The sequence below is a fragment of the Staurois parvus genome, unplaced genomic scaffold (assembly GCF_062004578.1).
Source record: "Staurois parvus isolate SC_StPar_1 unplaced genomic scaffold, SC_StPar_1.0 ptg000132l, whole genome shotgun sequence".
NCBI lineage: Eukaryota > Metazoa > Chordata > Amphibia > Anura > Ranidae > Staurois > Staurois parvus.
The window spans coordinates 3,638,941-3,912,565 of record NW_028317928.1 but is presented as its reverse complement, the minus strand read 5'-3'; the positions used below and the strand labels follow the sequence as shown (position 1 = coordinate 3,912,565).

The 273,625-nt window shown below is 45.7% G+C and overlaps 7 protein-coding genes and 1 long non-coding RNA gene across 10 annotated transcripts; 5 read left to right on the top strand and 3 right to left on the bottom strand.

Annotated features, from left to right (window-relative positions):
- Positions 1-8,377: 8,377 nt before the first annotated feature.
- Positions 8,378-28,429, bottom strand: LOC149466191 (uncharacterized). Its single transcript, XM_089672823.1, has 5 exons — positions 28,298-28,429; positions 20,025-20,183; positions 18,851-18,988; positions 15,543-15,666; positions 8,378-14,316 (listed from the first exon to the last, which is right to left on the bottom strand). The coding sequence occupies exons 2-5, from the start codon at positions 20,094-20,096 to the stop codon at positions 12,737-12,739; spliced, it is 1,914 nt and encodes a 637-aa protein (XP_089528949.1). The 5' UTR covers positions 20,097-20,183; positions 28,298-28,429; the 3' UTR covers positions 8,378-12,736.
- Positions 28,430-29,639: 1,210 nt separating this feature from the next.
- LOC149466190 (uncharacterized) lies at positions 29,640-55,250 on the top strand. The gene is made up of 8 exons (XM_089672740.1): positions 29,640-29,788; positions 37,235-37,364; positions 37,932-38,093; positions 38,180-38,303; positions 44,667-45,448; positions 45,531-45,642; positions 49,397-49,491; positions 53,452-55,250. The coding sequence occupies exons 2-8, from the start codon at positions 37,287-37,289 to the stop codon at positions 54,946-54,948; spliced, it is 2,850 nt and encodes a 949-aa protein (XP_089528866.1). The 5' UTR covers positions 29,640-29,788; positions 37,235-37,286; the 3' UTR covers positions 54,949-55,250.
- A 20,437-nt stretch (positions 55,251-75,687) lies between these two features.
- Positions 75,688-90,188, top strand: LOC149466189 (uncharacterized). 2 transcript variants are annotated; one of them, XM_089672796.1, is made up of 7 exons: positions 75,688-75,747; positions 81,422-81,562; positions 83,419-83,583; positions 83,670-83,793; positions 83,903-84,306; positions 84,415-84,523; positions 86,015-90,187. In XM_089672796.1, the coding sequence occupies exons 2-7, from the start codon at positions 81,482-81,484 to the stop codon at positions 86,881-86,883; spliced, it is 1,752 nt and encodes a 583-aa protein (XP_089528922.1). In that variant the 5' UTR covers positions 75,688-75,747; positions 81,422-81,481; the 3' UTR covers positions 86,884-90,187. The 2 variants fall into 2 exon arrangements, with proteins under 2 accessions (XP_089528922.1, XP_089528924.1); XM_089672798.1 differs by lacking the exon at positions 75,688-75,747 and having other exon boundaries at positions 81,470-81,562; positions 86,015-90,188.
- Positions 90,189-93,751: 3,563 nt separating this feature from the next.
- On the bottom strand, positions 93,752-125,479 carry LOC149466188 (uncharacterized). Of its 2 annotated transcripts, XM_089672833.1 has the most exons (10): positions 114,480-114,545; positions 113,806-113,902; positions 112,810-112,907; positions 112,612-112,714; positions 112,239-112,334; positions 109,527-109,625; positions 104,096-104,187; positions 102,531-102,645; positions 99,332-100,208; positions 93,752-95,732 (listed from the first exon to the last, which is right to left on the bottom strand). In XM_089672833.1, the coding sequence occupies exons 2-9, from the start codon at positions 113,837-113,839 to the stop codon at positions 99,376-99,378; spliced, it is 1,470 nt and encodes a 489-aa protein (XP_089528959.1). In that variant the 5' UTR covers positions 113,840-113,902; positions 114,480-114,545; the 3' UTR covers positions 93,752-95,732; positions 99,332-99,375. The 2 variants fall into 2 exon arrangements, with proteins under 2 accessions (XP_089528959.1, XP_089528958.1); XM_089672832.1 differs by lacking the exons at positions 93,752-95,732; positions 114,480-114,545 and adding an exon at positions 125,360-125,479 and having other exon boundaries at positions 99,079-100,208.
- Positions 120,882-171,655, bottom strand: LOC149466187 (uncharacterized). Its single transcript, XM_089672714.1, has 13 exons — positions 171,443-171,655; positions 171,241-171,349; positions 165,361-165,460; positions 159,943-161,064; positions 155,223-155,361; positions 144,086-144,353; positions 142,214-142,293; positions 138,279-138,313; positions 138,051-138,169; positions 135,914-136,025; positions 135,515-135,606; positions 131,355-131,454; positions 120,882-126,339 (listed from the first exon to the last, which is right to left on the bottom strand). Exons 2-13 carry the CDS (start codon positions 171,271-171,273, stop codon positions 125,081-125,083), a joined length of 3,459 nt encoding a protein of 1,152 aa, XP_089528840.1. The 5' UTR covers positions 171,274-171,349; positions 171,443-171,655; the 3' UTR covers positions 120,882-125,080.
- A 17,388-nt stretch (positions 171,656-189,043) lies between these two features.
- Positions 189,044-211,600, top strand: LOC149466186 (uncharacterized). The gene is made up of 7 exons (XM_089672830.1): positions 189,044-189,138; positions 195,796-195,953; positions 201,454-201,565; positions 203,168-203,272; positions 205,249-205,346; positions 206,265-206,373; positions 209,433-211,600. Exons 2-7 carry the CDS (start codon positions 195,897-195,899, stop codon positions 210,431-210,433), a joined length of 1,482 nt encoding a protein of 493 aa, XP_089528956.1. The 5' UTR covers positions 189,044-189,138; positions 195,796-195,896; the 3' UTR covers positions 210,434-211,600.
- Positions 211,601-219,062: 7,462 nt separating this feature from the next.
- Positions 219,063-267,755, top strand: LOC149466184 (uncharacterized). Its single transcript, XM_089672713.1, is given in 16 exon segments — positions 219,063-219,248; positions 225,737-225,910; positions 226,190-226,381; positions 226,468-226,585; positions 226,695-226,766; positions 227,022-227,123; positions 228,744-229,049; positions 232,100-232,891; positions 253,868-253,919; positions 254,780-254,817; positions 254,820-254,873; positions 254,998-255,095; positions 255,173-255,278; positions 256,583-256,680; positions 263,255-263,348; positions 266,026-267,755. Coding segments are annotated over 15 exon segments (3,162 nt in total). The 5' UTR covers positions 219,063-219,248; positions 225,737-225,814; the 3' UTR covers positions 266,970-267,755.
- Positions 235,360-237,415, top strand: LOC149466185 (uncharacterized). Its single transcript, XR_016312154.1, has 2 exons — positions 235,360-236,781; positions 236,852-237,415. It is a non-coding gene; the product is annotated as an uncharacterized LOC149466185 (long non-coding RNA).
- Positions 267,756-273,625: the final 5,870 nt, after the last annotated feature.

Genomic DNA, 273,625 nt, shown 5'->3' with positions numbered 1-273,625 from the left:
GTATTCTTCTTTACAAACTCAAACATTCACTATATAAACTGAAAAATGTTTGAAGATTTTGCTTTCCTTGGAATCACTTAATGAATATTTAGTTGTATAAGCACTGTTTCTGAGAACTGCTGTATATCTGTGTTGCATGGAGTCAACCAACTTCTGGCACCTGTGAACAGGTATTCCAGCCCAGGATGATTGGACTACATTCCACAGTTCTTCTCTATTTCTTGGTTTTGCCTCAGAAACTGCATTTTTGATGTCACCCCACAAGTTTTCTATTGGATTAAGATCCGGGGATTGGGCTGGCCACTCCATAACGTCAATCTTGTTGGTCTGGAACCAAGATGTTGCACGTTTACTGGTGTGTTTGGGGTCGTTGTCTTGTTGGAACACCCATTTCAAGGGCATTTCCTCTTCAGCATAAGGCAGCATGACCTCTTCAAGTATTCTGATGTATTCAAACTGATCCATGATCCCTGGTATGCGATAAATAGGCCCAACACCGTAGTATGAGAAACATCCCCATATCATGATGCTTGCACCACCATGCTTCACTGTCTTCACAGTGTACTGTGGCTTGAATTCAGTGTTTGGGGGTCGTCTGACAAACTGTCTCCGGCCACTAGACCCAAAAAGAACAATCTTACTTTCATCAGTCCACAAAATGTTGCGCCATTTCTCTTTAGGCCAGTCAATGTGCTCTTTGGCAGATTGTAACCTCTTCAGCACATGTCTTTTTTTCAACAGTGGGACTTTGCGGGGGCTTCTTGCAGATAGCTTGGCTTCACATAGGCGTCTTCTAATTGTAACAGTACTCACAGGTAACTTTACACCTTCTTTGATCTTCCTGGAGCTGATTGTTGGCTGAGTCCTTGCCATTTTGCCTATTCTTCTATCCATTCAAATGGTAGTTTTTCGCTTTCTTCCACTTCTTTCAGGTTTTGGTTGCCATTTTAAAGCATTTGCGATCATTTTAGCTGAGCAGCCTATCATTTTCTGCACTTCTTTACATGTTTTCCACTCTCCAATCAACTTTTTAATCAAGGTACGCTGTTCTTCTGAACAATGTCTGGAACGACCCATTTTCCTCAGAATTTCAGAGAGAAATGCACTGTAACCAGCATGTACAACATTTGCTGCCTTCCTTCCTTAAATAAGGGCAATAATTGCCACCTGTTTTTCAAAGAATGAATGACCTCACTAATAGAACTCCACACTGCTATTATTTTGAACATGCCCCTTTCAATTAGTGATTCAATTACACAGAATCAGCAGCATGCATGTCATGACTGTTGGATTTCTATTACTCTACTACACCTGTTAGTAAATTATTTGCCATGTAGAAATATCATTTCTACCAAAAACAGTGATTGATCAGGTTAGTGATGTCTGACCGCTATTATTTTGAACACAACTGTACATCACCCTGATCGTCCCTCCCACCAGCCCTGATCTGCTTGCATTGCACAGAGGCACCCAGGGACCCAGTGATGATATCCTAAAGTGAGGCATGCCATGAAAAGGGAAAGGATTTCTTAAAAAAAGTCAAAAATTAAGCAGATTAATCACAGGCTTTAAGAAGCAATAACGTACTCTGTAGCTGACTAAGAAATATGAATGTGTTTATTTTCATTTTTTTATTTCTCCATATAAAAGAGAATTCATGCAACTTACATTAAAACAAAAAAAAAAAATATATATATATATATACATACCAAACAAGAAGTTAATAGCCACCATATAAACATAACATTTCTTATAACTTTTATCTGTGTTAAATAATTTATAACAAAAAACTCTTTCCTGCCCAAGTCTACATGTCAACACCTTAAAGTGGAACTCTGCGCAAAAGACAGGAAAGTCTATTGGCTGCAGCCCAGCCACGAAAAAAAAAAAAAAATTAAATTTTTCTATACAGTGACTTCTCGGTTTGCATTAGTGCTCTAAAAGATAAAGAACGGCTTTATCATGAGAATCGTGACATTTCCTGAACCTACAATGTACATCCAGTGTGGTCCCAGTCCCGCCTCCTTACACATGTGTATTACCTGAAATCCCCACCAACCCCCTGCAACTCCCTCAGGGTCCATAGCATGAGACCGTCGGAGCTTTAGGCTGGCTATACACTAGTAGGATTCTGTTATAAAGTTGTTGTTTTTGTTTTAACCCTTTTGAGACGTTTTTTGCACTTACCCTCCAGAATTTTTACCACCCCCTTCCTGACCAGGCCATTTTTTTTGCTATATGGCACTGCGCTACTTTAACTGATACTTGCGCGGTCATGCAACACTGTAAACACATGAAATTTATATAATCTTTTTCACATAAAAAGAGCTTTCTTTTGGTGGTATTTGATCATGACCGGGGGGGGGGGGGGGTTATTTTTTATAGCCCAAAAAAGAACAATTTTGAAAAAAAGAAAACCAAATATTTTTTATTTTCTGTTATAAAAACATATCCAATAAAAAATGTAAAAAAAAAAAAAATCAAATTTCTTCATAAATTTAGGCCAAACTGTATTCTGCAAAAAAAAAAAAAAATCCCAAAAAGTATATATTGATTGATTTGCATGAAAGTTATAGCATCTACAAATTATGGGATATATACTAGAATTTTTTTTTTTTGGTGGCGATCAGCAGCCTATAGGGGGACTGTAATAATACGGCGATCAATCTGACACTAACTGACGCTTTGTAGGAACCAGTGACACTAATACAGTGATCAGTGCTTATACACTGACACTGTACTAATGACACTGGTTGGGAAGGGGTTAAAGCATTACTAAACTCTGCAATTCACTATATCCTCTCTCCCCGAACCCCGCATTCACTATATCCAGTCTCCCACAGTACACAGTACATGGAAATGCAATTATTTTAGTAAATATAAATTGCTAAATACCTTTTCTTATCAGCAGTATATAGCAGTCTTGTGACTTCTATCATTGTCCAGCACTGGTTAATCTTGTAGGAGGAGTTTTCATTCTCCTCTGTTTGTCCTATGAGGCTGCATAACCCCTGACCCTCTGTCTGGACAGTGCTGATTGGCCCTGTGATCACATGCACCCTCCTAAAGAGGAAAACACCTCTCTAGCCATACACACATGTGCAGAGTGCATCCTCAAGCTCTGTTCTATCAGCAGTTGGATTGGGGACAGTAGAAGGGGAGGATCAGAGAAGACAGGATCAAACAGCCTTTTCACACAATGCGGCGGATTAACCCCTAAGGCTCTACAGTGAGTATAACAAGCATGCTTTATTGCACATCAAAGCTGATTTTACTGTTGTGGGTTTAGTAATACTTTAACATCTAGGGGCAATCAGAGGGTTAGGTGTATGCCTTACTGTGCTTTGTGTGTGTACAGTGTGGTGCTTTTACTACAGGATGAGCCGGTTGTTATTCCCTGCTTCGCAGGGAAACAAAAATCAGCACATACCAGCGGACAGGGCAGAGTGAATGCAGGGTCCGGGGAGAGCGGATATAGTAAACGCAGGGTCCAGTGAGAGCGGATATAGTGAATGCGGGGTCCCTGGAGAGCGGATATAGTGAACTCGGGGTCCCGGGAAAGCGGATATAGTGAACTCGGGGTCCCGGGAGAGCGGATATAGTGAACGCGGGGTCCCGGGAGAGCGGATATAGTGAACGCGGGGTCCCGGGAGAGCGGATATAGTGAACGCGGGGTCCCGGGAGAGCAGATATAGTGAACGCGGGGTCCCGGGAGAGCGGATATAGTGAACGCGGGGTCCGGGGAGAGCGGACAGGGCTGTATCGTTTAAAAGGGGCCTTACGCGTTTTATTTATTTTTTTCACTAAACTATTTTTCATCCCACAGAGGACAAAAAGTCCTCTACCTGGTGGCCCCCACCATGCCAGTCCTAGGCCCACCAATGGGCATGCAGAGCCTGAAAAACATGGCAGGTGTGCATGTGTGGGGGGATGGCACTTTCAGGTGGGGTGTGGCAGTGATCTAGAAGCTGCACACATGCAGGATTGCTTCCATCCAATAAGTCGCCTCTGACGTAAGGTAGAAGGAAGTGGCAGTAAAAGTAAAAAGATTGTTTGTTGGATTTTGTATTCGTTAGAGGGGTCAAATCGATGTTCATTTTTAACCGCCATGAAGAGAAAATTCCAAGGAGCAGGATGGAAAATGTTTAGTTCCCAGGGCCTTTTCTTCAGCATGAACGCAGGGGTGGGCAGTTCCGGCACCTCTAGCATTGAATGGCAAGGGGTGATGGGGTGTACTGGAGGGTCTATTGTTGCTGGCTGCTAGGGGATCTATTGTAGATGGGGCTTCTATTGTTTCTTGTGAGCGATCTGTTTAGCTTGAGGTGTCAGTTGTTGCTGGAAGGGATCTATTGTTACTGGCTGCTGGGGGATCTATTGTAACAGTTGTGTCTACTGTTGCTTGTGAGGGATCTAATGTTGCTGGGAGGGATCTACTATTGAGGGAGAGGTCTATTGTTGCTGACTTCTGCGAGTTATATTGTTGCTGGGGAGGGGGGGGGATCTCTTCTTACTTGTGCGGGGATGGTATTTTGTTGTGGGGAGTCTATTGTTGCTAAGGGGATCTATTATTGCTGTGGAATCTACTTAACTGCTTTTTTTTTATCAATAAATTCCATACAAATTGCGTAGCATCACAGAATGATACTTGGTTCTGTATTCTCTAATAGGGCCATACTGGGAGGTGGGTAGGGGGTGCAACCAAAGGATGATGCTTGGAGGTGGGTAGTGGGTGGAACCAAGGGACGGTGCTTGGAGGTGGGTAGTGGGTAGAACCAAGGGACGGTGCTTGGAGGTGGGTAGGGGGTGGAACCAAGGGACGGTGCTTGGAGGTGGTTAGGGGGTGGAACTAAAGGACAATGCTTGGAGGTGGGTAGGGGGTGAAACCAAGGGATGGTGCTTGGAGGTGGAACCAAAGGACGGTGCTTGGAAGTGGGTTTTCTGGAGGAACCAAGGGGTGGTGCTTGAAGGTGGGTAGGGGGTGGAATTACAGGACGGTGCTTTTTAGGTGGGTAGGGGTTGGAACCAAAGGACGGTGCTTGGAGGTGGGTAGTGGGTGGAACCAAGGGACCGTGCTTGGAGGTGGAAACAAGGGACCGTGCTTGTAGTTGGAACCAAAGGACGGTGCTTGGAAGTGGGTTTTCTGGAGGAACCAAGGGGCGATGCTTGGAGGTAGGTAGGGGGTGGAACCAAGGGACGGTGCTTGGAGGTGGGTAGGGGGCGGAGGGAAGGGTTGACATGGAAGAGGGAGTAACTGCACCTATTCTCTGAGAAAAAAAGCCCTGTTTGTTCCAAAATCAAATGTGAAAAGCAACCAAAGTACATTCATTCAATCGAACGTGCAAAGAATTTTCATTACAAATGTTCATTCGGAAATCTACTAGTGTATAACCAGCTTTAGTCTAGGAATTTTAGTTACCCGAGCAGAATATAAGTGACTATCTTTAGCTCTGCACCTTCTCCCGCATTTTGGCAACCAGTAAAGACATGGCCAATGGAAAAACAGGATTCAAACGTGTCAGGATGATAAAGACAGTAAATGATGGTTACAGGTAAATAGGCCTAGCATAGCTTTTTATTTTAGTACTTTACATGTACATTCACTTTATTAGGTACACCTGCTTAGTACAAAAGTCAAACAGCAAATCTTGAGGCTGCAACGCTATCTAAAAGCATGAAGACATGGTCAAGAGGTTCATCGGTGATCACTCAACATGGAGACAATGGAGGTTATCTGCTAAAGCTGGAGAGTTCAAAATCCGTTGCCGCTCTGCATAGAAACCAATCAGCTTCCAGGGTGTATTGCCAAATCTTAACTGAACAAAAAGAAGTTAGAAGCCGATTGGCTCCCATGCAAAGCTACACCAGATGTTAGTAAATCTCCCCCAATGTGTAATCTAAGTGGCTTTGGCCAGTGGTGCAGGTGGGGTGGCTTACATATTTCGGAAACTGATGACCTCCAGGGATTTCAAAGCGCTACCATCTCAACAAAGGTTGTAAAAAGTTTCAAATCTTAACAAGGGATGGTGGAGAAATCGAAGACAGAACAGTGAGGCTTGTCCCAGTAGGCTGCTTAACTAAGCCCCTCCACAACACTGCCATCTCTGAACACACAACACAATGAAACTTGAACTGGTTGTAAACCTTTCCATATACCCATTGAAGTGACTGGCCACAGGTAATACAAAGAGATTAAAGAAATCCTCCTAAATAAGTTGTACCTGTTTATCTGCAGTATTCTCTCTCTCAGTCTTCAACCCTTCATTATATGGAAATTATACAGCTTGTCTGAGCTTTCAGAAATCGGGGGGATTACACTCTGCAGATCTCAGCAAGGAAAGTTGATTGGAGGGAAGGGACACACTGACCTTCACACAACACACAGGAACAGAGCTGAGGCTGTCAATCACAGCCCGTGTTCTGGAGCTCCCTCCCGTTACCATTTTTCTCTTGGTGTCAGGAAAACCAGGCAGTTAAGCCTCGGTTTTACCACCATCTTTTTACCATCCTGCCTGGACACCCACATACAGCTGTACACATGCCCTGGCAAAACTTAAGCAGCGTGTTGCTTTTGGCGAGTGTTGTCGCCACTGAACACAGCTAATACAGTTCAACAAGGCCACCCTTCATCTGACTGACAATGCACACAACTGCAGTGCAGTACTGCAGCTTTTAAAGGGTTAAAATAATATATATATACACATACACAGTGAAGGAAATGCGTATTTGCTCCCCTGCTGATTTTGAATGTTTGCCCACTCACAAAGAAATGACCAGTCTAAAAATCGAATGTTCGGTGTATTGTAACACTGAGAGACAGAACAGCAACAACAAATTCAGCAGAAATGCATGTCTAACAAATGATGACTGATCTGCATGTTCATGAGGGAAATAAGTATTTGATCCCCTTCACAAAACATGACTTAGCACTCGGTGGCAAATCCCTTGTTGGCAATCACAAAGGTCAGACGTTTCCTGTAGTTGGCCACCAGGTTTGCACACATCTCAGGAGGGATTTTGGCCCACTCCTCTTGGCAGATCCTCTCCAAGTCATTAAGGTTTGGTGGCTGACGTTTGGCAACTCGAACTTTCAGCTCTCTCCACAGATTTTCAATCGGATTAAAGTCTGGAGACTGGCTAGGCCACTCTAGGACCTTAATGTGCTTCTTCTTGAGCCACTCCTTTGTTGCCTTGGCCGTGTGTTTTGGGTCATTGTCATGCTGGAACACCCATCCACGACCCATTTTCAATGCCCTGGCTCAGGGAAGAAGGTTCTCACCCAAGATTTGATGGTACATTGCCCTGTCCATCGTCCCTTTGATGAGGTGCAGTTGTCCTGTCCCCTTAGCAGAAAAACGCCCCCAAAGCAGAATGTTTCCACCACCATGTTTGACAGTTGGGATGGTGTTCTTGGGGTCATAGGCAGCATTCCTCCTCTTCCAAACACTGCGAGTTGAGTTGATGCCAAAGAGCTCGATTTGGTCTCATCTGACCACAACACTTTCAACCAGTCCTCCTCTGCATCATTCAGATGTTCAGTGGCAGACTTCAGATGGGCCTGGACATGTGCTTTCTTGAGCAGAGGGACCTTGCGGGCAGTGCAGGATTTCAATCCTTGTCGGCGTAGTGTGTTACCAATTGTTTTCTTGGTGACTGTGGTCCCAGCTGCCTGGAGATCATTGACAAGATCCTCACGTGTAGTTCTGGGATGATTCCTCACTGTTCTCATGATCATTGACACTCCACGAGGTGAGATCTTGCATGGTGCACCAGACCTAGGGAGACTGACAGTTGTTTTGTGTTTCTTCCATTTGCGAATGATTGCACCAACTGTTGTCACCTTCTCACCAAGCTGCTTGGCGATAGTTTGGTAGCCCAGTCCAGCCTTGTGTAGGTCTACAATCTTGTCCCTGACATCCTTGGACAGCTCTTTGGTCTTTGCCATGGTGGAGAGTTTGGAATCAGATTGTTTGATTGCTCCTGTGGACAGGTGTCTTTTATACAGGTAACAAAATGAGATTAGCACCACTCCCTTTAAGAGACTGCATCTAACCTTTAGCTTGTTACCTGTATGAAAGACAAATCCTGCTGAATGATAGGGGATCAAATACTTATTTCCCTCATGAACATGCAAATCAATAATTTGTTAGACATGAATTTCTGCTGAATTTTTTGTTGCTAGTCTGTCTCTCAGTGTTACAATACACTGAACATTCGATTTTTAGACCGATTATTTCTTTGTGAGTGGGCAAACATTCAAAAACAGCAGGGGAGCAAATACACATTTCCTTCACTGTACATATATATATACACACACACACACACACACACACTGGTAGAAATCGTGATATTTTGGCATCAATATTGAAAATATGACTGATCATCAAAAAAGCTGTCTTTTATTTATGATAGTGAGCATATGAAGCCATTTATTATCACAGAGTTGTTTGGCTCATTTTTAAATTATTATAACAGAAATCACCCAAATGGCCCGGATAAAAGGTTTCCCTCCCCTGGAATGTTCGGCCTTGGTACCGACACAAAAAGGTGACACACAGGTTACAATGGCAATTAAAAGTTGATTTCCCACATCTGTGGCTTATTACATTGCAATTAGTGTCTGTGTATAAATTGTCAGTGTGTTTGTTAGCTCTTATGTGGATGCACTGAGCAGGCTAAATACTGAGCCATGGGGAGCAGAAAAGAACTGTCAAAAGACCTGCGTAACAAGGTAATGGAACTTTATAATGGAACGTTGGAGCAAGTGAATATAGATCTGAAGTGGCTGAAAGAGGCTAGAGGAGACCTGCAGCACTGAGATGGGGAAAAAGGATAATAGGGTGAAAATCACCCATAACTGATCACCCTCTCCCTACCTCATCTTTCATCACTCACCTACCCGTTTTTCTCGCCAGCTTTGCAATCTTCAAGACAATCTCTTGGGTTGTATATGTCATGTCTGCCATCATTAATAGTCACTGCACACTGGTTGTGCTGCAATAGACCTGTGTAATGCAATCCCCTTAACTAAACAGCACCCAGTTAGGGTTTAGATTTACTTTATGTTACATCGCGCATGGTATTGCCAAAAGCTAGACAACTGCAATCTGGAAAGGCGTTGTCTGGACTGCTGGATTTGCAGCACTATGCAGATGGTGGAGACAAAATGTGGTGTACGCAGCACAAAGGTCTCGGGACCGTACCCAATCCGGTCCTATGTCAACATTTTAGGCTGGTGGAGGTATAATAGTGACAAAAATAAATATAAAGGAGCGACCTGTACAAAAGTTCCTATCGCTCGAAAGTCTATTTGAACTGCCTATTGAAAATAACAGGTAAAGCCTGGGCAGCACAGTGGCTAAATGGTTAGCACTTCTGCCTGGCACCACTAGGGTTGTTGGTTCGAATCCCAACCACAGCACCACCTGCCTGCAGTTTGCATGTTCTCCCTGTTCCTGCGTGGGTTTCCTCCCACCCTCCAAAGACAATATATATATATATATTACATTCACATCAGTCCCTAACCCTCAAGGGGCATACAATCTAAGGGCCCTAACTCACATTCATACATACACATACTAGGGCCCATTCACCTTCCAGCATGTCTTTGGAGTGCGGGGAGGAAACCAGAGTACCTGGAGGAAACCCACGCAGGCACAGGGAGAACATGCAAACTGCAGGCAGGTGGTGCCGTGGTTGGGATATATATATATAAAGCGCTGTGTAAATTGATGGCGCCAAGTGCCTGTAATATGATAAAGCCACCATGTTTTGGGGGAAGTGCCTCCCACTTCCTCAGGGCTGGAACAATAGATGTAATTGGTACAGTGATGAGACTTATGCCGGCCATACATGGGTCGAAATTCTACCAATTTTTCGTCTGCGATTCCTAAGAATAAGCAGTCGATTTTCACTCTGTTAGTGGGTCAATGGCTCTGGCCGATTTTCGCGGTTCCTCCCCTTTTCGGTGATCGAGCGTGTTGGAAAATTCGTTAAAAAACAACCGGTTTTCGACTCAATGATGGTCAAATCATATGATTGTTTTTTCGAAAAGAATATGCGCATGAGCAGTGACCGGGAAGGAACAGAAGTTTCACCTGTTCTATGGGGTGAGCTTTATGACTTGGTCGGCTGATATTCAAAATCACTGATGGCAGCGTTGGATTACCGAGCGAACAACGTTTTTAATTTTTTGGGACGAAAAATTGTTCGGAATTCGAAACATGTATGGCCTGCATTAGAATGAGCCATACCACACCGCCACTCTGCAATTACGAGAAGATCTATCAGCTCACAACGAGCATCAAAGTTTCATCACAATTCCAACCCTGAGGAAGAGGGAGGCACTTCTGCCGAAACGCGTTGGATTTACCAGTTATCTTTAATAAACATTTCAAATAGACTCTCAAGTGATATGAACTTTTTGTCCCGGGCGCTCTTCTATACACATCCAAGAATTTTCTGCTAGCATCCTCTTTGTCCCCATCAGAGAGTTAGCAGCCCAGGACCGTAACAGGGTCCACCTACATCGCAACTTCATTGAGTATTAGTTCTCCCCAAGGAAGACTTACTCCACAGTGCATCCACCAATGCCAAGCCTTGTTTTCCCTAGTCCAGCACTATCACACACACAAAAATGTCCTCTTGGCACACACCCCAAGCCCTTTATTACCAACTAAGCATTCTTTTCATAGTATCAATATTGTGCTGATCATGTAGGGTTTCCAAGATAGGTGTACCTAATAAAGCATCCAGGTGTAGGAAGAGTTATGAGCAGCTTCAGGAAGTACCAACCAATGGAGGTAGAGGGCACTATCCATCCTCAGATATGCAACCTGGGAGTCAGTTGTTCAGCCTATCCCCATGGTGAGGCCAGCATGTTCTGCCTCCTGATCCCATTGGCTGTGCCCTACCTGGTTTACTCCCAATAAGAAATGACAATGCTTACGTTTTAGTTTCCATTGTTTTCAATGAAAGGATTAGTCCACCCGAAAGGTATTACTCAGTGTTCAGTAAATGCTGATGTGGTCCACAGTGGTGGTATTTATAAAGCAATTAGTACCCCACTAGTGTAATGTTCCCTGGAGGGACCCCCAACTCTGCCTCACGACGCTGCATATTTGAAACAGATGTGTTCCTAAACAGGGGCGGACTGACCATTTGGAAACTCGGGCACTGCCCGAGGACCCGGGGTTAGTAGGGGGCCCCATGAGATGCCCCTGGTACCTTTTTCATAGACTTTTTTGAGTTTGGGCAAGGACACAGGGGCCCCATCATCCCCTATTGCCCGGGGGCCCCATGAGTTGTCAGTCCGCCCGTTCCTAAATGTGTTGTCACGCTCCCCCTGCTGGATTCTACATAGGAATATATAAGGGGAGCCAGTATGGGCTAAACCTCTTCCCGAAATAAAAGTGATATAGGCAAGGATGTGAGAATATAGTATCTCTATACTAAAGTTTTCCCAAAATTCATCACAAAAAGTGTGAAGGGATACTAGCAGTATCACCCATTTATACATATTCATTGAATCCACCACAGAGCTTCTAAAGCATCCTACACATTTTTAAACAAGTTGTTTAATATTTACATTTTTCTTGGATGTAGCTGGTGGGCCCTAAGGAATAACTTTTACAACACGTCAACTCTTTTTCTGGGGATACCCAGCAAAAATATCATCTCTGCTTTTCTCCCGTGTACTTTGAGAGCTGTTATTACTGAGCAGTTCAAACATTGCATTGCTTACGTTCAGCCTGTCTGCAGTCTGCACTGTAACCGGGATACAGAATAAAGGAAGGCATCTGTTATCTATACCTGTTTGATTCAAAGTCTTCAGTGCCAGGACCTATAGATATTGATTTCTAGGTCTCGAATGCCTTTCCTGTTTGCAGTGCTGGTCTGCAGACAGGCGCTCTTGTATCGGTTTAGACAGAACATGTGTGCAGACTGGCCCTGAGAATAAGGAAGCAGCAGCAGTTAGTGATCTTCGTTGATTACACGAGTGCACTGCAGCATATAAATCATAATTTCATCAGTCAATACCCTGAACAACTCATGTATATGGAGTAGTATATGGAATAGATGCCTTCCTTGTTTTTCTTAGCCCTGGTCTGCAGTTGCAGACATGAATATGCTGAATGTAAACAAAGCACTGTTTGCATTCTCTCAACGCGCATGGGAAGACAAGACAGTTAAGAAGGTCCTATTTGCCCAAATATCCATATGTAAGCTTGTTCTTTTCCAAAGCCCACCTCACACCACCAGGCTTCATCTGCCAGGTTTGCAATTTTTGAGGAATAAAATGGTATTTTGGAAATTTTTTGGAATGCTCGCGTGCAAGCATTCTGCATCAACCTTTGTTGTCATGTTGCAGTTTAACCGCGTTCCACCCATTGCCTTTTCAGTTCCAACCCAAAGGCAATCTTTCTAGTGATACAAAATGCCTCGTCTTTATAGTAATCTTTTAGATTCTCCAAGATGGAATTTTTTTCCATTAGCCAAATGCTTGTTTCACTCTTATAAACTATTACCTAGGCATACAGCTCGGGAACACAGCGCAGAGATCTAACCCAAGTCCCTGAGAGATATAGGAGACTTTCAAGTGTTTACCTCTCCAGCATTTACCCAACACCAAAATATCATTTTTGGTGGACTGGCCCTTTGAGATGCTAGTGGATTCCTAAATTAACCAGCACCTACCAAAGTCTGAGCAATCATTTTAAAGAAGAACCTCCCCTTTAAATCAACTTCCTCCCTGGAAAGCCACCTGCATCCTCCCGGCATGGCTCAGCATATGCTTATTCAGGATGTGATTGGATCCAAAAAGTTGACCGCACTCCGGACAAGGCAGGGGTCTCTGCGGCAAGTGGATCTTCTCGTGGCGGACCAAGTCCGACTTCTTGATAAACCTCTTTCCGCACTGTGAGCAGGGAAAAGGTTTGACGCCCGTGTGGATGCGCCTGTGCATGAAAATATTGGACACGCTGGTGAAGCGTTTACCACAGTCCGGGCACGCAAATGGTCTTTCGCCGGTATGTATACGCTCGTGTCTGACCAGGTCTGGCTTCCGCGAAAAGCTCTTCCCGCAATGGGAGCAGGCGAACGGCCGCTCGCCTGTGTGGATGCGCTCATGGATGACGAGGTAGGAGGCGCTGGCGAAGCACTTGCCGCATCCCGAGCACACGTGCGGCTTCCGGCCACGGCACAGCAGCTGGTGTTTGGCCAGGTTGCTGCTGTTCGAGAATGATCTTTTGCAATCTGGGCAGTTGTACATTGGTGGGGTGGCGTAACCGAGTCCACTGTTAAAGTTATTGCCAAAGCCCGCATAGTTCAGCAAAGTCTGGTTTTTGCCTAATTCTTCTGTATTAATCGAGTCCTTGCTATCCTCTTCTATGCAAACATCCACGAAGGCCTCCTGAGTTGGTTCTTGAGGCTTAAAATCTCCCACGTTGTCCTCTTCTTCATGCTCCATCTTAATGGGGGTGGCAGCAAAGTTGACATGTAAATTGTTGCTACGACTTGCTAGTGCCCCCCCTGTTGTAGTCTCCTGTATATGTCTCACAGGTAGGTAGATTTCTTGAAACGAGAGGCTTTCCTCTTCCCAAGTAACCAATTCTTGCTTGATACTCGTTAACTCATCTTGAGTTAGGTCCGCGTGGGTAAAGACGTTGGTGAACATTACGTTCTTGGGTTCTTCTGAGGTTTGGACTGATGTATACGACCCTGGTCGGCTGTTGGAGGCTGCATATACATCCATGTGGGTGACGCTTTCCTCTGGGCATAAAGAAGAAACCTCGATGATACAGTTTGATGGGTATTCAGTCTCTGGGGGATTGAGAGCTGTATTACTTTTTTTATAGGTGGACACACAATTTGGGTGCCACACAGGCTGATGGTCGTTAACCTCATCAGGTTTTTGAACCGTTTGTGGATGAGAACGACTTCTCACCACATTGCTTTCCATCCCCTTTTCAGGTTCGATGGTCATCAGGCAGTCATCGTCGTCATCACAGCAATTTGGTTCTTCAAGCGGTTTTGGAATTTCAGTTCTACAGTCGATTATGGGATCTTCAGCCGTGGAGTAAATGCCATTGTCTTCATGGAAAGAAGACGACCCTTCCCTGCTGTGGTCAAGATCCGTCTGCGTAAATTTTGTACATGAGGCCACGGTGGTTACTCTATATTGACCCAAGTTTGGTGATCCTGCAACCTTATAAGCACAGTTCTTTGTCTTCGGCTGACTCAAGTCTGAGATTGGCCGCTCATGAAAGTGTACCTTGTGCGTTTTATGGTTATCAGGGGCGATTGCGACATCTGACTCATCTGGAAGCAAATGAAGAGAAATTCAGATTTTAAATAATAAAAAAAAGCAATTTGCAGCCAAAATTTTGAGTTTTCATTTAATGTTTTTAAGTAATTTTGTTCTTAAATGTTTTTCATTACAAAAAAAAAGAAACTTTTAATACAAGGTGCACCGATTACACAAATTTACAGGTAATTTTGGCAGATGTGTATAGCCATTTGCTTTCAGGTTCCTTCTCTATAAATTAAATTGTTGTACTCGGCCACTCAAATAGATGAGGGAAGGGGGACAGTGAAGAGAGCGTGGGTAGCTCTGACTCATTAGGCTGAAATTGTCAAATTTCAGCTTGAGCTTCTGGGCTCTGTAAACAGGTTTTTTTTTTAATAGCAAAGCAGTTAAGAAGAGCCTTGTAAGCATGTGATAACAATCCAAGAGCCCCGCCTGCTGGTCGAAATGAGATTCCAAAATACTTACAGGGTAGTATGGACATGCTGCACCTTTAAGCCCTTCTGGGTGGCGGTAGTGATTGACCTTAATAGGATGTGTGATTCGACCCTCGGTTTGGATCCCAATTTACTCCTGTCGGGTATCTTGGATGGAATGGACTTAGGTCGTTATGTTAAGCTGTTTTTTTTTTCTGCTACTTTTTATGCCCCCAGAGAGAGTGGAAGTCATCCCATACCCCCCTACTGTAGCTTTTTGGCATGCCGCTATTGATAATGCTTTATTGATGCACAAGTTAACCTACACGAGTAGGAATTGCCTCAAGAAGTTTGATAAGAAACGGTCTTGCCTGGATAGACTCCTGGGGTCCCAGGGAAATTATTTTGCCTAAAGGTGCTTAACCCGGTGTATAGCACAGCACTCCTTTTCTACCACTACCTTCTATCCCTCTCCTCCTTTTGTGCGTTTCCCCTCTTACATCTTTTATCCCCCCCCCTTTTTTTTTTTAGACTTGGGTATGTCTTGATACCACCTGACACCCTCCTACGCCTCCTCCGGATTTGTCTAATATGGCCCCGGATATGTTTTTCTATATCTTGCATTTTATCGTCTGCTTAGAATACTTGTTGAACCTTTTGGGTATGGCCCTTGAAAAGGATTGTGCAAGATGGCTTGGTTGGTCTATACTTGCGTTTCCCTTGTTATCGTTCTGTATTACAATATGCTGCATTGCCTGTATCTAATCACGATCATAATGAGGAAAGGGTATACAAAACACGAAACTGAATATATCTTAACTTACCTTGAGAGCTGAAAGGTTTTGCATTTTCCGCCATGACTTCTTCATAGAAATCCTTGTGTCCCTCTAAATACTCCCACTCCTCCATAGAGAAATAGACAGTGACATCCTGACACCTTATAGGAACCTGACACACACAATGATACAGTCACCATATAGAGTTACATAGTTATAACCCAACAATTCTGAGCTCTAGGCCCTCTAGTGCTTCTCCTTCCCTCCTGGAGTCCCCCCCCCCATCAGTATTGCATGCTAATATTTTTATGCTTGCCTATTACCAAAATCTTCAGGCCAGTAACAAAGCGCTGGACCCTGTCTAGTCTTCACCTGACTATGGGCGATCTTCAATGATGCAAAGAGCGGAACTGTTGTGACATCAGTGCTGCGCTCTACACCATTACCCTGTAAACATGGATGTGTTGTGGTCACAACTTCTCAGGGGCAGGCCCAGAGGCGTAACTAGCCTCAGCTGCACAGAATGGACAGGAATATATCATGTTCATTCAGAAACTGAAGCACCGTAAACACAGTTTTCCTTGCTTCAGTTATGAATGGACACAGGAGTGATCAGTACCGATCACTGACTCTGTGCATTCAGAAAAGGAAGGAGCCAGTAAATTACATATTTACCAGCCCCTTCCCCACTCTCCATCCTGACACATCCCCCGCAGCCGCCAGTGGGAGTGGGGAAGGGGGAAGCCAGCAACGCTGCGGGAGGCCAGGAGAGCACACAGGGGCCCAGGGGCAGCAGGACCTGGATGAGGGGGGGCAGCGGGGCCAGCATTTACAGGAACCAATTACCTTCATTTTCCTCCTACAGCTGCTGAATACCTGTGGAAGGGAGAGGAGGAGAAGCTGGCTTTCAGCGGCTGCAAGAAGAAAATGGAGGGGATCAGTTCCTCTATATGCCACCCCTTCCACTCCTCCTATCCAGGTGAACAAAAGGGCCACATGGGCCCCCTGAAAAAGGGGGCTGGGTTGCAGTTATGATCCCTATAATTATGCCCCTGGACAGGCACATGATACCTTGTGCACACTGGATCTCGTCATTTTTCAGGAGGGGATCAGTTCCTCTATAAGCCACCCCTGCAGCCCCTCCTATCCAGGTGAACAAAAGGGTTGCATGGGCCCCCTGAAAAAGGGGGCTGGGTTGCAGTTGTGACGCTTATAATTACGCTCCTGGGCAGGCACATGATACCTTGTGCACACCAGATCTCCTCATTTTTATGGATTAAGTGATGTCATTCAACCCCAAAGGCCAAGGACATCTGGAAACCTAATAACTATGCGGGAAGCCTTTGTACCAAAGGTGGGTATTGCAGACTGATCTGTTTTTTTTGTTTTTTTTTGCAGGGGGACATTAAAAATGTAAATATAAACCTGTCACGACAGAAACATGAAGGTCATTGCTGATCCCTCTTTCTGAAAATGCTTGACAAATGGATAGCAGTGGGTCGATTTTATAGCCGCTGTTCAGTCCAACAGGCTATGGAATTCGCCCACTGCCACCTCCTGTCAATCACAAGGCAGTCAGAGCTGATGGAGAACTAGGCTCTCAGAGTTCATCATTCCCCACATGAAATATTTGTCGGTTGAGGTGCCTGTCAGTGTGGATGGTGCCGGAGTAAGGGGTAAGGTAAGTAGACCTCTTCAGCTCCCCTTATAAAAAAAGTGAGCATTTAATCCTTGCAGTGCGGGTGGGGGAGCGGAAGCCCACTGCAAGGATTGTTCTTGTCACATTGCCAGAGTTCAGCTTTAACCGCTTTAGCTCCGCCCCATAGCAGAAATACTGCTACAGGGCAACAGCTGTGCGCAAAATCACAAATATATATGTGATTTTGCATTCGCGGCCGTCAATCTCATGGTCCCAGATGGTGATTACTCGCCGGCACCCGGTGATTGCCGAGGATCTCAAACGGGGAAGAACTGTTAGTAAACAAAAGATGGCGGTAAGGAACCTATACAGACCACACTTCTAGAGGAAGACAGCACATTGGTAAATATCAACAAGTGGCTGTCTCTTAACCGCTTCCCGTCCGTCCTATAGTAGAAGTACTGCTACAGGGCGGGACGGGTGCGCAAACTCACGTGTGTGTATATATATATATATATATATATATATATATATATATATATATATATATATATATATATATGTTCATGGCCGTGGCTGTCAATCAATGAGTCCCAGCTGGTGATTACTTGCCGCCGCCCAGAGATTGCCGTGTTCTCCTCCCGGTCAGCTCCTGCACACTGCTTTGTATGGCTGTGCACAGTGAAGCACACAGGGGCAGCACAGTGGCTAAATGGTTAGCACCACCTGGCAGTACTAGGGTCGTTGGTTCGATTCCCAGCCACGGCACTACCTGCCGGGAGTATGCATGTTCTCCCTGTGCCTGCGTGGGTTTCCTCCGGGTACTCCGGTTTCCTCCCACACTCCAAGCACATGCTGGTAGGTTAATTGGATCCAGTCTAAATTGGCCCTAGTATGTGTATGTATGAATGTGAGTTAGGGACCTTAGATTGTATGCCCCTTGAGGGTTAGGGACTGATGTAAAAGTACAATATATATGTAAAGCGCTGCGTAAATTGATGGCATTATATAAGCACCTGAAATAAATATGCACAAACACAGCCCACAGTTAACCCTTTGATTGCCCCACGTTAACCCCTTCCTGCCCAGTGCCATCAGTACAGTGTCAGTGCTTTTTATTAGCACTGATCACTAAATTGGTGTCACTGGGGATGTCAGTGACACCAAGTCAGTTCCCCCTAGTATCAAAATGCCCGCCGCAGTCCCGCTATAAGTAGCTGATCGTCACCATTACTAATAAAAGAAAAAAAAAATCCCAGTATCTATACCGCCATTTGTAGACGCTATAACTTTCACGTAAACCAATTAATTTTACATGTATTGGGATTTGTTTTTTTAGAACAGACACGGGAGCAGAATACATTTTGGTGTAAATTTAAGGTGAAATCTGATTTTCTTTAAATTTTTTTACTGGACATGTTTAATAGCAAAAAGTCCGAAATATTGTTTTTCTCAAAATTGTTGGTCTTTTTTTTTATAGCGTAAAAATTTAAAAAAATGCACAGGCGATCAAATACTACCGAAAGAAAGCTCTGATCGTGGGGGAAAAAAAAGGACGTAAATTTGAGTGCAGCGTTGCATGGCCGTGCAATTGTCAGTTAAAGTAATGTAAAAAGTGGCCTGGCCAAAAAGGGGGGGGGGGGAATCCTCTGGAGGGCGAGGGTTTAAAGCTGCCACTTGACATATACATCCCTTCTGAATTCCCGGCACTGCTCACCTCTCCTGTCAGCAGCTCGATGATCTTCTGGGTGACTTCTAGAATCTTCTTAGAGTTGATTTTGCTAGACCGCTCGGGCAGGTGAGAGCGGCCGCCCGGTGTCACCTGCTCGCTGGACTTATTAACAACTGTGCAGCCCTAGAAAAACATTATTTCATTATCATATGTGATTTACTTGATAACATAGCAAGTAAAAAAAAAAAAAAAAATGTAGGCGATCTTTTTTCCCCATGTAAAAACAGAAAAAAACAAAACATTTATTTCTAGCTTTAAATAGAGCCATGTTTTTACCATCCCCCTTAAGCTGCAAAGGGGTTCATACATTACGCAGAAATTAAACCCCTTCGAGTGGATGGGGAAATGCGGTTCCAACACGGTAGTGTGGCATTTAGGGGGTTAAAGGGGTAGTTCACTTTTTCAAGGAAAAAACGAAAAGGTGATCTAACCCCCTACACCCCTCTGATCCCTGCTGTACTTACCTCTATGGGTGAAAAGCTGTCAGTGCCCATGCAGTTGGCCAGGAATGTGAAATTCCTACTTTTCTTCCCATTCTTGCTGCAGTGCTTCCAAAATGGATCAGAGAGATTCTCTGTGCCGGCACTGACCGACCAGAATCGCTCTGATCTGTCCCGGAAACCCTGCAGAAAGAAGAGGGAGAAGAGCAGGATCTTTCAAATCCCTTGGCCATGGCTGGGAGGGCAGTGACAGCTCCTCACCCATGGAGGTAAGTACAGTGGGGACAAGAAGGGGGGGGTTGTGGTGAGGAGGTAATATATTGCCTTCTCACCGCCTGTCAAATGCTTCCAAAAATCAATCCAATCGCTGATCACTTTTCAGAGAAGCGGCAGTCCTTGCCGCATGTGTAAACTTTCACTTTACATTAGGAAAACGTGGGAACAGGGAAGAAGTTAGGTTTTTAGAGTGACGTCATGTGACCTCCCAGAATCCTCCTCAGCTCTCTGGTCAGGTCTGTGTTTTATTAACAGAGATAAGAGTGATGTCATGTGACCTCCCAGAATCCTCCTCACCTCTCCGGTCAGGTCTGTGTTTTATTAATAGAGATGAGAGGGATGTCATGTGACCTCCCAGAATCCTCCTCACCTCTCCGGTCAGGTCTGTGTGTTATTAATAGAGATAAGAGTGATGTCATGTGACCTCCCAGAATCCTCCTCACCTCTCCGGTCAGTAGGTAGATGATCTCCAATGTGAGGCTTAGTATCCTCTCTGTCAAGTGATTCTTGTCCATTGTAAGTGAATAGTTAGGCGACTGTGAGCCGGTCCAATCGTTCTGTTTGCTTGACAGTGGAATGTCTTGCTGATGGGTGATGGAAACCTAAATTGTGACAATGACATTTCATTGAATATAATTAAACCCAGATTATCCATAAAGACACAATATCACAATAAAACAAGCAGATTTGGAAACGTTCAATCTACCCAAAAGGGATATTTTACTAGTTGGAGCCTCTTGGCATCATCATCTTGGACATGAGATTTTCACTCTCTGCTCCTTTCCACCTTGTAGTTTTGGATGTTCTGGTCTAGCTCCTCCTATTATATTCCCCATATAAAAAATGTAAATTAATAAAAAAAAAACTGCAGGGATGGTGGGAACCCCTTATAATGGGCACGGCGGTTGTACAGACCCAAAAATGAAGCACAGGGATGGTGGGAACCCCTTATAATGGGCACAGCAGGTGTACAGACCCAGGAACTCAGCACAGGGATGGTGGGAACCTCTCATAATCGGCTCGGCGGGTGTGCAGACCCGAAAACTCCGCACAGGGATGGTGGAAACCTCTCATAATGGGCACAGCAGGTGTACAGACCCCAAAAAAGCACAGGGATGGTGGGAACCCCTCATAATGGGCACTGCAGGTGTACAGACCCGGGAACTCAGCACAGGGATGGTGGGAACCCTTCATAATGGGCACAGCAGGTGTACAGACCCGGGAACTCAGCACAGGGATAGTGGGAACCCCTCATAAAGGACACAGCGGGTGTACAGACCTGGGAACTCAATACAGGGATGGTGGGAACCCCTCATAATGGGTACAGCAGGTGTACAGACCCAGGAACTCAGCACAGGGAGAGCAGAGAACCCTCTAATGGGTCAGGGAAAAAGAAGAGACTGTCAGGGGGTGCAATTCCTCAGCATCTTCTAAAACAGCTTACGCAAAAAAAAAACCACATCATGGCACTACCCTGATTTAGGGTCCTTTCACACAGGTGTTCTGTTTTTTAATTCAGTTCAGTCATGTTTTTTTCATCCACTTACATCCATTTTTGCATCCATTTAGATCCATTTACATCCATTTTTCAACTATTTTTCTGCCGTTTACATCCGTTTAGATCCATTTACATCCGTTTTTCATCTGTTTAGATCCATTTACATCTGTTGTTCTTTCGTTTACATCTGTTTTTTGTACTTTTTTTGTTTTTTGCAGAAGAAAAATAGGGGTTTCTTCTGTTCAAAAAAAACCCAGATTTTAAGGGATGCTGACATTAACGGATGTAAAAAGATGTTCATCCGTTTACATCCGCAAGTCCATAGAAATACACGGAGGTCCATTTTTCATCCATAAACGGACAGATGAAAAATGGACCTACGGAACGCCCGTGTGAAAGAGCCCTTACTCCTACAGCTGGGCCCTACTCCTCTGGATGGCTGGGGTACAATGAGACGAGTAGCTCTCATAGGCAGTAGGCCCAGGAACCAGTTGGGACTTTTTCCCTGCAAAGTCTGGGCAGCACCATGCAGGGCCACACATTGAAGATCTCCAAAAAAAGGGGCCAAAGCGAAGTGTTTAGCTATGTGGGAAGTGGAACACTGCAAACCAAAAACACTATTTAATTCATTTTTAACAATCAAAGCACACTCCTCCATCCATCAATCCAGGTCTCCATGCATAATTTTGCTGAGAAATCATTTAGAACCCCCCCCCTAGCATTTCTGGCTGTGGCCATCTTAAGTAAGGGCAGATAACTCATGTAGCATTTACTTCCTGGAATCCATCTGCTCTTAGCTCAGGGAGGCAGGGAGGAGGGGGAGCTTAGCTGAAAAAAACCCCTCCCTTCCTAGGATGTATGACATAATTTGCCAAGGCCAAAAACCAGGAAGTAACTGAGGAAAGGCAAAAAAAAAAAGTTTAAAACAAGTAAATATGATATACCTTCCTATTTACTAACACTAGCAGCATAAAAATTTTGGTTCACACCGTAAAACGCAGTCTAGATACGTTCCTGCATGCACATTTTTTACGCATTCTGGTGCGTTTTTGATGTGCTCTGGATGCTTTTTTTTGGGGGGGGGGGGTCATTTTGGGTCCGGTGTGGTTTTGATACATTTTGACACGTTCCAGTACAGTTCTGTGCAGGAAAAACGCAGCAGGTTCTACTTTTTTTTTTCCTGGAACCAGAATGCACTAGAACTGAGAGAGAGCGGATACAGCAAATGCGGGCTCCGGGGAGAGCGGATATAGCGAATGTGGGCTCCGGGGAGAGCGGATATAGCGAAAGCGGGCTCCGGGGAGAGCGGATATAGCGAAAGCGGGCTCCGGGGAGAGCGGATATAGCGAAAGCGGGCTCCGGGGAGAGCGGATATAGCGAAAGCGGGCTCCGGGGAGAGCGGATATAGCGAAAGCGGGCTCCGGGGAGAGCGGATATAGCGAAAGCGGGCTCCGGGGAGAGCGGATATAGCGAATGCGGGCTCCGGGGAGAGCGGATATAGCGAATGCGGGCTCCGGGGAGAGCGGATATAGCGAATGCGGGCTCCGGGGAGAGCGGATATAGCGAATGCGGGCTCCGGGGAGAGCGGATATAGCGAGTGCAAGCTCCGGGGAGAGCGGATATAGCGAGTGCAAGCTCCGGGGAGAGCGGATATAGCGAAAGCGGGCTCCGGGGAGAGCGGATATAGCGAGTGCGGGCTCCGGGGAGAGCGGATATAGCGAGTGCGGGCTCCGGGGAGAGCGGATATAGCGAGTGCGGGCTCCGGGGAGAGCGGATATAGCGAGTGCGGGCTCCGGGGAGAGCGGATATAGCGAGTGCGGGCTCCGGGGAGAGCGGATATAGCGAGTGCGGGCTCCGGGGAGAGCGGATATAGCGAGTGCGGGCTCCGGGGAGAGCGGATATAGCGAGTGCGGGCTCCGGGGAGAGCGGATATAGCGAGTGCGGGCTCCGGGGAGAGCGGATATAGCGAGTGCGGGCTCCGGGGAGAGCGGATATAGCGAGTGCGGGCTCCGGGGAGAGCGGATATAGCGAGTGCGGGCTCCGGGGAGAGCGGATATAGCGAGTGCGGGCTCCGGGGAGAGCGGATATAGCGAGTGCGGGCTCCGGGGAGAGCGGATATAGCGAGTGCGGGCTCCGGGGAGAGCGGATATAGCGAGTGCGGGCTCCGGGGAGAGCGGATATAGCGAGTGCGGGCTCCGGGGAGAGCGGATATAGCGAGTGCGGGCTCCGGGGAGAGCGGATATAGCGAGTGCGGGCTCCGGGGAGAGGGGATATAGCGAATGCGGGCTCCGGGGAGAGCGGATATAGCGAATTCGGGCTCCGGGGAGAGCAGATATAGTGAATGCTGAGTCCGGGGTTTAACACTTTCATATAAATCCAAATAAAAACTACTCACAAGTATAAAAGAACACACATGTCCTTCTTCCTCAGAGCTTAACTTTAAAATGATCACACAACCAGCTTTATAGCCACATCATAAACCATGAGCTAAGTTAAAAGGCTAGTCACTCATTGGGCACCAGGAGTGTAGGGTGTTAGCACACCTTTTCAATTCATGTGAAAAGGTGAACATACACTTTCAATGGTGTGAATGTGGTGTTCAATGTGTAAATCCTGACACTAAACTCTTACTGGCTCCCTTTTGATATGGTAAATATACTATCCAATCCAATTTGTTAGGCGCAAATAAAATACATATTGAGCCTGCCAGGAATTGTGATAACTTCATGTGCTGCCCTCCTGTTGTTCTCAGTTGTCCGAGGACGACAGAACACCTCCGATGTTATAGTGATAAAAATAGAGAGAAGTTCTGTAGTCCTGTCCTAGTGAGACAATGATTGAGATATACATACACACACTGCTGAAAAAAAATTAAAGGAACACTATGAAAACCCATCAGATCTCAATAGGAAAGAATCTCCTGCTGGATCTCTATACTGATATGGACGAGGTAATGTGTTAGGAACATAAGAATGCCTCATCGTTTGATGGAAATGAAAATGATCGACCTACAGAGGACTGAATTCAAAGACACCCCGAAAATCAAAGTGAAGAAATGATGCAGCAGGTGAGTCCATATTCCTGAAATTTCATTGCAGCAATTTAGAATGGTCCTCAGTAGTTTGCATGGCCCCACGTGCTTATATGCATGCCTGACAACGTCAGGGGAGGCTCCTAATGAGACCACGGCAGCAGAACGTTCTCCATGGCTTCTCTAGACCCTTTCACGTCTGTCACATGTGCTCAAGGTGAACCTGCTCTCATCTGTGAAAAGCACAGGATGCCAGTGGTGGACCTACCAATTCTGGTGTTCAATGGCAAATGCCAATCAAGCTCTATGGTGCCGGGCAGTGAGCACAGGGCCCACTAGAGGACGTCGGGCCCTCAGGCCACCCTCATGAAGTCTGTTTCTGATTGTTTGGTCAGAGACATGCACACCAGTGGCCTGCTGGAGGTCATTTTGTAGGGCTCTGGCAGTACTCATCCTGTTCCTCCTTGCACAAAGGAGCAGATACCGGTCCTGCTGATGGGTTAAGGACCTTCTATGGCCCTGTCCAGCCCTCCTAGAGTAACTGCCTGTCTCCTGGAATCTCCTCCATACTCTTGAGACTGTGCTGGGAGACACAGCAAACCTTCTGGCAATGGCAAGTATTGATGTGCCATCCTGGAGGAGTTGGACTGCCTGTGCAACCTCTGTAGGGTCCAGGTATGGCCTCGTGCTACCAGTAGTGACACTGACCCTAGCCAAATGCAAAAACTAGGGAAAAACAGAAAAGATGACAGAAAAAAAATGTCAGTGGCCTCCACCTTTAAAACCATTCCTGTTTTAGGAGTCATCTCATTGTTGCCCAATCTAGCTCACCTGGTAATTTCATTAACACCAAAGCAACTGAAACTGATTAACAACCCCCTCTGCTACTTACCTGACCAGATTGATATCCCAGGAGTTTCAATGACTTGATGCTAGACTCTGACTACAAAGTCTTCCTTTCATTTTTTTTTAGCACTGTATAGATAGATAGATAGATAGATAGATAGATAGATAGATAGATAGATAGATAGATAGATAGATAAAGATATCCCAACCACGGCACCACCTGCCTGGAGTTTGCATGTTCTCCCTGTGCCTGCGTGGGTTTCCTCCGGGTACTCCGGTTTCCTCCCACACTCCAAAGACATGCTGGTAGGTTAATTGGCTCCTGTCTAAATTGGCCCTTGTATATGAATGTTCGTTAGGGACCTTAGATTGTACACCCCTTGAGGGTTAGGGACTGATGTGAATGTACAATATATATGTAAAGCGCTGCGTAAATTGATGGCGCTATATAAGTACCTGAAATAAAGAGATAGATAGATAGATAGATAGATAGATCTAAGATCTTTGATTTGGATCCCCATTACAACCACACAACATGCATGTCTGACAGCAAAAGTTTTGGCTTTAACACCTACATGCTGCACATGTGTATCACTGAGCATGCTCACTGCATGCTTCCAGGACAGGTCAAAGACAGCTCTTAGGCCAGTCTAAAGTTCAGTAGGCAGTGGGACCAGCTTCCGGTCGCTGATCCTTCCCACTGCCCAGGTGTTCGGAACTGTTTAAAAGCTTAGCCTGACTGGAAAACTCCTAAAGATGGCATCATCCCATCCTGCCTTGTTGCTAGGATGTTGCTAAGACACTCCCAGCTGTTTCTGTTAACCCCCACCACAACAGGAGCAAGCTCTAAAACCGTGAGTTCTGGGAGTTTCTTCGGTCGGGCTTCATGAGGCGCCTCTTAAAACTCCTAGAGATGACATCATACTGCCTTGTTGCTAAGAAAGTCCCAGCTGTTTCTGTTAACCCCCACCATCACAGCAGCAAGCTCTCAAACATTGAGTTATGGGAGTTTTTTGGTCAGGCTTCATGAGGTGCCTCTGGAAGCCTGACAGGAATGCAACCAGGACGTTGCTAAGTGAGGCCTAGGTAGCTCACCTCCACCATCATCAGAGCAAGCTCTCATATGCTGAGTTCAGAGCTACTGCATCAAGGGGAGAGAAAGAGCATGTGAGGGAGTTGAATCAGAGAAAGAGCTCGCTCCTGTGGTGGTGGTGAGCAAGAATGACTAGGCCTCACTTTGGAATGCACCCAGGACATTGCTAAGTGAGGCCTAGGTAGCTCACCTCCACCACCACCGGAGTGAGCTCTCATACGCTGAGTTCAGAGCTACTGCATCAGGCAAGAGAAAGAGCATGTGAGGGGGTTGAATCAGAGAAAGAACTGTGGCGGCACAGTGGCTAAATGGTTAGCACTTCTGCCTGGCAGTACTAGGGGTCGCTGGTTCGAATCCCAGCCACGGCACCACCTGCCTGGAGTTTGCATGTTCTCCTTGTGCCTGCATGGGTTTCCTCCGGGTACTCCGGTTTCCTCCCACACTCCAAAGACATACTGGTTGGTTCTTTGGCTCCTGTCTAAATTGCCCCTAGTATGTGTATGTATGGATGTGAGTTAGGGACCTTAGATTGTATGCCCCTTGAGGATTAGGGACTGATGTGAATGTACAATATATATGTAAAGTGCTGTGTAAATTGACAGTGCTATACAAGTACCTGAAATAAATAAATAAGGAGCTCACTCCTGTGGTTCCTATTCCTGCTCACCTCCACCACCACTGGAGCAAGCTCTCATACGCTGAGTTCAGAGCTACTGCATCAAGGGGAGAGAAAGAGCTTGCTCCTGTGGTGGTGGAGGTGAGCAGGAATAACTAGGCCTCACTTAGCAATGTCCTGGGTGCAGTCCAGTCAGGCTTCCAGAGATGTCTCTTGCAGCCTGACTGAAAAACTCCCAGAACTCAGTTTGAGAGCTTGCTCCTGTGATGGTGGGGGTTAACAGGAACAGCTGGGAGTTTCTTAGCACCATCCTAGCAACAAGGCAGTATGAGATGATGTCATCTCTAAGTTTTCTAGTCAGGCTTCAGGAGGTATGTAAGTGGCCTACACCTATAGGAAGGGCATCATTCAACTTCAGTCAGAGCTGCTCAGTTTATTTTCATCTACAGACGCCCCTTATCTACACAGGCAGTTTTTAATTTTTTTTGTAAACGTGAACTAACCCTTTAAGGGCCCATTCATACCACTTGCGGTGCAGAAAAGGTGCCTTTTAACTATACCCTTTTTAGATGCGTGCATGTGCCACTGTTAACGGCGGGATCTAGCCAAGCACGCACGTTATCATCTACCAAACCAAACGGGATTTGAAAAAAGTCGCCCCTGCCATACTTCTTGTGCACTCAGCAAGCCACTGAAATGAAGGGGGTTGTCAAAAAACAGAAAGCACGGAAGTGCACAAGAACGCACGCATTGTGGTGTGAACCGGACCCTAAAGGGACGTCGGGGTGGGCAGAATGGGGTTAAAGCCAGTCTCCAGGAATCCAACCAAATCTACTTTTATTTATTTCAGGTACTTATATAGCGCCATCAATTTATGCAACCATTACATATATATTGTACATTCACATCAGTCCCTAACCCCCAAGGGGCGTACAATCTAAGGTCCCTAACTCACATCCATACATACACATACTAGGGCCAATTTAGACAGGAGCCAATTCCCCTCCCAGCACGTCTTTGGAGTGTGGGAGGAAACCGGAGTACCCAGAAGAAACCCACGCAGGCACAGGAAGAACATGCAAACTCCAGGCAGGTGGTGTCGTGGTTAGGACTCGAACCAATGAACCTAGTACTGCCAAGCGGAAGTGCTAACCGTTTAGCCACTGTGCTGCCCATACTCTTGCAGTGCAGTTTTAAAGGGTCAGTGCTTTTTGATGGGCGTTGACAAGTTAAAAGTTGAACGTTTCTCGGGACTCCATTAGGATCTCTGCTGGGGTTCCCAAGTCCTCCGACATTCCGGAGAAGCCTCACTCGCTTTCTATTACAGAGAACGGGAAGGCCCCAAGTTGATCGGGAACAGCACCAGGATGTCTTACCGCTGGAGTCCATTGCGGGAGCCATTGACTCTGCCGGACTCCACCTACAACGGAAATCTTGCTTGCGCATGGGCGGAACCTTGGAATGGTAGTAAGCGAATCACATACAGCGAGGACAACAGATGCCTACTGAAGCATGAGATTTTGGATTTCAGAATGCACTTCCTGGTCATGGCTTGATCCCAATGGCTCCTGCCATACACACAACTCCCACAACTGATTGTCAGCTCAACAGACAACACTGAGCACTGCTTACCTTCCAAGCATGAATCACATAATAGGCACCGCATATATAGGAAACACAACCACCTCCATAACACTGCAGGCAATCACCCTGAAACAGCACCCTGGAAGTGATCTTGCCACCCTAGAGGATTCTGGGACTTGTAGTGCATTGGTTTCCCCTTCCTGACACCCAAAGAGACAAAACATCACAATTGACTAAATACAATGGTAAATGATGTCACTACAGTCAATATCAAGCTGTGTCTGCTAAAAGTCAGCTAATTTTCCGTCTTATATGTGAAATAAAACTGCTTTACCAAAGTTGTCTTTACTACAGGAGCCATTTTTTAGTAGCTCTTTTACCTTAGGATAAATAGATTAGTGGCTTCAGAAAAATGGCGACTACATGAGGCTATAATACCGAGATTTGGCGACATTTTCCTTACAAGAATGAATCACATAATAGGCAGGTTCAGGAAAGACAACCCCCATTCCCATAATACTGCAGGCAATCAACCTTAAACTGCACCCTGGAAGTGATCTTACTACCCAAAAGCATTCTGGGATTTGTAGTAAATTAGATTCCACTTCCTGGCACTTAAAAAAAAACACAATTCACTAAACACAAAGGTAAATGACATGTGTACCATCAATATCAAACGGTGTCTGCTCAAAGACAGCGAAATTTCATTTCTTATACATGAAATAAAACTGCTTGTTTCAAAAACTGTCCTTATTCCAGGAGCCATTTTTCTGTTCCCACTTAATTTAATATGAATGTAAGATTGGCTTCAAGAAAATGGTGACCCCATAAGGCTACAATATCCTGGCACGAAGACATTTCGTTCACAGCTTTTTTTTAAGGTATCACCCTTCGTGTTTAGAATTGCATTTTAAAAAATGTCAAAATGGTTGTGTTGGGATCCGCAAGCTTTCATTTACACGACATAAAGCCGAGTGAATGTGGAAATATTTATATAACACATAATTGACGTAAAATGCCCTTTCCATTAGGTGATGTAATTCAAGTCGATGTGAAAATATTATATATAACACACAACTGAAGTAAAAAAAGGGCGACAACATTGCAGATATTGCTCTAAATTGTTGCTATTGTATAAAATAAACTCTCTCTGACCATTCAATGACGGAAAAGCATCGAGTGGTCTACTCCAAAATGGCGCCGTGTCGCCTTTAGCAGGGACACAGCAGAACAAGAGGCGTTTTCCTTTTTTCTTCTTGACTCCTGCGTCTCTCTGTAAGCGAGTTAAGGCTGTGGTCTTCAGGGAAATGGCCGACTATGGAACCCGAGTGGAAACACAGAACGGCCGTTGCTAACATTGGGATAGTTCGGCCTCTAGCGTGCGCTGGCGGCTGTCCACCAGAGAGAGGCTTGGAACGCAGACAGGAAGTTTATAACAAACTAATATCCGGTGTTTAAGTTATGTCAAAGCAGGAGCTATCCCACTGCTGGCTTCAATGTCTTCTTCTTCTGGCTGAGGCTTGGGAACCCTGCATGTAGGTGAGTTGTGGCGCCCCCCATCTGCCATCTGTAGGTGGCATAGCCTGTGTGGAGGGCTGAGCTGGGCTCATGGCTGCCAGGAATATTAAATGTCCATTGTGTCAGGGGGATCCCCCTCCATGGGAGGATATCACATGGGGGGAGGGGACATCCATTTCATATAATATTCCTTGTTGTGGCTTTGATGTCCTGGGCCCTCATTGCGTCATTCTGTATTCCTGCTTTGGGGATCGATCTACCTTTCTCCCAGCTATAGGGGCCTATGGGTGACCTCTGGGTCGCGCTTCGCCCTCAGGTTCCATAGGTCGCTTTTTCGGGTTATTTGCATGATACCGAAACGCGTTGTCTGACCCTAGGTTCACACCTAAGCGTTCTCTGCAGCGGTTTTCAGAAACGCACAGCAGTCCATTTAACATGACTTCCTATGGAACAGGTTCTCATCTCCGCGTTTTCACCCGGTGCGGTTTTTGGAAAGGGGCGGGGACTTTGAACACAAAAGGTCTCATTTAGTTCTATAGACTTCAATGGAAACACTGTAGAAAAGCGTGTAGTGCATTTTTTTTGTTTTTTTTTCTAATCCACAACAACTTTAATTGTCAAGATAATAGAGAAAATGGAACAGAACTTCCAGAATCCACAATGAGATCATTGCGACAGCAGGATCACACTTAAATGGAACAACGCGGATACGCAGATCCCGTAATAAACAGAATAACAGAGATGGCAATCCAACAAAACAAAGACCGCAAGGATCCAAAACTTCCTTGACAATACCTTGCGTTTTCCTTTTTTTTTTATTCCAGAAACAGAAATGGGGGGGGGGAGGAACAAAGCCCAAAACATGCCTTCAAACAATAAAAAAAAAACATCCCACACATCAGCAACGACCATTGCGTTTTTTTTATGCATTTTTGTGTTTTAAATCTGCCTAGCAACAAGAAAAATTAAAAAAAAAAAAAACGCGTAAAAAAAAACACAATGCAGAAACGGGCCAAATGCAACCTGCATAGATGTGAACCTAGCCCTAAAGGGACACCTAAAAAAACCACTTTTTGGCATTCTGGCTTTTTTTTTCCTTCTTACTGGTCTAAATGCAGCACATTGTTTTTAATGGGCCTGTGCACTCAAATGCGTAAACCTCGTCACGTAAAAGAAAAGACAAAAATCTGCGTTGCCAGACAGCACACAAAATACGGGCGCACAACGTGACCCAAAAAAAGCTGGGAGGAGTTTTGTGTGCGCGCTCGCGAAATTACGTTCATTCACGGTACGACCCAGCCTTGTGTTTTTATATGGGGAGTTTTCTGCCAGGACTGGGGGGTGGGTAAATGAGGCCCTTCCAGCTGTTGTGGAACTACAAGTCCCATCATGCCTCACTGTCAGTCTTCCCATCATGCCTCTGGGGTTTATGTTTTTAAAGCGGTGTTCCACTCACCTGTCAAAAAATAAAGGTCAGCAGCTACAAAAACTGTAGCTGCTGACTTTGAAAAAACAGCTACTTACCTGTCCCGCGGTGTGTCCCCCCTGCAACCCATTTCACCGGCCGTCCTGTATTCAAGGAGGCCGGTATCTTCAGTGTGGGCCCCAGGGTGTGAAATCTTGTGGCTTCACAGCCGGGTGCCCACTGCGCATGCGCAAGTAGTACTGTGCTTCATGAATGGTCCTGTAGTCTTCTGGGACCTGTCACGTGTCCCAAAAGACTACAGGGAGGGAGGGAGGACACCTTCTGTTTCCGATCGCCTAGGCGATGGGACCGGAAGTAGAAGCAGGTACCTGTCAAATTCAGGTACCCACCCCCCAAAGGTGCCAATCCTTAATGGGGAGCAATCCTTAAAGCGGAACTTCCCCTTTTGGGTGGAGCTCCGCTTTATCGCTCAGTCTTACAGTGCATCGTGGGACGTGTACTTCAGCAACAGTTGGAGGGCTGCAGTTGCCCACCCCTGTGCCAGGGATCTGATGGTCGTACATCCATACTATGTGCAAGTACCCCAAGAGCGGAACTAAACCCTCCTCTCCTTTACAGCCAAGGAAGCTGCCATCGTAGTCTGATTTGCAGTTGCTGCACATGTGATCAGTTCTGACTCCATACATTGGATGGTTGGACAGTTTTTGGTTGTGAGCACAAGCAGCTGTGACAGTTTTCATTCCCGGCATGCTGGCAATGTAACTGATTTTTTAAACCATTAAATTGATGGGTTTATGCAGGCCATAGACGGGCCGAAAACCGGACTTTTTTAGAAAAAAAAAACAAAAATCGGTCGTTCAATAGGCCGACGTTACCACCAACGGTAATAAAAATCAGACGATTTTCATCCCGTCTACGGCTGGCATTTAATTACTTCTGTCCCTGCAGAGAGCTCCGCTATTATATTTGACATGAAAAAGTATTGCAGTTGTAACATTGTATCTATTTGTATCCATTTCGGATACAGATGTTTTTCTTCTTCTCTTTCTCCTGCTTCTTGCAGGTCCCTGCTCATGCGCAGATTTATCGGTAAAACGATCGGCCGATTTGCCCATCATTGCCGGGAAAGTCGGCCGATCTGCAAAATCGGCCGATTTTTTCCAACTTTACCGATAAAAAAAAATGTGCCAAAACCCCGAAAAACAGCCAACCAATTATTATTATTAATATTATTATACAGTATTTATAAAGCGCCAATAGTTTGCTCAGCGCTGTACATTACAATGGGGGACAGAACAATAGCAATACAATACAATGCAAAACACGAGGGGATCGAGGGCCCTGCTCTTTTGAGCTTACAATTTAGGAGGGAGGGGATGGTGGCATAGGAGGAGAAAGCTGTGGGGGATGGAGTGGTAGGAAGAGTGGAGGAGGTCGGCAAGTTAGCAGGGGGTGGGGTAGGCTTCCCTGAAGAGATGGGTTTTCAGGGTGCACCTAAAGGAGAGGAGAGTAGGTGATAATCTCATGGGTTCGGGCAGGGAGTTCCAGAGGATGGGTGACACCCTGGAGAAGTCCTGGAGGTGGGCATGGGAGAAGGAGACCAGGGAACTAGAGAGAAGGAGGTCTTGTGTAGAGCGGAGTGTGCGTGTTGGGCGGTACTTTGATATTAGGTCAGTGATGTAGTTCGGGGCAGTATGGTGGACAGCTTTGTACGTCAGTGTTAGGATTTTGAATTTGATCCGTTGCGCAATCGGAAGCCAGTGGAGGGATTGGCAGAGGGGGGTGGCGTAAACGGAGCGGTTGGAAAGGTGAATGAGTCTGGCAGCCGTACGCAGGATCGACTGAAGCAGGGATAGCCAGCGGCGAGGCAGGCCAGTGAGGAGGGAGTTGCAGTAATGTGCGTATTTTGGCGATGTTGCGGAGGTGGAGTCTGCATGAGTTTGTTAAAGATTGGACTTGGGGCTGGAAGGATAGGTTGGAGTCCAGAATGACACCAAGTACTCTGGCCTGCGGGGCGGGTTTGATGGTGGTGTTGTTGGACACGATGGAGAAGTCAATGGGGGGTGGAGTTCGGGCTGGGGGGAAGACAAGAAACTCGGTTTTGGAGAGGTTCAGTTTAAGGAAGTGGAGCGACATCCAGTCTGATATGTCGCTCAATTAACCCATTAACGGTGCGAAAATCTGCCAATTTTCGACCTGTCTATGGCCTGCATTAGTTCTGCTTTAAAGTGGAACTACACAATATACTACAAACCCATCAATATACACAATATACTACAAACCCATCAATGTAACCATCTTCCAAAACTGCTAAATTCAAGGCATGCCAGGAACGATAACGGTCACATCTGCTTGTGCTCACAACTGAACTGCCAAACCATCAAATGTCCGGTGCCATAACTGCTCACGTGTGCAGCACAAAGGCAACCCGCAAATCCACAGAGGACAAGATGGCCGCTTCCTTGGCTGAAAAGGAGAGGAGGGTTTAGTTCCTCTTTAAAAACAATGGGCTACGTTTAGATCTGTGAGAAAAAAAAAATGCCTAAAAATGTGGCTTGTGCAGGAGGCCTTCCTGTTTTAGTGACACGTCACAAATATCGTGAGCTTCTGACTTTTAAAAACAGGTCTGACCAGTGCCTGGAATCCAGAGCTGTCTTCCCACAACCCGTTCTGTCTACTGCTGCGGGTCCCTGGCATCGGCATTAAATACAGGAAACTGCTGTGGCTTCCAGAGGAATCATAGCTGGCTCCCCACTGAGGAGAGGGGGTGTTGTCATATCTTCTGCCTTCTCCTCCTTCGTTGTCCCGTCTTCTTCTCCGTTGCCACATCTTCTCCTGTTCCTCCGTTGTCACGTCTTCTCCTCCGTTGTCACGTCTTCTCCTCCGTTGTCACGTCTTTTCCTCCTCCTCCGTTTTCACGTCTTCTCCTCCTCCTCCGTTGTCACGTCTTCTCCTCCTCCTCCTCCGTTGTCACGTCTTCTCCTCCTCCTCCGTTTTCACGTCTTCTCCTCCTCCTCCGTTTTCACGTCTTCTCCTCCTCCTCCGTTTTCACGTCTTCTCCTCCTCCTCCGTTGTCACGTCTTCTCCTCCTCCTCCGTTGTCACGTCTTCTCCTCCTCCTCCGTTGTCACGTCTTCTCCTCCTCCTCCGTTGTCACGTCTTCTCCTCCTCCTCCGTTGTCACGTCTTCTCCTCCTCCTCCGTTGTCACGTCTTCTCCTCCTCCTCCGTTGTCACGTCTTCTCCTCCTCCTCCGTTGTCACGTCTTCTCCTCCACCTCCGTTGTCACGTCTTCTCCTCCTCCTCCGTTGTCACGTCTTCTCCTCCTCCTCCGTTGTCACGTCTTCTCCTCCTCCTCCGTTTTCACGTCTTCTCCTCCTCCTCCGTTTTCACGTCTTCTCCTCCTCCTCCGTTTTCACGTCTTCTCCTCCTCCTCCGTTGTCCCGTCTTCTCCTCCTCCTCCGTTGTCACGTCTTCTTCTCCGTTGTCACGTCTTCTTCTCCGTTGTCACGTCTTCTTCTCCGTTGTCACGTCTTCTCCTCCTCCTCCGTTGTCACGTCTTCTCCTCCTCCTCCGTTGTCAGGTCTTCTCCTCCTGCTCCGTTGTCAGGTCTTCTCCTCCTGCTCCGTTGTCAGGTCTTCTCCTCCTGCTCCGTTGTCAGGTCTTCTCCTCCTGCTCCGTTGTCAGGTCTTCTCCTCCTCCTCCGTTGTCAGGTCTTCTCCTCCTCCTCCGTTGTCAGGTCTTCTCCTCCATTGTCACGTCTTCTCCTCCGTTGTCACGTCTTCTCCTCCGTTGTCACGTCTTCTCCTCTGTTGTCACGTCTTCTCCTCTGTTGTCACGTCTTCTCCTCCGTTGTCACGTCTTGTCCTTTTCCTCCTCCGTTGTCACATCTTGTCCTCTTCCTCCTCCGTTGTCACGTCTTGTCCTTCCGCCTTCCCCTCTTCCGCTGTCACGGCTTATCGCCTTCTTCCCTCTTGTTATGTTCTCCTCTTGCACTATCATGTTCTTCATCTTTTTCTCTTCTACTATCTTCCATCTTCTGCTCTCTGACATATCTTCCAACCTCTCCTTTATAATTGTCGTACCTTTCTGCCTTCCCTTCTTCTTCAGTTAATACATCTTTTGTCCTCTCCTCTGTGGATTTCTTGGGTTTGAGTCCCTATTGACTGAAGTTGTTTTTTCTTTAAATATTTTCTTTATTATTAGTAACTGTTTGTATGTTTTAGATTGAATAGTTTTGAATACGTTGTTAGTTATGTACAAATCGGGCCTATTAGTATTGAATGCGTGTTCGAATGTAAGTTAGAAGAACTTCTAACCTAGGAATGTGAACATTTACTCTATGTACAGTGTATATAAAGAAAAAAATTTCTGCGCTAGGTGTACCCAAAATATTGGTTGCTGCATACTAATTTTATCATTTCCTTGAAATCAATAAATAGCCATCAAATTATATCAACACATAAAATGCATCAAATCTGCAAGCAACAAGTGTCTCTACCACAGACAAGCATGCTCCATCCCCTGACGATGGTCTCTGGTAACGAAAGACATTGGGTGGGGATTAATTGGTGAAGTCGTCACACCCGCCAACTGATGGAAGTGTGGTGTTTCTTGTTTATCTCTGTGGGTACAGAGACAAGCATGCTCCAATCCCCTGATGATGTTCTCTGGCAACAAAACACGTTGGGTGGGGATTATTTGGTGAAGTCACCACGCCTGCCGACTGCCAAAAGTGTGATGTTTTTGGCTTGTCTCTGTGGGTACAGAGGCAAGCATGCTCCAATCCCCTGATGATGTTCTCTGGCAACAAAACACGTTGGGTGGGGATTATTTGGTGAAGTCACCACACCCACCGACTGCCAGAAGTGTGGTGTTTCTTTTTTGTATTTGTTGGTACAGAGACAAGCATTCTCCAATCCTCTGATGATGTTCTCTGGTAACGAAACACATTGTGCAGGGCTTAATTTGTGACGTCATCACGCCCGTCGACTGCTAGAAGTGTGGTGTTTCTTGTTTGTCTCTGTACCTACATTTTATGTACCTGTCTGCTGCTAAATAAATGCAATTTTTATGGTGGTTTTACACTATATGGTTTACCGCTTGTGTTTAACATTTCAGAGGAATATTTGAATCCTATTATGGTAAGCTGGTGGTTCTCTGGTGCGTGTACGTGTGTATTGGCCCCCCCCCTAGAGATTATTGCATGCCAAAGTTGTCTGCCCTTCCAGTGATCTACTATACAAGTGCTTTATGATCTCTGTTTTAAACTAGAGATCATGGACATTTAGTAAGAGGTTGTTTAATTTGCGATGAAGGACACCTGATGAAAACACTTACCTGCTGATTTACTTCATATCTTGGATGGTTTGCATGGACATTTTTTTGGTACACAAATTTGTGTAATATTCAGAGTACAATCTGTATTATCACTGGCATGAGCACGTTTTTACTTATGACTTCACCAATGAATCCCCACCCAATGCATTTCGTTACCAGAGAACATCGTCAGGGGATTGGAGAGTGCTTGTGTCTGTACCCACAGAGACAAATAAGAAACACCGCACTTCCGGTATTCGACGGGCGTGATGACTTTACCGATTAATCCCCCAACAATGTTTCTTTACAGGAGGAGGATTGGAGCATGCTTGTCTCTGGTAGAGACACTTGTTGCTTGCTGATTTGATGCATTTTATGTGTTGATTATTTTTATCACTATTGATTTCGAGGAAGCGAATCTACCTACATATTCAGATAATCGATGTACAGGTCAACAAATGACACTGTGAAACTACATGATCACGACTTATGCAGGTGGAAAATATAAAGTGCAGGTAGGAAGGTTTACAATGCCTAGATGGGTGTAGTTCTAGTGGTTTTGCAAAACAAAATCCTCCCTATTTTGTCAGTTTTACAGCTACTAAAATAGATATTTTTTTTCTATAATAGCATAATAGTTTTATTAATTGTCAGTAGATGGTGTTTGCCCAATTTCATTGTGTTCAGTAGTCTTTCCATCTTAAACCTGCATTGGTTGTTTGTAGAAATTTTCTTGGAGTTGCTTCAAGCTGACCCTGCTTTGTGGATTCCCTGAGGATGGACAGCAACAGAGACCATGTGGCTAAGAAGATATTAAAGCTCACCCTAAAGATCATCCACCTGTTGACTGGAGAGGTGAGGAGGATTCTGGGAGGTCACATGACATCACTCTTATCTCTATTAATAAAACACAGACCTGACCGGAGAGGTGAGGAGGATTCTGGGAGGTCACATGACATCACTCTTATCTCTATTAATAAAACACAGACCTGACCGGAGAGGTGAGGAGGATTCTGGGAGGTCACATGACATCCCTCTTACCTTTATTAATAAAACACAGACCTGACCGGAGAGGTGAGGAAAATTATAGGAGTTCTATCTCTCTTATCTGAGCTATACCCATCATTCAATGACCAATTGTCTTCGCAATCCAAAAACTAATAGGAGTTTTGTACATATTAGACAGACGTACTGCCACAAGACAGAATGACCAGGCTGGAAGCAATCCAGCTGATACTAGCAACAAGTAGGTCCTTGGTGTGTCATCTAATTGTGCATACAGGCTCAGGATTCAAGCTGTCGCCTGATGGTATTTCTGCACTTTTGTATTGTTTGAGGACAATATGGTTTGTATTGATACAAAATGTTTAAATGGATCATGACCATATACAGTGTGACATGGATCTATTCCTCCTTATTTAGGACTATGGGCCTATTAACAAACCATGCGTTTGCAACACACCACATAACAAAAGCCAGATCCCCATCACAGAGCCTCCACCTCCCTCCCTGATTCCCGAGAGGAGCAACAACCAGAAAATCCTGGAAGTCACTAACAAGATCATTGAGCTGCTGACGGAAGAGGTGAGCGGTGCTGGGAATTCTGGGACATTCTCCAGTAACAGACAAGGGATGTGCCTAACTGGTGATTGTATCATTGTGTGTGTCAGGTTCCAATAAGGTGTCAGGATGTCACCATCCATTTCTCAGTGGAGGAGTGGGAGTATCTGGAGGGACACAAGGAACTCTTTGAGGATATCATGGTGGACGATTGGCAGATCCCTTCACCTTTTGGTAAGAATTAGGATTCTTCTTCTTCCTTCTTCTTCCTTCTTCTTCCTTCTTTCTTCTTCTTCCTCTTCTTTCTTCTTCCTTCTTCCTCTTCCTTCTTCCTCTTCTTTCTTCTTCTTCCTCTTCTTTCTTCTTCCTCCTTCTTTCTTCTTCCTCCTTCTTCTTTCTTCTTCCTTCTGCTTCTTCTTCCTTCTTTCTTCCTTCTTCTTCCATTTTCTTCTTTCTTCTTCCATTTTCTTCTTTCTTCTTCCATTTTCTTCTTTCTTCTTCTTTTTTTTTTTTTTAGAAAGTACTCACATGGATTAATAGGGTACATGTCTCCATTACCAAACATTCTCATTTTGAATATAAAGCTAAACGTTTTCTTACCACGAAAAACATGCTTCCAAGCTCCCTCATGTGATGTAAAGCTTGGATCAAATGGTCTCCAGCTACCAGGAACATTGTGGGTGGTATGTTGGCAAGAACCCAGCACCAGGTAGGTCTCCAAAATTGGGAATTGGTGCCAAAATAAGCAGGTAGTGACCCAACACACACTTATTGGTCCATAACCTTAATTTGACCCATAAGATGATCCAGGCATTTAATCTTTACATCATGTGACCACTAAGGCTAGGTTCACATCTGTGCGGGTGGTGCCGCTGCAGATCCGCACGAAAATCCGTGCAGCCGCACCACCTGCAAAGAGAAATGCGAACCTGCGGGTGCGTGTCATTCGTTCTAATAGGGAAAATGTCACCAGCACACTGAGGATCACCAATATGGGTCCAAAAGTTTTAATGAACGACCACATAGTTAAAGCAAGGCAACGTTTCAGAGTCTCGCAGGACCCCTTCATCAGGCATATGGTCACACGGGGTCCTGCGAGACTCTGAAACGTTGCCTTGCTGTAACTATGGGATTGTTTATTAAAACCTTTGGACCCATATTGGTGATCCTCGGTGTGCTGGTGACATTCTCCCTTGCCGATTCTGTTCGGTTCCAGCCGACGGTCGCTGCAGCACCCACTTATACACACCGCCATTTTTAATGCAGGAACGTCTGCGTTTGGATTGTACACTTTCATAAGTTCTAATGGCACGCCGCCCGCACTGGAAAATGCAACCGTACTGGGAACCAGGGTTCCTGTGTGGGCTGCGTTTTCGGAAGAAGTGCAGGAGCTTCTTCCCTGCGTGTCACGGAGCACGGGAGTCCATTCAAATGAATGCGCTCTTGTGCCCGCGCAAAGCATGGCCCGCACGGCCGCATATATGTGAACCAGGGCTAAAACTTAGCACCTGTCCCAACCCTAAGGGCTCGTTCACACTTGACTAATTTCTAACACTTGCCAAAAGCCCCTATAGCATTTGACAGGCGTTAGGGCTCGTTCACACTAGCTTTGTCAGCATGCGTCAGACAGGCATTTGGGAAGCATTTTTAACGCGTCTAAAATGCCTATGACAATTCTGCACATGGCAGCACACAGTGCTGTTCACAGGGAAGCGTCGTGACAAAATTGACGCCTCATGTCCAGTTAGGAGGCGTTGAAACCTCCCATTCAAGTCTATGGTGATGCTCCTCAAGTGCCTGGCAGGCATTTGCGGAGCGTTAATTCTATTAAACTTCATTATAGGCGTTTGTGGAGCGGTGTTAACGCTTTGCAAACGCCTCAAAAATGAGCATAGGGCGATTGGAGAGCGTTAAAAACGCTTTGCTAACGCCTGTCAAACGCTATAGAGGCATTTGGAAGGAGTTAGAAATAAAGTCAAGTGTGAACGTAGCCTTAGACAGGCGTTTGGGAAGCGTGTTTTAATGCTCCCCAAACCCCTTATGCGCATTTTTGAGGTGTTTGATAGGCGTTTGCCAAGCATTAAAACCGCACCACAAACGCCTATAATGAAGTTTAATGGTATTACCGCGGCGCAAACGCCTGCCAGGCGTTTGAAGAGCGTCACCATAGACTTGAATGGGAGGATTCAACGCCTCTTGACTGGACATGAGGAGTCAATTTTTCCGCAACGCTAACGCTTCAGTGTAAACAGCACAGTGTGCTGTCATGTGCAGAATTTTCATAGGTGTTTGAGAAGCGTTAAAAACGCTTCCCAAAGCCTGTCTGATGCCTGCTGACAAAGCTAGTGTGAACGTGTCCTAAAAATAACCTTTGAGGCTAGGTTCACATCTGTGCCACGTTCTTTTGTGCGGGCACAGCAGCTCATTCATAATTCCACGAAAAGAAAAGAAAAGAAAAAATAAATTACAGTGCCATTAAATGTATGTATGTATGTAAATGTGTATGGATTATTTCTGGGGTATATGGATGTAATTTAGTGTCACTTTACAGATACCAGTTTGGTTTTTTTGATACGGTGTGTACACGTCCAGATATGTAGCAACTCACATCTGAACTATTTATTTATTACAGGTACTTATACAGCGCCATCAATTTACACAGAGCTTTCCACATATATTGTACATTCACAACAGTCCCTTCCAGGGGCGGACTGCAAACTCATGGGGCCCCCGGGCAATAGGGGATCATGGGGCCCCTGTGTCCTTGCCCAAACTCAAAACAGCCTATGAAAAAGGTACCAGGGGCATCTCATGGGGCCCCCTACTGACCCCGGGCCCTCGGGCAGTGCCCGAGTTTCCAAATGGTCAGTCCGCCCCTGGTCCCTTCTCTCGAGGAGCTTGCAATCTAAGGTCCCTAACTCACATCCATACATACACATACCATGGCTGATTTAAACAGGAGCCACAGAGCCTACCAGCATGTCTTTGGAGTGTGGGAGGAAACCCACACAGGCACAGAGAGAACACGCAAACTCCAGGTCGGTAGTGCCGTGGTTGGGATTCGAACCAACAACCCTAGTGCTGCTATGTGAAAGTGCTAACCACTTGGCCACTGTGCTGCCTCTAAACTCTCTCTGGTTACCATTGTGGGTTTCCTTTAAAACTCTGCAACCTGTCAAAACTTTCCTGGTATACTTGCTACATCACTACCTTGAGGAGGCTTTTATTAAGCAGTGGACCCTTTCTTTCCTTTAAAACATTGACTGTTCTTGTTTCGGATATTCCATTATTTAATGATCTGGTTGATCAGCAACTGGAAACCTTTTCCAAGTCCATGTTCTCCCTGGCAGGACCTGTCCTGCAACCTGCAATTACTGTCATATCCATTTGTCAACCCCTGGAGGTATGGACCAAGGATATAAATAAGAAGCTTGAACGTGGTCTACAGATCACTTGGTTTGAAGCAATTAGCGCTCTTGCTACGTTACATAGTTAGTCTGGCTGAAAAAAGACAAAACTCCATCCAGTTAGAGAGGTTTATTGATATTGTATGTCTTATATCCGGAATGAGTCTCCTTTCTGTGCATATGAGAACACCTTTATTAAAGCTGTCACTGTAGGACAGTGTGCGTCTTTCTCAAAGTGGGTAAACGCTTGCTGACTTTTGCAATCTTCTGGACTGAAAGTATCTTGGATGCATGAGTACAGGAAGTGTTGTCCAGGAGCTGCAAGCTAAGAATCTTTTTTCCACCTCCTCCCTGCTTCATGTTGCCAATTCTTTCAGTGTCTCCAAAAAGACTACCTGACCTTTACGCTGCACTGGTGCAACTCTTCTACATGGAATCCACCAGGTCAAACATTGCTTCCTTCAATCTGAAAAACGTTCTTTTATGAACCTCATGGATATCTACTTGCATGCCACCATCCTTCCAACACGTCAGTACTAGTTCACTGGCTTTGGACTGCCCACTACATCCTTGAATATTCACCAAGGAACTAGCTCCGGTGCTGGCTTTGCAATGCTCACAATGCATGCCCATAGTGGGATACCTGGATGACCTTCTGCTGAGGGAACAGTAGGCATAGACTTTATCACTCAATGCCCAATATATTGTTCAGCCTCTACAGACATTTGGTTGGACCCTGAGCCTTCAGAAGTCAGCACAGGAACTGACATTTTGCTAGGTTCTCCCTATAGGTACTGCTTAGTCCAGGATTTTTCTTCTGCAACAAAAGCTCCTCTGACTCTTGCTCCCTTGTTTGGACTGTACAGTCCATTAGTCATCCAACTCTTTTGCATGAGAGTTCTGGGCTTGATGGTAGCTTTCTTCGAGGCAGTCTATATGCCCACTTTCGCTCCATCCATTTCTGCACAACATTCTGGTGGTGTGGGACAAGAAATCAGTCTCTGGATTCACCCATTCACCTGACATATAGGACAAGGTTGTCTCAGCCCTGGTGGATCACGGATCCAGCGTCAGAATTGGGTAAATCCTTTTTTTTTCCATCAGTCTGGAAGATTCTCCTGATGGATGGATGCCAGCCTGTCGGGCTGTGGAGGAGTCCTGGACACCCTTTTGGTCCAAGGACTTGGTTGCTGGTGTTAGCTTGTCCTCTGCTTGACATACTGAAGTTACAAGGGATTCGGTTATCTCTTCAGCACTAAACTTCTCAACTTACCCTGATTCAGTTGGGTGATGTTGCATCTGTGACAAAGATCAGCCACCAGAGAGGAACCAGAAGTTTCACATCTCAAAGAAAAGCCAGCCAGATTCTAGTTTAGGTAGAACTTTCCAGCCATCATGCACATTTCAGGTGTACAATATTGGCAAACGGACTTCCTCAGTCAAGGGGTGGACCCAGGAGAATGGTCTCTTCACCCCAGTTTGTTTTTGCAAGATCTGTCACCTGTGGGGAACATGGGACATGGACCTCCTGGCTTCCAGATTCATTAACAAACTGAGCAAGTTTGTCTTCAGGAATAGGGAACCTCTAGCCATAACAGTGGATGCTCTGGTGACCAGTTCAACATTTACATTTCTGAATCTCATTCTTTACTCCACAAGTCGATTTGGAGGGTACTGCGATAATACTCATTGCACTGAACTGGCCCAGGTGGATGTGGTACTCAGTGAACAAAAATGGCAACCACCCCAATTTTACAACTAGATTCTAAAGTATGTTGTACATGAAATGTCTTTGAAATAAGTGAATAAAGCAAAATATACTATGTTTCCCAGAACAGTTACCAACTGGCCAGCAAAAAAAAAAAAAAATTACACTAAGAGTTTGTTTTACAAACAAAGGTTTTAGTTGCCGAACATTTGCAAATATCTGTGGAAGCTGCACTCATCGTGACCCCTTTGTATAGTGCAGTCCTAACCAGTGTATGTGGTATATGGACCTCATCAGACTCCTGGCAAACACTCTGTGGGTTCTTCCAGAGTGCCTCACTCTTTTGCCCCAAGGACCAATTAACCTCCCTGCCTTTACTGGCATGGCTGTTGAAGCTTGGTTTCTAAGTAACAGGGGTGTATCTGATTCAGTTATGTCTACGCTTCTAAACGCACCTCTCACTAAGTCTACCTTCACACTTGGAAAGCGTGCTTCACATGGTGCAAGACCATTCAATTCCATCCCAAGAAATACTCGCTGGAACACATCATGACCTCTTTCCGATCCAGTCTGGATCATCATTTGTCCTTGAGTAATATTAAGGCCATATCTTGGCTCTAGTTATCCTTTTTTTCAAAGACTGCTTGCCACTCATTCCTTGGTGGAAGCCTTTGTACAAGGTGCTACTCACATAATTTCGCTATCATTTATAGAGGGGGCCAACAGCTTTACCACCACCCAAATCCGTTCCATCAGAAAACCCAATGGCTGAAAAAATTTTGACACAGTGTGTTTTAAAATCTCCTTCTACCAGCTGCCATTTATAAATGGCACTGGTGGACAAGTGGTTAGACTATGATTTAAATAATATACAGCATACATACACTATATGGCTAAAACTTGGAATCCTGTCCATCACACCTACTTTATGGCAAAAATTATGTTGACACCCCTCTAAATGTTTATAGGATGACTGTGCCCCTTTTGCACAAAACCAGATGATGAGAAACAAAACATGGTTTGGTGTGAAGGGACTTGATTGGTTTGCACTGTGTCCCGACCTCAACCTCACTGAGAACCATTGGGATGAATCCGAATGCAGATTGTGAGTCAGGTCTTCTCATTCAGTATCCGCATCTGATCTCCTGAATGCTCTTTTGTCTGAATGGGCATAAAGTCCCATAGACATACTCCAAAATCTTGGGAAACCTTCCCAGAAGAGTGGAAGAAAGCTACAAGGGGAGCCAATACCATAATAATTCTTACGGTTTTCAAATGGGATGTCCAATAAATATGTAGAAGTCCTTTTGGACAGGTGTCCACAAGAGTGTGTGTGTGTATGTATGTATGTGTGTATGTGTGTGTGTGTATATATATGTGTGTGTGTATGTATGTATATATATATATATATATATTTATATTATATTTTTTTAGATTTCTGTTCTGTTGGCAAGGCAGTTACACCATTTGTTTTTCCCACAGGGGAATCAATTACCTGCAGTACACCAGAAAGAAGTCCCAGCCCTGTTAATGCACAAAATCATTTAGAGAACGTCGTCGATGTATCACGGCAACATGAAGAGGCAAATGGCAGTATTACCCGGGATCCTAAAGACAAAGATGACCAGGGGTCTATAAATGAAGATTACGGTGTCTTGAAGGATTGTAGACCGAAAACAGATGACCAGCCAAACGGTTTAAAGCAGGACGTTGGCCATATCTATAAAGATTCTAGACAGGAAGTTAGCAACCCCCCAAACGAAGACAAACAGGAAGTTGACCAAATCCAAAAAGACTGTAGACAAGAAATTGACCTAATCCGAAAAATTTGTAGGCAAGAAGTTGAGACGATCTTAAAGGATTGTAAGCGGGAAATCGAACGCATCCAAAAGGACAGCAGACAAGACATGAACTTAATCCCTAGAGATTGTAAACAGGAAGCTGGCCACCTGTTAAAGGATGACAGGGAGGACGTTGAGTGCATTATTAAAGACTGTAAACAGGAAGTTGTTAGCACCGCCAAGGATTGCAGACAGGAGAATGAACATTCCTCAGGGGATTATAAATTGGAAGCGGACACCATCCTAAAGGACTGTAAACGGGAAGTTGAGCAGATTCCAAAGGACTGTAGACGGGAAGTTAACTCCACGCCAAAGGCCAACAAACGGGAAGCTGAGCGTAACTTGAAGGACTGCAGATGGAACGCTGGCCACGTCCGGAAAGACTGGGAGCAGGAAGATGATGACGTCCAGCAGTGTTATGAGGTAGAATCATCCAAGAGATAGATTATTGTAAGGATTGCATTTCCATATGTTTTATTGTTTCGGCTTTTTTTTCCCCATATAGGAAGAGCAACTGAAAGAAGTGAAAATTGAGATCTTATCAGATGATGAGTGGGATGATGAAGAATGGGATGACACATATAAAGAAGGAGACAGTCCTATATATATTAACACAGGTGGAAAAAATGAATAGTTTATTACCTGGATGCCCACATTTTGTAGATAAACATTTTCAGGCGTGGTTCCCCATGCTAAGGGAACATTAAGGTCCTTCTAAAAGCTATATTTTTTTCCTCTTAATTAATAGGTACCCACCCACCATGCAAACTACATTTTCTGCAGTTATTAACCACTTGACCTCCAGAAGGTTTTACCATGACCAGGTCATTTTTTGCAATTCATCACTGTGCTACTTTAAAGTGTTACTAAACCCAGAACAGTAAAATCAGTAAAATGCAGTAAAGCATGCCTGTTGCACACTGTGGAACCTAAAGGATTAATCCTCTGCATTATGTGAAAAGGCTGTTTGGTCCTGTCTTTTCTGATTCTCCCCTTCTTTTACTGTCCCCAATCCATGTGCTGATAGTATAAAGCTCTAGGAGTCACTCTGCACATGCTGAGTTTAGTGTGTATGGCTAGAGAGGTTTTTTTTTTCCTTCTTTGGAAGGGTACACGTGATCAGCACAGGGCCAATCAGTGCTGCCCAGACAGAGGGTCAGGGGTCATGCAGCCTCATATTACAGTCAGAGGAGAATAAAAACTCTTCCTACAAGCTTTAACCAGTGCTCAGCTAGACACTGATAGAAGTCACAAGACTGCTATATACTGCTGATGAGAAAAGGTATCTAGCAGTTTATATTTCCTAACATACTGTGTACTGTGGGAGACCAGATATAGTGAATGCAGGGTCCGGGGAGACTGGATATACTGTAGTGAATACAGGGTCCGGGGAGAGCGGATATAGTGAATGCGGGGTCCGGGGAGAGCCGATATAGTGAATGCGGGGTCCGGGGACAGCGGATATAGTGAATGCGGGGTCCGGGGACAGCGGATATAGTGAATGCGGGGTCCGGGGAGAGTGGATATAGTGAATGCGGGGTCCGGGGAGAGCGGATATAGTGAATGCGGGGTCCGGGGAGAGCGGATATAGTGAATGCGGGGTCCGGGGAGAGCGGATATAGTGAATGCGGGGTCCGGAGAGAGCGGATCTAGTGAATGTGGGGTCCGGGGAGAGCGGATCTAGTGAATGCGGGGTCCGGGGAGAGCGGATCTAGTGAATGCGGGGTCCGGGGAGAGCGGATGTAGTGAATGCGGGGTCCGGGGAGAGCGGATGTAGTGAATGCGGGGTCCGGGGAGAGCGGATATAGTGAATGCAGAGTCTGGGGAGACCGGTTATAGTGAATGCAGGGTCCTGGGTTTAGTAACACTTTAACCCCTTTTTTCAATACAGCGCTGCGATACTTTAACTGACAATTGCGCGGTCATGCAGCGCTGCACTCAAATGAAATTTATGTCCTTTTTTTCCAACAAATAGAGATTTCTTTTGGTGGCATTTGAATGCCTCTGTAGTTTTGTGTTTTTGTTTGGTTTTTTTTTGCGCTATAAAAAAAAAAAAGATCGCTAATTTTAAAAAATGTTAAAAATCAAATTTCAGTGTAAATTTAGGCCAAAATGTATTCTGTATGTATTTGCTGAAAAAAAAAAACAAATTCCCAATACGTGTAAATTAATTGGTTTACGTGAAGGTTATAGCATCTACAAATGGTATATATACTGGAATATTATTATTATTTTTTTAATACTAGTGATGGCAGTGATCAGTGACTTATAGCGGGACTGCGGCTGGCATTCTGACACGGTGGGGCTGACTAACTGTCACTGACATCCCCAGTGACACTAATACAGTGATCAGTGCTAACAAAAAGCACTGACGCTGTACTAATGACACTGGGCAGGAAGGGGTTAACATCTGGGGCGATTAAAGGGTTAACTGTGTGCTGTGTGTGTTTTTACTAGGGAGACATGCTGATATGCAGGGCCATACAAAGCAGTGTGCAGGAGCTGACAGGAGAGAGATCTGTATCGTTTACATACAGGTCTCTCCCCTGTCCGTGATACACTGTAATCGCCGGGTGCTGGTGTGGAATCACCGGCCAGGACCCGGTGATTGACAGCCGAGGTCTCCTATCTGGAAATTCAAAATCACTTCTATATACGTGATGTTGCGCACCCCTGCCGCCCTGGACCAGTATTTCTGCTATAGGGCGGTGTGAAAGCGCTTAATTGCTCAGTCATGCAACAATGTACCCAAATTAATTTATCAATTGTTTTTTCTCACAAATAGAACTTTCTTTTGGTGGTATTTAATTACCACTTGGTTTTTAATACTTTGCTGTAGAAACTAAAAAATATCGAATCATTTGAAAAAAAAACACACTTTTCTTAGTTTGTTAGAAAAAGTTGCAAATATTTTTTATAAAAATAGGCCCAAATGACCCCTTTTTGGAAAGTAAACAGTCTGAGGTATTAAGTAAGAGGCATGGAGTGTTTTTTTGAAGTTGTAATTTTTTGTCACTATTTTTTGGAAAATGAAGTAATTAAATACATTTTTTTTTCTACATACTGTCATCAGTGCAGTACAGCATCATCAAATGACTGGTGTGGCATTGATCAGGGTTACAGACTGTGACTATGTTATACGTAAATAAAATGTATTAATTTTTGGGGTTTTTTTAACCACCTCCCATCCAGCCGTTGTATATAAACGGCCAGACGGTGGCAGTGCAGGGTCGGGTGGTCATTTAAAAACGACCTCCCCGCACCCTACTTGTTCGTGCAGCACTGCGATCCGATGCCAGCTGTGTCTTCCGGAACATTCGTCGGACGGGACCTCTGTACGAGGTCCCGATCATGTGATCACTGATTGGCCAATCAGTGATCACATGCAAAGTAGTAAGCAAGATGTCACTTGTGACATCATTGCTTACTACGTGTGAAATCTGTGAATGATCACAGAGGTCACATGGTTCAAGGCTATTTTTTTTTTGTTACATACTTTCATCAGAGTAGCTCAGTATTACCATAGTAACACTGTACTACTTGGGGGGTGATTGGGGATTTTTTTTTTACACTGTTATTGCTTATAACAGTGAACTTCTCTGTTATAAGCAATAGTTTTAGCTGTCATGAATAAGTTTCAATTCATGACAACTTAGTTACTGTTGACATGCTGTGATTGGCTACAGCTAATCACATTGTACAGGTAGCCATGTACTATGTGACAGCTGTGGGCCAATCACAGCATCACAACAGTAATCAAGCCGTCATAAATGGAAACCCATTCATGACAGTTTGCTTACATAAATATCGTGTGATCGCTATGATTGGTCATAGTGATCACATGGTGTTTGCTTACATAAATATCGTGTGATCGCTATGATTGGTCATAGTGATCACATGATACCCCAGCTGCCCCAGGTACCGAGCGCTGTGATCTGCTGTGTCCACGTACCAGTACGTCGTCCAGCCCGGCTGTTCCGCCCCCCTGCAGCAAAACTATTGTGGGCGTGCAGCAAGTGGTTAAAGCTTGTTATGTGGATGACATACCTGTCACTTGAGATTACTGCCAGTCAAGGTGAGAGGGGCTGGACAGTGCTTCTGAATGAACTACATTTTCATGGGCAGTGCCTCATCCAATCAGTGAGTGGGGGGGGGGGGTGGAGATAGGTATGGCAACCACTGATTGACAAGCTGCAGACTTGGCAATCAGTGGTGACAATGCTAATAGGTCCAGCAGCATCACGCTGCGACAGATCCCGCTGCTGTGGGCTCATGTACAGTGGCTGCAAGGGTGACAACAAGGAGATCAGTTTAGGATGCATCCTATTAAATACATTACTCCTCAGTCACATGTTTGCATTCTTCCCACAGATGGATCCAGTGGTGGAAATACACCAGAGAAATGTTCCTCAAATCCCTATCTTGATTGCAGAGAGGACGAATATGACTCATCCCAGGATTATCAGGTACAGTCATTAAAGTATATCAAATATATATGTGTGTGTGATTATATATATATATATATATATTTGTTTTGTTTTTTTGTTCAATGTAACCCCTCGTCCAAACTGGACACTTTAACCCCCTTCCTGCCCAGGGCCAATTTTGAGCTTTCAGCGTTGTCACACTTTTTAAATGACAATTGCGCTGTCATGCAACACTGCACCCATATGAAATGTTTATAATTTTTTTGCAAACAAATAGAACTTTCTTTTGTTGGTGTGTACTCACCGCTGGGTGTTTTATTTTTTGCGCTACAAAAAAATTTAGAAAAAAAAAGTTTTTTTTCTTTTGTTTCTATTATAAAATTTAGCAAACAGGTAATCTTTCTCCTTCACTGATGTGCGTTGATGAGGCAGCACTGATGAGGTGGTACGGATAGGCAGCACTGACGGGCACAGATAGGCGGCACTGACAAGGTGGCAGGGATAGGCGGCACTGATGGGGTGGCACTGATGGGCACTGTTGGGTGGCACTGACTGGTGGCACTGATGGGCACAGGTGGGGGTGGCACGGATGGGCACAGGTAGGTGGCACTGCTGGGCACAGATGGGTGGCACTACTGGGCACTGATCATCAGTGCCCTGATGATCAGTGCCGATCCATCCTCTGACAATTTCCGCTTATTGTCAGTACTATCCTCATGCTGAGACAACGTGAGGAAAGTGCAGCCGATAACTGGCAACTGCATTTACCGGTGATTTGCTGTGCCACTGGACATGGCTGATCACATGGTAAAAGGCCTCTGTGATTGGCCTTTTTACCACATCACGTGATTAGCTGTGTCTGTAGGACACGGAGATCACGGGGGGCGCGCGGGACGGCACGTTCTGGGAGGACGTCATATGACGCCCTCCCAGAACTGGCTGGCTGCGGTGAAGCCGTCATTCGGCTATCTGCAGTGGGCAAGTGGTTAAGAGATGTCCCTTCACTTCCTGTCCTGTAGTCACACCAGAAGTTGGTAGATATCCCACCAAATTGAGGGAAATCCTGTCTTAGTTGTCATGAGAACAAGTGTCCCCACTGGAAGAGTTTGCCTCTTTTCCCGTCATGATGACAACCCAAAATGTTGGATTTATTTCTCACTTTTAGCCACGTTTACAACGGTTAGCAGGACAAGTGAAGGCCAACATTAAAAAAAAAAAAAGAGAATGCATGTGTCAGTCCTGCTTGCATATGTGAACAGCAAGCGCACCACATATGTTGCTGCAAATTTCACAGTGAGAGGAATAATTTTAGCACCAAATCTCCAGTGTGACTCTAAGCTGGTAACCTGTAACGGCTTTTAAAGCAACGCCTATGGAGATTTTTAGATACTGAAGTATGCCGCAATTCCATGCTTAACAGTGAATACATAACACCCTAATAAACAGATCACACATAACAGCGGGAGGCCCCGGCATCAGGTTGTCATGAGTGGATTATAATCTTCTGCTTTGAGTCTCTGAGTCTAGGAGGGGGTTGAAGCAGTCAATGTTGGTTTGGGCACAGAGACCCCAAATCTGTATCTGTGTCCTCCAGATCTCAGAATCTGTGTGTTTTAGGGAGACATGGACTTGAATCCAAAGTAAAACTACTCCAAAGTTCCCCCCAGGCACACACCTCCCAAAGAATAGAGCCCCCTCAAACGCCAGGGCCCATAGTCAGGCAAGAGGCTAGCCTGCAGTCCCCTCCAGAAGCCCCTGTCCTGGATGGTTCTGTCACAGTGGGGTATTATTTTGTGTTTTGGTGCATTAAAATTTATTAAAGTACATTGTAAAAAAAACAAACAAAGCATTTGAAAAACCGCTGTGAAAATACTACAATCACCGGCCACTTTATTAGGTACACCTTGCTACTGCCAAGAAAATCTCTCTCACACCATTACACCACCACCACCAGCCTGAACCATTGATACAAGGCAGGATGGATCCACCACACCATTACACCACCACCACCACCACCACCACCAGCCTGAACCATTGATACAAGGCAGGATGGATCCACCACACCATTACACCACCACCACCAGCCTGAACCATGGATACAAGGCAGGATGGATCCACCACACCATGACACCACCACCACCAGCCTGAACCATTGATACAAGGCAGGATGGATCCACCACACCATTACACCACCACCACCACCACCCTGAACCATTGATACAAGGCAGGATGGATCCACCACACCATTACACCACCACCACCAGCCTGAACCATGGATACAAGGCAGGATGGATCCACCACACCATTACACCACCACCACCAGCCTGAACCATTGATACAAGGCAGGATGGATCCACCACACCATGACACCACCAGCCTGAACCATTGATACAAGGCAGGATGGATCCATGCTTCCATGTTGTTTACACCAAATTCTGACCCTACCATCTAAATGTCACAGCAACAGTCTGCCCATTCTCCTCTGACATCCACAAGGCATTTTCATCCACACACTCGTCAGTGGATATTTTCTCTTTTTGGACCATTCTCTGTAAACCCTAGAGATGGTTGTGCATGAAAATCTCAGTAGATCAGCAGTTTTTGAAATACTCAGACCAGCCTTTCTGGCACCAACAACTATGTCACGTTCAAAGTCACCTAAATCCCCTTTCTTCCCATTTCTGATGCTCAGTTTGAACATCAGCAAGTTGTCTTCCCCACGTCTAGATGCCTAAATGCATTGATTTGCTGCCATGTGATTGGCTGATTAGCAATTTGTGTTACCAAGCAATTGAACAGGTGTACCAAAAAAAGTGGCTGGTGAGCGTATGTATATAGCATTAAAAGAGGACACTAAATATTCACCCAAACTGTGAAGCATGGTGGAGGAAGCTTCATAGATTTGGTGCCTCACAACATTGAATTGTTGAGGGTCCAATGAAAGTTTGTTTCGTCTTCTGCAGAGGATCTAAAACTCAGAATAAGGTTTTCTATGCAGTAACAGTGATTCAAAACACAGAAAGAAATCAAGGAAGATGTAAACCCTAAAGCACCTTGTTTCACGAACAATTGATGCAGTTTATTTTCCCATGATGGACTGTTTTGGTTTTTTTTTACTTCTTTCCCATCCTATTTTTTTGCATCTCGTTACTGCCAGTCCTATCCAGTCTTTTTCAGCCACTTCCGGTTTACATGCACTGGATTCAGTGTCGGCAACCCATCACTGCTCAGGACCAGTTCAATGGTAGTGACGATGGCGGACCATGCCTATGCAAGGTGGCCGCTTGTAGTCTAGATCAGAGACACATGTGACGGGATAACAGGCCGGGACCACATTGTCACCCTTGAAACAGGAAGTGCCCGAACATGAGTGTATGTGACCTAAAAATATGCAACACCCACCATTTTATTCTCTAGGGCCTCTGCTTGAAAAAATAAATAAATAAATATATATAAATGTTTGGGGTTCTAAGTGGATTTCTAGCAAAAAAATTGTTTTTTTTTTTGTCCGGACTAGAAGTGGTTAATGCAGAAAAAGCACTTATTTTTCCGTTTCCACATGACTCTTCAGGTTTCCCCATTCTCCTGTGGTCACCTCTGCTAAATACCTGGAATACCAGGAATGGGAAGGGAAGGGGTCACATGACCTTCTATCATGATACAGGGGGTTGATTTACTATAACTGGAGAGTGCAAAATCTGGTGAAGCTCTGCATAGAAACCAATCGGCTTCCAGGTTTTTTTTTATTTGCCAAGCCTAATTGAACAAGCTATAGTTAGAAGCTGATTGGCTACCAGGCACAACTACACCAGATTTTACACTCCATTTTTATTAAATCGACCCCACAGCGTCACATGACTTAGGGGGTGATGTCATCGTACCCTATGAGCTCCACCTCGGGCTATTTTGGTGGCAGCCGTCCTGGAGTGGCCTGTTTTGTAAATCCTATCTTGTTTTACAATCCATGTTTTTTTTTTTTTTTTGTTCCCCTTCTCTAAGCGCCATGTTCGGCCTCAGGAAAAAGCAAGCTCTTCGCTAAGCAAAAGCAACTCTCAGATTTTACCAAAAAGTCAGCCCGATAATGGAACCACTTCCGCTACATCACTGAACAACATCGGCATGGTGAGAAGATGCTCTATGGCGCAGAGGACTTTCCCTCCCGGTCAGATGGAATTATTGACTCATTTTGGAATTCCACCTGCTCAGGAACATACCCAAATGCTGCAACAACACCAACAGCAGCAGCAAAAAAATATCAACACTGCCCGAAAAACTACCTCAGACATTCAGACACTCCAGAATTTTTTGAGTGAAATGAACGAAAATCGCAAAATCGAAGAAATACCTCATACCGAGCTTGACACACTGCTCTCAAAATTCCTTCTCGTGGTGAAAAGGAAGGATGGCAACGAGTACGAGCCGCACACCCTCCGCTGCATGGTGGGGAGCATCGATCGGTACCTAAAAGAACATAGCTATATGCATACAATCGTGTACGGGAACAGCAAGGACTTCCCGTTGACCAAGCAGTCTCTCAATGCCAAAATAAAATTTTTGAAAAAGATAGCAGAGAGCAATCCGCCGATCAGACAGGAGGCTTTGACGGATGACGACATTGAAAACCTCTACAAGAGTGGTACGCTGTCGATGGACAACCCAACGAGCTTGCTGAACTTGGTGTTTTTCAACAACGGAATTCATTTTGCCCTTCGGACGAAAGAACAGTACAACCTGCAATGGGGCGACATCAAGCTGAAAATGGACCCGAGAGGGAACCAGTATTTGGAGTACACCGATCGCCAGATGGAGACGGTGGAAAATCGCAAAAATGTTCGACAAGTAAAGCCAAGGATGTACGCCACCCCACATGCACCGGACAGAGATCCAGTGACCGCCTATCTAAAATACAGGAGCTTTAGGCCTGGCGCCATGATGGCACCAGATGCCCCTTTTTATTTGGCGCCCAACGTCAACTATAACCCTGCCTTCTCGGAGTGGTTCCGTTCCACCAAAATAGGAATCCAAAAAATTCGAGCGATGATGACGACGATGAAAATCCGGGCATCTCTTCCAGAATCGAAAAAGAAAGTAGGGTATATTACCAAAAAGAGATTGGTAGAAAGACTTCCTCAACACCTTTTGACGGCCCCCTCAATGGCGCAAGCCATGCCGAACAACATGCGCAGCAGCATCAACCATTCGATCACCACCGAGGTAGCGCAGCATAAAATGCCCGCCATTATTAATAACATCCCGACATCAATGGCAAGCCAGTCCCAAGACAAGATGTTGATGTCTGCTAGCAGTTACCACCCACGACCTTCGACAAGCAGATATGGGGAGCCACCTGTCCATAAAAGGAGCTTCATGGATCCCGACTTGATTCAGCATCACAATGCGGTCATGCAGCGTAATTCGGCACTCTTTCTCAACAGCTACACTCAACTCATACCAGAGGAACCAGCAAAGAAGCGCAAAACAGTCCCTTATGACTAAGTCGGAGTAGCGTGACATCGCAACGGTGTGCTCCAGCTGCCTTCTCTAGCAACTTTTCCATAAGTTGCACCCTGGACTTCCGCCTATGTTCTCTATTTTTTATCATATTCATGATTTATGATTTTCTTAACTTTCACCTCAAACTCTATTTATTCAACTTTTTAAGTCATATAGTGTCTTATTTAAATGAAGCTGACTTGTTTCTACAAAAAAAAAGGGTTCTGGTATTTTTCTTTCTGTATAATAATTAAAGGCAAAGGCTGCTCATATGTTTCACATCTGAAGATGATCTAACCACCAAACCATCTTTTCTTTAATGTCTAAACACAAACACAGAGGGGGACATTTACTAAAATTGGAGGGTGCAAAATCTGGTGAAGCTCTGCATAGAAACTAATCAGCTTCCTGTTTTTTTGTTTGTTTTTTTTTTGTATTTGTTTTTTTTTTTGTTTTTTTTTTGTTTTTTTTTTGGTCAAAGCTTAATTGAACAAGCTGAAATTAGAGGCTGATTGGCTACCATGTGCAAGGGCCCCTTGATATGTGCAGCCCTCAGGCCTCATCCGTCTGTAGTGGGAACACTTTTTAGGGTAATAGCATTGATCTTTACTGACCTCATGTAACATTCTCAGTTTCGTATCGTCTTCTGCATAGTGGTGCACCGAAATGAAAATTCCAGTGCAGAAACTGAAAACTCAAGGATGCACTTGGCCAAAAATTTAAACCCAACAGTTTTGTAATTTAAAATATTATTTAATTAATCTGGCTGGCATTTCAGCGATTTTACATTGAAGTCAATAGGCACTGTTTTTGTTTATGGGACACAATTTTTGCATTGAAGTCCATGGGACACAATTTTTGCATTACAGTCTACGGGATGCAATTTTTAATTAAAGTCACAGTGGGGGGGGCAGCTCTGCATAGAAACCAATCAGCTTCCTGTTTTTTGTTTTTTTGTCAAAGCTTCATTGAACAAGCTGAAATTAGAGGCTGATTGGCTACCATGCGCATGGCTACCAGATTTTCCACTCTCAAGTTTAAGTAAATCAACCCCAGAGACTCTCACATTGCATAAGCATGCAGGTTCAGAAGCAGACCCCCTCCCCAGTGCAGGAAAGCCTTGTGGGAAAATATGATCACTTTAGTGCCCTGGTGCCCAACCTGTGGTCCGAGGGCTGCATGTTGCCCCTTGGTATGTGCAGCTCACAGGCCTCATCAGTCTGTAGTGGGAACACTGTTTAGGGTAATAGCATTGATCTTTACTGGCCTCATGTAACATTCTCAGTTATCGTCTTCTGCATAGTGGTGCACCGAAATGAAAATTCCAGTGCTGAGACTGAAAACTCAAGAATGCACTTGGCCAAAAATTGAAACCCAACAGTTTTGTCATTTAAAAAAAAAAATGTATTTAATTAATGTGGCTGGCATTCTGGGATTTTTGCATTGAAGTCAATAGGGGGTCTGTGAAAAGATGAGGAGAAAAGAGGGGCAGCGCCATCTAAGTACAGCAAGTTGGAACATTTATTTGCATTAAAAGAATAATTGGCAACTCACTAGATGGATAACAAGAAAACGCTTGTCCTTGTAACATTCATCCGCTGTGGTCCAGAGTGCAAGCCGGGTCCCTGGATGTGGAGCCGATGTCTAGGGGGCGCTGGTGGTTCCCAGTGTTTCCTGCTGTCACGGATACCCCAGGATGGAGCAGCCGACGTCACTTCCAGTCACGAGGGTCATGGAGGGTGGGGTGCGTTCGGAACATGGGTGCTCCCTCTTTAGGCCAGAAGAGTGACGTTTTTAAAAATCTATTCAACTTACCAGTGCCAGGCAGTCTGATTATCATTCAGCCACATTGACAAGATGTGGCTGAGTTGGAAAAGAGCGCCCCCATCAGGTTTTGTTATTTTTTGGATATTTCCTTATTTTAGATGTCATCAGGTTGGTCATGGGAAGCGCAGGGTCCTCTTCTGCATACAATTCCACACAGGTAAGGTGCTAAACCCGATTCTCCCTCTATCAGGCTGTGGTATGGCGTTTCACCGTGCCAGACTAGCAGTCTCCATCTGCTTTCTAATAGATACTTTTAAACAAATGTTGAGAACAAGGTGAAAATAAATCTTTATTGAGAACAAGGAGAAAAATGTTCCACTTTGGCTCAAAGGATTCACATTTTTTGAAAGTTTACCGGAATCTTCATGAGAAAACACTAACCCCACTGATGCATAGTCACATAGTTACATAGATAGTTTGGCTGAAAGAAAATAAAAGTCCATCCAGTTCAACTATAAAAGGGGGAAAAAACACATTTTTATAATCCTACACCCACAGTTGACCCAGAGGAAGGCAAAAAATTCATCAACGCATGATCCAATTTTCTCCTGCAGGGGAAAAAATTCCTTCCTGATCCCCCGAGAGGCAATCGGATATTCCCTGGATCAACTTTCCCTATAAATGTTATATCCAGTTATATTCTGTGTATCCAAGAAAGAATCCAGGACTTTCCTACTGCAATCCACTGAGCTGGCCACAACCAACTCTTGAGGGAATCTGTTCCACATTTTCACAGCTCTCACTGTGAAGAAACCTTTCCGTGTTTGGAGATTAAATTTCTTTTCCTCCAGATGTAAAGAGCGCCCCCTTGTCCTCTGTGATGACCTCAGGGTGAATAACTCTACACCGAGTTCACTATATGAACCACTGATGTATTTATACATGGAGATCATATCCCCCCCTTATGTATTATACATGGAGATCATATCCCCCCTTATGTATTATACATGGAGATCATATCCCCCTTATGTAATATACATGGAGATCATATCCCCCCTTATGTATTATACATGGAGATCATATCCCCCTTATGTATTATACATGGAGATCATATCCCCCTTATGTATTATACATGGAGATCATATCCCCCCTTATGTATTATACATGGAGATCATATCCCCCTTATGTATTATACATGGAGACCATATCCCCCCTTATGTATTATACATGGAGATCCTATCCCCCCTTATGTATTATACCTGGAGATCATATTCCCCCTTATGTATTATACATGGAGATCATATCCCCCTGTATGTATTATACATGGAGATCATATCCCCCCTTATGTATTATACATGGAGATCATATCTCCCCTTAATCTCCTCTTCCCAAGAGAGAATAAATTCAGTTCCTCTAATCTTTCCTCACAGCTGAGCTCCTCCATGCCTCTTATCAGTTTGGTTGCCCTTCTCTGTACTTTCTCCAGTTCCCCAATGTTCTTTTTGTGAATTGGTGCCGAAAACTGAACTGCATATTCCAGGTGAGGTCTTACTAATGATTTGTACCTGGGGAAATGATATCTCTCTCTCTGGAGTCAATACCTCTCCTAATACAATAGAGGATTTTGCTCGCTTTATAAACCGCAGCTTGGCATTGCATGCCATTATTAAGCTTGTGATCTACCAGAGCTCCCAGATCCTTCTCCACCATTGACCCCCCCCCCAGATCCTTCACCATTGATTCCCCCAGATCCTTTTCCACCATTGACCCCCCCCCAGGTTGTAACCCTTATAGTATGTATGATGCATGCATATTCTTAGCCCCCAAGTGCAGAACCTTACATTTATTAACATTAAACCTCGCTGGCCCCATAGTTGCCCAATTACACAGAGCATTGAGGTCGGCTTGTAAGTTGGAGACATCCTGTAAGGACGTTATTCCACTGCACAGCTTGGTGTCATCTGCAAAGACTGAAATGGGATCTGTAATCTCAGACCCTATATCATTTATAAATATATTAAAAAGTAAGGGTCCCAACACTGAACCTTGAGGTACACCACTGATTACCCCAGACCATTCAGAGTATGAATCATTAACCACTACTCTCTGAAGCCACCCCTCTGTCCAAGTATACCACGTCCAGTGCCACCCCTCTGTCCAAGTATACCACGTCCACTGCCACCCCTCTGTCCAAGTATACCACGTCCAGTGCCACCCCTCTGTCCAAGTATACCACGTCCACTGCCACCCCTCTGTCCAAGTATACCACGTCCACCGCCACCCCTCTGTCCAAGTATACCACGTCCAGTGCCACCCCTCTGTCCAAGTATACCACGTCCACTGCCACCCCTCTGTCCAAGTATACCACGTCCACCGCCACCCCTCTGTCCAAGTATACCACGTCCACTGCCACCCCTCTGTCCAAGTATACCACGTCCAGTGCCACCCCTCTGTCCAAGTATACCACGTCCACTGCCACCCCTCTGTCCAAGTATACCACGTCCACCGCCACCCCTCTGTCCAAGTATACCACGTCCACTGCCACCCCTCTGTCCAAGTATACCACGTCCACTGCCACCCCTCTGTCCAAGTATACCACGTCCACCACCACCCCTCTGTCTAAGGTTTTGCTCACCTCTTCATAAAAAGAAATCAGATTTGTTTGACAACTTCTGTCTTTCATGAATCCATGCTGTTGGTAAAGACTTTGATCCCTTTTTAAATATAGTCACCACATTGGCCTTACGCCAATCCAGTGGTACTATGCCAGTCATTAAAGGTCTCTAAATATTAGAAACAATGGCTTTGAAATGACAGAGCTCAATTCTTTAAAGTGTTTGTAAAGGCTCAAGGTTTTTTATCTTCATGCATTCTATGCATATCATATGCATATCTATGCTGTGCTGTGCAGCCACCACCCCCCCCCCCCAGTCCCCTCAATGCTTACCTGAGCCCCATCGCAATCCATCAATGTGCACAACTGCCTCGGCTGTCCCGGGTCTCTGCCTCCTCATTGGCTGAGACAGGAAGTAGGACCATTGGCTCCCGCTGCTGTCAATTGCAGCCAGCTGTGACTGGAGGAGAAAGGGGGCGGGGCCATGCCACAGCTCCATGTGTGAATGGACACAGAACAGCAGCTTGGGAACAGCCTGCTTGGGTGCCCCCATAGCAAGCTGCTCGCTATGGGGGCACCGTACAGAAAGGAGAAGCTAGGAGCGCCAATCGGTGACCCGAGAAGAGGAGGATCCAGGCTGCTCTCTGCAAAACCACTGCACACAGGTACAGTGCCTTGAAAAAGTATTCATACCCCTTGGAATGTTCCCCAATTTGTCATGTTGCAACCAAAAACATAAACGTATTTTATTGGGATTGCATGTGATAGACTGACACAAAGTGGCACATAATTGTGAAGTGGAAAGAAAATAATAAATGGTTTTCAAAATTTGACAAATCTGTGAAAAGTGTGGCGGCATTTGTATTCAGCTCCCTGGAGCCAATACTTTGTAGGACGACCCCTTCCGCTGCAATTCCAACTGCAAGTCTTTTTGGGGATGTCTCTTTGCACATCTAGAGAATTATATTTTTGCCCATTCTTCTTTGCAAAATAGCTCAAGCTCTGTCAGATTGGATGGAGAGCGTCTGGGAACAGCAATTTTCAAATCCAGCCACAGATTCTCTATTGGATTTGGGTCTGGACTATGACTCTAACACATGAAAATGCTTTGATCTAAACCATTCCATTGTAGCTCTGGCTGGATATTTTGGGTCGTTGTCCTACTGGAAGGGGCACCTCTGCCCCGGTCTCAAGTCTTTGCAGACTCTAACAGGTTTTCTTCTAAGATTGCCTTGTGTTTGGCTCCATCCATCTTCCTATCACCTCTGACCAGCTTCCCTGTCCCTGCCGAAGAAAAGCGTCCCCACAACATGATGCTGCCACCACCATGTTTCACGGTGGGGATGGTGTGTTCTGGGTGATGTGCAGTATTAGTTTTCTGTCACACTGAGTTTTGCTTTTAGGCCAAAAAGTTCCATTTTGGTCTCCTCTGACCAGAGCCCCTTCTTCCACATGTTTGCTGTGTCCCCCACATGGCTTCTCGCAAACTGCAAACACGACTTCTTATGGCTTTCTTTCAACAATGGCTTTCTTCTTGCCACTCTTCCATAAAGGCCAGATTTGTGGACGACTAATAGTTGTGCTGTGGACAGATTCTCCCCCCTGAGCTGTGGATCTCTGCAGCTCCTCCAGAGTTCCCATGGGCCTCTTGGCTGCTTCTCTTATGAATGCTCTCCTTGTCCCTGTCAGTTTAGGTGGACAGCCATGTCTTGGTAGGTTTGCAGTTGTGCCATACTCTTTCCATTTTTGGATGATGGATTGAACAGTGCTCTGTGAGATGTTCAAAGCTTGGGAGATTTTTTTATAACCTAACTTCTCCACAACTTTATCCCTGACCTGTCTGGTGTGTTCCTTGGCCTTCATGATGCTGCTTGTTCACTAATGTTCTCTAACAAACCTCTGAGGGCTTCAGAGAACAGCTGGATTTATGCTGAGATTACATTACACACAGGTGGACTCTAATAATTAAGTGACTTCTGAAGGCAATTGGTTCCACTAGATTTTAGTTAGGGATATCAGAGTAAAGGGGGCTGAATACAAATGCACGCCATACTTCTCATATAATTTTTTATTTTTTTAATTTTGCTTCCTTCCATTTCACAATTATGTACCACTTTGTGTTGGTCTATCACACCAAATTCCAATAAAATACATTTATGTTTTTGGTTGTAACATGACAAAATGTGGAAATTTCAAGGGGCATGAATATTTTTTCAAGGCACTGTATGTATAACACGTTATTTTCCAATAAAAAAAAAAGAACCATTAATATCGCTTTAAGGACCTGTGGGTGTATGCCATCCAGTCCAGGTGCTTTATTCACCTTTATTCTGTCTAAATATTTCTGGATCATATCAATTGTAAGCTAATGTGGATCATCTGAAGCTGTCAATACCATTCCCATTATGGACAAGAGCTCCCCCATGCTCCTTTGCATACACTGAGCTGAAGAAAGTATTTAATAAATTTGCCTTCTCATTATTTTGTAAAGGGCCTACATGGTCAGACCAAACCTTTTTACTATTAATAGGTTTGAAGAATTTTTGGGGGTTTGTCTGGCTATCTTTTGCAAAATGTCTTTAATTTTTTGTGCCCTTGATTGTCTTTGTACATATTCTGTTACATTCTTTGTAATACTTAAAGTCTGATGGTGTTCCTTAATTTTTATATTTTTTAAAAGCTTTTTTCTTATTTATAGCTTTTTGTTAACTTTGGCCGTATGCTACACAGGATTTTTTTTTAGCCTTTTAAACTTGTTGCCCATGGGAAACTATTTAGCAGTGTATTCACACACAGTGGTTTTGAAGAACTCCCATTTCTGTTCAGCCTTCATAGATGCAAATATTCCCTCCCAGTCTAAGTCTTGGAGAGAGGTCCTCATCATTGGAAAATTTGCTCTCTTTAAGTTGAGTTTTTTTCATTTTTCCCGTATGTGTTTCTTGTTTGCAGCTAACATTAAATGAAATGATGTTTTATGGTCACTGCTACCCAGATGTTCTTTTATATGAAAATCAGTAATAAGCTCTGCATGGTTTGAGATTACCAGGTCCAGCAGAGCATCATTCCTTGTTGGGGCCTCTATTAACTGTACCATAAAATTGTCCTGTAGTAGGTTTATAAATATTTGCCCTTTAACTGTTCCTGCAGTACCATTACTCCAGTCAATTTCTGGGTAGTTAAAATCCCCCATGCTTATCACTGTCCCAGCTCTTTCCATCTGTGCAAGAAGCTGAGTCTCCACCTCCTCATTAACAATGGGAGGCCTATAACAAACTCCAATTATTACCTTTGTAGTACGCACCCCCATGTGCAGTTCCACCCATATCGCTTCAGCCTCATCGCATTCTTCATCAACTATGTCCTCTTTCACACTCGCTCTGAGATCGCTTCTCACATAGACAGACAACACCACCTTTCCTTTTTACCCTGTCTCTCCAAAAGAGAACATAGCCAGGAATATTAATGGCCCAGTCATGTGAAGAATGAAGCCAAGATTCAGCAATACCAATTCAATTATAGTTCTCTTCCTGCACCAAAGCTTCCAACTCATCTATTTTGTTTGGCAGACTTCTGGCATTGGTGAACAAACACTTTTTTTGTACAATTAGTACCAATTCCAATGGTTGTAACATGGGAACCTTCTTATCTGCCATAGCCCTCCCCTCATCTTTCTCCATTCCACCCACCAATAGGGGCTGACCCCTGCCTGACCTGTCTGCCCCATTATAATTAGAATTCTCCCTCCCACCTCGATCCTAGTTTAAATACTCCTCCAGCCATTTCATAAACGCCTCCCCCAGCACAGCAGATCCCCTTCCATTTAGGTGAAAACCATCTCTAGCATATAGATTATACCCCAATGAAAAGTCAGCCCAGTGCTCTAGAAAACCCAAATCCTTCCCTTACACCAGATCTTTAGCCATGCAATCTCCCCCTGTCTTTCCTGCCTTGCGCATGGCACAGGCAATATTTCAGAAAATATCACACTGGAGGTCCTTCCCTTCAATTTGCAGCCTAGTTCTTCAAATTTATTTTTAAGGAGCTCCACCTTCCATGTATTCTGTCATTGGTTCAAACATGGATCAAGAGAGATGAGTCATGCCCAGCCCCTTCCAGTAATTTATCAACCTGGTCCACCACATGCTAAACCCTGGCACCAGGGAAACAGCAAACCATTCGGTTGAGGCTATCCTAGCGACAAATTATTCTATCAGTTCTTCTGATTATAGAATCCCTTACTACCGCCAACTGTCTAGACCTTCCTGCACTACCCTCACCACCTGCACTACATGGGCTGCTCTCCAAGCTGTGAGGGATAGCAGTGATATCTAGGGCTGCAAACTCTGAGCTTGCCATGCCCACCTCTTCACCCAACTTGGCAAATCTGTTTTGGTGCTCAAACCCAGGGCTAGCCTTCCTTTTCTGTGAGCCCCTACCACCCCCTCTAACTATGGTGACCCATCTTCCTACCTGATAATCCTGACTTACCCCTCCAAATCAACTCCATTAACCACCTACTCAGTGAGCAGAAGATCCCTTTGAAGTTTGTCTGTTCTGCCCAGTGTTGCAACCTACTCCTCCAAATCTCTAATGTGAGCTTCTAGAAGGGCCACCCGCTCACATCTGTCACTGCGAACATTTTTGCACAATAGAGGGGATTAACCCCTTAGGTTCCACAGTGAGTATAACAAGCATGCTTTACTGCATATACAGACTGATTGTACTGTGGAGGGTTTAGTATCACTTTAAATTGAAACATTGAAAATTATTGGAATTATCTGCTCCCCCTATGTAAATGAGTAAGGGGTACCCAAAAAAATTACAATAATTAATTATGGCATCTCGCAATGTAGATACAGTGTCAATCACGATGGACACTGATTCCACCAATGCAAATCAACGACTCCAAGGATCCTTCTCTATTGACTCCTAATACAGTTGCAAGAAAAAGTATGTGAACCCCTTGGGATTCCGTGGAGTTTTGCATGAATTGGGCATAAAATGTGCTCTGAACGTCATCTAAGTCACAACAATAGAAGAACACAGTCTGCTGAACATAATACTACACAAACATTAGATGTTGCCATGGTTTAATTGCACATAACATGTAAACATTCACAGTGCAGGGAGGAAAAAGTATGTGAACCTTTGGACTTAATAACTGGTTGACCCTCCTTTGGCAGCAATAACCTCAACCAAACGTTTCCTGTAGTTGCAGATCAGACCTGCACAACGATCTGGAGTCATTTTGGAGCACTCCTCTTCACAAAACTGTTTTAGTGTAGCAATATTCTTGGGATGTCTGGTGTGAATCGCTCTCTTAAGGTCATGCCACAGCATTTCAATTGGGTTGAGGTCAGGACTCTGACTGGGCCACTCCAGAAGGCGTATTCTGTGCTGTTGCAGCCATTGTTTTGTTGAATGACTTGTATGCTTTGGGTCATTGTCCTGTTGCATCACCCATCCTCTGCGGAGCTTCAGTTGGCGGACAGATGGTCGTACGTTTTCCTGCAAAATGTCTTGATAAACTCTGGAATTCATTTTCCCATCAATGACAACAATCTGTCCAGGCCCTGAGGCAGCAAAGCAGCCCCAAACCATGATGCTCCCTCCGCCATGTTTCACAGTGGGGATGAGGTTTTGATGTTGGTGTGCTGTGCCTTTTTTTCTCCACACATAGTGTTGTGTGTTCTTCCCAAACAACTCAATCTTGGTTTCATCTGTCCACAGTATATTTTGCCAGTAGTGCTGTGGAACATCCAGGTGCTCTTTTGCAAACTTCAAACGTGCTGCAATATTCTTTTTGGACAGCAATGGCTTCCTCCGTGGTGTCCTCCCATGTACTCCATTCTTGTTTAATGTTTTCCTTATTGTAGATGTGTCAACAAAAATGTTAGCATGTGCCAGAGATTTCTGTAGGTCTTTAGCTGACACTCTGGGATTCTTCTTTACCTCATGCAGCATTCTGCGCTGTGCTCTTGCAGTCATTTTTACAGGACGACCACGCCTAGGGAGAGTAGCAACAGTGCTAAACTTTCTCCATTTGTAGACAGTCTGTCTTACCGTGGACACAGGAACATCAAGGCTTTTGGGGATACTTTTGTAACCCTTTCCAGCTTCATGCAAGTCAACAATTCTTGATCATAGGTCTTCTGAGAGCTCTTTTCTGCGAGGCATGGTTCACATCAGACAGTGCTTCTTGAAACCAGTAAACCCAAAACAGGTGTGTGTTTTTAAGGGCAGGACAGCTGTCAGCAACACATCCAATATCATCACACTGATTGGAGTCAAGGTTGGCTCCCTCCTGGCTCCAATTAGCTCTGGGAGAAGTCATTAAGCTAGGGACTCACATACTTTTTCCTCCCTGCACTGTGAATGTTTACATGTTATGTGCAATTAAACCATGGCAACATCTAATGTTTGTGTAGTATTATGTTCAGCAGACTGTGTTCTTCTACTGTTGTGACTTAGATGACGTTCAGAGCACATTTTATGCCCAATTCATGCAAAACTCCACATAATCCCAAGGGGTTCACATACTTTTTCTTGCAACTGTACAACAGATCCTCAGCTAGGAGCTGAATGTAAGCAAAGGAATGATGATGCTGGCTGACATCATTGACTAAGTATGTCAGCTGCCAGCCAGGCAATACCCCAGCGGGCCAGGGATGCATCATTGGTTGTTAGGTCACAGATGGCCACCAGCGTCCTAGCAACCAACAACGCCCCTGGGTGGAAAGCTGTTACATTTAGTGGCAGTAATAATAATGCAAAGGTAAGGGTATTAACATTACTAGGTACCTCCTGCAGTACATTACATGCTTGATAGAGTTCTCTTTTAATATAAGCCCAGCAGCAGCTACAAGCCATAAGGAATATATCCTGTAGCAGAAAAACATAAAATCCTAAGGGCTATGCCTCTATACGAGGAGTGTTCAAGTCAAACCGGGACATTTGCATTTATATAATAAAAGAACAAATTTTCAGGAGTGGAATCAGCATTTATTTTTTGACATACTCCCCTGCTACATTTATACACTTATCCCAGCGTTTAACCAATGCCTGCAAAGCTTCAGCATAGAAAGATTAGTCAGTATGCCTGAACCATCCTCGGACATCCGGCTTCACTCCGACATCATTGTGTTCACTGTTCCTGCAGAAAGATTTGTCTCTGGTGCAACTTCGCGACAGGTTATGCGTTGATTATCCAGGATCAGGCGCTCCACGCGCTGAATGTTCACAGGAATGACTGCTGTGAGCTGGGAACCACCATGGCTGGGATTGTCACTGATGGACGGACAGCTATTTTTGAAACGTTTCTACCATTCAAATGTCTTACTACGGTTGAGCGCCTCATCACTGTACTGTGCTTGAAGTCTTCTGTAGAGATCCACTGGTTTTACGCTTTCGTTCACAAGGAACTTCATCACCATGCGCTGTTCCATGCGCGCACTAACACTGTTCTCTGCCATCTTGATTAGCGGTCTCTGGACTGCCCTGGGACATGTTCGCTGCCTCTCAGTAATAGGACACACTTGCCACTTACTACTTTGTGTAGTACGGCCACACTAGCATCCCTTTTTTTATATGTAAAATTAAAAGTCCCGGTCTGACTTGAATGCCCCTTGTATTAAAGTTGCCTGTAGTAGGGTGCCATGTCTACATGATCTTTAGTGATGGTTCTGGTAAGCAACCAACTATTTGACCTTTCATTGCATCATATTATGGACGTGCAGCCATCTTTGAAATGTTTCCACCATTCAAAAGTCTTACTGCAGCTGAGCGTCTCATTACCATACTGTGCTTGAAGGTTTCTGTAGATATTTGCGGGTTTTACACCTTCGTTCACAAGGAACTTCACCACCACACGCTGTTCCATGCACGCACTAACGCTGTTGTCTGCCATCTTGATTAACAGTTTCTGGACTGGCCTACGACATGTGCGCCGACTATCAGTAATAGGACACACTTGCCACTTACTACTGTGTGTAGAACCGCCACGCTAGCATCCCTTTTTATACCTGTAAAATTAATAGTCCCGGTTTGACTTGAATGCCCCTCATATATACTGTATATCCTAAATGTCTTCACACTTCAGTCAACATTTTTAAAACCAATAATGAGAATAGTGTAGAGCCCCTCAGGTTTAGCTAGGGGGAGCTATCCAGGTTTTTAGGCAGAGGAATAGCAGCCTGGGATGAGCCAGCCAGCCCGGTTACTCTGGGTCAGGGCTGAGGGTTCTGAAGGTCAGTTTCCTGATACCTTCTTCTGCTCTAGAAGCTTGAGAGGCTTCTAGAAGGCAGTAGATGGGGGTGAGGAGGGGCTGATCTGAATACTTAAGGGATCTTAGCCAATCCCCAAGCAGGAGGCTTGGCATGGGGCCAGGACAGCCCTTAAGTATGAGAGAGCCTGATCAGAAGGAGGAGTAGTATCAAGTGGAAGATGGAGTGAAGGCTGGAGTGTGGAACCTGGGAGGGGGTCCAGGAGAGGGGCCTACCTGCAGGCAGGAGTTGGAGAGGAGGATCTCTCAGCCTCACTGTCCCCTGATAGAGGACCACCTGTGAAGCAGGGAAGATGTCAGCCCAGTGTTAGGCCTGAAGGCAGCCACCAAACCATCAAGTCCACAGGTGAGGACTGAGTGATTAATACTACACCCCCTGGGCCAGATAAGGGGAGAGGGCAGTCAGGTGGAGAACCCAACTAACTTCTTAACATGGGCTGCTGTGCTAAATTGGCAGTTTCTGTGCCCCCTTGCCCAGCTGGGTGAAGAGGAGGATTCATCTGGGGTCTGAGGGGGTACACCAGGAGCACTGGAGAGTTCCTTAAGAATAGAATCTTTGTCTATGGACTTGTACATAGTTGCTAAGGAGTATGTCCTCATGTTCACAGTACCTTGGGCATCCCATACACCCTTCAACCCTTTCCAAATTCAATAGTCTCCAGTGTAAAAGTGTGGAAGAAAATGTATATTGCCTGGCTTTGTACGACTATAGGGGGACCCAAAAACTCAACGACTCCTAAGGGGATAGTGCTACAATAGTAAGACACTATCACCACACTGGTGCACGGGAAGCTTTAAAAAATGAAAGCATTGCTGGTGTATCCCCGCATTTCTATTTAGTCACCATCTAGTGATCAGTCACAAGGTGAAGTGAGAGGAAGAAAGCTGCTGTGAGCAGATAACTATACATAGTTGTTACTGATGCAGATGATAGGAAATTGACCCTTTAAAAATAAGTTGCTGTGATATAAAAATGATCTCTTACTCATTTTCCTCAATCAACAAAACATTGGGGACCATATTTACTGATCTGGTGAATGGCCATTGAACAGACTTGTTGTTGAGCCTGCCTCTACTGATCACTTCTTCTGGTAGACATCTGGCTGTCATGCTGATCTTCTGACTTTAACACTCCACCCAAAACAAGCTTGTAGATGTCACACCATCCATCTGGAGACTCAATGGATTCAGGATTTGTGCAGTTAATCTATTCTGGCACTGCCGAGGGGTCTGATCTCCTGACCAACATTACCTTCAGGATCAGTGATAATGTCATCCAGAGAGACATCTAAGTGCCCACTCAACATCCATGCTAAGGAAAGGGTCTAATGTGGATGCAAAAGTGGTAAAGCCGGGGACGGGGTGAATCAATGCTTGGGGGGTCCATTGCTGGCTAAGGGATCCAGTTCTTGAGGGGGGATTTAAGTCTAATGCTTGGGGAATTTTGCTCCAGAAAGTGGCCTAATGCAGAGGGGAGCGGGGTGGGGGTACAAATGCTATAGAACTTAGTTTAATGTGATGTGGGTGGGTCCAGTGCTGTGGAAGGGGTATTTGTGGGGTGAGGGGATCCAGTTCTGGGGAAGAGGCCTAATGCCAAGGAAGCTGCCATTAGATCACTCTGCCTTAGACCCCTTCCACAGTACTTATCACCCTGCAGTAGACCCCCTCCTCAGTACTGATCTCCCTGCACTAGACCCCTTCCCCAGTACTGATGATCCTGCAGTAGACCCCTTCCCCAGTACTGATCACCCTGCACTAGACCCCATCCTCAGTACTGATCCCCCTGCAGAAGACCTCCTCCTCAGTACTGATCTCCCTGCACTAGACCCCTTCCCCAGTACTGATCACCCTGCAGTAGACCCCCTTCTCAGTACTGATCTCCCTGCACTAGACCCCTTCCTCAGTACTGATCCCCCTGCACTAGACCCCTTCCCCAGTACTGATCACCCTGCAGTAGACCCCCTCCTCAGTACTGATCTCCCTGCACTAGACCCCTTCCTCAGTACTGATGTCCCTGCACTAGACCCCTTCCCCAGTACTGATCTCCCTGCACTAGACCCCTTCCCCAGTACTGATGACCCTGCAGTAGACCCCTTCCCCAGTACTGATCACCCTGCACTAGACCCCATCCTCAGTACTGATCCCCCTGCAGAAGACCTCCTCCTCAGTACTGATCTCCCTGCACTAGACCCCTTCCACAGTACTTATCACCCTGCAGTAGACCCCCTCCTCAGTACTGATCTCCCTGCACTAGACCCTTTCCTCAGTACTGATCTCCCTGTACTAGACCCCTTTCCCAGTACTGATCACCCTGCAGTAGACCCCCTCCTAAGTACTGATCTTCCTGCACTAAACCCCGTCCTCAGTACTAATTCCCCTGCACTAGACCCCTTCCCCAGTACTGATCACCCTGCACTAGACCCCATCCTCAGTACTGATCCCACTGCACTAGACCCCTTCCCCAGTACTGATCACCCTGCAGTAGACCCCCTCCTCAGTACTGATCTCCCTGCACTAGACACCCGCCCCCCAACTTCACCACCCCCGCCCTACTCCCCCCACCCCCAAAAAAAACCTATCTCAGCCGACCTCAAAATCTGCACCCACGGCCACACCACCCCCGCCCCACTCCCCCACCCCATAAAAAAATTTATCTCAGCCAACCTCACCAGCCCACCCCAAAAAACAACCTATCTCAGCCGACCTCAAAATCAGCACCCCCAGCCTCACAACCCCCGCCCCACTCCTCCCACCCCAAAAAAAACCTATCTCAGCCGACCTCAAAATCCGCACCCCCGGCCTCACCACCACCGCTCCACTCCCCCCACCCCAAAAAAATCCAATTTCAGCCGACCTCAAAATCTGCACCCACGGCCACACCACCCCCGCCCCACTCCCCCACCCCAAAAAAAAACCTATCTCAGCCGACCTCAAAATCTGCACCCCCGGCCACACCACCCCCGCCCCACTCCCCCACCCCAAAAAAAAACCTATCTCAGACGATCTCAAAATCCCCACCTCCGGACTCACCACCCCCACCCCACTCCTCCCACTCCAAAAAAAAACTATCTCAGCCGACCTCAAAATCTGCCACCCCAAAAAAATCCAATGTGAGCCGACCTCAAAATCCGCACCCCCGGCCTCACCAATCCCCACCTCCGGACTCACCACCCCAAAAAAAAACCTATCTCAGCCGACCTCAAAATCCGCACCGCCGGCCTCACCACCCCTGCCCCACTCCCCCCACCCCAAAAAAAACCTATCTCAGCCAACCTCAAAAATCACAATTCCGGCCTCACCACCCCCGCCCCACTCCCCCACCCCAAAAAAAAACCTATCTCAGCCAACCTCAAAATCCGCACCCCCGGCCTCACCAACCCCGCCCCACTCCCTCACCCCAAAAAAAAACTATCTCAGCCGACCTCAAAATCTGCCACCCCAAAAAAATCCAATGTGAGCCGACCTCAAAATCCGCACCCCCGGCCTCACCACCCCCACCCCACTCCCCCCACCCAAAAAAACCTATCTCAGCTGACCTCAAAATCCGCACCCCCGGCCTCACCACCACCGCCCCACTCCCCCCACCCCAAAAAAATCCAATGTCAGCCGACCTCAAAATCCGCACCCCCGGCCTCACTCCCCCCACCCAAAAAAACCTATCTCAGCTGACCTCAAAATCCGCACTCCCAGCCTCAGCACCCCCGCCCCACTTCCCCCACCACAAAAAAAACCCTATATCAGCCGACCTCAAAAGCCGCACCCCCGCCCTCACCACCCGCGCCCCACTCCCCACACCCCCAAAAAAAACCTATCTCAGCCGACCTCAAAATCCGCACCCCTGGCCTCACAAATCCCCACCTCCGGACTCACCACCCCAAAAAAAAACCTATCTCAGCCGACCTCAAAATCCGCACCGCCGGCCTCACCACCCCTGCCCCACTCCCCCCACCCCAAAAAAAACCTATCTCAGCCAACCTCAAAAATCACAATTCCGGCCTCACCACCCCTGCCCCACTCCCCCCACCCCAAAATAAAACCTATCTCAGCCGACCTCAAAATCCGCACCCCCGGCCTCACCACCACCGCTCCAGTCCCCCCACCCCAAAAAAAACCTATCTCAGCCGACCTCAAAATCCGCACCCCTGGCCTCACAAATCCCCACCTCCGGACTCACCACCCCAAAAAAAAACCTATCTCAGCCGACCTCAAAATCCGCACCGCCGGCCTCACCACCCCTGCCCCACTCCCCCCACCCCAAAAAAAACCTATCTCAGCCAACCTCAAAAATCACAATTCCGGCCTCACCACCCCTGCCCCACTCCCCCCACCCCAAAAAAAAACCTATCTCAGCTGACCTGGAAATCTGGCCCCCGACATCACCACCCCCACCCCACCCCAAAAAAAAAAATTATCTCAGCCGACCTCAAAATCCGCACCCCCGGCATCACCACCACCGCTCCAGTCCCCCCACCCCAAAAAAATCCAATCTCAGCCGACCTCAAAATCCGCACCCCCGGCCTCACCACCCCCGCCCCACTCCCTCCACCCAAAAAAAAAAACTATCTCAGCCGACCTCAAAATCCGCACTTCGGCCTCACCACCCCCGCCCCACTCCCCCCACCCCCAAAAAAAAGCTATCTCAGGCAACCTCAAAAATTGCGCCCCTGGCCTCACCACCACCGCCCCACTCCCTCCACCCCAAAAAAAAACCTATCTCAGCCGACCTCAAAATCCGCACCCCAGGCCTCACCACCCCTGCCCCACTCCCCCACCCAAAAAAAAAAACTATCTCAGCCGACCTCAAAATCCACCCCCCCGACCTCACCACCCCACTCCCCCCAACCCAAAAAAAAGAAATCTCAGCCAACCTCGAAATCCACCTCCCGACCTCACCACCCCCACTCCACTCCCCCAACCCCAAAAACAACCTATCTCAGTCGACCTCCAAATCCGCCCCCCCCTACCTCACCACCCCCGCCCCACTCCCCCCACCCCAAAAAAAAACCTATCTAATCCAACCTCGAAATCGACCCCCCAATCTCACAACCTTCGCCCCACTACCCCCACCCCAAAAAAATCCTATCTCAGCCGACCTCAAAATCAGCCCCCTTAACCTCACCACCCCCGCCCGAGTCTCCCCACCCCAATAAAAAACCTATCTCAGCCGACCTCAAAATCTGCACCCCAGGTCTCACCACCCCCGCCCCACTCCTCCCCCCCCAAAAAAAAACCTGTCTGACTCGACCTCAAAATCCGCACTCCGGCCTCACCACCCCCGCCCCACTCCCCCCACCCCAAAAAAAAACTATCTCAGCCGACCTCAAAATCCGCACTCCCAGCCTCACCACCCCCCGCCCCACTTCCCCCACCACAAAAAAAACTCACCCCTCCCCCGCCAATGCAAAAAAAACCCTATCTCAGCCGACTTCACCACACCCGCCCCCCGACCTAACCACCCCGCCCCACTCCCCCCACCCCCAAAAAAAAACCTATCTCAGCCGACCTCAAAATCCACACCCGTGGCCTCACCACCTCCGCCCCACTCCCCCCACCCCAAAAAAAAACTATTTTTAGCCGACCTCAAAATCCGCACCCCGGCCTCACCACCCCTGCCCCACTCCCCCCACCCCAAAAAAAAACTATCTCAGCCGACCACAAAATCCACACCCCGGCCTCACCACCCCTCCCCACTCCTCCCACCCCAAAAAAAAACCTATCTCAGCCGACCTCAGAATTCGCACCCCCGGCCCCACCACCCCTGCCCCACTCCCCCCACCCCAAAAAAAAACCTATCTCAGCCGACCTCTAAATCTGCCCCCCAGACCTTATAACCCACGCCCCACTCCCCCCCACCCCAAAAAAAACCTATCTCAACCGACCTCAAAATCTAGCCCCCGACATCACCACCCCCGGCCCACTCCCCCCATCCCAAAAAAGAACCTATCTCAGCTGACCTCAAAAATCACAATTCCGGCCTTACCACCCCTGCCCCACTCCCCCCACCCCAAAAGAAAAACCTATCTCAGCTGACCTGGAAATCTGGCCCCCGACATCACCACCCCCACCCCACCCCAAAAAAAAAAATTATCTCAGCCAACCTCAAAACCCGCCCCCCGACCGGAGGTGTCTCACGCCCCCCACCCAAAAAAACCCATATCTCAGCCGACCTCAAAAAACGCTCCCCCCTGCCCACTCCCCCCACCCCAAAAAAAACCTATATCAGCCGACCTCAAAAAAGGCCCCCCCCAACTTCACCACCCCTGCCCCACTTTCCCCACCCCAAAAAAACCTATCTCAGCCGACCTCGAAATCCACCCCCCCCCCGACCTCACCACCCCCGCCCCACTCCCCCACCTTAAAAAAAAAACTGTCTCAACCGACCTCAAAATCTGGCCCCGACATCACCACCCCCGCCCCACTCCTCCTACCCCAAAAAAATAACTATCTCAGCCAACCTCAAAATCTGCCCCCTCAACCTCACCACCCCCGCCCCACTCCCCCACCTTAAAAAAAAAAGCTATCTCAGCCAATCTTCGAAACCCGCCCCCTAACCTCATCACCCCCAACCCAAAAAACAAAAACTATCTCATCCCACCTTGAAACCCACCCCCTGACCTCACCACCCCCACCCCACCCCCCAACCCCAAAAAAAATATTTCTCAGACCTCGAATCCCGCCTTCCCAAACACACCACCCCCGCCCTTTCCCCCACCCCAAATAAAAAAAACTATCTCAACCGACCTCAAAACTGCCCTCTGACCTCACAACCCCCACCCCCCCAAAAAAAAACTATCTCAGCCGACCTTAAAATCCGCCACACACCCCCACCCCAAATAAAGCCTATCTCAGCGGACCTTGAATCCTGCCCTCCCAACCTTACCACCCCTGCCCCACACCTCACCTCAAAAAAAAATCTATCTCAGCCGATCTCGAAACCCGCCCTTCACGACCTCACCATCCCTGTCCCACCCCCTCAACCCCCTGAAAAAAAAATTTCTCAGCTGACCTCAAAACTTGCCCCCCTGACCTCACCACCCCGCCCCACCCCAAAATAAATTTTCTTAGCCGATCTTGAAACTTGCCCCCCTGACCTCATGAACCCTGCCCCACCCAAAAAAAAGAACTATCTCAGCCGACCTCAAAACTCGCCCTACTTACCTCACCACCCCCATCCCACCCCCTACCCCTCCAAAAAAAAACAATACCAGCCCCCCCCCCTGAACTTACCACACCGCCCCACCCCAAAATTAAATTTCTCAGCCAACCTCGAAAACCCGCCCCTCCTACCTCACCACCCCCGCACCACCCCAAAAGAAAAACCTATCTCAGCTGACCTCGAAATCTGGCCCCCGACATCACCACCCCCGCCCCATTCCTCCTACCCCAAAAAAAATAACTATCTCAGCCAAACTCAAAATCTGCCCCGCCCCCGACCTCACCACCCCCGCCCCACTCTTCCCACCCCTGCAGCTGTCATTCGGCTATCTGCTGTCAGCAACTAGTTAAGCAGTGGTAGGCCCCAGGAGTAAATGATATATTTCTATTGTAATACAGCACCAAGCTTCTAGTCAGCAGCCCATAGTGCTGGGACCCCCTTCTCTCATAGTAAGAAGACATTATGACATGGGTGTCAAACTGGTGGCCTCTAGCTGTTGCCAAACTACAAGTCCCATGAGACATTGCAAGTTTGCAATAGTGCAAGATTGACAGTTACAAGCATGACTCCCAAAGGCAGAGGCATGATGGGACTTGTAGTTTCACAACAGCTGGAGGGCCGCCAGTTTGACACCCCTGCATTATGACCTCCTCCTCACTGGGCACACACTCACACCCCTACCAGCAAACAACTTCATTAATAGAAATACTTTCATCTTTCTTGGGCTACAACAAAATGGCCGCCAGTCCTCCTGCACTGAGGACACCAAAGCTAGCTGTGTAATCAGAACTTTCTTGGCTTAGAGGGGTCATTTAGACAGTACCACAGTTTGACTTCAGCAAGTGCGATGGGCGTTACTATGGCAATCAGGAAGTGGGTGCCCAGCTGTGGAACGCACCCAGCGGAAGTCAGGAAGCCACAGACCGGAAGTCCGGGGTTTGTATTGCTAGCGAGAAGGAAAGCAGTTGGTCGGTGGTTATGGGGGTTTGTATTGTACATGGTTGGGCAATGTGCTCACATAGTATTACATATAAATAGCAAAATGATAGGTAAATTCTTTTCATGGGTCTAACATTAGCATGACATTGTAGTGTGGGGCTGGCCGACCAATCAGAATGCAGCTGTCACTGCTATAGTGCAGAGTGGGAGATATGAGGTGTCTGATTGGTTGTCATGGAACCATGCAGCTCTTATACAGACATGTACTGTAATACTGTGTGCTGTTATTGCTGAGTAATGCACACACTGTGCTGAGTGATATATATTCATGTTATTTACCTATAGAAGCCTCCCTGGTGTGGACATCCAAGAGGCCTGAGGCTGCTGCTGGGCTCCTCCTTCTTGGACATGATGTCAGCCACCCTAGCAGACTCTGGTGACAAATTACACCAATGATACAGGGCCTCAAAGTGCGCCCCTGACACACACAGTTCCAGAGGGTCGCACAGTAGCAGTATATTCCCATGCGTCAAGGTGCATTGCGTCAAGGACTCTCAATGTTTGAAAATGTTTTCTGTGCTGCATTTCTTACAACTTACAACACAATCAACACTGAACAGAAAGCTGGAGGAATCATTGGTATAAGTGGACACAATAATAACCCCCAGCAGTGGTGTCAGTGGACACAAAACCTCCAGCATTGGTGTCAGTGAACACAATAATAACCCCCAGCATTAGTGTCAGTGAACATAATAATATCCCCCAGCATTGGTGTCAGTGAACATAATAACCCCCAGCTTTGTATCAGTGGACACAATAATAACCCCAAGTATTGGTGCCAGTGGACACAATAATAACCCCCAGCATTGGTGTCAGTAAACACAATAATAACCCCCAGCATTGGTGTCAGTAAACACAATAATAACCCCCAGCATTGGTGTCAGTGAACTCAATAATAACCCCCAGCATTGATGTCAGTGAATACAATAATATCCCCCAGCATTGGTGTCAGTGAACACAATAATATCCCCCAGCGTTGGTGTAAGTGAACACAATAAAAAACCCCAGCTTTGTATCAGTGGACACAAAAATAACCTCCAATATTGGTGTCAGTAAGCACAATAATAACCCCCAACATTGGTGTCAGTAAACACAATAATAACCCCCTGCATTGGTATCAGTGAACACAATAATAACCCCCAGAATTGGTGTCAGTAAATGCAAAGATAACCCCCAGCATTGGTGTCAGCAAATGCAATAATAACCCCCAGTAATGGTGTCAGTGAATGCAAAGATAACCCCCAGCATTGATGTCAGTGGACACAATAAGCAACAGCATTGGCATCAGTGGCCAAAGTAATAACCCCCAGCATTGGTGTCAGCAACTGCAATAATAACCCCCAGCATTGGTGTCAGTGGCCACAATAATAACCCCCGCATTAGTGTCGGTGGACACAGTAATGACCCCCCAGCATTGGTGTCAGTGATCACAATAATAACCTCTAGCATTGGTGTCAGTCGACACAATAATAACCCCCAGCATTGGTGTCAGTAAACACAAAACCCCCAGCATTGGTGTCAGTGATCATAATAATAACCCCCAGCATTGGTGTCAGTGGACACAGTAATAACCCCCAGCATTGGTGTTAGCGGACATGAAAAAAATCCTGCATTGGTGGCAGTGAACGCAAAAAACACCCCCAGCTTTGGTGTCAGTGAACACAATAATAACCCCCAGCAGTGGTATCAGTGAACACAATATTAACTCCCAGCCTTGGTGCTCCATGGGAAGGCCATGTTTACCCGCACAGGGATGCACAGGTGTTCCATTCATCCCCGCGTGGCTAGTCCCTTCTGAGTCAACTGCATCTGCATGCACACAAAAAGTGACAATCCGTGTGGGTGCAGATGAACATTCACCTTCACCGATGTCACACTGAGAGCAGTGGTTGTGTACATGCAGTTGCTGCATCCCAACTGACCCAGAAGGGACTAGCCCAGGGGTAGGCAATATGCGGCTCTCCAGCTGTTGCAGGACTACAAGTTCCATCATCCCTCTGCAAGTCATAGCTGTAACTGTCAGTTTTGTAATGTTGCAATGCCTCATGGGAAATGTAGTTCCACAACAGCTAGAGAGCCGCAGGTTGCCTACCCCTGGACTAGCCACTAGACCAAAATTTTTGGAATCCCGACCACCACACCTGTGTCCACTTGTTGGACATCCCATTTGGAAACCATGGAGTTCCCGTAGCCGTGTGCAGGATGAAAAACTTTGTTTTGCTTCTGATCGATTCGTTAACTTACTAACTTTGTTTCATTGCATTCGTAACGATATTTGTTTCGCTTAGCTTTGTTTTCTTTTGTTTATTTGTTTTTCACTGGATTCCAAAGGATCTGAAGTATTTGAATTGAATTTGAATCGAAAATGTTGAAAATATCGAATCGATCCGAATTCATTGTCAAGAATAGCTTTTACTATTCGAAATTCTAATTTCAGAAGACTGCTATATTCTTTCTATCCTTTTTTTTTTCTTTGTATTCTTTTTTTTCCCATTTTATTATTTTCTTCTATAATATATTTTTTTTTTCAGTCCTATTCTGTTCTTTTTTTTATTCTGTTTTATCTATTCTATTCTTTTAGAAATTCAAATTTCGGGAGGCCTCTATATTTTCTAGTTTCTTCTATTCGACAATTCGAATTTCAGAAGACTGCTATATTCTTTCTATTTTAATCTATTAAAATAATTTTCTATTATATTCTGTGCTATTCTATTCCTTTATTAAAGTGTTCCTAAACCTTGGACCCTGCATTCACTACATCTGGTCTCCCCGGACCCTGCATTCACTCTATCCACTCTCCCCGGGACCCGCATTCACTCTATTCGCCCTCCTCGGACCCTGCATTCACTATATCTGGTCTCCCAGGACCCTGCAATCACTATATCCGCTCTCCCCGGACCCTGCATTAATTATATCCGCTCTCCCCGGACCTTGCATTCACTATATCCGCTCTCCCCGAACACTGCTGCATGACTGCGCAATTGTCAGTTAAAGTATCGCAGCGCTGTATTGAAAAAAGGGGTTAAAGTGTTACTAAACCCAGGACCCTGCATTCACTATATCCGCTCTCCCCGGATCCTGCATTCACTATATCCACTCTCCCCGGACCCTGCATTCACTATATCCGCTCTCCCCGGACCCTGCATTCACTATATCCAGTCACCCCGAACCCTGCATTCACTATATCCGGCCTCCCTGGACCCTGCATTCATTATATCCGCTCTCCCCGGACCCCGCATTCACTATATCTGGTCTCCCCGGACTCTTCATTCACTATATCTGCTCTCCCCGGACCCCGCATTCACTATATCTGGTCTCCTTGGACCCTGCATTCACTATATCCGCTCTCCCCGGACCCTGCATTCTTTATATCCGCTCTCCTCACACCCTGCATTTACTATATCTGGACTCCCATAGTACACAGAACATAGAAATGCAATTATTTTGCTATCTATAAACTGCTAAATACCTTTTCTCATCAGCAGTTAGAGCAGTCTTGTGACTTCTGTCAGTGTCAAGCTGAGCATTGGTTACATCTTGTAGGAGGAGATTTAATTCTTCTGTAGGAGGATGCAGAACCCCTGACCTCTGTCTGGACACTGCTGATTTGCCCTGTGCTGATCACATGCAGTCTCTCAAGAAAAAAAAATACACACTAAACTGAGCATGTGCAGCTTGCCCCCAAGGCTCTGTTCTAGCAGGAGATATTTAGTAGACACTGGAAGACAGGGAGGATCAGAGAAGACAGGATCAAACAGCCTTTTTACACAATGCAGAGGATTAACCCCTTAGATTCCACAGTGAGTATAACAAGCACACTTTCCTGCATATACAGACTGATTGTACTGTTGTGGGTTTAGTGCAGTGTTTCTCAACTCCAGTCCTCATGGACCCCCAACAGGTCATGTTTTCAGGATTTCCCTCAGATGAAACAGCTGTGGTAATTACTAAGGCAGTGAAACTGATCAAATCACCTGTGCAAAATAATGGAAATCCTGAAAACATGACCTGTTGGGGGTCCATGAGGACTGGAGTTGAGAAACACTGGTTTAGTGACACTTTAACTATTCTTTTCTTTTATTTTTTATTCTATTCTTTTCGAAATTCGAATTTCATAAGGCGGGTATGTTCTAACACTGATAAACACATTCTTCAATGGAAATCAGCAATAGTCAGCAATATGTTTACACTTCGAATTTGTTTTCTAATTCGCATCGAATTTGATTCAAATTCAGATCCTTTGTTATTTTAGATGAAATTTTTTTCATTATTTCGTATTCGTTTAATGCCTTACTATTGTCATTCGGATACATCCGAATAACGACAATTGTGTCCAAATTTTGATTCAGAACTCAACCAACCGCGCATGTCTAGTTGCCGCACTTCACCCTTTCAGGCAGTTCATCCCAAAGGTGTTCTGTAGGGTTGAGGTCTTTATGTAGGCCAAACTTGTGTTCCTCCAAACTGGTCAAACTGTGTCATTACCCATATGTAAGAGAAATATATTTGAAATGTATGTTAAAAATATTTTCCCAAATATATTAACACATATTTGAAATGCTACAATTTTGGCCATATTCAATATATTTCAAAATATATTTCAATAAATATATATATATATATATATATATATATATATATATATATATATATATATATATATACACACTGTATGCATTTTTATTACAAAATATATGAAAAATATTTTTAAAAATACATTTTCAAATATACTGTGTGTCTTTGAAAATACAAATCTACATTTTTGGAATGCATTTACAATCGTATGTAAAAATATATATTAAAATGACTTTTTTATATGTAAAAAAAAATTGAAGGATATATTTAAAGAATATATATTTTTAAAAATATTTTTCATATATTTTGTAATATATAAAAAACACATTTCAACATGCGATATATATATATATATATATATATATATATATATATATATATATATATATTTTTTTTTAGTTATTGAAATATATTTTGAAATATATTGAATACGGCCAAAATTGTAGTATTTCAAATATATGTCAATATATTTGGGAGGAATAATTTAAAAATATATTTCAAATATATTTTTCTTCCATGTGGGTATGGAGCCGGCTTTGTGCGCAGTCAGACTGCAACAGGAAAGAACTTTCCCTAAACTGGTACCACAAGTTTGGAAGTACCAATAATATCATCATAATTCTGGATAACAATTTCAATAACTGAATGTAGGTGAAGGGATGGATGCTGCTCAACCGACCCCAGGAGTCCAATGTTGAGGAATGGTCTCATCTGCCGTTCTGACCACGCCCGCTGACACATTTTCCCCCTTCCCACCGGGGTTTTGGTCACAAAGGTCACCTCTGTGAACAAGGCCTGGTGGACGGGATGAAACACGTCTGAAGGTAAGGCCAGAACGGCTGCTGAGACCATTCCTCAACAGTGGACTCCTGGGGTTGGTTGAGCAGCATCCATCCCTTCACATGTATTTGCTGACACATTCCAGTGTCAGACTCAGGCTCCCCTCTTCTCACTTGCCGGTGGGGTCTTCTTCTTCCTTCCATCCATAGCTTGGAGCGGCCCCATAAGGTATACTTTTAAATGAATATATGTAATATTGATGTGATCTGCAGGTTATTTTACGGCGTTGTTTTAATCTTTGCAGGAGCCCATTATGGCAACCAACCTACATAAGGGAAAATAACTTTTTCCAGGCTCTCTGCTAATGATGGAGAAGGCCAAAGGACACGTGGCAGAGAGAATATTAAACCTCACCCTGGAGATCATGTATCTGCTGACTGGAGAGGTGAGGAGGATTCTGGGAGGTCACATGACATCACTCTCATCTCTATTAATAAAACACAGACCTAACTAGAGAGGTGAGGAGGATACTGGGAGGTCACATGACATCATCACTCTTATCTCTATTAATAAAATACAGACCTGAGAGGTGAGGAGGATTCTGGGAGGTCACATGACATCCCTCCTATCTCTATTAATAAAACACAGACCTAACCGGAGAGGTGAGGAGGATTCTGGGAGGTCACATGACATCACTCTCATCTCTATTAATAAAACACAGACCTGACCAGAGAGGTGAGGAGGATTCTAGGAGGTCACATGACATCACTCTTATCTCTATTAATAAAACAGACCGGAGAGGTGAGGAAGATTCTGGGAGGTCACATGACATCACTCTTATCTCTATTAATAAAACACAGACCTGACCGGAGAGGTGAGGAGGATTCTGGGAAGTCACAGAGCTTCACTATTAGGAAAACACAGATATGGCTGAAAAGGTGATAATTCTTATTGGTCATCAATTTTAATACTTTAACCACTTCCCTACCCAGCACTTTTACCCCCTTCCTTCCCAGGCCAATTTTCTCACACTTTGAATGACAATTGCGCGGTCACGCAACAGTGTACCCAAACAAAATTTGTATAATTTTTGTCAGACAGATAGAGCTTTCTTTTGGTGGTATTTAATCACCTCTGGGATTTTTTATTTTTTGCTAAACAAACAAAAAAAGACTGAACATTTTGAAAAAAAATGTTTTCCTTAGTTTCCATTTTAAAAATGTTTTCCTTAGTTTCCATTTTTTTATTTACCAAAAATTTGGTAAATAAGTAATTTTTCGCCTTCACTGATGTGCGCTAATGAGGCTGCAGTGATGGGCACTGATAGGCGGCACTGATGGACATTGACAGGCATCACTGAATGGCACTGAAAGGCAGCACTCATATATTATTATTATACAGGATTTATATAGTGCCAACAGTTTGCTCAGCACTTTACAATATAACGGGAGACAATACAGCAACAATACAGTTCAATACAAGAGGGATAGGAGGGCTTGTTACTGGGAGCTTACAATCTAGGAGGGAGGGGCTAGTGGTACAAAAGGTAGTAACTGTGGGGGATGGACTGGTAGGAGGAGTAGAAGATTCCAGTATTAGCTGAGGGCAGGATAGGTTTCCTTGAAGAGAGAGGATTTCAGAGATCGCTTAAAAGTGAGCAGAGTAGACGATAGTCTGTTAAATTGGGGTAGAGAGTTCCGGAGAATGGGGGGGCTCTGGAGAAGTCCTGGAGATGAGCAGGGAGGAGGAGACAAAGGATCTAGAAAACAGGAGGTCGTGCAAGGATCGGAGAGTACGGTTTGGGTGATATCTGGAGATATGGCACTGATAGGCGGCACTGACTGGCACCGATAGGCGGCACTGATGAGCACTGATAGGCAGCACTAACACTGATAAGCGGCACTGCTAGGCAGCATGGACTGGCACTGATATTTGGCACTGAAAGGCAGCTCTGATGAGCACTGACATGTGGCATTGATGGGCACTGACAGGTGGCACTGATGATCAGTGTAAATATCCCCTCTGAGGAATGCTGCTTACTAGCGCTCCTCTCCTCATGTGCTGTTAGCGGGAGGAGAGGACTGCCTATAACTGGCACAGTTGATCACATGATAGAGCCTACATCATCGGCTCTATTATGGGCATGCGCAGCTAGAGTTAGAGGACGCCATATGATGTCCTCCCAGAACGAGAGAACCGCCTCCCTCCTGTCATCTCCTTCTATGCCGGGCGTGAGGCGGTTAAGAATAGGTAGGCTAGTTTAGATGATGGTATAACTTGCTATTGTTCCTTATATTTTAGAATTATATCATTTTCAAGCTGTCAGATGGCTGGGTTTTACCAAATTTGAAAAAGACCCAGAGCCTCATGAGGGAACCTCAGCCAGACTTGCTGATACCCAAGGAAAACAATGACAAGAAGATTCTAGAAGTCGCCCAGAAGATCATTGAGTTGCTGACAGGAGAGGTGAGCGGTGCCGGGAATTCTGGGACATTATCCAGTAACAGACAGGGGATGTGTCTGGATGGTGACTGTATCATTGTGTGTGTCAGGTTCCTATAAGGTGTCAGGATGTCACTGTCTATTTCTCCATGGAGGAGTGGGAATATATAGAAGGACACAAGGATCTCTACAAGGACGTCATGATGGAGAACCGGCCGCCCCTCACATCACCGGGTAAGAGGAGACTTCCATTTCTTGTATTGAGGATCCACCTAGATACACACATCCTCTGATATAAAGACATAGAAACAATGGATTCAGTCAGTGTGTGTGTTTCCTACAGATGGATCCAGTAATGGGAACCCACCAGAGAGATGTCCCTGTCCTCTATATTCCCGGGACTCCACACAGGAACATCAGGAGATCCCTCAGGAGGATCAGGTAGATGGATCCAGTATTTGGAACCCACCAGAGAGATGTCCCCGTCCTGTGTATTCCTGGGACTCCACACAGGAACATCAGGAGATCCCTCAGGAGGATCAGGTAGATGGATCCAGTATTGGGAACCCCCCAGAGAGATGTCCCCGTCCTCTGTATTCCTGGGACTCCACACAGGAACATCAGGAGATCCCTCAGGAGGATCAGGTAGATGGATCCAGTATTGGGAACCCCCCAGAGAGATGTCCCCGTCCTCTGTATTCCTGGTACTCCACACAGGAACATCACGAGATCCCTCAGGAGGATCAGGTAGATGGGACAAACAGACTTAATAAAATATTTTTAATGAATGGTGTCACAGCTGTATAGTTCATAGCTGACAAAACGTATTATGTGCTTCTTTGATTTTTTTTCCAGAAAGAAGGTGCGAGGGATATTACGTTTGAAGGTGCACCTGTACTAGAAATGGATGTGATGGGTGATGTTTTGCGTAAGGTGGAGGAGATCCCTTCAGAGATCAGCACAGGTGAGTAATAAACACTAAATCCAGAGAAGAGTCCCAGATCCTCCTTGTTCAGTCACTACAACAATCTCTTCTTCTCCTCCCTCCTCTGTCAGTAGACAGTAATGGGAGACAGTATGTGCCCAGTGGGGGACATAGAGGCTCTTATTTAGGTATTTCATTCTTTAGTTAAAGTGGTTGTAAACCTCAGACATAAAATATGAACAAAGCATATCCCACTATAGTGTGTACTTGTCTCAATCCAGAGCACTAAGTGTCATTTCTGTCTGCTGCCTTGATCCTCAGATATCAGCATCACTTCTGACAAGTTTTGTTGACACTAACATAAAAAAGGTGACGGGAAGGGACCTCCAGCACACAGCCTGTAATTGACAGTCTCAGCTGTGTTCCTGTGTGAAGGGGGGAAAGTGTCCCTTCCCTCCAATCAGCTCTCAGAGCTCTCCTCACTTAGTTCTGCAGTGTGTAACATCAGCTGTCAGCCCCTTTTTTTCTGAACTCCTATAAATGCAGCACTTTGAACGGATGTAGTGCAGAGAAGACTGCAGATAAACAGGTACAACTTATGTAAGTGGATTTGTTTAACCTCTGTGTATCACCTGAGGATAGTCCCTTTTTTGGGGTATATGTAAGGGCTCACAACCACTTTAAGTAACCCTTTGAATGTAAAGAGAGCTGCCTCTTGAATACAAATCAAAAAGAAAAACATTGAAAGAAGAATCCCATCTGTTGGTCATCTACTGTATCTTTCTAATCCAGGTAAGTAGTTCAGGGTGTCAGCATAGAGCCCTTCCCAATGCACTCTAACAGACCTTTGGTGTCACCCCTCACTTCCTCATTGCTACAGGTTGCATAAGAATGCTTATTATGAGGGTGTGTTGCTTATATATTTATACAAACATAGAGTGTTGGAGTGGGGGGCAGGAGGAGTATTTCCAATAAAAGAGAAGAGTATTTTAACCACTTCAATACCGGGTCACCTATACCTCCTTCCTGTCCAGGCCAATTTTCAGCTTTCAGCACTGTCGCACTTTGACAATTGCGCTGTCATGCAACACTGTACCCATATGAAATTTTTATACACAAGTAGAGCTTTCTTTTTGTGGTATTTAATCACCACTGAGTTTTTTATTTTTTGCTAAATAAAAAACACCTGAAACTTTGAAAAATAACGCACTTTTCTTTGTTTCTGTTATAAAATTTTGCAACTAAATAACATTTCTTCATAAATTTAGGTCAAAATGTATTCCGCTATATTTCTTTGGTGAAAATAATAATAGTAATTGAATTTGTATTTTTTTTTCAAATGTTTCTATTATTTTTTTTATTACATTTCTTAAAGTAGAGCTCCTGCCACTTTTTACATTCTACAAAGAGTGAGAATGTTCATATCTTGTCAGGTTTTTACTATTGTGTTTGTCGCCACTTGGAGACTTTTAACTAAAAAAAAATTCCACTTTAACTATTCTTTATTCCTTCATTTCTATATCCCTCTAGAAGGACAGTATGGTGGGAATAACTTGGAAAAATGGACCATTAACTCCCTAGACGTTGAAACACATGATCACTTCATTTATGATCCTTCAGAAGAAAACCTCATTACCCCTAATCTCCATCCAGATTTGTCACATGGCAGAGATTTCGTTGATCACTCACTTCCTGTTATCCACCATACAGTTCAGAGTGCCACACCTGATGGAGAGAAGCCATATATGTGTTCTGAATGTGGGAAGTCCTTTACCCAGAAATCAAATCTTGTAGCTCACCAGAAGATTCACACGGGGGTTCGTCCATTTTCCTGTCCTGAGTGTGGGAAGTGTTTTAAACGAAACACCCATCTTGTCATCCACCAAAGGGTCCACACAGGGGAGAAGCCGTATTCATGTCTGCAATGTGGAAAGTCTTTTACTAGGAAACCCAATCTCATCTCTCACCAGAGAAGGCACACAGGAGAGAAGCCTTATTCCTGTTCTGTATGCCGGAAAAGGTTTTCGGAAAAAGCCTACTATGTGAGACATGAGAAGACTCACTCTGGTCACTTCCCTTATTCCTGCCCTCAGTGTGAGAAAGGCTTCGCCCATAAATCCGTTCTCATAACCCATCTGAAGAACCACACTGGGGCAAAGCCTTTTTCCTGCTCAGAATGTGGTAAGACCTTCAAGTTCCAGGCAAGTCTCACCAAGCATCAGAAAACCCACCAAGGAGGGAAGCCATATTCTTGTTTGGAGTGCGGACAATGTTTTGCAACAGAGTCACACTTCTTGAGGCACATGCAGATACACCCTAGTTCGGTGACATATTCAAGTTCCGAAAGTAGACAGTATGTTAAATCAGACTTTGTAAAGTGTGAGATGGTTTACAACTGAGGACTCATCCTGAATATGAAAGTTGCATTTATGTTTTTTTATGCTAGGCATCAGATAAGAAGATTTGAGTGCACAAAATATCAGATCTCAAAGACAATCAAGTCTCCTAGTTTGGAGACGGACCCCCAGAGTGGCCAGTGTGGATGAAAACTCGTTGCAACCAGGATACCTACCTTTTCAAACCATAAAAGTCATGAGAGGTTCCTCCCCGTGTTCCACAAGTAGGGTAAAGCAGCAGTGGCAATGGTGGTGTTGGAGTGGCAGTACTGAGGGGTAGGAGTGATGGCTTTGGAAGAGGAAAAGAATGTTGGCCTAGATCCTTACAGGAGCCCAAGCACACACTGGAGGAGGATAACGAGATCAGTAGGCTTCTCTGTACGTTCCATTTGTTGAATTCACAGCACATTGCAATCCATCAAAGCCTTTTTGGTTACAGCACTTCACCTTCTAATATTCTGAATCCTGATGTGTAGAGGATTACGGGAGGCTAGTACATAGACAAATCGAGGTATTATTGGAAAATACATTCATTAACAGTCATGACATGTAAACTCAACAGTATCCAGACGTCCTTCCTTCATTATGAGGCAGTTTGTTTTCAGCCATATTGCATATGTAGCTAGCTGGAGTTCAGGCTTACTTAACCTGGCCATGCAGCAGATATTTTGTTCGATTCCAGTTGAATTGAATGAAATTCAAGTTGTGGGTCACCCTGTCAGCACCCTCCAGCTCAACAAACTTCTGTTGAAATAATCGAAGAAGCATGGAGGAAAATCTGTATGCCAAACAGTGACTGCGCTAAATCAGCTGCAGAACCTTCACAGGAGATTCCTTAATTTACACCAGGGGTCTCCAAACTGAGGTCCTTTGCTTGCCTTTATCTGGCCCTTGGGGCACTATTCCTCCCACTGACACCAATGATGGGACACTATTCCTCCCACTGACACCAATGATGGGACACTATTCCTCCCACTGACACCAATGATGGGACACTATTCCTCCCACTGACACCAATGATGGGACACTATTCCTCCCACTGATACCAATGATGGGGCACTATTCCTCCCACCGATACCAATGATGGGGCACTATTCCTCCGACCGACACCAATGATGGGGCACTATTCCTCCCACTGATACCAATGATGGGGCACTATCCCTCCCACTGACACCAATGATGGGACACTATTCCTCCCACTGACACCAATGATGGGACACTATTCCTCCCACTGACACCAATGATGGGACACTATTCCTCCCACTGATACCAATGATGGGGCACTATTCCTCCCACCGATACCAATGATGGGGCACTATTCCTCCGACCGACACCAATGATGGGGCACTATTCCTCTCACTGACACCAACAGTGGGACACTACAGTATTCCTCCCACTGACATCAATGATGGGACACTATTTCTCCCACTGAGACCAATGATGGGGAACTATTCTTCCCACTGACACCAGCAATGGGGCACTAATTCTCCCACAGACACCAGCAATGAGGCACTAATTCTCCCACAGACACCAGCAATGAGGCACTATTCCTCCCACAGACACCAATGATGGGGCACTATTCCTCCTACAGACACCAATGATGGGGCACTATTCCTCCTATTGACACCAATGATGGGGCACTATTTCTCCCACTGACACCAATGATGGGGCACTATTCCTCCCACTGACACCAATGATGGGGCAATATTTCTCCCACTGACACCAATGATGGGGCATTATTCCTCCCACTGACACCAATGATGGAGCACTATTCCCACTGATACCAATGATGGGGCACTATTCCTCCCATTGACACCAATGTTGAGCACTATTCCTCCCACTGATACCAATGATGGGGCACTATTTCTCCCACCGACACCAATGGTAGGGCACTATTCCTCCCACCAACACCAATGATGGGGCACGATTTCTCCCACCAACACCAATGATGGGGCATGATTTCTCCCACAGACACTAGTGATCGGGGCACTAAACCAGCCATACAGGAATGAACATTCGTCTGGTTCAGTACAAACCGGCTGAATTTTTATCTGTCTATGGGCAGGCTGGTCATAATGAAGTCAATCAACTTCAGTACAAAAAACTGATCACCTGCCCAGGTCTATAACTGGCTTTTTAAACAGTGAACATGGAGGGCGTCACTATGTGAAAGATTCAAAAAATAGAACTATCCAGTTCAACTTGCCAGCCTACCCCAGTCTAATCACGGCTATTGTCGGCAAGGAACATGGATATGTATAACTTATCAACAGAGGGGGATAAGAAAATCCAGTTCAATCTGCCAGCCAGTTGGCCAACTATCAAAAACCAAATTAACCTATCTAGAAACATGCGTTTAAAAACAGGGGTTTAGTTAGCACACATTTGCAAATACATACGTAAGCCACAGAGCCACGTCACGGCACCCAGAGTATCTGTGGTCCTAACTCTATAAATCTAGAGATCTAGAGTACAACCAGTCTGTCGGTGTTGCCTGCTGAACAGTGACTATAGCTGCCCTCAGTGATCATTGTACTCTGCCGGAGGAGAAGGTTCCCCATGCTCCCCGCCTGCGGAAGGGATTCCCCCATTAACATTGATTGTGTTGATGGGCAAATAGAGCAATTTTCTTTCCTTCAAGCCATTGCTGAAAGAAAGAAAATTGCATAATGTATGCAATCGTATCAGGGGTGCCATATTACCACTGACTCCGGGGACCACTAGGACAGGCATAGATTAATGATCTCTTGCAGCTTAAGTGCAATGGCCCAGTGAATATATGGATAGTATCCTAAAGCCTTGCTGCCCTCTAAGACTGGGGATGTCCTGTAGCCACTCGAAGAGAAATACAGAAAAAAGATGGTGCACCGGCCTAGTACATCATCCAACAAGTTTTTATTATAAATAAAGAAAAAATTATTCACAAGCATAGGAGTTAAAAGCACTTATCAAGCCTCACATACGTGACTACATGTATCCAAAGAGGACACTTTCCAAAGCATAGGTGGATTCACACAAGGGTCTCTGCAGACTGACGCGTTTCGAAGGAGTAGCCTTCCTCCTCAAACCCTTCCTCAGAGCCCGCATGGAAGAAAAATATATTTAAAATATATTTTTAAAAATATTCTTCCCAAATATAATATATTGACATATATTTGAAATACTACAATTTTGGCTGTATTCAATATATTTACACATACATACACACTGTATGTTGAAATGTGTTTTTTATATATTACATGATAAATGAAAAATATTTTTAAAATATATTCTTCAGATTTTTTTAACATATAAAAAAGTCATTTTAACATATATATATTTAACATATATTTAACATATATTTTTACATATATTTGTAAATGCATTCCAAAAATGTAGATGAAATGTATTTTTGAGGACATACAGTATATTTGAAAATGTATTTAATGTATAAATTTTTCATATATTTTGTAATAAAAATGCATTTCAACATACGGCCAAAATTGTAGTATTTCAAATATATGTCAGAAGAATATTTTTAAAATATATATCAAAAATATTCTTCCCAAATATATTGACATATATTTGAAATACTACAATCTCTCTCTCTCTCTCTCTCTCTCTCTCTCTCTCTCTCTCTCTCTCTCTCTCTCTCTCTCTCTCTCTCTCTCTCTCTCTCTCTCTCTCTCTCTCTCTCTCTCTCTCTCTCTCTCTCTCTCTCTCTCTCTCTCTCTCTCCCCCCCCCCACACTGCATGTTGAAATGCTTTTTTGAGATTTTTTTTTTAACATATAAAAAAGTCATTTTAACATATATTTGTAAATGGATTCCAAAAATGTATTTTTAAAGACATACAGTACAGGTGAAACTTGAAAAATTAGAATATGGTGCAAAAGTTCATTTATTTCAGTAATGCAACTTAAAAGGTGAAACTATTATATGAGATAGACTCATTACATGCAAAGCAAGATAGTTCAAGCCGTGATTTGTCATAATTGTGGTGATTATGGCTTACAGCTCATGAAAACCCCAAATCCACAATCTGAGAAAATTTGAATATTACATGCAATCAATAAACCAAGGATTGTACATAGAACAATATCGGACCTATGAAAAGTATAAGCATGCATATGTACTCAGTACTTGGTTTGGGCCTTTTTTGCAGCAATTACTGCCTCAAAGCAGCGTGGCATAGAAGCTATCAGCCTGTGGCACTGCTGAGGTGTTATGGAAGATCGGGATGCTTCAATAGCGGCATTCAGCTCTTCTGCATTGTTCGGTCTCATGTCTCTCATCTTTCTCTTGGCAATGCCCCATAGATTCTCTATGGTGTTCAGGTCAGGCGAGTTTGCTGGCCAATCAAGCACAGTAATTCCAAGGTCATTGAACCAGGTTTTGGTGCTTTTGGCAGTGTGGGCAGGTGCCAAGTCCTGCTGGAAAATGAAGTCAGCATCCCCAAAAAGCTTGTCTGCGGAAGGAAGCATGAAGTGCTCCAAAATCTCCTGGTAGATGGCTGCGTTGACCCTGGACTTAATGAAGCACAGTGGACCAACACCTGCAGATGACATGGCTCCCCAAATCAACACAGACTGTGGAAACTTCACACTGGACTTCAAGCATCTTGCAGTGTGTTCCTCTCCATTCTTCCTCCATACTCTGGGTCCTTGGTTTTCAAATGAGATGCAAAAGTTGCTCTCATCAGAAAAGAGGACTTTGGACCACTGAGCAACAGACTAGATCTGGTTTTCTTTAGCCCAGGTAAGACGCTTCTGACGTTGTTTGTTGTTCAGGAGCGGCTTGACAAGAGGAATACGACATTTGAAGCCCATGTTCAGGATCAGTCTGTGTGTGGTGGCTCTTGATGCACTGACTCCAGCCTCAGTCCACTCCTTGTGAAAGTCCCCAACACTTTTGAATGGCCTTTTCCTGACAATCCTTGAGCCTAGAATATTGCACCTTTTCACAATATTCTCATTTTCTGAGATTGTGGATTTGGGGTTTTCATGAGCTGTAAGCCATAATCATCACAATTATGACAAATCACAGCTTGAACTATCTTGCTTTGCATGTAATGAGTCTATCTCATATATTAGTTTCACCTTTTAAGTTGCATTACTGAAATAAATGAACTTTTGCACCATATTCTATTTTTTTGAGTTTCACCTGTATATTTGAAAATTTATTTTTTAAAATATTTTTAATATATTTCATAACAAAAATCCATTTCAACATACAGTGTACATATATATATACATATATGTAGTATTTCAAATATACGTCAATATATTTGGGAAGAATATTTTTAAAATATATTTCAAATATATTTTTCTTCCATGTGGGAGTACCCAGTGCACCCTCTTTTTTCTGTGTTTCTTTTCTAATGGATTACAGGACGCCCTGATTGTATTGATATTACATCTGCTACCTGTTGTACCCATTGTCTTTGACTGTAACTAACCAGCATAACAGAAATAAACTTTCCGCCCAATCACTGCGTGAGTATCCTCTTTTCAATAGCAGCGTACAATACGCCAATGGAATCTGCATAACAGCTGTTTTATTTGTTGATTTACTAAAACTGGAGAGTGCAAAACCTGTTGCAGCTGTGCATAGAAACCAATCAGCTTTCAGGTTTTATGGTCAAAACTTAAATAATCAAGCTGAAGTTAGAAGCAGATTGGCTGCCATGTAGCGCTAATAAAAACATAAGGGTGCGGCGCTTCAAATATCAATAAAGCAAATAAAAATAAAAGTCCAATTCACATGTGATGAAGATGAAAATAAATCCCTCTTCATTGTTACATCGATAATGTCATACTGTCACGTACCTGAGTAGTGAGCCTGACGTGAAGAGGCAGACCTCTCGTACAACCCCGGCTTGGGAACCGCTGAAAGTGGAACAGCGGTTGCAGGAGCTTGTGGGGTAAGAGGGCCAGGGATCTGTCCGGTGGAGCAGTTGGACTGGTGAGAGGCAGACCAGAGCAAGGTGCGGATGGATCCGTGCAGGATGGATGGATGAGCAGATCAGAGCAGGATGCGGATGGTTCCGTGCAGGATGGATGGGTGCAGGTGCAGCGAGCAGCAGAGTTAGACGAGCCAGGTTCAGTATTGGATGAGACAGATCAGACAAGAGCAGCAGGCAGGAGAGTAGTCAGGTCACAGGCCAGGTTCAGCAGCAGGAGGTCAATCGATCAGAAGCAGGCAGCAGAGTAATCCAGAGACAAGCCAGAGGTCAGGGCAGGAGATGATCAATCAGTAGTCAGAAGCAGGCTGGATTCGGCAACAGGGAATAAACACAGAAGTCAGGAAGCACAAGCAGGGGAAAAGACCATACGGCAACCAGATAACCGCAGCGGCCAGTTTAAATAGCCCAATTGGCGCCAGCATTAGTGACAGGCGCGCACCTGTGTCCGCACGGGCGCAGCCGCGCGCACCTCTGTTCAGGCGCCCGCACATCTGTTCGTCTTGCCAGAATCCTGCACATGCGCATATTCGTGCGCCGTGGCGTTCTTCTTGTACCATTGGATGGCATTCCCTGACATACATGCTTCAAATTTGATCAGAAAGATGAGAAAAAAATCAACCATCACCAACACCCAAACATTCTGCCTCTTACCAGACCAAATGGACCCCCAATTTTGGACGGGTTAAAATGCGCAATATGAATCCCAAAAACCAAGCTGTAGATCTGGACTCTTTATGGCTCCAAAAAGTAACAAGCTGTCCCCCAATAGTGAGTGGATGATCATCTGCTGAATTGATCCCAAAAGCAGACTGTAATTCAGACAATCATATGGCTCCAAACTTAGGCTCCAGAGGATGAACCTGCAGAGAACGAATTATCCTCATAGAGGACAATCTCAATTCAAAAAAGCAGAGAAATCTTCATGGTGTAGTTGTTTAGGAAAGATTTATTGCCTTAAAACGTAGTATCAAACGTACATCAATGCAAAAGGTAAAACAGCATGTCACCATAGACTGGTATGTTTCAAACCAATAAAATGGCCGCCACGTTCTGGTACGTGCTGACGTCACACCCTCTGGCCCCCCCTATGCGTTTCGTCATCAGTGACGTCGTCAGGGGCGTAGATTATATTATCAATATTAAGTAGATGCATATATACTATAGTGCAGAATTGTTAAAATATTGCCATGTAGAGCTGCACCAGATTTTACACTCTTCAGTTTTAGTAAATCAACCCCTTAGTGTAGCCCAGTTTTAACCCCTTCGTTTCAAAAAGAATAGGTAGCAGTGTGGTCTGGTATGATAGAGCTGCATTAGACAAAAATCAAGTTTTGTGTTGACTTTTCACTCTTTGTGGCTAAGTCCAACCCCTTTACCTTGATTGTATTTACGCATGTTGGACACCAGGGAGCTCAAGCTGAGCAGCACGTCTTTAGCCTTCACATAGAACGTTTATTAGCATAAATATTCTATCGTGTTATTTTTCACATACCAGCAACAGATCAGTACTGATGTCCACTTATTCTGAAAAGCAGGAACAACCAGGTGTCTGTAGGCCACCTCTGATCCTTTGGGAAGTTCCCTGGGACCCCTAAAGCCTGGGGTGCTCTGTTATACCAGCTTTCATGGTCACAGGTTCTCAGCTACCCCTTCTAGACAGGGCCAAAAAAAGGCAGAAAAACCCACCCAGGCATAACCCCTCCCAGCTCGGGTTGGCCTCAGTTTTTGCAAGTGTCCTTAGTTGATGGATGTGGCTACAGGTGTCTCTCTGAAGAACTCTTTCTTGGGCTTTAGTTCCCCTATTTCCTGGCCTATTCATAACACTATGATGGGTTAAAGGAGGGCTTCATCCAGATCAGAGGGTACCATCAGTAGGCCAAAACAGACTAGCTGAACCTTGCATGCAAGAGAGGGGAAGTCTTTAGGTGAAGGATGTGCCTACAGATGTATCTCTGAAGACACATTTGAACATCTCTTTTGTGGGCTTTAGCTCTCCTATTTCCTGGCCTATTCCTAACACCCAGATGGGGTAGAGGAGGGCTTCATCCAGATCAGCCACTACGGTCAGTAGGCCAAAAGGGACTGTAGCTGAACCTCGAATGTAAGAGAGGGGACGGACTTAGGTGATAGATGTGCCTACAGATATCCTTCTGAAGATCTCTTTGGGCTTAAGTTCCCCTATTTCCTGGTCTGTTCCTAACACCCCTGATGGAGCAGAGGAGGGTTTTATCCAGATCGGCCGCTACAATCAGTACGCCAAAAGGACTGTACTCGAACCCTGCATGCAAGAGAAAGGGCATCCTATAATGCTGCTGGTCGGTGCTGGATCCTGCTACTTTCTGGGTAGTGTACTAGGTGGCAGGCTTCTGTACAGGTCCAGGGCAGTGATTTTCCAGAATGGGAGTCAAGTCCCTATTAGCCCTGTGTGGCGTGCCTGCCATTAAAAGTGAATTGGGCCTGCAGGCCCTGCTAAATGGACTGGTGAGTTCCACTGGGTTAGGTGGAGCTGGTGACAGTCAATCCTCTCATCTTCCTAGTGCATTGAGGCTCTTTTTTTGGGCAGAGCACTACACTGAATTGTTAGCGTTCATAAGGTGCAGACCCAAACGATGCACGATGATGTCATCTTCCATGCCTGCCTCATTTCACCAGCTCCCTTGGCAGCCCCTCCCACCAGCCATCACCTGTCTGTGTTGTAGAGAGATGCACAAGACCCAGTCACTGGGTCCAAAATAAGGTGTAATGAAAATGGAAAGGCTTTATTGAAAAATGCCATCAGGGGAACCAGGCAAGACAAAATATGAGCAGATTAAACTTCAGCTTTAAAGTGTATCTGGCCATCGGGTGTGTGGAAGGGTTGTAACCCTTGTCTGGTTTCTATTGCAGTCGCTGGCATACCTCCCAAGTTTCTAAAATGAGAAAGAGGGACAACGTTCACCACAAAGTATATAGGGAAAGGACACCCCACTAATTAAGTGTCAGGAAGAATTATTACACTCTAAGAGAACTTGGTTAAACCCACAAGTGCTTTTTTTGCTACTTTTCCTTTTTGTTGGCTTCTCAAAATACCAAATACATTTTAGAGGTTGGGTTCAAAGTTTGGTGGAGCATATGGTCTTGTTTAGCACATTTCTGCCCGTCTTCTCCTGGCACCTATTTCCGAGGCTGCTCTGTCCCAAGGGATGTTCTCCATACATGATGGTCATTCTCTATGCTCTCTAGGTTTTGGAAGAACGTTAAGCTTTCATAGACATTGCTGACTTGTCCCTTCCTTAGAGGTCCATCAAATGTCCTGTTACACCCAAAGCCCCCGGGCCTCACAAGGTCTAGATCCAAACTGGCATTGTACATATTACTGGCGTCAAAACAAACCATAGCAAGAGCTTGGAAACAACAGTTTGTTCCCACTACAGAAGGTTTTATCAGTGAAAACATCACCAGCATTCTCTTATACTTGCATAAAAAAACTTTGAAAAATACAGACCCCGTGGGTTCAATGCACCCACCCTTCCATGCCTACAGCTAGGTTTGAGCTGTTTTAGGCAATGAGGCCCTATAACTCGGCTAGGGTGTCCCTGATGTTCTTTTCTCTTTTCTACTCTACATGTTTTACTCTCTTATTCTCTTTGGAAGACCTGCAGTGAAGCTTAAACATTTTCTTGTTTCTCCACATGGTGGACGCACCTTCTGCACCAAACCCATGAGCGTCTCCTAATTCGTTATTGGCGCTCAGTCCACATTTTTGCATATATTGCTAACGATTTCTGTAGTACTAGCACAGGGGCGGACTGACAACTCATGGGGCCCCCAGGCAATAGGGGATCATGGGGCCCGTGTCCTTGCCCAAACTCAAAAAAGCCTATGAAAAAGGTACCAGGGGCATCTCATGGGGCCCCCTACTGACCCCAGGCCCTCAGGCAGTGCTGAGTTTCCAAATGGTTAGTCTGCCCCTGTACTAGCATGCAACCCAGTATGCTTAAAGTGGTTGTAAACCCCTACATATACCCTGTGTTGTGACTGGCCTCAGGTGATACACAGGAGGTAAAAATCATCCTACATAAGTTGTACCTGTTTATCTGTAGCCATTTTCCTGTACATCCTTGCAAAACTCAGATGAAGAGGAAAGCAGGAGGCTGCAGTTACACACTGTACAAGAGCTCTGAGATTTGATTGGAGGGAAAGGACACCCCCCCTCCTTTGCATAGCACAAAGGAACAGAGCTGAGGATGGCAGTCGTAGGCTGTGTGTTGGAGATCCCTTCTGTCATGTTTTTTTTATCTCTTGGTGTCAGAAAAACTTGTCAGAAGTGACTCATTCTGATAGCAGAGGAACTAGACAGCAGACAGGAATGACCCTTAGTGCTTTGGAGAGCGGCAATGACACACTATAGGAATATGTGCTTTGTTCAGGTTTCATCTGAGGTTTACAACCACTTTAATGTTCTGAACTTCGGTTATTCCTCCATTCTTCAATGTTCGATGGATACTGTTTTGGAACACACTGACATACAGTACCTTACTCATATATTTGTATGAGATTGTGTTCCATATTCTTTAAAGCGGAGTTCCTCTCACACTTGAAAAAAATAAAAGTCAGCAGCTACAAAAAACAGTAGCTGCTGACTTTTAAAAAACAGCCACTTACCTGTCCCTCAATCCCACGATGTGCTGCCTGCAGCCCGTTTCACTGGCTTCCAGGCGGTGGCATCTTCAGTGTGGGCACCTGGCTGTGACAGCTTGTGGCCCACTGCGTATGCGCAAGTAGCGCTGTTCTTCCTGAATGGCCCTCTCGTCTTCTGGGACCTGTCACGTGTCCCAGAAGACTACGGGAAGGGAGGGTAGGAGGACAACTTCCACCTCCGATCGCCTAGACGATCGCAGCGGAAGTGGGAGCGGGTACCTGTCAATTTTGGGTATCCGCTCCCCAAAAGGTGCTAGTCCTTAATGGGGAGCAGGGGACCAGTCTTTAAAGCGGAACTTCCCCTTTTGAGTGGAACTCCGCTTTAAAAACATTAATTAAAAACCTATTGAAAAACCTAGTGAAAGAGAAAAGTTTGATGGTGCATAACACTTTTGATAGTGTAATTATAAAGGTTCATACATGAGATCAAAAAGAGGGACAACCAATGAGCAAAGAGGGACAGAGGGACTTAGTTCCAAATGAGGGACAGTTGGGAGTTGCGTTGGGGAGATTTATCTTCACTATTGGTCCTGGTGACTACTGTCACCAAGATAGAGGGATAGGAAATCCAAAATTTTACAGATGTCACCAGAACCGGAATAGATAAAAATTGTTCACTGGAGACAGTTGTTCTCATGACAAATGTCTTAGTAACTTTAGAGAGATTTCCTCTCTCTTCCTGCTGTGTCTCCTGTAGACTTGGATAGGTCGGAAGAAAGGAGCACCTGGTGTCCAAAGAAATGCGAGTTGGAAGGTGGGTTAGAAGGCGTTTATTGAAAATAGCAACAAGTACATCAAGCCAACACGTTTCAGGGAAAAGGGACTCACCGTTCTTCTACCCCAAACGTGTTGGCTTGATGTACTTGTTGCTATTTTCAATCAGCGCCTTCTAACCCATCTTCCAACTCACATTTCTATGGACACTGCATGTTCCTTCCTTGCTACCTTTTCAAGTCTACATGTGGAAACAACCATAAGGCTCTACCAAAAGGCAGCAGCCCAAGCCCCAAGAGGGTTCACCGCCACCATCCACTATTTGGCACAAACCACTGGAAGGGATTTCTTCCTATTACCCGTGTAATTACCCACCCAAAATACCTTCCAACTGCTGCGCTTCCTGGACACCCAGATGGAAGAAAAATATATTTGAAATACTACAATTTTGGCCATATTCAAGATTATATACATATACAGTATATATATATATATATATATATATATATATATATATACACACACACACACATATATACACACATACACACACACATACACACACACACTGTATGTCTTTAAAAATACAAATCTACATTTTTGAAATGCATTTACTTTTTTATATGTTAAAAAAAATCTGAAGCATATATTTAAAAAACTAAAGAATATATTTAAAAAATATATATATTTTTTAAATATATATATTTTTTAAATATATTCTTTAGTTTTTTTTTACAGATAAAAGTCATTTTAACATATAGCTTTTCCAAAAATTTATATTTTATTTTTAAAGACATACAGTATATTTGAAATATATTTTTAAAAAATACTTTTCATATATTTTGTAATAAAAATGCATTTCAACATGCAGTAATATATATATATATATATATATATAGAATATGGCCAAAATTGTAGTATTTCAAATATATGGCAATATATTTGGGTGGAATATTTTTAAAATATATTTTTCTTCCATGTGGGCAGGGAGTGAAATGAAATCTCTCCAAGGGGCATAGACATACAAAAAAACATGATAAGGGTATTAGCGGTTCTCGATTCCATCCACAGCTAAAAAAATCAAGTTCGGCTGGAGTTGAGTGGTAATGGTGACCTGAAGGAGGTGGTAAGACTCCTTTCTGACACAGACACCTCAAGTCACTTGTGAAGTTTCTGATGTTTGATGAGCGTATATTTCTTTGAAAACCGTTTCCCACATTCGGAGCACGAATAGGGCTGATATCCTGTGTGGATTCTCCGGTGTCCGGCCAAGTTCGACTTATTGGTGAAGCTTTTTCCGCACTGAGGGCACGAGTATGGCCTGTCAGTGGAGTGAGTACTTTGATGAGTCACCAGTCCCTGCTTATCGATGAATCCTTTCCCGCACATGGAGCATGAGTACGGCCGTTCACCCGTGTGAATTCGTTCGTGTCTAATGAGAAGTGACTTGTAAGAGAACCATTTCCCACACTCGGAACAGGAAAATGGCTTTTGGCCCTTGTGAGTATTTTGATGAGCTAGAAGAGTTTCTCTGTCGGAGAAGCGCTCGGCGCACTTAGAGCAAGAGAACGGCTTCTCAGGGGCGTGAGTCCGTTGATGGACGGCGAGATAGGTTTTCTGGCTGTAACGCTTCCCGCATTCGCTACATGCATATGGCTTCTTTTCTACATGCGTTATTTCGTGGCGGGCAAGGCCGCCTTTCTGGGTGAAACACTTCCCGCACTGAGAGCACGAGAACGGCTTCTCTCCCGTGTGAATGGTTTGATGCCTCAGGAGACGAGATCTGCGGAGGAAACATTTGCCGCACTCGGAACATGAATACAGCTTTTTCATCTGTGAGGTATCGGATGAGGGGTCTGAGCTGTGATGTACTTGGAGACTCAAGGAAATAGGGTTTTCCTCAGAGGAGTCAGATGTAATGTCATCATCTAGTTCGCCGACTGGAGAAACAACGGGATGCTGCTGTGTGCTGTTTCTGATGTATCGTCCATCTGGAAAAAATGGAGGAAGGTGCATTTAAAGGTTTTAAAAATAGTATGGAACAGAAGACCAGCAACCAGTAATGAAGGAGAGCAATAAGTGCAGGAGGCAGTTGGCTTCCAAACTGGAATCATACTATGGGGTTGATTTACTAAAACCGGAGAGTGCAATATCTGGTGCAGCTGTGCATGGTAGCCAATCAGCTTCTAACTTCAGCTTGTTCAATTAAGCTTTGACAAAACATGAACTTACAAGTCGTTCAGATTTCACATGTTGGTAGAGTAACTCTTCCTCAGTCTAAGCATTTCTTCACTGGTAAATAATGGATTCCAAGTAGAAGCAACGTGCCATCACTAAGTTCTTGATGAAGTATGGGTGCAGGCTGTCCGACATCCACAGAAGACTACTGAATATTTACAGAGATGACACCATTGATAAGGGCAATGTCTTGTCGTTGGCGACTCTTTTCAATGGTGTCATCTCCATAAACATTCTGTAGCTTTCTGTGGATGTCGGACAGCCTGCACCCCTCCTTCATCAAGAAATTAATGGTGGCGCGTTGCTTTTGCTTGAAGTTCAATATTTACAGAAGATGAGGAAAGAAGACAACGGGGAAAGAAGAAGACGAAGAAAGAAGAAGACGAAGAAAGACGAAGAAAGAAGACGACGGAGAAAGAAGACGACGGAGAAAGAAGACGACGGAGAAAGAAGACGACGGAGAAAGAAGAAGACGAAGAGAGAATAAGACGAAGAAAGAAGATGACAGAGAAAGAAGATGACGGAGAAAGAAGATGACGGAGAAAGAAGAAGATGAAGAGAGAATAAGACAAAGCAAGGTGGAAGATGAAGAGAGAAGGAAGAAGAAAGAAGAAAACAAAGGAGGAAGAAATGAAAAGAATAAGACAAAGAAAGAAGAAGAGGGAAGAAGGAAGAAAACGAAAAAGAAAGAAGAAGAAGAAAGAAGAAGATGAAAGAAGAAAAAGAAGAAAAAAAAAAAGGAAGAAAGAAAGAAGAAGACGAAGGAAGAAGATGAAGGAAGAAGTGGAAAGAAGAAGATGAAGGAAGAAGTGGAAAGAAGAAGATGAAGAAAGAAGAGGAAAGCAGAAGAAAGAAAGAAGGAAGGAAGAAGAAAACAAAGGAAGAAGAAATGAAAGTAGAAGACAAAGAAAAAAAGAGGGAAGAAGAAGGAAGAAGAAGATGAAGAAAGAAGAAAGAAAAAACAAAAAAGAAATGAAAGAAGACGAAGAAAGTAGAAGACGAAGAAAGAAGAGGGAAGAAGATGGAAGAAGATAAAAAAAAGAAAGAAAGAAGAAAGAAAGAAAGAAAGAAAGAAAGAAAGAAAGAAAGAAAGAAAGAAAGAAAGAAAGAAAGAAAGAAAGAAAGAAAGAAAGAGAAAGAAAGAAAGAAGAAAATGAAGAAGAAATGAAAGAAGAAGATGAAGAAAGTAGAAGACGAAGATAGAAGAGGGAAGAAGAACGAAAGAAAGAAAGATAAAGAAAGAAAGAAGAAAATAAAGGAAGAAGAAATGAAAGTAGAAAGAAGAAAATAAAGGAAGAAATGAAAGTAGAAAGAAGAAAATAAAGGAAGAAATGAAAGTAGAAGATAATGAAAGAAGAAGAGGGAAGAAGGAAGAAGATGAAAGAAGAAAAAAAAAAGAAAGAAAGAAAGAAGAAGATGAAGGAAGAAAACGAAGAAGTTGAAGTGGAAAGAAGAAGACGAAGATAGAAGAGGGAAGAAGAAGGAAGAAAACGAAGAAGAAAGAAGAAGATGAAGGAAGAGGTGAAAAGAAGAAGAAAGAAGAGGAAAGAAGAAGAAATGAAAGTAGAAGACAAAGAAAGAAGAAGAAGGAAGAAGAGGGAGGAAGAAGGAAGAAGAAGAAGAAGATGAAGGAAGAAGTGGAAAGAAGAAAATGAAGAAAGAAGAGGAACGAAGAAGAAAGTAAAAGATGAAAAAAAAAGAAGGAAGAAGAAAAAGAAAGAAGAAGAGGAAAGAAAAAAAACAAAGGAAGTAGAAGACGAAGAAGAGTTACTCTACCAACATGTGAAATTCAAAGGATATAGGCAAGCTAATAAAGTTATGCCCACTTCCACCTCACCTTCAGGACAGCCCTCGTATTATGAAGAATGTAGGTGGATAGGAACTCCTAAAACTCCCAGGTAGACAGGAACAGAGTCAGGAATTCTGGTGGGGAGATCTCACTACTAGAGGATACATGACAAAGGCCAGGGGCTGACTCTGCCCACCAGGCTCCACCTATCACAAAAATATCACTTTTGGGTGGAATAACAAGGAGAACCCATGAACCTTTTCTAAACTCAGCATTTATTACTCACCTCGGCTGATCTCTGGAGGAACTTCCTCCTCTTTGCTTTGCTCATCGCCACTCGCATGGGATTCGTAAGCTTCCTCTTTAACTTCAACTTTTACAATAGTAACCAGATTTGTATCCTAAAATAGAGAGCAACACAAAAGGTATATCAAGACGAAACAAAATGTCAGAACAAATACACATAGAGAGCAGAAAAAAAAACAAGTCTTCCCATTTTTCCTGGAGCATATACATCGATCAGCCATAACATTATGACCACTGACAGGTAAAGTGAATAACATTGATTATCTTGTTACAATGGCATTTGAAAGTGAGTGGGATGTATTAGACAGCAAGTGAACATGTTGTCTCTGAAGTTGATGTGTTGAAAGCAGAAAAAGCAGCAAATCATAAGGATTTGAGTGGCTTTGACAAGGGTCAAATTGTACTGGCCAGACGACGGGGTCAGAGCAACTCTAAAACTGCAGCTCTTGTGGGATGTTCCCAGTCTGCAGTGGTCAGGACTGACCAAAAGAGGTCCAGGGAATGAAAACCGATGAACTGCTGACAGGGTCATTGGCCACCAAAGCTCACTGATGCATGTGGGGAGTAAAGGCTGGCCTGTGTAGTCCGATCCAATAGAAGAGCTACTGTAGTTCAATTCGCTAAAAAAGGCCAATGCTGGTTCTGATAGAAAGATGTCAGAACACACAGTGCACTGAAGTCTGTTGAGTATGGGGCTGCACAGTTAGGGTGCCCTTGCTGATCCGTGTACACAGCCAAAAGGGCCTACAATGGGCATATGAGTATCAGAGAGCAATGGAAGAAGGTGGCCTAGTCTGATGAAATCAAGAAAGGTTTGAGGAACACAATATGTTTGGGGTGTTGACTTGGCCTCCAAATTCTCCAGATCTCAATCCAATTGAGTATCTGTGGGATTTTCTGGAAGAACAAGTCTGATCCATGGAGGCCCCACCTCCCAACTTATAGGACTTAAAGGATCTGCTACTGACAGCCGAATACCACAGCGTACCTTCAGAGGTTTCCCTTCCTTGATGGCTTATGTTGGGTGGTCATAATGTTATGGCTGATCAGTATATTATAATATCGTACATAAGTATATATATCTACTCCAAGCACATTTAAATTCACTCGCCGTTGACTGACTCAGTACATCTGCTGAAGGTCTGTTCTAAGCATCAACTATTCCTTCAGTAACATAATACTTCCTAAGGTGAGTTTTTGAACAATCCTCCTGCTAGTTTGAGGTCAGGTCCCCGTGTTTTTCTGATCTTAGCTTTACACTGAAAATACTGCCCTCCTGAATCATATTCACACCCTGCATGTTTTTAAAGGATTTAGATTGGCTTGTTCCAGGTCCGTATCTGATTGACTGGAGCTGGAAGCAGCCAGGTAACCAGCATTCACAAGAGGAGCGTTCAGTAGTAAGCAGGCTTGCCAGATCCTCCACTGTAGGCTTCCTTCAACACTTTCCTGCCATTTGCACTGGATAAAAGCCTGATCTAATCTTCACATGTCTTTGCAAGCTTTCCACACCGTGTGAGTGACAGGGTCCTTAGCTCTGCATACCTGATATTCCTGTGCATCATCTTCCTCCATAGAATCCTGGGAATCCGAAGGACTGGGACATCTCTCTGGTGTATTACAGTTACTAGACCTACCTAGAACACACACAGTCATAAATACTGGTGGGTCAATCAGCATCCGCCCAAGCTGGTCCTAGCATGTGTGTGTGGGGTCATTGAATTGTAAGCTTCTGTGGGGACAAAGATGAATGGGGGTGGTTCCAAGTATGTTGTACAACACTACATATTATGTTAGTGCTATAGAAATCCAAGAAATAATATGTTGTAGGGGTATATAAGACTGCATTTCAAACTGTACTAGCAAAAGCCTGACGGTTCTAGAACAGGCAAGGTTGGGTATATTTAAAATCATATTAAAAAGAACTGTTTTGGTAGGTAAGATGTGTAGGAGAGCAGTGCGGAGAGTATGACATGGAGGTGGGTGGTATGGACAAGGGTGTGGAGGGTATGGTGGCAGGGGTTTGTGCAGATGAGGAGTAAGGATGGTATGGACAAGGGTGCGGAGGGTATATTGGTAGGGGTTTGTGCAGATGAGGAGTAAGGATGGTATGGACAAGGGTGTGGAGGGTATGGTGGCAGGGGTTTGTGCAGATGAGGAGTAAGGATGGTATGGAGGTGGGTGGTATGGACGAGGGTGTGGAGGGTATAATTATTCTTATTACACAGCATTTATATAGCGCCAACAGTTTGCTCAACTCTGTATATGGCAGGGGTTTGTCAGATGAGGAGTAAGGATGGTATGGAGGTGGGTGGTGTGGATGAGGGTGCGGAGGGTATAATGACAGGGCTTTGAGCAGATGAGGAGTAAGGATGGTATGGAGGTGGGTGGTATGGACGAGGGTACAGAGGGTATGGTGGCAGGGGTTTGAACAGAAAAAGAGTGTGGATGGTATGGAGGTGGGTGGAATGTACATGTGTGTGGAGGATATGGTGGAAAGGGATTGTGCAGAAGAGGAGTAAGGATGGTATGGAGGTGGGTGGTATGTACATGGGTGTGGAGGGTTTGGTAGCAGGGGGTTATGCAGCAGAAGAGTGTGGATGGTATGGAGGCAGGTGATACAGTTTTGCTCAAAAGTTTGCATCCCCTGGTGGAAATCATGACGTTTTGGCATTGATATTGAAAATATAACTAATCATACCAAATAGCTGTCTTTCATTTAAGGATGATGATTATATGAAGCCATTTATTATCAAATAGTTGTTTGGCTCCTTTTTAAAACATAATGATAACAGAAATCACCCAAATGGCCCGGATCAGAAGTTTCCCTCCCCTGGAATGTTTGGACTTGGTATAGACATACAAGGTGACACACACAGGTTAAAATTGCAATTAAAGGTTAATTTCCCACATCTGTGGCTTTTTACATGGCAATTATTGTCTGTGTATAAATAGTCAATGAGTTTGTTAGCTCTCATGTGGATACTCTGTGCAGGCTAGATAGGGAGCCGAAAAGAACTGTCAAAAGACCTGCGTAAGAAGGTAATGGAACTTTATAAAGATGGAACAGGATTTAAAAAGATATCCAAAGCCTTGAATATGCTAGTCAGTACTGTTCAATCACTTAATAAGAAGTGGAAAATTCAGGGCTCACTTGATACCAAGCCAAGGTCAGGTAGACCAAGAAAGATTGCAGCCACAACTGCCAGAAGAATTGTTCAGGGTACAAAGAAAACCCCACAGGTAACCTCAGGAGAAATATAGGCTGCTCTGGTGGTGGAGTTCTTTCAAGAACCACAATACCTGAACAATAATGAGCTGCATGGTCAAGTTGCCAGAAAGAACCCTTTACTGTTCCAATGCCACAAAAAAGCCTGGTTACAGTATTCCTGACAACGCTTTCATACACCTCACAGCTTCTGGCACACTGTAATCTGGAGTGATGAGACCAAAATACAGCTTTATGGTTACAACCATAAGTGCTATATTTTGAGAGGGGTCAACATGGTCTATAGCGACAAAAATACCATTGCCACTGTAAAGCATGGTGGTATCTCACTGACGTTTTGCAGGTGTGTGAGCTCTGAAGACACGGGAATCTTGTGAAAATTGATGGCAACATGAATTCAGCATTTTATCAGAAAATAACGGCAGACAATTTGCATTCTTCTGTATGGAAGCTGCGACTGGGATGCTTTTGGAGTTTCCAGCACAACAATGACCCTAAGCACAAGGCCAAATTGACCCTCCATTAGTTACAGCAGAAAAAAGTGAAGGTTCTTGGAGTGGCCATCACAGTCTCCTGACCTTAATATCACCGAGCCACTCTGGGGAGACCTCAAACATGCAGTTCATGCAAGACGACCAAAGACTTTGCATGACCTGGATGCACTTTGCCAAGATGAATGGGCAGCTCTACCACCTGCAGGATCGGGGCCTCATAGACAACTACTGCAAAAGACTGCCCACTGTCATTGATGCTAAAGGGGGCAATACACAGTATTAAGAACTAAGGGGATGCAGACTTTTTAAGAGGGGATGCAGACTTTTGAAGAGGATGCAGTTGACTGATTTCCTTGTTGCCATGTTTTGTTTTATGATTGTGCCATTCTGTTATGACCTACAGTTGAATATGAATCCCATAAGAAATAAAAGAAATGTATTTTGCCTGCTCACTCGTTTTCTTTAAAAATTGTACAAACTGTATATTACCAATTCTCCAAGGGGGTCCAAACTTTTGAGCACAAATTTATGTACAAGGGTGTGGGGGGTATGGTAGTAAGGGTTTGTGCAGAAGAAGAGTGTGGATGTTATGGAGGTGAGTGGTATGGACAAGGGTGTGAAGGGTATGAAGGTGGGTGGTATGGACAAGGGTGTGGATGATATGGAGGTGGGAGGGATGGACAAGGGTGTAGATGGTATGGAGGTGAGAGGTATGAAGGCGAGAGGTATGGACAAGGGTGTGTCAGTGGGTGGTATGGACAAGGGTGTGAAGGGTATGGTAGTGGGTGGTATGGACAAGGGTGTGGAGGGTATGATAGTGGGTGGTATGGACAAGGCTGTGGGGGGTATGGTAGTGGGTGGTATGGACAAGGGTGTGGAGGTGGGAGGTATGGACAAGGGTGTGGAGGTGGGTGGTATGGACAAGGGTGTGGAGGGTATGGAGGTGGGCGGTATGGACAAGGGTGTGGATGGTATGGAAGTGGGTGGCATGGACAAGGGTGTGGATGATATGGAACTGGGTGGCATGGACAAGGGTGTGGATGGTATGGAACTGGGTGGCATGGACAAGGGTGTGGATGGTATGGAGGTGGGTGGCATGGACAAGGGTGTGGAGGGTATGGTGGTGGGTGGTATGGACAAGGGTGTAGAGGGTATGGAGGTTGGTGGTATGGACAAGGGTGTGAAGGGTATGGAGGTGGGAAGTATGGACAAGGGTATGGAGGTGGGTGGTATGGACAAGGGTGTGGAGGGTATGGTGGTGGGTGGTATGGACAAGTGTGTGGAGGGTATTGTAGTGGGTAGTATGGACAAGGGTGTGGAGGGTATGGTAATGGGTGGTATGGACAAGGGTGTGGAGGGTATGGAGGTGGGAGGTATGGACAAGGGTGTGGATGGTATGGAGGTGGGAGGTATGGACAAGGGTGTGGATGGTATGGAGGTGGGTGGTATGGACAAGGGTGTGGATGGTATGGAGGTGGGTGGTATGGACAAGGGTATGGAGGTGGGAGGTATGGACAAGGGTGTGGTAGTGGGTGGTATGGACAAGGTGTGAAGGGTATGGTAGTGGGTGGTATGGACAAGGGTGTGGATGGTGTGGAGGTGGGAGGTATGGACAAGGGTGTGGAGGTGGGTGGTATGGACAAGGGTGTGGATGGTATGGAGGTGGGTGGCATGGACAAGGGTGTAGAGGGTAGGGAGGTTGGTGGTATGGACAAGGGTGTGAAGGGTATGGAGGTGGGAGGTATGGACAAGGGTATGGTAGTGGGTGGTATGGACAAGTGTGTGGAGGGTATGGTAGTGGGTGGTATGGACAAGGGTGCGGAGGCTATGGTAGTGGGTGGTATGGACAAGGGTGCGGAGGGTATGGTAGTGGGTGGTATGGACAAGGGTGCGGAGGGTATGGTAGTGGGTGGTATGGACAAGGGTGCGGAGGGTATGGTAGTGGGTGGTATGGACAAGGGTGCGGAGGGTATGGTAGTGGGTGGTATGGACAAGGGTGCGGAGGGTATGGTAGTGGGTGGTATGGACAAGGGTGCGGAGGGTATGGTAGTGGGTGGTATGGACAAGGGTGCGGAGGGTATGGTAGTGGGTGGTATGGACAAGGGACAAGGGTGCGGAGGGTATGGTAGTGGGTGGTATGGACAAGAGTGCGGAGGGTATGGTAGTGGGTGGTATGGACAAGGGTGCGGAGGGTATGGTAGTGGGTGGTATGGACAAGGGTGCGGAGGGTATGGTAGTGGGTGGTATGGACAAGGGTGCGGAGGGTATGGTAGTGTGTGGTATGGACAAGGGTGCGGAGGGTATGGTAGTGGGTGGTATGGACAAGGGTGCGGAGGGTATGGTAGTGGGTGGTATGGACAAGGGTGTGGAGGGTATGGAGGTGCGTGGTATGGACAAGGGTGTGGAGGGTATGGTAGTGGGTGGTATGGACAAGGGTGTGGAGGGTATGGTAGTGGGTGGTATGGACAAGGGTGTGGAGGGTATGGAGGTGCGTGGTATGGACAAGGGTGTGGAGGGTATGGTAATAGGTGGTATGGACAAGGGTGTGGATGGTATGGACAAGGGTGTGGAGAATATGGTGGTGGGTGGTATGGAGGTGCGTGGTATGGACAAGGGTGTGGAGGGTATGGTAATAGGTGGTATGGACAAGGGTGTGGATGGTATGGACAAGGGTGTGGAGGGTATGGTGGTGGGTGGTATGGACAAGGGTGTGGATGGTATGGACAAGGGTGTGGAGGGTATGGTGGTGGGTGGTATGGACAAGGGTGTGGAGGGTATGGTAGTGGGTGGTATGGACAAGGGTATGGTAGTGGGTGGCATGGACAAGGGTGTGGAGGGTATGGTAATGGCTGATATGGACAAGGGTGTGGATGGTATGGAGGTGCGTGGTATGGACAAGGATGTGGAGGGTATGGTAATGGGTGCTATGGACAAGGGTGTAGAGGGTATGGAGGTGCGTGGTATGGACAAGGTTGTGGAGGGTATGGAGGTGCGTGGTATGGACAAGGTTGTGGAGGGTATGGTGGTGGGCAAACATAGTAGCAGAAGGCTAAAGTTCCCAAGAGCTTTTTATTTCTGTGTCCCCATAGGAGATTTTTCCTCACTTCCTCTCTGGGCAACAACATTATCAATGTGACAGGAAGTGATGGGTACATTAGCCCTCAACCAGCACAAAAAACCTGGCTATACCAAAACAAAAAAGGTTTTGAAATTAAGCTTTAAGACAATATACATTTTTAGGTTTATAACTCACCTCTGCCTATTTCTATTGGAATTTCCTCTTCCTCTATCCTCACACGTGCCCCTTTCTCAGCCTTGATGTCTCTTCCATTCTCTCTGGTGTCTCCGGGGTCTGTGAATAAAGATGAGAGTGAAGCCCCCTGTACTGAGATGTATGAGAGACCCCAGAGAGTGTGTGTGGGGGGGGAGACTGGCCACATCTCTTGGCTGGTCACACACAATGACATGATGTGAGGAGAGGTTGAGGCTCCTGACACTTGAAGCAGATGATTGTGAACCCAGGATCTTAGCGCTGCAAGCTGTTGGTGCAGGAACTCTTGGAGCAGGACAAAGTGAGTATGCAGTATGAAGACAGGTTCAAGTGGAACGTGCCTTAGCCCCCTGTTATGCATCGCTAAATGGGGCACCACCATTTTTCCGGAAGATTCCCAGGGGATACAGCGCAACCCAAATCTCACAAAGGGATACTCAAGGCAAGACTGTCTTCTTGAAATATTTGGACTGCTCTGTAATGTAGCCATCCCCTAGGCAGTGCATGAGGAAGATGGAGGTAAGGTACCTATACAGTCCACACTTCTAGAGGAAGACGGCACATTGGTAAATATCAACAAGCAGTTGTCTCTTATTAACCGCTTCCCGTCCGCCCTATAGCAGAAGTACTGCTACAGGGCGGGACGGGTGCGCAAAATCACGTATATATATATATATATATATATATACTGTACTTTCGCGGCTGTAGCTGTCAATCACTGGGTCCTGGCCGGTGATTACTTGCCAGAGCCCGGTGATTGCTGAGCATGTCGAACGGGTGGGGGGAGAACTGTTTGTAAACAAAACAGTTCTCCTCCCTGTCAGCTCCTGCACACTACTTTGCATGGCTATGCACAGCACAGCCATCCAAAGCAGTGTGCTTACAGTGAAGCACAAACACAGCCCAGTATGCAAAACAGCACACAGTTAATCCTTTGATCGCCCCTCATTTTAACCCCTTCTACCCAGTGCCATTAGTACAGTGTCAGTGCTTTTTTTTAGCACTGATCACTGTATTGGTGTCACTGGGGATGTCAGTGACACCAAGTGAGTTCCCCCCAGTGTCAGAATGCCCGTCGCAGTCCCGCTATAAGTCGCTGATTGCAGAAATAACTAGTAAAATTTAAAAAAAAATTAAAATCCCAGTGTCTATACCGCCATTTGTAAACGCTATAACTTTCACGTAAACCAATTAATTTAAACGTATTGGGATTTTTTTTAGCAAAGACACGGAGCAGAATACATTTTGGCCTAAATTTATGACAAAATCAAATTTTTTTTGAACATTTTTTTACTGGACATGTTTAATAGCAAAAAGTCAAAAATATTGTTTTTTTCTCAAAATTGTCGGCCTTTTTTTTTTGTCATAGTGCCTGTGTGTTTTTTATTTTTTGCTCTATAAACAAAGACCGAAAATTTTGGAAAAAATTAAATTTTTTTTTTACTTTTTGCTATTAAACATGTCCAATAAAAAATTTTTAAAAATCTAATTTAGTCATAAACTTAGGCCAAAATGTACTCTGCTCCATGTCTTTGCTGAAAAAAAAATCCTAATACATGTAAAATTAATTGGTTTATGTGAAAGTTATAGAGTTTACAAATGGCGGTATATATACTGGGATTTCATTTTCTTTTAATTTTTACTAGTAATGGCGGCGATCAGCGACTTATAGCGGGACTGCGGAGCGGCATTCTGACACTGGAGGGGGGGAACTGACTAACTGCCACTGACATCCCCAGTGACACCAATACAGTGATCAGTGCTAATAAAAAGCACTGACACTGTACTAATGGCACTGGGCAGGAAGGGGTTAACATCTGGGGCGATCAAAGGGTTAACTGTGTGCGGTGTGTGTTTTACTAGGGAGATATGCTGTGCAGAGAAATACACAGCAGCATGTCCTTACTAGCAGGGGAGAGATCTGTGTTGTTTACATACAGGTCTCTCCCCTGCCAGTGTTACTCGGCGATCGCCGGGTTCCAGCAGGGAATCTCCGGCTGGGACCCGGTGATTGACATCTGTAACCACCAATGGCGGCGCGGGAAGGGTGGCACGCGCACGTTCCCTACCCGGAAATGCAAATCACATATATACATGATTTCATGCAGCCCTGCCACCCTGTAGCAGTCGTTCTACTATAGGGCAGCAGGGAAGCGGTTAATGTTGGGCGTAGATCATATTTTAACAACGACATTTGGAGACATTTAGCATCAGGACTTGATGGCGGCCCCATGCCAAGGACCAGGGGCGGACCGACAACTCATGGGGACCCCGGGCAATAGGGGATCATGGGGCCCCTGTGTCCTTGCCCAAACTCAAAAAAGCCTATGAAAAAGGTACCAGGGGTATCTCATGGGGAAGTCTACTGACCCCGAGCCCTCGGGCAGTGCCCGAGTTTCCAAATGGTCAGTCCGCCCCTGCCAAGGACTACCAGTGACCAAAAAAACAAATATATCAAAGAGATTGCTGTAATGACTAAGGCTCCATTCATATTTGTAGGACATTGGAAAGTTGCTTGCACTACTTTGATGCAACTTTTGATGCGACTTTGATCCAGAGAATGTAAAATCAGATCAAAGTCACACTCCTAAGTCGCACGGGAAAATCATACGACTTTGAAGTTGTGCAAGTGTGAATGGAGCCTAAACAATGAGAATCAGGGACGATTTTCTGGATTTAGTGTTAATTCCTCACCTTTACCGATCTTTGGTGGGATTTCCTCTTCTTTAATCCTCACATGTTCTTCCTCAGCTTTGACATCACTCAAAGTCTCTCTGGTGTCTCCGGGGTCTGTGAATAAAGAGGAGAGTGAAGCCCCCTGTACTGAGATGTATGAGAGACCCCAGAGAGTGTGTGTGGGGGGAGACTGGTCACGTCTCAATGACATGATGTGAGGAGGAGAGCCGGAGTCTAATAGAGGCTGATGGCTCCTCTACCGCCCCACTGGGCACATACTGTCCCCCCATTACTGTCTACTGACAGAGGAGGGGGGAGAAGAAGAGATGGTTGTAGTGACTGAACAAGGAGGATCTGGGACTGTTCTCTGGATTTAGTGTTTATTCCTCACCTGTGCTGATCTCTGGAGGAACTTCCTCCTCCTTACATGGATCATCATCCCTCATATACGACTCTTCTTTTTCTTCAGCTTTGGCAATAATCACACCTTCATCCTGGAAAAGGCAGAACACCATATCATGTTACCACTGTCTGAATTGTAATAAAATTTAAAATAGCAGTTTTGGTCAAGACTTTCAGTCCCATCTACCTGATCCTCCTGAGGGATCTCCTGATGTTCCAGTGTGAAGTCCCGGGAATACAGAGGACGGGGACATCTCTCTGGTGGGTTCCCATTACTGGATCCATCTGTAGGAAACACACACACTGACTGAATACATTGTTTCTATGACTATCAGAGGTTGTGTGTATCTAGGTGGATCCTCAATACTCTTCTCTCCTTTACAAGAAATGAAAGTCTCCTCTTACGGTAGGGTGGCCGGTTCTCCATCATGACGTCCTTGTAGAGATCCTTGTGTCAATATACGTCCACTCCTCCATGGAGATGTAGAGTGACATCCTGACACCTTATAGGAACCTGACATACTGGGGAGTATTTACTAAAGCTGGAGAGTGCAAAATCGGACTCACTTCTGCACAGAAACCAATCAGCTTCTAACCTCAACTTGTTCAATTAAGCCTTGGCAATAAAAACCTGGAAGCTGATTGGGTTCTATGCAGAAGTGACCCTGATTTTGCACTCTCCAGCTTTACTAAATAATCCCCACTATGTCCTTGTATCAGAGGATGTGTGTATCTAGGTGGATCCTCAATACAAGAAACGAACGTCTCCTCTTACCCAGTGATGTGAGGGATGGCCGGTTCTCCATCATGACGTCCTTGTAGAGATCCTTGTGTCCTTCTATATACTCCCACTCCTCCATGGAGAAATATAAAGTGACATCCTGACACCTTATAGGAACCTGACATACTATGTCCTTATATCAGAGGATGTGTGCATCTAGGTGGATCTTCAATACAAGGAATGAAAGTCTCCTCTTACCAAGAGATGTGAGGGGCGGTCAGATCTCCATCATGACGTCCTTCTACAGATCCTTGTGTCCTTCTATATACTCCCACTCCTCCATGGAGAAATAGACAGTGACATCCTGACACCCTATAGGAACCTGATATACTATGTCTTTATATCAGAGGATGTGTGTATCTAGGTGGATCCTCAATACAAGAAATTAAAGTCTCCTCTTACCCGGTGATGTGAGGGGTGGCTGGTTCTCCATCATGATGTTCTTCTACAGATCCTGTTGTTCTTTCTAAGTATTCCCACCTTTTCTGGATGTCTGAAGCTGTACAATAGAAGTTTGTTAAAAAAAAAAGTAATAAATCGATAAAAAAAATACATAATTAGGGTGTAAAAAAAAAACACATTCTATATATTTTTGGGGGGGACAAGCTCAGATGTGTTCTGATGCTCCTCCGAACCCAAGTGGCCATGCCCACCAAGAAGCCATCACCTCTAATAAGCCAATCATCTGCAATGGAGGCACTCCTTGTCCCGCAGCCACACATATACAAGGGGCATGTATACAAGGCTGCAAAAAACACCTCGGCTGCAAACGATTGGCTCATTACAGGTGACGGCTTTCTGGCGGACATGGCCACTTGGGTTCGGCAAAGCATCTGAAAAGCGGAGGAAAGGAGAATGGTGGAGATTTACGGACGCTTCTACAGTGCTAAGATATTGTTTGCGGTTTTCTGGAGAATACGTCCCCAGAAAGATCATCCCAAGCAGAGCCCCCCATCCAATGTTCTCCCTATCATAGGGCTTGCAGGAAGATGATGTATGGAGGTGACATGATCCCCCCATCCAGTCCACACACAGTGCTGGGACCCCCTTCTCTCATAATAAAAAGACATTATTACCTCCTCCTCACTGGGCTCACACTCTCCACACTCATCCCCACCAGGAGGATTCTCACACTACTGGAGCTCCTCCCTATACTCTGCTCTGGGCTACAACAAAATGGCCACCAAACCCTTTCTGCCCTGGGGAGGAAAACCTTATCATTTTGTTTAGAACTATCATTTTATATATTTAGTAGCATTTTGAATTTAAAGTAAGACATTTAAATGCTAGTCTATATAAAAATTCCTTTGAGTAGAACAATCAAAGCTAACTACCGGGACTACAAGAAAATGGCTGCCAGTTGCTGGACTGAGAACAATAACATGAACAGGATAGTCAAAAAAGCTTTACTTTTTACACAACGTGGTACACATTACTACAGTATGTCTTTGAGGGTTTCACTCTCTTTCTTTCGCTCTTTGTTTCGCTTTTGCCTATTACTTGGACTACAACAAAATGGCCGCTGATTTTACGTTTTTTGTTTTTTTTTTTGTTAAAGGCTTACCTTGGGTTCAAAGAGAACCTGTCATAAATTACACATTCATTGCACATGGAAATAAACACTTTTATCCCACACCTCTTTTCTGATTTCATTTTGTACTGTGACCCCAAAATGTCCTTCTTTCTGAAGGATGTCCCCAGGGTCCTGTGCCATGTCCCGCTAACTAGATGAAAATTCAGTTACAGACACCAAAGCCATGTTTAGACACTCTGCCTACTGCCAGCTAGTGTGCTCCGCCTATTTCACAGGTGGAGCAGGAACTTTGGAAAATCAGAATTTGGGTGGAGTAGGGCGGGGCTAATAGCAGCAGGTTTACATGTGCTGCAGCCAATGGCGGGTGTGGCAAAATTGTGCCAACAGAGGGAGGGGTTACATTTTGAGCCTATGTACATAGTGCAGGAGTCAGATGTATGTAACCTACATAGTGCAGAGGTCCAAGGTAAGTAACATACCTAGTGCAGGGGTCCGGGGTGGGTAATGTACATAATGCAGGGGTCCGGGGTGGGTAATGTACATAGTGCGGGGGTCCAGGATGGGTAATGTACAGAGTGTGGGGGTCCAGAGTGGGTAATGTACAGAGTGTGGGGGTCCAGAGTGGGTAATGTACATAGTGCAGGGGTCCGGGGGGGAGGACATGGCGCAAAGGTCCGGGGTGGGTAATGTACATAATTGCAGGTGTTTGGGGGTCAGGCGTGTGATGTGCAGAGTGTGGGGGTCAGGCGTGTGATGTACAGAGTGTGGGGGTCAGGCGTGTGATGTACAGAGTGTGGGGGTCATGTGTGTGATGTAGAGTGTGGGGGTCGTGTGTGATGTAGAGTGTGGGGATCATGTGTGTGATGTAGAGTGTGGGAGTCAGGCGTGTGATGTGCAGATTGTGGGGGGTCAGGTGTGTGATGTGCAGAGTGTGGGGGTCAGGCGTGTGATGTGCAGAGTGTGGGGGTCAGGCGTGTGATGTGCAGAGTGTGGGGGTCAGGCGTGTGATGTGCAGAGTGTGGGGGTCAGGCGTGTGATGTGCAGAGTGTGGGGGTCAGGCGTGTGATGTGCAGAGTGTGGGGGTCAGGCGTGTGATGTGCAGAGTGTGGGGGTCAGGCGTGTGATGTAGAGTGTGGGAGTCAGGCGTGTGATGTGCAGAGTGTGGGGGTCAGGTGTGTGATGTGCAGAGTGTGGGGGTCAGGTGTGTGATGTGCAGAGTGTGGGGGTCAGGCGTGTGATGTGCAGAGTGTGGGGGTCAGGCGTGTGATGTGCAGAGTGTGGGGGTCAGGCGTGTGATGTGCAGAGTGTGGGGGTCAGGCGTGTGATGTGCAGAGTGTGGGGGTCAGGCGTGTGATGTGTAGAGTGTGGGGGTCAGGCGTGTGATGTGCAGAGTGTGGGGGTCAGGCGTGTGATGTGCAGAGTGTGGGGGTCAGGCGTGTGATGTGCAGAGTGTGGGGGTCAGGTGTGTGATGTGCAGAGTGTGGGGGTCAGGTGTGTGATGTGCAGAGTGTGGGGGTCAGGTGTGTGATGTGCAGAGTGTGGGGGTCAGGTGTGTGATGTGCAGAGTGTGGGGGTCAGGTGTGTGATGTGCAGAGTGTGGGGGTCAGGTGTGTGATGTGTAGAGTGTGGGGGTCAGGTGTGTGATGTGTAGAGTGTGGGGGTCAGGTGTGTGATGTGCAGAGTGTGGGGGTCAGGTGTGTGATGTGCAGAGTGTGGGGGTCAGGTGTGTGATGTGCAGAGTGTGGGGGTCAGGTGTGTGATGTGCAGAGTGTGGGGGTCAGGTGTGTGATGTGCAGAGTGTGGGGGTCAGGTATGTGATGTGCAGAGTGTGGGGGTCAGGTATGTGATGTGTAGAGTGTGGGGGTCAGGTATGTGATGTGTAGAGTGTGGGGGTCATGTGCGTGATGTACATAGTGTGGGGGTCATGTGCGTGATGTACATAGTGTGGGGGTCATGTGCGTGATGTACATAGTGTGGGGGTCATGTGCGTGATGTACATAGTGTGGGGGTCATGTGCGTGATGTACATAGTGTGGGGGTCATGTGCGTGATGTGTAGAGTGTGGGACTCAGGTGTGTGATGTGCAGAGTGTGGGACTCAGGTGTGTGATGTGCAGAGTGTGGGACTCAGGTGTGTGATGTGCAGAGTGTGGGACTCAGGTGTGTGATGTGCAGAGTGTGGGACTCAGGTGTGTGAAGTACAGAGTGTGGGGGTCAGGTATGTGTTAAACAGAGTGTGGGGGTCAGGTGTGTGATGTGTCAGGTGTGCGATGTAAAGAGTATGAGGGTCAGGTGTGTAAAATAGAGTGTGGGGGTCAGGTGTGTGATGTGCAGAGTGTGGGGGTCAGGTGTGTGATGTGCAGAGTGTGGGGGTCAGGTGTGTGATGTGCAGAGTGTGGGGGTCAGGTGTGTGATGTGCAGAGTGTGGGGGTCAGGTGTGTGATGTGCAGAGTGTGGGGGTCAGGTGTGTGATGTGCAGAGTGTGGGGGTCAGGTGTGTGATGTGCAGAGTGTGGGGGTCAGGTGTGTGATGTGCAGAGTGTGGGGGTCAGGTGTGTGATGTGCAGAGTGTGGGGGTCAGGTGTGTGATGTGCAGAGTGTGGGGGTCAGGTGTGTGATGTGCAGAGTGTGGGGGTCAGGTGTGTGATATAGAGGGTGTGGGGGTCAGGTTTGTGAAGTACACAGTGTGGAGTGCAGCTTTGACAGCCCATTCACTCAAATGGGGTGCAGTAGAATACAGAAAAAGTAGTGCAACCGTGAGATATAGTGGCCGGAAACGCTGCGTTCGCAAGGCCTGTTTGTGGCGCCATTAATATTTCACTGACGCACGCACGCCTCTCCCAAGGGCAGCACATTCACCCGCAGTGCGAGAGACGCCTTTCCTGCAGCGGGCCCTTAAAGCAGTATTAAACCCACACAGACACGTTTGGTCCACATTTCACTTCTTGAACAAACTTTATTTCACACCTGTTAAGTGTCATGCTTCACAAAACGCGTCAGCTGCTTTTGAGGTGTTTAAAGAATTTATTTAGAAAAACAGGTAGGTGTACATAGACATTTTCTGCATTTGTGACCTTTTCTTCTTTTAGGTTTTTAGAGCTTTAAGCAATGACAATGACCCATTCATTATTACATACAAATGAATTCCCAAAATCCATCGTTTGGTCTTCAACATATGGAACCTTTTCCCTGCAAAGTCCGAGAGATCCGGCCTACCCCTGGCTTAGCATTTCCTAATGTGGGCAGTGAAAAAACTTTTGTTTTCTCATTTTGGATAAAGTAAGGGAAGGTTATAACCCCTGTCAGGTTTTTGTGCCTAATTAGGGAGATTTCCCTTCACTTCCTGTCCCATAATCCATCAAGAGTGAGGAAATCCCTGGTTTTCATCAGAATTACTGTCCCCATTGGATGGTAATCCCTTCAAATCCAGTTCTGGTGAGAACCCAAAATTTTGGATTTTCTTCCATTTTCAATTTTGGTGATAGCGGTGAACAGAACAAATAGGGTGAATCTTCCTAACGGGGACACAGACAGCAAGAGCGGAATCACCGCAAAGCTTGTCACCCAGAAAAGGAGCAGGAGCTTCTTTTGAGGGTCACTATCATGCATAGGCAGCCCATTGAGGCCCCATTCATCCTTGACAATTTGGAATCAAGGGTGGAATCACCATGAAGCTTGTCACCCAAAAAGGAATGGGAGCTTCTTTTGAGGGTCACTATCGTGCATAAGGAGCCTATTAAGGCCCCGTTCATCCTGGGCAGTTTGGAATCAAGGGCGGAATCACCGTGAAGTTTGTCACCCAAAAAAGGAGCAGGAGCTTCTTTTTGGTCACTATCACGCATAGGCAGCCCATTACGGCCCCATTCGTCCTTGGCAATTTGGAATCAAGGGTGGAATCACCACAAAGCTTGTCACCCAAAAAAGGAGCAGGAGCTTATTTTGAGGGTCACTATTGTGCATAGGCAGCCTATTGAGGCCCCATTCAACCTTGACATTTCAGAATCAAGGGCGGAATCACCGCAAAGCTTGTCACCGAAAAAGGAACAGGAGCTTCTTTTGAGGGTCACTATAGCGCATAGGCAGCCTACTGAGGCCCCATTAATCCTTGGCAATTTGGAATCAAGGGCGGAAGCAACGTGAAGCTTGTCACCCAAACAAGGAGCAGGAGCTTCTTTTGAGGGTCACTATCACGCATAGGCAGCCCATTGAGGCCCCATTCAACCTTGACAATTTGGAATCAAGGGTGGAATCACCACGAAGCTTGTCACCCAAAAAGGAACGGGAGCTTCTTTTGGGTCACTATAACACATAGGCAGCCTATTGAGGCCCCATTCAGCCTTGGCAATATGGAATCAAGGGCAGAACCACCACAAAGTTTGTCACCCAAAAAGGAACAGAAGCTTCTTTTGAGGGTCACCATCGTGCATAGGGAGCCTATTAAGGCCCCATTCATCCTTGGCAATTTGGAATCAAGGGCGGAATCACCGTGAAGTTTGTCACCCAAAAAAGGAGCTGGAGCTTCTTTTTGGTCACTATCACGCATAGGCAGCCCATTGAGACCCCATTCAACCTTGGCAATTTGGAATCAAGGGCGGAATCACCGTGAAGTTTGTCACCCAAATAAGGAGCAGGAGCTTCTTTTGAGGGTCACTATCGTGCATAGGCAGCCTATTGAGGCCCCATTCAACCTTGGCATTTCGGAATCAAGGGCGGAATCACCGTGAAGCTTGTCACCCAAACAAGGAACAGGAGCTTCTATTGAGGGTCACTATCGCGCATAGGCAGCTTACTGAGGTCCCATTAAGCCTTGGCAATTTGGAATCAAGGGCGGAATCACCGCGAAGCTTGTCACCCAAAAGGAGCAGGAGCTTTTTGGGGGGGCAACTAACATGCATAGGCAGCCCATTGAAGTGAGTTTCCACTACATGAAGTGTGATTGGGGCCTGAAGTTAATGGGCTGCTCTATGTGTGACACCCGTGAAATCGCGTGAAAATCTCCCACACAAAATCCCGAGCAGGAACTCAAGATCCCGCTACACAAGGTGTGACTGGGGTCTGAAGGGCCAGCCCACTCAAAAGTGATATTTCAGCCCTAAGTTGGACCAGTCACATCTAACGTTTCTGGGGAAACTCCTTTGACAAGGTCACTCAGTCGGAGCAGCAAGCCTATCCTCCAAATGCAGCAAGTACAAAGCCCTCAACCAATAGAAAAAGCCCTGTGCAAGCTGAAAGTCAATCTGGTTGACACTTGAAGGATTCTTGACCCTTTCTGCTCGACCTGCCGCTCCATTGTGGGAGCAAAGGGACAGTGTTACACATCCTACATACCATGGCCAAGCCGTGATGGCGTCACCAGCTGCAGAACTTATGAATAGTCCCTAAACATGTTTAGGAGATATTTATTGTACCTACAGGTAAGCTTTCTTGAAGGTACAAGTGACCAAGTGGAGTTTACTACCACCCTAATGCCCACCCAGCCAGCATCACATACTCCCTTTTTCTTTGTTCCCTTGTCACTCCATTAAGCCACCTGGAATGGGAAAGGAAGGTCCAGTTGGGCCAGGCAAGAGGGTACTTCACTGCTGGCACCCCCAGTCTTTGTGTGCTCCCACACTCCATTCAGTTGTGGTGAGTCATGAAAGGAACTCCAATATAGAATTGCTCTAATCTGAGCTTACACAGGGCTAAAGACTCTTTTCCTGCCACCACGTGACAGCACTAGGCCAATCACAGTGTAGCAGTGTTGTCACATGATGAAATGGGGACTGAGTCACATGCACCTCTAAAACTGGGGACTTTCTTTGGCAGCTGATTAGGGTGGCAGGGGAGTGAAGGAAATGTATGTGCTGCTGGAGAAGGCAGCAATAAATGACTTTGTTTCTAGTTTAAAAAAAATTGCCCTCCCCTAGGATTTACCCCCCCCCCCCCCCTTCCTGACCAGGCCATTTTTTGCATTACGGCGCTGCGTTACTTTAACTGACAATTGCGCCGTCATGCAACGTTGCACCAAAATTAAATTTACATCTTTTTTTCCCCACAAATTTCTTTCGGTGGTATTTGATCATCTGTGTGTTTTTTTTGCGATATAAACAAAAAAAACGACAATTTTGAGAAAAAAAAACAATATTTTTGACTTTTTGCTATTAATCATGTCCAGTAAAAAAAAGTTTAAAAAATCACATTTCTTCATAAATTTAGGCCATAATGAATTCTGCTCCATTTCTTGTCTAAAAAAATCCCAATAGGTGAAAATTAATTGGTTTACGTGAAAGTTATAGCGTCTAAAAATGGCAGTATAGATTCTGGGATTTCTTTCTTTCTTTTTTTTTTTTTTTTTACTAGTAATGGCGGCGATCAGCGACTTATAGCGGGACTGCGGCGGACATTCTGGCACTGGGGGAGGGGAATTGATTTGGTGTCACTGACATCCCCTAGTGACACCAATACAGTGATCAGCATTAATAAAAAGCACTTACACTGTACTAATGGCACTGGGCAGGAAGGGGTTAACATCTGGGGCAATCAAAGGGTTAACTGTGTGCTGTGCTTTCCACTGTAAGCATACTGCTTTGAAATGACAGATTATGCAGAGCCATACAAAGCAGTGTGCTGGAGCTGACAGGGGAGAGATCTGTGTTGTTTATATACAGTTCTCTCCCCCGTCAGTAATGCTCAGCGATCACCGGGTGCCGGCGAGTAATCACTGTTCGGGACCTGGTGACTGACAGCTGAGGCTGCGAATAGTGGTGCGGGCAGGCTGAGCGCGCGCCCCTTACCTGGATATGCAAAATCACGTGATTTTGCGCACCCCTGCTGTCCTGTAGCAGTGTATCTTCTATAGGGCGGTGGGAAAGCGGTTAAAAAAGAAACACTTTCCTGCAAAACTATTAAGGGCCGGTTCAAACTCCATGCGTTTCAGTTACTTTTTTTTTCTGCATCCAAAACGCACAGAAAGTAGGTTCTATGGTGGTCAATGTCCTAGTTCACATCAGTGCTTGTGGTTCCAGTGCGTTCCGGTTGCAGAAGAAAAAAGTAGAACAGGCTGCATTTTTTCTGCACAGAACTGTACTGGAATGCGGTAAAATGCATTAAAAAACCGCACTAAAACGCATGTCCCTATTTAAATTGAAGAAAAAGAGAGGAGGAAAAAATAAACTGGAATGCATAAAAATTGCACTGGAACGCACATGCGGAAACGCATCTGGACTGCGTTTCTATAGTGTGAACTGGCCCTAATACTTTCCCTCCCACCGTTCACTCTGCTGATGTCCGCTGTGTTCAACTGCTACCCCAGGTGAAAAATCTTCCGCACCCGACACTTCCTGTGTGAGGTTCCATCTGTGGGTCCCCATGTGACGTCACGACGCAGTAAAGACGTAACATCAGGAGTTGGAATTACAGAGCCCAGCAGGGGACCAGGAATCTGATCCACCTTGAAATGTGTCCAATGCAGAAGCCTGTGTAGTGTAGAGCAGGGCTTAAAATTTCAAGTCCTGAGCTACTAGCCAGGCCTTAAGAGTAACTCGCCACCAACAAACACACACAAACAAACAGAGACACCTGTACACACACAGACATGTACACACACGCACAGAGACACATGTTCACACAGACAGACACATGTTTACACACACAGGCACGTACAGACAAGCATACACACAGATACATGTACATACACAGAAATACACATGCACAGACACATGTACATACACACAGACACATGTACATACACGCAGACACATGTACAGATACACACATGTACATACACACAGACACATGTACATGCATACACAGACACACACAAACACACACGTGTACACACACACACCCATAAAAAGTTGCAGTACTTTGTTGTTCACTCACAGAGCCGGGTACTGCACTCTAGGGGGAGGCAGAGAGCACAGCACACACTCCTTCCTTTGCTTTCACTGCGCTCAGCTATTGAGCAGTCTGACAGCTCCCAGTTCCAATGACAGATCCGGCCTCAGCTCCGAGCCTGCTCAGCAAGACGGCCTTGGGGGACACACTTGCCCCCACCATAATTTCCACTCACCATTGGCGAGCAGGTGAGTGGAAATTTCAAGCCCTGGTGTAGAGGACAGCATGGGAGGCAGGAGGCTTAAACTCACTAGCAGCTACAGAGTGGGACCCTTGACCTCTGTGTGAAAGCAGTGGTCTCTCTGCAGACATCCAACGGGCCCTCTGCTGTGTCAGGGTGAGAGTTCTACAATCTGTAAGGAACTTTGCTGACAGCAGAGCTATAGGTCTGACTCAGCAGAGGATGTGGCAGACCTCTGCGGAGAGACCTCTGCTTACCCACAGATAGCAACCTTTTCTGCAGCTGCTGGCAGGGGGACAGGTTTTTTTACTTCATAGTGGAAACAAACGAGTACACTGAACAATTTTTGTTTTGTTGTTCACTTGAAAATGTACTTAGCGGATTTAAACCAAGAGTTCAATTGGACTTTCATCTTAAAGCAGAGTTTTCTTTTTATTCTGATTGCCGCATCCTCATGTAGGAAGCGCCCATCACATGTAAGTACAGTCATGGCCGCTGTTAGAAACAACAGGGCCCAATACAGCCCCTCCCCCCCTCCCAAAAAAAAACAACACGATTTACTATGCTTCAGTTATGAATGAGCACAGTGAGCGCTAGGTACCGACCACTCATTGTGTTCTTTCAGAAACAGAGTGTTGCATGACCGCGCAATTACCAGTTAAAGTAACGCAGCACTGAGTAGCAAAAAAATGGTCTGGTCATGAAAGGGGGTAAAACCTTCCAGAGCTGAAGTGGTTAAGAGTCTACTCATTCCTGACCACCAAGCTCCACCCATAATAAAATATCACTTCTGGGCGGACTGACCTCTTCTTTCTTTATGATTAGTGCAAAGCCCAGGGTGGCTGTTAGAAACCATGGGGCCCCGTACAGCCATCCTAGTAGGGCCTCCCCCCCCCCCCCCAAAAAACACAATTTACTAAGTTTTAGTTACGAATGAACACAGTGAGTGTTAGTCATCATTCACTCCTTGTGTTCATTCAAGAAAGAAAGGTGCTGGTAAATGTGACATTATACAGGACCCTTCCCCTACTCTCCATCCTACTGTGTGCTTGCAGCTGCTGGAGGAAAGGAGAGGATGGATGTTGCCAGCACCGTGGGGGTGGGAGCACACAAGGGGGCCTGGGCAGCAGGGGGAAATGCATTGTGCACAGGGATGAGGGGTGCGGCGAAGGGGGGGGGGGCAATTACTGGAACTGATCCCCTGCATGACTCTCTCTGCAGCAGCTGATAGCCAGTGAGAAAGAGAGGAGGAATACCAGCAGCACTGTAGGGGCACATAGGGGGGCATGGGCAGCAGGGGAGAATGCATGGTGCACAGGAGTGATGGGTGCGGCAAAGGGGGGGGGGGGGCAATTACTGGAACCGATCCCCTATGTGGCTCTCTCTGCAGCAGCTGAAAGCCAGTGGGAAGGAGAGGAGGGATGCCAGCAGCACCGCAGGATGGGGGCACAGAGGGGGCATGGGCAGCATGGGGAAATGCATGGTACGCAGGAGTGATGGGTGCGGCGAAGAAGGGGGCAATTACTAGAACCGATCCCCTGTATGGCTCTCTCTGCAGCAGCTGAAAACCAGTGGGAAGGAGAGGAGGGATACCAGCAGCACTGTAGGGATGGGGGCACAGAGGGGGCAGTGGCAGCAGGGGGAAATGTATGGTATGCAGGAGTAATGGGTGCAGCAAAGGGAGGGGGGGCAATTACTGGAACAGATCCCCTGTATGGATCTCTCTGGAGCAGCTGAAACCAGTGGGAAGGAGAGGAGGCATACCAGCAGCACTGTGGGGATGGGGGCACAGAGGGAGGCATGGGCAGCAGGGGGGAATGTATGGTACACAGGAGTGATGGGTGCGGCAAAGGGAGGGGGGCAATTACTGGAACCGATCCCGTGTATGGCTCTCTCTGCAGCAGCTGAAATCCAGCCGGAGAGAGAGGAGAAGCCAGCTTTCAGATGCTGCAGAGAGAGCCTATCCTACCAACATCCAATAAACCCAGCTGCCTGGGCCCCCCCCCGCTGGCCTGAGCCCCGTACAGGAGGACTGGTAGTACCCCCATATCCCCAGCCCTGATTACAGTCACCCCTTAAAGCTGTGGTTAGGAAGGGGAATTGCTTGGATCCTGGGCATGAACTCGTTTGGTATGCTTCACCAGATCTGATTTATCGGTAAAAGCCTTCCCGCAATAGTAACAGGAATGGGGTCGATCGCCGGTGTGAATCCTGTGATGTATGGTGAGGTAGGACCGATCGGTAAAACATTTCCCACATTCCAAACAGGAATACGGCTTCTCCCCAGTGTGAACTCTTTCGTGTCTGAGAAGAGAAGACTTGCGGGAAAAACATTCGCCACACGCAGAACAGGAGAAGGGCTTTACCCCAGAGTGAGTCTTCTGATGCGTGATAAGGTGGCCAATCTGGGTAAAACATTTGCCGCATTCAGAGCACGAGTAAGGCTTCTCGGCTGTGTGAGTCCTCTCGTGGTTGGTGAGATTCGACCTGTCGGCAAAACACTTCCCGCACATGGAGCACGAAAACGGCTTCTCCCCTGTATGAATCCTCTGGTGTCTGATAAGTTGGTACTTCCAAGAAAAACATTTCCCGCACACCAAACACGCGTATGGTTTCTCCCCCGTGTGAGCGCTCTGATGCGAAATGAGGGTGTCCTTCCGGGAAAAACACTCTCCGCACTCGGAACAGGAAAAAGGCTTCTCGGACGTGTGGCTTCTCTCATGGGTGATCAGAGACGACCTTTCGGTAAAACACTTCCCACACTCCAGGCAGCAGTGTGGCTTCTCGCCGGTGTGAACTTTTCCGTGCCGAAGGACGAACGATTTCTGTGAAAAACTTTTACCGCAAATGGTACACGAGTACGGCTTCTCCCCCGAATGAGTCCTCTGGTGCCTCACGAGATCTGACCGCTGCGTAAAACATTTCCCGCACTCAGAACATGAAAACGGCTTGTCGCCGCTGTGCCTCGTTTGATGTCTCCGAAGGAAAGATTTTTGGGCAAAACACTTTCCACACTCGGGACATGAATACGGCTTCTCCGCCGGGTGCGTCCTTTGGTGCGAGGCGAGTTCTACTTGCTCGGCAAAGCATTCACCACACTCAGGACACGGGAAACTTTCACTCTCATTGCCAGCTGAAGGATTGTCAACGGGGGGTGAGCCATCAGCCAAATCTTCTTCATGTGTAGAGGGATTGGAGGATGGAGCTATGCTGTGACGTAGTGGGCGGAGTTTTTGGGAAGAGGATTTTTTTCCTGCATGACCTTCTGTGACATCATCATCTTCCATATCACCATGTGGAGAGCCAATGGGATGTCTCCCTTTATTGCACCTTTTGTATTGTCCATCTGAAGGCAAGAAGATTTACAATTATTCAGACCTTTTTTTTTTTTTTTTTTATTCGGAATGTAAAGCCTTCAATTATTTTTTTATAAAGGAGATGTAAATAATAATCATATCAATGTGAGTAAACCCCTCACCCTCCAGAAGATTTACCGCCCCTTTCTGACCAGGCCATTTTTTTTCATTTCTTTAACTGACAATTTCGCGGTCATGCAACACTGCACCCAAATTAAATTTACATCCTTTTTTTCCCACAAATAGAGCTTTCCTTCGGTGGTATTATCTGCATTTTTTTATTTTTTTGCACTATAAACAAAAAAAGACCGACAATTTTGAAAAAAAAAATATTTTTGACTTTACATATCCAGTAAATAAATTACAAATTTAAAAAAAAAATGTATTCTGCTCCATGTCTTTACTAAAAAAAATCCCAATACGTGTAAAATTAATTGGTTTACGTGAAAGTTATAGCGTCTAAAAATGGCGGTGTATATACTGGAATTCCTTTTTTTCCCACAAATGGAGCTTTCTTTCGGTGGTATTTGATCGCCTCTGCGTTTTTTTTTATTTTTTTGCACTATAAACAAAATAAAAACGACAATTTTGAGAAAAAAAAAATTAAATATGTCCACTAAAAAAATGTAAAAAAATCTAATTTCATCATAAATTTAGGTCAAAACGTATTCTGCTCCATATCTTTGCAACTTAGATACTGGGATTTTTTTTTACTAGTAATGGTGGCGATCAGCGACTTATAGCGGGACTGCGGCGGGCATTCTAACACTGGGGGAGGGAACAGACTTGGTGTCACTGACATCCCCAGTGACACCAATACAGTGATCAGTGCTAATAAAAAGCATTGACACTGTACTAATGATACTGAGCAGGAAGGGGTTAACATCTGGGGCGATCAAAGGGTTAACTGTGTGCTTGGAGTGTTTTAGTAGGGGGCGGGTGTTGTCCATGTGCTTCACTGCAAGCACACTGCTTTGGATGTTTGAAAGCAGTGTGCCCGAGCTGACAGGGAGGAGAACTGTTAGTAAACAAAGCAGTCCTCCTCCCTGTCTGAGATCCTTGGTAATCATCTGGGGGCAATCAAAGGGTTATCTGTGTGCTGTGCTTTACACTGTAAGCACACTGCTTTGTATGGCTCTGCATGCATGCGCTGACAGCAGAGAGCACTGTATTGTTTACAATACAGTTCTCTCCCCCGTCGGTAATTCTCGGAGTTCGCCGGGTGCCAGGGGGAAATCACCGGCCGGGTAGGGTGTGCGCACCCCCTACAAAGAACTGCAAAATCACATTATATATATATATATATATATATATATATATATATATATATATATAGACCTATATGTGATTTTGTGCCCTGTAGCAGTATTTCTACTATAGGGTGGCGTGGAAACGGTTAATGTGGAAAAAAAAAAAACTTCTTTCTGTGTGTGGTTTTATATACACTCATGGGGGCAGCCATATTTCCTCAACATATTTACACTGGATGGTTGCATTTTACTGCTCCTTCTCACACTGACTCACTGTAAACAATGCACTCCCTGTGCGGCTGACATTTTAGCAACCCGTGACTGCATGTGTGCGCTCCCTCTAGTGCAGGGGTGTCCAAACTATGGCTCTCCAGCTGTTGAAGTGCTATAAGTCCCATCGTGCCTCTGTGAGTCTTGCCTGTGGATGTCAGATTCTTGCAAGGCCTCATGGGACTTGCAGTTCCTCAACACTTGGAGGGCCATTGTTTGGACACCCCTGCTTTAGTGCATTGGGGGTCAACTTGAAAACAGGGGGCATCAATCGTGGCTCCCAACACTTTCCTATGGCCAGACACTAGCCGAGGGATTTTGTGCGTTAGTCCGTGTTCACACGAGGCATTTTAATCCGTGCCATGTTTTTACAAGTCCCCTGATGATGTCACTTACAATGAAACGCGTGGGGCGGATCCATCGGTGACGTCATTATGCTGAGTACAGTAGTGTTTGTAGTGGTTATCTCCTCGGTTTTCCTTGTGAGTACCCCACGGGGTTTGAAAATAAAAGGTTACCTAGCGGTATTACACTCTCTTGGCTTTTGTATCTTCTCTATTTATGTGGTGCCGAGGATTTACTGAGCTATCTGCTGAGCTCATTCCATGGACTATACCATCCATGTAGATGCGGATATACTATACAACGCGGGTGACCTCTTATGATCTGGGGGGGTCTTAGAATTTGCAACATACTGCACTGTGCACTAAAGAGAAAGTTGAAGTCATCATTGATGTCAGTGGTGCAATATCCCCCCCTCCCCCACAGCCTTGGTGCAGTGGCAGTACTATTAAACCCTCCACCTCCAACATAAGTGGTTAAGGATAGTGCCGTTCACCCCCCCCCCCCCTCTCTGCATGCGCGTTTTTGATGAGTTCCGATGCATTTTTGATGCATTTTTGGCGCATTCCGGTTAATTTTTTCCCCCTCTCTTTTTATTAAATTTAAATAGGGACATGTGTGTTCCGGTGCATTTTATATGTGTTTTTGGCGTGTTCCGGTGCGTTTTTGATGCTTTCCAGTTAATTTTTTTCCCCCTCTCTTTTTCTTTAATTTAAATAGGGACATGTGCATTCCAGTGCGTTTTGATGCGCTTTACCATCAAAATTCCATTATAGTACAGTTCTGTGCAGGAAAAATGCAGCCTGGTCTACTTTTATTGTTCTGCATCCGGAACGCCCTGGAACCGCAAGCACTGATGTGATATGTGACATTGACCACCATGTCGCCTACTTTCTGTGCGTTTTGGATGCAGAAAAAAGGCAACTGAAATGCATGAAGTGTGAACTGGCCCTAAATCTGTGTGGGATAAATACACCAGGTCACTGATCACCAATGCAGGGGGAGGGGGGGGTTAAAAGAACACTGCACTGACCACCGATGCGATGGTGGTAGGGGGCATGTTGACAAGTCAGATAAAAAACACTGTCAATGACCATCAATGGGGGGGGGAGGGGTTAAATAGCACTACTACTGAGCAAAAAACTATGCATTTTTGGGTCAATAGACTTCAATGGAGACGCTGCAGAAATGCATGTAGTGCGTTTTTGATGCATTTTGAGGTTTAATCTGCCCAGCAGCATGTTGGAGTACAAACTGCAAAACGCGTAAAAAACGCAGCGCAAAAAGCGCTCCAGAAACGGATCGAACGCAAACTGCGTAGGTGTGAACCTAGCCTTAGTGTTTCTACTCACCTGTTCCAATCTCAACAAGAATTTAGTGTATTTATCCCACACGGATTTAGGGCCACTTCACACTCCATTGCTTTACAGTTGCTTTTTTTCTGAATCCAAAACGCACAGAACGTATGTGATATGGTGGTCAATGTCATAGTTCACATCAGTGCTTGCAGTTCCAGTGCATTCCGGATGTAGAAAAAAAAAAAAAAGTAGACCAGGCTGAATTTTTCCTGCACAGAACTGTACTGTAATGGAATGTTGATGGTAAAGCACATCAAAAATGCACCGGAACGCACATGTCCCTATTTAAATTGAAGAAAAAGAGAGGGGGGAAAAAATTAACCAAAAAGCATCAAAAATGCACCAGAACACACCAAAAACTCATTAAAAATGCACCAGAACGCGTCAAAGCGTGCATGCAGAAACACATCCGGAACGCATCTGAATTGCGTTTCAATAGTGGAAACTGGCCCTTAGTCTTGGTTCACACCTAAGCGTTTTGCAGAAATGCACAGTTGTCCATTTAACATGATTTCCAATGGGGCAGTTACGTATCTCTGCGGTTCCACCCCGATGCGTTTTTCGGAAAGGGTCAGGGACTTTTTTTAAATGCAAAAACGATGCATTTTTGGGTCAATAGACTTCAATGGAGACGCTGCAGAAATGCATGTAGTGCGTTTTTTATGCGTTTTGCGGTTTAATCTGCCCAGCATCAAGTTGGAGTAAAAAATGCAAAATGCGTCAAAAACACAAAACGCAGCACAAAAAGCACTGCAGAAGCGGATCAAATGTAAACTGCTTAGGTGTGAACCTAGCCTTAGTGTTTCTACTCACCCATTCCAATCTCTACAAGAATTTGGTGTTTTTATCCCACACGGATTTAGGGCCACTTCACACTCCATGCATTGATTTTTTTCTGCATCCAATTTGCACAGAAAGTAGGTGATATGGTTGTCAGTGTCATAGTTCACATCAGTGCTTGCAGTTCCAGTGCGTTCCGGACGCAGGAAAAAAAAAAGAAAAAGTAGACCAGGCTGCATTTTTCCTGCACAGAACTGTACTGTAATGGAATTTTGATGGTAAAGTGCATCAAAAATGCACCGGAACACACATGTCCCTATTTAAATTGAAGAAAAAGAGAAAGGGAAAAAATGAACCTGAAAGCATCAAAACCGCACTGGAACGTGCCAAAAACGCACCAGAACGCACATGTCCCTATTTAAATTGAAGAAAACGAGAGGGGAAAAAAATGAACCTGAAAGCATCAAAAACGCACCGGAGCGTGCCAAAAACACATAAAAAACGCACATGTCCCTATTTAAATTGAAGAAAAAGAGGGGAAAAAAATGAACCAGAACGCGCCAAGAATGCATCAAAAATGCACCGGAACGTGTCAAAAATGCACCTGCAGAACCGCATCTGAATTGCGTTTCGATAGTATGAACCGGCCCTTAGTCTGGGTTCACACCTAAGCATTTTGCGTTTTGCAGAAATGCACAATACTCCATTTAACATGATTCCCTATGGGGCAGGTTCGTATCTCCACGTTTTACCCCCCCCCCCCCACCCCGGTGCGTTTTTCGGAAAGGGTCAAGGACTTTTTTTTAATGCAAAAACAATGCATTTTTGGGTCAATAGGCTTCAATGGAGACGCTGCAGAAATGCATGTAGTGCGTTTTTGATGCGTTTTGCGGTTTAATTTGCCCAGCAGCAAGTTGGAGTAAAACATGCATCAATAACGCACTGCAGAAACGGATCGAATGCAAACTGCGTAGGTGTGAACCGAGCCTTAGTGTTTCTACTCACCCGCTCCAATCTCTACAAGAGTTTCCTTTCCTTTCTGCTGCTCTTCCTCCTTTGCTTCCATCTCCTCTTCCTCCACTTTAATACAGATGACTTTTTCCTCCTGAATAGCACAAAATCAATAATAAATGACAGGAAGTGAGTCGAAGGAAAGTTGTCAAGACACACTAAACACAGACATGCGTCGCCATAAACAGGGGCAGACTGACCATTTGGAAACTCGGGCACTGCCTGAGGGCCCGGGGTCAGTAGGGGGCCCCATGAGATGCCCCTGGTACCTTTTTCATAGGCTTTTTTGATTTTGGGCAAGGACACAGGGGCCCCATGATCCCCTATTGCCCGGGGCCCCATGAGTTGTCAGTCCGCCCCTGGCCATAAAAATAACCTCTTTTAGGCCTTTTTTTTCCCCTATTATTGTCACCTTATGAACTTGTCAGTAACACACTTCCTGTCCTAGGGTGACAACGCTTACCCACCACAATGTATGCATGCAATGTCTCTTCTGCAATAGGGCTCCATGTACACTGCAGCTGAGAAACTCACGTTCGGGAGCTTTTCTGCGTTTTTTTTCAACTCTCCCTAATGTATTCCTATGTGTCCATGTACACATCATCAATGGTAAAAATATGCAGCGCTAAAGATAAATGAGTAAATCCCCAATGCTAAAAAGTCCAATATATTAAGAAGCTTCTATGTTAACATAACGTATTAACGTGACTTCTGTGATAAAACAACGTCTGGAAGACTGGAATGTTCGTGACTCTTGTGGTGATAAACTGAGAGTAGATTGGTAAAAATCAAAACAAATGTAGAAACCCCTTTGAGAACGTGCACAGCGCATGAAACGCGTCAGAGAGGTGCCCCCTAGATATCCTCAACTATTGCATGGCCACTGCTGGACGGCTGTGAACGTTTTGCACATTCTGTAAGTGGTTTCTACATTTGTTTTGATTTTTACCAATAAACCCTGCTACACTATCAAAGCTTCTGGCCTGGGGCTCTTTTCCTTTCATTGAGGGAGCCCGGGCCCTTTTTTTGAAGGTGGCTATACATATCCTGTTCTGCTGCTGGCTGATATCCTTGGTTAACACCTCATCTGGCTACTGCTGCTGTCTGTGGATTTCCTACCTTTGCCTGTCCTGGGAGATATGACACCTAGTGGCAAGTTTGGACATGACAACTACCTATCCAGTGACCTACTTCCAGAGTACTAGGAGTAGGTCTTAATTACTCCATGCTTCATTTGCATATGTATCTGGTTAGTGCAATCTACTCTCAGTTTATCACCACAAGAGTCACGAACATTCCAGTCTTCCAGATGTTGTTTTATCACAGAAGTCACGTTAATACGTTATGTTAACATAGAAGCTTCTTAATATATTGGACTTTTTAGCATTGGGGATTTACTCATTTATCTTTAGCGCTGCATATTTTTACCATTTATGTACTACTTGAAGTTTTAGAGGTTTACTTCCTATGTCAGCTGCTAGCCATCCATTCCTTCACTGACACCTAGTGCTTGGTTTATTTATCTTTTTATCTCTATGTACACATCATCGTTTACAGGCAGTTGCATTTACAGTCGTTTTTTTTAACGCACCAAACTTGTGTTCAGGAGTAGATTTTATCAGCGTTTTGAACGCCAAAAGCTTGTAAACACGGCTAACCGCGTTTGCGTTTGGAAATTTTTTTGAACTCTTCCATTTCCAGATGCTGTCCAGAGCCTTTTTTTCATCATAGAAAATGCATACAAAGCGTTTTCCCGGTACTCAAATGGACCCGGCACACCATACTTTGAGGTTTCGCATGAAAGAAAATATGTTAGACACTGCTGCAATAATTTCTGCACAGAAATGAGCTGGAACACATCCAAACACCACAAAAAAAAAAAGGCAGCTAATCTCAACAAATACTGCTTTCTCTGCTTCTGCTCTATTTCTCACAAACAGTCTGAAATAGTTAATAATTTACCATTTTCCAGTGCATTCTGGGCATTTTGGAAGGTCTCCTGAGGTTATCTTTAAAAAATGCTTCTGAACGCAAACGCGCATAAACACGGTATGCAAACGCAGAAAACTGACGGTTTTTAACCTACGTTTTCCTGCTGTCAAATTCCAGCGTTCAGAAGAGTTCTCCAAACGCACCGTGTACATTGAACCTAAGATACACTAACTGCTTGTTCCCAGTCCCTTGTAGCATGTATCTCGAGCTGCGCATGAGCAGTTGACTGTACATTCAGGCACACTCGCTGTTCTACCTTCAGTAGGGTAAATCACCATGCAATATTACATTTGACCACTAGAACTAAAACAAATTTCCTGTTTGTAGAAACCAGAATCTATTTGGTTAATAAAAGCCCCCATCATGCTTCCTTCTAAGGAAAAAAACAGGTGCATCCTGGGAGCTCAGACTCAATCCCAAAGAGAGGAAGTTACGCTTTAAATCGGAGTTCCACCTGCAAAAAAAATAAATAAAAGTCAGCAGCTACAAAAACTGTAGCTGCTGACTTTTAAAATACAGACACTTACCTGTCCCTCAGTCCAGCGGTGTCCTCACCACAAATGGTTTCACCGGTCGTCTTCTCTCCCTTGTGCTGGCATCTTCAGTGTGGGCACCCGGCTGTGACAGCTTGCGGCCTGACAGCCAGGTGCCCAATGCGCATGCGCGAGATGTGCTGTGCTTTGTGAATGGCCCCGTAGTCTTCTGGGACCTGTCACATATTCCAGAAGACTACGGAGGGAGGGGGGAGGACAACCTCCACTTCCGATCGCCTAAGCGAACGCGGAGGAAGTGGGAACGAGTACCTGTCAAATTCGTGTCCCACTCCCCAAAGGTGCCAATCCTTAATGGGGAGCGGGGGACAAAGCATTAAAGCGGAACTTCCCCTTTTGGGTGGAGCTCCGCTGTAAGGCCTTGTCCCCCGATCCCTCTTAAGGATTGGCACCTTTGGGAAGCGAGTACCCAATTTTCACAGGTAACCGCTCCCACTTCTGCTGCGAATGCCTAGGTGATCAGAAGCAGAAGTTCTCCCCCTAGCAGTCTTCTTGGACACATGACAGGTCCCAGAGGACTGCAGGACCATTTGCAATGCGTAGAGCCGCTCATGCATGCACTGGGTGCCCACACTTAAGTTGCTGAGGAAACAGAACGGCCGGCGAACCCAGCTGTGGTGAGGATACTGCTGGATCCTAGGACAGGTGAATGGCTGCTTTTTAAAAGTCAGCAGCTACAGTTTTTGTAGCTGCTGACTTATTTTTATTCACCAAAAACGGGCTCTGCTTTAGGAACTGAGGGTAAGGAACCAGCCATAATTCTCTGCAACACATGCCATGGACCAAACTTACATCCCCCTATAGGCAGCATCGCTGGTGAGCACAGACTTATTGTTATCTACAGCCTAATGATTTCATCATGTTTTGTATGATTCATACATACATTATATGTACTTCTTATCTGTGTTTTCAATCGGTTCACCCAGCCTGTTTTGTTAATAAAGTTTAAAGATTACATTCAGTCCGGATTATTGCAGAACAGGAGGGTTTAGCTGCATGTCGAGTTACACACAGGGAAACGTGTAGTGAGCACAGAACACTTGCTGTGTGCCGGGATGACAGCATTCCTGCGCATGTGTGATGTCATCCTGCACTGGCCAATCAAGGTGGAAGCCAGGGACAAGATGCAGGAGCCAGAGGGGGACCTTACAGCATCTGTGCCTTTAGTTGCTCTTTAGGCCGGGTTCACATTCCTGCAGTGCGGTACATCACATGTGATTTGCACAGGAACCGCACCACATTCCTGTGCAAATCACATGCGATTTGTGTGCGGTGCGATAGGAGCCATACATTATGTGTGGCTCAAATCGCTCCGCATCTGCACCAAAAAGGTGCAGGACCCTTTTTTCGGTCCAGGCTAGAATCGGATCACATGGGTATTCACACCTATGCGACCTGATTCTGCACATTGCACTGCGTTTTGCGGACCGATTTCGGGTTTTTTTTAACTTACCATACACACCCGCAGCGGTTCGCATGAACGGGGTGCGATTCTGATTCGGTGAGGAATTCACACTGTAAACGCTGAGAATTCCGGCCCGCATCAGTGTGAACCCGGGCTTAATGTGCACACACAACAAACATGTGTAACTCTCCCACGGTCCCCTCTACCTGATCATCCTCTGGTGTCTCCTGATCCTCTTGTGTGGAATCCTGGGAATACAGAGGACATCTCTCTGGGGTATTTTTGTTGCTAGATCCATCTGTAGAGACAGAAGGGTAACAATATCACACTGTACTATGTACTGGAAGAAAATACATGCATTTCCTGACTTTAGATCCACTATTCCCCTTTCATCTGCCATTACAAAATCATCACCCCCTAAATTCTTACCTAACTCTGGGAGCGGTTCTCCTGTCCCTGCAGTCAGTGCCGTCTTTGACTTTAGGTCTGCTTTCAAGCTGAGCTCCAGGAAGAAGAAAAAAAATGTTTCCACTCCCTCCCCATCCCCGATGGTGTGTGGTAGACCATATCTCCTTTCTAAAAAAAGAAAATCAATAATTCCTCACCTGTGCTGATCTCTGGAGGACTTTCCCCCTCTGTATATGGATCATCACCCATCACATACGACTCTTCTGCTTCTTCTTTAACTTCAACTTTGATGCTGATTATATCTTCATCCTGCAAGACACAAAATCATTAAAATGACGTAATAAAGCTGAAGCACTATATTTAGGGTTGCCACCTCATCCCTTAGGAGGACCTTATAAGCAGCTTCCATCCTAGTTGTGTTGGAAGAGCATTTAGCTACAGATGACCAGGCCTTGCTCTAATCCTCAGGGTTGACAGAAGTCTCTAGATCCTGTTCCCAACTTGACCTGCAGAAGAGAGAGGGTCTATAGTAGGGTTGCCACCTCATCCCTTAGGAGGACCTTATAAGCAGCTTCCATCCTAGTTGTGTTGAAAAAGCATTTAGCTACAGATGACCAGACCTTGCTCCAATCCTCAGGATTGACAGAAGTCTCTAAATCCTGTTCCCAACTTGACTTGCAGAAGAAAGAGGGTCTATAATAGGGTTGCCACCTCATCCCTTAGGAGGACCTTATAAGCAGCTTCCATCCTAGTTGTGTTGGAAGAGCATTTAGCTACAGATGACCAGGCCTTGCTCTAATCCTCAGGGTTGACAGAAGTCTCTAGATCCTGTTCCCAACTTGACCTGCAGAAGAGAGAGGGTCTATAGTAGGGTTGCCACCTCATCCCTTAGGAGGACCTTATAAGCAGCTTCCATCCTAGTTGTGTTGAAAAAGCATTTAGCTACAGATGACCAGACCTTGCTCCAATCCTCAGGATTGACAGAAGTCTCTAAATCCTGTTCCCAACTTGACTTGCAGAAGAAAGAGGGTCTATAATAGGGTTGCCACCTCATCCCTTAGGATGAACTTATAAGCAGCTTCCATCCTAGTTGTGTTGGAAGAGCATTTAGCTACAGATGACCAGGCCTTGCTACAATCCTGAGGGTCGACAAAAGTCTGTAGATCCTGTTCCCAACTTGACTTGCGGAAGAGAGACGGTCTATAGTAGGGTTGCCATCTCATCCCTTTAAAACTGAACACAATAATGACACAGGTGCTGTGACTCATTAAGGTGGTCATTAAACTCACTCAGTGCCTTATCTGCATTAAATTACCCTCAGAACCTATGTCATTAATATGTGTTCGGGTTTAAGGGGATGAGGTGGCAACCCAATCAAAGACCCAAGACCAAAATCTGGTTAGGCGTGGGCAGGACCACCAGGAATGGACCACATCTTCATGTTGGCCACATCGTCTCAAACATCTATCACCGTAAGAAGGGTTTAAACCTGCAATGTGTGCCGGAACCCAAGACCACCTCAGGAGGACCTTATAAGCAGCTTCCATTCTAGTTGTGTTGAAAGAGTATTTAGCTACAGATGACCAGGCCATGCTCCAATCCTCAGGGTCGACAGAAGTCTCTAGATCCTGTTTCCAACTTGACTTGCGGAAGAGAAAGTGTCTATAATAGGGTTGCCACCTCAAACCTTTAAAACCGAACACAATAATTATACAGGTTCTGTGGCTGATTAAGGTGGTCATTAAACTCACTCAGTGCCTTATTTGCAATAAATTACCCTCAGAACTCATGTCATTAATATGTGTTCGGGTTTAAAGGGATGAGGTGGCAACCCAATCAAAGACCCAAGACCAAAATCTGGTTAGGCGTGGGCAGGACCACCAAGTACGGACCACATCTTCATGTTGGCTGCATCCTCTGAAACATCGATCACTGTAAGAAGGGTTTAAACCTGCAATGCGGACCGGAACCCAAGACCACCTCAGGAGGACCTTGTAAGCAGCTTCCATCCTAGTTGTGTTGGAAGAGCATTTAGCTACAGATGACCAGACCTTGCTCCAATCCTCAGGGTTGACAGAAGTCTCTAGATCCTGATCCCAACATGACTTGCGGAAGAGAGAGGGTCTATAGTAGGGTTGCCACCTCATCCCTTTAAAACCGAACACATTAATAACACAGGTTCTGTGGCTAATAAATGTAGTCGTTAAACTCACTTAGTGCCTTATGTGTATTTAATTAGCCTCAGAACCCGTGTCATTAATATGTGCTCGGGTTTAAAGGGATGAGGTGGCAACCCTAACTATATTATTTGAGAAAATCCTCAACCCAACATACCTGATCCTCCTGAGGGATCTCCTGATCCTCCTGAGGGATCTCCTGATGTTCCTGTGTGGAGTCCCGGGAATACAGAGGACGGGGACATTTCTCTGGTGGGTTCCCATTACTGGATCCATCTGTAGGAAACACACACACTGACTGAATCCATTGTTTCTATGTCTTTATATCAGAGGATGTGTGTATCTAGGTGGATCCTCAATACAAGAAATTAAAGTCTCCTCTTACCCGGTGATGTGAGGGGAGGCCGGTTCTCCATCCTTCTACAGATCCTTGTGTCCTTCTACATGCTCCTACCTCTAGATATAGGGGTTTTTTTTACCTGCAATTGGGAGAAAAACTTGTTTCTAAGGATTAAAAGTCAATATATACATAAAGAATAAGAGAAATAGATAATAATGTCCCTGCTTCTATCTCTAAAGGCAAAAATGACCCTTATGTAGGTGTACATTGGGACATTGCCCAAAGGAAAACATTTAAGTTTTCATCTTTAACGCTGGGTTCACATATGTGTGGTGCGGTACATCGCATGTGATTCGCACAGGAACCGCACCGCATTCCTGTGCAAATCACATGCAAATTGTGTGCGGTGCCATTGGAGCCATACATTTTGTATGGCTCAAATCACACCGTATCCACACCAAAAAGGTACAGGACCATTTTTTGGGTCCGCACTAGAATTGGATCGCATGGGTATTCACACCCATGCAATCCCATTCTGCACATCGCACCGCGTTTTGCGGAATGATTTCAGGGTGTTGTTAACTTAATATACACACCTGCAGCAGTTCGCAGGAACGGGGTGCGATTCTGATGTGGTGCGGAATTCGCACAGAAAACGCTGCAAATTCTGCACCGCATCAGTTTGAACCCAGGGTAAATAACCAACCAGTGAAAGGCTATTTGTTGTCTGTTACCATACATATACAAACTGATTGTACAATCTCTAATCAATTTCTCTTAAGGCCCTTTCACACTGGTGTGCTTTTGCTGTGCTAGAACGCACTTTTCTAGAGTGACAAAAGTGCATCAAACAGATTCCCCTTTAATTCCAATGTAATGTTTCACATTGCTGCACTGCATTTGCGCTGTGTTTTCAAAAGTCCTACATGTCGCATCTTTGGGGTGCTTTTTTTTTTTAAAGCGCACCAAAAATGCACCCTCCATTTTAAGTCAATGGAAACACACCAAAAAATGCACCAAGGTTGCATTTTGTGGTTGTTTTTTGCGGTCAGAGGCAATTTCTTTTTTTTAAAAATTCTAGTTGTTAAGGAAGCGGCTGGTGGCAGCATCCTTAACAACCAGTGAACAACTGGCTGTTAAGGAGGCAGCATCCACTGGCGTCCTTAACAACCGGTGAACAGCTGGTTGTAAGGGAGGTGGCACAAGCCAGAGTCCTTAACCAGTGAATAGCTGGTTGAATATCTATGTCAGATTGAGGAACTTCTAGGTCCAGGGAGGAAGGCAACACCGGCGGGTGCTGGTTTCTTTACACCCAGCCATTCACTGGTTATTAAGGATGCTGGTGGGTGCCGGAAATAAAACAACCAGCTATTCATCGGTTGTTCAGGACACTGGCGGGTGCCGGCTCCTTAACAACCAGCTATTCACTCCTTGTTAAGTAACAACCAGCTATTCACAGATTATGGATGCTGTCAGGTGCTGACAACTTAACAACCAACTATTCACCGGTTGTTAAGGACGCTGGTGGGTGTCAACTTCTTAACAAACAGCTATTCACTGGTTATTAAGGATGCTGGCAGGTGCTGGAAACTTAGCAACCAGCTTATTCACTGGTTATGGATGCTGGCGGGTGCCGGCTCCATTAGAACCAGCTATTCACTGGTTGTTATGGATGCTGGCAGGTGCTTGAAACTTAGCAATCAGCTATTCACTGGTTATGGATGCTGTTGGGTTCTGGCAACATAACAACTAGCTATTTACCTGTTGTTAAGGATGCTGGCGGGTTCCGGCTTCATAACAACCAGCTATTCACTGGTTATGGATGCTGTCCGGTGCTGGCAACGTAACAATTAGCTATTTACCTGTTGTTAAGGATGATGGCGGGTGCCGCCTTCAAAACAACCAGCTATTCACTGGTTGTTATGGACACTGGCAGGTGCTGGAAACTTAGCAACCAGCTATTCACTGGTTATGGATGCTGTCAGGAGCTGGCAACTTAATAACTAGCTATTTACCTGTTGTTAAGAATGCTGGCGGGTGCCAGCTTCATAACAACCAGCTATTCACTGGTTATGGATGCTGTCTGGTGCTGGCAACGTAACAACTAGCTATTTACCTGTTGTTAAGGATGCAGGCGGGTGCTGGCTCATGTCCAACCAGCTATTCACTAGTTGTTAAGGATGCTGGCGGGTGCCAGATCCTAACAGCCAGCTATTTACTGGTTGCTAAGGATGCCAGCAGGTGCCGACTCCTAACAATCAGCGACCAGCCATAAAACGCATGAAAAAATGGATATCGCGTTTTTAATTCACGCCAGTGTGAAAGTGTCCTTTGAGTTACCAAAACTATTTGAGGTCCCACCTAAACTATCCAATCAATTTGTATCTAATCACGCAGGCCCTTGTACTACATAGTCGTTGGTATATCTAAAGGAGATTGTACAGACTGTAATGTGTCTGGCTAAACTCTTTCCCACCGCGATCACCGTGCAATTATTCTGGAGTCCCATTTTTCGGTCCGGCTTTTACATCATCTGATATTGCTGAGAATACGAGAGGTGGAGCGGGAAAGCGCCGTGCGGGGGGGAACATTGGAAGGAAGTACAACAGGTCTATATCACCATATTAGAGGAGATTAACATGGCAATCAGGCGAGTTACTTGGTCTTCTAATACCATTCGTTATACTATGAAAATCATAATAGAATTGATAAAGAATAAGAACTGTCCAGTCACACACCAGTGTCTGCCTTGTGTTTACATGGCAAGGTCACATGACCTCTGCCCCCAGCTAGTCCATAGAGAGTGCTGGGACCCCCTTCTCTCATAATAAGAAGACATTATTACCTCCTCCTCACTGGCCACACATTCTCCAGTCTTCCACTCCTCCAGGAGGGTTCTGATACTGCTACTGCTCCTTTTCTCCTCTGGACTACAACAACATGGCCGCCGCCCCTCTTGCACTGAGGACACTTCCTGCTCTCACATAGCGGACGTTCGCCCTCTAGTGGCGGTTCTGGCTTTACAGAGGTTTAGAGAGCTGTAGCTGTTTGGCCTCGTTGCTGGGCGTCTCTATGGCAACCAGGAAGCAGCCGTGGAACACATACAGCAAGGGCTCTAGAGCCACAGAGCGGAAGTGGAAGGAGAATAGAGATAATACAGCTGCTCAGTGCTGATTGGTAATTAATGTGAGCTAGACTGTTAATTATGTGTCTATTACAGCAGAATTAGAGTATATCATTAAAATGGTGTGCATGGTGATAAATTAAAAAAAATGCTTCATCAATGTGTACAAGTAGAATGGAAGTTAGCCGTGTCCTTTGCAATCAAATTGAAAGTTCCAGGAAAATTAACAGCCAGTTATTCACTGGTTATGGACTCTGTCAGGTGCAGACAATTTAAAAACCAGCTATTCACCGGTTGTTAAGGACGCTGGCAGGTGATGGAAACTTAGCAACCAGCTATTCACCGGTTGTTAAGGACGCTGGCAGATGCTGGAAACTTAGCAACCAGCTATTCACCGGTTATTAAGGACGCTGGAAGGTGCTGGAAACTTAGCAACCAGCTATTCACCTGTTATTAAGGATGCTGGAAGGTGCTGGAAACTTAGCAACCAGTTATTCACCGGTCATTAAGGGCTCTAGCAGGTGCTGGAAACTTAGCAACCAGCTATTCACCTGTTTTTAAGGATGCTGGAAGGTGCTGGAAACTTAGCAACCAGCTATTCACCTGTTTTTAAGGATGCTGGAAGGTGCTGGAAACTTAGCAACCAGGTATTCACAGGTTATTAAGGACGCTGGCAGGTGCTGGAAACTTAGCAACCAGCTATTCACCGGTTGTTAAGGATGTTGGCAGGTGCTGGAAACTTAACAACCAGCTATTCACTGGTTATTAAGGACGCTGGCAGGTGCTGGAAACTTAGCAACCAGCTATTCACTGGTTATGAATGCTGGCGGGTGCTGGCAATGTAACAACTAGTTACTTGTTGTTAAGGATGCTGGCGGGTGCTGGCTTCATAACAACCAGTTGTTCTGGCAGGGGGAGCAACAAAAAGGCACTAACCTGTAAAGAAAGAGATAGTATACAATGCTTGCAGCTCATTGGCTCATTCATGGTTGGGGGGAGGCGGTAAAGCACCGCGGTTGAGCCATGTTTTTGCCACCCTTTAGCTGTAGATGCAGCAGCCGGGGTTGTATACTTGCCACAGCTGCGATGCTTCCATATGCGGCTGTGGCAGGATGTATACCCCCCGCCCATTATTTGCCAATCGTAACCTATTCAAGCGAATGGCGCCGCTCTGCAACTGTGGTTGTGATGCACTGGTGTGGGGTCCAAGGGGTTAAAACAGATGGCGAGGAGGCAATACAATGCCTCTGAAAAGCAATCTGAGTGCAGATCGCTTTATAGAGGAGCAGTAGTCAGTGTCCATATGAATAGGCCCTGCCATCAATCTGATTCCACAGTTCTAGGCATGTGTAAGTGTGTGTACCCCACTGGCCTCTGTGGTTCATCCCAGCAACCCCCATGTTACTGTTGTGTCCTGCAGTGATTAGGGGTCAGTGGGAGGAACCACAAAGGCCAGCTGGGGGGGTTGCGGTGGGGGACCTGTTATTCGACCAACTCTAGGCGCCAAATCAGATTGGTGCTACAAATGATGGTATATATACTGGAATTGTTTTTTTTTTACACTACTAATGGCGGTGATCAGTGACTTATAGTGGGACTGTGATAGTGTGGCAGGCAATCTGCCACTAACTGACACTGGGTGGGAACTAACTGCCATTGACATCTCCAGTGACACTAATACAGTGATCAGTGATAATACTATACACTGTCAGTGTACTAATGACATGAGCTGAGAAGGGGTTAACATCTGGGGCGATCAAGGGTTAAATGGGTGCCTAACTGTGTATTGTGTGCAAAGTGTGCAGCTTTTTACTAATGATCTCTTAGTTTCTCATCCTTGCTTTGCAGGGATGAGAAACAGAGAGATTCTTCCCTCTGTACAGAGTCCCTGTACAGAGTCCTGTGTTGATTGTCAACACAGAGCTCTGGGTATGAATCATTGGCTGGGACTTGCTGGCAGGCTCCCGCGGTGTACAATCACAGCCAGTGCCACAGTGAGGGGCGCACATGAGTCATCTTTGTAACTGCCAGTCTTGCAATGCCTCATGGGACCTGTGGAGTGATCCTTGTAACTGCCAGTCTGGCAATGCCACCTGGGACCTGTGGAGTCATCCTTGTAACTGCCAGTCTTGCAATGGCTCATGGGACCTGTTGAGTCATCCTTGTAACTGCCAGTCTTGCAATGCCTCATGGGACCTGTGGAGTCATCCTTGTAACTGCCAGTCTGGCAATGGCTCATGGGACCTGTGGAGTCATCCTTGTAACCGCCAGTCTTGCAATGCCTCATGGGACCTGTGGCGTCATCTTTGTAACTGCCAGTCTGACAATGCCTCATGGGACCTGTGGAGTCATCCTTGTAACTGCCAGTCTGACAATGCCTCATGGGACCTGTGGAGTCATCCTTGTAACTGCCAGTCTTGCAATGCCTCATGGGACCTATGGCGTCATCTTTGTAACTGCCAGTCTGACAATGCCTCATGGGACCTGTGGAGTCATGGACATATGAGGACAGAGAAGACCTCAGCACAAGGCACGAATCCTACCGACTGTAAGGTTGGCCACACATTATACAATTTGCTTGTACAATTTTTCTTTAGATTTACCAAAATCATATAACATGAGGTCAAACCTAAAGGCCTGGTCGCTCGCTGGCACCTGCAGATCATCAGTCAAGAAGCAAGAACAGAGCTCAGGGCTATAGCTCAGGGCACCTATATGGTTTCTCTACCAAATGAGACCTCTGGTGGCAGATGAGGGTTTCTTTCCGGGTGAAACATTTCCCACACTCAGGACACCTATATGGTTTCTCTCCCACATGGGACCTCTGGTGGCAGATGAGGATTTCTTTCTGGGTGAAACATTTACCACACTCAGGACAGAAGAAAGGGTTTGTTTTGGTGTGATGTCTCTGGTGTGATATAAGTTCTGCCTTCCCGGTAAAACTCTCACCACACACGGGACAGAACAACACGTCGACCTCCCTGCCAGCCTTGTAACTGGCAACAGAAGTAGAGCCCTTATGAGAAGACTTGGTGAATCGGATGTGGGCAGGAAGGGTGATCAGCACTGGAGGCAATTACAGGAACCAATCCTCTGTATGACTCTCACTGCAGCAGCTGAAAGTTGGCTTCTTCTCTAACTTCCACTGGCTTTCAGCTCCTGCAGGGGGAACTATACAGGGGATCGTTTCCAGTAATTGCACCCCCCCCCCCCCCCCCACTGTACCCATCACACAATAGGATACTCCAGGATAGCTAGTGGGGGTAGGGTCCAGAAAATATGTCAAATTTACCAGCCCCTTCCTTTCCTGAATGAACACAATGAGTGATTGGTACCGATGTTTGCATACTAACCTCAAACTGATGGCCATGGTTCCGATGTTTGTATACTCATCTCAATCTGATTGCCATGGTTCCTATGTTTGTATACTCATCTCAATCTGATGGCCATGGTTCCAATGTTTGTATACTCATCTCAATCTGATGGCCATGGTTCCAATGTTTGTATACTCATCTCAATCTGATGGCCATGGTTCCAATGTTTGCATACTCATCCCAATCTAACCCCAAATAAATTAAATAAATATCAATTAAGAAATTGCAAAAAAGAGGTACCCAAAAATGTAAATAGGGGACAAGTTAACCACTTGAATACCGGGCACTTATACCTCCTTCCTGCCCAGGCCAATTTTCAGCTTTCAGCGCTGTCGCACTTTGAATAACAATTGTGTGGTCATGCAACACTGTACCCATATGACAGTTTTTTTCACACAAATAGAGCTTTCTTTTGGTGATATTTAACCATTAGCCGCCCGGCCAATGGCCGTTTGGCGGCTTCAAATGTGTTGCTGCATTCCGGGTGCACACCATTTGGCGTGCTCCCGCACATGCGCAGTTTGCGTTATTGCAGAGCGGCGCAGCAGCGCGATCTGTCACCGGCTGTGCACCTCGGACACGGTCGATGACAGATCCGAGTACCGCCTCCCGTTGCTGGTACCATGTGACCTGCTGTGACCAATCACAGCAGGTCACATGACAGTTGTATACAATGGATGGCTTCATTCATGCCATCCATTGTATACTAGTGCCTAGCTGTGAATGGTCACAGCTAATCACATGCACATGTCATGTGATTAGCTGTGACCAAATCACAGCTAAGCACAAAAAAAAAAAAAAAAAAAAAAAGCTGAATGAATCGATTTCATTCAGGTAAATGCTTGCTTATAGCAAAGTAATACTTTGCTATAAGCAAATTGTGTAAAAAAAAAAAAAAAAATACTGATCACTTCCCCAAAGTAGTACAATGTTACTATGGTAACATTGTACTACTTTGGTCATAGTAAAATATGAAAAAAAATCTTAAAAAAAATTTAAAAAAAGTAATAAAAAATTAAAAATAATAAAAAAATAAAAAAAATTAAAAAAATATATATATATTTTTTTTTTCATACTGTCACCAGTCAGTGTCCCTGATCACCGCCATGCCAGTTATATGATGACGCTGTACTGCACTGGTGAAAGTATGTAAAAAAAAAAAAATAGTGAAAATAATTTTTTTAATTTTTTCATTTTCCGAAAAATTATAACAAAAAAAATACAACTTCAAAAAACTCGCCATGCCTCTTATGAAGTACGTCGGACTGTCTACTTTGCTAAAAGGGGTCATTTGGGGATATCTGTACTATTCTGACATTCTTGGACCTCAAGAAATTAGATTGGCTGTCAGTACTTCAGGATTGATCAATTTTCAGATATATACCATAGTTTGTGAACTCTATAACTTTCCTACAAACTAAATAATACATCCTAATTTGGGTTATTTTCACCAAAGACATGTAGCAGAATACATCTTGGCCTAAATTTATGAAGAACAATTATTTATTTGTAAACGTTTATAACAGAAACAAAGAAAAATGTGTTTTTTTTTTCAAAATTTTTGGTATTTTTTTGTTAATTTAGCAAAAAATAAAAACCCCAGCGGTGATTAAATACCACCAAAAGAAAGCTCTAGTTGTGTGAAGAAAATGATAAAATTTTAGTTTGGGTACAGTGTTGTATGACCGCGCAATTGTCATTCAAAGTGTGAGAGCGCTGAAACCTGAAAAATGGCCTGGGCAGGAAGGTGTAAAATTGCACGGTATTGAAATGGTTAATCACCACTGAGTTTTTTTTATTTTTTGCTAAATAAAACAAAAAACACCTGAAACTTTTGAAAAAAAAAAACATTTTTCTTCGTTTCTGTTATAAAATGTTGCAAATAAATAACATTTATTCATAAATTTAGGTCAAAATGTATTCTGCTACATTTCTCTGGTGAAAATAATAATAATAATTGAATTTGTATATTTTTTTCAAATGTTTATTATTTTTTTATTTTTTATTATATTTTTTCTTTTTTTTTACTGTTTTATTTTTCAGCACACTGTGACCAAAGCGATACAATGTTACCATAGTAACACTGAACTACTCTGGGCAAGTGATCAGGATTTTTTTTTTTTTTTAACACATTATGATTGCTTATACCAATGGATTTCATTGATATTTACAATCATTGTTACTTTTTTTTTTTTTTTTTACTTTAAATATTTATTAATTTTTCATGTTATTACAAAATTTCTATAAGAAGAGACACAATACATATAAATAATCCATACATTTCTACTTTGTCCTTCCTATTTACCTCTTTTCTTTCCCTTCCCTCCCAACCCACCTTTTCCCCCCTTCCCCCCTCCCTCCCCTCTGCAAGATCTCCAATCTCTCAAGGCCCAATAACTTTAAATAACTTCCTAGTTTAGAGTTTTCTATATTTCTCTTTCAATCCTGATTTTTCCCATTTTTCCCATCGCGAGTAGTATAATTTCAACCTGTCTTCCTGAATATAATAAGATTTTTCCATTCTACTAATCTGGTTTACCCTATTGATCCAATCCTCCTCCGTCGGCACCTCTGTCTTCCACCAAAACTTGGGAATCAACCCTTTTGCAGCACTTAAGTAGTACCATACGCCTGATTCTTTGTATTTATTTACTGTTGTCTCAACATTATGTAGGAGACACATGGTTGGGTCTAATCCTATGTTATTTCCAGTTATTATTTCTATTAAATTGACTATTGTCTTCCAGAAAACCTGAATTTTTGGACATTGCCACCAAATATGAAACACCATGCCCTCCTCCCCACATCCTCTCCAACACATTTTTGAATTCTCCCCCCTCATCCTGTGCTCAGTGCTCGGTGTAATATGCCATCGTGTCAAACATTTATAGTTAATCTCAACGTCTTTCATACTAACACTCTCGTGTACTAATCTAAATATCTTATTCTGTTGATCTTCATCTATCACCACCTACATATCTCTTTCCTAATTTGTTATAAAAATTAACTTTGTGTCTGTGTCTAATTCTGTGAGTATTCTATAAATTTTTGTAACACCGTGTTTCCCATCTCGACGTGTTTCTAATAGCCTTTCAAACATATTCCACTCCTTTTTTAATCTCAAGGGTTTTGGGAGAGTTCCAATAAAACATTTTAATTGTTGATATTTCCACTCATCTATTTTAGTAAACATATCTCCTCCCCTCTCTTTTAATTCTTTAAATGTTCTCAATTCCCCCTCTACCAATACGTCTCTCAATTGGGTATCTTCCTTTTTAAACCATCTCCCTGATATCTCATCCTTTCCTGGAGGGAAATACTCTGTGTTTGCAAGAGGCATTAATATAGAATTGAATTCCCATTTCATGTGTTTATGTAAATTATCCCATATCCTTAACACATTTAAAGTGTAAGTGCTTGTGCTTTCTTTAATTCTTCTATAATGTGCTGGAACCCATATCATCTTACTCAAATTAATTCCACTCAGTTCGTTTTCTATTTTAACCCAACTTTTCCCCTTATAGTTAAAAGTCCAATCATAAATACTTGCTAAAATTACAGCTTTGTAATATCTCTTGACATCAGGTAGTCCCATCCCCCCTTTCTCTTTAGTCCTACTTAGTGTTTCATATGATATTCTTGGTTTTTTATTCCTCCATATATATCTTGTTAACATTCTTCTCATTATCTTAAAAAACGCCTCTGGGAGTTTGATTGGGATCATTTGAAATCTATAGAGTATTTTAGGTATAATTACCATTTTAATTAGGTTTATGCGTCCTAACCATGATGGATTTCCTCCTTCTAATCTTTTTAGTTCGTCTTTAGTCTCATTTATCAGGGAAATATAGTTTAATCTATACAGTTGTTTATATGAGGTAGCAAGTTTTATTCCTAGGTATTTTATATCTTTTTCTCTCCAGATAAAGGGGAATTCTTTTTGTAGCTTTTCTTTTTCGCTCTTTGGTATATTAATGTTCAGAATCTCTGTTTTTGTTGGGTTAATTTTTAGATTTGATAGTTCACCATATTCCTTCAGGATCTTCATTATACTTGGTAGTGTTATTCGGGGTTGCCTACATAAAACAGTAGGTCGTCCGCAAAGGCCACTACTTTATGTTCTATGTTTTCTAACTGTATTCCCTTTATCGCTCCACTATTCCTTATTATTGATAGCAGGGGTTCCAATGTCAAAACATACAGCAAGGTAGACAATGGACATCCTTGTCTTGTTCCATTGGACATCCCGATGGATTCCGACCTCTCCCCATTTACCGTGATGATTGCGGTGGGCTCCCTATATAATTTACCTATCCACTCACGCATTCTCTCTCCAATCCCCAACACTTCCAAGTTGTCCATCATAAAGCCCCAGTCCACTCTATCAAACGCCTTTTCGGCATCAATTGACAAGAGCACCACCGGGGCTTTCCCTTTTCTACTTTTCTGAATAAGCATCAAAGTTCTCAACCCATTGTCTCTACCCTCTCTCCCCGGGACAAAGCCCACCTGGTCTCCATGGATCCATTCGGGCATTAGATCTTTCAGCCTGTTTGCTAGGACCTTTGCGTACAACTTGGTATCAGTGTTTAATAATGAAATTGGTCTGTAGCTAGAGCACTGAGAAGGATCTTTTCCCTCCTTGTGAATGAGAACGACATGGGCCTGAAAGGGTTCCCTCCTCCCCTCCATCCCACCTCCCAAGTCATTCATATATTTCTTTAACTTTGGTAACAGTACTTCACAAAATTTTTTATAGTACTTAACTGTATAACCATCCGGGCCTGGGCTTTTCCCTCCCCCTGTACTTCTTAATGCTACTTCTATTTCTTCCTGGGAAATTTCTGCGTCCAAGGAGTTCAATTGTGTTTCACTGAGCTTTGGCAATCCCGCATTTTTTAAATATATCATCCTTTTTTCATTAATACCTTCTCTAATTTCTTTTGGTGAACCTTGGTGGCTGATGTTATACAACTTTCTATAGTACTCCGTGAATACTTTAATGATTTCTTTAGTTGAGTGGACCAACTCCCCCTTAGGGCTTTTTATCTTTTCTATATAATTCCTGTTTTTCTTTTTATTCAGGGCTCTCATTAAGTATTTTCCTGGTCGATCACCCCATCTATATCTTTCACCCAATACCTTGTTATATACTCTTCTCCTCTCCTCTTCCATCAATCTCTCTAATTCGTCTCTTTTATCCATTAACTTCTGTCTTGTTTCTATTGTTATTTTCTTCTTATGTATCTGCTCCAACTTCAGGATTTCCTTTAAAAGTCCACTAACCCTCTCTCTTCTTTCTTTTTTCTTCCTTGCTCCCATCGCAATCAAGATTCCTCTTATATATACCTTATGACTTTCCCATACTGTGGCTGTCGATACTTCCTCTGTCTCATTCTCCTTGAAATATACCTTAATCTCTTCCCTGATCTTCTGCACAATATCCTCATCCAAGAGAAGAGCCTCATTTAACCTCCATCCTAAACCTCCCATCCACCTTTTCCCCCATCCTATTTTCATTATGACTGGGGCATGGTCCGAAAAAGTTCTTGTCTCTATTTCTATTTTAACCAGCATTTCAATGAGTTGATGATCTATTAGAATATAATCCAGTCTCGAGTATATCTCATGTGCATTAGAGATGAAGGTATAGTCTCTGTCTTTCATATGCATCATTCTCCAGGTGTCCACCAGTTGGTACTCGTGGATCGCCTTCTTCAAGGCTCTCAGAGACCTACCCCCCTCTCTCTGCACAAGGGAGGTTGCATCCTTTTGTGGGTCCATACAAAGATTTAAATCTCCTGCTATTATAAAACGCCCTTTTTTAAAGTCTATCAATTTTTTTAACAAACCCTTCAAAAAGATCTCAGGTTTCTTGTTGGGGCAATATATATTGGCTAGTGTACATTCAATTCCCTGTAGTTTACCCTTCAAAAACAGGAATCTCCCTTCCGGGTCAGTCTTTCTATCTTCCAACTCAAATCTCATATTCTTTGCCAATCCTATTGCCACCCCCTTTGCTCTTTTGATTGGAGAGTCAGCGTAATACCATGTTGGATAATATTTGGATTTTAATTTCACATTTGATTCTATCTCAAAATGTGTCTCCTGTAGAAATACAACTGACGTTGCCCTGTGATGTAACTCTTTAAACAACTTAAATCTTTTCCCAGGACAATTCAACCCATTCACATTATATGTTATAAACAGTATTTCTTCCATCCTTCTTGATTCTGTCTCTCTCACTTCTAATTCGTCTCCTCCTATTAGGCCCGAATATCTTGCAGAATATTAGCCGCACCACCCCTCCCCCCCCTCCCCCCCACCCAACCCCCGTCTCCCCCCCCCCCCCCCCCCGCCCCCCCTCTCTTATTTTTCCCCTACCCATTTTTAGGCTTATAAACTGCCTACAAATCATTTGTGGAGCTGTTTCCACAGTTGATTTAAAATATTGGGCGTAAGCTCCGCCCATGGACGGCTCACCTCTCCTCCGAACTCCCTAGCTCCCCTTTCTCTATCAACTAGGCTCAGCAATAACCTTTACTTCTCCCCCTTAACTGGAGCTTCCAGATGGACTTCCACTTCAACAAGGGGGATACAAGGGGGGCAAGGGAAAAAGAGAGAGAAAAAAAAAAAAGCATATATTTTACTTAATTCTCCCTCCCCTTTCTCCCCAACCCCAGAACCTCCCTCCCCCCGACCCGCTGCCAGTCCTCCTGTCTTGTATCATCCGTATCTCCTTTTTCTTCTTCTTCTTCCCACCCAGTTATCTCCATTCTTTGCAAATCCAGTCTATCACAAAAATCTCTCAGTTCCTCCGGGAATCTCAGGTATGCTGTGACCCCATTTTTCCAGCCAATTAGAGATGCCGAAGTACCCCATCTATATTGCACATTCTGTTTTCTCATTTGCTCTAACAGGGGTCTCAGGGATCTCCTTCTCCATAGAGTCTCTGATGTTAAATCCGCAAAAATTTGAATAGTCAAATCTCCATACTTAATTAACGATCTTCCCTTGATCTTCTTCCAAATCTCATTTTTGACCCCAAATTTCTGGAACTGGACAACTATATCTCTCGATCCTTCCCTCTCAGTATCTTGTTTAAATTTTCCTATTCTGAACACTCTATCCAGTTCAATCACGTCTGTTTCAGGTCTGTCTCTTATGGAGTTTAAGATTTTATAAACTAGTTCATATAATATTTCCCCTTTTGCAGACTCTGGAATTCCTCGCACCCTAAGGTTACACCTTCTTTCTTTATTTTCTTGAATTTCCATCCTATAGAACAATTTTTTCTGGGTTTTCTCCAAATGGATTATTTTTTTCCTTAGATTATCTATGGTTTGGGCCTGGGTTTTGACTTTCTCCTCTGTTTCTTCCATTCTCGATAGCAGATGGCCTAAGTCGTTTCGAATAGCTGTCATTTCATGTTTTATCGTTTTCTCCAAACTTTGAAACATTTCTATCATCTCCTTCTTATTCGGTACTTGTAGTTCACCATCAAGTTCTTTTTTTCCCAAGCCATCCGCTATTTGTTGGCTACAACTGCTGTTCATACCCAGTCTCGGACTGTTTCCTGAGCTAGTGTCCATTTCCCCTTTAGCACTTGCGCTTTGGGCCCTTTCTGGCGTAATGTTTCCATATGATGTAAATTTCTTTATCGTGCCTGATTGAGACCCTTTGAGCCCTGCTCCCTTAGGACCTTTATTCTTCATATCCTCTATAAGTCTTTTGTCTTCTATATTCTCTAGATGGAGTTGTACCTCTCCCTTATGATTTGTGATCCAGACAGGTTTACTAATTTTGCTTATGCTCTCCTAGGGGCATGTGGGACTCTTCTCTTCTGAACCCAGGGAATCCTCCCCTCTCCTCCTTAACCCCTTGGTCCCCAATGTCACTCAGGAGTCAACTATACAATAGACAATAGACCCCCAGCAGCTCTCACTCACCCTTCTCTTCCCAGGACGGTAGCTCCAAGTTTGGGTGGAGGGCCTTCACAACAACTCTGTCCTGGGGGGGGGTTCCTCTGGGCTTCCAACGCTGTAGCTCAATTTTTCTGTCTGGATTTCATCCAAGGGATGCAGGGTGGGTCTCGTGGCACTCCCGTGTCTCCCTGGCCCAGGATCGAACAGTCAGCTGGCCGGGGGCCCCAGGCAGGAGTAAACCGGGGGCTACAGACAGTAGGTAGCCGGGGTTTGTAGGCAGCAGTTAGCCGGGGGTTGTGGGCGACAGAGAGCCAGTAACCTAAGCCGGTATCTCCCTGTCAGTCAGGCGGCCGGCCGGCTTCCTCTTCTCCCAGAGGTCCTCCGCGGCTGTCACACGCCCCCGCTACGTCACCTTCGTCTTCCAGCCGTCCAGATCCCTCTCTCACGAAGCACCGGAGGGGCCGGCGCTTCACTGCAACCTTCGTCCGGCTCCCATCTCTGGCTCTCCGGGCTCTGTTCCACGTCCCTCCAGACTCTGGTGGGTCAGTTCCTGAGGGTCACTAGGGAGGTCGGGGAGCGGGACCTAGCCGAAAGCTAGAGCCGCTCACTCCCCACTGCCGCCTACAATCATTGTTACTTAATGAAACTGATTCATTCAGTCTTTTGATGTGATTAGCTGTGATTGGGCAAAGCTGATCACATGATACAAATGGGCTGTGATTGGCCGTCTGTATCATGTGACTGTCTTGATCAGTCAAAGCTAGCAACATAATTGTATACAATGGATGGCATGACAGGAAGCCAACCATTGTATACAGTTGACATGTGATCTGTTGTGATTGGTCACAGCGGTCACATGACACAGGCAATGGGTCGATGTATTGATATGTCATCAGCTATGTCCCGTAGACAGAGCTGATGACAGATTGCGCAGCTGCGTGGCCCCGCGGCCGGCTCATTTTGACGCCATATGATGCCCAGTCACAATGGTGAGTGTCCCGCCTGGCTGTTAATCTGCTATAGGCTGGGCGCTCTGACCATTTGGAAACTCGGGCACTGCCTGAGGGCCCGGGGTCAGTAGGGGGCCCCATGAGATGCCCCTGGTACCTTTTTCATGGGCTTTTTTGAGTTTGGGCAAGGACACAGGGGCCCCATGATTCCCTATTCCCTGGGGGCCCCATGAGTTGTCAGTCTGCCCCTGGCTGGGCGGGAAGGTGTTAAAAAGGAACTTTAGTCAGAAAGTGTAGTCTTGCTGGATGACTTCAGGACAGCCATTTTTGCAGGTATAGCTGTAAAATATTAAAAATAAGTGCTTATGCTGTTTAAAATCCAGAAATATGCAGTCTCACCCTGCTCTGCACATGCTCAGTTGCTCTTTATTGTGCCAAAAAGGTAGAGGCCGATCTGCCGCCAGCCTTAAGATTTACTGCTGCTCATGGGCTTCAATAAAATGGCCACCTCCAGCAATACGGTCTGGTAGGGCCCATGGTGTGTCCGCTAGAAGTCTGACCAGGTCAGCACAACACATCTGCCTGGGTCAATCTGGAGCAAAGAGGATCACCGCAATACTCCCAATCCTGTAAAGCAGACAAGAAAAAAGTTTCAGGGGAGGAAATACATAGGACTCCTATGGAGCCACCAGGACATCCACTGCTTGTCAGTAGATCCCTGTACCTAGACATAAACTTTTCCGGGTCATTGCTGAGCCCAAAGGCCAGAAGGTCCACCACTGGTGTTCCCCACCTGTAGAACAGGTCCTGCATCACCTTTGGGTGTAGAGACCACTCTCCGGGGTCCAGACACTGCCATCTAAGGAAATCTGTCTGCCAATTGTCTACAGCTGAAATGTACATAGCCGGCAAGACTGGAACTAGAAGTTCTGCCCAGGACAGGATCCATTCTACTTCACTTGCTGCAGTGAGTTTTCCGGTTCCTCCCTCATACTTGATGTTTACCACAGACGTTGCATTGCCTGACTAAAGCTGGATTTAGATGGCTTTCCAACAGATTGGCCCAACGTTAAAGGGACAGCCAATTCTCCGGAGGCTCCTAGGTGTTTTATCAGGAGAGGAGATTTCTTTAATGACCAAGTCACCTTCAGTGACAAGGTGCCCAAGACTCCCCTCCAGCCTGACCAACTGGAATCTATCATGAGATGGGAAGGACTTCGTCTCCGAAGCCAGATTTCTGAGCCACCAAGCCAGAGAAAGCCTGGTGCTTGGTGTCAACCAGATCAGTTTGTGGATAGACTAGGCTGATTTGCCACACAATTATAGAATATTGTGTTGCAGATGCCTGGTGTTAAATGAATTAAAGGGAAATGCTGGTAGTAGGAGGGGTCATCAAGGACTGGCCTACAGTTTTCTTGTTTGCCAGCATCCAGTCCTTCTGTAGGTGGCAGTATAACCTGAAGGCAATGGATGGGAAAGAAAAGGCAACAGGCTTTATTCACAATCTTAACACACCAGCATAAGGATTTTTTTTTAAAGTGACAGTTATTTTCTGTTTAGTCCAATGAGATTTGAAAATCACGGTCACATGGCTGAAAAAAAAAAAAGTGTCTTACGCTTGTGTAAAACATTCTGAATTGAGCCCTATCTTCTTTATTAAACATGAATGTAGTGAGTGTAATAACTGATCAGGATGTTGTAAATTGTATCTGAATATCATTGTCATCTCTGTAACACGTATGATTCTCATAACATCTGCAGATTTGCATAGTTACAGAGTTAGTCTGGATGAAAAAAGACAAAAGTCCATCCAGTTCAACCATGAAAAAAAAAAGAAAGTTATAATCATACACCCACAGTTGATCCAGAGGAAGGCAAAAAACCCAGCAAAGTAGGATCCAATTTGCTCCTGCAAGGGAAACAATTCCTTCCTGATCCCCCGAGAGGCAATCGAACATTCCCTGGATCAACTTTCCCTATGAATGTTATATCCAGTTATATTCTGTGTATCTAAGAAAGAATCCAGGACTTTCCTACAGCAACACACTGAGCTGGCCACAACCAACTCTTGAGGGAGTCTATTCCACATTTTCACAGCTCTCACTGTGAAGAAACCTTTCCGTGATTTATTCCTGTCCCTCCCTCCTCCTGAAGCTGGCTGGTTCCCACGGAACGTGTAGAGCAGGGATATCCAAACTGTGGCCCGAGGACCGGATGTGGCCCTTTGCTAGCCTTTATCTGGCCCTTGGGACACTATTCCTCCCAATGATGGGGCAGTATTGCTCCCACTGACGCCAACAATGAGGCACTATTTTTTCCACTGATAACAATGATGGGGTACTATTCCTCCCACTGATAACAATGATGGGGCACTATTCCTCCCACTGACACCAACGATGGGGCACTATTCCTCCCACTGACACCAACGATGGGGCACTATTCCTCCCACTGACACCAACGATGGGGCACTATTCCTCCCACTGATACCAACGATGGGGCACTATTCCTCCCACTGATACCAATGATGGGGCGCTATTCCTCCCACTGATAACAATGATGGGGCACTATTCCTCCCACTGACACCAATGATGGGGCACTATTTCTCCCACTGACACCAATGATGGGGCACTATTCCTCCCACTGATAACAATGATGGGGCACTATTCCTCCCACTGATAACAATGATGGGGTACTATTCCTCCCATTAATACCAATGATGGGGCAGTATTCCTCCCACTAATACCAATGATGGGGCACTATTCCTCCCACTGACACCAACGATGGGGCACTATTCCTCCCACTAATACTAATGATGGGGCACTATTCCTCCCACTGATAACAATGATGGGGCACTATTCCTCCCACTGACACCAACAATGGGGCACTATTTTTTCCACTGATAACAATGATGGGGCACTATACCTGCCAATGATGGAGCACTATTCCTCCCACTAATACCAATGATGGGGCACTATTCCTCCCACTGACACCAACAATGGGGCACTATTTTTTCCACTGATAACAATGATGGGGCACTATTCCTCCCACTGATACCAATGATGGGGCACTATACCTGCCACTGACGCCAATGATGGGGCACTATTCCTCCCACTGACACCAATGATGGGGCACTATTCCTCCCACTGACACCAATGATGGGGCACTATTCCTCCCACTGACACCAATGATGGGGCACTATTCCTCCCACTGATACCAATGATGGGGCACTATTCCTCCCACTGACACCAATGATGGGGCACCATTCCTCCCACTAATACCAATGATGGGGCACTATTCCTCCCACTGACACCAATGATGGGGCACTATTCCTCCCACTGACACCAATGATGGGGCACTATTCCTCCCACTAATACCAATGATGGGGCACTACACTTCCTCCTACTGACCACCATCCCTGAGGCCATGTTTATTCTCACTTATGCTGGACCTGAAACATTTTCCATCCCCACTGGCCATACTCCAGCCCTCAAAGTCTGGAGGACCATAAACCGGCCCTTTGAAATGTTTGGAGACCCCTGGTATAGAGGATTCCAGCTCCCTTGAAGCTTTATAGTCTATGCTCGAGGCTGTTGCCCTTTGTATAGGTAATCACATACTGTAGGTATAATACTGGCAAAATCTAAACATGTGATACTGAGGGGGTATGAAGGAAGTAAATGTGATTATTGCTTTGTGTTATGGTTTTTATCTTTTGTATCCATACATTCTGTACAACTTTAATTATGTTGTCTTGTTCTTCCCTCTCGAGCCACTGCTCTGTTTGTCCATTCACAAACGAAGCGTGGCTTCCAGAAGGAAGAGACTCGGGAGAGCTGCTGCTCTCGTGCACACCGCTGGATCGAGATGGTTGGGGGAGCTGTTGCACACAGAAGGATTTTTTTTTTTTTTTTACACCTTAATGCACACAATGGATGATATCAGAAGGGGTTTACAGACCATTTGCAGCCGATTTGGTATTTTGCTTTGGTTGCCCATCACCTGGTCACTGCTGCCAGTGGGGTGAACCCAAAGGTCATGACTGTGTGAACTTCATTGTTGGGGTCCCTTGTGAAGTACAGGGGTTTCTTATGCTCTGTAACTTTGGGAAGCATGTGCTTACCATTGCTATCCCTCATGGTCCACCACTCAGTGACAGTTTGTTGAGGCCCCAGGAGTCTCCAGGTCCCCATCCCTTGTCTAGCAGTTCTTTACAGGTATGATCAGCCTGCAGTCTGCTACTACTTTTAGCATCATGTTTTAAGCAACTTCCTCCTCACATCCTCCTATTGATTTTAAAGCCCAACTCTAGTAAATCTAAGACTCTTCCCATGCAATGGGGCTGGGCCTGCACTGCAAAGGTTGATTGCTTGTGTCTGTTTAGGGCACGAGTGTCAAGCTGGCGGCCCTCCAGCTGTTGCCAAACTACAAGTCCCATGAGGCATCGCAAGACTGACAGATACAAGCATGACTCCCAAAGGCAGAGGTATGATGGGACTTGTAGTTTTGCAACAGCTGGAGGGCCGTCAGTTTGACACCCCTGATCTAGGGAAGGTTAAAGCATTTTACTTACCTGATCCTCTGCTCTCCCAGCAGAAGTAGCATCCCAATGCTCTGTTCCTCAGCATCTTTGCGTCCAGTGCAGGGCTATGAACCCTGCACCAGCCTAAGGAAACTTTAGAATGCTGGAGCATGGGGAAGAAGAGGCTGTAGGGACCAGCCTAACAGCATGGGGCAGAGAATCAGGTAAGTAAAAGGTGTTTTTTTTTTAAAACCCATAGACCTAAATGGCAGATAACCCATGCAGTGGGTCTGCAAGACGCTTTAGTTTTCAGCCTTAAGCAGCATATTGTGCCTAGGAGAGCACCAGCACCCTCAGTTCCTGGGGAGGTCTTGCTACAGCACCAAAGATGTCTGTTATCCTGGGAACACTTGGATCTGTTACTTCAGGGGGGTGTCGGGTGAGGGGCGGCGTAGGCAGGGGGTGGAGTATGGGGCAGCAGATTTTTTGTGTTGCCTAGGGCAGCACAAAACCTAAATACACAACTGACCCTAAATATATATACTACTAGGTGCACCATCCAGCACCATTCAGTCGCAGCAGCTCAAAGTTTGATAGGCTGATGATCCTGCCAGAAATCCGGTGAGTGCAAAACCTCCTGTGCACACAGGCTGTGCTACACTGAAATCTCAACTGGCATTTCCAGCCCTGCGCAGCTCATCTCTGTGTACATCTGAACACATCCTTATGTTATGAATATGAGAGAGAGGAGGAGGTGTTCTGTAGTCCTAAAACACTTCCTGTCCAAGGGTGACAACACTGCTCCTCTGTAGGCACAGTAGTGCAAGTTAGCTTGGTCAGCTCTAGGACAGGAAGTGTGTTAAAGTGATACTACAATCTCCTAGATTGTAAGCTCCAAGGAGCAGGGCCCTCGAACCCCTCTAGTATCGCATTGCATTGTTATTGTACTGTCTCATGTATTGTCTCCCATTGTAATGTACAGCGCTGAGCGAACTACTGGCGCTATATAAATACTGTATAATAATAAAGGCAATTTTATTTGTTGATTTTATTTTATTTTTTTTTTTAACAGACATGTCATACTTACCTGCTCTGTGTAATGGTTTTGCACAGAGCAACCCCAAACCTCCTCTTCTTGGGGGCTCCTTCCCCACTGCTGAGTGTTCCTATAGCAAGCCACTTGTTATGGAGGCACTTGTGTGTGCTCGCTCCTAAGCCCCTGTTTCTGAGCCAATGAGGAAGGAGAGAGCTGGGTAAGCAGCTGCTCTCATGCACAAAGCACTGCCACTATGAATGACAGCACTGGTTGGGATAGACAGCAGTGGTCGCCAATGCCTCCTGCAGTTGTCTCTGAGCCAATGAGGAAGGAGAGAGCCGGGCAAGCGGCTGCTCTCATGTACAAAGCACTGGCACTATGAATGACAGCACTGGTTGGGATGGACAGCAGGGGTCACCAATGGCTCCTGCAGTTGTCTCTGAGCCAATGAGGAGGGAGAGAGCCAAGTAATTTGCTGCTCTCATGTACAGAGCACATCGCTGGATTGAGATCGGGCTCAGGTAAGTAATGGGGGGGGGGGGGGGAGCTGCACATAGAAGGTAAAAAAACTTTCAGCCTTCAGATCCACCTTAATGTTAGCATTAACAGGGTGAAATAAAGGACAAAAGCCTAAAAAAAAAAACGAATGCAGCCACAGGATCTAGCAAGCTGTAATACATTTTTTTTTTGAGGGTGGGGGGGGATTAACTACACTCACAACATTGTAAGGAATCTCATTTACGAGATATAAATGTAGCACAGTCTCAAAATTAGTCGGAACATGAATGCAAGCCGTCGCCTTTGTAAGTTGCGTCACGTTTAGCCGTTCCTGACCTTTCACGAACACATTTCCTGTATTCAGAACATACATGTAGCTTCTCCTTGTACGACCTTTGCACGTGTCGGATGAGAGATGACTTCCGAGAAAAGCAGTCACCGCACTCCGAACAGGAAAACGGCTTCTCTGCTGTGTGGATCCTCTGGTGTGCAATAAGAGTGGCTCGCTGGGAAAAACACTTCCCGCACTCTGGACAGGAGTAGGGCTTCTCCCCAGTGTGAGTCATCTGATGCGAGTTGAGAGTAGTCCTTTGGGTAAAACACTTTCCACATTCAGAACACGGGAAGGGCTTTTCGGAAGTGTGAGTCCTCTGGTGAGAAATGAGGCTTCCTCCCTGGGAAAAACATTTCCCGCACACAGAACACGAGTATGGCTTCTCTGCTGTGTGGGTCCTCTCGTGCCTGATAAGAACGGACTTCCAAGAAAAACATTTCCCACACTCGGAGCATGAATACGGCTTCACCCCTGTGTGAGTCCTCTGATGTGAAAGAAGGTATCGGGTTTCGGTGAAACACTTCCCGCACTCCGAACACGAGAAGTGCTTCTCGCCCGTGTGAGATGTCTGGTGGCGGAGAAGTTGCTCCTTCCGGGAAAAGCGTTTCCCGCACTCGGGACATGAAAACAGCTTCTCCTCCAAGTGAGCCTTCTGATGTGAAATTAGGTTCCCCCTCTGGGTAAAACGCTTGCCACACTCGGGGCAGGAAAACGGCTTCTCGGCTGTGTGAGTTCTCTGGTGACAAGCGAGGTGCGATTTTCTGCCAAAGCCTTTCCCACATTCCGCACATGAGTATGGCTTCTCTATTGCGTGAGCTTCAAGGCGTGAGGTGAGGTCCTCTCCTTGTGCAAAATATTCATCACACTCAGAACAGGGGAATGTTCCACCACCTCTACCGGCTGTGTGATGGCTGAAGGGAGGCGACTGATCCGGAAAACGTGTAGAGGACTCAGATGACCGATCTATACTGCGAGGTGGTGGAGAACGAATTGATGGATAATCAACACTTTCTATTTCACTATCTGAGGTTTCAAGGCTCTTCTCCAAACTGCACCTTCTATATCGTCCATCTGGGGGGGAGAAAAGAAATCGTGAGGAAATAGGAATAGATCGATTTTCAGAAATGTCAACCTTCAAAATTTAAAAAATACATTTTTTTTTCGTTTCAGGTAGCACAGGGGGAGCTGGGGAGATTTAACCTCTCTATTTGTTCTGATGACCATGTCTGAAAGTGATGGGAAAAATCCAAAAATGTCAGTTGTCACCAGAACACTGGGCAGCACAGTGGCTAAATGGTTAGCACTTCCGCCTGGCAGTACTGGGGTTGTTGGTTCAAATCCCAACCATGGTACCACCTGCCTGGAGTTTGCCTGCTCTCCCTGTGCATGCGTGGGTTTCCTCCGGGTACTCCGGTTTCCTCTCACACTTCAAAGACATGTTGGTAGGTTAATTGGTTCCTGTCTAAATTGTCCATAGTATGTGTATGTATGAATGTGAGTTAGGGACCTTAGATTGTACGCCCCTTGAGGGTGAGGGACTGATGTGAATGTACAATATATAAATAAAGAGAGAGAGAGAGAAAGATAAATATGTAAAAGTGTTGGGTAAATTGACGGCGCTATATAAGTGCCTAAAATAAATAAATAAAACAAGGATAGAGGGGGAAATCTTCCAATGGGGGTCATGGGAACAATGGTCTACAAGCACATTTCTCTCACTTTCTACGGGGGAAAAGTGAAGGGATACCTCCACATAGGGACACAGCTGGCAGAAAAAAAAAATTAAAACAACTAATAATAAATATACAGTGGGGAAAATAATGATTTGATCCCCTGCAGATTTGGTAAGTTTGCCCACTTACAAAGAAATGAAGGGTCTATCATTTTTATCATAGGTGTATTTTAAATGAAAGAGACAGAATATTAACCAAAAAATCATTATCAAAATACACATGATACAAATGTTATAAATGTAGAGAAGAAATAATAAACCAGGATTTTAAGCATACAGTGAAGGAAATGCATATTTGATCCCCTGCTGATGTTGAATGTTTGCCCACTCACATAAAAATGATCGGTCTAAAAATCGAATGTTCGGTGTATTGTAACACTGAGAGACAGAATAGCAACAAAAAACTCAGCAGAAATGCATGTCTAACAAATGATGACTGATTTGCATGTTCATGAGGGAAATAAGTATTTGATCCCCTTCACAAAACATGACTTAGTACTTGGTGGCAAATCCCTTGTTGGCAATCACAGAGGTCAGACGTTTCCTGGAGTTGGCCACCAGGTTTGCACACATCTCAGGAGGGATTTTGGCCCACTCCTCTTGGCAGATCCTCTCCAAATCATTAAGGTTTGGTGACTGACGTTTTGCAACTCGAACTTTCAGCTCCCTCCACAGATTTTCAATCGGATTAAGGTCTGGAGACTGGCCACTCCAGGACCTTAATGTGCTTCTTCTTGAGCCACTCCTTTGTTGCCTTGGCCGTGTGTTTTGGGTCCTTGTCATGCTGGAACACCCATCCACGACCCATTTTCAATGCCCTGGCTCAGGGAAGAAGGTTTTCACCAAAGATTTGATGGTACATTGCCCTGTCCATCGTCCCTTTGATGCGGTGCAGTTGTCCTGTCCCCTTAGCAGAAAAACACCCTCAAAGCAGAATGTTTCCACCACCATGTTTGACAGTTGGGATGGTGTTCTTGGGGTCATAGGCAGCATTCCTCCTCCTCCAAACACGGCGAGTTGAGTTGATGCCAAAGAGCTCGATTTTGGTCTCATCAGACCACAACACTTTCCACCAGTCCTCCTCTGCATCATTCAGATGTTCAGTGGCAGACTTCAGACGGGCCTGGACATGTGCTTTCTTGAGCAGAGGGACCTTGTGGGCACTGCAGGATTTCAATCCTTGTCGGCGTAGTGTGTTACCAATTGTTTTCTTGGTGACTGTGGTCCCAGCTGCCTGGAGATCATTGACAAGATCCTCACGTGTAGTTCTGGGATGATTCCTCACTGTTCTCATGATCATTGACACTCCACGAGGTGAGATCTTGCATGGTGCACCAGACCTAGGGAGACTGACAGTTGTTTTGTGTTTCTTCCATTTGCGAATGATTGCAGCAACTGTTGTCACCGTCTCGCCAAGCTGCTTGGCAATAGTTTGGAAGCCCACTCCAGCCTTGTGTAGGTCTACAATCTTGTCCCTGACATCCTTGGACAGCTCTTTGGTCTTTGCCATGGTGGAGAGTTTGGAATCAGATTGTTTGATTGCTCCTGTGGACAGGTGTCTTTTATACAGGTAACAAAATTAGATTAGCAGCACTCCTTTTAAGAGACTGCTTCTAATCTCAGTTTGTTACCTGTATGAAAGACACCTGGTAGCCAGAAATCCTACTGAATGATAGGGGATCAAATACTTATTTCCCTCATGAACATGCAAATACATGCAAATCAGTCATCATTTGTTAGACATGCATTTCTGCTGAATTTTTTGTTGCTATTCTGTCTCTCAGTGTTACAATACACAACCATTCGATTTGTAGACTTTGTGGGTGGGCGGACATTCAAAATCAGCAGGGGATCAAATATGCATTTCCTTCACTGTAAGTTCACCTTTGGGAACACGTTACATGTTCCACCTGTTTTTAGGGTGGAACATGTAACATGTTCCCATAGCCGGATCCCGCCATCCCCCCTCCCTCTGACAGATAATACGGGGAGAAGTCTCCCTGCACTATCTGTCAAATTTGAAAACAGCATGGCTGTGAGGGGCTCTGCCCCCACACGGCTCCGTCATTGATTCACGGACTTCCGTGAATGAATGAACTTCAGTGTGGGCTTGTAGTTTTCAATGAACTCCACAGCGCCGTGGCAGTTCATTGAAGCCTCCTGTCAGTATATCTGCTAGATCATACATCCCGTACGGCAAGCAGATATACTGACAGGTCTGCAGGAGACCTGCATGGCGTCAGCAATCTACTGATCGCTGGTGCAATGCTTTGCAAGCTCCTGTAGACAAAAATAATAAATGCACATTGTTTTACCTGCAAAAAAATATGCAATTATTATTTTTTTTCTAAAAAATTTACTTATCCTTTAACCCTTCCTTAGTCTACTACATAAAAAAACAAGTTACGACTTTAGAAATCAAAACGAACATTTAAAAACTTTAAAATCATAAAAGAGAAATGTCCTGTATTCTGACATCTGTTATTTAAACTCAGATTTCCATTGGAAGGCATAGGAGGTCTCCCTGAAAACTGACAAGACTTGCTTTCCCTTATTATATGGTTATGGCTGCATAGAAAAACATTAGCAGACATGGACAGTGATTAAAATGTGTGTACACACACTATCAACCTTTGTTTACACACGATCAACCTTTGTTTACACACAATCAACCTTTGTTTACACACTATCAACTTTTTAGTTTACACATTATCAACCTTTTAGTTTACACACTATCAACCTTTGTTTACACATGATCAACTTTTTCTTTGCCAACTATCAACCTTTGTTTACACACTATCAACCTTTGTTTACACATTATCAACCTTTGTTTACACACTATCAACATTTTGTTTACCCACTATCAACCTTTGTTTAACACCTAAAAAGTTTCAGACATGACAAGGGTTCCCAGAGCACTGTGGGCTATTTAACGTGAAAGCCCAGCTGTAGATATCTCCTATCAGACATGGCTCTCATTGAACCTTGCAAAGCGAGAGGAAGGGATAAGTCATTGCGATAATTTCACCTTGAGCTATTGAGATCTGTAAACAAAAGGTTTTTTTTTACAAGGACCAAAAGGAGAAAAACTTAGCCAACTGCTGGCTTTAAAGAAAATACATAATAATATTTATACGTAAAATCTCTTATTGAGCCAAGGGCCCTTTAACACAGGCGGACTCCTCCAAGCAGATCCGCCTGTTTAGCAGGGGATCTGTCTGCTGATCCCCGCTGAGTAGGCGGATGACAGGTCAGTGTCCCCTCCACTTGTGCAGAGCAGACACGGATGTAGCCCGCTGTTCTCTATGAGGCGGTTGGATGAAAACTGACCGCCTGTCCATTTACACCTGTCTTTCATCCGAACTGTTCGCTAGACGGGTGTGGAACGGATCCCCCTATCCGTCTGTTTTTAGCAGACTGGATGCGGGTGGGTGTAAACATATACATATCTGTTTGCATCCACCTTCCCATAGAGAACAATGAGTGGTCCAATTGGGTCCACCTGAAAATCGGACAGGCGGACCCGACTGGTTAGTACGTGTGAGAAGGCTCTAAAAGTGAAACGATAATGGAAGGGAAGACAAATCAATATAACTGCCATTTAACTTCTTCTGTATTTATAATTTATTTCTCACCTGTGCCAACCTCCACTGGAACTTGTTCCTCCTTGTATAGTTTATCACCTTTGATAGATGAGTCTACAGCTCCGCCTTCAGCAACAGCCAAACTGCCATTCTGAATAATACAAAACAATATAGATATTAAAGCTGAACTCCAAGCAAACAGCTAAATACACGATCCACAGTATTTTGCCAAAAGTATTGGCCCCGCCCTCCAGATCATGTGATTCAGGTGTTCCAATCTCCTCCATGGCCACAGGTTTATACAATCAAGCCCCTAGGCATGCAGACTGCTTCTACAAACATTGGTGAAAGAATGGGTCGCTCTCAGGAGCTCAGTGACTCCAAGCGTGGTCCCGTGATAGGTGGTCACCTGTACAATAAGTCCATCCGTGACATTTCCTGGCTACTAAATATTCCACGCTCAACTGTTAGTGGGATTATAACAAAGTGGAAGCAACTGGGACCAACAGCAACTCAGCCACCAAGTGGTAGGCCACGTCACATGACAGAGCGGGGTCAGCGCATGCTGAAGCGCACAGTGCGCAGAAGTCACCAACTGTCTGCAGAGTCAATAGCTAAAGACCTCCAAACTTGGTGTGGCCTTCAGATGAGCACAACAACAGTGCGTAGAGAGCTTCATGGAATGGGTTCCCATGGCTGAGCCGCTGCATCCAAGCCTTACATCACCAAGTGCAATGCAAAGCGTCAGATGCCATGGTGTAAAGCATGCCGCCACTGGACTCTAGAGCAGTGGAGATGTGCTCTCTGGAGTGACCAATCACGCTTCTCTGTCTGGCAATCCCATGGATGTGTCTGGGTTTGGCGGTTGCCAGGAGAACGGTACTTGCCTGACTGCATTGTGCAAAGTGTAAAGTTTGGAGGAGGGGGGATTATGGTGTGGGGTTGTCTTTCAGGGGTTGGGCTTGGCCCCCTAGTTCCAGTGAAGGGAACTCTTAAGGTGTCAGCATACCAAGACATTTTGGACAATTTCATGCTCCCAACTTTGTGGGAAGAGTTTGGGGATGGCCCCTTCCTGTTCCAACATGACTGCACACCAGTGCACAAAGCAAGGTCCATAAACACATGGAGGAGCCAGTTTGGGGTGAAGGAACTTGACTGGCCTGCACAGAGTCCTGACCTCAACCCCATAGAACACCTTTGGGATGAATTAGAGCGGAGACTGCGAGCCAGGCCTCCTCCCCCGACATCAGTGCCTGACCTGACAAATGTGCTTCTGGAAGAATGGTCAAACGTTCCCATAGACACCCTCCTAAACCTTGTGGACCGCCTTCCCAGAAGAGCTGAAGCTGTTATAGCTGCAAAGGGCGGGGCCAACTCAATATTGAACCCTACAGACTAAGAATGGGAGGCCATTAAAGGCTACCTCCACTCTTAACCAGACAAACGCATTGACTCCTGTTAAATTCTCAACAAATGTTGTAATTATATCTGTGTATCTGTTGACTTGTCCTCACCTCTAGGTGCACTCAGGTTTATGACTGTGGCCTGGTTCCTAAGAAACATCCCCCCCTATTCATGTGAACCTTATCAGCTTCTAATTGGGGCGGAGTTGAATGCTCATTTGAGCATCTCCCTATAAATTTAGTTCAGCTCATGGGGGAGATCTCTGATGGGGGGCACAGTCTCTGATGGGGGTGCTGCTTATGATGGAGTGCGGCTTTGAATAAGTGCAGAGCAGTTAAACACAGCAGTTGAACTAAAGCAGGAGAACTTAAGCAGCAGGAAGACACAACAACAGCAAGAAATTCTACTGCATGCTGGACAGACAGCAAGGAAACATACTGGGAAATATCTTTTACATACCTGAGTTCCACTCCGTGTACCTTTTATATAATACACCCCTCTTCATATTACTATCCTCTGTTCCCAAATCTCATTTCTTTACCCCTCTGCTCCACCCCAAAACTTGTACATCTACCCCTCATTGCTATCATCTCCCTACTATTGCTTTGATCACCTCCCCAAAAGGCCTCTTCCACTCCTCCTTCTCATTTTCCTCTCCTCTGTTCCCAAAATCCATTCACTATATCCCTCTGCCCCTCCCAAACATTTGTATATTGTGCCCTCACTGCTTCCCTCACCCCTCTATGGCACCTACCACCTCCTCCTATTACTCCACTCTCCCACTGACCCGAACACCTCCACTAGTAGTTTCTCACGCTCCTGCACATCCCGCTCCCATGCCACCTTTCTCACTCTTCTCCTCCTCATAACCGCGGGGGACATCTCCCCGAATCCTGGTCCTCCACTACCTCCCTCACCCGCCCAAAACCCTCCCGCCTCCACGTCCTGCCGCAACCCCCGCAACTTAGTATCTGTCCCCCTGCTCCCTAAAATCTTCCCCCCGTTTTCATGTGCACTCCTGAACGCCCGATCGGTGTGCAACAAGCTTACCGCCATCCACGACCTCTTTGTTTCCCGCTCCCTCAACCTCCTGGCGATTACGGAAACCTGGATCCAGCCCACTGACTCTACCTCCCCTGCTGCACTCTCCTACGGAGGTCTCACCTGGCCCCACTCACCCAGGCCTAACGGTCGTAAAGGTGGTGGGGTTGGTCTGCTCCTGTCACCGCAGAGCACCTTCCGAGTCCTCCCAAACCCCCCCCTCCCTATCCTTCTCCTCCTTCGAGGCCCACTGCGTCCGACTATTCTCCCCAACCCCCCTGAAGATTGCTGTGATATACCGGCCTCCTGGATCCATACCCCGCTTCCTGGATGACTTCTCCTCCTGGCTACCCTTCTTCCTCTCCTCTGAGCTACCCACTATCATCCTTGGGGATTTCAACATCCCTGTCAACCTCGACAACCCGGACACAGCCCGTCTCCTCCACTTAACCTCCTCCTTTGCACTTGCACAGTGCATACAATCCACCACCCACTCCGACGGTAATATCCTTGATCTTGTCTTCTCCAACCGCTGCGCTCCCCACAACCTCACTAACACCCCCTTCCCTCTCTCTGACCACAACCTGATTACCTTCTCTATCTCCTCATCCTCCAACGCCTACCCCTCCAAATGTCACACTACTACCAGCCGTAACCTCCGCAACCTTAAACCTGCCTCCCTCCACTCCGCAGTTGATCAACTCCATGACCGCATCCTCCCCCTGTCCTGCCCCGACTTGGCTATGACCGCCTACAACAATGCGCTGTCAACAGCCCTTGACTCACTAGCGCCTTTAACCACACGCAACATCAGACCCCGACCGCTCCAGCCCTGGCAGACTGATCACACCAAAACCCTCAAACAACACAGTCGTGCCCTGGAGCGACTATGGCGCAAAACCAAATCCCAACAAGCCTTCACCCGATACAAATCTGCCTTCCACACCTACACCTCCTCCCTCCATACTGCCAAACAAGCCTACTTCCTGACCCTCATCAAGGCCCTCTCCTCCAATCCTCGCCGACTCTTCTCCACCTTCAACTCTCTACTCTCGCCACCCCCACCTCCACCCAGCACCTCACTCACTGCCCTTGAGATTGCCAATCACTTCAAAAACAAGATTGACACAATTCGCAAGGACATTGCCGCAACTCACACGCCTTCTCAACCCGTCCCCTCTCACACAGCTACCCCCTCATCCCCCCTCCCCCTCGACATAACCCACAGGGACTTCGTCGCTGCTCAAACTCCCTCCAACCCCCTTCCCCCTCACTCAGCTACCCCCTCTACACCCCTCTCCCACGGCCCCACCACTGCTCTGACCTCCTCTCCCACCCCACCCTACATTCCTCATACTGAAGCTCCCCCAACACTCCGCACCTTTGACCTTACTACCATCGAAGAAGTCTCCAAGATCCTCTCTGATGCCCGCCTCACCACCTGCCCCCTTGACCCTATCCCCTCACAACTCCTACAACCTCCCTCCCCCTCCATCCTACGCTCCCTCACCCACATCTTCAATCTCTCCCTCTCCTCCGGCACTTTCCCTTCCCCTCTGAAACATGCACACATCACCCCCATACTTAAAAAGCCCTCCCTGGACCCCAATGACCCGAACAACCTCAGACCCATCTCCCTGCTCCCATTTACATCTAAACTCCTCGAGCGCCTAGTCTACGCCCGCCTATGCTCTCACCTCAACGACAACAACCTCCTCGATCCCCTACAGTCCGGCTTCCGTCCCCTACACTCCACCGAAACTGCCTTACTCAAACTCTCCAACGACCTGCTAACCGCCAAAGCTAATGGCCACTATTCAGTGCTCCTACTCCTTGACCTCTCTGCGGCCTTTGACACAGTCGACCATCCCCTCCTCCTCAAAAAACTACACTCCCTCGGCCTCAGAGATTCTGCTCTCTCCTGGCTCTCATCCTACCTGTCACAACGCTCTTTCAGCGTTACCTATAATGCCACCACCTCCCTCTCACTCCCCCTCTCTGTTGGGGTCCCTCAAGGCTCTGTCCTCGGGCCCCTTCTCTTCTCCATCTACACCTCCTCCCTTGGCCAACTCATACACTCTCACGGCTTCAACTACCACCTCTATGCCGACGACACACAAATCTATCTCTCAACCCCCCACCTCACCCCCTCGGTCTCCGCCCGAATCACACACCTGTTGAGCGACATATCAGACTGGATGTCGCTCCACTTCCTTAAACTGAACCTCTCCAAAACCGAGTTTCTTGTCTTCCCTCCAGCCCGGACACCACCCCCCATTGACTTCTCCATCATGTCCAACAACACCACCATCAAACCCGCCCCGCAGGCCAGAGTACTTGGTGTCATTTTGGACTCCAACCTATCCTTCCAGCCCCAAGTCCACTCTTTAACAAACTCGTGCAGACTCCACCTCCGCAACATCGCCAAAATCCGCACGTTCCTAACTCCAGAAACCACTAAACAGCTCATCCACTCCCTCATCATATCACGACTCGACTACTGCAACTCCCTCATCACTGGCCTGCCTCGCCGCTGGCTATCCCCGCTTCAGTCCATCCTGAATACGGCTGCCAGACTCATTCACCTTTCCAACCGCTCCGTTTCCGCCACCCCCCTCTGCCAATCCCTCCACTGGCTTCCGATTGCGCAACGGATCAAATTCAAAATCCTAACGCTGACGTACAAAGCTGTCCACCATACTGCCCCGAACTACATCACTGACCTAATATCCAAGTACCGCCCAGCACGCACACTCCGCTCCTCACAAGACCTCCTTCTCTCTAGTTCCCTGGTCTCCTCCTCCCATGCCCGCCTCCAGGACTTCTCCAGGGTGTCACCCATCCTCTGGAACTCCCTGCCCCAACCCATCAGATTATCACCTACTCTCCTCTCCTTTAGGCGCACCCTGAAAACCCATCTCTTCAGGGAAGCCTACCCCACCCCCTGCTAACCTGCCGACCTCCTCCACTCTTCCTACCACTCCATCCCCCACAGCTATCTCCTCCTGTACCACTATCCCCTCCCTCCTAGATTGTAAGCTTGAAAGAGCAGGGCCCTCGATCCCCTCATGTTTTGCATTGTATTGGTATTGTTCTGTCACATGGTCTGTCCCCCTTTATAATGTCCAGCGCTGAGCGAACTATTGGCGCTTTATAAATACTGTATAATAATACTGTATAATAATAATGTGTGTGGAAAGGCCAGCAGCTCCTAATCTGACAGCTAGACAGGTGCGGGTGTAAAGTCCTCAACACAGTGTGCATCTGGGGTTGTACACCGGCACAGATGTCAGCCGTGGGCATGCAGCCGCTGCATCTACATAGAACTGCCTGCCTGAGGATGCTTGAAACACGTGTGTAAACACGGCCTTCACATGGGTGTATGCTGTCATATGTCCGTGTGAACAAGACGGACACAGTACAACACTCCACAACCAATATCCTCATGGAAACGGTTATACACATCGCCTTTAGTACAATACCCACCGTCTGCGTTCTTCGTGTAATTACGGAGCCCATAAGGTGACGGTACAAGTGAACACGACCTCCCAGAGTAACCTCAGCGCTCAATAGGTCGCGCAAACGCCTGCGTTTGCTGCAGGGACAAGAGAAGGAGGGTAAAGGTGACATGGAGGACCCAACACACTGCAGAGTTCTATTTGGCAAAAAAAAAGAGGAATGTACCTACCTTACCTTTAGTTACTTGATTATATTTCTTTACAATATTTTCCCTGTGACAGGTTCACTTTAAATGACACCAGGTCTAACCCTCCCCTTCAAAACAGTGCTGGGACCCCCTTCTCTCATCACAAGAAGACATTATTACCTCCCTTGCTCACTGGGCACACACTCTCCACAATCACACACTCCCTCTCACACTTGTAGACTACAACAAAATGGCTGACGTCCTTATATCAATGAAACAGCCTATCAATTTTGTGAAATGGCGGACTCCTGGGCAGCTTTTAAATTGGGATAGACTATTTCTGAGTTGAGCTATGCTGAAGAAAAACACCCTCTGCCCAATATCGTAGTTCATAGCAGGAACATTATATGGGCTACAATAAAATGTCCGCCACTTGGACATCAACCAGGAAGTAGCACAGCAGCCGTGAAACGCAAGCAGGAGCCACAGAGCGGAAGTACAACAGGTGTTTCCGGTTGTGGTGATACTCATGTTAGTTCTAGAAAACATGATTTGTATATCGATAATCATTTACATACGAATTAAGACCAGGGCACGTTCCAACGTGATTTAACCCCTCCCCTTCAGAGGATTCCTCCCCCCCTTCCTGACCAGGCATATTTGTGCGATACAGTGCTGCGTTACTTTAACTGACAATTGTGCAGTCATGCAACGCTGCACCCAAATTAAATTTAGGTCCCTTATTCCCCCACGAATATAACTATTTTTTAGGTGGTATTTGATCACCTGTGCGGTTTTTATTTTTTTGTGCTATAAACAAAAAAAGACCGTAAATTTTGAAAGAAAAAAATATTTTTGACTTTTTTCTAGCAAAATGATTTTTTTCTCAAAATTCTCGCTTTTTTAATTTATAGCGCAAAATTTAAAAACCCGCAAAAAAAGGCCGACAATTTTGAAAAAAACACCCAATATTATTTTTCTTTTTCTAGCAAAAACTCAAAAATATATTTTTTTTCTCAAAATTGTCATTTTTTTTATATTTAGAGTGCAAAAAATAAAAACGCAAAAAAGGCTGACAAATTTGAAAAAAAAACAAATATTTTTTACTTTTTTCTAGCAAAAAGTCAAAAATATTTTTTTCTCAAAATTGTCGGTCTTTATAGCGGAAAAAATAAAAACCCACAAAAAAAAAGACAATTTTGAAAATAAACCCCAATATTTTTTACTTTTTCTAGCAAAAAGTCAAAAATATTGTTTTTTTCTCAAAATTGTCGGTCTTTTTTTTATAGCACAAAAAAAATACACAGGCGATCAAATACACACACTGAAAGAAAGCTCTATTTGTGGGAAAAAAGGATGTAAAGGTAATTTGGGTGCAGCATTGCATGACCGCGCAATTGTCAAAGTAACGCAGCGCCATAACGCAAAAAATGGCCTGGTCAGGAAGGGGAGGTAAATCCTCTGGGGGGCGAGGCATAAAACGGCTTCACAGGGAGTGCATTGTTTTCACCAAGTCAGCTGACACATAGGCTTCCATTGTGAGAGGAAGCAGTAAAGCAAAACCATCTTGTGGTGCTGCAAAGCAGGAAGCAGAACCTGACCATGTAATACACAATGTTTGCTGCCTTGATGGACATCTATAATTAGTCATTTTACACAGAAACAAGGTTTTTAAACATGGATATGATTATTTATATCAACAGATTATATTTCACACTTTTTATAGCAAAAAAAAAAGAAAAAGGTTGTATGTTTCCTTTAACAAATTCCCCACAATTTTGCATAGGCCACATAAAAAGTGACCCCCAAAAAATGGCCGCACCGCTACTTCCTGTCTGTCACACGCGCTTCGACAGAACAGCCGGCGCGGTCATTATGGGTATCGTCAACAGTAGAGATGAGCAAATCGAACTCGGCGAAGTGGAATTCGTTTCGAATATTAACAAAATTTCGATTCGCGGCGAATCCGAAAATTAGCAGACTTCGGATGCGCGAATCGAAATTTTTCCTAAAATGGCGGCGACATGTGCGGCGACGGAGCGGGGATGTCTGGGAAGGCGCGCAGACAAGGCGCGCTGACCCATAATGCATTCATTCATGACATGTGATCGCATTAGCCAATCAGCAGCCAGCCAGCCAGCACTGTGTAATGGTCGAGCTATAAATGGCGGCCATTTTAGAATTCTCCATTTGCCTCCAGTCATTCAAGAGAGGCAGACCTGGCTGTATTGAGGGAGAGAGTTAGGGACACAGAAACGTTACTTAGGGCCAGAGAAACGTTACTTAGGGACACAGAAACGTTACTTAGGGCCACAGAAACGTTACTTAGGGCCACAGAAACGTTACTTAGGGCCACAGAATCGTTACTTAGGGACACAGAAACGTTACTTAGGGACACAGAAACGTTACTTAGGGCCACAGAAACGTTACTTAGGGCCACAGAATCGTTACTTAGGGACACAGAAACGTTACTTAGGGACACAGAAACGTTACTTAGGGCCACAGAATCGTTACTTAGGGCCACAGAAACGTTACTTAGGGCCACAGAATCGTTACTTAGGGCCACAGAAACGTTACTTAGGGCCACAGAATCGTTACTTAGGGCCACAGAAACGTTACTTAGGGCCACAGAAACGTTACTTAGGGCCACAGAATCGTTACTTAGGGACACAGAACCGTTACTTAGGGCCACAGAAACGTTACTTAGGGACACAGAATTGTTACTCAGGGACAGACACAGAATTGTTACTGAGGGACACAGAATTGTTACTCAGGGACAGGCACAGAATTGTTTCTGAGGGACACAGAATTGTTACTCAGGGACACAGAATTGTTACTCAGGGACACAGAATTGTTACTCAGGGACACAGAATTGTTACTCAGGGACAGACACAGAATTGTTACTGAGGGACACAGAATTGTTACTCAGGGACACAGAATTGTTACTCAGGGACACAGAATTGTTACTCAGGGACAGACACAGAATTGTTACTGAGGGACACCGAATTGTTACTCAGGGACACATAATTGTTACTGAGGGACACAGAATTGTTACTCAGGGACACAGAATTGTTACTCAGGGACACAGAATTGTTACTCAGGGACAGACACAGAATTGTTACTCAGGGACACAGAATTGTTACTGAGGGACACAGAATTGTTACTGAGGGACACAGAATTGTTACTCAGGGACAGACACAGAATTGTTACTCAGGGACAGACACAGAATTGTTACTGAGGGACACAGAATTGTTACTGAGGGACACAGAATTGTTACTGAGGGACACAGAATTGTTACTGAGGGACACAGAATTGTTACTCAGGGACAGACACAGAATTGTTACCGAGGGACACAGAATTGTTACTGAGGGACACAGAATTGTTACTCAGGGACACAGAATTGTTACTCAGGGACAGACACAGAATTGTTACTCAGGGACACAGAATTGTTACTCAGGGACACAGAATTGTTACTCAGGGACAGACACAGAATTGTTACTGAGGGACACAGAATTGTTACTCAGGGACAGACACAGAATTGTTACTGAGGGACACAGAATTGTTACTGAGGGACACAGAAGTGTTACTGAGGGACACAGAATTGTTACTCAGGGACACAGAATTGTTACTCAGGGACACAGAATTGTTACTCAGGGACACAGAATTGTTACTCAGGGACACATAATCGTTGAATTAAAGAGTATGTCAGACAACATGCAGAGGAGTGGCAGAGGAGGCAATGTTTTAGGAGCGAGCAGACGTGGCAGCAGAGGAAGGGGTCGAGGCAGCACTAGTCGCAGCCAGAGGCCATTGCTCCCGGTGTCATCCAGCGGTCGTGTCTCCACCGACAACCCTGCCGTCATCGATTGGTTGGCTCGGTCGTCTTCCTCTTCCCAGGTCACCTCTGACACCTACAGCCAACGGTCGGTGGGTACGTCAGACACAACCGTTAGTTGGCATGGCCCGGGAGCAAGCCCACTGAAATCACGTGTCCTCTACCTGCCCCTGTCCTTTGGTGTTCCCTCACCAAGCAAAGTATCGCATGCTGTGGGCTCAGCCCCACTGTACAGTGAGGAAGAGCTAACAGAGGGCGGTCAGGAACGGGGGGAGACATCCGCCTCTTCAGCAGCCAGGCGAAGAAGTAGTGGCGAGGAGAGTGGCTCGGTAGCCGGTCTAGAGACAGGTCTGTCTCCTGACCCACACGCAGCCGAGGGGGCTAGTAGTGAGGCGGAGACCCTAATTGATGATGATGAGGCTGATCGCACTTGGCAGCCTCGTCGTCAGGCTATTGCTTCCGCATCATCAGGAGAAGAGGGTGGCAGCTTGGCAGCGAGCAAAACAGTCGGTGGGTTGCCCAGGAGGCAGCAGGGTCGCAGCAGTGTCAGTGGAGGCAAACGGCCACGGAGTAGAGCACCAGCTCCACTGCAGCCTACCACCACGGCCAGTAGTGGTGCCGGTGTGCACGGAGGAAGTAGCAGTCAGCCAGTGAGGAGTATCGGGGGCAAAGTTTCCTACTCGGCGGTGTGGCAATTTTTCGTCAAGCCGCCCGAGGAAGTAAACGTAGCCGTATGTCGACTATGTGGCCAGAAAGTCAAGCGTGGCCAGGGGGCCCATGTTGGGACTACAGCGTTGCGGCAGCATATGCAGCGTCGCCATTTGGTGGCCTGGGAAAACCGTGATAAAGATACGGCGGTTCTGCCTGCCCCAGCCCCCGCTCCATCACCCGCTCCGTTACTTGCTCCGTCACCCGACGTCAATCGCCCTCTATCAGCCAGTCAAGGCTCCAACACCTCTGCTGAGGGGAGTTGTCGCTCATTGGCATCTTCCGCTCGTTCAGATGCTCCTTCTCTGTCAGGGCAGGAGCTGAGGAACGGACAGGCAGGCCTAACAATGTAACGCACTGGCTGACGACAACCACCACCCACAGACCGAAGTCCCTCAGGGCGCGGAGTCTAAGTCCCAGGCTGCCCTTCACCAGGGCCCCTGATGGTGGGGATGGACTTGACGCAGCCAGGAACCAGGTCGCGGCCCCCGAGACACCTCAGCTGCGGTAATGGCCGCCGCCAATGGCGTGTAGCTGGTGGAAGAGACAAAAGAGTAGTCAGACAAGCCGGGGTCAACAACAACAGGACAGAACAGTACAGGACAGCAGACGAGAATCACAGGTCACGAGCCGGGTTCAGCAACAGAGGGTCAGATCAAAGGAGAATACAAAAAATAGTCAAGACAAGCCGAATCAGATACCAGGAGAGTCACGAGAGTCAGAACAGAGTAACAGCAACACAAAGACACAAGACACAAGTGCAAAGAGCATGTGCGGGCCACAGGCTTATATGTCATCAGCCACACCCCTCTGGAGGATGGACCACAGAAACCTGAAGGCATAAAAGGGCTCCCATCATGCACAGCAGAATCCAAGATGGACACCAGCACATGAAGTAACATAACCACAGGGAAAAGGTAGGACCTTGACAGTACCTCCCCCTCAAGGGCCCCTCCCCCTCCGCGGCTCAACAAAAGGTTTCTGAGGAAAGCGGGTATGAAAAGCGCGGAGGAGGGCAGGAGCATGGACATCCGCGGAAGGAACCCAGGAACGCTCCTCGGGACCATAACCACGCCAATGAACCAGGAACTGTAATTGACCGCGCACCAATCGAGAGTCCAGGATCCGGCTCACCTCATACTCCTCATGACCGTCAACCCGGACAGGACGGGGCCGAGGAAGAGAGGTAGTGAAGCGATTGCAGATCAGAGGTTTCAACAGGGAAACATGAAAGATATTGGAGATCCGCATCCCAGACGGAAGGGCAAGTGCATAGGCCACCGGATTCACTTTGCGGAGAATGCGGAAAGGACCGACAAAACGGGGAGCCAGTTTGGGTGTGGGCACCCGAAGATTGAGGTTGCGAGTAGACAACCACACCCGATCGCCGACCTGGTATGAAGGAGCGGGCAACCGTCTGCGATCAGCCTGGAACTTCTGGCGCTGAGCTGAGTCCCTCAAGGCCCTCTGGATCTGCCCCCAAGAAGAACGCAGGGCAGCAAGATGGTTCTCCACAGCCGGAATGTCCTGTGGTGAGAACCTCTCAGGTAATACCGCGGGTTGAAACCCATAGTTGGCCATGAAGGGAGACATCCCGGTGGAGGAGTTGACCGCCGAGTTCCTGGCAAACTCTGCCCACGGCAGGAGATCGGCCCAATCATCCTGATGGTCTGAAATATAACACCGAAGGAATTGTTCTAAGGCCTGATTGGAACGCTCCGCAGCCCCATTGGACTGCGGGTGGTAGGCTGATGAAAAGGAGAGACTAATACCCAACTGGGAGCAGAAGGCACGCCAGAATCTGGACACGAACTGACTCCCGCGGTCTGAGACAATCACCTTAGGTAACCCATGCAGGCGAAAAATCTCCCTGGAAAAGACCATGGCCAGTTCCTGCGCTGTGGGTAATTTCCTGAGTGGAATGCAATGGCACATCTTGGAAAACCGATCGACGATCATGAGGATGACCGTATGACCCCGAGACACCGGGAGGTCTACAATAAAGTCCATCCCTAGATGTGACCAAGGACGCTCCCCATTGGGAATGGGTTGCAGAAGACCCAAAGGGAGATGCCGTGGAGACTTATTCTGGGCACAGATCGAACATGCCGCTACATAAGAGGCAATGTCGGCACGGAGGGTTGGCCACCAGAATAAGCGAGAGACGACCCAACACAGCTGGTTCTTCCCTGGATGCCCGGCAGTTTTGGCGTTATGGTAGGTACGCAGCAGGCGGGTGCGCAATCCCTCGGGTACGAAACATCTACCCTCCGGCCTCCCGGGAGGAGCATCAGTTTGAGCCGCCAAAATCTGCTCCCCAAGGGGAGAGGTCAGACTGGTGCGAATGGCAGCCAGGATCTGATCTGGAGGTATAAGTGAGATTGGCTCAGAGTCCTCCCTGGACAATTCAGAGTATTGCCGTGATAACGCATCAGCCCTGACATTCTTGGAACCAGGCAAATATGAAACCACATAGTTGAAGCGTGACAAGAACAGAGCCCATCTGGCCTGGCGGGGTGTCAATCTCTTGGCCTCCGAAAGATAAGTCAGGTTCTTGTGATCGGTAAGAATGAGGACCGGAACCGCGGAACCCTCGAGCAGGTGCCTCCATTCCTTGAGAGCCAGAATGATGACCAACAACTCCCGATCTCCAATCTGGTAGTTGCACTCAGCCGAGGAAAGCTTCCTGGAGTAGAACCCGCAGGGAAGTAGGGGTCCATCGGGTGACCGACGCTGAGACAGGAGAGCCCCTACTCCCGTCTCGGAAGCATCAACTTCGAGGACGAAGGGCAACCCAGGATTGGGATGCGAAAGAATCGGAGCCGAAGCAAAGGCAGCTTTCAGAGCCTCGAAAGCTCTGATGACCTCGGATGGCCACTCGTGAGGGTTACTCCCCTTCTTGGTTAGGTCAGAGAGAGGCTTTGCCAATGTGGAGAAGTTCCTGATGAACTTCCGATAGTAGTTGGCAAAACCCAGAAAGCGCTGAATGGGCCGAAGACCATTGGGACGAGGCCACTGCAGAACTGCCGCAACCTTCTGAGGGTCCATGGAAAATCCCTCCGCGGAAATTATGTAGCCCAAAAAGGCAACCTGGGATCGATGGAACTCGCACTTCTCGAGTTTACAAAAGAGTCCGTTCTCACGCAATCGTTGCAGCACCTGCTTAACATCCTGGACATGGGACTCCATGGAGGTAGAGTAAACCAAGATGTCATCCAGGTAAACCACTACGCATTGCTGCAACAAATCACGAAGGACATCGTTTATGAATTCCTGAAAGACCGCGGGCGCGTTACACAATCCGAAGGGCATCACCAGGTATTCGTAGTGCCCAGTTCTGGTGTTAAACGCGGTCTTCCACTCATCCCCCTGTCTGATCCGTACGAGGTTGTACGCCGCCCTAAGGTCGAGTTTGGTAAAGACCGTTGCTCCCTTAAGGCGGTCGAATAACTCAGAAATCAAAGGAATTGGATATGCATTTTTAATGGTAATCCGATTGAGACCCCTATAATCGATGCAGGGCCTCAATTCCCCACCTTTCTTCTTTACGAAAAAAAACCCCGCTCCTGCTGGGGAAGTAGACTTACGAATGTGCCCCCGGGAAAGCGCATCCACCACGTACTCCTCCATGACCTTATTCTCCGCAACCGAGAGAGGGTACACCCTGCCACGTGGAGGAGTGGCCCCGGGTTGCAGGGATATGGCGCAGTCGTAAGGACGATGCGGTGGTAAGGTACCAGCGCGTACCTTATCGAACACGTCCCGGTATTTCCCATAGTCGGTGGGCAACGCAGAGTCCGAGGAGGCACACAATACCTTAACCGGCCCCCGGATGCACCCGGCCCCACACTGTGGAGACCATGAGAGAATCTCGGCTGTTTGCCAATTGAAGGTAGGATTGTGCCTCTGGAGCCAGGGATACCCCAAAACCACCGAATAGTGTGGGGAAGAAATCACCTGAAAACAGGCCAACTCCCTGTGAACAGCCCCAATGGCTACCTCTATTGGCAGGGTCTCGTGGGTAACCTGCGGCGGCTGCAGGGGCCTGCCATCTATTGCTTCGAGAACCAATGGGGCAGCACGAGCCTGCAGGGGAATGGAGTGCTGCGCAGCAAACGAGCTGTCCAAGAACAACCCACCGGCCCCAGAGTCTACCAACGCCTGGGCCGTCACCGAGCCCCCTGTCCAAGAAAGGACCACGGTGATCAGTGGCTTATCCTTGCGGAACGCCGGGGACGAGGAAACTCCACCCAAGATCTGTCCCCGACATGATCTCAGGTGCGAGCGTTTCCCGGACGGACCGGACAAGACTGCCGAAAGTGCCCACCGAGGCCACAGTACAGGCAGCGACCCTCCCGACGCCGAGCGGCCCGCTCCCCCTCGGAAAGGCGAGCAAACCCCAGCTGCATGGGTTCCCCACCAGACAAGCTATCCCCAGGAGGCGTGGGAGGAGAGGGAGGAACGGGTGGGACAGAAAACGCAGGTGCCAGTCGATTGGAAGGCCTCCGCAGGCGTTCCTTGAGTGAAGGCCTCTCCCTGAGCCTGGTGTCAATCAGGATCAGGAAAGAGATGAGCTCCTCCAACACCACAGGCAGTTCCTTAGCTGCAATCTCGTCCTTCAATGAGTCAGAAAGACCCTGAGAAAACGCAGCCACCAGAGCCTCATTGTTCCAACCGACCTCTGCCGCCAGGGTACGAAACTCTATAGCGTACTTGGCCACGGTCCGTGAACCCTGATGCATGGTCATGAGCAGCTTGGCCGCCGAGGCGGAACGAGCCGGTACGTCGAATACCCTACGGAAGGCATCGACAAAACCAGAAAAATCTTGAATCACCGGGTCGTTCCTCTCCCATAAGGGATTTGCCCAGGCCAAGGCCTTGTCTGAGAGTAGTGAGATGAGGAACCCCACCTTTGACCTCTCAGACGGAAAGGCGTGGGGTATTAATTCAAAATAAATACCCACCTGGTTGAGGAACCCACGACACTGACTCGGCTCACCCCCAAAGCGCTGTGGAAGAGGGGCTGAACCGGTCATACCTCTGGACACCGCGGGTGCATCAGCCGCGGCGGTAGGCACAGCAAGCGGAACAGCAGCGGAAGCGACCACCGGAGCGACAACCGGCCTAATAACACCAGGAGTAAGGTGCGCGGTGCGTGCAAGCAGAGTTTGCAACGCCTGAGCGAACTGATCCAACAGGTGATCCTGTTGATCGAGTCTGGCGACTAGCATTGGGAGCGAAGGCGTGCCTGCACCGTCAGGGTTCATGGCACTTGTGTAATGTCAGGGCAGGAGCTGAGGAACGGACAGGCAGGCCTAACAATGTAACGCACTGGCTGACGACAACCACCACCCACAGACCGAAGTCCCTCAGGGCGCGGAGTCTAAGTCCCAGGCTGCCCTTCACCAGGGCCCCTGATGGTGGGGATGGACTTGACGCAGCCAGGAACCAGGTCGCGGCCCCCGAGACACCTCAGCTGCGGTAATGGCCGTCGCCAATGGCGTGTAGCTGGTGGAAGAGACAAAAGAGTAGTCAGACAAGCCGGGGTCAACAACAACAGGACAGGACAGTACAGGACAGCAGACGAGAATCACAGGTCACGAGCCGGGTTCAGCAACAGAGGGTCAGATCAAAGGAGAATACAAAAAATAGTCAAGACAAGCCGAATCAGATACCAGGAGAGTCACGAGAGTCAGAACAGAGTAACAGCAACACAAAGACACAAGACACAAGTGCAAAGAGCATGTGCGGGCCACAGGCTTATATGTCATCAGCCACACCCCTCTGGAGGATGGACCACAGAAACCTGAAGGCATAAAAGGGCTCCCATCATGCACAGCAGAATCCAAGATGGACACCAGCACATGAAGTAACATAACCACAGGGAAAAGGTAGGACCTTGACATTCTCCTGCTACTCCTCTTCACGGATTCCGTCAGCAGTCTTTCTTGGAATCCGTTTCCAAGAGACAACAGTTTGCGAGCACGCACCCGACGGTGCAGAAGCTGAACGTCCTCCTGTCCAAGTTGCTGGTGCTGCAGTCCCTCCCTTTCCAAGTGGTGGACTCAGCACCTTTCCGAGAAATGATGGCTTGTGCCGCGCCGCGGTGGAGAGTGCCAAGCCGTCATTTCTTCGCCAAAAAGGCAGTGCCAGCCCTGCATTCACATGTAGAAGAGATGGTGGGCCAGTCTTTGAGCATGTCGGTCTCTGCCAAAGTGCACGGCAGTGCCGACGTGTGGAGCTGTAACTACGGTCAGGGACAGTATATGTCATTTACGGCCCACTGGGTGAACGTGGTGCCGGCACAGCCGCACCAGCAACTTGGACAGGTCACGCCGCTTTTGCCTCCACGTTTGCACGTCCTCGGTCCACAAAAGATGTCCGCCTCTACCACCTCTTCTTCCGCCGTGTCCTCAGCCGCCACCCCCGTGCCAAGTCCCATTACCCGACCGGCATATCACATGTGCAGGGCGTAACGGTGTCACGCTGTGCTGCACCTGGTATGCCTTGGCGAACGTAGTCACACAGGGGAGGAACTTCTGAGTGTAATGAACAGAGAAATCGACAGATGGCTGTCTCCGCGCAAACTGAAAATTGGAACCATGTTGACCGACAACGGAAAGAACATGGTGTCTGCTCTGCGTCAAGGAAGGTTGTGCCATGCGCCATGCATGGCTCACGTGTTCAATCTGGTTGTCAAGCGGTTCCTAAAATCCACCATTCCACTGCAAGACATCCTTAAAATGTCACGTAAACTTTGCATGCATTTCAGCTATTCCTACACCGCAAAGCACACCCTCCTTGAGCTGCAGCGGCAGAACGGAATTCCACAGCATCGCCTGATCTGCGACGTTGCAACAAGGTGGAATTCAACCCTACACATGTTAGACCGCCTTTACGAACAGCGAAAGGCCATCACCGATTTCCTGATGTTACAAGCGGATAAAGGTACTCCCCTGTGTAACTTCGATGTCAGCCATTGGCAGCTCATGCGTGACACCTGCCGCTTGCTCAGGCCCTTTGAGGAGGCCACGCTATTCGTGAGTCGGCAGGACTATGGGATGAACGACGTCATTCCTCTGTTGCACGTCCTGGAACAAATGCTGTTAACAATGGCTGGTCAGGGTGCGGTAGACGTGGCGCACAGATCTCAACGCCACATGACCCCTGTGGGGGCAGGACAGGAAGAAGAGGAGGAGGTAGAGGAGGACATTTGTGCTCAGGAATTATTGAGTGAAATGGGTGGTTTTTCCACTCAGCGGACAGGAGTGGAGGAGCAGGAGCATCTGGTAGAGGAGGAGGAGACAGAGGACCCAGACGCACCGTGGCAGTATGCTGTGGAGATGGAGGCAGGGAGTCCCTCGCATTCCTTGGCACAAATGGCCCATAGCATGCTCGGTTGCTTGCGTAGCGACAGCCGAATAATAACCATCAGACAGAGGGATGACTTTTGGCTGTCCACCTTGTTGGACCCTCGCTACCGTTCAAAAATGGTGGCCTTTTTCACACCTGCTGAGAGGGAGGCCAAAATAACGTACTATAAAAATCACCTATGTAGTCAGTTGGTCTCTGCCTTTCTGCGCCAACGTCCATCCTCAGACACTGTGGGCCCTGTGCGCTCGCGTTCCGCTGCCATGGCAGCAGGGGAGGGGTGGGGTGGTAGGAGCAGTGGCAGCTCCACCAGCAGCGGCTGCCTCAGTCTGCAGTCGATGATGAGTAGCTTTCTTCACCAGCGCAGTGAGGAAACTACTAACCAGCCGCAGCAGCATCAGGTGGACCTGGAGCAGGACCTCAAACAACAGGCTTGGGCCTACTTGGACAGCACCCTGCCAACCGAGGTAGACAATCCCCTTGACTACTGGGCAACGAAACTTGACCTTTGGCCCCAACTAGCTGAATTTGCCCTTGAAAGGCTGTCATGCCCGGCCAGTAGCGTGGCATCGGAGCGCGTGTTTAGTGCGGCAGGAGGTATTGTAACTCCGCGGAGGACACGACTGTCCACCCAAAGTGTGGAGAGACTCACGTTTGTGAAAATGAATCAGGCGTGGATTAGTCTGGATTTCAAACCACCAGTTCCTGACACAACTGACTAAATCCGCCATGAATCATGCCCCAAACATGTGCCACTTTCAGGTCTCCTCACACTGCTGGTGTGTTACATTTTTTGTCATAGGGTGCTGGCAGATTACGGGCCTCCCATTGCTGCTGCCAGGCCCGTAATCTGCCATGGGCCCCTGTACCGCCTCCTCATGCTGCTGCCAGGTCCAGAGTCTCTCATGGGTCCCTGTACGGCCTCCCATTGCTGCTGTCTCCATCGCCACACTCTGCCATGTGCCACTTTCAGGTCTCCTCACACTGCTGGTGTGTTCCATTTTTTGTCATAGGGTGCTGGCAGATTACGGGCCTCCCATTGCTGCTGCCAGGCCTGTAATCTGCCATGGGCCCCTGTACCGCCTCCTCATGCTGCTGCCAGGTCCAGAGTCTCTCATGGGTCCCTGTACGGCCTCCCATTGCTGCTGTCTCCATCGCCACACTCTGCCATGTGCCACTTTCAGGTCTCCTCACACTGCTGGTGTGTTACATTTTTTGTCATAGGGTGCTGGCAGATTACGGGCCTCCCATTGCTGCTGCCAGGCCCGTAATCTGCCATGGGCCCCAGTACCGCCTCCTCATGCTGCTGCCAGGTCCAGAGTCTCTCATGGGTCCCTGTACGGCCTCCCATTGCTGCTGTCTCCATCGCCACACTCTGCCATGTGCCACTTTCAGGTCTCCTCACACTGCTGGTGTGTTCCATTTTTTGTCATAGGGTGCTGGCAGATTACGGGCCTCCCATTGCTGCTGCCAGGCCCGTAATCTGCCATGGGCCCCAGTACCGCCTCCTCATGCTGCTGCCAGGTCCAGAGTGTCTCATGGGTCCCTGTACGGCCTCCCATTGCTGCTGTCTCCATCGCCACACTCTGCCATGTGCCACTTTCAGGTCTCCTCACACTGCTGGTGTGTTCCATTTTTTGTCATAGGGTGCTGGCAGATTACGGGCCTCCCATTGCTGCTGCCAGGCCCATAATCTGCCATGGGCCCCAGTACCGCCTCCTCATGCTGCTGCCAGGTCCAGAGTGTCTCATGCGTCCCTGTACGGCCTCCCATTGCTGCTGTCTCCATCGCCACACTCTGCCATGTGCCACTTTCAGGTCTCCTCACACTGCTGGTGTGTTCCATTTTTTGTCATAGGGTGCTGGCAGATTACGGGCCTCCCATTGCTGCTGCCAGGCCCGTAATCTGCCATGGGCCCCTGTACCGCCTCCTCATGCTGCTGCCAGGTCCACAGTGTCTCATGGGTCCCTGTACGGCCTCCCATTGCTGCTGTCTCCATCGCCACACTCTGCCATGTGCCACTTTCAGGTCTCTTCACACTGCTGGTGTGTTACATTTTTTGTCATAGGGTGCTGGCAGATTACGGGCCTCCCATTGCTGCTGCCAGGCCCGTAATCTGCCATGGGCCCCAGTACCGCCTCCTCATGCTGCTGCCAGGTCCAGAGTCTCTCATGGGTCCCTGTACGGCCTCCCATTGCTGCTGTCTCCATCGCCACACTCTGCCATGTGCCACTTTCAGGTCTCCTCACACTGCTGGTGGGTTCCATTTTTTGTCATAGGGTGCTGGCAGATTACGGGCCTCCCATTGCTGCTGCCAGGCCCGTAATCTGCCATGGGCCCCAGTACCGCCTCCTCATGCTGCTGCCAGGTCCAGAGTCTCTCATGGGTCCCTGTACGGCCTCCCATTGCAGCTGTCTCCATCGCCACACTCTGCCATGTGCCACTTTCAGGTCTCCTCACACTGCTGGTGTGTTACATTTTTTGTCATAGGGTGCTGGCAGATTACGGGCCTCCCATTGCTGCTGCCAGGCCCGTAATCTGCCATGGGCCCCATTACCGCCTCCTCATGCTGCTGCCAGGTCCAGAGTGTCTCATGGGTCCCTGTACGGCCTCCCATTGCAGCTGTCTCCATCGCCACACTCTGCCATGTGCCACTTTCAGGTCTCCTCACACTGCTGGTGTGTTCCATTTTTTGTCATAGGGTGCTGGCAGATTACGGGCCTCCCATTGCTGCTGCCAGGCCCGTAATCTGCCATGGGCCCCTGTACCGCCTCCTCATGCTGCTGCCAGGTCCACAGTGTCTCATGGGTCCCTGTACGGCCTCCCATTGCTGCTGTCTCCATCGCCACACTCTGCCATGTGCCACTTTCAGGTCTCCTCATACTGCTGGTGGGTTCCATTTTTTGTCATAGGATGCTGGCAGATTACGGGCCTCCCATTGCTGCTGCCAGGCCCGTAATCTGCCATGGGCCCCCGTACCGCCTCCTCATGCTGCTGCCAGGTCCAGAGTCTCTCATGGGTCCCTGTACGGCCTCCCATTGCTGCTGTCTCCATCGCCACACTCTGCCATGTGCCACTTTCAGGTCTCCTCACACTGCTGGTGTGTTACATTTTTTGTCATAGGGTGCTGGCAGATTACGGGCCTCCCATTGCTGCTGCCAGGCCCGTAATCTGCCATGGGCCCCTGTACCGCCTCCTCATGCTGCTGCCAGGTCCACAGTGTCTCATGGGTCCCTGTACGGCCTCCCATTGCTGCTGTCTCCATCGCCACACTCTGCCATGTGCCACTTTCAGGTCTCCTCACACTGCTGGTGGGTTCCATTTTTTGTCATACGGTGCTGGCAGATTACGGGCCTCCCATTGCTGCTGCCAGGCCCGTAATCTGCCATGGGCCCCCGTACCGACTCCTCATGCTGTGACGTTGCAACAAGGTGGAATTCAACCCTACATATGTTAGACTGCCTTTACGAACAGCGAAAGGCCATCACAGATTTCCTGATGTTACAAGCGGATAAAGGTACTCCCTGTGTAACTTAGATGTCAGCCATTGGCAGCTCATGCGTGACACCTGCCGCTTGCTCAGGCCCTTTGAGGAGGCCACGCTATTCGTGAGTCGGCAGGACTATGGGATGAACGACGTCATTCCTCTGTTGCACGTCCTGGAACAAATGCTGTTAACAATGGCTGGTCAGGGTGCGGTAGACGTGGCGCACAGATCTCAACGCCACATGACCCCTGTGGGGGCAGGACAGGAAGAAGAGGAGGAGGTAGAGGAGGACATTGGTGCTCAGGAATTATTGAGTGAAATGGGTGGTTTTTCCACTCAGCGGACAGGAGTGGAGGAGCAGGAGCATCTGGTAGAGGAGGAGGAGGAGGAGACAGAGGACCCAGACGCACCGTGGCAGTATGCTGTGGAGATGGAGGCAGGGAGTCCCTCGCATTCCTTGGCACAAATGGCCCATAGCATGCTCGGTTGCTTGCGTAGCGACAGCCGAATAATAACCATCAGACAGAGGGATGACTTTTGGCTGTCCACCTTGTTGGACCCTCGCTACCGTTCAAAAATGGTGGCCTTTTTCACACCTGCTGAGAGGGAGGCCAAAATAAAGTACTATAAAAACCACCTATATAGTCAGCTGGTCTCTGCCTTTCTGCGCCAACGTCCATCCTCAGACACTGTGGGCCCTGTGCGCTCGCGTTCCGCTGCCATGGCAGCAGGGGAGGGGTGGGGTGGTAGGAGCAGTGGCAGCTCCACCAGCAGCGGCTGCCTCAGTCTGCAGTCGATGATGAGTAGCTTTCTTCACCAGCGCAGTGAGGAAACTACTAACCAGCCGCAGCAGCAGCAGCATCAGGTGGACCTGGAGCAGGCTTGGGCCTACTTGGACAGCACCCTGCCAACCGAGGTAGACAATCCCCTTGACTACTGGGCAACGAAACTTGACCTTTGGCCCCAACTAGCTGAATTTGCCCTTGAAAGGCTGTCATGCCCGGCCAGTAGCGTGGCATCGGAGCGCGTGTTTAGTGCGGCAGGAGGTATTGTAACTCCGCAGAGGACACGACTGTCCACCCAAAGTGTGGAGAGACTCACGTTTGTGAAAATGAATCAGGCGTGGATTAGTCTGGATTTCAAACCACCAGTTCCTGACACAACTGACTAAATCCGCCATGAATCATGCCCCAAACATGTGCCACTTTCAGGTCTCCTCACACTACTGGTGGGTTCCATTTTGTCATAGGGTGCTGGCAGATTACGGGCCTCCCATTGCTGCTGCCAGGCCCGTAATCTGCCATGGGCCCCTGTACCGCCTCCTCATGCTGCTGCCAGGTCCAGAGTCTCTCATGGGTCCCTGTACGGCCTCCCATTGCTGCTGTCTCCATCGCCACACTCTGCCATGTGCCACTTTCAGGTCTCCTCACACTGCTGGTGTGTTCCATTTTGTCATAGGGTGCTGGCAGATTACGGGCCTCCCATTGCTGCTGCCAGGCCCGTAATCTGCCATGGGCCCCTGTACCGCCTCCTAATGCTGCTGCCAGGTCCAGAGTGTGTCATGGGTCCCTGTACGGCCTCCCATTGCTGCTGTCTCCATCGCCACACTCTGCCATGTGCCACTTTCAGGTCTCCTCATACTGCTGGTGGGTTCCATTTTTGTCATAGGGTGCTGTATGGCCTCCCATTGCTGCTGCCTCCACCGCCGCACTGTGGCTCCACACTCTGGTTTTGGCCCCGTGACTGCCCAAATGAGTGAAGTGTGCGGTGATTCTAAGATCGACGGCACTCATCTGCATGTCATACTGACTGACAGTATTATTTCTCTTCCCCAGCAGACTCCAAGGGCATTTAAATTAAAGGTACAGTGTTCTGCACTAATATAAAGGCTCTCTGAAGCCTAGAAACACCCTTTTATAAGTTAAAATCGCAGCGAATATATTCGCATCGAATCGAATTTATTCCTCGAATTCGCCGAATCAGCCGAATCGAATTTTTGAATACTTCGCTCATCTCTAGTCAACAGTCAATAGCTGCATAAGCTCTGCATGAATATTTTTACGGCTGATGGAGTATAGACTTCTACCAGCAGAGGGCGCAGGTCGGCGCTCACCGTCGGTGTTGCTTGATCTGGGAGAGGAAAGAGACAAGGGCTACTTCCAGTCTGTGGCTAACGTGCGTTTCACTGGCTTCTCGCGCAGAGTAAATAGAGTAAAATCGATTGCCAGGGGAAAGGCAACCATTTTGTTGTAGCTCAAGTGGAAAAGGCATTTTTTTCTTGTTATGTACAGAGTGTGTTCCTGTGATCCTGGAGAGTGGGAGCCCAGTGAGGAGGAGGTAATAATGTCTTCTTACTATGAGAGAAGGGGGGCCCAGCACTGTGTGTGGACAGGATGGGGGGATCATGTCACCTCCATACATCCTCATCTTCCTGCAAGTCCTCTGTGTACTGCAGTTCCCTGAGTGATATTTGTAACTGTTTATAAAATCTGGATTTTACTAAATCAGTTGGCTGTATGGTGAGGGAAGATTGACTCTGGTGCGGATAAGTCGCCTGACCGGTATTCCCCAGGCTAACCACGAATCTGACGCATCTTCAAGTTGGTTGTCGTGATGTTTTGGTGATAGAGCTTCAGCCTGGCCAGATGCATCAAAGCGGAACTAAACCTTTCCTCTCCTTTGCAGCCAAGGAAGCTGCCATCTTGGCCTCTGTTTGATCTGCAGTTGCCATGGTGCTGCACATGTGAGCAGTTCTGGCAGCAGCTTTTGGATGGCTTGACAGTAAAGTGTTACTGAACCCTGGACCCTGCATTCGCTCTCCATGGACCCTGCATTCACTATATCCGCTCTCCCCGGACCACGCATTCACTATACCCACTCTCCCAGGAACCTGCATTCACTATATCCGCTCTCCCCAGACCATGGACTCACTATATCCGCTCTCCCCGGACCCCGCATTCACTATATCCGCTCTCCACAGACCCTGCATTCACTATATCTGGTCTGCCTGGACCCCGCATTCACTATATCCGCTCTCCCCGGACTCTGCATTCACTATATCCGCCCTCCCCGGACCCTGCATTCACTATATCCGCTCTCCCCGGACCCTGCATTCACTATATCCGCTCTCCCCGGACCCTGCATTCACTGTATCCGCCCTCCCCGGACCCTGCATTCACTGTATCCGCCCTCCCCGGACCCTGCATTCACTGTATCCGCCCTCCCCGGACCCTGCATTCACTGTATCCGCCCTCCCCGGACCCTGCATTCACTGTATCCGCCCTCCCCGAACCCTGCATTCACTGTATCCGCCCTCCCCGGACCCTGCATTCACTGTATCCGGTCTGCCCGGACCCTGCATTCACTGTATCCGCTCTCCCCGGACCCTGCATTCACTGTATCCGCTCTCCCCGGACCCTGCATTCACTGTATCCGATCTCCCCGGACCCTGCATTCACTATATCCGGTCTCCCCGGACCCTGCATTCACTATATCCGCTCTCCCCGGACCCTGCATTCACTATATCCGCTCTCCCCGGACCCTGCATTCACTATATCCGCTCTCCTAGGACCCTGCATTCACTATATCTGCTCTCAAACAGTACACAGAACATGGAAACGCAATTCTATTAGTAAATATAAAATGCTAAATACCTTTTCTCATCAGCAGTATATAGCAGTCTTGCGACTTTTATTATTGTCCAGCAGAGCACTGGTTAAAGCTTATAGGAGGAGTTTTCATTTTGCTCTAGGAAGATCTAGAACCCCTGACCGCAGTCTGGACACTGCTGATTGGCCCTGTGTTGATCACATGCACTCTTCCAAGAAAAAACACACACCAAACTGAGCATGTGCAGAGTGGCTCCACACGATATGTTTTATCAGGAGATAAGAGGGGGACATTGGAAGAAGGGTAGGATCAGAGGACAACACTGATTGGCCCTGTACTGATCACATGCACTCTCCTAAGAAAAATAAAATCTAGCAGTACACACCAAACTGAGCATGTGCAGAGTGACTCCTAAAGCTCTGTACTATGGCAGATGGATTGGGGACAGTAGAAGGGGAGGATCAGAGAAGACAAGATCAAAAATCCTTTTTACACAATGCAGAGGATTAACCTCTTAGGTTCCACAGTGAGAATAACAAGCATGCTTTACTGCATCTACAGACTGATTGTACTGTTGTGGGTTTAGAAACACTTTATGTTGAGAGCATAAGCAATTGTGACAGTATTGTCAGCTGCATTCTTGCACCCATTGAGAAATACTGTGTGAGCTGTGATTGGTCACAGCTTGTCATATGGTACAAGGCTGTTGTTAATAGCCCTGTACCATGTGATCTCTGATCATTCGCAGATTTCAAAAGTAGTAAGCAATGATGTCAGGAAGTGACATCTTGCTTACTACTCTGCATGTGATCACTTATTGGCCTATCAGTGATCACATGATCAGGACCTCGCACAGAGGTCCCATACCACGATCGGTGTTCCTCATGTGATCACTGATTGGCCAATCAGGGATCGCATGAATTGGGATCTCACACAGAGGTCCCGTGCAGCGATCCTCCGAACACAGCGGGCACCGATCACGGTGCTGCGCACTCCCAGGGAGCGTGCACGGGCAATGGAAGTGGGTAGACATTTAGAAACACCCACCCGCTTTGGCAGCGCTCCCGTCCGGCTGTTTGACGACATGGGCCGGACGGTAAGTGGTTAATTTAAACAGGGACGTGTGCATTCCAGTGCTTTTTTGGTGCGTTTCGGTGTGTTTTACCACATTCCAGTACAGTTCTGACATTGACAACCATATCACCTACTTTCTGTGCGTTTTGGATACAGAAAAAAAGCAACTGAAATGCATGTAGTGTGAAGTGGCCCTAACACCCAAAAAGGGAAGTTCCACTTTAAGCCTTTGTCCCCCGCTCCTCATTAACCACTTCATGTCCGGACACTTCCCCCCCTTCCTGTCCAGGCCAATTTTCAGCTTTCAGTGCTATCACACTTTGAATGACAATTGCGCGGTCATGCAACACTGTACCTATATGAATTTTTTAGCATTTTTTTGAGATAGATAAAGCTTTATTTTGGTGGTATTTATTCACCACTGGGATTTTTATTTTTTGCTATATAAATGAAAATGTCCAAAAATTTTGAAAAAAAAGTGTTTTTCTTATAAAATTTTGCAAATAAATAATATTTCATCATAAATCTTGGCCAAAATTTATTCCGTTATCTTTTTAGTAAAAAACAAATAACCCAAATTTATAACCAAAAATTGTAATTTGTAAACTTTTTTTTACATTTTTATTTTTTCTTTATATTGTTTTTTTTTTTTTTACATACTGTCACCCTAGCAGTACAGTGTCACCATAGTGACACCATACTTGTGGGGGGTGATGAAGATTTTTTGTTTTTTTACACTGATTGCTTTTACACCCATAAAGGCTGTAAAAGCAATAATTTCTCCTTCTCTCTGGCTGCATTCCTGCAGCCATTGAGAAATACTATGTGAGCTGTGATTGGTCACAGCTTGTCACATGGTACAAGACTGTTGTGAATAGCCTTGTACCATGTGACCTCTGTGATCATTCACAGATTTCACTAGTAGCAAGCAATGATGTCAGAAGTGACATCTTGCTTACTACTCTGCATGTGATCACTGATTGACCAATCAGTGATCACATGATCGGGACCTTGCACAGAGGTCCCGTACGACGATCGGTGTTCCACTGTGTCCGGAGGACACAGCGGGCACCGGATCGCGGTGCTGTGCGTTCCCAGGGAGCGCGCACAAGCTGGGGGCAGGGAGGCCATTTATACATGGCCACCTGCCCCTGCACTGCCACCGTCCAGCCATTTATATACAACAGCCAGACGGGAGGTGGTTAAAGATTGGCACCTTTGGGGAGTGGGTATCCAAATTTGACAGGTACCCGCTCCCACTTCCGCTGCGATCACCTAGACCAGTGGTGGGCAACCTTTTTTTTTCAACTGAGCCAAATCTCGCCAAAACCACGATTGAAATTTATTTTGAGAGCCACATTTTTAAAACTGAAAATACATCCCCCATATAGTAATTCATCCCCCATAGTAATTCATCCCCCCTATAGTAATTCATCCCCCCTATAGTAATTCATCCCCCATAGTAATTCACCCCCCATATAGTAATTCATCCCCCCATAGTAATTCATCCCCCATATAGTAATTCATCCCCCCTATAGTAATTCATCCCCCCTATAGTAATTCATCCCCCATAGTAATTCATCCCCCATATAGTAATTCATCCCCCATATAGTAATTCATCCCCCATAGTAATTCATCCCCCATAGTAATTCATCCCCCATAGTAATTCATCCCCCATATAGTAATTCATCCCCCATAGTAACTCTTCCCCCATATAGTAACTCATCCCCCATATAGTAATTCATCCCCCATATAGTAATTCATCCCCCATAGTAATTCATCCCCCATAGTAATTCATCCCCCATATAGTAATTCATCCCCCCTATAGTAATTCATCCCCCCTATAGTAATTCATTCCCCATATAGTAATTCATCCTCCATATAGTAATTCATCCTCCATATAGTAATTCATCCCCCATATAGTAATTCATCCCCCATAGTAATTCATCCCCCCTATAGTAATTCATCCCCCCTATAGTAATTCATTCCCCATATTGTGTCAATTCACTTACCTTTGCTCCGCGCGTTCCTCTCGTTGTGTTCCCGCGCCGTTCCGGTCTTCAGGGCGGACTGTGAGAGGAGAGGAGTTTGTCACGCTGCCCCGCCTACATCCTGACAGCCAATGTTTGCCACGCTCCGCGGGCCGGATTAAAAGGTCCGCTGGGCCGTATGCGGGCCGTAGTTTGCCCATTGCTGGGCTAGCTGCAGAGTCCTGACTTTTGGGGCGGCCGCCCGAGAAGAGGGAGGGGAGCGGGCGCCCGGCACACAGAAGAGCCGCATTAAAGTATGTAAAGAGCCGCATGTGGCTCGCGAGCCGCGGCTTGCCGACCACTGACCTAGACGATCGGAAGCGGAAGTTGTCCTCCCCCCTCCCTCCCGTAGTCTTCTGGGACACGTGACACGGGGCCATTCACAAAGCACAGCGCTTCTCGCACATGGTCAGTGGGCACCCGGCTGTCATAGCCGGGTGCCCACACTGAAGATGCTGGCACCAGGGAGAGAAGAAGGCCAGTGAAACCAGCCGTGGTGAGGACACCACTGGACTGAAGGACAGGTAAGTGGCTGTATTTTAAAAGTCAGCAGCTACAGTTTTTGTAGCTGCTGACTTTTTTTTTTTTTGTTTCAGGTGGAAATCCGCTTTAAAGATCAGCTTTTTTTTCCTAAAAAGGTGTTTTTATGGCCAAATACAAGAAAACAACTAGCAAAGATTAGCCATTAATCCCAGATTCAGAAATCAAAGACAGGAAGTGAAACATTTTTGCGCATGGGAGCACCTCTCTGATGGGGAAATGGTATATTTCGTATTTAAATATTGTGGCTCACTAATGAATTTGATGCCTCTGAATCCTGGTTAAAAAGCCATATAAGGACAGTTACCTTAGCTGACATCATACAAAGGAATGTCACTGACCCAGATGTGGCTAACCCCGCTTTCTTCTTTACGATTGGCCATTTCCTTACATTCAAGTCCAGTATAACACACAGCTACACTTGTAAGAGCTCAGTCTCACATTAGAGCTGCCATTAGTCATGTGTCTGAATTGGGTCAGCCATGCTGTGAAAAACTGGCGGGGACTCAATGGTGAAACAGCATCTTTAGTTAAGTATTTTTGTTATATATTCGAATACTTAATTAAATGATTAAATATTATAAGTATTTGTGTGATCTCTCTTTGCACATATTGAATAATATATACAAATTTGGCGCTGGAAGTGTATATTATAACTACATAAAAGTCCATAGAGTCCATCAAAGGTCCATGTGGGGGACCATTAGTATTCACAATGAAAGTACATTAGAAAAAAGCGGCATCAGCGGCAGCACCCTAAGAGCAAAGCCGAACTCTGTATGTGGAAAAAAGAGGGGCGCCAAACTAAGTGCAGCATTACAATTTATTGTTAAAAACGACAATTAGCAACTTACAGGAAGTGAAAAAGGAAAGAGAATATCACCAATGGGGTCCAGGCTCCTGGGAGGAAGTAGAGAGCAAGCGGTATCCACGCATCCAATGTTGGCTGGAAGGGTATCCTGGAGCTGCCAGCCGCTGCAGGAAACCAGCGTTGAACGCAAACGGCACCGGGGCGGACGTGACATCAGCGAAGGAGCGTGATGATGTGGGTGGGCGGTAACGCGTTTCAGGTCTGAGGAAGAAGCTCCACTTCAAAACGCGTTACCGCCCACCCACGTCATCACGCTCCATCGCTGACGTCACGTCCGCCCTGGTGCCGTTTGCGTTCCACACTGGTTTCCTGCGCCTGGCCGCTCCAGGGTACCCTTCCAGCCAACATCGAATGCATGGATACCACTTGTTCTCTACTACCTCTCGGGAGCCCGGACCACATTGGTGATAGGCTCTTTCCTTTTTCACTTCCTGTGAGTTGCTAATTTTCGTTTTTACCAATAAATTGTAATGCTGCACTTAGTTTGGCGCCCCTCTTTTTTCCACGTACAGAGTTTGGCTTTGCTCTGAGGGTACTGCCATCGATGCTGCTATTTTTTTCTAATGTACTTTCATTGTGAATACTAATGGTCCCCCACATGGACTTTTGATGAACTCGATGGACTTTTATGTAGCTATATTATACCCCTCCAGCGCCAAATTTGTATATATTATTCAATAATTGTCGTTTTTACAAATAAATTGTAAATTTTATCACTGCACTTAGTCTGGTGCCCCTCTTCCTTCTCTTTTTGCACATATTGAATACAACCTAAAAAATGTAAACCACTGTCACAAAACACTATATTTTTTATAGTTTTATTTTACTGCTTTCGCTTTGATCTAATTTTTTTTTCTTTTTTTTTTGCAGTTTGATCCTTGCAAGCCAAAATATTTTGCGCATATAGGTGTGGACATCCCACAAACTGGGAGTATTTAGGAGGACATAAGGACCTTTAGACGGATGTTGTGATGGAGAATGTTTATTCCCAGGATCTTATACAGGAAGAAAGCACAATCTCCCTTCAGGTAAATGGGGTCTTTTTTATAGCTAACATTGCAGTCCGCAGGAACTAAACTTTATATTTTAGCCCATCCCCCCATTCCTCTGTTCTAATTCACAAGACCTAAGAAAAGCTGGGGCGGCACAGTGGCTTAGTGGTTAGCACTTCTGCCTTGCAGTCATGGGTTCGATTCCCAACCATGGCGCCTCCTGCATGGAGTTTGCATGTTCTCACTGTGTTCATGTGGGTTTCCTCCAGGTGCTCCAGTTTCCTCCCACACTCCAAAGACATGCTGGTAGGTTAATTGGCTCCTGTCTAAATTGTCCTAGTTTCATCCCTGGCCATGCGGGATTTCCTGTATGGTAGGGGTTGGGGAAAGACCTGGCAACCTACCCTGTAAAATAATTGCTAAGAGAATTCATGGAAAAAGGCGCTTGCGAGTGACGGTCCATGCAATCGCCAAGGGTCGGATATGACTGAATGGATAGATAGAAGAAAAGTTTAAGCCCCCCCAGCTTCTGGACTGTTCACCTAAACAAGGTTGAAGTCAGACCTCATGCGGGATTCCTGCTGCTCAGGGGCTCTGGGCTTCAACAAAATGGCCGCCTCCAGCAAGAAAAAACAGGATCAATGCTAGAGGCAGTTTACAGCACAAGCTAATTTTGGCAGCATAATTAACCCCTTAAAGTGTTGCTAAACCCACAACAGTACAATCTGTCTGTATATGCAGTAAAGCATGCTTGTGATACTCAGTGGTTTATTTAGGTTTTGTGATGCCCTAGGCAACACAAAAATCGTCTGCCTCCACAGACACCGACCAACAACTCCTCCTCCTTCCCCCTCCTGCGGAGAGAGCCTGACATTGACCAAAAACACCCCTGCCCCCCACTCGGGAGAGATTTCCACTACCCCCCCGCAACAGAGAGAAAGACACTAATCTTCAAAGCTCCGGACATCCTTGGGAATGAGAGTCAGGCTCTACATACACCATCAAGAAGCCCGCAGCCTCTCTTGGATCCCACCTGGTTCCCACGGCATGCGAGTCCTTTCTTTCATCCCTTCTTCTAAGGGGAGGTGCTGCTCCCCTGAAAAATGCCGCCCTAGGCAAGTGCCTTGTTTGTCTTGTAGTAAATACTCCCCTGGTTATACTCACTGTGGAACCTAAGGGGTTAATCCTCCGCATTGTGTTTATGCGCTGGGTGGCCAGACTCCTCGACACTCCCTCCTAGTTCTGCAGGCCATGATTTGTCATATGAGGGTCCTTGCAGACTCCTGTAGTGATGGACCAAACACCCCTATGTTCAGTTCATGGTCAAACCTTTCAAACCTACCGTTCAACCGCGAGCTTCGAACAGGGACAGTTTGCTAAGCGATATCTTACCACATCTGAGTATGTCATGTGGTATTTTAGTAGCAAAACATTTGTTCATGTTCCAGCTGTCAGTGGGGTTCCCAGCTGACAGCTGAATGTCAAAAGAATTGTCAGAATTTCCCGACAATGAAACCATTTTTTTTTTAAAAAGGCATGGGCCCCCCCCCCCTCCAATCCATGCCAGATAGATTTTGAGGGTAACCCCCACAGCAAAAAAGAAAAATGGCGTGGGGGTCCCTCCCAAAATCCATACCAGACTCTTATCCGAGCATGCAGCCCAGCAGGTCAGGAAGGGGGGGGGGGGGAATGAGTGAGTGCCTTCTGAACCATACCAGGCCACATGCCCTCAACATGGGGGGTGCTTCCTCCCCTTCCTAAGCACCTTGTCCCTAAAAAGGACTAAAAAGATAACAGAATAAATTTTGGCCAAGACTTATGATGAAATACTATTTATTTGCAAAATTTTGTAAGAAAAACACTTTTTTTCATAATTTTGGGACTTTTTCATTTACATAGCAAAAAAAACAAAAATCCCAGTGGTGAATAAATACCACCAAAATAAAGCTTTATCTGTCTCAAAAAAATGCAAAAAAATTCATATGAGTACAGTGTTGCATGACCGCGCAATTGTCATTCAAAGTGTGATAGCGCTGAAAGCTGAAAAATGGCCTGGACTGGAAGGGGGTGAAAGTGTCTGGACTGGAAGTGGTTAAATACTGTGATGACATCACAAGGGTTACCCCCCACCCCCTTGTGACATCATCATGCGCTGTGATTGCCATCACAATGCACTGTCACGGCGGGAGGTGGGCGAATAGTCCGCTGAACACACAAATGGCCAAAGTTTGAGTCAAACTTACATCGACTCGAACATAAAGCCCATCACTAGACTCCTATTGCCTGCAGTACTAGAAGTTGAGGATCAGGGTGCCAAGAGATGACATCACCTCACCTGCAGTGAGGGATTTCTATGGATAGAAAAGAGGTTTAACCTCTTCACGCCGGCAACTCCCGGCCCTTTTAGGGTTTTCAGGAGGTGCGGCGGGGTTTTATTGTCATGTGACCACCGTGATTCACTGTCATGGTGGTCACATGATCAGAAAAGGTCCCGATCGCAAGGGGAGATCGGGACCTTTCCATGAGACACCGACATATATGCTGGGAGCGCTCTCTCAGCACATATGTGTTTTCAAATGGTACGGAAATATGCGTCCGCTCTGCGTCAAGGCCCAGCTGCCGAGAGGCCGCATATTTGCGTACTCTCGGCGTCAAGGGGTTAAAAAAAAATACAAGGAGGCCACATGGGCATTTGGACATTCTCTGAAAAAAATTAGAACAGTCAGCCCTGGTTAACACTAATGCAGTGCAAGAAATGAAATGAATCCTGTGTGTTTCCCGCACCGCATTGCGATCGCACGGCGTCCGTGCGATCCGGTACAGGTGTCAATGTTAAATCAACGACACCCTGAAACAGATGGCAAAATGCAGTGCAATTATCAGAATTCACACCCATGCGATGCAAATTGGGCACGGGGGAAAAAAAAGTCTCCTGCACCTTTTCGGTGTGGATGCGATTTGAACTATACAAAATATATGGCTCCAATCGCACCGCACAGACATCGCATGTGATTGGCACAGGAATATGGTGCGGTTCCTGTGCGAATCACATGCGATGTACCGCACCGCATCAGTGTGAACCCATTTACATTTACTAAAACTGGAGCACTCAGAATCTGGTGCTGCTGTGCATGGCAGCCAATCAGAGAATCTGGTGCCGCTGTGCATGGCGGCCAATCAGAGAATGTGGTGCCGCTGTGCATGGCGGCCAATCAGAGAATGTGGTGCCGCTGTGCATGGCGGCCAATCAGAGAATCTGGTGCCGCTGTGCATGGTGGCCAGTCAGAGAATCTGGTTCCGCTGTGCATGGCGGCCAATCAGAGAATCTGTTGCCACTGTGCATGGCGGCCAATCAGAGAATCTGGTGCCACTGTGCATGGTGGCCAATCAGAGAATCTGGTGCCGCTGTGCGTGGCGGCCAATCAGAGAATCTGGTGCCGCTGTGCGTGGCGGCCAATCAGAGAATCTGGTGCCCTGTGCATGGCAGCCAATCAGCTTCTAACTTCAGCTTGTTCAATTTAGCTTTGACAATAAAGCAAGGCATACATGGGTCGAATTCCGAACGATTTTTTGATTGAAAATGTCGTTCGTTCTGTAATCTGATGGTGCCACCAATGATTTTGAAAATCGGTCGTTTTTCACGAATTTTTCAATATGCCCGATTAAACGAAATGGGGAGGAACCACGAAAATCGTCCAGTGCCATTGCCCCACTAACAGCGAAAATCGGTCGATTGTTCTTGGGTCTGGTTTTTCAACGAAAAATTGTTCAGAAATCGACCCATGTATGGCCGGCTTAAAACCTGGAAGCTGATTGGTTTCTATGTCTAGCTACACCAGATTTTTCATTCTCTAGTGTTAGTAATTAACCCCGTACATTTTCTCTGTTACCTATAAGGAGGATTACCAGATCTAAGATCTACGAGGGGCGTTCAAGTCAAACCAGGTCCAATTTTCGAATGAAAAATCGTTTGGAAATCAACCCATGTATGCCCGGCCTAAAACCTGGAAGCTGATTGGTTTCTATGTACAGCTGCACCAGATTTTGCACTCTCCAGTTTTAGTAATTAACCCCGTAAGTTTTCCCTGTTACCTATAAGGAGGACTACCAGATCTAAGATCTACGAGGGGCGTTCAAGCCAAACTGGGACCTTTACTATTACAGGTATAATAGGGATGCTAGCGTGGCGGTACTACACGTAGTAGTAAGTGGCAAGTGAGTACTATTACTGATAGGCAGTGCACATGCAGCTGTCCAGTCCAGAGACCGGTAATCAAGATGGCAGACAACAGTGTTAGTGTGCGCATGGAACAGCGTGTGAGGGTGAAGTTTCTTGTGAAAAACCCGCAGATATCTACAGAAGACTTCATGTGCAGTACGGTGATGAGCCGCACTAAGACATCTGAATGGTGTAAACATTTCAAAGATGGCCGTCCATCTGTCAGTGGTGATCCCGGCTGTGGTGGCTCCCAGCCAACAGCGGTCATTAATGAGTGTGGATCCTGGATAATCGACGCATAACCTGTCGTGAAATTGAACAAGAGACTAATCTTTCTGCGGGAACGTTGAACACAATGATGACAGAGTGAAGCCGGCTGTCCTAGGATGGTTCGGGCGTACCGACAAATGTTTCTATGCTGAAGCTTTCCAGGCATTGGTTAAATGCTGGCAAACTGTATAAATGTAGCAGGGGAGTGTGTCGAAAAATAAATGCAGATTCCACTCCTTAAAATTTGTTCTTTTACTATATAAATGCAAAAGTCCCAATTTGACTTGAACACTCCTCATATATAGGTATAACCCTTAGGATTTTTTTTTTTCTGCTACAGGATATATTCCTTATGGCTGGGATAAATGTATAAATGTAGCAGGGGAGTATGTCGAAAAATAAATGCAGATTCCACTCCTTAAAATTTGTTCTTTTACTACATAAATGCAAAAGTCCCAGTTTGACTTGAACACTCCTCATAAATAGGTATAACCCTTAGGATTTTTTTTTCTGCTACAGGATATATTCCTTATGGCTGGGATAAGTGTATAAATGTAGCAGGGGAGTATGTCGAAAAATAAATGCAGATTCCACTCCTTAAAATTTGTTCTTTTACTACATAAATGCAAAAGTCCCAGTTTGACTTGGAACACTCCTCATATATTATTATTATTATTATACAGTATTTATATAGCTCCAACGGTTTGCTCAGCACTGTACATTATAATGGGAGACAGTGCACGAGACAGTACAGGAACAATACAATACAATACACAAGGGATTCGAGGGCCCTGCTCCTTGGAGCTTACAATCTAGGAATATAGGTATAACCCTTAGGATTTTTTTTTTTTTGCTACAGGATATATTCCTTATGGCTGGGATAAGTGTATAAATGTAGCAGGGGAGCACGTAAAAAAAATAAATGCAGTTTCCACTCCTTGAAATGTGTTCTTTTATTAAATAAACTCAATAGTCCCGGTTGAACTTGAACACCCCTCGTACAATATTTATTATATTTTTAATCTATTGGTACTTTCTCTTTTCTAGAATGACAACTGGATTCCTATTAAAGTGAAAGTGAAAGAAGAAGCAGAAGAGCCGTATGTGAGGGGTGATGATCCGTGCAAAGAGGGGGAAGTTCCTCCAGAGATCAGCCCAGGTGAGGAATAAACACTAACCCCTCGGTTCATATCTGTGCGGGTGGTGCCACTGCGGATCCGCACAAAAATCCGTGCAGCCGCACCACCCAGACAGAGGAATGCGGACCTGCGGGTGGGTGCCACTAACCCCTTCAAGTACGGACACTTTCACCCCCTTCCTGTCCAGGCCAATTTTCAGCTTTCAGCGCTATCACACTTTGAATGAAAATTGCACCGTAATGAACACTGTACCCATATGAATTTTTTAGCATTTTTTTGAGACGGATAAAGCTTTATTTTGGTGGTATTTATTCACCACTGGGATTTTTACTTTTTTTTTGTTATGTAAATGAAATAGTCCAAAAAGTTTGAAAAAAAGTGTTTTTCTTATAAAATTTTGCAAATAAATAATATCTGATCATAAATCTTGGCCAAAATGTTTCAGTTAACTTTTTAGTAAAAAAAAAAAAAAATAACCCAAATTTGTTTATAACCAAAAATTATAATTTTTAAACTTTTTTTATTTTATTTTTTTATATTATTGTTTGTTTGTTTTTTACATACTGTCACCCTAGCAGTAGTGTCACCATAGTGACAATGTACTACTTGTGGGGGGTGATGAAGATTTTTTTTTTTTTTACACTGATTGCTTTTACACCCATAAAGGTTGAAAAGCAATCATTTCTCCTTCTCTCTGGCTGCATTCTTGCAGCCATTGGGTAATAGTGTGTGAGCTGTGATTGGTCACAGCTTGTCACATGGTACAAGGCTGTTGTGAATAGCCCTGTACCATGTGACCTCTGTGATCATTCACAGATTTCACACATAGTAAGCAATGATGTCAGAAGTGACATCTTGCTTACTACTCTGCATGTGATCACTGATTGGCCAATCAGTGATCACATGATTCGGACCTCGCACAGAGGTTCCGTCCGACGATCGGTGTTTCACTGTGTCCGGAGGACACAGCGGGCACCGGATCGCAGTGCTGCACGCTCCCAGGGAGTGCGCACAAGCAGGGTGCGGGGAGGCCGTTTATAAACAGCCACCCGCCCCTGCACTACCACCGTCCAGCCATTTATATACAACAGCCGGACGGGAGGTGGTTAATTCTAATGGCACGTTGCCCACACTGGAAATTGCAGCCATACTGGGAACTGAGGTTCCCGTGCGGGCTGCGTTTTCCAAAGAAGTGCAGGGATTTCTTCCCTACATGTCCTGGGGCATGGGAGTCCATGCAGGGTGGTGCCGCTGCAGATCCTCACAAAAATCCATCCCAGGGTACAGGAGTCCATTCAAATGAATGGGCTCTTGTGCCCGTGCAAATCGAGGCCCGCAGGAACGCGGAGATGTGAACGTAGCCCTAATCCAGAGAAGAGTCCCAGATCCTCCTTGTTCAGTCACTACAACCATCTCTTCTTCTCCTCTGTCAGTAGACAGTAATGGGGGGACAGTATATGCCCAGTGGGGGGGGGGGGTCAGGAGCCATCAGCCTCTATTAGACTCCGGCTCTCCTCCTCACATCATGTCATTGAGATGTGACCAGTCTCCCCCCACATACACTCTCTGGGGTCTCTCATACATCTCAGTACAGGGGGCTTCACTCTCAACTTTATTCACAGACCCCGGAGACACCAGAGACACTCCGAGAGACGTCAAAGCTGAGGAGGAGGAAGAAGGACATGTGAGGATTAAAGAGGAGGAATTCCCTCTAGTGATCGGCACAGGTAGGGGATCTACACTAAAGAAAAGATTTGCAAGTCGTTCAGTTCAGAGGACATTTTTCTGAGTCTTTCTGGTATAGTTCTATAGTTAGGTATCAGACACCTGCAGAATGCAACATTTAGAGCCCTCAAGCAGTCCTCATACACAATCATTATATTAGTGATGCTGCACAATTGTAACTTTACAACTAAGGTGTTACTAAACCCCCAACAGTACAATCAGTCTGTATATGCACTAAAGCATGCTTGTTATTCGCACTGTGGAACCTAAGGGGTTAATCCTCCACATTATGTAAAAAGGCTGTTTGATCCTGACTTCTCTGATCTTCCCCTTCTTCCACAGTCCCCGATCCATCTGCTGATAGAACAGAGCCTTGAGGGCAAGCTGCACATGCTCAGTTTGATGTGTATTATTAGACAGGTTTTTTTTTTCTTAGAAGGGTGCATGTGATCAGCACAGGGCCAATCAGCACTGTCCAGACAGAGGGCCAGGGGTTATTCAGCCTCATAAGACAGTCAGGGGAGAATGAAAACTCCTCCTACAAGATTAACCAGTGATCGGCCGGACACTGATAGAAGTCACAAGACTGCTCTATACTGCTGATGAGAAAAGGGATTTAGCAGTTTGTTTACTAAAATAATTGCATTTCCATGTTCTGTGTACTGTGGGAGACCAGATATAGTGAATGCAGGGTCCGGGGAGAGCGAATATAGTGAATGCGGGATCCGGGGATAACAGATATAGTGAATGCGGGGTCTGGGGAGAGCGGATATAGTGAATGCGGGGTCCGGGGAGAGCGGATATAGTGAATGCAGGGTCCAGGGAGAGCGGATATAGTGAATGCTGGGTCCGGGGAGAGTGGATGCAGGGTTCAGGGAGAGCTGATATAGAGAAGGCAGGGTCCGGGGAGAGCGGATATAGTGAATGCAGGGTCCGGGGAGACCGCATATATTGAATGCAGGGTCCGGAGAGAGCGAATATAGTGAATGCAGGGTTCGGGGAGAGCGGATATATTGAATGCAGGGTTCGTGGAGACCGAATATAGTGAATGCGGGGTCTGGGGAGAGCGGATATAGTGAATGCAGGGTTTGGGGAGAGCGGATATAGTGAATGCAGGGTCCGGGGAGAGCGGATCTAGTGAATGCAGGGTCCGGGGAGAGCGGATATAGTGAATGCAGAATCCAGGGAGAGCGGATATAGTGAATGCAGGGTCCAGGGAGAGCGGATATAGTGAATTTAGGGTCTGGGGAGACCACATAGTGAATGCAGGGTCCGAGGAGAGCGGATATAGTGAATGCGGGGTCCGGGGAGAGCGGATATAGTGAATGCAGGGTTCGTGGAGAGCGGATATAGTGAATGCAGGGTTTGGGCAGTGCGGCTATAGTGAATGCAGGGTCCGGGGAGACCACATATAGTGAATGCAGGGTCCGGGGAGAGCGGATATAGTGAATGCAGGGTCCGGGGAGAGCGGATATAGTGAATGCAGGGTCCGGGGAGAGCGGATATAGTGAATGCAGGGTCCGGGGAGAGCGGATATAGTGAATGCAGGGTCCGGGGAGAGCGGATATAGTGAATGCAGGGTCCGGGGAGAGCGGATATAGTGAATGCAGGGTCTGGGGAGAGCGGATATAGTGAATGCAGGGTCCGGGGAGACCGGATATAGTGAATGCGGGGTCCGGGGAGAGCAGATATAGTGAATGCAGGGTTCGGGGAGAGCGGATACAGTGAATGCCGGGTCCAGGGTTTAGTAACACTTTAAGGAAGTAAGGGTTTAGGATATTCAACAAATTAGGTGGGACCTCGCTGCAGGCATCTCAGCGAATATTTCGATCATGTCCCCCTTGTCTTGCTATGGCCGGATAATCGATGTTAGTGTTTGCCCATTAGCTGAATTACTTTGCTTTGTGTCAGTCTGTCTCTTTTTAGGAAACATTATAACGTTGCATTTGTGTGGCAATGCTTTTTTTTTATTTTACAGATGGATCCTTTAACATAAATTTGTCAGAGAGATCTCCCCATCCTCTATATTCCTGGGATTCCATGGAGGAACATGACAACATCTCTCCAGATAAACAGGTAGTAAATCCTCTGGAGGGCAAAGGGTTAAAAGTCAGGGGTATTATTTTAAAAATAGCCAATGCGTTTCAGGGGTCCAAGTGCCCCCTTCATCAGGACTTGACAGATGATCATCCGTTTACATCCGCTAGTCCATAGAAATACATGGGGGTCCGGTTTTTCATCCGTAAACGGACAGATGGAAACCGAACATATGGAACGCCCTGTGTGAAAGAGTTCTTAGGACTGGGAGAGTGATGTTTGGTGGGAGGGGCTCCAGTATGTGATGCAGTCGAAATTGGGGCCCCTGTGTCCTTGCCCAAACTCAAAAAAGCCTATGAAAAAGGTACCAGGGGCATCTCATGGGTCCCCCTACCGTCCCCAGGCCCTCGGGCAGTGCCCGAGTTTCCAAATGGTCAGTCTGCCCCTGCTTGGAGCTTAAAGTAGTATACTGAGTTCATATAAAGAAAAGCCCGTTCTTCAATACACCTGTGAAACCTTTTGGTGCCAACTGAGTCTCTGGTCAAGTTACAACTCTGTTGCTTCCCCTTTCTGTGATGACGGTTCTTGCTCTTTCAGTTCTGTTTCCCTGAACTTCTGGTCTTTACAGGAAAGAGTTAACAGCTGGGAGTGCAGCCTTCACTCACTCTGTTAGCTTGGAGAAGGGAGGAAGGCGCAGGGGAGTGCTTTGCTATCCTAAGCTACAGGGCTGTGTGTTTCTATTGTTGTACACAGTTCTGGTCCTTGTATTCATCAGTGGTTCTGTAGGATGCTGCAAGAGAAAAGATCCACCCTGAAACAGGAAACCTGGGGTAGCAGTCATGGCACCCTCTAAAACTGGAAGCTGCATACTCAGTAAATGATTAAATCAGCTGCTAAAAAGTGCTTAAAAAAACGAGGGTTTAATATCACTTTAACCGTTTCTGTTGTATTATTCAGGAGGAAAATGTTATTAAAGTTGACGTGAAGGAGGAAGCAGAGGAGCCGTATGTGAGCGGTGATGAGCCCTGTAAGGAGGAGGAGGAGATCCCTCCAGAGATCAGCCCAGGTGAGGAATAAACACTAAATCCAGAGAAGAGTCCCAGATCCTCCTTGTTCAGTCACTACAACAATCTCTTCCCCCCGCCCTCCTCTGTCAGTAGACAGTAATGGAGGGGGCAGTATGTGCCCAGTGGGGGGTCAGGAGCCATCAGGCTCTAGTAGACTCCAGGTGTGATCTATGTAAGGAGGAGGAGATCCCTCCAGAGATCAGCACAGGTGAGTAATAAACACTAAATCCAGAGAAGAGTCCCAGATCCTCCTTATTCAGTCACTACAACATCTTCTTCTCTCCCCTCCTCTTGTGCCCGTGCAAATCGAGGCCCGCAGGAACGCGGAGATGTGAACGTAGCCCTAATCCAGAGAAGAGTCCCAGATCCTCCTTGTTCAGTCACTACAACCATCTCTTCTTCTCCTCTGTCAGTAGACAGTAATGGGGGGACAGTATGTGCCCAGTGTGGGGGGGGGGTCTGGACCCATCAGCCTCTAGTAGACTCCAGGTATGAGCCATGGAAGGAAGAGGAGATGCCTCCAGAGATCAGCACAGGCGAGGCATAAACACTAAACCAGAGAAGAGTCCCAGATCCTCCTTGTTCAGTCACTACAACAATCTCTTCTTCTCCCCCCTCCTCTGTCAGTAGACAGTAATGGGGGGACAGTGTGTGCCCAGTGGGGGAGCTTCTATTAGACTGCTGTTGACCATATCATAGTACAAGGAATCTAAACTGAGAAGGTACATTGACTGCCAATACTAACCTCCTCTTCTGAGCATACTAGTTCCCTGGTTGTCATCCTGATCCAGTGGTATGATCCCATAGCTGGGGGACCATAAGATAGATCAAGAATAGTTAAAGTCTCCTAGCTGGGGATCATGAAATGGATCCAGAATTGTTACGGTCTAATAGCTGGGGACCATGAGATAGATCCAGAATAGGTAATGTCCCATAGCTGGGGACCATGTCATAGATCCAGAATAGTAAAAGTCTCTTAGTTGGAGACCATAAAATAGATCCAGAATTGTTAAGGTCTTATAGCTGGGGACCATGAGATAGCTTCTAAATAGTTAAAGTCTGATAGCTGGGGACCATTAAATAGATCCAGAATAGTAAAAGTCTTATAGCTGGGGACCATGAGATAGATCCAGAATAGGTAATGTCCCATAGCTGGGGACCATTAAATATATCCAGAATAGTAAAAGTCTCATAGCTGGGGGCCATAAGATAGCTTCTTAGTAGTTAAAGTCTGATAGCTGGGGAACATGAGATAGATCCAGAATAGTAAAATTCTTATATCTGGGTACCATGAGATCCCCAGCAAGTCTCATAGCTGGGGACCATGAAATAGATCTAGAATAGGTAAATGTCTCATAACTGGGGACCATGAGATAGATCCACAATATTAAAATTCTTATTGCTGGGGACCATGAGATCCCCAGCAAGTCTCTTAGCTGGGGACCATGAAATAGATTCCAGCATAGGTAAAGTCTCATAGCTGGGGACCATGAAATAGATCCAGAATAGGTAAAGTCTCATAGCTGGGGACCATGAGATATGTCTCTGCAGGGGAGTCAAGTTCTCTAAAGCCTCAGGAGGAGCTCCTCAGACTCAATCCCTTGATAGAGAGGTCCAGCATTTTAGTCCAGAGGTGCTTCAATGGTAAGCAGCCCCCTGACAGAGAAGCACTGTAGAAAACTTGCTCATCAGAGTTGGACGCGGAGTTCCCCTTTTCCTTTGTCTTTTATTTGAGGTGTTCCTCAATCATTCACTCCCTACCCCCTCCCTTCCTGCAAGGCAAATGTTATCTCCTGAGTGACAGATGGGGGGTCAACCACAGGGTAAAGCATCCCTAGTCCCGGTGCCAGGCCGCCTGCGGAAGTGTAACCTTTCTCACTTAAAAGCACTGACCTGAGAAACTCGTATAGGCTCACCCATCATAAAAACAGATAAGACAGCTTCCCCCCCCATGTTTCATGTCATGGATTATGACAGATGTGGGTTCGAATTCAGAGTTCTCCTGACCCCTCCCAACACAGTGTAGTCAGAGCAACCCCCCCCTTTCAGAGGGATTTTTAAAAAGGGACAGGCTAGCAAGCCTAAAAGTTCAACACACACATCTCCTGAGTGTAACATCGTAACAGAGGAGATTAAAGACCCTTCCTGCTCTGCACTTGGATCTGCTTACAAACCAAGGCATATTGGCAAGTAACTGAACTCTTTAATTTCCTTCCCATTATCTCTTTGCTGTACCTTTATATGCATATATATATATATAGTTACATTTTCTTTGTAAATATTTTATTGCACCTGTTTGACTCATTTAGTAATAAATCTTTCTTTCTGAAAGTGTTAAACTGTTTCTAAGCGCTTACTTGCAATTCACGAATTCCTGCCTTTGAAGATACGCTACTGTGTTTGTTTAATCCTCTGCCCAATCGGCCTGCGGTGACCGTATTGGACAGGCGACTTTTCAATCATTATAGTGTATATTTGATAACGGGAGTTTCCCAGTCTCCGACAAAAGTGGTGGTGGCAGTAGAGGGTTAGTTGCGTAATTAACCCGACCCAGTAACAAGCGAATTCAGGCTGCAGGCACCGATTGTGGCCCATTAGCTGGACAATCGCTGTGCAGGGTGCAGCTGGGTGTGGCCTTGTTACGCGCGTCACACCGCGGTTTTAGATTGGCCGGTCCTTCGGTCACAAGTTTGGTGAGAAGGTCTGGGGTGTGACGCCGCGGGCGGGACGTATTACTGTTAGTCGCGGTCAAGCGTTTGTCGCCTGTTGGTGGCGGCGATCGTGACAAGCACAATCTCCCCAAGGCTATTTACTACCTCCCAAACCACCTTCTGGGCACACCTCCCCAAGGATTGGCCAGGGCATAGTAAAAATTCAGACTGGTCATTTGGATTTCCCACCCTATCCTATACCAGGAGGGTGCTGTATGTGTATATCACTAGAATGCACAGAATCACCAGACCTTTGGCAGATAAACAGCAGAGACCTATGTATTTGAGCAATGTATTTAGCTGATTTCTGTTTCAACCCTTTTCCATCCATTTCTCCTTTCTTCCAGATGGACTGCGAAACCATAATGACAAAGAGAAACATTCCATTGTCCTCCCGAATGGTGCAAAAGATGATGATATCAGATGTATTTCTATGGAAGGAAAACACTTTCCATCCAACTTCCATCCAGACCTTCACAGTGGCAAGCCACCACCCGATCCCTCTACCTATAGAGGGCGTTTTCCTGACCTCCAAACGTTCAGGCATTCCGACAGAACTAAATTGCTTTCACGCCAGAGGTCTCACACGGAAAAAGTATTCCCGTGCCGTGAATGTGGAAAATGTTTTACTCGGAAATCGACTCTTACCAAGCACGAGAGGGTTCACACTGGAGAGAAGCCATTTTCCTGCTCTGTGTGCGGGAGTTGTTTTTCTGCAAAAGACAAGCTCGTTATACATCAGAGGATTCATACTGGGGAGAAACCCTTTCCCTGTTCAGAGTGTGGCAAGTGTTTCAGGCAAAAGTCCGACCTGGCTACTCACCGCCGCAGCCACACGGCTGAAAAACCGTTCTCCTGCTCAGATTGCGGGAAGTGTTATGCATGGAAGGACCTACTCATCAAACACCAGAGGAGCCACACAGGGGAGAAACCACATTCCTGCGCAGTGTGCGGGAAGTGTTTTACTGAGAGGGCGCTACTTTCTATACACGAGCGAGTGCACACAGGAGAAAAACCATATACCTGTTCGGAGTGTGGAAAAAGTTTTACTTGGCGGGCATCCCTCGTCTCGCACCAGAGGACTCACACGGGGGCCAAGCCCTTCTCCTGCTCTGAATGCGGCAAATGTTTCTCCAATAGAGGAAACCTTTCCGCACACCAAAAAACTCACGTCGACCACCGGCCGTATTCCTGTCCGCAGTGTGGCAAAGGGTTTACACATAAATCAAATCTGATTAGACATGAGAGGGTCCACACTGGTGTTCAGCCATATGCGTGTTCTGAGTGCGGAAAACGTTTTACAAGGAGATCCACCCTTATGTCACATCTCAGCTCTTATGTGACATAAGATGTGAACATCCATTATTTTTAAAGTGAATTCCAGGCAGAAATTTTTACGCAAGGGTGAAGTACCTACAGTATATCCCCAAAAGGTTTGTGGACCACTGATCATCTCACCTATATGGACTTTACCATCCAAAACCACGGGCAATCCTATGGAGTTGCCCCTCCCCCTCCTTCCTTTCTGGGTATAACAGCCTCCCCCCTTCTGCAAAGGTTTTCAACAAGATTTTGGAGTTATCTGTTGGAATTTGTTACCATTCAGCCCAAAAAAACAGCGTTTGTTAGGCCAGGTACTGATGTTGGATGAAAAGTAGCAATGATCCTCTAATACAATGAAGCTGGCTACTCGGTAACGTCCATTGCAACAATTTTTTATTGGGTACATGGCAGAAAACATCAGTAACATGCTAACACGTTTTGGCCGAAGCCTTACTCATGCTATAAGTAAGCCTTCAGCCGAATTGCATTGGTTAGCTGAAGTAAAATTGTGTTGGATTCAACTTCTGTGTCTTATTGAAGAGTTAAGCTGCCTGTGGATGGTGCCAAGTCAGCAGGTGACCATACTGTCCGGACAGACTGGGTCTATGCACGAAGCAGAATTTGAAACAAAATGCCTTGCATGAATGAATACAAGACTTCCTCTGGTTGGCAAAGGTGGCGAGGCGGGAAGTTGACGTCACAATCTCAACTTGATTTGGTTCCAGCAGTAGACAGGAAGTCCTCACACCACTGCCAGAACACAGTGTACAAAGCGCTGATAGCGGCCACATCTATTAGTACAGTAAATCGTTTGTCTCGGCTACCTTGGCCCAAACAAACTATTTACCCATTTGACCTCCAGAAGGTTTTACCCCCTTCATGACCAGAGCATTTTTTGCAATTCCGCACTGCACTACTTTAACTGGCTATTGCTCAGTCGTGCAACGCTGTACCCAAATTAAATTTACATCATCTTTTGGTGGTATTTGATCACCACTGGGTTTTTTCTATATTTTTTATTACATAAATAGAAAGGACCGAAAAGCTTGAATAAAAACAATATTTTCTACTTTCTGTTATAAAACATATCCAATAAAATCAAATTTCTTCATAAATTTAAGCCAAAATGTATTCTGCTACATGTCTTTGGTAAAATTAAAACAAAAAACCCAATAAAAGTATATGAATCATTTTTTGTGATATTGAAACTTCAAACTATGGAATATGTACTGGAATTTGCACAGCTGTAGACACTATACTAGTAATGGTGGTGATCAGCATCTTATAGTGTGGCGGGCAAACTGGTGCTGGCTGGGAGGGACGCTAACTGACTTACACTGATGTCACTAGTGAAACTAATACAGTGATTAGTGATAATACTGTGCACTGTACTTATGGCTTTTATTTACAGGATCTGGCTGTCTTTTCTCGCTAAACGCAGAGCTGATTTTGGGGAGAAGAAACAGCTAGATTGCTGTTCTGTCTGTTTCTTTTTTTGAAAATTATAACGTCTTCAAACTATGAAATGTGTACTGCAATTTGCACAGCTATAGATGCTATACTAGTAATGGTGGTAATCAGCAACTTATAGTGTGGCGGGCAATCTGGTGCTGGCTGGGAGGGAGGGCAATCAAGGAGTTAACTGTGTGCCTAACAAGTGTATGTGTGCAGCTTTTATGTACAGGATCTGGCTGTCTTTTCTCCCTGAACGCAGAGCTGATTTTGGGGAGAAGAAACGGCTAGATTGCTGTTCTGTCTGTTTCTTTTTTGTGAACGTTATAACGTCTTCAAACTATGGAATATATACTGGAATTTGCACAGCTATAGATGCTATACTAGTAATGGCGGTGATCAGCGACTTTTAGTGTGACTGTGATAGTGCGGCGAGCAATCTGGTGCTGGCTGGGAGGGGCACTAACTGACTGACACCGATGTCACTAGTGAAATTAATACAGTGATCAGTGATAATACTGTACACTGTACTTATGACACTAATAGGTGGCAGGTGTGGTCAGGAGGGCAATCAAGGGGTTTACTGTGTGTCTAACAAGTGTATGTGTGCAGCTTTTGTTTACGGGATCTGGCTGTCTTTTCTCCCTGAACGCAGGGCTGATTTCGGGGAGAAAAAAAAAAGATCGCTGTTCTGTCTGTTAGTAAACACAGAGTTCTCTGCTGTGATTGGCCACAGTTGATCAGCAGGTATACAGCCAACATCATTGGCTGTAACCTGCTGACAAACTCCAGCCCAGATCAGCAGGGGGCGTGCGTGCGCATGTGCCTGAAGACCAGGAACTGGATCAGAACGTTCCAGTACGTTGCTGTACCTGGCTGTGCTGTCAACTAGCAATAAATGTACTGGTGGTTAAAAATTAGGTTAACCTTTAACTTTAACGCCCCCCCCTTTTAGTATCCCAACCTTTTCTAAGCTACCCTCCAGGTGCCTACTTACCTTTTTTTTGACAGTAGCAGAATCCCCCGGTGTTTGGATCTTTGGAGTGGGAATCTCTGCACTGCCTATGCAGTAACTTCTTAGAGACCTGTTTGGGGTCTTACTACAACGGTAGGGGTACGGCCCATTCAGGTCTATGGGTAGTTACTGAGCAGACTAAAAAGAGGATGTAAGCACCCCGGGAGGTCACTGACCTTAGAAAGTGGTAAGTACCTACCTGGGGTGGGAACGCAGGCTTACTATAGGTTGTCCCAAACCTGTCCTGTCTTCCTCCTCCATCATAACTGCACCCTGTATTAAATGTTTTTTTGTAAAACAAAAATTGATAAAAATAATACATTAAACATAAAAATCATGATAGAGACATCGAAGTATAACGCTCAACTGCAGGCAGATTGGACAGACACGAATTCATGCAGCTCGGTATACATTAACCACTTCAATACCGGACACTTTCACCCCCTTCCTGCCCAGGCCCATTTTTAGCTTTCAACGCTGTCACACTTTGAATGACTTTGAATGACAACTGCGTGGTCATGCAACACTACCCAAATTAATTTTTAGATTTTTTGAGGTTCTTTTGGTGGTAATTATTCACCACTGGGATTTTTTTATTTTTTGCTAAACAAATGAAAGTTTTGGGGGAAAATTATTTTTTTCTTAGTTTCTGTTATAAAAATGTGCAAATGTGCAAATGTGCAAATAAGTACATTTTCTTTTTCACTGATGTGCACTGATGAGGCTGCACTGATGGGTACAGATGAGGCTGTACTGATGGGCACTGATAGGCTGAACTGATGTGCACACATAGGCTATGATGGGCACAGATAGGCTACTGTTATAAAAATTTGCAAATAAGTACATTTTCTTCTTCATTGATGTGCGCTGATGAGGATGCACTGATGGGCACTTATAAGGCTGTATTGATGGGCACTTATAAGGCTGTACTGATGAGGGTGCATTAATAGACACTGATGAGACTACACTGATAGGCTGTATTCATGGGCACAGATAGGCTGCACTGATGGGCACAGATAGGCTTCTGTTATAAAAATTTGCAAATAAGTACATTTTCTTCTTCACTCATATACACTGATGAGGCTGCACTGATGTGCATAGATGGACTGCACTGATGGGTACGATGAGGCTGCACTGATGGGCACAGATGAGGCTGCACTAATAGGCACTGATGAGACTACACTGGTAGGCTGCACTGATGAGCACAGATAGGCTTCTGTTATAAAATTTTGCAAATAAGTACATTTTCTTCTTCACTGATGTGCGCTGATGAGGCTGCACTGATGGGCACTGATGAGGCTGTAATGATGGGCACTGATGAGGCTGCACTAATAGACACTGATGAGACTACACTGCTGGGCACTGATAGGCTGCATTCATGGGCACAGATAGGCTGCACTGATGAGCATAGATAGGCTTCTGTTATAAAAATTTGCAAATAAGTACATTTTCTTCTTCACTTGTGTGCACTGATGAGGCTGCACTGATGTGCCTAGTTGGACTGCACTGATGGGCACTGATGAGGCTGCACTAATAGGCACTGACGAGACTACACTGATAGGCTGCATTGATGGGCACAGATAGGCTGCATTGATGGGCACAGATAGGCTTCTGTTATAAATATTTGTAAATAAGTACATTTTCTTCTTCACTGATGTGCACTGTGGAGCCTATACTGATGGGCACTGATGAGGCTGCACTAATAGACACTGATGGGCACTGATAGGCTGCACTGATGAGCACAGATAGGCTTCTGTTATAAACATTTGCAAATAAGTACATTTTCTTCTTCACTCGTGCACTGATGAGGCTGCACTGATGTGCACAGATGGACTGCATTGATGGGTACTGTGAGGTTGCACTGATGGGCACAGATGAGGCTGCACTAATAGGCACTGACGAGACTACACTGATAGGCTGCATTCATGGGCACAGATAGGCTTCTGTTATAAAAATTTGCAAATAAGTACATTTTCTTCTTCACTGATGTGCGCTGATGAGGCTGCACTGATGGGCAATGATGAGGCTGCACTAATAGGCACTGATGAGACTACACTAATGTGCACTGATAGGCTGCATTGGTAGCCACAGATAGACTTCTGTTATAAAAATTTGCAAATAAGTACATTTTCTTCTTCACTGATGTGCACAGATGAGGCTACACCAGTGGTTCTCAACCTTTCTAATGCCGCGACCCCTTAATACAGTTCCTCATGTTGTGGTGACCCCCAACCATAAAATTATTTTCGTTACTACTTCATAACTGTAATTTTGCAGTGGGAGGAGTAGTGCCATATCATTGGTGTCAGTGAGAGGAGTAGTGCCACATCACTGATGTCAGTGGGAGGAATAGTGTCCCATCACTGATGTCAATGGGAGGAGTAGTGCCACATCATTGGTGTCAGTGGGAGGAATAGTGTCCCATCACTGATGTCAATGGGAGGAATAGTGCCCCATCATTGGTATCAGTGGTAGGAATAGTGCCCTATCATTGGTGTCAGTGGTAGGAATAGTGCCCCATCATTGGTGTCAGTGGGAGGAATAGTGCCCCATCATTGGTGTCAGTGGGAGGAATAGTGCCCCATCATAGGTGTCAGTGGGGGGAATAGTGTCCCATCATTGGTGTCAGTGGGAGGAATAGTGCCCCATCATTGGTGTCAGTGGGAGGAATAGTGTCCCATCACTGATGTCAATGGGAGGAATAGTGTCCCATCACTGATGTCAATGGGAGGAATAGTGCCCCATCATTGGTATCAGTGGTAGGAATAGTGCCCTATCATTGGTGTCAGTGGGGGGAATAGTGCCCCATCATTGGTGTCAGTGGTAGGAATAGTGCCCTATCATTGGTGTCAGCGGGGGGAATAGTGCCCCATCATTGGTGTCAGTGGGGGGAATAGTGCCCCATCATTGGTGTCAGTGGGAGGAATAGTGCCCCATCATTGGTGTCAGTGGGGGAAATAGTGCCCCATCATTGGTGTCAGTGGGGGGAATAGTGCCCCATCATTGGTGTCAGTGGGAGGAATAGTGCCCCATCACTGGTATCAGTGGAAGGAATAGTGCCCCATCATTGGTATCAGTGGGAGGAATAGTGCCCTATCATTGGTGTCAGTGGGAGGAATAGTGCCCCATCATTGGTATCAGTGGGAGGAATAGTGCCCTATCATTGGTGTCAGTGGGAGGAATAGTGCCCCATCGTTGGTATCAGGGGAAGCAATAGTGCCCCAACGTTGGTGTCAGTGGGAGGAATAGTGCCCCATTGTTGGTGTCAGTGGGAAGTATAGTGCCCCATCGTTGGTGTCAGTGGGAAGTATAGTGCCCCATCGTTGGTGTCAGTGGGAGGAATAGTGCCCCATCGTTGGTGTCAGTGGGAGGAATAGTGCCCCATCGTTGGTGTCAGGGGGAGGAATAGTGTCCCATCGTTGGTGTCAGTGGGAGGAATAGCGCCCCATCGTTGGTATCAGTGGGAGGAATAGTGCCCCATCGTTGGTATCAGGGGGAGCAATAGTGCCCCATCGTTGGTGTCAGTGGTAGGAATAGTGCCCTATCATTGGTATTAGGGGGAGCAATAGTGCCCCAACATTGGTGTCAGTGGGAGGAATAGTGCCCCATCATTGGTATCAGGGGGAGCAATAGTGCCCCAACATTGGTGTCAGTGGGAGGAATAGTGCCCCATCGTTGGTGTCAGTGGGAAGTATAGTGCCCCATCGTTGGTGTCAGTGGGAGGAATAGTGCCCCATCGTTGGTGTCAGGGGGAGGAATAGTGCCCCATCGTTGGTGTCAGGGGGAGGAATAGTGTCCCATCGTTGGTGTCAGTGGGAGGAATAGTGCCCCATCGTTGGTATCAGTGGGAGGAATAGTGCCCCATCGTTGGTGTCAGTGGGGGGAGGAATAGTGCCCCAACATTGGTGTCAGTGGGAGGAATAGTGCCCCATCGTTGGTATCAGTGGGAAGTATAGTGCCCCATCGTTGGTGTCAGTGGGAGGAATAGTGCCCCATCATTGGTGTCAGTGGGAGGAATAGTGCCCCATTGTTGGTGTCAGTGGGGGGAGGAATAGTGCCCCATCGTTGGTGTCAGTGGGGGGGAATCGTGCCCCATCGTTGGTGTCATTTGGGGGAGGAATCGTGCCTCATCGTTGGTGTCAGTGGGAGGAATAGTGCCTCATCATTGGTATTAGTGACACCAATGATTGGGCACTATTCCTCCCACTGACACCAATGATACTTACCTTGCTGACCCCTGCTCCAGCCTGGGCTCGCTCGCTCCCTCCCTCTCCCATGGTACAGACACTTACCGGTCAGATGTCTTCCTTCTCTGGCCGCTCTCCTCCTCTTCACTCGCTCGATCTTCGCGGTTCCGCTCGGCTCCTCCTTTCCAAGCTCCACCTCCTCGCCGGTGATTGGCCGCCTGTGTGCATCTCCTGAGCTACAGTTCCAGCGGCCAATCACCGACGAGGATTGATCCCGGGGGTGTGTCCAGATGACAGGGACGGCATGTCATCCCGCCCACATCTGGAGTCGGATCAAGGAGCGGTGTCTCGGTTCCTAAGGCCATCGGAAATATGTGTTTTCCGATGGTCTTAGGCGACCCCTGGGAAAGTGTCGTTCGACCCCCAGGTTGAGAACCGCTGGGCTACACTGATGTGCACAGATGAGGCTGTACTGATGGGCACTGATGAGGCTGCACTAATAGGCACTGATGGCCACAGGCTGCACTGATGGCCACTGACAAGCTGGACTGATGAGGTGGCACTGATGTGGCAGCACTAATAGGCACTGATGAGACTACACTGATGGACACAGGCTGCACTGATGAGGCAGTACTGATGGGCACTGATGAGGCTGCACTAATAGGCACTGATGAGACTACACTGATGGGCACAGATAGGCTGCACTGGTGAGGTGGCACTGATAGGTTGCCCTGATGAGCACTGATATGCTGCACTGATGGACACATACTGCAAACAGGCTGCACTGATGAGGCTGCAGTAATAGGCACGATGAGACTACACTGATGGGCACAGATAAGCTGCACTGATGCCCACTGACAAATTGCACTGATAGGTTGCCCTGATGAGCACTGATATGCTGCACTGATGGACACAGATTGGCACTGATATGCTGCACTGATAATCAGGCCACTGATGAGCAGTGCCCTGATTATCAGTGGAAATGCCCCGTCACAGGAAAGCCAGTTATGAGCTTTCCTTTCCTCAGACAGTGACAGTGCTGAGGAAAGGAAATGCCTATGAGCGGCATTTGTTTACATGCGATCAGCTGTGATTGGACACAGCTGATCACATGGTAAAGAGCCAATGTCATTGGCTCTTTACCCTGATCGGTGATGCGATGTGTCCGAGAGATACATCTCTCCACCAATCATCATGCTGCGCATCCCTGGGGTGTGCGCACAAGCGGGAGGATGTCATACGTCCACCCGGAGGGATGAAAGGCCCGCCTGGCCAGCCATCAGTCTGCTATTGGCCAGGCGGGAACCAGTCAGTCAGAGCTGCACAGTTTGGTTTTCTCTCCAGGCGACCATTACCTGCCTAGGAAGTTGTTTGGTAAAGGTGAACTAACCCTTTAAGACCCAGGAGGGAGCCTGCATCACCCCGAAGATGGATTTTGAACGACTCCAGCCGTGGCAACTGAAACTAGGTCCTTACTTCGCAGATTGTATGTGGATCAATTTACGGGCTATTCACAGTACAGTAGTAAAACGGTTCAACGAAAGTGATGAAGAGCCGATTCCAGTGCACTGACTTTGCAATATTTCCTATTTTCCTGACTAAACACAGAAAGCACAATTCAGTTCTAACCCCTTCTTCACTGAGCAAACACTTTCCAGGCAGCATTACTCCCACCAGAAGATAAGTAATGGTTAAAAAAAATAACTACAACAAAATGGTGGCATTCCTTCACCTAGGCCACTGCTACTTCATAACCTAAGGCCAAAAAAAGAAACAATCAGTTAAAGCCAATAAGGATTCAAAGCTGTACCTTAAACAAGAAAACTATTTCTACTACAAATATCTAAAATATTTGCGGTGCCAGCATTTTGGACTTCAAGAAAATGGCCGCCGCTCTTCTACGTTGAAGACATTTTTCGCCGCAGTTCGCTCTCTAGCGTTAGCTCCTCCTAACGTCCCAGAACGCCGCGTGGGCTTGTTGCTAGGCGACAACAGAACGACCCTCCAGCAGCGGCTCCTGTGTGCGTTCCAAGCTGGTTGGCAGCTACCTGATGGCTGTAGTGAGGCGCATGCGCGGAGCGTCAGGCTGGTTTGGGGGTGGGCAGAGGAAAGCGGGCTAGTTGTCAGAAGTTACCTGTGTTTGCAGCAGCTTCCTTGTCGGTGGAGTGTGTCTGCACAGCTAAGAGGTAATGTCTGCTTTGTTAGGGGTTCTATGGACTTTGGAGGGCAATGGGTCACAGGGGTGTCCTCTCCCCACCCTCAGCAATGGCTCACGCCTGGGCGCTTTATCAGCGGGAGCGTTCAGTACGTATTTCACGTGAAACTGAACACGCATGGTGACCCCAGAGGTCCACGCCCCCCCGCCATCTCCTGGTGTTGCTTTTTTCCTTTGGTTGGTCACTGATGGTACAATTCCCGCACTGGCGTGATGACGTCACCCAGTCTCTCACGGATATGGGGTGGTACACCGTGTACAATTGAAGCAGTAGGATACAGGTAAGCTTACCTGTAGGCACAAGGAATATTTTCAAAATGTGCGCCATTTAGAAGATATTCACGTTAGCGAGAGATGATGTCACCAGTACATGCGCAGTGACGCTACAATGCATGGGAGTGACGTCATGGCGGCCCAGCCATTCAAAAGACTGGATAGCATAAATCTAGAAGGAAGACAGAGGGAAGATGGGAGCAACAGTGACTGTGCAGCCAGGGGGCACTAAGGCCAGTTAGTTGATCTGCAGTTTTACCACCCCCCCGAATACAGCGGGGAAAAGAATTATTTGATCCCCTGCAGATTTTGTATATTTGCTCGCTTACAAAGAAATTAAGGCTTTATCATTTTTATCATCAGTGTATTTTCAATGAAAGAGACAGAATATCAACCAAAAATCTAGAAAAAACAAATGATACAAATGTTATAAATTGAGTTGCAGTTCAGTGAGTAGAATCAGTATTTGTTCCCCTACCAACCAACAATAATTCTGGCTCCCACAGACTGGCTATGTGCTCATGTGGTACACAGATTAGTCCTGTCAATGTAAGAAGGTGCTCCTAACGACAACTCGTTATGTGTATAAAAGACACCTGTCCACAGAATCTCATTCTTCCATTCAAACCTCACCACCACCATGGGCAAGACCAAAGAGCTGTCAAAGGACGTCAGGGAAAGACTGTAGACCTGCACAAGGCTGGAATGGGCTACAAGACCATCAGCAAGAAGCTTGGTGAGAAGGAGACAACTGTTGGAGCGATTATTCGCAAATAGAAGAAATACAAAATAATCATCCTCAGTCTGGAGCTCCATGCAACTTGTCACCTTATGGGGTAAGGATGACCATGAGAAAAGTGAGGGATCAGCCCAGAACTTCACAGGAGGAGCTTGTGAATGATCTCAAGGCAGTTGGGACCACAGTCACCAAACAAACCATTGGTAACACAATACACCACCATGGATTGAAATCCTGCAGCACCCACAAGGTCCCCCTCCTCAAGAAGGAACATGTTCAGGCCCATCTGAAGTTTGCCAATTAACATCTAAATGATTCGGAGAAGGACTGGGAGAAAGTACTGTGGTCAGATGAGACCAACATTGAGCTCTTTGGCATTAATTTGACTCGCATGTTTGGAGAAAGAAAATGCTGACTATGACCCCAAGAACACCATCCCTACAGTCAAGCACGGAGGTGGAAACATTATGCTTTGGGGCTGCTTCGCTGCTAAAGGTACTTTATGTACTTTGCCGCATTGATGGCCAATGGACGGGGCCATATATTGTAAAATCTTCAATGAGAACCTTTTTCCCTCAGCCAGAACACTAAAGATAGGTCGTGGATGGGTCTTCCAGCATGACAATGACCCAAAATATACCGCCAAGGCAAAGAAGGAGCACATTAAGGTCATGGAGTGGCCTAGCCAGTCTCTAGACCTTAATACTGTAGAATATGTATAGAGGGAGCTGAAACTTCGAGTTGCCAAGAGACAGCCAAGAAACCTTAAAGATTTAGAGAAGATCTGTATAGAAGAGTAGACCAAAATCCCTCCTGAGATGTGTGCAAACCTGGTAACCAACTGCAAGAAACGTCTGACCTCTGTGCTGGCCAAGAAGGGGTTCTCCACCAAGTACTAAGTCATGTTTTGCTTGGGGATCAAATACTTTTTCTTACTTGTATAAAACAAATAGGTGCAGCACTAAGAATAATGAGTAATGTCCATAAATATGCTAAATTAAGTAACCAAATAAAGTGACAGTCTGTGCGAATAATCAGTAGAATCCAATGCTAGTGCTCCGAATAGTGTGGTAAGATTATGCACTCACCAGATGCGTAATGTATATACGCATTAAAAGACTCTGTAGAGGTCCCCTTTAGGAGCTGGGTAAGATCCTAATCCAGGAAAATCCTCCTCTAGGTATAGTGGTGCTGTCAGGAGCTCACAGACAGGTACAGGGTCCAGCTGGCCAGAGATCCCTTTAAGGGATGGGCGGGTGTAGATGCCTGCTTTCAGGGACTCCCTTCTCTGGATAATTAAGTGATGGCTGGATCGGATGGGCTCTGCAATAGGGGCCAGCCTGAAGTGATCTAGCAGGACTTAATTTTCTAACTAAGGTTCCACTTCAACAAAACAGTCCCGACCCAGAGATTTCCCATCACTTCCTGTCCTCTACACACAACAGGAAGTGAGGAAACCCCTCAAGCTTGTTCTGTTGAAGTGGAACCTTAGTCAAAAAATGAAGTCCTGCTAGATCACTACATTTGTTGCCATTTAGTCCATTCCTGCAGGGTTCAGGTTTTCATGTTATTACTCTCTTTGTGCTTCCTGCTGCATGTTGGTAGGCAGTAGTCTCATTAGGGCAGTCCATTAACCCCTTGACCACCGAGCGCACAAATAGAAAATACATATGTGCTGAGAGCGTGTGCGCTCCCAGCACACATGTTCGGTACACACAGAAAGGTCCCGATCTCCTCTTTCGATCGGGACCTTTCCCGATCATGTGACCACCGTGACAGCGAATCACGGCGGTCACATGACCCTAAAACCCCACTCCGCCTCCCAGCTCCTGGAACCCTTAAAGGGCCGGGAGGCGCCAAGGGGTTAAGGTCATGTCCCCGAGTTCTTGATTTTGGTTTATTTGGTTTTTTTTATATTGACATGTTTGTTATTTTTAGAAAAAAAAAGTTAAGCCTTTAGTATCACTTTAAAGTCACAGCGACTTTAAAAAAGGTTCCTGCTCTACTTTGACGTGACTTCAGTGCCATAGACTGCAATGTAAACCCTCAAAAAGATGCATCTTAAAGTGATAGTAAAATGTTCTTTAATACTTTTACCTACAGGTAAGCTCATAATAAATAATGGTGCACTATTTAATAGAAATTCGCTCTTTTTTGATAGCCGGCGCATGCGCTCTGAAGGAATGGCATACCTGTGCCGTTCCTGCAAAGCACTGTGCCAGGACCCCCGTGCGTATGCGCGGGAGTGATGTTCATCACGGCTCAGAAAGTCAGATGGCTGGAGCTCGTGGACCCGGAAGGAAGACTGGGTGAAGATGGAAGCCTCTGCAGTGGTGACAACACGCTGCTGGACGGTTTCGTTTGAAAGTAAATCCTTCAAAATGTTCCAGTATGCCATGCATACTAGCGCATTATGCCTTTACTTTGCAGGGTTTTTTTATTTTTTATTTTTTGGGGTGCAATTTACTACCTCTGTAGCCTCCCTGGTGGTATTCCCGAGTGTAGCTCGGGGTAAAGTTTCAGTACCAGAAGCGGTAACCCCGAGCTACACTTGGGCTTACCATGCGGCACTGCTCTGGGATCTGTTCTTCTCTTACCTTGTCCTGCACTCCCACGATGTCCCTCCTGCAGTGTCCCCTGTAATGTCCTCCGGCCGATGCTGGCATCTGTCTTCTGGGTTCCGTCCCCTACGACGTCGGGACTTACAGGGACGGAACGGCGGGAAATTTGAAAATGACAAAAAGTGACATTCACTAAAATCACATAGTAAAACATTACTGTATCAAACCATTTCACATACATTTTGTCCCGAGTGCTTTGTCCTGTGCCCTGCCTGCATTTTTACTGTTCTCTCTGCCTGGAAACTGAGAAACGTTCATGGCGGTCAAAAGCCGTTTTAGACCGGCTAGAGAACTGCGATAGTAAATCAGAACCACTTGCAGAATTGAGTGATAATGATTCGTGGGGAAATTCGTCATCAGACACTGAAAACGATTCTCCGACTTTGCTCAGTGATGTGCGAACTTGGTGCTATATTTCAAATTTCAGTGTTTTTGGTTTGATTATATTATTGAATTAAATTTATTATTATATTATTATTTTTTATGATCATTTATTAATTTATAATTTATGATTTCGTGTTTTAAATTTGAACATACCCGGGATGTTTACTAGACTCTTGTTCGGACAGATTTCAGTGAGTTATTCCTAAAAATTACAGCCCTACAAAAAAAAAAATACATATTTCCATGCAAAAAATTTACTGCTTTGAGCACAGAAATATGGACATAATCAGACCGCTAGGGAGGTTAATGTTATTGATGTGACGGTTGTGCAGCCAAAGTCGCACCCATCCAAAGTTGCATCAAAGTCGCAATGGAAATCACACGACTTGGGAGTCACACGAGTGTGAATGGAGTCTAAAGTGGTACTAAACCCATCAATTTAATAGTTTCCCAAAACCTTTTACATTCAAGGAGTGCTGTGAACGACATCTGTCACAGCGGCTTTATGCTCTGTCCATCCAGTGTCTGGTGTCATAACTGCAAGTGTACAGTCCAAACGCACACCTGTGTTAAACATGGCTGTGTGTATAAGTGGGTGCTGCAGCGACCGTCGGCTGGAACCCAACAGAATCGGCGAGGAAGAATGTTACCAGCAGACCGAGGATCACCAATATGGGTCCAAAAGTTTTAATGAATGATCGCATAGTTACGGCAAGGCAACGTTTTGGAGTCTCGCATGACCCCTTGTGACCATCACATGCCTGATGAAGGGGTCCTGCGAGACTCTGAAACGTTTCCTTGCTGTAACTTTGTGATCGTTCATTAAAACTTTTTGGACCCATATTGGTGATCCTCGGTGTACTGGTGACATTCTCCCTTGGTGTCATAACTGATCACATGTGCAGCACCATGGCAACTGCAGATCAAACAGAGGCCAAAATGGCAGCTTCCTTGGCTGAAAAAAAGAGGAGGGTTTAGGTCCACTCTAAAGTGGAACTAAACCCATTGATGTAATTTCCTAAGTCTGTTAAATTCAAGGCATGGTGTGAATGATCACTGGCAGTGTGGTTTTGGCTCTCAACTTAAAGTGGAACTAAACCCTCCTATAGTTTTCAGCCCCCTGCTTCCCGGGATACCCACCCCTCATATTCCAGAAGGCCTCAGGGTACTTTATTATGCATGTACTGCAGCATTCCACCAGGAGGTCGGCTGTCCTTTTCTGGTTTTTACAGCTGGCCCCATGATGGTGTGGCGCATGTGTGTCATCAGGGGGCTCGCTGCAAGAACCTGGAAGATACAGCCGGCTGTCCATGATATCGGAAAAGAAGATGGGTACGGGACTGGGTGCAAAGCAGCAGAGCATTGGATCCTTCAAGAACAACACTTAATTTGCTGGGGTGTCAGTTTGTTTTTTGTAGAAAACCAAACAAAAAAGGTAATATGCGGAAAAAATAGTTGGTGGGTAATGAAGTTTCTCTTTAACTAGTTGCCGACCGCAGATAACCAAATGACGGCTGCGCTGCGGCCGGCCAGTTCTGGGTGGACATCATATGACGTCCTCCCAGAACGCTCTCTCCTGCGCGCCCCCAGCAATCTCCGTGATTGCTGTGTCCTACGGACACAGCTGATCACGTGATGTGGTAAAAGGCCAATCTCAGCAGCCTTTTACCACATGATCAGCCGTGTCCAATGACACGCTGATCACAGGGAAATGCAATTGCTGGTTCTCTGCTGCACTTTCGCTGTCAGAGCGTGAGGAAAGTACTGCCGAGAACCGGCAGTTGTCAGAGCAGGGATGGGCACCGATCATTTTTTTTTTTTACACTGATTGCTTTTACACCCATAACGGCTGTAAAAGCAATAATTTCTCCTTCTCTCTGGCTGCATTCCTGCACTCATTGAGAAATACTGTGAGAGCTGTGATTGGTCACAGCTTGTCACATGGTACAAGGCTGTTGTGAATAGCCCTGTACCATATAATCTCTGTGATCATTCACAGATTTCACACGTAGTAAGCAATGATGTCAGAAGTGACATATTGTTTACTACTCTTCATGTGATCACTGATTGGCCAATCTGTGATCACATGATCAGGACCTCGCAAAGAGGTCCCGTACAACGATCAGTGTTCCACTGTGTCATGAGAACAAAGCGGGCACCAGATCGCGGTGCTGCGTGCTCCCAGAGAGCGCACACAAGTAAAGGGCGGGGAGGCCGTTAATAAACGGCCACCCACCCCTGCACTGCTCCCGTCCGGCCATTTATATACATGGGCAGGACGGGAAGTGGTTAAGGTAAGAAGTTCTCATTTTGAAGGAGCAGTTTGAGACTTGTCAAACTTTTCTTCTGTAGCTGTAGAGCAGTACCTAAGATGCATTGGTGTCACTGACCTTCTGTACTATTTTATTTATAGGTCAAATACTTTTTTCTATCTTTTTATAGCACAATAGGTGATTAGTTCAAATGAAATTTCCTCAATAGGAGCCACTTCTATGGGAACTACAGTTGATATCTCCAACCATGACTGATCTACTAAGAATGGACAAGGAAAGAAAGAAGAGGACTGAGGGCATATTGAACCTTACCCTGGAGATCATCTACCTGCTGACCGGAGAGGTGAGGAGGATTCTGGGAGGTCACATGACATCACTCTCACTCTTATCTCTATTAATAAAACACAAACCTGACCGGAGAGGTGAGAAGGATTCTGGGAGGTCACATGATATCACTCATCTCTATTAATAAACACAGAGCTGACCGGAGAGGTGAGAAGGATTCTGGGAGGTCACATAACATCACTGTTAATAAAACACAGACCTGACCGGAGAAAATCACAGTAAGTTCACTCTTTCCTTCTCTTCAGTGGTTTACACATACTTATCACTTTATACTCAGGATTACAAAGTAGTGAAGAAAACATCATTCGAGTTCATGACGAATAGCAGCCTTTCCTGTTCTTCAAGAGAATGGGTCAAGAGGCAAAGTCCTGTCATTGAATCCTCACCAGCCTCCCTGATACCCAAGAGAAACAACGACAAGAAGATTCTAGAGGTCATCAACAAGATCATGGAGCTGCTGACGGGAGAGGTGAGCGGTGCCGGGAATTCTGGGACATTATCCAGTAACAGACAAGGGATGTGTCTGGATGATGACTGTATCATTGTGTGTGTCAGGTTCCTATAAGGTGTCAGGGTGTCACTGTCTATTCCTCTATAAAGGAGTATCTAGAAGGACATGAGGATCTCCACGAGGACATCATGATGGAGAACCGGCCGCCCCTCACATCACCTGGTAAGAGGAGACTTTAATTTCTTGTATTGAGGATCCACCTAGATACACACATCCTCTGATATAAAGACATAGAAACAATGTATTCAGTCAGTGTGTGTGTTTCCTACAGATGGATCTAGTAATGGGAACCCACCAGAGAGATGTCCCCGTCCTCTGAATTCCCGGGACTCCACATATACAGGTACCTCTTCTGTCAAAGTTTCTGCTGCTAGATCATATTTTTCATAGAGGTTATATAGGAGTAAAATAATAAAAATAATAAATCTAAAACTGGGGAGAGAGAAGATGAGCCGTATGTGGGGGGTGATGATCTGTGTCAGGAGCTCTCCTCCTCACATCATATCATTGAGACGTGACCAGTCTCCCCCCACACACACTCTCTGGGGTCTCTCATACATCTCAGTACAGGGGGCTTCATTCTCCTCTTTATTCACAGACTCCAGAGACACCAGAGAGACTCAGACACAAGTCAGGTTTGAAGATGAAAAAGGACATTTAAGGATTAAAGAGGAGGACGTTCCATTGGAGATCAGCACAGGTGGGAATAAAAATTAATTACTGAAGTGTCATAGATTATCATCTTTTGCTATTCAGCACTGTGCTACTTTACCGGCAATTACAGGGTCATGTAACACTGTATCCAAATTACATTTTATATAATTTTTTTTTCACACAAATGGAGCTTTCTTTTGGAGATATTTATTCACCACTGTGTTTTTTATTTTTGCTATATAATAAAAAAAATAATACTGAAAAGTTTGATAAAAAAAAAAGGTTTTTTCTTAGTTTCTGTTTTTAAATTTTTTAAATAATCTACATAAATTTAGGACAAAATGTATTCTGCTACATTTCTTTGGTAAAAATAACCCATATCTGTGTATATTATTTTAGTCTGTAGGAAAGTTACACAAATGGTATTTATATTTGAAAATTGCTCAGTCCTGATGTACTGACGGCCGATCTAATGTCTTGAGGCCCTTAAAATGCCAGGACAGTACAAAGGCCCCTAAATTACCTCTTTTGGAATGTAGTCAGTCCAAGATATTTATTAGGAAGCATGGTGAGTTATTTGAAGTTTTTGTTTTTCTGCCACAATTTTTTGGAAAATGAAGAAATGTAATAAAATTTGTGTTTTTTTTTTAAAAAAAAGTTCACATATCACCAGTGCAGTACAACATCGTCATATAGCTGGTGTGGCAGTGATCAGAGATACTACTGTATGTAGAAAAAAAAATTTAATTAAATTTCTTTAAAATATTTCTGTTTTAAATATATTTTCATCAGAGTAGTTCAGTGTCACCATGGTGATGCTGTACTACTCTGGGGGGGCGGTGATCAGGGATTATTATTTTTATATATATATATATATATATATATATATATATATATATATATATATATATATATATATACACATATATATATATATATATATATATATATATACACATATATATATATATATATATATACTGGTTTTGCTTACAACAGCGATGTTCACTGTTATAAACAATAGTTCACTGCTATGAATGGCTTTCCGTTTAGGACGACCATGTGATTGGTTGTAGCCCATCACAGCATGTCAACAGAAGCTGTTGACGTGCTGTGATGGGCTGCAGCCAATCACATGGTACAAGGTGTCAGGTACCATGTGATAGCTGTGAGCCAATTACAGCTTCTGTTGACATGCTGTGATGGGCTACAACCAATCACATGGTACAGGGTGTCAGGTACCATGTGATAGATGTGGGCCAATCACAGCTTCACAACACTAGGCAAGCAGTCATGAATGGAAACCATTTATGACTATTTTGTTTACATTGTAATAATGTGATTGCTATGAGCAATCATAGCAATCACTTGATACCCCAGCCACTCATAGCGGCTGGTACCAAACACCGTGGTTCACTTTGTCCACGGGATACACAGCGATCATGGGGTTTTGCCAGTGTGCACCCCATGGGGAGTGCTAGTATACAGGCGACGTGCATGTACATTGCCATATCTGCACTTGCCACCCGCTTGCAGTACATTTACAGTGAGTGGGCCTGCAGCTGGTATGGTATCAATAATCAGAATTCGTGCAGTGAAAGTTGACTGTAATTTTCTTTATACATTTTATGGATCTGTAAAATTATTTACTTCTCATTTCCTCCAGACGGAAGATATAAAACTTGCGCCACAAAGAAGCGTCCTCTGATCTCTCTACTTGATGCAAGTGATGCTGATGAATTTATTATAGACTCCATAGAAGAAAACCCCATCACGCCAAATGTCCATTCGGTACTTCGTTTTGCCAGTTTTTCATCTGATCCACGTGGTGGGACTTTTTCTAATCAGTCATGTTCTGCTGCCCATCGTTCATCTTGTGACACCATAGTAACAAATGATGCAATGGAGGAAGAGGAGGAGGAGGTACATATAATGATTAAGAAGGAGGATACGCCTTCATCGGTTAGCACAGGTGAGTAATAAACACAGAAAGTACATAGGAAGAGTCCCAGATTTGTTGTTCAGTCACTGCCATAGTTCCTACACTTGTTACATAGTTAGCCTGGCTGAAAAAAGACAAAAGTCCATCCAGTTCAATCATAGAAAGAAAGAAAAAAAGTTATCCTACAGCCACAGTTGATCCAGAGGAAGGCAAAAAAACCCAGCAAAGCACGATCCAGTTTGCTCCTGGCGGGGCTCAGGAGCAAGCACAGACATACTCCCATAGCAAGCGGCTTGCTATGGGGGCACTCAGCATGGAGAAGGAGCCAGGAACGCTGGTGGGGGATCACAGAATAAGAGGATCAAGGCTGCTCTGTGTAGAGCCATTGCACAGAGCAGGCAGGTATGACATGTATGTTATTTCTTTTTAACCGCCTCTCACCCGCCATATAAGGAAATGGCGGGCGGCGTCTCTCTCATTTTGGGAGGACATCATATGACCTTCTCCTTATCTAACTCTGCATGCGTGCCCCTGGGGGCGCACGGTGTGGCGATCGGTGGTGCGCTGTGTCCCTGGGACACAGCAGATCGCAGTAAAGAGCTGAAGACACAGGCTCTGTCATGTGATCAGCTGCGTCCAATCAAACGTAAATAGGAAAATGTTGATTATTGGCAGTCCTCTCCTCACGCTGACAGCGCATGAGGAGAGCCGGTAAGCGACATTCCTCAGAGGGGACATCTACACTGATCATCAGGGCACTAACCATCAGTGTAGCCCCATCAGGCCACCTGTTTCTGCCCATCAGTGCCACATACCAGTGCACATCAATGCCACATATCCGTACCTACCAGTGCACATCAATGCCCCATATCCGTTCCCATCAGAGCTGCCTTTCAATGCCAACTGTCAGTGCCACCAATCGGTGCCAGTCAGTGTCGCCCGTCAGTGCTGCCTAACAGTTCCTAGCAGAGCTATACAAAGCCGTGTGCTTACAGTGTAACACAGCACACAGTTAACACTTTGATCGCCCCAGATGTTAACCCCTTCCTGCCCAGTGCCATTAGTACAGTGTCATTGCTTTTTATTAGCACTGATCACTGTATTGGTGTCACTGGGAAAGTCAGTGGCAGTTAATCAGTTCCCCCAGTGTCAGAATGCCCGCCGCAGGCCTGCTATGAGTTGCTGATCGCCGGCATTACCAGTATATTAAAAAAAAAAATCTCAGTGTATATATACTGCCATTTGTAGACACTATAACTTTCATGTAAACCAATTAATTTACACGTATTGGGATTTTTTTTTTTTAGCAAAGACATGGAGCAGAATACATTTTGGCCTAAGTTTATGATGAAATTTGATTTTTTTTTTTTTATTTTACTGGACATGTTTTAATAGCAAAAAGTCAAATATATTGTTTTTTTTTTTGTCTCAAAATTGGCGAGTTTTTTTATAGTGCAAAAAAAAAAAATGCAGAGGCGATCAAATACCACCAAAAAAAATCTCAATTCGTGAGAAAAAAAGGAAGTAAATTTCATTTGGGTGCAGCATTGCACAACCGTGCAATTAGCAGTTAAAGTAACGCATCGTTGTAACACAAAAAATGGCCTGGTCAGGAAGGAGGGAAATCCTCCGGAGGGCGAGTGGTTAGTAGCAAAAGTCAAAAATATTTTTTTTTATCTCAAAATTGGTAGGAGTTTTTCTTTTTTATAGTGCAAAAAAATAAAAAACGCAGAGGCGATCAAATACCACCGAAAGAAATCTCAATTTGTGGGAAAAAAAGATGTACATTTCATTTATGTGCAGCGTTGCACGACCACGCAATTGTCAGTTAAAGTAACGTGGCGCCGTAACGCAAACAATGGCCTGGTCAGGAAGGGGGGGGGGGATCCTCTGGAGGACGAGGGGTTAACTACAAAAGTAAAGTCCAAAGGTGGTTAAGGGATAATCCAACAATCCTTGATTCAGTGGCAGCCGATTCAAAAAGAGCTAGAAGAGACTCTGTGCAGCGCCGTATCGCAGAAATAAATGGCCTTGTCGGGAAGGGTGGGGAAATCTTCTGGAGGGCAAGTGGTTAATAGCAAAAAGTCAAAAATATTGTGTTTGTCTCAAAATTGGCGGAGTTTTTTTTTTTATAGCTCAAAAAATAAAAAATGCAGAGGCGATCAAATACCACCGAAAGAAAACTCAATTTGTGGGAAAAAAAGGACGTAAATTTAATTTGGGTGCAGCGTTGCACGACCACGCAATTGTCAGTTAAAGTAACGCAGCGCCTTAATGCAAAAAATGGCCTGGTCAGGAAGGGGGGGGGGGTGGAATCCTGTGGAGGGCGAGGGGTTGATAGCAAAAAGTCAAAAATATTGTTTTTTTGTCTCAAAATTGTTAAAGTAATGCAGCGCCTTAAAGCGGAGTTCCACCCAAAAGGGGAAGTTCCGCTTTAAGGACTGCTCCCCCGCTCCCCATTAAGGATTGGCACCTTTTGGGGGGCGGGTACCTGAATTTGACAGGTACCTGCTCCCACTTTCGGTCCGATCGCCTAGGCCAGGGGTAGGCAACCTGAGAGCCGCAGGACTACAAGTTCCATCATGCCTCTGTAAGTCATAGCTGTAATTGTCAGTTTTGTAATCTTTGCAATGCCTCATGGGAAATGTAGTTCCACAACAGCTAGAGAGCCACAGGTTGCCCGCCCCTGGCCGAGGCGATCAGAAGCAGAAGTTGTCCTCCCTCCCTGTAGTCTTTTGGGACATGTGACAGGTCCCAGAAGACTACAGGACCATTCAGGAAGCGCAGCGTTACTCGCGCATGCACAGTGCTATCACAGCCAGGTGCCCACACTGAAGATGCCGGCCTCCTGGAATACAGGACGGCCGGTGAAAAGGGGGACACACTGCGGGACAGAGGGACAGGTAAGTGGCTGTTTTTTAAAAGTCAGCAGCTACAGTTTTTGTATCTGCTGACTTTTATTTTTTGACAGGGTGAGTGGAACTCCGCTTTAATGCAAAAAATGGCCTGGTCAGGGTGGGGGGGGGGGGGGGAATCCTCAGGAGGGCGAGGGGTTAACCAACATTCTGTTATCTCTACAGACGGTGAAACAGAAGAGGACAGCATCACACCCGGTTCCTCCAAAGAAAATTCAACAACCCCAAATATCCATGCAATACTTCACAGTGCAGATCCGTCATCCAATTCCTCTACATATTCCGGAAGATTCCCTGACCGCCCCGGGACCACCACCCATCACACGGCTCACAGAGGAGCTAAAACATACGTGTGCTCTGACTGTGGCCAGTCTTTTCCTGAGAGGTTAGATCTGGTTATACACCGGAAATGTCACAAAGTGGAGAAGCCGTATGCGTGCCCCGAGTGCGGGAAATGTTATAGCCAGAGAGCGCTGCTTAATAGGCATCAGAAAGCACACTCGGGAGTGAGGCCTTACTCCTGTCCTGAATGCGGGAAGTCTTTCTCGCAGAGCCAGTATCTTGTCCTACATCAGAGATCCCACACGGGCGAGAAGCCGTATGCCTGCCTTGAATGTGGCAAATGCTTTTTCCGGAGCGATCACCTGATCAGACACCGGAGGTTTCACACGGGGGAGAAGCCATATTCCTGTTCGGAGTGCGGGAAGTGTTTCGCTGTACGGTTTTGTCTCACAGAACACGAGAGGATCCATACCGGCGAACGGCCGTATTCCTGCGCTCAGTGCGGGAGAGGCTTCACCAGTAGATCCAACTTGGCCAGCCACGTAAGAGTCCACACGGGCCACCACCCATATACATGTTCCGAATGCGGCAAGCAGTTTTCCAAAAAATCTTACCTTATGACGCATCTCATCTCCCACAGGGGACAAGAAGCTTCCATATCGGAATGCGACACCTGAGTACGGGCAGGCATTTGTTGTCATTTAGCCCTGCAGGGGTTCAGGTTTTTATGTTATTACTCTCTTTGTGCTTCCTGCTGCATGCTGGTAGGCAGTAGTCTCATTAGGGCAGTCCATTAACCCCTTGACCACCGAGCGCGCAATTAGAAAATACATATGTGCTGAGAGCATGCGCCCTGCACGTATGTCCGTGACTCACGGAAAGTTCCCGATCTCCCCTTTCGATTGGGACCTTTTCCGATCATGTCACGGCGGTCACATGACCCTAAAACCCCGCCCACCTCCCGGCTTCTGGGCCGAAGAGGTTAAATATGATCGTTCAGGAATTGGTTTCCCATTTGCTTCTCGAAAATATAGGCAGCAGATAGGTTATTGTAATCCAATTAGATTTGGGGGTTTTTTTGTTTTTTTTTACATATTAAGCAGCGCTTTACAATAAATAATTACAAACTCTGGTCAAAAAACATGAAAAGAAGGAAAAAGGGCCGTGCGCGGTGGAGCTTACTCTCTAATTTCTCATCAAAAGATTCAACATTTATTCTTTCTTAGCCCATACAGGATTTCAATGCATAGCTGGCCCCAAGAGGTTTCCATCCTTGCCTCCACTTAGCCCCAGTTCACAGCGGTGCGACTTGTCATGTGATTTGACAGTTCCAAATTGCATGACAAGTCACACCCAGGTACTGGCTACGGAACTGGTCATGTTGCAGCGACTTACGAAAAGTTCCAGCGCTACTTTTTGCCAACTTGCATAGACTTCTGTTTATATGAAGGTGCAAGCTTCAATGAAATCAGCAGTGCAAATCGCACTGATATGCGGCTTGGAAATCACACTGAAGTAGCAGTTTCAAAGCTGCACCAGTGTGAACCAAGGCTCACACTGGTGCAGTGGGAACCAAAGTTCCATCACTGCTTCGTTCAGTACTTCCAGGTATGGAGGAGCATGTGACATGCAGGTGATTGACAGCTCAGGCACCCAGCACTGGCACATGGGAGGGATGGAGGAGCACGTGACATGCAGGTGATTGACAGCTCAGGCACCCAGCATTGTCACATGGGAGGGAGAGTCCTAAATGCCTTGTCAGAGGTTCCTGTCTTTGTAGCTGCTGAACAGGGCAATGGAGGAGCAAGGCAAGTCTGTAAAGCTGATGGAGCTAGCATTACTGTTGCTTAGACAAGGCATGGTTCACTTTTATGCATTTCCCACAGAGCAGTAATCAATCTGTGTACTGGCCGAGAGAGTATATTATGGTATGTACTTGTATACTGAGCACTGTAGACGTGTCTGACATTAAAGTGTTACTAAACCCACAACAGTACAATCAGTCTGTATATGCAGTAAAGCATGCTGGGTATACTCCCTGTGGAACCTAAGGGGTTAATCCTCTGCACTGTGTAAAAAGGCTGTTTGATCCTGACTTCACTTATCTTCCCCTTCTGCCAGTGTTCCCCTCTTATCTCCTGATAAGACACATCATGTGAAGTCACTCTGCACATGCTCAATTTGGTGTGTATTGCTAGAGATTTTTTTTTATTTCTTGGGAGGGTGCATGTGATCAGCACAGGGCCAACCAGCACTGTTTAGACAGAGGTCAGGGGTTCTGCACCCTCCTAGGGCAGAAAGAAAACTCCTACAAGCTTTAACCAGTGCTCTGCTGGACACTAAGTCACAAGACTACTATATACTGCTGATGATAAAAGGTATTTAGCAGTTTATATTTACTATAATGATTTCATTTCCATGTTGTGTTTACTGTGGGAGACCAGATATAGTGAATGCAGGGTCTTGGGTTTAGTAACAATTTAAAATGACCCCCCCATAACTATATCCGCTCTCCCCGGACCCCACATTCACTATATCCGCTCTCCCCGGACCCCGCATTCACTATATCCGCTCTCCCCGGACCCCGCATTCACTATATCCGCTCTCCCCGGACCCCGCATTCACTATATCCGCTCTCCCCGGACCCCGCATTCACTATATCCGCTCTCCCCGGACCCCGCATTCACTATATCCGCTCTCCCCGGACCCCGCATTCGCTATATCCGCTCTCCCCGGACCCCGCATTCTATATATCCGCTCTTCTCCGACTCCGCGTTCACTATATTCGCTCTCCCCGGACCCTGCATTCACTATATCTGGTCTCCCACAGTACACACAACATGGAAATTCAATTATTTTGGTAAATATAAACTGCTAAATACCTTTTCTCTTCAGCAGTTTATAGCAGTCTTGTGACTTCTATCAGTGTCCAGCAGAGCACTGGTTGAAGCTTGTAAGAGGATTTTTTTTTCTCCCCAGATTGTCTTATGAGGCTGCAGGACCCCTGATCTTCTGTCTGGACAGTGCTGATTGGCCCTGTGCTGATCACATGCACTCTCCCAAGAAACAAAAAAAAATGCTAGCAATATACACCAAACTGAGCATGTGCAGCTTGCCCCCAAAGCTGTGTTCTGTCATCAGATAAATCCGGACAGTAGAAGGGGAGGATCAGAGAAGACCGGGTCAAACAGCGTTTTTACACAGTGCGGAGGATTACCCCCTTAGGTTCTACAGTAAATATAACAAGCATGCGTTACTGCATCTGCAGACTGATTGTACTGTTGTGGGTTTAGTGATACTTTAAATAAATGAAATACAAAAACTGCGTAGATAGGTATTAAAAAGCAGTTCAATCATGATTTCACCTAAAATCAACAGATATTGGGGTGTTCCCTCACACCAAGTATCTTTTGGCCCCTTTCACACAAAGGGTCATATCAGGTCCACAGACTTGATTGAACCCTCCATTGACCCCTATAGACAAAAGTCCACTTACATCCTCCTACCTTCAAACCAATCTGGTCCCCTAAAAATAAAAAAAAATAATGGGAGGTGATCTGCCCCTCTCCATCTATGCAGATCAGAGGGAAGTCGGGTGTAAACGGACAGTGGAGTCTGTTTACACCCGACTGCCTATAGAGCAGAGTGGGTTCTGTCTGTGTCCACTCTGCAAAAACTGAGCGGACACGAGTCATCTGCCTGATCTGATCGGTGGACAGATCCCCTGCTGATCTAAATGGAGGCCACCGCATGGGAAAGGGGCCTTAGATACTGTGAAATTTCCTCTACTTCTTTCACGCCTCCCTTCCCAATACCATCCTTTCGCAAGTTGGCTCCAGTCGTCTTGCACCATTTTCAGTTTATATTATGGAGAATGCAGTTGGAAGAGGGACAGGTCACGGTGAGCCGGTCAAGCTGGGAATTTCATCAAGCAAGAGGAAGAAGTGAGGAATTTATCAGAACGGCATCTACCAGTAGCTGGAATACACTGTATGATGAAAAATTGTGGACGGCCAACCATCACACCTACGTGAGCTTGTTTGACCAGCCCATTCCAAAACCATGGACGTTAATATGAAGTTGTCCATCTTCTGCTGACGTAACAGCCTCCACTTTTCTTGAAAGGCTTTCCACAAGATTCTGCGGCGTATCTGAGTGTATTTGAGCCCATTTAGCCAGAAGAGCATTTGTGAGATCAGGTACCGATGTGTGATGAAAAGACCTGGCTCGCACTCTGCATATTAATTCATCCCAAAAGTGTTCAGTAGGATGAAGGTCAGGGTTCTGTGCAGACCCCTAAGGTTCCTCCTCATCAAACTGATCAGGGATCCTTGTGGAGATGGCTTTGTACACAGGAGGACAGTCATGTTGGAACAGAGAAGAACCTTCCTCAAACTGTTGCCACAAGGTTGGAGGAACATAATTGTCTAAAATGCATTTGTATGCTGTAGAATTAACATACCCTTCATAGGAAACACCTGAAATCAATAATTTGGACGGGTGGCCACATGCGTTTTGGCCTATAGGTAGGTGTTTTGGTCCACATACTTTTGGCCTATAGTTAGGTGTTGTGGTCCACATACTTTTGGCCTCTAGGTAGGTGTAACGGGCTACATACTTTTGGCCTATAGGTAGGTGTTGTGGTCCACATACTTTTGGCCTGTAGGTAGGTGTTGTGGTCCACATACTTTTGGCCTTTTGGTAGGTGTTGTGGTCCACATACTTTTGGCCTATAGGTAGGTGTAATGGCCCACATACTTTTGGCCTATAGGTAGGTGTTGTGATCCACATTCTTTTGGCCTGTAGGTAGGTGTTGTGGTCCACATACTTTTGGCCTATAGGTAAGTGTTGTGGTCCACATACTTTTGGCCTATAGGTAGGTGTAACGGTCTACATACTTTTGGTCTATAGGTAGGTGTAATGATCCACATACTTTTGGCCTGTAGGTAGGTGTTGTGGTCCACATACTTTTGGCCTGTAGGTAGGTGTAACGGTCTACATACTTTTGGCCTGTAGGTAGGTGTTGTGTTCCACATTCTTTTGGCCATATAGTTAATACATTTCTGGTGTTTTTTTTTGTTTTTTTTTGTCATGTGATGGTGAAGACCTATATGCATACTGTCCGACTCCAGGAATTTTGTTATCTTTTAAAAATTACACAGAGATGTCAACCTAATAAATTTATGACCTTTCTAAAAATTTTGTCTTTATTTATAGCGTTATATCTTTGCTTTTATTATCGGTTTGCCAAAATAATTGGAGATTTTTTTTTTTTTTTTAATGACCTTCAGACTTTTTGAACTTTTAATGTGCTGCAGGTTTACATTCCTTGCTTGCCTTTATCTGGCCCTTGGGGCACTGTTCTTCCTACTGACACTCTCACTGACACTAACAATGGGACACACAGGCTAATAAATATTGGGACATCGACACAATTCTAACATTTTTGGCTCTATACACCAACACAATGGATTTGAAATGAAACGTACAAGATGTGCTTTAACTGCAGACTGTCAGTTTTAATTTGAGGGTATTTACATCCAAATCAGGTGAACAGTTTGCATATGTGCCTCCCACTTGTTAAGGGACCAAAAGTAATGGGAAAGAATAATAATCATAAATCAAACTTTCAATTTTTAATACTTGGTTGCAAATCCTTTGCAGTCAATTACAGCCTGAAGTCTGGAACGCATAGACATCACCAGACGCTGGGTTTCATCCCTGGTGATGCTCTGCCAGGCCTCTACTGCAACTGTCTTCAGTTCCTGCTTGTTCTTGGGGCATTTTCCCTTCAGTTTTGTCTTCAGCAAGTGAAATGCATGCTCAGTCAGATTCAGGTCACGTGATTGACTTGGCCATTGCATAACATTCCACTTCTTTCCCTTAAAAAACTCTGGTTGCTTTTGCAGTATGCTTTGGGTCATTGTCCATCTGCACTGTGAAGCGGCGTCCAATGAGTTCTGAAGCATTTGGCTGAATATGAGCAGATAATATTGCCCGAAACACTTCAGAATTCATCCTGCTGCTTTTGTCAGCAGTCACATCATCAATAAATACAAGAGAACCAGATCCATTGGCAGCCATACATGCCCACGCCATGACACTACCACCACCATGCTTCACTGATGAGGTGGTATGCTTAGGATCATGAGCAGTTCCTTTCCTTCTCCATACTCTTCTCTTCCCATCACTCTGGTACAAGTTGATCTTGGTCTCATCTGTCCATAGGATGTTGTTCCAGAACTGTGAAGGCTTTTTTAGATGTCGTTTGGCAAACTCTAATCTGGCCTTCCTGTTTTTGAGGCTCACCAATGGTTTACATCTTGTGGTGAACCCTCTGTATTCACTCTGGTGAAGTTTTCTCTTGATTGTTGACACACATACACCTACCTCCTGGAGAGTGTTCTTGATCCGGCCAACTGTTGTGAAGGGTGTTTTCTTCACCAGGGAAAGAATTCTTTGGTCATCCACCACAGTTGTTTTCCGTGGTCTTCCGGGTCTTTTGGTGTTGCTGAGCTCACCGGTGCGTTTCTTCTTTTTAAGAATGTTCCAAACAGTTGTTTTGGCTACGCCTAATGTTCTTGCTATCTCTCTGATGGGTTTGTTTTGTTTTTTCAGCCTAATGATGGCTTGCTTCCCTGATAGTGACAGCTCTTTGGATCTCATCTTGAGAGTTGACAGCAACAGATTCCAAATGCAAATAGCACACTTGAAATGAACTCTGGACCTTTTATCTTCTCATTGTAATTGGGATAATGAGGGAATAACACACACCTGGCCATGGAACAGCTGGGAAGCCAATTGTCCCATTACTTTTGGTCCCTTAACAAGTGGGAGGCACGTATGCAAACTATTGTAATTCCTACACCGTTCACCTGATTTGGATGTAAATACCCTCAAATTAAAGCTGACAGTCTGCAGTTAAAGCACATCTTGTTCGTTTAATTTCAAATCCATTGTGGTGGTGTATAGAGCCAAACATTTTAGAATTTTGTCGATGTCCCAATATTTATGGACCTGACTGTGATTCCTCCCACTGTCACCAATGACAGGGGACTATTCCTCCTACTGCCACCAAGGATGGGGACGCTATTCCTCCCACTGTCACCAATGATGGGGACCCTATTCTTCCCACTGATACCTACAAAGAAGCAGTATTCCTTCCCCTGACACCAGTGATAATGGCACTATTCCTCCCACTGACACTAATGATGGGGCACTATTCCTCCCACTGACAGTAACGATGAGGCACGGTTCCTTTTACTGACACCAATGATTGAGCACTACTCCCACTGACACAAAATGGGCACTATACCTCCCCCTAATAACAAAGATGGGGCACTGTCTGGCACCTCTAAAGTCTGAAGAATAGCAAACTGGCCCTTTGTTTAGAAAACTTGGAGTCCCCTGATCTAGACCATCCATCTGAAATATTAAAGCACAGGTTAACCCAAGATTACAATATTTTTCTTCATAGTAAACCCATTCACGCTTCTACTTTACCCAACCCCTTGTACAAGAAAACATATAAAGAGGAATTCCCCCTTCAATCTCTAATGTAGCAGAGGCACACATTCCATCCATCTGGAAGTGTCCCTGTCAGGGATGCGGGTGTGACCAGAGATGTGTGTACTGACACAGGGAAACGCAAGCTTCAGATATGGTATAAATATAAGACAATTTATTAAGACTAACAATACAAACATAAAACGCAGTGCACCAAACCCCAAGCTAACACAAATACATACAACAAGGTGAAACAAACCCAAACCTAAACAGATATAGATACACAGGTACATACGCATATAGAGCACAACGTAGTCAGGCAGGCCGGGTCGATAACTATCGGGCAGGTAGGTACAGGAGGAGCAGGCGGAGAGTAGTCAGGTCACGAGCCGGGTACAGCAACTAATGGACAGGTAGGTACAGGGGGTCAGGCAGAGAATGGTCAGGGTCACAAGCCAGGGATCAAACAGGAGAAGTCAGCAGAGGTCAGGATCAGGCAGGGTCGGCAACAAGTCAGGCAGGAACAGGAATGCAGGTTACAAGATACAGGCGCCTATGGAAAAACACACACCAAGGCACAGACTGCAGGTCTGGCCATCCCTTAAATACACCACCTGCAATCAGCCCCAGGTGATGGCTAATTGCCGAAGTAAACCTCTGGTTGTTGAGAGCACCCGCTGGCCAGCCTTGTTACTGCAGCCCACAAGGCAGGTGAGTCCCACCACTATTGGCAAGTCCATTCCTGACAGTCCCTCTCCTCCCACTGTGCAATGGTTCATGAGAATTAATGAGATTATGAGAATGGAAGACAAATTTAGAAAGATCTGGTCTTAATTACAAAACCACTCAGGAGTGTAGCCTTCATATGTCCTTCACTACCCACCAAGGTGACTCTTCCTCCTTGGAGAGATTCCAGTAAATCCTTGAATGTTCTTATTCATATTCTCCATTTAGGACTTCCTCCCAACCAGGACCTCAAATGAATGGGCTGTCGTACCACGTCCCACAACAGCGCACTAGTATGTGTGACGATCGCAGCGTCAGACCCCAGCCCTTCTCACCAAACTCGTGACCGAAGGACTAGCCAATCTAAAACCGCGCTGTCATGTACGTAAAAATGCCACGCCCAGCTGCACCCTGCACAAAGATTTTCCAGCTAATGGACTACAATCTGTGTGCCTGAGCGATTGTTACTGGGTCAGGTTAATTACGCAATTAACCCTTCACACTGCCACTACCTCCTTTTTGTACAGAGAAAGAAGAAACTCGGCAATATTAGCAGTAACACTATGATGTTTGAATAATTGTCTGTATACCACTGTCACCGCAGGCAGAGATATACCGAAGTATAAAACACACACACAGTAACGCTCTTTAGAGGCAGGAATTCGTAGTTTGCATTAAAGGCATTAGAAACAGTTCAACACTTTCAGAAAGTAAGATTTATTATTAAATGGTCAAAAGGGTGCAATAAAAATATTTACAGAAAAAGATGTAGCCAATATATATATAAAAATGCAGGGACAATAGCACAGCAAAGAGATAACAGAAAGGAATTTAGAGGGTTAAAGTACTTCCCAGTCAGCCTTGGTTTAAGCAGATCAGGTTTCATGAGCCCTAAAGGATTTCTTGTATCCCACTGTCAGTTTCGATGTTAAAACAGGAGACTCCTTAACTCTTCACACACACACCAACTCCAAGCATAACAGGCTTTTTCAGGGATCTCAGCAGGGTGTCTCCTTACAGCAGAGAACCAATTGCCTCATTTGGGGAGGGGTGTTGGGGCAGACACCCAAGCTAGAACAAAAATCCCTCATAGCTTATATTATGGCCCATAACTTTTCCTAGGTACATGTAACATTACACCCATGGGTAGATTAATACGTAGAATCTTCTGCTGAATGTCTACATATGACATACAGTTGTGTTCAAAATAATAGCAGTCAGACATCACTAACCTGATCAATCACTGTTTTTGGTAGAAATGATATTTCTACATGGAAAATAATTTACTAGCAGGTGTAGTAGAGTAATAGAAATCCAACAGACCCAACAGTCATGACATGCATGCTGCTGATTCTGTGTAATTGAATCACTAATTGAAGGGGGCATGTTCAAAATAATAGCAGTGTGGAGTTCTATTAGTGAGGTCATTCATTCTTTGAAAAACAGGTGGCAATTATTGCCCTTATTTAAGGAAGGAAGGCAGCAAATGTTGTACATGCTGGTTACAGTGCATTTCTCTCTGAAATTCTGAGGAAAATGGGTCGTTCCAGACATTGTTCAGAAGAACAGCATACCTTGATTAAAAAGTTGATTGGAGAGGGGAAAACATATAAAGAAGTGCAGAAAATGATAGGCTGCTCAGCTAAAATGATCGCAAATGCTTTAAAATAACTACCAAAACCTGAAAGACGTGGAAGAAAGTGAAAAACTACCATTCGAATGGATAGAAGAATAGCCAAAATGGCAAGGACTCAAAATGCCAACAATCAGCTCCAGGAAGATCAAAGAACGTCTCAAGTTACCTGTGAGTACTGTTACAATTAGAAGACGCCTATGTGAAGCCAAGCTATCTGCAAGAAGCCCCCGCAAAGTCCCACTGTTGAAAAAAAGACATGTGCTGAAGAGGTTACAATTTGCCAAAGAGCACATTGACTGGCCTAAAGAGAAATGGCGCAACATTTTGTGGACTGATGAAAGTAAGATTGTTCTTTTTGGGTCTAGTGGCCGGAGACAGTTTGTCAGACGACCCCCAAACACTGAATTCAAGCCACAGTACACTGTGAAGACAGTGAAGCATGGTTGCGCAAGCATCATGATATGGGGATGTTTCTCATACTATGGTGTTGGGCCTATTTATCGCATACCAGGGATCATGGATCAGTTTGAATACATCAGAATACTTGAAGAGGTCATGCTGCCTTATGCTGAAGAGGAAATGCCCTTGAAATGGGTGTTCCAACAAGACAACGACCCCAAACACACCAGTAAATGTGCAACATCTTGGTTGCAGACCAACAAGATTGACGTTATGGAGTGGCCAGCCCAATCCCCGGATCTTAATCCAATAGAAAACTTGTGGGGTGACATCAAAAATGCCGTTTCTGAGGCAAAACCAAGAAATAGAGAACTGTGGAATGTAGTCCAATCATCCTGGGCTGGAATACCTGTTCACAGGTGCCAGAAGTTGGTTGACTCCATGCAACACAGATATACAGCAGTTCTCAGAAACAGTGCTTATACAACTAAAAATTAAGTGATTCAAAGGAAAGCAAAATCTTCAAACATTTTTCAGTTTATATAGTGAATGTTTGAGTTTGTAAAGATGAATACAAACACTGCTATTTTTTTTAACAGTCTAATATTCACTTTTCTTCAATTTTTTTTAGAGGAACAACAGAAATTTGATATATTTTTCTTCATGTTTTGATTTGGAATAGAATGTGTAGTGTTCCCAATGCATTTGTGTGTATGGAAATAAAAGCTATTAGAAGGATTTTAAGCTTTATTCACTTTTTTCAACACACTGCTATTATTTTGAACACAACTGTACCTGCTGGGATGGTTAAGATCTTATTTTCTGCTGACCTGTTGATCTCAGCTAGGTGATGTAATATATCAAATGATTTGTATTAAAGTGAGCCATCCGAATATGTGCTCCATGTTTGTGTGATTATGTCCTACGTGAAGATATCAACTTATATGAAAAAGTAAGTTTTTAAAAGTAAGTCTGTTTTTACAACCCCTTGGAAGGTCTTTTGAAGTTCAGTGAGGGACTTGGTTTACACTTTTACGATATCCCAGATTGCACAGCTAACAGACAGCTAGGCCCCAGCTCCGTTGGGGGTTCTATAGCACTGGAGCTCCCCTGCTGTGCCTTGACTGCCTGTGACCTCTGTCATCACCCAGACCATATGTCACTCAACAGAGAGGGAGGGGGGATGATTGGAGGAGAAAGGCTGCTTTGGGAGGGGGAGAGATGATGCAACATGGAAGGGTTCTTAACAAAATGGAGGACCGCGTCCATCTCTGTGTGCATGATTGCTACAGTGTGAACCGAGCGTTAAACACAAACTGTCTCTGATGCTAGAGAGATAGCAGTGGCACACCATCACTGGGATATGCACTCACTAATGTCATTGGATTCCTCCTTCCAATAACTTGCAGACACCTATCCAGTGAATTCTCCAGACCAGTTCCTTGGTCAGCCCTTGCAGATTTCAGTAGAATTGGCCCCCCCAGCTAGTATAAATGGAACCTCAATGAGCAGTAGAAAAGTAGAGCTGGACTGCCCGGAAGGGCAACAGCCCTTCAGGCTGGGACCACCTCCTCCCGGAAAAGAACCCCTCTGCTCCAGGCCTCTATTTATGCCCCCACAGCCACCTTCTGAGCACCCTCCCCCAGGGATTGGCTGGGATCACATAAATATTCACACTGTAAATTTGACTTTCCCAGCCAGCCCACTGTCTTCTAGAACCACACAGAAGGCAAGGTCAAACCCAAAGCCTGTGCAACTGAGAGCAGACCAGAGTAATCACAAGCAGCTCCACTAATTACAGGAGTCCCTCCCTCCTTGTCTTTGCCCCTGCTGTGGCCTGAGATTGTGTAGACCAGTTGTTGCCACATCTGCTGAGCATGCTTCAGTTTTAGTTCCCTTCTAAGTTCACTTTCTCCTTTTTCTCATCTGGGCAGCCCATGTGACACACATGTAGGCGTAAACACAGTTGTAAACAACAGTCCCCTCCCATCTCCATATCCTTACCAATAGGTAAGCACTATGGGGGCAGGATATTTCTTAGTCGTACAGTACAGGACACAGAATCTTTAGTATTTACCATGGGTTATATGGGGCTAACTTCAGATGATTGAAAACTGGCAAAAAAAGCCCTCACTCTTTCTGCTAGTGTCTTATATACTGTACCTTGGCACAGCATAGCAACTACCTATATCTGCATGTTTAGCTGCCTACAGTGCTTTGCACAACAGGCCTTCCGTCCCTCTCCACAACAGCAAGGGTCATAAAGCCCCCTCTGGGGCCTCACTAGCCGAGACTACCACACCTTCAAGAGAGGTGGTAGTTTATCTTTGCAGGGCCCTAGTAGCCTGTGTTGGGATGACTGCCCCCAATCTGATTCCCTGCCTTCCTCTGGGCACTCCACTGGCTAGTTAGCCATGCACCTGTCCTCCTTTTTGATCAAGAGAGGAATTTTTTTTGCCACAATGTCTGCTTTCATGGGCATAATTTAGATCCCTAATAAAGGCTTTTGAAACAAGGGGGTCAAAAGATTTTCCCTTCAGTCTCCCCTCCTGAGTCTGTCTTTGCCCTTGATGCAGCCATGTTAACAGAGAAGGTGGTAAATTAGGTTGACCCCCTCTCCTTTTGGAGGAGCCAAACCAGGATGGGATGCCTTTGGCTGACATTTCAGTAGACAAGAGGTTAAAAGCCTTCTTTAATGCTCACTTCTCCTTAGCAGGCCCCTCCATGCAGCCTTTAGTTGACAGTTTGTGCAGCCTTTTCTGCCTGGACTAAACACATGGCCCAATATCCTAGTTCAATCCCAATGGATGCTTGGTGGCCTTATGCTAATGCATTAAAGACTTGGCAGATACACTTCGCCAGATCTCCAGGATGAGTATTTTCTTCCTGAATGCAACGATCATTTGGCTTAAATACTGGTCAATGGAACTCCCATTAATAATCATGTTGAATGGCTGCTTTTTGAAGGTAAACACCTGTTTGGCCCTATGACAGACCCAACTGGAAAAGGTTTTTTTGGAGGGGACTATGGGCTAGCCTTCTACCCACTGATTATGGCCCATGGAGGAGACCAGGGATTTTGTCTGCTTCTCCTGGTCAGAGCATGGAGAAGGGTTCATTTCAGCTTCTGATCCCATGGAGAGAGCAGATCATTCTCCAATGATGGACAACAACGTGGTGAACGCTGAGAGCGAGGCTTGGATTAATTCTCTGAATAAAGACATTAAAGCTTTCCTTCTGGAGTGGATGGAAAGTTATTGTACAGGTTAATGGGCAGAAGAAATATGGGTCCTCCTACAGACTGGGTTGGAGAAGCTCCTCCATTTGGGAATGAAATATTTATCAACAATCTCCCTCAAGAAATGTATGAAGATAAAATAATTCCACCTTATCTTGTGAAGACATTTCTTGTGGATGGATGCACCTTGAATACTGTAAGTATATCATAAATCACAGGGAGTAAGAGTATTCTCCTCCCCCAGAAAAAGAAGACGCATAGGCTTTCCACTTTTGCGGTTAGGTCCCTCTAACCTCCAGTTCCAAATCTTAAGCTGGCCATACATGGATCAAAGTTTGGCTGGTTCAGACGGGAAATGGCCACATTTTGATCCATTTATGGCCACTGCTTTTGAACAGAAGTTGATTTACAGATTGATTTCTGTTCAACCACCCTGTTGGACATAGACTGCAACACTGATTAGTGTATTCTGGGCGGGGGGGGGGAATCTCCCCGATGTCAGAATACAAAGACACTGCAGAGAGGATTCCCCCATCCACTCCGAATGTGTAATAACAAACAAAACAGAGGGCGCACTGGCCTAGTGCATTGTCCTTAAAATGCGGCTTTATTGTGTAGAAAGGTAAGTATTATACTCACAAAGTAGGCTACAAATACCAGCTCATTGCATGGAAACAGCATCATCCAATCTACAGTGCTTCCTAAGGTAACAGGACGATGGTGTCTAAACAGGCTGACACATTTCGAGGATTCTTCCTCAGAGCCATGGATGGGGGAATCAGGCCAGTTTTTTGAGTTGAGTGCATTACCACACTACAAATTAATGCAAGTAAAGTGTTACTGCACTGTGGTGCAATTAATCTTGAATGACACCCCAACACATTAAGGCTCTGGTCTCCAAACTGCAGCCTGGGGGCCAGATGCCTTGGGGCACTATTCCTCCCGCTGATAAGAGACTTTACCAACTGACATCAACAATGGGGCACCATTTCTCCCACTGACACCAACAATGGGGCATTATTCCTCCCAATGAAACCATTGATGGGGCACTATTCCTCCCACTGATACCATCGATGGGGAACTATTCCTCCCACTGATATCAATGATGGGGCACTATTCCTCCCACTGATACCATCGATGGGGAACTATTCCTCCCACTGATACCATCGATGGGGAACTATTCCTACCAATGATACCGTTGACAGGGAACTATTCCTCCCAATGAAACCATCGATGGGGAACTATTCCTCCTACTGAAACCATTAATGGGGAACTTATCCTATCAATGATACCATCGATGGGTCACTATTCCTCTCACTGATAGCATTGATGGGGAACTATTCCTCCCACTGATACCATCGATGGGGAACTATTCCTCCCACTGATACAATCGATGGGGAACTATTCCTCCTACTGATACCATCGATGGGGAACTATTCCACTGATACCATCGATGGGAAACTATTCCTCCCACTGATACCATCGATGGGGAACTATTCCTCCCACTGAAACCATTGTTGGGGCATTATTGCTCCCACTGACACCATCGATGGGGAACTATTCCTCCCGATGATACTATTGATGGGGAACTATTCCTTCCACTGATAGCATCGATGGGGAACTATCCCTCCCAATGATACCATCGATGGGGAACTATTCCTCCCAATGAAACCATTGATGGGGAATTATTCCTCCCAATGAAACCATCGATGGGGAACTATTCCTCCCACTGATACCATCGATGTGGAACTATTCCTCCCAATGATATAATCGATGGGGAACTATTCCTCCCACTGATACCATTGATGGGGAACTTATTGTACCAATGATACCGTCGATGGGTCACTATTCCTCCAGCTGATACAATTGATGGGGAACTATTCCTCCCACTGATACCGTCGATGGGGAACTATTCCTCTAACTGACACCGTCGATGGGGAACTATTCCTCCCACTGATTCCATCGATGGGGAACTATTCCTCCCACTGATACCATCGATGGGGAACTATTCCTCCCACTGATACCATTGATGGGGAACTATTCCTCCCACTGACACCATCGATAGGGAACTATTCCACTGATACCATCGATGGGGAACTATTCCTCCCACTGACACCATTGTTGGGGCACGATTCCTCCAACTGCTATCGCCGATGGGGAACTATTTCTCCCAATGATACTATCGATGGGGAACTATTCCTTCCACTGATACCATCGATGAGGCATTATTGCTCCCACTGACACCATCGATGGGGAACTATTCCTCCCGATGATACTATCGATGAGGAACTATTCCTTCCACTGATAGCATCGATGGGGAACTATCCCTCCCAATGATACCATCGATGGGGAACTATTCCTCCCAATGAAACCATCGATGGGGAACTATCCCTCCAACTAATACCAATGATGGGGCACTATCGCTCCCACTGATACCATCGATGGGGAACTATTCCTCCCACTGATACCAATGATGGGTTACTATTCCTCCCACTGATACCAATGATGGGGTACTATTCCTCCCACTGATACCATCGATGGGGAACTATTCCTACCAATGATACCGTTGACAGGGAACTATTCCTCCCAATGAAACCATCGATGGGGAACTATTCCTCCCACTGATACCATCGATGGGAACTATTCCACCCACTGATACCAATGATGGGGCACTATTCCTCCCACTGATACCATTGACACCCCAACACATTAAGGCTCTGGTCTCCAAACTGCAGCCTGGGGGCCAGATGCCTTGGGGCAATATTCCTCCCGCTGATACGAGACTTTGCCAACTGACATCAACAATGGGGCACCATTGTACTATTCCTCCCACTGATACCATCGATAGGGAACTATTCCTACCAGTGATACAATTGATGGGGAACTATTCCTCCTAATGAAACCATCGATGGGGCACTATTCCTCCCACTGATACCATCGATGTGGAACTATTCCTCCCAATGATACCATCGATGGGGAACTATTCCTCCCACTGATACCATCGATGTGGAACTATTCCTCCCAATGATATAGTCGATGGGGAACTATTCCTCCCACTGATACCATTGATGGGGAACTTATCCTACCAATGATACCATCGATGGGTCATTATTCCTCCCACTGATACCATCGATGGGGAACTATTCCTCCAACTGACACCGTCGATGGGGAACTATTCCGCCACATAATACCAAGTGTGCTGATGTTTTCTCCCCCTGATGCTAGGAAAGTTTCCACTCCTGCTGGCCACAGCCAGCCCTCCTAAAGACTAAAGAACGATAAACTAGCCCTTTGTTTATAAAGTTTGGTGACCCCTAACTAAAGGTAATAGACCTGTGTTGTAGGATGTCACAATGCATGGTAGGCCTCGTTCACACAATGTTTCAGCAGTGGCTAATATCGGTTTGTGGAAGTAATTGCACATGGAACCTGATGTTAGTGAGTTGTAGGAGAGTAGCTGCCATTAAGTGCCTGGTCACACCGGGTGCGACTTGCCTTGTGATTTTCTATGCCATGCAGTTTCAAATTGCATGGTAAGTCGTACCCTATTATCCGCAATTAAAGCAGTCATATCGGTGCGATTCCGACTTGGTCCACGTACCAATGCGTTTTGCAGCCCATTCAGATGAAAGGGCTGTCAAAACGGACCGCACGGGACCGTGCACTAAATGCCACTATAGGTATTGACACGCCTCCTTACACCCAGTCTGTCCAGACAGTTTGGTCACCTGCTGACTTGGCACCATCCACAGGCAGCTTAACTCTTTAATAAGAAACAGAAGTTCAATCCAACGCAATTTTACTTCAACTAATTGCAGTACAGAGGAAGTTTTGTCATCTTTTGAAGTGTAAGAAGACAAAGGGGAGATTTACTAAAACTGGAGCACTCAGAATCTGATGCAGCTGTGAATGGTAGCCAATCAGCTTCTAGGTTTTATTGGCGAAGATTAATTGAACAAAAGACGAAAAAAAAATTTCTTTTCTGATCGGTTTGTTAAATTACTCATTTTGTCTCGTTGCATTTAGAACAAAATTTGTTTCATCTATTCGTTTTCAACTGAATTCAATTTTTCCCAATGGATTTGAAATATTTGAATCGAATTAGAATAGAAAATATTGAACTGATCCAAATTCATTGTGAAGAATAACTGGTTCTATTCTATTCAAAATTTGAATTTTGGAAGATGGTTATATTCTTTCTATTCTATTTTTTTTCTATTCTATTCTTTTATTTTCTATTATTTTCCATTCTGTTATATTATTTATTTTCTTTTCTGTTCCTTTATTTTCTATTCTATTTTATTCCATGCTTTTATTTTCTATCTTATTCTATTCTGATGTATTTTACTCTATTAATTTTTATTCCAATCTATTCTGTTCTATTATTTTTTAAATTAAAATTTTGGAAGACAGCTATTCTATTCTGGCTTTTTTATATTCTATTCCTTTACTTTATGTTCTCTTTATTCTGTTCTTTTATTTTCTATTTTATTCTGTACTGTTTTACTCTTATCTATTCCTTTAGTTTCTTTTCAATTGTATTCTGTTCTTTTATTTTCTATTCTGTGCTGTTCTACTGTATTAATTTCTACTGTTTTATTCTATTCTTTTAAAACTTTGAATTTCAGAAGACAGCTATATTCTTTCTTTTCTATTCCTTTATTTTCTATTTTATTTTTTCTAGTCTATTTTATTCATTTATTTCAGGTACTTATATAGCGCCATCAATTTACGCAGCGCTTTACATATATATTGTACATTACCATCAGTCCCTAACCCTCAAGGGGCATACAATCTAAGGTCCCTAACTCACATTCATACATACACACACTCGGGACAATTTAGACAGGAGCTAATTCACCTACCAGCATGTCTTTGGAGTGTGGAAGGAAACCAGAGTACCCGGAGGAAACCCACACAGGCACAGGGAGAACATGCAAACTCCAGGCAGGAGGTGCCGTGGCTGGGATTCGAACCAACAAACCGAGCATTGCCAGGCGGAAGTGCTAACCATTTAGCCACTGTGCTGCCAAAATTACATTTTTGGAAGACGGCTATATTCTTATACGCATAGTTTTTGAAGGAAATCAGTCATAGTCAGCAATATGTTTACATTTCAATTTTGTTTTCGAATTCGATTCCTATTTAAATTCAATTTAAATTTGATTAAAATTTTGGATGAAGTTTCATTATTTCTATTCTGTTTTATGCTGTTCTACTCTATTCTTTTCTAGTCTATTCTGTTTTATTCTAGTCTTTTCAAAAATCGAATTTCGTAAGACGGCTATATTCTTTCTATTCTATTCCTTTATTTTCTATTTTATTCTTTTATTTTCGACTCTATTTTTTCTATTCTATTCTGTTTTATTCTACTCTTTTCTCTTCAACATTCGACTTTTGGAAGACGGCTATATTCTAACACTGATACGCATAGTCTTTGAAGGAAATCAGTCATAGTCAGCAATATGTTTACATTTCGATTTTGTTTTTGAATTCGATTCTTTTTTAAATTCAATTCAAACTTCAGATGAAGTTTCGTTATTTCGGATTATTTTAAATTCGTTATTACTTTCGGAATCTCCTAATAACAACAAATGTTGTCCAAAACAAGCTGAAGTTTAAAGCTGGTTGGTTACTATGCACAGCTGCACCAGATTTCCCCCAATAATTTTCCTAAGCCCTGTCTCTGTGAATGAATAACACTTACTGAGGAAACATGGGGGAAATAGAGAGGGTCTAGCTGGCACTAAACTAACCAGCACTAAACAGGAGGAGAGGACAGAGGAAGATACCAAAATCACTGTAGTAAACAAGTTATAGTTTCCCAGAAACCACCATTAGATGTCAGCATACTACAGAAAAGTGATAACTAACTCAATACAAGGCATAAAAAATATGAAAGTGGGGCAGGCCATTCACAGCGCCAGAAGACAGTGTTCAGCACTTTGAGGAGGCAGAGAAGATCTTTGCCACAAGCAGCTGACTGCAGGTATAGGGATACACTTCATTCGGCATAGCTAATGAGTTTGGTGCTGTACTCCCCCCACAAAAAAAAAAGTAAAATAAACTTCAGTTTTCAGTTGTACCTTTTGTCACATGACGACCAGCCCACCTATAGCTTGTGTTATTATTTTTAGCATGATTATCAATACAGTGACCCCCCCCAAGCCAAGCGAATGGACAATCCTCCAGAGTAGACATGAACAGAGAGATGCCTATTCCAGCCACCACTAGAGGCCAACAGTCTGCCATTTCAAAGGAAGGGCTGTCTCCAGTTCAGGAGGAAGACCTGTCCCCAGTTTAAGGAGAGGCAGTGGCTATTTTGTTGTAGTGCAGCTATTTATTTTAGCTGCTGTACTGTGTTTATATAGCTAGAAGTATTATAACTACAGCAGAGCTGAAATGTTTATCCCTGGTAAAATTTTGTGTTGACAGAAAAGACGTTTAAGTAGCTTTTTGTGTTTAGCTCTCGTTACTGGAGGGTTAGCGTCCATTTTTTTGTAGCCCAATGATAGGGACAGGAAGAAATTCTATCAGTAAGAGAATCCTACTGGAGGGGGTGCAAGCCTTGAGAGTGTGTGCCCAGTGAAGAGGAGGTAATAATGTCTTCTTATTATGAGAGAAGGGGGTCCCAGCACTGTGTGTGGACTGGATGGGGGGGATCATATCACCTCCACACATCCTCATCTTTCTGCAAGTCCTCTGATGTGGAGAACATTGAATGGGAAGACCCTCTGGGGTGGATGATGTTGGTAACAAATCTTTCAGAAGTAATATAGTATAGTATATCCTAGACCCCTTGTTCCCCCTTTGGAACACATAGGTCCCTTTTTTGTATAGATTCGAGAGATCTTTTGAATTAAATACCCTATTTATCTACCAACGGCAAAGGGTGACATTGCTCATTTTCTGCTGTACACCGCAAATGTGAACACCAGCAACCATCCACTGGTGTCTTTAGTGCCCCAAGGACAGTCATAGGAGATCTCTGTACTTGTGTTCCCAATTCCGCCTACCCGTTGCAATCATTCTAAGGGAAGCCGAACTTCTTTTCCTTTGTTATATTTTGCTGACGATGAAAAAACATTACCACCACGGTGGATGGGTTGTGGCTGCTCACCTTAACCCTGGTCATACCTATGATGATAAATGAACACGCATAGATGTGAATGCTTCAAGCAGCCTTTTGCTAGAGAAGATGAAAATCGATTTGGTTGAACTTTCCACCATGACCAAGCACCTGATGTGTATGTGATTGCTCTGGACCACTAGAAATGAGAGTTGATTCTGATGGATCTACCTTAAAGTGATTTTTCTTTCAAAGAAACAGATCCATGGTTGAGATATAGTATAGGTGGACCCTGTTCTAGTCCTAGGCCGCTGCTGTAATAACAAAAAAGGAAGCGCTCGCGAGATGGTAAAACATTCCGCAAAATAATTCTTAGGTGTGCTCTGAGGAGCGCCGACAGTTCATCTCATTTGAAAGCCTTTTTGAAACATTTATTGGTTAACAGCAGTCTTTCTCAGCCTTTTGGTCCAGAAGAACTCTTTACAGGTCTTGGGGAACCCATGCTAAAACCAATTTATTGGTGGTCAGTGGTGAAAATCCCACTTACATTGGTGGCCAGTAGCAAGAATATCACATTTAGTGTTGGTCAGAATGCCCCCCTTATACACAGCTAAAAAAAATATTGGTATCATACCGCTGGCTCTGCTAGGTGGTGTTGGCCCCAGAACTGTGCAGGCACAGTCAGATAGAAGGTCAATCAACCACAGCTCAAGGAAACCCTAGCAATCTCTGGAGGAACCCTAGGGTTCCATGGAACTCTGGCTCAGAATAGAAGGAGCATCAGGGCTTGAGCAGTCGATGTTTATAAATTCACTACAGGATGCACTAGGGGACCTATGTTGAGGCTTGATGAGGACTAGTGCCTTCTGACAGCACTAAAGGCAGCTGACCTGGACCAATATTTTTTTTCAATTATCATCTATCGGTTGAAACAATCTCTTTGTTCAAACACCTCCGAATCACTGAATCCATCGTTATTTTGTCCAGTCGCTCCATTACATGTATGGCCAATATTAGAGTTACGAGAAGTTCATAGGTGACTTTCCCAATGATGTCCATGTCCTCTGTATTCCTAAGATTCCACAGTGGAACATCAAAACATCCCTCAAGATAATCAGTTTTCAAATAGGTATATATTAAAGAAAACACAATGGGCCCCTCTAAGTGCAGTATTAAGAAATAATTTAATAATCCATACATAAAACACTCACATGTGTGAAGAAGATAAAAAGCCTGGAATTAGATGGGAACCATAGCCACTGTTTAGATGGTATGGTGGGGTCGGCATCCAGGGTCCAATGGAGCCTAAACCAGGGTGGATGTCAGCGTTGCACGGAGGCACCAGCTCCCAGGGAGGGAGAGGACCGTGGAACCAGAAGTGATGTTGGGGAAAACCACTGTGGAACGCAAGAAACCGGAAGTGGCATCAAGGGGATGGATCCATAGCCTTGGTAATGCATTTTGGAGCACCAATCAGCTCCTTTGTCAATTTGTTTAATATATTCATAAATATTTTTGTAAATATATTAAAGTGGAACTAAACCCACCTATACTTTGCAGCCAAGGAAGCTGCCATCTTAGCCTCTGTTTGATCTGCAGTTGCCATGGTGCTGCACATCAGTTCTGATGATCAGTTATGACGCCATCCATTTGATGACTTGATAGTTTGGTTAAGCGAAAAAGCAAATGTGACAGTTATCATTCACGACACGCCCTAATTTTTTTTCCCCTGGAAAACTGTTAAATCTATGGCTTTAGTTCCACTTTAAATTGACACAAAATGGATTGGACACAGCAGAATGTGTATAGAAGATGCCCTAAATTATTGCCCTGAAGACCCACATTTACATAGACCTGATCACTTATCTACTGCACTATATATTTTAAGAAATACAGTTTTATTTAGGTACATTTTAAATGTATTTTAATTAATATATTATTGTTTGTTTCAATGAATACTGTACAAAGCAGTATCTATTTTACATATAGATTCAGATATATGGAAGAGTGTGAGTATACAGAAGAACACAAGGACCCTACAAGGACATCATGATGGAGAATCGGTGGCCCCTCAGATCACCTGGTAAAAGGAGACTTTAATTTCATGTAAAGGAGAGAAGAGTATTGAGGATCCACCTAGATACACACATCCTCTGCTATAAAGACATAGAAACGATGTATTCAGTCAGTGTGTGTGTTTCCTACAGATGGATCCAGTAATGAGAACCCACCAGAGAGATGTCCCCGTCCTCTGTATTCCCGGGACTCCACACAGGAACATCAGGAGATCCCTCAGGAGGATCAGGTAGAGGGCACTGAGGGTCTTAATCATGACATTCTTGTGTTTCATCTTGTTAAAAAAATGTGTTGTGTCTTATCCAGGATGAAGGCCTGATTGTTGTTAAAGTTGAAGATGAAGAAGAAGATCCATATGTGATGGGAGATGGTCCATGTAAGGAGGAGGAAATGCCTCCAGAGATCAGCACAGGTGAGGAATAAACACTAAATCCAGAAAAGAGACACATATTTTCAAGGATCAACCACGAATGTTGAAGAAGATAATGATGGTAATACATTTGTTGGGATCCTTTGTTGGCTTACACATCTTGAATAGAACGTCTGAAGACTTCTGAATCCACAGGCAATATTTCATGAATACAAGTCATCCGACAATGTATACAGTAGTTCTTCTGATCAGATGTTGGATAAAATGCACCAGTTAGTCATGGATATGTTGAAAAGCTTGTCTATGGGGTTTATGTAATCTTCAAACTGGCAATTTAGCCACAAGGACCATATCTCAGGTGTCTCTGTCCTCTGTGTCTTGAAAAGGCCACTTTGATATCCTTTATGATGGTAGTAAGTGTGGATCCATGTTATGTTAAGGCTGCAAATATCCAGTCATTACCAAGCCTGATCTCTGGTGTCATCCATGTCCTCGCTGTCCCATGTAGTTCTGAGTAAAGAAGGCTAATCTAGGATAAGTTCTACATTGTTAAATGTGTATAACACATGTCATGAGTGTCCGTGGCAGTCAAAAGTTGCTTCCTAGATAACTATTCCAGTTAGGTGGCTGGGAAGGAATTTAATATTTTCTAATATTTTGGGTAGTCTACTGGATAGTAATAGATGGAAAGTCATCACTGGTACTTTTTGACATTCCTGGTAAAGCCTCACCTCCACATTTGGTGCAGTTGCACAGCAGACCACACAATGATGTGCCTTCTCCTTTGGCCAATAGGAATGTGTGGAAGGCAGGATGGGGCACACAAAGCTTTGTGACAACAAACAAACCCACAGCGTAAGGACTCAAAGGGTGTGAGTAATAATCTCACTGAGCCATAAGGCTCCTAATGGAACACATGGTGTGTGTCCCTTTAACAGATTGTCCAATCCATGCAAATGATCATAAAGCGCTCTATTGAAATTCAGGGAATAAAATTGGCAATCCACAATGTATGACACCAAAGACCATGAAACAATCTAATTGCACAGTTCGAGATATACAGCTAAGGGTGCTTACATATGATTAGTATAGCCAGCCTTAGTGAGGGTACTTATGTGCCAGCTAGCAACATCTTACCTGCACGTGTCTCATAGTCCGTGGTGCAGATGGATGTGGGGTCAGCATGGAATGACTGAGGCACCGGAAGTGACAACACCAATGGAAGATCCCTGACAGGCTACAGCTTCTCTGGTCCCCAGAATAACATGTTTTGAGGCACAGCCCCTTGATCAAGCTTTGTGGCAGAGTTACCTTAATATAACAATGTGATTATGTCATTGTTACAGATGGATCCAGTAACAGAAATCCCCCAGAGAGATGTCCCCATCTTCTGTATTCCCCAGACTCCACACAGGAACGTCACAGGATCTCAGACCATTATCAGGTAGAAGGAATTGCTGCTGTATAGAAAACCTAACAGCAATGAAATTATGATACAACTTCTAGTATTGATGCACACATTTATGTAACGCCCTCAAGGGTAGATAGGCAGTTTTGTTAGACAGAGGCTGAGTAGCAGCCTGTGAGTGAGGCAGGAGTTCACCTCAGGACAGGCTAGGGAGGTTCTGAAAATCCGAGCTTCTGGAGCCCTCCCACCTCTCCAGAAAGCACTCAGGATGAGGAGAGGAGGCTCAGATCTGCAAGCTTGAGGGACCTTGGCCAATCCCCCGGCAGGAGGCTTGGCGACCAGAGCAGCCCTTAAGTATCACAGAGCCTGGGAGCGGAGGGGGGGTGTGTCAGGTGGAAGATGGAGTGAGGAGCTGGAGTTTGGAGCCTGGGAGGGGTTCCCAGGGAGGGGGCCTACCTACAGACAGTTGCTAAAGAGGAGGATCTCCACTGTGCCACCATCTCCTAGGAGGACAACCTGAGCAGCAGGGAAGGAGCCAGCCTAGTGCAAGGCCTGAAAGCAGCCATCAACCCACCAAGCTGACAGGAAAGGACAGTGTGAGTAACCTTACACCCCCTGGGCCAGATAAGGGGAGAGGGCAGTCAGGTGGAAAACCCAACTAGCTTCTCATGTGGGACCGCTGCTTTAAATTGGCAGCTTCTGGGCCCCAATGCCTCAAGAGAGCTGGGTGAAAAGGAGAAATTATCCAGGGTCTGGGGAGGTACACTGAAGGGGCTTTAGTACCACTTAAAGAGAGATGGTTGCTATTTACATTTTTCTACATAGTTGCTAAGGAGAGTGTCCTCACGTTCTGCAATACCTCGGCATCCCATATACCCCTTGACCCATCCACTTTCTTAACCCCTCAATAAAATCTCTTGTTTATCCTCACATTTGGATGAGTAACTGACATTGCTGCGAGGGCCTGATGAAAAAGCATGAATGGGCATGTCAGACTGATTGTTGCTGGGAGGCCACTACCAGTCAACTGGGCTTTATTGGAAAGATATTATTTGGCTCATCAACACTTAAAGTGGTTGTAAAGTGGTTCAGTATGAACAAAGAATATCCCTCTATAGCGTGTACTTGTCTCAGTTAGGAACACTAAGAGTCATTTCTGTCAGCTGCTTCTTTCCTCTGCTTTCAGCATGAATCACTTCTGACAAGTTTTCCTGACACCAAAAGAAAAATGGTGACAGGGGAGGGACCTCCAGTCTCAGCTCTGTTTTTGTGAGCTATATGGAGGTGGGGTGTCCCTTCCTTCCAATCAGCTCTCAGATCTCTCCTCACTGAGCTCTGCAAAGTGTAACTTCAATAAATACAATAAAAAAATGTAGCGCTACTCCTTTAGGTACATACACAAACATATATAATACATTAATTAGTGATGTGTAAACTCAAAATCACATCAAATCAAACCAAAAAATTTTTTTGTGATAGTGATATCAATTAAATGGTGCCCATTACTCATTAACCACTTCCCGACCGGCCGTTGCATATAAATGGCTGGACGGTGGCAGTACAGGGTCGGGTGGCCGTTTATGAACGGCCTCCCTGCACCCTGCTTGTGCGCGCTCCCTGGGAGCGCGCAGCACCGCCATCTGGAGCCCGGACACAGTGAAACACCGATCGTCGGACGGGACATCATTGCTTACTACGTGTGAAATCTGTGAATGATCACAGAGGTCACATGGTACAAGGCTATTCACAACAGCCTTATACCATGTGACAAGCTGTGACCAATCACAGCTCACACAGTATTTCTCAATGAGAAAGAGAAATTATTGCTTTTACATCCTATATGGGTGTAAAAGCAATCAGTGTAAAAAAAATAAAAATCTTCATCACCCCCCACGTAGTACAGTGTCACCATGGTGACACTGTACTGCTAGGGTGACAGTATGTAAAAAAAATAAATTAATAAAAATTAATATAAAAAAATAAAATAAAAATGTAAAAATAAAAAGGTTTAAAAATTATAATTTTTGGTTATAAACTAATTTTTTTTTTTTTTTTTTACTAAAAAGATAGCAGAATAAATTTTGGCAAAGATTTATGATGAAATATAATTTATTTGCAAAATGTTATAAAAAAAACACTTTTGATCAAAATTTTTGGACTTTTTCATTTACATAGCAAAAAAAATAAAAATCCCAGCGGTAAATAAATACCACCAAAATAAAGCTTTATCTGTCTCAAAAAAATGGTAAAAATTTAATTTGGGTACAGTGTTGCATGACTGCGTAATTGTCATTCAAAGTGTGATAGCACTGAAAGCTGAAAATTGCCCTGGTCAGGAAGGGGGTAAAAGTGTCCGGTCTGGAAGTGGTTAAATATACAAAGTTAAATCAGATAACTTAAAACATGTGAAAAAACATTTTCATATATATATATATAATTCTGTGAATATAAAACCACACGTGCCTCTCGTGTAGTGAAAAAAACACAATATAACAGTAAATAGAACAGTGCTCTCAAAGTCCAATGAATGCTGATAGTGACCAAAGAATAAAAAACACACTTGTGCTTCCAATAACTACTGATGGTGACCATAAATTAACAGGAACTCGTGTAGATATTTGGGTGCATGTGAATATGACAATCCGACCACCATCTGGATAAGCCTCTCACCTCATCATTTCGACCCTTGTGGATCAAAGCGCTTTAGTGGATCCCCCTCACGGATCCTCCAAGATAGCTATCACTCCAAATGCCGCTCCTTGTCGCACCCAAATCTCTCAGAGATTAGTACTCCACCAATGGCTCCTCTCCAGGCAAGTTGCAGCATCAATCTCTCAAATAAGACATAAAATAGATCCTCCCATTGTGCAGTATATTTTATTTATAAAGTAGGGACAGATAACAAAAACTTCCTCACTCACGTGGCAGCCGTATCCAATTCAAAACCTCATGCTTTCAGATGAGGGTATGTATGTATGGGTGTACAGCTGGGTGTACAGGTGTACCAACATGGTCGCCACGCCGGAAATACGTCACCACGTCAGGCCGACGCGTTGCGTCACAATGTCATGTGACTTCCTCAGGGCTCTTCAGCTCTCTGCCCTCTTTTTCCTGAACTCTCTGACATTTTTATAATTCATCACTATGAATGGCTGTAGAGAAGATAAGGCTGCAGATAATCAGGTACAGCTTATGTAGGAGGATTTGTTTCATCTCTGTGTGTCTGCTGAGGCCAGTTACTTCACTGGGGATATGTGAGGGTTTATAAACACTTTAAATAAATTCCCACAGCAGGCCCAAGAAGTGAGAAAACACACTGCCTGTAATCCGTAGAACTACAGGAGGTGTATCTGTGACGGCAACGGCTAAGAGCTAGAGGTTGGTTGAAACTGGGCACCATCCAGCCAGAAATAGAGGTGGCAAGAATTGAGGAATTGCCAGGTGTTAGCTTTTGCAGCAGTGTGGAGAAGGTAAGTATAACAGCTGCCGTAATTTCTGAGAATTTTGGAGCATGAGCTTTAACAAAAAAACAAAAACCATGGAGTTGGGCTTCGACATTGAAATTGCACCTAAGACAATTTGTTGTGCAGGTCTATGTTCAAACTATGATCTCAAGAATCTACGCATGGTTTGGTTTATTTCATATGCCCAATGGTCACCAAAGATGTGCAATAACAGCTTGAGGTATATGGTGGAAATATCTAAATGAGCTTTCTCATGGATAAGTTGGTTTCTGAGGTCAGTGCTAATAACTTTAGTTCTGGAGTATTCTATTAGAACTGTATACAGAATTGTATATTGTGAGAATTTGGTTCAGTAGTTTTTTATGGTTGGGTACCCTTACATTTTGTGACTCAGTGAGGTGTCAAGCACTTATGATTTAAAGATTTGAATTCAGTGGGGCACCTGGACACCCTAATCAGGATAAATTTGTCTGTCAACACTGTGGCCATTTCACACATTAAAGTAGAACTAAAGTGGGCTTGTGGAGGGGACTGCAGGCTAGCCTGGGGGATTGGTACCTGGTGTATGCCTGGAGGACCTTTGGAGCAGTTTTACTTCAGATTTAACTCCTTGTCTCCCTGAAACTCTGAGAACTGGGGGACCCTGTTAAAGGTTTGGGGTCTTTGGTTTGTTGGGGTATAGAACCAACAGCCCAAACCAACATTGACTGCTTCAACCCCCTTCTAGACTCAAAGCAGATTATTATCAGCTGATGCTGGGGTCTCCTGCTGTTATGTGTTATTTGTTTATTAAGGTGTTATGTGTACCTGTGTTTGCCCATCCTGTCTAGGTGTGTAGTGTCTTTCTCCCTTTGTGTAATTTCCCCACTGTGTGCATCTTAAGTGTGAATTCCCATTGTTAATTGAGTAACCTATCCTTTCTGTCTGTTTGCTGGTCCTCCTAGAGGTTCCTACAAAATGTGATTAGTCTTGTGTCAACTTTACCTCATTACCTAACCATTGTGGGATGTTTACCCCAATGTGTAATATTTGATTGTATTGTTCATGTGGGGACTGCCCCTATTTTTGAAGTGTATAAAAACCTGTATTTCGGTTCAATAAAGTTATTCCCTTTGGTTTTTACCTCAACATCTTGTCTGTGTATGATGCTTCGGGTAAAAGGCTGGTATTATCTACCCGTCTGCTGGAAGGGTTTTGAGGGCAGGAGGCACTGTTTGGCAGGGGCACTCAGGCAGGCCGTCACATAATGGCAAAACATTTTTTTTTTTTTCATTTTGGATAGAGTACGGGAACGTTATAACCCTTGTCAATTTTTTTTCCTCTTCTGGGTCCCATTGGGGAGATCTCCCTTCACTTCCTGTCCCACAGCCATACCAGGAAGTAAGAGGAAATCTCTCCAAAAGTGAGGGAATCCCTAATTGTCACCAGAATTAGTGTCCCCATTGGAAGATTTCCCTTTCTATTACTGTTCTGGGGACAACACAAAATGTGGGATTTACTTTCACATTAGGTGATAACACTAATCAGGAAGCACACACAACAATAACAACCTGACAGGTGTTATAATCCCTCTCCACTCTATCCAAAAATAAAAAAATAAAAATTGCCTTTAGTTATACTTTAACCACTTCCGTCCAGCCCATGTACATAAACGGCCGGACGAGAGTGCTGCCGGAGCGGATGGATGTTTCTAAACGTCTCCCCACATCCACTGCCTGTGCGCGATCCCAGGGAGCACGCAGCACCGCGATCGGTGCCCACTGTGTCCAGAGGACACAGGGGAACACCGATCGCTGTACAGGACCTCTGTGTGAGGTCCCGATCATGTGATCACTGATTGGCCAATCAGTGATCACATGAATAGTAGTAAGCAATATGTCACTTCCTGACATCATTGCTTACTACGTGTGAAATCTGTGAATGATCACAGAGATCACATGGTACAAGGCCATTCACAACAGCCTTGTACCATGTGACAAGCTGTGACCAATCACAGCTCTCTCAGTATTGCTCAATGGCTGCAAGAATGCAGCCAGAAAGGAGGAGAAATTATTGCTTTTACAGCCTTTATGGGTGTAAAAGCAATCAGTGTAAAAAAAGAAAAAAAAATCTTCATCACCCCCACAAGTAGTACAGTGTCACTATGGTGACACTGTACTGCTAGGGTGAAAGTATGTTAAAAAAAAAATGTAAAAAAAATGTTTTTAAATTATAATTTTTGGTTTTAAACTAATTTGAGTTCTTTTTGTTTTTACTAAAAAGATAGATGAATACATTTTGGCCAATATTTATGAAGAAATATTATTTATTTGCAAAATTTTATAAGAAAAACACTTTGTTTTCAAAATTTTTGGACTTTTTCACTTATATAGGAAAAAAAAATAAAAATCCCAGTGGTAAATAAATACCACCAAAATAAAGTTTTATCTGTCTCAAAAAATTTATTGCAGTGGTTAATTTAAAATGTTTTTGGGAATCATCATAGCTAAGGGAATATACATTGAGTGGCCAAAAGTACATGGCTACCCCTGTTTTTCAGAGTCTTGGCACCCTGTTTTCATTGAAGTGTACTAATAAAGCTGAACTGTGGGCTCCCCACCCCTAGGAGAGGGATACTCCATAGAAATTCCTATGGTTTTGGAACAGGATGTCCTACAAGCTCGTAAACTCTAGGTGTTGTGCCCTGGTGTCCGCAGACTTTTAGCAATTCAGTTTCTCCTCTCAATTCTGAAAAGAGCCCTGAGCTATAGAGACTGAATTTAGGTAATCCTACTTAAGAATCTTCTTAAAAGATGTGAGTGACATAATCATATCCTCTTTGAGCAAATAAAAGCAAAACAATTAAACCGATAATATATAGGACAACCACTGTTGTGGACAGAGGGAATAAATGTCCCCTAGGGCCATTTCTGGTTTTACTGGTAGGACGTTTCATGACAAGTTCTCCAAACTCCAAGCTAGAAACTGAAGAACCTAGAACTTGTAGGAGAGTCCATTAAGTATAGAAGTGAAAGTGTCCAGTTTGATTGGGTCCATCGGTCACGTCCTTCATCCACATGCTTGGTTCTGTTACTGAAATTACAACCATTTTAGGCCATTCATTAAAAATAATGTAGTGTATGTAATTTCCAATTTATGTTGTTTAGGATAAAGATCGTATTAAAGTGAAAGAGGAAGAAGAGCCATCTGTGATTGAGGAGCCCTCTAAGGAGGAGGAAAATCCTCCAGAGATCAGCCCAGGTGAGTAATACACATTAAATCCAGAGAAGAGTCCCGGATTCTCCTTGTTCAGTCACTACAACAATTGACAGAAAGCAAGGTGGAACTGGGAAGCCAAAAAAGAAAGAAGCAATATTAGGCAAAAATTTGCCGTTTTAGATTGCGGTAAGGGGAGAAGAGCAATGATGCCCATTGTATCCAGGGGGAGAAAGTCTGCCTTAACAAGGGCTCTAATCATAGCAGGATCTAGGGGGTGCTGGGGTTGGCTGTGTCCCCCCAGATTTTAGTTGTCCCCATCCCCCCAGATTACTGAGAATGCATCCACTGATCCATGAGCCAGTCTGATGTAGACATTTGATGTAAGGAGGCACTCTGATGAGAACAATCCAGGAAAGGGGGCACTTTAATGGGGATAACCGATCATATGTAAGGGGACACACTGAAGGGGACAATTGATGTAAGGGGGTTTCTATTGTGGACACTGATCCAAGGGGACACTCTAATTGGGGCAATTGATGTAAGAGGGACTCTATTAGGTACACTGTTGTAAGGGGCACTCTGATGGGGACACCTGATGTAAGGGAGCACTCTGAGGGGGACACCTGATGTAAGGGGGCACTCTGTTGGGAACACCTGATGTAAGGGGGCACTCTGATGGTGACCTGTAATGTAAGGGGCAGTCTGATGGCGACACCTGATGTAGGGGGGCTGTCTGATGGAGACACCTGATGTAAGGGAATTCTGAAGGACCCTCTGCACACTGGTATATACCCTTTCAAGCAAAATATGCAACAAATAGGGATATTTGGTTCACACATATTGCAATACATGTTTAAGCTGGCCAACTGCGTCAAAGTAATCCCTCTATGGCCAGTCCTACTCTGCCCTGCCTACGCAAGTGCTACTGTGGACACAATGCTAACATAGGGGAAAAGACACAATGGGGAGAGCTACAAGGTTCAGGTCTGGCTACTGACCCAACAATACAACAAACAAGAGATCCCTGTGCTCAAATCCATACAGCTAGTGCATGCATTTATCCATCAGGTGCTAAAGGGGTGTAACCACATTAACTCTAGAAATTCTGAAGGACCCTCTGCACACTGGTATATACCCTTTCAAGCAAAATATGCAACAAATAGGGATATTACTGGCCATAGAGGGATTACTTTGACGCAGTTGGCCAGCTTAAACATGTATTGCAATATGTGTGAACCAAATATCCCTATTTGTTGCATATTTTGCTTGAAAGGGTATATACCAGTGTGCAGAGGGTCCTTCAGAATTTCTAGAGTTAATGTGGTTACACCCCTTTAGCACCTGATGGATAAATGCATGCACTAGCTGTATGGATTTGAGCACAGGGATCTCTTGTTTGTTGTATTGTTGGGTCAGTAGCCAGACCTGAACCTTGTAGCTCTCCCCATTGTGTCTTTTCCCCTATGTTAGCATTGTGTCCACAGTAGCACTTGCGTAGGCAGGGCAGAGTAGGACTGGCCATAGAGGGATGACTTTGACGCAGTTGGCCAGCTTAAACATGTATTGCAATATGTGTGAACCAAATATCCCTATTTGTTGCATATTTTGCTTGAAAGGGTATATACCAGTGTGCAGAGGGTCCTTCAGAATTTCTAGAGTTAATGTGGTTACACCCCTTTAGCACCTGATGGATAAATGCATGCACTAGCTGTATGGATTTGAGCACAGGGATCTCTTGTTTGTTACCTGATGTAAGGGGGCACTCTGATGGGGACACCTGATGTAGGGGGGCACTCTGATGGTGACCTGTGATGTAAGGGACAGTCTGATGAAGACACCTGATGTAAGGGGGCTCTCTGATGGAGACACCTGATGTAAGGGGGCTCTCTGATGGAGACACCTGATGTAAGGGGGCACTCTTATAGGGACACCTGATGTAGGGGGGCACTCTGATGGTGACCTGTGATGTAAAGGACAGTCTGATGGAGACACCTGATGTAAGGGGGCACTCTGCTGGAGACACCTGATGTAAGGGGACACTCTGATGGAGACACTCTGATGTAAGGGGGCACTCTGATGTGGACACCTGATGTAAGGGGACACTCCGATGGGGACACCTGATGTAAGGGGGCACTCTGATGGTGACCTGTAATGTAAGGGGCAGTCTGATGGTGACACCTGATGTAGGGGGGCACTCTGATGGAGACACCTGATGTAAGGGGGCACTCTGATGGGGATACCTGATGTAAGGGGGAACTCTGATGGGAACACCTGATGTAAGGGGGAACTCTGATGGTGACCTGTAATGTAAGGGGCAGTCTGATGATGACACCTGATGTAGGGGGGCAGTCTGATGGAGACACCTGATGTAAGGGGGCACTCTGATGGGGATACCTGATGTAAGGGGGCACTCTGATGGAGACAATGTAACAGACCATCATGTTTCAAAGGCTGCAGGTTTTCATGAAGGCTTAAAGTGGTGTGTGAATTATTGGCATGGAGGGTAAATTCACTTGGAGGGTTAGCTCTTCATTCCTGTCCTCAAATATTTGGCTCTTTTTACTAAGAATTCATCCACCAACTATATTATATCAGCACTTGAACCCCTTATGAAGGAGCCTCTGAAATGTGTTGGTCTAGAATCTTTGAACTTCTATGATGAAAAAAATACAGCGCTCTTGTTTTTTATAACAGTAAAAACTTCACTTGTTTCCTCCAGATGGAAAGTACAGAAGGTCTAGTATGGAGAAACATCCCATTCTCTCTCCAGATGAGGAATTAGAAGATGATGAAGACACATATGTCTCTTCAGAAGAAATTCCCATTACCCCAAGTTTCCATCCAGCACACCATGGTGCAGATCTATCATCTGATCCCTCCACCCATGATGGCTGTTTTTCTGATGACTCCATTCCTGCCACTTGTCATAGAGCCCACAATAGGGCAACAGTCTTCCAGTCTCCTGAGTGTGGTGAATGTTTTACTAGGCAAGCAGAACTTATCCCCCTCCAGAGAAGTCACAGAATGGAGAAGCAGTTTTCATGTCCAGTGTGTGGTAAATTTTTTACCCGAAGAGAGTCTCTTATTTCGCATCAGAGGTCGCACGGTGGGGAGAAGCCCTATGCATGCTCCGAATGTGGAAGAGGATTTTCCTGTAGAAAACTTCTTGTCAGGCACCAGAGAATTCACACAGGAGAGAAGCCGTATTCCTGCTCTGAATGTGGCAAATGTTTTAGCCAGAAAACAACTCTTATAAGACATGAGAGAGTTCACACAGGGGAGAAGCCGTATGCATGTTCTGAGTGCGGGAAATGTTTCTCCCTGCGGGAGACTCTTATTTCCCACGAAAAGACCCACACAGGGGAAAAGCCATACTCGTGTTCAGAATGCGGGCGATGTTTCTCCTGGAGGAAACTTCTCACTAGACACCAGAAGATCCACACGGGTGAACGTCCTTATTCCTGTTCTGAGTGTGGGAGGGGTTTCGCACAGAAGTCAAACCTCATCCAGCACCAGAGGATCCACACAGGTGATCTGCCATATTCTTGCTCTGAGTGTGGAAAACGGTTCCCAAAAAAGTCCTCCCTCATCTCACATCTTAATTCTCACAGATGACACAGGGTTTCTGGAAGGTTCCATACAGTAAGCATGTTAGCTCATTAAATTAATGAGGACCTATCCTGTGAAATCTGTGCCCATGAAAGTCAAACACGGGAGAATAAAGAAAGAGCTAGCCACCAGCAGTCTGTAGGCTCCCTACTTCTGATCTTTTTTCCCATTGTTGACTTACAATGTCTTGCTCTGCATGGTGTTTCTCTCTGGAGGTGGCCCTCTTTGAAGAGTGGCTTCCTCTTGTCAAAGATGACCCTCTGAAAACTGGTGATCTGATAACTGTTGAGGGTAACTTCAAGAAGCAGCAGATGTGTGGACAGCACAGATCTACAGAATAAATGAATCCGAAGCACAGAGATTCTTACATTGGAGATCCTCAGGTCCAGCTTCTCCTCCAGCAAGGAGAACAGTGAGCAGCATCAAATCTCAATCCAAAGCTGGTGAGACTAGCAGTCAGAGGCCGGAGTAAGATTCTCTCACACTGCAGCCATACAGCTATGTGGCTCCCTAAAGAGGACACAGAACACAATAAATGCCTAACATGGGTTCCAACCCCTCACCACTCTATCCAAAACAAAAAAATGATGGAAACTTGTATAGAGAATGACATCAATCCTTCGCTGGCCTGGAAGCATGCAGATCACAAAAATCAGAGCTTCTGATCCACACACTTGTTCTAGGTCAGTGACTCAAAGAACTTTAGCTACTGGATAAGAGGTGACTAGTATTTTAAGAAGTCAGTCATCATGGTTCCTCACGGGTTTCCTTTAGGCATTATTTTCTCTTAACTTCATGTCTACATTGTATTTAAATAAAATGTATTTGGGGTATATATGATCTCTGTTGCCCTTGGCGGTTGTTATGGCAGTAGAACTTATTAGTGGACATTCAAGATTTGATTGCTTCCCCTTATTAAGGAATGTCAGGCCAAGGATCTAAGTGGCACCAACATAAATGACAGTTCCCAGCCGTACTTCATAGATAGACGAGAAGAGACCTTGAAATACCTATCCTGGAATAAGTCATTGCTTTGGGCAGTGATATCACAAATACCAGACCAAATATAAGCATCTGGCCATGTGATCACAAAGCGGTTAAGAGACAGGAGAAATTGCCTGAAACTTGAGACTCTCCTTGGCTACCACCAGACCAAATGTTGGCGTTCAGCGGCATGACCACAACTGGAAGGAGATTGGGATAATAGCTTCATCAGAAGAGGTAAGTATTTCAAGGTGTCTTTTATCATCAATGAACCAAGTGTGGCCAAAAGGGGCAATATTGGGGTTAATTAAATACTATGGGTCCGGGCATTGGCTATTGAGTTCACTGCATGTTGTGGAATGAAGCCTTCGATTGGGATTTTAATCTTTCAGTGTCGAGCTCTAAATCTTTCACCTAACAAATATACCAATTTCCCAAGGTTTTCCATGAGGTCTTTCGGTGTATGAAAGCAGACTACACATCACCCAGATGCCCCATCAGGATAATAGTAGTAGAGTACTGTGACAATACCAAACAAAGGTGTCAAGTAGAATCCAGCTAGGGTCCCGACGTCATTCAATCCACTAGCTCAAGTGCAAATGAAAACGTGCAGCGCTCCCAAAAAACAAACAAACCAGTATAATGAAATCAGTAATAATATTGACCATGTAATAATAGTCCACAAATTCTCAACACAGCCATAGATTTAGCGATTCTCTCATCAACACGGTCAGTGTTGATGGGGGAATCCCTCCCGCAGAGCCATTGTGTTCTCCCAGAAGGGGATTGGGGGGAGCCGTCCCCACCCGAAAAACAAACAAACCAATATAATGAACACAGTAATAATATTGACCATGTAATATTAGTCTACATATTCTCAACCCGGCCATAGATGGAGCGATTCCACCCCCATCACCACAGTCAGTGTTGATGGGGGAATCCCTCCCGCAGAGCCATTGTGTTCTCCCGGTAGGGAGTTGGGGGGAGCCATCCCAAGCAGGGGAACACAGTGATTTTTGCTATCAGTTATAATAGCCGACAGCAATATTCGCATGTAAAATCTGACAGGCTGGTTATACCCAAGTTGATCGATTGATCAACTTGGGTATATTCAGCCTACCCATACATGGTTCAAACCGACTATGGCCGGCTTTAAAAAAGTCTGTGATGATATTATGCTCCGCCCTTTATTCACTCACCAATCAGCCACGTGTAAACACAGTCAACATGGAACTCATCAAAGATCCACCCAATCCTCACCAGGGGTCACTCCAACCAAAGGGGGACTGTGTAAGAAAACCACCACGAGGAGCTAGAGAATATACGATATAGTGTAGTATTTACTAATAGCACTTACAAAGATGGCGTGAAGTCAGCAAGTAGGCTCCTCCCAGATGTATTCCCTTGTGTGCCAGCATACAGGCCTCTATGATTATGCCCTGAAAAAGGCGAAATGCGTCGCAGGAGTTCTCTACAGGCAGAGAACAGGAGCTGAAGCCATCTTTTACCCATTTCATTCATGTTCCTGCCACAAGGGCCACCATAATGTTAGAGCGCCCCCATTCCTCCATGCTCGTGCGCAGAAGTGAACACATACGTAAGTCATGCACAGATATGTAAAGGGTGTTCACAGCACACTTGTGAGGTATTGCTGCAAATGTTAGAGTGAAAGCAATAATTCTGGCACTAGAACACTGTAACTAAGGTACCCTGTAAGAATTTTTAAAGCGTTACTAAACCCCGGACCCTGCATTCACTATATCTGGTCTCCCCGGACCCTGCATTCACTATATCTGCTCTCCCCGGACCCTGCATCCACTATATCCGCTCTCCCCGGACCCCGCATTCACTATATCCGCTCTCCCCCCGAACCCTGCATTTACTATATCTGCTCTCCCTGAGCCCTGCATTCACTATATCTGGTCTCCCTGGGCCCTGCATTCACTATATCCGCTCTCCTCGGACCCTGCATTCACTATATCCACTCTCCCCGGACCCTGCATTCACTATATCTGGTCTCCCCAGACCCTGCATTCCCTTTATCTCCTGTAGACTTTAACTAGGGGTGTAAGGTATCAGGTGACTTGTATTAAAGTGACCTCTCGGAATATATGCTTTGTTTCATTGTAAGTATTCCCTATCTTAAGATATGAAATTGTATGGAAAAGTGGTTTTAAATGGGATGTATGTTTTACTGTTATCTCGGAATGTCTTTCATGTCCAGTCAAGGACTGGTTTATAGCTTTACGATCATCTCCAAGCAAGAGTCTCACAGACATATTGGGCCCAGGCTAATTGGGGTTTATAACCATGAAACTATTATTATTATTATTATTATACAGTATTTATAAAGCGCCAATAGTTCGCTCAGCGCTGTACATTACAAAGGGGGACAGAACATGTGACAGAACAATACCAATACAATGCAAAACATGAGGGGATCGAGGGCCCTGCTCTTTCGAGCTTACAATCTATCCAGCTGTGCCTGATGCCTTGTGAACTCAGCATACACACAGACCACATTCCTGAGGGAGGGTGATTGGAGGGAGAAAGAATGATACAATATGGAGGATCTTTAGCAAGATGGATGACCGCGTCTATCTCTGTACGTACAATTGCTACAGCGGTGTGTTGAGATATTTTGAGGGGACAGCAAATTTACGTTATACAAGCTGTACACTGACTACGTCACATTGTATCAAAGTGTCATTTCTTCAGTGTTGTCACATGGAAAGATAGAATCAAATATTTACACAAATGTGAGGGGTGGACTCACTTCTGGGAGATACTGTATGGTTTTTATTTTATTACAGATATATAGTTACATAGTTAGTATAGCTGAAAAAAAGACAAAAGTCCATCCAGTTCAACCTTAGAAAAACAGAAAAAAAAAGTTATAATCCTATACCCACAGTTGATCCAGAGGAAGGCAAAAAAACCCAGCAAAGCATTATTATTATTATACAGGATTTATATAGCGCCAACAGTTTGCTCAGCACTTTACAATATAACGGGAGACAATACAGTAACAATACAGTCCAATACAAGAGGGATAGGAGGGCCTGATCCTGGGAGCTAGGAGTCTAGGAGAGCATGATCCAATTTGTTCCTGCAGGGACCATAGAAAAAAAAAAAAGTTATAAATCCTACAAAGTATCATTGTTTATAAACACTGATCAGACGGGACATAGAGAGACATATGGTTTTTATTTTATTATAGGTACATCCACATACAGTATATAGCGCTGTCAATTTTATGCAGTGCTTTAGATATATTGTACATTCACATCAGTCCCCGCCCTCAAGGAGCGTACAATCTAAGGTCCCTAACTCCCATTCATACATACGCATACTAGGGACAATTTAGACAGGAGCCAATTACCCTAGCAGCATGTCTTTGGGGTGTCGGAGGAAACCGGAATACCCGGAGGAAACCCACGCAGGCACAGGGAGAACATGCAAACTTCAGGCAGGTGGTGCCTTGGTTGGGATTTGAACCAACGCCCCAGGCGGAAGTGCTAACCACGTAGCCACTGTGCTATCCATGTTCTTTGCTCTGCTTCTTACTGATTTTACAATGTCCGTGGATGGCTCAGGTTCTTGTCTCTTTTCCGACTCAAAGCTTCTTGGTTCTTTTCCACTTTAAAAGCTCATGTTGAAAAGCACTCCACAAAATTTCCCAATTTGCCCCCCCCCCCCTTACACAGTGCCAATCATCCAATCCAGGAACTGAGGACATTCTAGAACCTCATTCTATGCACACAAACCCCCATCCTGCATAATGTTTACTCATCATCAGGATATAAAGCATGTTCCCATATCAAGTGCAACAAATTAAAAATGTAAAATATATATATATTGTATGCCTTCTTCAATCCCACCAGCAGGTGGAGCTAAAGGTTTCTTAACAGATGTATCCCAGTTTCCCTCTAAAGCAGGGGTGTCAAACTGGTGGCCCTCCAGCTGTTGCCAAACTACAAGTCCCATCATGCCTCTGCTTTTGGGAGTCATGCTTGTAATTGTCAATCTTGCAATGCCTCATGGGAATTGTATTTTGGCCACAGCTGGAGGGCCGCCAGTTTGACACCCGTGCAACGTTTTGTTTTTTTAAAATGATATTAAAGGTTACACTTACCTACTCGTGTGTAATGGTTTTGCACAGAGCAGCCCCGATCCGCCTCTTCTCGGGTCCCCCGCAGGCACTCCTGACTTCTCTTCCCCTCCCCCTCCCCCCGAGTGCCTCCATAGAAGGCTGCTTGCTATGGGTGCACCAGTGCATGCTCGCTCCTGAGCCCTGCTGTGTGTGTCCATTGACACACAGAGCAGAGCTCACCCCCCAATTCCACCTCACTGGTGTGTCTGAGCCAATGAGGAGGAAGAAAGCCTTGGTTCTCGTTCACATCACTGGATCGAGATCAGGCTTAGGTAAGTATGGGGGGAGGGGGGAGCTGCATGAAGAAGGTTTTTTTTTTACCTTAATACAGAGAATGCATGAAGGTAAGAAAAAAAGTTTCTACCTTTAGAACCACTTTAAAAGCTCAAGCAGAAATTTAGACACACAGTTAAATGAGTTGGTCAGTGCCAGGGTTACTGCTTGGGTCACGGTCAGTATTTTTTGGGGGGCAGGTTTTTTTAATTAAATTCTGTAAAAAAAATTAGTATCAGTGTATTTTATGTAGGATAAAAAAGAAGAAAAGTGCGCTCTATTGTTTCAGGGCTGTACTACGGGTACAAACAACTAACATACATATATGTGGTATTGCTGCGATTGCCAGGAGTGCACAGAAGTCGCCAACTGTCTGCAGAGTCAATAGCTAAAGACCTCCAAACTTGGTGTGGCCTTCAGATGAGCCCAACAACAGTGCATAGAGAGCTTCATGGAATGGGTTTCCATGGCCGAGCAGCTACATCCAAGCCTTGCATCACCAAGTGCAATACAAAGCGTCGAATGCCATGGTGTAAAGCACGCTGCCACTGGACTCTAGAGCAGTGGAGATGTGTTCTCTGGAGTGACCAATCATGCTTCTCTGTCTGGCAATCTGATAGACATGTCTGGGTTTGGTGATTGCCAGGAGAACGGTACTTGCCTGACTGCATTGTGCCAAGTGTAAAGTTTGGTGGAGGGGGGATTATGGTGTGGGGTTGTTTTTCATGGGTTGGACTTGGCCCCCTAGTTCCAGTGAAGGGAACTCTTAAGACATCAGCATACCAAGACATTTTGGACAATTTCATGCTCCCAACTTGTGGGAAGAGTTTGGGGATGGCCCCTTCCTGTTCCAACATGACTGCACACCAGTGCACAAAGGAAGGTCCATAAAGACATGGAGTAGCCAGTTTGGGGTGGAGGAACTTGACTGGCCTGCAGAGTCCTGATAGAGAGATAGAACACCTTTGGGATGAATTAGAGCGGAGACTGTGAGCCAGGCCTCCTCCCCCGACATCAGTGCCTGACCTCACAAATGTGCTTCTGGAAGAATGGTCAAACCTTCCCATAGACACCCTCCTAAACCTTGTGGACGGCCTTCCCAGAAGAGTTGAAGCTGTTATAGCTGCAAAGGGCGGGGCCAACTCAATATTGAACCCTACTGACTAAGACTGGGAGGCCATTAAAGGTCATATGCGTGGAAAGGTAGGCATATAGGTTAAGGTATTCAGATTTTGGTGGTAGGTTATGGTAATAGCAAGAAATATACAGAAAAATTTAAAAAAAATGATTTTTTCTTACT

What these genes read in the sequence shown, in the direction of transcription:
- LOC149466191 (XM_089672823.1), bottom strand. Translation starts at nt 20,096, where the DNA reads ATGGACAAGAATCACTTGACAGAGAGGATACTAAGCCTCACATTGGAG. An exon ending in TCTACCTACTGACCGGAGAG is followed by an intron (nt 18,989 to 20,024) that starts GTGAGGAGGATT and finishes ATGTTTTTCTAG; the next exon opens with GGCTGCACAGTTGTTAATAA. An exon ending in TCGAGCTGCTGACAGGAGAG is followed by an intron (nt 15,667 to 18,850) that starts GTGAGCAGTGCC and finishes TGTGTGTGTCAG; the next exon opens with GTTCCTATAAGGTGTCAGGA.
- LOC149466190 (XM_089672740.1), top strand. Translation starts at nt 37,287, where the DNA reads ATGGACAGCAACAGAGACCATGTGGCTAAGAAGATATTAAAGCTCACC. An exon ending in TTGAGCTGCTGACGGAAGAG is followed by an intron (nt 38,094 to 38,179) that starts GTGAGCGGTGCT and finishes TGTGTGTGTCAG; the next exon opens with GTTCCAATAAGGTGTCAGGA. An exon ending in TCCTATATATATTAACACAG is followed by an intron (nt 45,643 to 49,396) that starts GTGGAAAAAATG and finishes TTCTTCCCACAG; the next exon opens with ATGGATCCAGTGGTGGAAAT.
- LOC149466189 (XM_089672798.1), top strand. Translation starts at nt 81,482, where the DNA reads ATGATGGAGAAGGCCAAAGGACACGTGGCAGAGAGAATATTAAACCTC. An exon ending in AGATCCCTCAGGAGGATCAG is followed by an intron (nt 84,307 to 84,414) that starts GTAGATGGGACA and finishes TTTTTTTTCCAG; the next exon opens with AAAGAAGGTGCGAGGGATAT. An exon ending in CCCTTCAGAGATCAGCACAG is followed by an intron (nt 84,524 to 86,014) that starts GTGAGTAATAAA and finishes ATATCCCTCTAG; the next exon opens with AAGGACAGTATGGTGGGAAT.
- LOC149466188 (XM_089672832.1), bottom strand. Translation starts at nt 113,839, where the DNA reads ATGATGGAGAACCAGCCACCCCTCACATCACCGG. An exon ending in ATGATGCACAGGAATATCAG is followed by an intron (nt 102,646 to 104,095) that starts GTATGCAGAGCT and finishes TCTCTATTTTAG; the next exon opens with GATACAAATCTGGTTACTAT. An exon ending in TCCTCCAGAGATCAGCCGAG is followed by an intron (nt 100,209 to 102,530) that starts GTGAGTAATAAA and finishes CATTTTTTCCAG; the next exon opens with ATGGACGATACATCAGAAAC.
- LOC149466187 (XM_089672714.1), bottom strand. Translation starts at nt 171,273, where the DNA reads ATGGGCTCCGTAATTACACGAAGAACGCAGACG. An exon ending in GCCACCAGAGGTCTCATTTG is followed by an intron (nt 142,294 to 144,085) that starts GTAGAGAAACCA and finishes CTTTCTTTACAG; the next exon opens with GTTAGTGCCTTTTTGTTGCT. An exon ending in TCTTGTAGAGATTGGAGCGG is followed by an intron (nt 126,340 to 131,354) that starts GTGAGTAGAAAC and finishes TCTTGCCTTCAG; the next exon opens with ATGGACAATACAAAAGGTGC.
- LOC149466186 (XM_089672830.1), top strand. Translation starts at nt 195,897, where the DNA reads ATGGAGAATGTTTATTCCCAGGATCTTATACAGGAAGAAAGCACAATC. An exon ending in CCCTCTAGTGATCGGCACAG is followed by an intron (nt 203,273 to 205,248) that starts GTAGGGGATCTA and finishes TTTATTTTACAG; the next exon opens with ATGGATCCTTTAACATAAAT. An exon ending in CCCTCCAGAGATCAGCCCAG is followed by an intron (nt 206,374 to 209,432) that starts GTGAGGAATAAA and finishes CCTTTCTTCCAG; the next exon opens with ATGGACTGCGAAACCATAAT.